The sequence below is a fragment of the Botryllus schlosseri genome, chromosome 11, assembly GCF_051294905.1.
Source record: "Botryllus schlosseri isolate E-star chromosome 11, Bs_hap1, whole genome shotgun sequence".
In the NCBI taxonomy this organism is placed as follows: domain Eukaryota; kingdom Metazoa; phylum Chordata; class Ascidiacea; order Stolidobranchia; family Styelidae; genus Botryllus; species Botryllus schlosseri.
Genome location: NC_137246.1, coordinates 26,148,338 through 26,433,866, shown reverse-complemented (window position 1 = coordinate 26,433,866; position 285,529 = coordinate 26,148,338). Strand labels below are relative to the sequence as shown.

General features: G+C 39.3%; 32 protein-coding genes and 1 long non-coding RNA gene across 38 annotated transcripts in view; 14 read left to right on the top strand and 19 right to left on the bottom strand.

Moving 5' to 3' along the window:
* The window catches only part of LOC145449666 (dual specificity tyrosine-phosphorylation-regulated kinase 1A-like), an 18,049-nt gene extending 4,260 nt beyond the window's left edge, over positions 1-13,789 (bottom strand). The window contains exons 1-10 of one of the 3 annotated variants that reach the window (XM_080328065.1): positions 13,611-13,789; positions 7,766-7,888; positions 6,586-6,737; positions 6,418-6,519; positions 3,957-4,157; positions 3,754-3,901; positions 3,553-3,692; positions 1,728-1,874; positions 838-984; positions 232-375 (exon numbers count right to left, since the gene is read on the bottom strand). In XM_080328065.1, the coding sequence (XP_080184191.1) occupies positions 232-375; positions 838-984; positions 1,728-1,874; positions 3,553-3,692; positions 3,754-3,901; positions 3,957-4,157; positions 6,418-6,519; positions 6,586-6,648 (1,092 nt within the window). In that variant the 5' untranslated portion in view covers positions 6,649-6,737; positions 7,766-7,888; positions 13,611-13,789. Of the gene's footprint in view, positions 1-231; positions 376-837; positions 985-1,727; positions 1,875-3,552; positions 3,693-3,753; positions 3,902-3,956; positions 4,158-6,417; positions 6,520-6,585; positions 6,738-7,765; positions 7,889-8,781; positions 9,369-13,610 lie in introns of those variants that run through there. The other 2 variants (XM_080328063.1, XM_080328062.1) reach the window with 2 other exon arrangements.
* Positions 13,790-20,518: 6,729 nt separating this feature from the next.
* On the top strand, positions 20,519-24,879 carry LOC145451157 (N-acetylneuraminate lyase-like). The gene is made up of 8 exons (XM_080329654.1): positions 20,519-20,677; positions 20,748-20,821; positions 20,895-20,982; positions 21,049-21,106; positions 22,038-22,206; positions 22,272-22,417; positions 22,491-22,653; positions 24,662-24,879. The coding sequence occupies exons 1-8, from the start codon at positions 20,619-20,621 to the stop codon at positions 24,802-24,804; spliced, it is 900 nt and encodes a 299-aa protein (XP_080185780.1). The 5' UTR covers positions 20,519-20,618; the 3' UTR covers positions 24,805-24,879.
* Positions 24,880-26,472: 1,593 nt separating this feature from the next.
* Positions 26,473-49,490, bottom strand: LOC145450272 (N-acetylneuraminate lyase-like). Its single transcript, XM_080328783.1, has 9 exons — positions 49,256-49,490; positions 49,013-49,083; positions 48,851-48,938; positions 43,943-44,000; positions 43,387-43,492; positions 29,659-29,721; positions 27,779-27,927; positions 27,509-27,680; positions 26,473-26,686 (listed from the first exon to the last, which is right to left on the bottom strand). The coding sequence occupies exons 1-9, from the start codon at positions 49,312-49,314 to the stop codon at positions 26,532-26,534; spliced, it is 921 nt and encodes a 306-aa protein (XP_080184909.1). The 5' UTR covers positions 49,315-49,490; the 3' UTR covers positions 26,473-26,531.
* Positions 49,491-55,407: 5,917 nt separating this feature from the next.
* LOC145450302 (uncharacterized) lies at positions 55,408-60,471 on the top strand. The gene is made up of 3 exons (XM_080328814.1): positions 55,408-56,206; positions 57,054-57,526; positions 60,291-60,471. The coding sequence occupies exons 1-3, from the start codon at positions 56,041-56,043 to the stop codon at positions 60,408-60,410; spliced, it is 759 nt and encodes a 252-aa protein (XP_080184940.1). The 5' UTR covers positions 55,408-56,040; the 3' UTR covers positions 60,411-60,471.
* A 2,872-nt stretch (positions 60,472-63,343) lies between these two features.
* Positions 63,344-78,427, bottom strand: LOC145449706 (DNA topoisomerase 3-alpha-like). Its single transcript, XM_080328119.1, has 20 exons — positions 78,254-78,427; positions 77,130-77,263; positions 76,998-77,073; positions 76,168-76,328; positions 76,012-76,103; positions 75,506-75,676; positions 74,268-74,529; positions 73,264-73,468; positions 72,077-72,145; positions 71,893-72,009; positions 70,992-71,118; positions 68,474-68,587; positions 68,141-68,306; positions 67,224-67,364; positions 66,234-66,356; positions 66,064-66,171; positions 65,457-65,678; positions 64,114-64,191; positions 63,936-64,051; positions 63,344-63,536 (listed from the first exon to the last, which is right to left on the bottom strand). The coding sequence occupies exons 1-20, from the start codon at positions 78,425-78,427 to the stop codon at positions 63,406-63,408; spliced, it is 2,787 nt and encodes a 928-aa protein (XP_080184245.1). The 3' UTR covers positions 63,344-63,405.
* Positions 78,428-78,434: 7 nt separating this feature from the next.
* On the bottom strand, positions 78,435-81,019 carry LOC145449709 (uncharacterized). Its single transcript, XM_080328121.1, has one exon. It carries the CDS (start codon positions 81,017-81,019, stop codon positions 80,393-80,395), a length of 627 nt encoding a protein of 208 aa, XP_080184247.1. The 3' UTR covers positions 78,435-80,392.
* A 24-nt stretch (positions 81,020-81,043) lies between these two features.
* Positions 81,044-82,424, bottom strand: LOC145449710 (acyl carrier protein, mitochondrial-like). Its single transcript, XM_080328122.1, has one exon. The coding sequence runs from the start codon at positions 82,315-82,317 to the stop codon at positions 81,865-81,867; it is 453 nt and encodes a 150-aa protein (XP_080184248.1). The 5' UTR covers positions 82,318-82,424; the 3' UTR covers positions 81,044-81,864.
* A 442-nt stretch (positions 82,425-82,866) lies between these two features.
* On the top strand, positions 82,867-92,394 carry LOC145449707 (clathrin heavy chain linker domain-containing protein 1-like). Its single transcript, XM_080328120.1, has 10 exons — positions 82,867-83,107; positions 83,200-83,403; positions 83,542-83,699; positions 84,479-84,754; positions 85,647-85,726; positions 86,103-86,269; positions 86,806-86,934; positions 88,423-88,682; positions 89,361-89,554; positions 92,018-92,394. The coding sequence occupies exons 1-10, from the start codon at positions 82,953-82,955 to the stop codon at positions 92,321-92,323; spliced, it is 1,929 nt and encodes a 642-aa protein (XP_080184246.1). The 5' UTR covers positions 82,867-82,952; the 3' UTR covers positions 92,324-92,394.
* A 1,098-nt stretch (positions 92,395-93,492) lies between these two features.
* On the bottom strand, positions 93,493-108,517 carry LOC145450402 (WD repeat-containing protein 43-like). Its single transcript, XM_080328928.1, has 15 exons — positions 108,185-108,517; positions 106,589-106,720; positions 106,407-106,528; positions 105,866-105,983; positions 105,342-105,490; positions 104,082-104,246; positions 102,653-102,818; positions 101,650-101,739; positions 100,792-100,941; positions 98,278-98,415; positions 97,790-97,908; positions 96,925-96,988; positions 96,063-96,240; positions 95,077-95,147; positions 93,493-94,702 (listed from the first exon to the last, which is right to left on the bottom strand). The coding sequence occupies exons 1-15, from the start codon at positions 108,374-108,376 to the stop codon at positions 94,586-94,588; spliced, it is 1,971 nt and encodes a 656-aa protein (XP_080185054.1). The 5' UTR covers positions 108,377-108,517; the 3' UTR covers positions 93,493-94,585.
* Positions 108,518-114,211: 5,694 nt separating this feature from the next.
* LOC145450400 (transmembrane protein 232-like) lies at positions 114,212-116,807 on the top strand. The gene has a single exon (XM_080328925.1). The coding sequence runs from the start codon at positions 114,327-114,329 to the stop codon at positions 116,688-116,690; it is 2,364 nt and encodes a 787-aa protein (XP_080185051.1). The 5' UTR covers positions 114,212-114,326; the 3' UTR covers positions 116,691-116,807.
* Positions 116,808-120,346: 3,539 nt separating this feature from the next.
* On the bottom strand, positions 120,347-124,867 carry LOC145450434 (uncharacterized). 2 transcript variants are annotated; one of them, XM_080328960.1, is made up of 6 exons: positions 124,654-124,867; positions 124,328-124,481; positions 124,060-124,208; positions 121,321-121,443; positions 121,147-121,257; positions 120,347-120,985 (listed from the first exon to the last, which is right to left on the bottom strand). In XM_080328960.1, exons 1-6 carry the CDS (start codon positions 124,727-124,729, stop codon positions 120,669-120,671), a joined length of 930 nt encoding a protein of 309 aa, XP_080185086.1. In that variant the 5' UTR covers positions 124,730-124,867; the 3' UTR covers positions 120,347-120,668. The 2 variants fall into 2 exon arrangements, with proteins under 2 accessions (XP_080185086.1, XP_080185087.1); XM_080328961.1 differs by having other exon boundaries at positions 121,321-121,440.
* Positions 124,868-125,872: 1,005 nt separating this feature from the next.
* Positions 125,873-160,342, top strand: LOC145450450 (uncharacterized). Its single transcript, XM_080328978.1, has 27 exons — positions 125,873-126,071; positions 131,396-131,520; positions 131,581-131,642; positions 134,931-135,030; positions 136,136-136,303; positions 136,926-137,038; positions 137,092-137,180; positions 137,941-138,021; positions 138,385-138,477; positions 138,781-138,941; positions 141,053-141,108; positions 141,408-141,498; positions 143,402-143,560; positions 143,853-143,980; positions 148,424-148,525; positions 149,228-149,288; positions 150,586-150,757; positions 151,027-151,178; positions 153,062-153,209; positions 153,268-153,330; positions 154,950-155,088; positions 155,706-155,854; positions 155,913-155,945; positions 157,320-157,481; positions 158,489-158,522; positions 158,770-158,818; positions 159,930-160,342. Exons 1-27 carry the CDS (start codon positions 126,014-126,016, stop codon positions 160,197-160,199), a joined length of 3,018 nt encoding a protein of 1,005 aa, XP_080185104.1. The 5' UTR covers positions 125,873-126,013; the 3' UTR covers positions 160,200-160,342.
* Positions 160,343-161,030: 688 nt separating this feature from the next.
* On the bottom strand, positions 161,031-163,590 carry LOC145450409 (retinoblastoma-binding protein 5 homolog). The gene is made up of 2 exons (XM_080328936.1): positions 162,786-163,590; positions 161,031-161,989 (listed from the first exon to the last, which is right to left on the bottom strand). Exons 1-2 carry the CDS (start codon positions 163,582-163,584, stop codon positions 161,235-161,237), a joined length of 1,554 nt encoding a protein of 517 aa, XP_080185062.1. The 5' UTR covers positions 163,585-163,590; the 3' UTR covers positions 161,031-161,234.
* A 30-nt stretch (positions 163,591-163,620) lies between these two features.
* On the bottom strand, positions 163,621-166,223 carry LOC145450408 (dnaJ homolog subfamily C member 21-like). Its single transcript, XM_080328935.1, has one exon. The coding sequence runs from the start codon at positions 166,218-166,220 to the stop codon at positions 164,655-164,657; it is 1,566 nt and encodes a 521-aa protein (XP_080185061.1). The 5' UTR covers positions 166,221-166,223; the 3' UTR covers positions 163,621-164,654.
* Positions 166,224-166,240: 17 nt separating this feature from the next.
* On the bottom strand, positions 166,241-170,368 carry LOC145450416 (40-kDa huntingtin-associated protein-like). The gene has a single exon (XM_080328942.1). The coding sequence runs from the start codon at positions 170,366-170,368 to the stop codon at positions 169,214-169,216; it is 1,155 nt and encodes a 384-aa protein (XP_080185068.1). The 3' UTR covers positions 166,241-169,213.
* On the bottom strand, positions 170,175-171,728 carry LOC145450448 (mitochondrial import inner membrane translocase subunit TIM14-like). Its single transcript, XM_080328976.1, has one exon. It carries the CDS (start codon positions 171,580-171,582, stop codon positions 171,232-171,234), a length of 351 nt encoding a protein of 116 aa, XP_080185102.1. The 5' UTR covers positions 171,583-171,728; the 3' UTR covers positions 170,175-171,231.
* Positions 171,729-172,724: 996 nt separating this feature from the next.
* Positions 172,725-177,099, top strand: LOC145450444 (mitochondrial import receptor subunit TOM20 homolog). The gene is made up of 4 exons (XM_080328973.1): positions 172,725-172,961; positions 173,020-173,066; positions 175,968-176,192; positions 176,960-177,099. Exons 1-4 carry the CDS (start codon positions 172,784-172,786, stop codon positions 177,038-177,040), a joined length of 531 nt encoding a protein of 176 aa, XP_080185099.1. The 5' UTR covers positions 172,725-172,783; the 3' UTR covers positions 177,041-177,099.
* Positions 177,057-178,885, bottom strand: LOC145450439 (endoplasmic reticulum membrane protein complex subunit 7-like). Its single transcript, XM_080328967.1, has 3 exons — positions 178,662-178,885; positions 177,913-178,171; positions 177,057-177,667 (listed from the first exon to the last, which is right to left on the bottom strand). Exons 1-3 carry the CDS (start codon positions 178,826-178,828, stop codon positions 177,458-177,460), a joined length of 636 nt encoding a protein of 211 aa, XP_080185093.1. The 5' UTR covers positions 178,829-178,885; the 3' UTR covers positions 177,057-177,457.
* Positions 178,886-179,682: 797 nt separating this feature from the next.
* Positions 179,683-181,439, top strand: LOC145450433 (protein SEC13 homolog). Its single transcript, XM_080328959.1, has one exon. It carries the CDS (start codon positions 179,788-179,790, stop codon positions 180,721-180,723), a length of 936 nt encoding a protein of 311 aa, XP_080185085.1. The 5' UTR covers positions 179,683-179,787; the 3' UTR covers positions 180,724-181,439.
* A 14-nt stretch (positions 181,440-181,453) lies between these two features.
* Positions 181,454-183,990, top strand: LOC145450399 (conserved oligomeric Golgi complex subunit 7-like). Its single transcript, XM_080328924.1, has one exon. It carries the CDS (start codon positions 181,454-181,456, stop codon positions 183,815-183,817), a length of 2,364 nt encoding a protein of 787 aa, XP_080185050.1. The 3' UTR covers positions 183,818-183,990.
* Positions 183,976-188,391, bottom strand: LOC145450431 (unconventional prefoldin RPB5 interactor-like). The gene is made up of 9 exons (XM_080328958.1): positions 188,250-188,391; positions 187,521-187,599; positions 187,361-187,465; positions 186,040-186,186; positions 185,893-185,982; positions 184,859-184,944; positions 184,687-184,804; positions 184,525-184,629; positions 183,976-184,178 (listed from the first exon to the last, which is right to left on the bottom strand). Exons 1-9 carry the CDS (start codon positions 188,330-188,332, stop codon positions 184,056-184,058), a joined length of 936 nt encoding a protein of 311 aa, XP_080185084.1. The 5' UTR covers positions 188,333-188,391; the 3' UTR covers positions 183,976-184,055.
* LOC145450449 (copper transport protein ATOX1-like) lies at positions 188,381-189,774 on the bottom strand. The gene has a single exon (XM_080328977.1). It carries the CDS (start codon positions 189,577-189,579, stop codon positions 189,367-189,369), a length of 213 nt encoding a protein of 70 aa, XP_080185103.1. The 5' UTR covers positions 189,580-189,774; the 3' UTR covers positions 188,381-189,366.
* Positions 189,775-194,690: 4,916 nt separating this feature from the next.
* On the top strand, positions 194,691-198,811 carry LOC145450436 (tyrosyl-DNA phosphodiesterase 2-like). The gene has a single exon (XM_080328964.1). The coding sequence runs from the start codon at positions 194,788-194,790 to the stop codon at positions 195,643-195,645; it is 858 nt and encodes a 285-aa protein (XP_080185090.1). The 5' UTR covers positions 194,691-194,787; the 3' UTR covers positions 195,646-198,811.
* A 34-nt stretch (positions 198,812-198,845) lies between these two features.
* On the top strand, positions 198,846-200,742 carry LOC145450430 (tyrosyl-DNA phosphodiesterase 2-like). The gene has a single exon (XM_080328957.1). It carries the CDS (start codon positions 198,846-198,848, stop codon positions 199,791-199,793), a length of 948 nt encoding a protein of 315 aa, XP_080185083.1. The 3' UTR covers positions 199,794-200,742.
* Positions 200,743-200,761: 19 nt separating this feature from the next.
* On the top strand, positions 200,762-202,658 carry LOC145450429 (tyrosyl-DNA phosphodiesterase 2-like). The gene has a single exon (XM_080328956.1). The coding sequence runs from the start codon at positions 200,779-200,781 to the stop codon at positions 201,727-201,729; it is 951 nt and encodes a 316-aa protein (XP_080185082.1). The 5' UTR covers positions 200,762-200,778; the 3' UTR covers positions 201,730-202,658.
* On the top strand, positions 202,652-214,853 carry LOC145450410 (uncharacterized). Its single transcript, XM_080328937.1, has 8 exons — positions 202,652-202,784; positions 202,882-202,940; positions 204,891-204,999; positions 207,158-207,268; positions 207,333-207,416; positions 211,155-211,264; positions 212,964-213,678; positions 214,609-214,853. Exons 1-8 carry the CDS (start codon positions 202,676-202,678, stop codon positions 214,749-214,751), a joined length of 1,440 nt encoding a protein of 479 aa, XP_080185063.1. The 5' UTR covers positions 202,652-202,675; the 3' UTR covers positions 214,752-214,853.
* Positions 214,854-219,764: 4,911 nt separating this feature from the next.
* On the bottom strand, positions 219,765-222,486 carry LOC145450551 (28S rRNA (uridine-N(3))-methyltransferase-like). Its single transcript, XM_080329072.1, has 2 exons — positions 222,158-222,486; positions 219,765-220,588 (listed from the first exon to the last, which is right to left on the bottom strand). The coding sequence occupies exons 1-2, from the start codon at positions 222,476-222,478 to the stop codon at positions 219,767-219,769; spliced, it is 1,143 nt and encodes a 380-aa protein (XP_080185198.1). The 5' UTR covers positions 222,479-222,486; the 3' UTR covers positions 219,765-219,766.
* A 25-nt stretch (positions 222,487-222,511) lies between these two features.
* On the bottom strand, positions 222,512-232,509 carry LOC145450552 (uncharacterized). The gene is made up of 4 exons (XM_080329073.1): positions 232,197-232,509; positions 231,931-232,125; positions 224,633-224,733; positions 222,512-224,365 (listed from the first exon to the last, which is right to left on the bottom strand). The coding sequence occupies exons 1-4, from the start codon at positions 232,435-232,437 to the stop codon at positions 223,886-223,888; spliced, it is 1,017 nt and encodes a 338-aa protein (XP_080185199.1). The 5' UTR covers positions 232,438-232,509; the 3' UTR covers positions 222,512-223,885.
* On the bottom strand, positions 225,648-226,330 carry LOC145450554 (uncharacterized). Its single transcript, XR_013918516.1, has 2 exons — positions 226,224-226,330; positions 225,648-225,974 (listed from the first exon to the last, which is right to left on the bottom strand). It is a non-coding gene; the product is annotated as an uncharacterized LOC145450554 (long non-coding RNA).
* A 1,174-nt stretch (positions 232,510-233,683) lies between the features above and the next one.
* On the bottom strand, positions 233,684-250,577 carry LOC145450386 (uncharacterized). The gene is made up of 11 exons (XM_080328904.1): positions 249,841-250,577; positions 245,985-246,179; positions 245,222-245,337; positions 244,505-244,623; positions 239,704-241,138; positions 238,768-238,911; positions 238,502-238,534; positions 238,063-238,126; positions 235,980-236,151; positions 235,810-235,910; positions 233,684-234,483 (listed from the first exon to the last, which is right to left on the bottom strand). Exons 1-11 carry the CDS (start codon positions 250,468-250,470, stop codon positions 233,860-233,862), a joined length of 3,633 nt encoding a protein of 1,210 aa, XP_080185030.1. The 5' UTR covers positions 250,471-250,577; the 3' UTR covers positions 233,684-233,859.
* A 2,301-nt stretch (positions 250,578-252,878) lies between these two features.
* On the top strand, positions 252,879-255,810 carry LOC145450557 (ankyrin repeat domain-containing protein 40-like). The gene has a single exon (XM_080329076.1). The coding sequence runs from the start codon at positions 253,854-253,856 to the stop codon at positions 254,700-254,702; it is 849 nt and encodes a 282-aa protein (XP_080185202.1). The 5' UTR covers positions 252,879-253,853; the 3' UTR covers positions 254,703-255,810.
* Positions 254,842-259,436, bottom strand: LOC145450556 (WD repeat domain-containing protein 83-like). The gene is made up of 5 exons (XM_080329075.1): positions 259,277-259,436; positions 258,864-259,060; positions 258,122-258,301; positions 257,115-257,313; positions 254,842-255,757 (listed from the first exon to the last, which is right to left on the bottom strand). Exons 1-5 carry the CDS (start codon positions 259,353-259,355, stop codon positions 255,492-255,494), a joined length of 921 nt encoding a protein of 306 aa, XP_080185201.1. The 5' UTR covers positions 259,356-259,436; the 3' UTR covers positions 254,842-255,491.
* A 1,848-nt stretch (positions 259,437-261,284) lies between these two features.
* On the top strand, positions 261,285-284,711 carry LOC145450387 (centrosomal protein 128-like). 3 transcript variants are annotated; one of them, XM_080328905.1, is made up of 26 exons: positions 261,285-261,628; positions 264,747-264,852; positions 265,761-265,840; positions 265,897-265,970; positions 268,340-268,516; positions 268,602-268,744; positions 269,411-269,539; positions 269,774-269,934; positions 270,623-270,780; positions 271,646-271,753; positions 271,884-272,011; positions 272,070-272,116; positions 272,354-272,505; positions 273,575-273,674; positions 274,024-274,185; positions 274,835-274,981; positions 275,279-275,443; positions 276,740-276,847; positions 276,916-277,050; positions 277,264-277,353; positions 278,103-278,205; positions 279,963-280,048; positions 280,851-280,934; positions 282,042-282,085; positions 282,850-283,017; positions 284,073-284,711. In XM_080328905.1, exons 1-26 carry the CDS (start codon positions 261,356-261,358, stop codon positions 284,137-284,139), a joined length of 3,195 nt encoding a protein of 1,064 aa, XP_080185031.1. In that variant the 5' UTR covers positions 261,285-261,355; the 3' UTR covers positions 284,140-284,711. The 3 variants fall into 3 exon arrangements, with proteins under 3 accessions (XP_080185031.1, XP_080185032.1, XP_080185033.1); XM_080328906.1 differs by lacking the exon at positions 265,897-265,970 and having other exon boundaries at positions 265,761-265,857; XM_080328907.1 differs by lacking the exon at positions 280,851-280,934 and having other exon boundaries at positions 261,286-261,628.
* Positions 284,712-285,529: the final 818 nt, after the last annotated feature.

Here is a 285,529-nt window from a genome sequence, read left to right as displayed (position 1 = left end):
ATGTTCTTTGCAATTCTCTACTAGTTGCTAACGATCATCCCTGACGAGTGTCAGCCGAAAATACGCGTTTATTTCAATATGATTATATTATTCTATAGTAAATGTCTATTAGTCACTGACGATTACTCCCCAACGAGCGTCAGCCGGAAATATTCAGGTTCATTTCAATGGTAATACAACATTCAAATCGTCAACAAATTAAACTATTAAAAATTTTACAGCTCAACTTACTTTCTTGTCTTTATGCCTCCGTACTCTCCAAGTACCGTCCGCCGACCTTTCGAATATTTTACGGACTTTCTGTTGCGAGCCGTTTTCGAGCATGTACGCCGGCGGTATGCCCAAAACCTCAACGATTTTATTCATCTGGTCTTCCTGCGGGAGTGAGACATAATAGAATGTTATCACAAAAGTAGCGTAGGCGTGTCTAACGACACAAGACAATCGTTGATAGTACGGCTGATGAACAACAAAGCAATCAAAGACGCTCGCGAAAAAATAAGCAAACCGTGGGAACCAACTCCCCAGACTTGGAAGAGATAATTTTAGTCATCTTAATACACTAATTCCGTCATCCTGATTCTAAGCTAATTAGGAAAAACTGTTTAGAAATAATTGTAATCTATTTGGAAAAGATGAAAAATCGGAACTCACAGATGTTTTCGAGTTCAGTCATTCTAATTCAAACCTAATCAGGAAAATACTGTTTAGCTATAATTATGCCTAATCAAATTTAGAAAAAAAAACGGAATTTTTCTAGTCGCCAAACCTCGCAACTCCCAATACTTTCAAAACATCACTAATTTCATCATCACAATGCAAAAAAATCTCACAAACCTCGTTGGATCCGGCAAAAAGCGGCTCTCCTGTGTGCATCTCGACCAATATACAACCTAGCGACCACATGTCGATAGCCATGTCGTAGGGAATACCAAGCAGCACCTCGGGCGAACGGTAAAAGCGCGATTGAATATATTGGTAGATCTGAAGAAATGCGCAGTTTGGTAAACAAAACGAACTCGCTCGAACTCGGCTTCGCAAAATAATCCTTCTAAATACGGATCGGTACGCTCGGGTTCAACAACACAACAAAATCAATAAGGAAACCGAGATTATCGTACAAACGCCCTTCACGAGCCTGTTTACTACCAATTACTGCATTAAAATCGTAAACACAATGCGACATCAACAACCAAAATTTGTCCTTCAAGGATTGAGTTATTTACTTCCTTATGCCTTCATGAAATTTCAGTATTGTTTGCTTTTCCTATATTATGTATATTTTTCCTTGTATAAATACTCTTTCGTACAGTTTGTCCGACAACAAGAATAAATACATAGTACACACACATAATATATTGTTACATATACTAAAAATGCAATACACTTGTTACCACATATACTTATATTTATAACATATAGGCCTATACATTCTCAATATATATTGCGACTTAGCAGACTTGAACAAACTACCAATCCAGATTGTTGACGGTTAACTAATTAGAACTCGAAACCCCGTCTTTTTGAAATCCAGATTCTATATATAATATTTCTTAGCTATCGATTCCTATTAGTTGCTTCGGATTTGAATTTAGTTGGTTATCTTTTAGCGAGTAGTTCTAGTTCTAGTTTAAAATCCAGTAGTTTGTAAAGTCTGAAAGCTGACCAACCCTTATTTCGGGAAATAAACTGAAACTTTGAAACCATCAAGCTTTCATTTTACGTACCCGTTCGCCTAACCGGCAAGAACTGCCAAAGTCGATAATTTTGATGGCGCTTCTCTTTGGGTTGCACAGTAGGATGTTTTCCGGTTTCAAGTCGCAGTGTATGATGTTGATCTCGGGCGTTGACAGGAATAACAACGCCGTGCAAAGCTGAAAATAAGACTGCAGTTGTCAAAAAATGTCACTATCAGCTAAATGCTCATAAAATACCAGGGATGGGCAAATTCGGGTAACTGACTGATTCGATACTAAATCCAAGAATTATGCGCTGTTGAAATTTCAAATACGAACATTTTATGCAACCACAAAAAGTATAGGCCAGTTCTACATCACATCAAAGATCATTTGATATTCCTCCAACAGTACCTATTTCATTGCACTTTGTGACAATACCGTGGGGTTGATCGCGACCTCACAAATATGTCATTTCCAGTAAAGTGCATAACTTTGCACTACTTCTCGTATGCTGCGGTACAATCAATCAATACAGCTTTCCACAGAGTAAAATAGTATCAAAACTATAATTTACGTTGATAAATTAACTCTTGATGACAAAGAGAACATAATTTAAGCATTATAAAAATTCATTTGTTACTAATCAACTCGAATCATTACAATTAATACTCAATTCAGATTCGTGAACTCAAATCATTGTGCTCAGCCCTACTTATAAGAATTCTAAACTAAAACAGGCAATGCAATATCAAGAATGGAAGTAATACAGTCCATCACGTGCCGCAGCCAAGTCAAAACCGGAAATAGCGCAACTCAAGTAGGCCTACTGCACGTCGATATCTCTCTCTATTTCTTTAAACTTCAACGATCAATAGCAAGGCGGCCGCCAGATCGAATATTTAAACATTCTTCAGTTGGTACCGAACGAGTTCACACCTTAGGTGCTTTCCAATTTTCACGGGACAAGCGATGATGTTGACTACCAATTTTAATTCCGAACCCAGACTCGGGAGAAATAGATAATTCTAGTTGTATAAGTATTCTAATTAGGGCGAATTGCCGATAACCTAATTCTAATCTAATTTGTGAAATGATTCCACGACCTAATTTTTTTTCCAATCAATTTCTCGTTCTATTGAAAACGCTACAGCAGAACTATAACATGCCAATCTTGATGTAAAGACATTTGCCATTCTTATGTCGTTTTCGACAGGTTGAAAATTCAAGAATTTAAATCAATCTCCAAGTTTTGGCAAATTCATACTACATCTAATTCTAACCTAATTTGGAAAAAGTGTGGACTATGCTTGGTTCAATTCCAAACAGTGGAAGCGGAGTTATTGCCGTCGAAAAATTTAGATTATGAATAGAATAGTATTTACGGTGACTCGGTGACCAATTCTTCAATTATTTATTATAGTGGTGCCCATCGTAAATATTATTTTATTCAAATCCAAATTTTTCGATGGCAATAACTCCGCTTCCCTTGTTTGGAATTGAACCAAATTTGGTGAATATCGTTTCTATACACAATTCAACACTTTCATGGGGTGAACGGAAAATTTTCAAATTTTTTGTTATTCATTTTTATATAATAATTAGAAACTTTCTTCTCGTGTAGAAATGCGGCTACTGGTTGGAATTGAACCAAATTTGGTGTGCAGGCTTAAATTAGGTAACCTAACAATTTTATCAAGTAGCCAGTGCGATTTGAGAAAAAAAGTAATTTTTAAGAGCCCTACTGTGCAGCTGTAATTATAATTCTAATCTAATTTAGAGAATCTGAAAAAATTTCCTAGTTCTTCAACTGTGCGATTTGCTTCAAATTTTAATTCCAGAACAAGTCCAACCCACAAAACCGTGTTGTTCTCACTTGCTGTGCAAATTTCCTCGTTAAATTCAAAGACACGCCCCGAAAATTGGTGTTCCGCAGGAGATCGTACAGGTTATATGACAACAGTTCGAACACGAGACAGAGATGATTGCGAAATGGAAAATGACGTTTCAGCCGTACTAAAACGTATAGTATATATTATTACCGCGGTCAAAATGCGCATGCATCAATCATACTCACCTATATAATATTTGTTATCGGCGTCGTATCGGTTCATAAGTTCTAACAACCGAACCTCGATTAACGCTTGCTTATAAAATGCTTTTTTATTTTTTATAATTTTGATCGCGACGTATTCCTGTTCCTCGTGATCGAACGCCTTTGCAACCTGAGCGGAGCAAGATATTAATATCAAATCAAATACTGGAGAAAAAAGAGCATACTTGTCCGAAGGAACCCTTTCCGATGAGGGAATCGATCTCATATCTATCGTTCCATTTTTCACCGTTTTTGATGATATAATCGTAATTGTCGTCATCGTAACCATCGTTATAAATACGCTGTTCACGAGTTCGGCTGTCCAAAGCAGCGGCAGCCGCGGCCGCCTGTTGCTGGGATCGCTTTTTCTTTTTTGCATAGTAAACCTGCATCAAAAGTACCATTGTCAACAGATTTTCAAACTGTGCAACTAGAACTTATGACATCGAAAATCAGCTGGTAACCAATACACAACTGACTAATAACTGATAGTAATTACTGAGTTGCAAACGAGCTAATAAATATCAGAGATAGAATAGGAATTTCAAATGGATGGGATTCAGAGTTTGAAATTGGATGGGTTTCGACCCCAAAAACCCACTCACTGGCTGCAAGAACACCAGTATCATGATTCACGATAAACGATGACACGTTTCTCGTTATTTTACTAATAAATTTTTTAAAGGTACGCAACTAGAAACGGCTCACTTTTCACAATCAGCAACTTAAACTACTCAAAAACCAGTGCTTAGTTGACCGTCAACTAACTACATTGGAAGTTTGTACATAATTGTACAAGTCTGATGTAAATCTGTTGTTCGGAATTAGATACTCATATCCCAATGAGCTCATAACCCCTGACATACCAGAATAGTCTGCTAGGGATGCTACAGATGAGCATATATTCGAATTTTGGCATTGAAGTAATAATTTTGTATAATTCCACGTTTTCATGCAAGATTCGGATGAGTTGGAGTCAGTCATGAGCTTGGAAAAGAGCATAACAAGAATGGAACTCGGGAATTAGATTTGACATCATAAAATGAAAGGAATTTGGAATTGGAAATAGAAAGGCCTTGTACCTGTGACAGATTACAAGCCTTTACTAAACACTGCCCTCTAATTCAAAATAGATAGGAAACTGTCACAGTTGGGTCGAAATTATTTGTCAAAACAAATGACAGATTTGTAATCTCGCATCATACTTGACAGGGTTTGTGTGTCTACTAGGGATGGTGTGAACCTCTGAAAGGTTCAGGTTCGTGTGAACGTGAACCTTTTTGAAAGGTTCTGTGTGAACACGAACGTGAACCTTATGACGTCACGTGACGTCATATTGCTAATTTAAACCCCATATTTCACTTAGGTGATTGCCTATATTAATCTACTGTACACGATACCGAGCGACGACTCGGGGCCACATAATAGCTCAGTACTTAAGTATACATATTGACGTTTTAAACGTCGCCAAATGTATCAACTGAGGCAATCAAATGATATAATAATCCCATAAAATCAGAATCTTGCGTCGCTTTGCCGTAAATTTCGACCTGATCGGACAATGTATTCGGCGTCTGAGTATTGCCACATGTATATTACGCAGAGTGTAAAATGGGTTTCTATACTTGCTACCGATATTACCCCATTAACAAGTTATACAGCAGTATAGCCAACATCCCATCAGTCCCACGGATTTGGTTTTTATGATAGAGTATAAATATGTAGTCAAGATTGACCCCGTACGCCTGCTAGATTTTTACATCAGAAGACGATATCAATCTCATTGATTGGTTGAATTAGGATCATTCGCTGACAAAATTTATGTACAAACGGAAAGCTGGATATTTCGAGCAAACTTTTGTAACAATATTTTTTGAGATTGTCAAGGGCATTTTCGTTTAGTGTTGAATGTTTATGCTGTCATCTCCATGCATAGAGTGGCCCGCAGTTGAAAGTCAATAAATTTGAACCAAAGATATTATAATGAAGTGAAAATTGCAATATATGAAAAAGGTTCACAGTGCAGAACCTACCAAGGTTCTGTTGTGAACGCGAACCTCAAATTTTCCGAGGTTCACACACAGAACGCGAACGTGAACCTCACGTTCACACCATCCCTAGTGTCTACCACAAATTCTGATTGTCAAAAAACTTTCGTAACCAATGTAATTGTGTGACTTTGAAATTTGTTATTGCACACTTGCACTCCTAATGCATTCGCAGGTATCCACTCCATACCACATACAAAATCAAAGAAAATTTGTTAATTCACATGCAAGCAGAGATCATTGAGTCGAAATCAGTTATGCAATACAGTTTTCCGAACGAAATCTATTTTTTGACCTGACCAGTGACAACGCTTGAAAAAGTTTGAAAATTCCAGACTCACGCCAGTCAGAACCGGATCACATTCGGATTCGGCAAAGAGAGAAACAGAATCATGACATATGTTGATTCAGACCGACAGTAAACTTCAAAAACACATTAATACACAATGTGTAATATGCATCAGTCTGTTTTACGACTAATCCATAACATGTGATTTCAAAAACAACTTCATAACAGCTGTCACAACCCCGACTAAACACAAAGACCATTAACACAACAAGTCCCAGTAGATAACTTGAAAAATATGATGATACTTGCCTCGTTTATATGTTTATACGTTTTGATCAAGTCCACAGAGAGTTTCCTCATGGGAGCGTTGGACGACTCTCGGAATGTCACAGGAATTCTAGACATCTGCTCCTACGTCAGACAACAAGGAGTCGATAAATAACCAGAGTTACCAAATATAAGCAAATCGAAGCCTACTTGTTGCTGCTGCTGTTCAAACATGTTGACCGGCACGTCTTGTGATGATCCACCCTGCGCCATTGGCTGCGATGATCTGTGGTGGTGATGGTGGTGGTGAGGGTGGTGATAGGATGAATTTTGAAGCCTATGACACTCCCGACACCCGTCCTCTGGAAGAATACGGCAAGATTCAAAGATCAACTTCACGACAAACAAATCACTTACTGGCCACACTTCACATAACCATGATATCACACTCACAATCATTTCCACCCATGACATATAAAATGTATATCACGAATCTGATATAGAATATTAGAAGCTAGTTGTGACTGTTACGGATGTACTTCGGACTCTTAGTCACCAAAGAAATGACACGAATATGCAGCAATTAAATTCTGGCTTGCATCACATCTAGAATGACTTGACAAGTAAGAGGCTTACATTTGACTTGCTAATCAACTAATGAACTAATAACGTCTCAATCATAAGGTCAGTACATCAACTTCAATATACAATTGAGTAGTATGTATTGTATATTCATATTGAAATGAACTCGAATATAATCGGGTGACAATTGTCATGGCTAATCGTCATCAAATAGAGAATTGCAAAGAACATTGTATATCAACAATCGTAACACCAAATATGTCGGGGCTAAGAGAAAGCTTATGCTCAGTGTGCTAATTTCAGATTGAACTTTTAACATATAGTATTATCCAGAACACCAATTCACAAATCCTGTCTCTCAAACAAAAAATCTTCACTGAATACAAAGCTAGTCACAAGTTTAACAACATATAAATGATGACCAAGTGCAGTAAAAGTTAATAGAACTCCTTACTCACAATGGCATTGGTCTGTATATTATGACAGACAATGATGACCCAATAATTCAGTCAAGGAACAAAAGATCAGCTGAGAGGATTCAGAGGTCACACAAGGTTTGTCTGACACACTCTCCAGCAGCAGACCAACAGTGCAAGAGTCAATAGTAATAGATCAGCCCTTTAGTTGATAATGAATTTGTTGGTGGGATACATCTCATGTCCTTATTAACAATCTCGGGAACCGAAATTCCAATACTTGTTTCTCAATTATAAGTGAGCAAACCCAGACTAGTGTTTACCAAAGTCACACATTCCTCAACTTTGTTGACTAGCTCAGTAAGTATTCGACTTCGAACAAGGCCACGTACCTTTTCTCCTCCTTCCTTCCAATACTTCCGCAAAAGGGTTCTTCCCGTTAGGTAAATGTGAAGATGAGGATGATCTCCGTGAATGAACGCCTTCGTGATCTCCGACCCCGAGATTTAATGAGTCTGCAAAGCACGATAAGTTGAGGGAAATGCTAGAAACACAAGAAATCGAATATTCCAAACAAGTTCCCAATTTAATGCTGTATCATTCCTACAGTTTGCATGTCATGGCAATGCAATGACCCTGTTAACAAACATTTTAATTAATTTCTTTGACCTCATTTCACATAAGTACAAAATCAATATCAGTCAACAAACAAAGGAGGTCAGATGGCAGCTAGCTGCAAAGTGTTATTTCCATCAATATAGTGTCGGTGTGCTCGGAAAGTATCGACTTTCTGGATCGATGGAATACAAATTGACACCGCGCGTTTTGACTAACTGCTCTGTGGACTATCTATATCGACACTAACATAAAATATTTCGTATATCATCAATGAAAAAATTTATTGGCATCATATTGACTGTTACAAACTACAAAATCTAGTTATTTGATGGGCAACTAGCTTATCGTTTTGCGTGCAGTAGTTCTAGATGAAAAAAATTTAGTTCTAAAAAACATGTGTCCTCATTTCGCGTGAATCATGATAATGGTGTTCTGTTGTGTGATGTTCTAGCATCCATTGCTAGCTCATAGTCATCACTACACAGTACTAGCAGAGGAATAACCAGTGGGTTGGGTTCTGGGGGTCGAAAACCCTATCATTTCAAATTTGAACCAACTTATTTTAAAATGCAGATTCTAAATCCAATATTTTTTCCGCTTATGTGCAATTTCATAAAGGTCTGCATCAACTTCCACTTTTTGAGTCATCAACGATATTTTATCCGTCAAGAGCATACTGGAGTAGAATCTGGTATATCCATCTTATTGTATGTCAGAGTAGCAAACTATCTTCAATCCTCCATGTTGTAAACTTGTAAGTCACATTTACATCAAGATATGAATATCTCACCAACACCATTACTCAACGTGAGTAAACCAGAAGAGGAATCACTCTCATCAACACCATTTTTCTGAATAGGGGTCCAATTACGTTGCGTACCCTCATCCCACGTTCGTTTAATCGGGTGTCGATGATAGAAACCCCCCTCTCCAGACACACTGCCCTTTTTCTTAGTAGCTTTGCCGCCTGGGGCAGGGGGATGTGCCGAATTTCTGTCGTTGAACCATTCAATTCGGCAAGAAGACAGAGCATTCCAGGAAATCCGTTGCTGTTCGGAACTAGGGTAGTTTGGTTGGGACTGACTCGGGTGATACTGCCTCTGCCACATGTCGCTGTTGCTCATTTGCTTAATATCCAGAGAATCCATATAACCAGAAGCGGACGAGCGATTAGCATCCGAATGCTCAGGCGTGCATGCTTGCCGTCTTACAACCATCGGGAAAGAAGGAGACGCCGTTTCAAAAATTTAAATCCAGAAATTAATATCTTCTCGCGAGGCAGTCCGGATTAACTATTATTCTCCTGGCATAAATATATCACTAAGAGAACAATCCTACAATAAATCAGTTCAATGTTACATACGTCACTAATCAAATACTAAACGCAAATAATTGTATAATATATTCAAATGTAGGTAAACCCGAATACTTTTGACCGACACTATAAACTAGCAGAGAAATGAAAAGAACATTGTACATCAACAATGTTATACGCTCTTTTCAATTCACTACTAGTTGCTGACGATTACCCCTGCCTGACGAGTGTCAGCCGGAAAGATGCAGGTTATATCACTATGAATATATCATTCAATTGTATACTCAAGTTCTGAACCTCTTTGAAAACATGACTTTCTACCAATAAGTTCTGTACCTCCAAGAAGCTCTTCAATATTCTGTAACCCATGATGGGATCAAGTTACATGAACTTGGATACAATACCATATATATATTTGTGATCCTGAAATTGGTTACTCATCTAAATCCCATATCATAATATAAACATATATTACTCGCCTCCTCAATATGCGTCATGCTAAGTATTCATACTTTAGTGATGCCAGAAGATAATGTCAATGTCCATATTGAATGTTCAAATTCGTATTGAAATCTTGGCCTTCGCATAGCTCGTTCACGCTTGGAGGTATATTTCAATTCGCCTCATTACTAGCTCGCCTTCATACCTCTTACTTCGTGTGCCGTGCAGGAATTTTCAAAGCGCGTTTAACCCTCGGGCGATCAAGCTCACAAAGGAACACGGCGAGAGCGACTTTCCCCGCTCGACGCGCGCCGCTCACAGCGGGGAACCTTGAACGCGGAATTAATTCAATCAAGAGCACGCGTGATCTGTAATGCGGCGGACGGATCCGTCTACGTAACAAGCGCGTGCGACCGATTTCAATAAATAATTCATCTCCGCATTGCAGCGTAGCGGCATCCTCGATTACGCGGGCCCCTTACATAAACCAAGTCGAAAAAAGTGACGTAATGCATTGCATCGTGTCCCGAAATTACGCATTCAACCTCACTAGCGATAGCGTCGGTCTTGATTCATAATATATTACGTTTTCCGAAACCGCATTGTTATTAAAATTGCTGTTATCGCAAACCCGCGTCCGCAATTATTGAAAAACAGATATATTCGGCGATACTATTGTTGATATACAATGTTCTGTCCAATTCTCTACCAGTTGCTGACGAGTGTCAGCAGAAAACATTCGGGTTTACTTCCGTACGAATATATTATTCAATTGAAACGCAGGAGTGCGCGGATCCGAAAATATCGACATACAAATATCCCTTAATTCTTCACAAGTTGTACGGGAAAATCGGGGCATAGTTCGCGATCCTTCAGTATCTACGATGGCCCTCCATGTAACAAACGATCAGTTTTGAGTATCCAAACGAACGCTATGGTCTAAACTTGTTCGAAACAACCCAAGCTATCTATTAAGCGACCATGGCAACGATTTACTGCCAAACGGAACTGCTATCTCACAGTTTACAAACCAAACAAGCGTCCCAAAGTGTATCTCTCCAATACGTATGATCGGACTGGTAAGCGTACGCGCAAAAGCAATACCAACATAAACCGCAGCCAATTATGCCTCTCAACGATACTAAATGTTGGACAGCAATACGCGAACCTCTTTCAAATGTCGACATTGAACGCGACGAATATCGAGAGGGTTAAGACGATCGATGTTGACAGTGACGGGTGGGAACAGATGAGTTCCCGATAAAGAAAGTGACGAGTTCCTATCTGAACCTACATAACCAAGGGAGAATATTGACCGGCCGCGAAGTTCAATACAGTCTTCACAAACATAGCCAGCGAATGTCACACTTTCTATATCACAGAATCTGTAACATTGGAGAACAAGGTCACGAGACTAGATGCGTATTTGCATTAGCGATGGCCGATGACCTTCCCCCGTGATTTCTAAACGGCGTTATCTCGCACAATGCCGTTCGCTGTTACATTCTGGACATATTTGCTTGGACTTAACTTCATACAAAAGAGTATCATTTCCTGCCTAACCGCGGCTTGACTCATACGACGCATCGCATAACTGTGTATATTTTCCGCGAATAATACACAAACCACCTACATGCTTCCTAAACCTGAATTCTTGAACAGCAAATCACGCAATATTCGAGTCTATTCTCAAACAGAAGAAGGTCGATTACATCTCATCGAAAAAATCCGATCGACGCACGCAGTACTGCGGAATTCCGCGGCGCGCGAAACGTAGATCCATCCGTCGCACACCTTGTTTATTTAGAAGTTTTTCAGCTTTCAACTAAACGAGGCCACCTCACCAAGCAAGCAATCGCAAAGTCGACCCTTTTCTACCAATGGTCGTTCCGGAATTCAGAGCTACGCCGATGCGGCGCCGCGAAAATACCTTCGGGTTAATTCGCGTCGAGAGAGAGCCATAGAGCAGAAACGAAGAGAACAAGGTCTGGATATTGTCGGCCAAGCGTAGCATTGAAAAAAAGGCCACATATCGTCACGTGACAAAGATTGCGCAAGCAAACTACGTCATGTCTAGAGAGCAAATCGCAAATCAGCGGACGTAGAGATATGTCGGCCGTGATACGACAATAGCTAGAGCATCTTTTGTCTCAACGGTGCAATTCGGTCCACGCGATGATCAGCAAACAATTTAATTTGCCCAAGAAGAACCCACCGGGTTACGCCAAGGGAAACGGAATATATATCAAACACGCTTACGCAATACCGCATAAGGTTGACATAGGTCCGTGTTCCTTTTGATGACGCGTGACGGCCTTTGATATCTCCCGCTGCGACAGCGTCCGTGTCCCAGATATCCGAGGATTTGTGAATGACTTCTAACTAACATATTTATTCGGTCGTGTAGAGGACTTCGGCTGTAATTCGGCGTGTGTTAGGAAATTCCCCATGGAAATACCCAATTTACATGATTTGAGTCTATAACAGGAGTGTTCCTTTGGTTGTCCTAGGCTTTGATCGTTAATATACAACATTCCTTTCAATTCTCTACTAGTTGATGACGACTAACCCTGACTAGTGTCAGCCGAAAATATTTATTTCAGTGTGACTATGCCATTCGATTGCATACTCAAGTTCTGTATATCCAAGACACTGCTTTCTAATGCCCTCTTTTGACTTCTCAGGTGTTACAGACTGAACTGCATTCATTATTATTATTGCAGCTAAGTTTTGTACATTTGCCTCAACAGGAGAACACATTGATTCTAATTTTAGAAGTCACAGTCTGTGTCTTTCCTGGTCATAATATCATGACAACAACTACTGTTTTAGGCTATGCAACTCGGATATATCAATGCGCAGCACAGTCACTCGTAATGAATACACTTTGTTTTGCATTGTAAATAACAATAAAAGGGTTGAAGTTTTGTGAAATCAGTTTGTTCACATGTATTAGGAAATTTGGTAAAACCTAACATTGTAATTAGATGTGCAGTTTTTTATTTGATTAGCACACTTATGCCTTGCTTCTCGCCTGCCTTCCTATTACAACTTTTCTGGGGATTTCTGATGCATCCTCTGCACGAAACTCTTATACATTTGGAAGGAGGCTAGTGCATAGTAACAAGCAAAATAAGGAGATGAGAATGTTGTGATGTATTCACATTCAAATGAAGAGACGCCTTATCAGATGCATTAAACCTTTAGACGTGTCAGTGACCAGGAAATTGTCTTTGAGCAGCATAGTAAAGTTGTGTGTGTTTGCTTTGAAATATCACATCCGGTGATTTCTAGGTCTAGTACTTTACTTAATCTATTGTCCGCAGTGTTACAACCTAATATAGTTTCAAATGATATTGTTAAACAACTATGGATTGAATTATATAGAAATCAGTATTTTCTATCAACTACAGACTTAGTTCTCAAACATTCATTTGTTCATTCAGTAGGCTTTTTGACGACACAATAATAGAGAATTGCACAACTGGTAGCTGCAACCAATACCCCAGCAAGCTTTCTGAGATAGATTTTTCAAATTCCCTTCACAATGTGGAAATTTTGCAACCTCGTATAGGCCTACAGCATCATAGTAGCATATGATTTCAAATATCCGGAATGAATCATACAATAATAATACAATTTTTGAACAATCTTTTTCACAGAAAATACTCATAACAGCCAAGGTTTAAAATACGATACAACACTTGACAAGGAATAAGTCACACACTTTCATGGACATGTTTACATCCATATCTTCGTCCGGACGATTACTGGCTGTCTGCATAAGGTTTTAATATATTTACATCACAAATATGTTACTAAAATGCATATTAAAATAGAGAACAGTAACAAATTATACTCACATTCACAGTTTTAAATTTTCCCCAATAAATCTTCTCAACTTTCGGATTGCATTACATCCTCCTCGGTCAAAGTTCAGAATCACTAGTGGTCGGCTAACAGCTAATTATATGAATGCTGTAAAATATATGACACCAGGTCGCTGAAACAATGGCATAGAATTATTCAAACGTAATATTTAGTCATACATACAATTGTTGTTATACAATGTGCTTTTCAGTTCTCTACTACTAGTTGCTGACAATTACCCCTGACGAGTGTCGAAAATATTCGGGTTTATTATTGAAGTCCTGTACCTACAAGAGTCTCTTCAATTATGCAAATGGCGCGACAATAATTGATATACATTATCTTGAATATCATTTAGTATTTCAGAGCAACAGCTCCAGCTCAATTTATAATGACCTGAGGTACCATAATCAGAGATATATGTTAAATTGATATACATTATCTTGAATATCATTTAGTATTTCAGAGCAACAGCTCCAGCTCAATTTATGATGACGTGAGGTACCATAATCAGAGATATATGTTAAATTAATTTAACATTAATTGAATTAGTTTGTAAGCTAGAGATCCGGGTAAGCCTTATTGTCATTCTACTTCTGGGAAAACATTTGAGCATTTATATCTGAAACCAACATTAAAACCTATTTGATAATAATTTAATTGTTAATAGTTCACAGAAAATGTTTGTATACTATCCACGGCCTTCTAAATTACCAATTACTGCTTCATTATTAGCCAGTGTTCGTTTCACCAGATCAGTGTTAGGTGACAAAATAAGGGAGAATTTCCGAGTAATTTATACGTCCGCCTGCAAAGAGCATCAACCTTTATGCAGAAGATACATTTAGCGCAAGTAAGCTAACTCAATGAACATAACGCCAGTAACAGTAATTTCACTAGACCGCAGCAAATATCCAAAATGCCCATGGTATAGGTACAATTAAGTACGAAATTAAACCACCAAAAAGAGGGTAGCTTGTCAACAAGTTATTTGTTTCTGTGTAAGACCTTGATAGCTTTGACACCCTATTTAACGTCCACTTGTATGAATATAACCTTATTAGTTACACGAGCTTTCGGAGCTCTGATCCTTCATCAGGTGTTAAAGCACCGTCGTCTGCTATCGGCGCAACAAAGTATTGTGTGTGATTGTGTATCGAATCATGTGATCATGTCCTGGAAATAGCCAATTGGTCGGACATTACATGTAAGGTAGAGCAAATAAATTTAACTAGTTCAGCGAAAGTAAACAGCAAACGGCCGCAACGGGTAGGCCTATCTTAAAATGTCCATCTGAATGCAATCATTACACGCACTGCCCAATGGCCAATAAGTATTTTAAATGTAGAACCGACCATATCTTTACATTAAAGCTGCAAGCAAATATTCGAGTTCAGATTCTACGAAATCGTCGAAATGTGCTGACTGAATACATCTTAAACCTAGACTTGGACAACTAGCTAATTTTATAGAAAGACAGAAATTTATTGTATCGTCAAATATAAAATTTGACTGGAGGTGACAATAAGACCTATAAAGACCTTGTTACTCGTCACCTCCATGACAGTGAGGTAATAGTATATCTATTGAAAAAACATAACAGTAGACAGTCTGCAATTGTAGGACAGAGAAGAAAAAATAACACAAATATAATAACAAATATACAACAAAGACAGCAGTCATAGATATCAATCATCGATTGGACATTGGAGCAAAATGCAATTCTAATCTAATTTGTTAAATGTTTCTGTAATCTAATTTTAATTTTAATCCAATTTCTGCTTTTCCTAAAAATTCTACAAAACTGTTTATCATGCGAAACGAGCCAAGCTTGAGGCACATGAGAATGAGATCTGAATTCAAGTAATTGATATCAACCGGAATGGAATTGGTGGCAACGTCACGCAGGATTTTCTGTTTATTCGCTTAATTATTCTATACAGAAAAGCTCTCATCACGCCGGATTTATTTCAAAAAAATAACCGAGATTCCATATAGGGCATATCAACACAACTTGATTTTGTTGCATTACGGTACTTCTGCAAATTCAGTAATTTTAAGTCTGATCTAATAGTGAAAAAACTGTTGCTATAATTCTAAAAAAATTGAAAAAAAATGCGTAGATACGGTAGATTCTAATCTAATTTCAAAGAGCTGAGAATTTTCTGGTGCTGCTTCCAACTAACACCGACGCGGCGCCGGGACCTCGTCTGCTGACATTACAAAATTTGAATGTCGCATCGCTGCAACAAAGACAATGCTGTAACGAGGGGATCTTTGCAAATTTGCATCCTACGCGCGGCATGAACCCATCAGTGCAATCCCTGCATTTGGTGATAAAAGGCGCGGTAATATGAACCTTGCAAGCTGCGTCCTTTCAAACACCTGGCAACGTCCGCTGCTGTCTTTGGCGGGAAAAAGATAAACAAACTGAAATGTGCAGACATCGTGAACTAACGCACCATCCCGCGACTAATGCGCTGCCTGATTTTGCATAAGTGACTATGTGGCATACTGCGAGTTGTAGATATTCTTTAGCGAGTGAATTATCAATGGAAACTGCATTGAATAAACAAAAACAAACAGCCCTTTCATGCTTGGCGTGCGTAACCAAGAACGACCACACGTCAAAGCTCTACAAAATGGCGGAAATTTCAAGCTAACTGGATTTTCGAACAACAGCCGCAAGCAATCGATAAGCGTCGCTATTGGAGATACGTATCAATATCATCGATTTCGAGTCGTTCGGTTCCGTAGAGTGCCGGGTTTCTGTCGAAATGCCTGAAAGAGAAAAAAAATGAGATCATATTATGCATCCGGCACACTATGACATATATATGCGACTGTATTTAATTTGATAGTAGTGGAACAGTATTTCCCGGCAATCCGACAGCATTCGATCATGTCCATTGTCCACATTCAAGTCAAAATACAAGCCGATTCTATTAAATGACAGCTCGGGATTAGCGGACCTTGGTCGACTTCATTTTCATCGCTTGTTGTGTATATTGTATATTCCACTGTATATTCTGACCCCTGCAGTGAGTAGGTCTCTTATTTAATGTTATAGGGCACGGGGTCGGCAACCTATGCACCAATCTGTGAGGAATTCGTTACTGGTCCGCTAAAAGTCTGTGTGTTTTGCAAATTGAGTGGAGGTTTAGAATTGTAATTTTCAAGATCACTGATGAAATTTAATAAACAAACAGGGTGTTATCTTTTATCGCAACATGCATGTTAGTCTCTTCCTGGTACCCTCTAGTGATCTTATCATGGTGTATGAGATGCAACATATTTTTTCAGAGTTGAACTATAGATTACTAACCTACGGATAGATACGCAGGTCCCGTCGTTACGCTCCGGCAAGCAGTTACACTTGTTGCTGAGCAATCTAAAAGCAGCATATTTGGTGGTGTTATAGCTTGCGACCCGAGAGGTGAAATTTAATGAAACTGGTCTTAATTGAGAGCTACTGTCGCACTGATTCTGAGAATACAAATTAAAATCTTGTCGGGGAAAGGGAACCACGTCAAAACATCCCTTGAAATATGAAAATCGGCATTGTTCTGAACAATCGATTGGTGAAATTGCAATTGTTACGTTTATCGTGTTGCGATGGTGCCATTGTTGGAACAATGCCGATTTTCGGATTTTGAAGGCTGTTTTGAGGTGGTTCCATATCCCCGTCAAGATTTTAATTTGTATTTTTGGAATCAGTGCGGCAGTAGCTCTCGATTAAGACCAGTTTCATTAAATTTCAGCCCTCGGGTCGCGAACTATAACACCACCAATTATGCAGCTTTTAGATTGCTCAGCAACAAGTGTAACTGCTTGCCGGAGCGTAACGACGGGACCTGCGTATCTATCCGTAGGTTAGTAATCTATAGTTGAACAGTAGTGTTTTGTGAAGACCGATCCCCGAAAAAAATATTTTTGAAACTAATCCGCAGAGTAAAAAGGTTGCGAACCCTGCAATATGCCAAGGTGGGCGTCTGTGAATGGAAGACTACTCTGAATCGTTTCGATACTTCCCCTGAACCACGCAGTGTTGGGATCAAGTCACTACCTTCGAGTCACGAGTCATCTCGAGTCATTGCACATTTTGACTCGAGTCAAGTCAAGTCAATCGATTTTCGAAAGTGACTCGAGTCAAGTCAAGTCACTCGTTTTTTGGAGGTGACTCGAGTCAAGTCGAGTCAAGTCAAGTCAAGTCACGAGTCAAGTCACAATTCGAGTCAAATCGAATTTTTGAAGTATGATTGATGATGCAAAGTCATTGCATTCTGCTAACTGGGTGATAGACAGATTAATTGGCCATTTGTCTTGAATCAAATAACGAATATAAAGTTAAATATACATTATACATGCATAAAGGCGTTGTATCGCTCACGCACACGTTGAAGTGCTAATAAAATTGTTACTGTATAACTACATGCTGCCGTCTGTTATTATGATACTAAATATAGGATCGAATACGAAGGCTCGAAAAGTTGAAACCAATCGATAAGCTACACTACGTCCGTCTACACATCCGTGTGTATATAAACACATAAACTATGTTCGTTCGACTTAAATTATAAAAGGGCATTGATAAAGGTGAGCATTGCGCACTGCACAATCTAAGCACTGAGTCGTCTAAGAAAAAAGATGCGTTGCTATTAGATTAATCTACTACGACAACGTAAGCTGTGATCGTTTCGTTTGCGGTCAATTTATTTGTGATGTAACAATGGAGGATCAGTGAAACGTACAACCAGTGAATGACTAGTTGCTCTCACAAGTGACACAGGCGTATCGCGAACAATCCGAAAATACATAAGATAGGGTGACTTCATCGACACCGTTACTGGATGACTTGAAATTGACTCGTAAATTTTGGTCCGAGTCACGAGTCAATCCACATTTCTGAAGCTCCGAGTCAAGTCAAGTCAAGTCATTTTTGCAAAGTGACTCGAGTCAAGTCAAGTCATACGAAAAATTTGACTCGAGTCTGACTCGAGTCAAGTCATGACTCGAGTCATCCCAACACTGGAACCACGGGGTTATAACTATAAGTCATAAGATTCCGAGTCTCAAGGCAATCTCACTTTTATAGTTTTGACTCGCCAATTCAAGTCGAGTCATTATCAATTCACCGCCGAGTTAAGTGTGAGTCCAAGTCAGTTAGTATAGAGGGTCGAGTCCTAGTCGGAAAGACTATATATGTTATTGTTCACTGCTCAGTTTTCAGTTCAATCCAGTCCCAGTTCAACCCACTATTTTCAACTCTGCTCGAGTGACATAGAATAGCTCGCATTCATTATACAGTAAACTTTCCTCAGTCTCAACAGTTTCGGCCCTATTTTCCAAGTATTCAATTCAATTTATTGCTAAAAATTTTAGGACTGATAGACGACATATACCATCAGTGGTAACTTCACAATTCTTCGAAGTTACTATGAAATTCTGTCTAGGCCGTCCAGTGCCGAGTCATGACTTTTTGTTCGAGTCATGCACAATGACTCGAGTATAAGTCGAGTCAATGCATAAATCGACTCGAGACGAGTGGAGTAATTTTGCGCATTTGAATAAATAACTCGAGTCAAGTCGAGCCATTAAAACCGCAATCCTGTATTGTTTTGAATTGACGAAATTATTACTGAAACTAAGGGTTACCAACTTACCATATTTTGAAATCGGCAAAGTAGGATGCTTTTTCAACATTTTCAGACTTACAATAGTGAAGTGAAATTCGGAAAATGGTTTATTTTTTCTGGCTTCGTGGTTGGTTAACTAAAAAATAAATAACGGTCATTATACTTTCGTTCAGCTCCCGATTTACACACTATTTACTTAAACTTATAGTCGTGTTGACTAAAAAAATACGGTCGACACCTTGGTTCGAATCACGAATTTCATATTTAGCGTCATTTATCCCCATTTTCGCTCGAATCTCTCCAATATCTCAGCTTTAAAAGCTATGTACATGAGGACGAATTGCCAAAAGGGAGGACATTTAGGCGTGCTCGGAGGACATTTTCAAAAACCTTAAAAAAGGGGACAAAACCTCCTAAGGAGGACGTATGGTAACCATATACTAAAACAAACCAGATCCCGTTTTGTCTCTCCCTGAATGGCTATATATTTGGTAGAGCAATAGGCCTATGGCATGTACCGCGGTCCAATTCGATAACGTAACTATTTCAACTGTGTACCTAGCCTACTACCAGGGATAGCCCTGCTATACTACGCACTACTTTTTATATTCCATTAATATTACCGTCCTATAATTTATCAATATTTCATCAGTTTCTAATTTAAAATTGTGTGTTTGCCATAAAAATACGCCACACTCGTAGGTTACTAAGAGACGTCCCGATTTTGGCATATCGTGGCATTAAAGTCTTTGCAGTTAGGCGTCTTGCTTCAATCGGATCTGGGCCTATAAAAGCCCAGCCCTGTAATCATGTGACTCAAGATGACCACGGAATGTTGGCTAAAACCTTCGATCTCGATAATGTTCTGGTCTCGAATAGTCTTGTCCCCTACTTCGAGCCTAATTAGCAACCATTAGTCTGACCCGCCTTTTGGATAACGGGCTGTGAAGTCGTTGGTGCATTCTGCAACAACATGCTTTGCAAAACAGGGATTATGCATACAATTATCGGCCCGCTCTGTTATATATAGGGACAAAATCTCAAAAGTTCCTTCAGCAAGCGCCAGCACTGAAATCAAGTCGAAAGATTTATCCACTTTCACATTTTCCATTAACTTTTGTAAGTAGCGAACACTGCAAATAGTTATTGTGTTTGACAATGATGACCGTTCAACGACGGTCAATGTTCACTTGTTCAGTTCATTTGCCGAGAGAAACTGTTCGCTGCGCAATGCGAAAAGTAGTAACGTAGCTGTCTGTGTGCGTAGTATATGCAGCGGATAGTTGTTTGTTCGCGTAAATTAGTTCAGTAACACAAGCCTACAATCCCTCTGTGAAGTGCAGTGTTAGCAGGCATTGACGCGACATGAAGTTGAATATCTCAGGACTTATTGTAGCACCATGCACTCCAATGCATAGTGACGGGTTCGTAAAATGAGGATCTGAATAGAGAAGTTAACACAAATATTTTATTCCTCTGTTATTGAAACTTCAGGTCAGTCAACGTCAACCCTATCGCCGAATATGCTAAATACCTCCGGAATGTACAGAATTTAGAAAATGTATTCAGTAAGTCTATAGGCTCATGTAAAGGCTTATATCTTGTATATATGAGTGAGTAAATCATTGCTCTATTTGGCAGTATTAGGAACAACCGGCGAAGGACAAAATTTTGCAGTCCAAGAGCGCAAATTAGTAGCGGAAGAATGGGTGAAAACGGGGCGCAGTCTGTGAGAATAGCAAAAGCCTATTAGCCTATATGGTATTTTTCAACAAAGTTGCGATCTAATTTATAGTTTCAAGCGGATCATCGTCCACATTGGAGCGGGGAACCTGACGGAGACACAAGAACTGGTAACCAATCATTATTAGGAACCCTGTATATAATATATATACCGCTATATGCCTATATGCCTTGCCTTTATGGTTATACCAGGTTAAAATAGATAGCTCATTTACGTCACATATAACCTATTCATGGTCGAGAATATATATAAGCTTCCTTATGGAGCTGAGTATTCAACTATCACCCATAAACAGAACGCAATGCATACATAAAATGGGTTATAGTTTTTCATAATCTCATGCATATAGTTACGTAATTGGTGCGTTCTTGCGACAATGCTGCGTGCAAGTTGACTAGGGTTACCATACGTCCTCTTTTAAGAGGATTTGTCCTCTTTTTTGACTTTTTTGAAAGTGTCCTCGGAGGACGCCCTTTTGTGCTCTTTTTTGAGATTTTGTCCTCGTTTTTGAAAATTTAGGTCAGATTTAGAGGAAATTGCGAGTGATATGCCGTAAATTAGCACAGAAATGACGCTCTGGCGGGTATTTCAGAGTAAAAACGGTGAATTTAGCTCTGGGCGAAAAGATGACCTTTTTTTTTAGTCATCCACCTAGCAATGTGTAGAGAAAACCGGTATTTTGAGCTCTGAGCGGACCGGTTTTGCAAGTCTCAAATTTCAGAAAAAGTGTCCTCTTTTTAGATTTCCAAAATATGGTAAGCCTACAGTTGACACTTCAGACAAATGCAGTCCACTCGACGGAAATATATCGATTATAGATAGACAGGACCGGAACAGTACTTTGTTGGACCCCCCAAAACGTTGGTCCTTGGCCCCATGGGGTTTTCAACCAAACGTGTGGGTGCGTTGCCCGCCTAGACCACCCTACATTCTACGAGAGTGGCTTACGATATTCAATATGTATCGCAGACGGTAGACCCCGATTGGAGTTATCTAAACTAATAGTAATAATCAGTCACGCATCCTATATACTTTCTCAGGCTAAACATGCTCGTGAGATACATGCAGACGCTGTTGCGATTGCTCCTCCAACCTACTTCAAACCCGATTCGGTACAGAGTCTTGGAAAATACATTGGAGATGTTGCTAAAGTGATATCAGACGTTCCCGTATTGTATTACCATCTTCCGGAAATGACTGGGGCAAATTGTAAGACAGATTGTAGGCTAGTCTGGCAGTGATCTTTTAAACTAGGTGGAGACCTTCGCTTTCAGTTCCAATGCTGGAGTTCCTCGACTATGTCGCGGACAAGATTCCTAATTTCGCAGGCATGAAATTCGTGACGATGCAGCTGTCTGATTTCAGTCGATGCATGAGAAAGTATGGAGACAAATTCGAAATAGCATATGGAAAGGAAGAGGTAACATGTCTGTGCATGTGTACATTGTACATTGTACACAATAAAATAGATATACATATTTTTGGTATTTCAGGCTTTGCTGTTCGCTGCCATGATGGGTGGAACTTCGTTTGTCGGTGCTGGTTTTAATTACATGGGACGACTGTTCAATGAAATGTTTGATTTGTACAAAGCAAACGATGTCGCCGGCGCTGTGCAAAAACAGCAAGACGTGCATGAAATTCTTTCTAAGATCGGTAAGCGCTGTGACCGAATGAGCCTTGGACAACCAAATAATTCTGGATGTCTAATTCGACTCATTATTGGCATTAGTATATAAAAGGCCGGACAAAATCGAATATCTGGGTGATTCGCTTCCGAGTCGTGTGTTGTGTATTCGAGTAGGATCTATTATGGCGTCATCACAGTAATTAGGACTTTGAAGGTTTAAATGTGTTTCGTTTTTGCGGCCACAAGGAAAATAATGCCAGCTGGCCTACGCGTCATCCAAGGCAGTGGTTCTCAAACTGGGTGGGGGGACGTAAAAGCATCTGAGGGGAGGCGCGAATCCGCCCTGGAGAAATGATGTTTATTGGACTCTGAATGAGTTTAATATGTGCTAAAACTTCCAAGCATCAACAACGACAATAATCCTATTTATATTTCGATTGTAAAAGTCATAATTGCGTCGTACCCATCCACACACTCATACCAGATTTTGACTGATACCGAACCTTGCACTAATCAGAATATGTCCCTGAATCAAGTGCAACTGGTGAATGGTTTTTGATTTAGCTTATGGTCAGGTACGTTTGAGCTAATCTCAAGTGGGATAATAGATTGGATTAGGCACCAAAATCGCTAATCCAGCTACCATTGCACATGATTGTTATGTTTAACAAAATATTCAACTGGAAATTTTTCGTGCTCCGCGCGATTTACCTTCAGCTCTACTGTTTCTCTGTCTATAGTCCGAATTCCATGTTTGAGAAGTGTCTCAACATTTATAACACCTTCCATGCCACCAAAATTGCATTGCGATTGTAAACATTCTGCTTGCTCTTTTTAGTAATTTTTGATATGACGATAAGGAGAGCGCGAAATGTTTGACTATCATCAAGGCGTGTTGAAAAAGTTTGAGAACCATTGATCCAAAGTATATCTTGGTACTTCTGGACTATGACTATTTCGTAGCTCATTGTGACCACTGTGAGGGTTGATCACTTCTTGATTGAAATGTCGTTGCGCGGATACCAGTATAGCGTATACTTGTGAAACTATACTTTTCGATTCTGAACTAGATACGACTATAGCCGAAATCTCTAGGCTTCAACGGTGGAAATATAACATTGAAATAAGATTTTCCATTGATAAACAATTAATCTTGATGAGAAATCGTATGTTTTCCATACTCAATCGACTCAAACTATAGTTATACTCGGCTTGGATTCTAGTACTCTAATCATTGTACCCAGTTCTAAATTTATAGTATGTTATTTAGTCGCCGAAAATATTCGGGTCTATTTCAATATCAATATATTTTATTCAACTTGATATTGAAGTTCTGTATCTCCAAGAATCTCTTCAATATGCTATTATTTTTTTTAAATATCAACATATACAAATAGTCTCCGACAACATATTCTAGCTATGTATGTTAATCCACTAATATAGGCACCAGGTATGCCGTGAGACGAGCATATATATGTTCTCAATTAAATTTTTTCACACCCATAATCATATCCTTTCGTTCACAATAATTTGTTAGCGATTTTCTCAATAATCTCTTAATCGGAGCGCGAACTTGCACGATGTGCTGAACTGTAATTCTTTGCTGCGAACAATCGCTACACTCCAAGAATGCTTTCCGACCGTCGATCGGGGAATGCAGCGCAGAACGCCGTTGTAATCAGCAAATATTGCTGGGATGCGAGCAGCCCATTGTGAAGTCAGAACCCATTGTGCTGCGTACGAGAAGAATTAATGATTAGATATACGCTTTCTCTAACACGATTAGTATGTGTATTGTGTGATCATCGGTTTCGAATTAATTATTGTCTGCTTGATACATAGGCCTACGTAATCTTGAATTGTCGCTAAATCATAGTTGGTCTACTGGAAAATTTTCGGCTTTTCTGTATTAGATTAGAATTTGGATTCTAGCTGAACAGCATTTTCCAAATTGGATGAAAATTACACATATAGCTACACGGTTTCTATCAAATTAGATTACAATTGGCATTACGCCCCATATCTATTTCGAAGGTCACAAGGGCAACCTAAAGGCGCTTACGGCTCGAATCAGCGGAATCGAATTGGGACCTCCAAGAACACCGGTGGCACCGGGCGAAAACGCCGAAATGATTGAGAAATCGATTGAAGAGTCTGTACTTGTTAAATTACGATGATTGATTGGTACATTAGATCGTGGGTGTTTATAAATATATATATGTTAAACCATTGACGATGCTCGAACAAGGAAACGCCGAATTCATAAATTGATTCCCACAACGTGTCACGGAGCTTCGTGAACTGAGGTAATTTGGCGATGTCGAGTCACGCGCATTTCAGACTTGTACAAATTACTGGATTTTCAAGATGCACAATTTGAACTAGAACTAGAATTACTCACTTTTCAAAACTGGAACCAAGACTTACGACCTTTATTTGTATTTATCGCAATTGCAGTGCTGGTTTCTAAGTTTCTACCCCATGGATATGCCGCTGTTAGTGGTGATGATTTTGAGCTAGCAATGGCTGCAAGAACATCACACAGCAGAACGCCTTTATCATGATTCATGCCTGACGACGGGTTTTCGATGTGGTTGTTCGGCAACAATATTTTAATGCGCAACTTGAACTTTTAAAATCTGCAACAAGATCTAGAACTACTCACTTTTTCAAAATTCACAATTACAACTAGAGCTACAACTATACTAAAAAACCAGTAGCTAGATGCAGTGGCGTAGCAGCCACTTGGCGGTTACGGCTCAGCACCAGAGGTGACAAAACGAGGCTGCACACTGCACACAGCACGTAGATATGGCTAATCACGAGTTAATTCGTGACGATCCAGACTAGAATCGGCGGTCGTTTTCGACAATATGTTGCGCGTGACAGAAGGATTGACAGATTTAAGAGGCTGATGCGAAGCATTGAAACCACATTTGATCGTATTGCAACAGCGTTTGAAGTTATCCAGTGGATAACTAAATCAAACCTATACCCGATTCGACACCGTATTTATGATTGTGTTTGAAACTTCATCTTACGATTGGTGATTCAATTGCAAACTGTGAGAGGAGTTTCTTAAAGCTCAAAATGAGAAAGTCGTATTAACGTTCTACCATGAAAGATGATAATTGATCAGCTATCAGGATCAGCTCTACCGATTCTTTCTATATAGAAAGAGACTATACGTTCAGAAAATTGATTTTGAATATACAATCGCCGATTTTGCTTGGGCTAAAGGTCAGAAAGTTCAATTTTGAGGCGGCAAATGATCTTTTATTTGCCTAATACATTTGTTCTCTATTCTCTAACGCTTTCTTTCTCAAGTAATATAGAACTTCTGACACGCGGCACAATATTTGTTATTTTTATTGGAAAGATTGCTTGAACATGAAACTATTTTCAAATTTGCTAGTCTACTTTATAGGGCGGCATTTTCGATGAAAGCCGGAGGTGGCAGCATATGCTCCTACGCCACTGGCTTGATGACCATCAACTGACTATATAGGATTGTATGGTTGAACAAGTGTGGCGCATATGTGTATTATATAGCGCGCTTATGGTGCGCAATCGGCAGAGATAAGTTTTGTAGTCAGCAAGTGCCGGGATTGGAAAGATGACCCGTTACCATTCAGGCATCTTTTTCTTTACCGAAAATCAGGCATGAATATCGAGCGAAGGGGGAGATTGGGAACCAGCGGCGCATTGTATCGTACGCAGGTTACAATTGCATATGTAGGTTTGGCCATGACCATGACCATTCTGAACTATGCATTATAGAACTAGCTATAGGCCTATATAGATGCGATACCGCATTATGGCGAATCAGAATCAACCACACGATATACATTATGCAAGTATGCACGGCGATATATTTCAATATAGCAGAGTATACGGGCCAACGTTATTTTATCCATTCGAAAAATTCCATGTCCCGCAAATTCTGTATAACTCTGTCCAGCTTTTCTCTCGTTGGCTGGAGTACCGGGAGGCGAGGTGGGCCGAAATCGATTCCGCATATCGGCAGCATGAGAGCTTTACTCAGGCCAACGTCCAAGCCTGTGAGAATACGTTACAGGGTGAACACGAACTCATTATACTGTTCTCATTATATGCTTACGGCCATAGTCGGACAACCATAAAATTTTCAGGTTATCCAAATTAGATTAGAATTAAAATTGAAGCTATACTTTTTTCGCAATTAGATTAGAATCACTGAATTAGCAGCTCGTATCAAATTCATTCACAAGCATGAGAATTATGGCTAATGCCTGTTGTATACATTAGGGGTGTTCAAAAATGACTTTTTTTTTCTCAAATTGTACTGGCTACTTGATAAAATTGTTAGGTTATCTAATTTGAGCCTACACACCAAATTTGGTTCAATTCCAGCCAGTAGCCGCATTGCTACAGGAAAAGAAAGTTTCTATTTTAATATGTAAAAATAAATTTAAAAAAACATCAAAATTTTCTGTTCATCCCATCAAAGTGTTAGGTTGTCTATAGAAAGGATGTTCATCAAATTTCGCTCAATTCCAACCAGTGGAAGCGAAGTTATTGCCGTCGAAAAATTATCAATAAAATAGTATTTACGGTGACCAGTTCTTTAATTACTTATTATCGGTGTGGCCACCGTAAATACTATTTTATTCAAATCCAAATTTTTCAACGGCAATAACTTCGCTTCCACTGTGACTACGAAAAATTTAAGGTTCGCCGAAGACTTGCGGATTACAGTAATGATTCGCCATGTTAATAAAGGTTAAGATAGTCATTCAACAGCGCTATAGAAAAGTAACAATTGTTTGGTATCGGAAAACTCAAGCGAAACGATCGTATAGTTTTCGCTAGAGATCGTTGAGATGTTTCAAATTTCCCGACCTTCCGATATAAGATAAGATATCATTTTCTGCGATCTAAACTGCTCGATCTTCATTCGCTCCACATCCTGCGTCTTATACGCGTCGAAAAGTCGTTTGTACAATCTCAGCGCGAAGTTGTACGTGCTCCCAACCATCGACTGACCGCCGAGAAGGAGACCGGCGAAACATTGCTGCAAATAGAAATGCGATCCAATCACAAGAGATTATTGTCTCTACTGAAAATGCCGCATGATGTGTCTGCACTGAAACTTCGTGGTCTTCAATATACCTCATCGAATCCGTAACAGACTGAGTATTGTTCGCCATATCTTTCCACGCACCTGCCGTAGTCGCACATATCCAGGGCTGTGAATTTGACTCCTGCGAATGTGGGAATTCCGATCCTTTCCACCTCCTCGAAAACGTGCTCCATTCTAACTAGAGAAATGGATTTATTTTCAATAAAAATATTGCCTGGTAGCGGCTGAAACGCGTTCCAAATCCGTTGGGAAGTTTATATATTTTTGTGAATGAAATGACGTTTTATTGTTTGCACCTGCGTATGTCTTATGCATCTATAGATGTGAAAGTAAATCTTATATGACTACTAATATGCCTCTGGGTAAGTGATAGAATCGCATCCCAAATCGCAGGTTTGTAATGATTCAAGTCATGACTCGACTCGAGTCACGATGTTTTGGTGACTCATACTCGACATGACTCGAGTCATTTCTTTAAATCCGTAAAATGACTCGACTCGAGTAAATTTTTGTATTGACTCGACTTGTACTCAAGCCATTGTGCATAACTCGAACCAAGTAATATGACTCGAGACCATAGGATTGCCATTGTAACTTCGAAGAATGTTAAAGTCACCATATTATTGGTATTTCGTATATCAGTCCCGATACATGGAAAAAGGCCAGAAACTGTTCAGAGTTCGGACTGAGAAAAATTACTATATTGTAAACGCGAGCCATTCTATATCACTCGAGCAGAGTTGAAAAAGTGGGTTAAACCGGATTGAACTGAAAACTGAAGAGTGGACACAATGACTTGGACTCGGGCTCGAGTCAAACGTCGACTCAACGGTTAGAGAGGTTAGATATAGATACCATTCTTACATCACACTGGCGGAGCAAATCGCAAAGTTGCCCGGCTTGCTCGGTAATTTGATGAATAGAGAAAGTAAATCACTGTTTCTTTATTGTGAGCGGCTTTGAGAGAACAGACAGGGAAGAGCGCTATCGGGACATTGCCCCGGCTAGGCATTTACAAAGCGAAAACTCAAAATATAATTCGATTTTCGCAGAGACTTCGCATAGGCATTTACAAGCGAAAGTACAACAACAATGTGATTTCGGTATATATTGATTGCTGTGTGTCTATAAATGGTATAAATCATTGTTATAGAACAGAACGAGTCGCCACTGGCGTATTGCCTTCACTGCAAATTCGGACATAATTCATTCTACATCATTCACAATGTACCATTGTACATTTGTGGGGCTTGATTGTGAAGCCGATAGTAATCAAAAGCTATTCGCAAATTCAGCGCGCTAAAATCAGGACGACGCAGTTAGCCACAATTGAATGTCCCATTCGATTCCTGTCCGGGAATTTGGAAGAGGCACAAATCAGCTGGTATTCAATCATGCACATCGTAACTACTGACTATGCGCCCTCTGTCACGAAGATGCAAGCTGGTTGCGGTTCGCAGAAGAGTTCAGCTGTGCATTGTGCAATCAACAATTTGTCAACTCGGTAATTTTGATCTAACCATCGGTGGACGAGACTGAGATATAACGAACATGTCATATATCGATAGGATTTCAACCAAATTTGATCGTATTGCACGCACTCGCTGATCTGCGAGGAGGCCGAATCTAAAATGGATTGTTGATTATAAATAGACTACACTTGCAACCGCGAGCAATTCAAATCAGTACGGCGTGCAATAATGCTGATGGCAGCCTTATTGAGCTGTAATGAGTATTTGAGTGTGAGGTTTATGAAAAGCAAACAACTAGTGCGAAGGCTATAAGGCCACTTGATCCAGACATACCCGAAAACGAATTCATACCATATACATACATTAATACACTTTGATAGGCGAGAATGTATAATTGTATATGCATTATGTATGCTTTAAAGAAAATTCAAACTCACACGTTACTCCCGTCAATTTGGGTATATGATAAAACATTAACGGGGTGTTGGGTGCGGCTCGTGAGTAGTTAGTATGATCGGTCTGGGGGTGGCAGGGGCTCTTATGGCGGGGTCGCGATTCGCCGTGAAAACCCGGGGTGGCGATTCGCCTCTTATCTCTTATGGCGGGGCCGCGATTCGCCATGTGTTCTTATGGGTGCGGTCGTGATTCGCCCTTTCGGGTATAGGCTGCGGTCGTGATTCGCCGTGAAAACTCGGGGTCGTGACTCGCCTTTTTTGCTATAGGCGGTGGTGGTGATTCGCCTGTCGTGTATTCTTACGGGTTCTGTGGTGATTTACCATGTGTTCTTACGGGCGTGGCGGTGATTCGCACTTTCAGGTATCTCTCGCGTGGTGTTGAATATGCACGAGTCACCAACAATAACCGCACAAACGGAAACGTGGCTTGTTGTGAGGATTAAGCAGTGCGACCTATATTTCGAATGACCTGCGCGCTGAATTGTTTCACGGCCAACCGCGGCGGTCGTGACTCGCCTTTTTTACTATAGGTGGTGACGGTGATTCGCCTGTCGTGTATTCTTACGGGATCTGTGGTGACTCGCCATGTGTTCTTATGGGTGCGGTCGCATGCGGCTATTGCGTCTTATGGCGGGGTGGCGAGCGGCTATTGATGCTAACACGAAACCCGGGGTGGCGAGCGGCACTTATTTCTTACGGCGGGGGTCGCATGCGGCTATTGCGTCTTATGGGTGCGGTCGTGATTCGTACTTTCGGTATAGACTGCGGGCGGTATGTCGTACTTTCAGCGAAAAAGGTGTGAAATAGTTTGCTAAGTCTAGGAATCACTTGCAAGGTAATATTTTGGTATTTAGTTTACCACAGAACCGGCGTAGACGGTGATCGAATATCAACAATAACAACGGTCACAAATTACCACTTCAAATAGCTGTGAAATAGTTTGCAAAACCCCGCGATCGCTGACAAGATAATGTCTCGGTCATAACCATCTTTCACGACTTGGTGTTACAGGCATATTGATCGCTAACGCGGTGAAATTTTAGTAATCAGTTTGTCACAGAACTTGATATCGCTGGTAAGATTTAACAAGTAACGAATAACAGACCGCCAGTGTCGGTAACTTGAATAGTGACAAATTGTCACTTATTTCCGCTCTAACCCTAATCCTCTGTGAAGTGAACGCTTATTCAAAAGGGTGTGATAATTTTAAAATCCGACGACCACTCACCGGATAATGCTTCAGACATAACAATCCCTCATACCAACTCACAAGGTAATATTTCGGTAATTAGTTTGTCACAGAACCGTCGCAGGCGGTGATTCGAAAACCAACAATTTGTCACTTGCCCGCGATCGCTATATGTTTCACACCTCCAGAATAGTGGCTGACTTTAGTTGCGTGATAAGATCCATGAAAATATTCAATCAATGTGTTAGTTTATCAACTTGAAATGAAACTCACTACACAAATCAAGTCGATTCGTATCTGAACGTTTTAAATCGGTACAACTCTAATCCTTTGACAAATCCCTTAACGCGTTTTTGTTGAATCGAACGTAACCCGAATATTACTGACACCAACTTTCAGCCGCATCGAATTATTCGCACATTCCGCACCACTGTTTCACACTTATAGAATCAATACAAGAATCAAGAATCACAAGTATGTGCATTACACAGTTATTGTCTTTATTAACTTGAAATCAAACACTTAACAAAAACACGCAACTAATCATTTGGCAACTCTAGCATTACCAAAAAATTCCAGTATTGTTGATTGAAAATCCTTGAGTCATTATTATCAAAAATGTTATAGTACCGCATCGGAATCCATTCGCGGGATGTACCAAAGGTAAATCCAGATAATCCAAAATGAAATATTTGGACTTTGACAAACATGACTACCAACTTTAATCCAGTCACATTTCAAGATCATACTTTGAAACAATCCTTGAAACTTACAACTCTATTCACGACTGAGTTTTCCGTTTATCAAATAGAGTTTCAGTAAATACTATCGCTATGGTGTCGCTATATTTTAATGTATAGAATCAATCAATGAAATAACACCTGTTGTAAATATTTCTAACTTGACAACCACTTGTCCATACCGCGATCGACTTGTGACGCCATGAGTTAAATCGGAATATTTCAATCTATTTGTCGAAACCTTGAACAAACTATCAGGTTATTTTTTGTTGTAATCGAGTGAACGGAATTAGTAATACGTCTCAACATTTTAACATCTTGCCACCAACAAAAGAGTAAAATACAAAAAACCTTGTCAAGTCAATCCGTTTGTAACTCACCGAACCAAAGCAAAAAGTGTCCATACGAAAAGTAGACAAGACTGCACCAGTAATCACTACAATCCAAAATCCATAGCAAGTTCGGTTTTAGGCATATACCACCAACTCGTCTTTTTATTTGTTCAACTGTAAAAGTCGTTACTATTCTGTAAGATAAAGTAATTACTACTCGGTATATTTTATAAACCAAAGTAAATACTACTCGGTGTGTGGTTTGAGATTAACATATTACATTTGAGTATACCAGATTTGAATGGCTGACCAACGTAGTTGAGAATTCATTTCTTACAATCAAACGCCGGTGTTACATCGAATGGTATCATACTGTAAACATAAGGATTGACACATTGATTTGATATATGAGATTTTGTAATGTTCGACCACGACTTGATTATTAAATTATTCACAATAATTAGACCCGGTGTTGTGGTAAAGGTTATTAGAAAATATCACTTTTGACATCGAGTACCAGTCGAAGTGGGTGAACAATACTTAATCCTTTCAGTGACTCGCTGTTGTACGTGCTAAATGTAAAACATTACGAGGTTAAACTCTAAGACTTTGATCAGCACAAGAGCAATTTGGACTATCTTTACTGGCTGTAACCTATTCTACTAGACAAAACTCGCAGCATTAATAAAATCAAAATATGTGCTACACTGAAATCTACAAAATGTGTTTGTATTGTTGCTAGTAGCGATCATGCATTATCATTTGAATCTTCTAAAGTAATTGTAATGATAAAACCAAACTACTCAAAGTCATTACCAACACAAAAAACGATTTCTATGATATTCGTCAAACGCATCATACCCCAGTATGCAGAAATTATTTGTAGAGTGCATACCAACAAAGAAATCAGGAACACAACCAACACCGAAAATGATAAATGCGTTTCGTGCTACTATTGATACAAGTTCATTTCTATCAGGTGAAATAAACACCATCACAAAACTCAGAGCATGCAAAGGTCTTGATTGATATGAATTTCGATTTGTGTCTTATGATACCGGCAAGCATTTTAGAAATATTATGATTCGTTAAACCAAAGTCGTATGTCCGATTATTAATTGATTGGAAACTTGATCACGTACCTCGATCATTACAGAAGATTATAACACCATTGTCCGACAATCTTTTACAAAAGGATCGAAACCAAGTAACCCAAAGTCGTTGGCGTCGCATAAACAATTTGTACGACGTTTGATAAATGTACCCTATACTTTGGTGTACTAGAAATATTTGTAAAACACACTCTGGTAAAGAAATCGAAAAGATATCCTACAACTAAATCTGATAAAACCATTTTGCACTTTTTGTTCGTCAGTAGTATCCATTTGAATTTTTCCATTTCCTCTCGTCAAAGTAGATGTAATCATAGTCGCTAAAGAACTTACCTGGATGTGTTTGAATTCTAGACATAGTTATGATTTACTCGACGCAAGACCCAAGAACAATTGTAGTTTACAACCGTGCACACATATCCAAAATATCGCACACTCCGCTATTCCTAAAGTACAAACACCCGATACAAAATATTACTTGTTGTGTTGTTGCGGCATCATCTTCACAATATCACCATTTGGTTTGTGTCAATTAGTTACTTTGTATGTTACCCCACAACTCTTACAAAAGCACGAAGGATATTAACATCGCACTAAGTAATTAACTTTACTCGATATTCTCGCATTACGAAACTAAAGAATGGTTGGTTAGACTCTACAAACTGTTTCGATATCACAAGACCTTTATTGTCTGAATGGGTGTTCATGTATCTTAATAATCAAATAGTTCAACACAGAACTAGTACTAACAGAAACATCACAGAGTTGTTTACACAAAAGTTTGTATGCGTGCAGTATGCGAATACCATGTGTAAGTCCAGCACAATTGTGGTATCCATCCGGGTTTAGTTAACACAATTTACGACACCGAGGTCACCTCATCTTTCGTAAGACAACAAACCAACCAAGGTTTCAGGATATGTCCGTGTCATAGCAATAAATCAGCTACTCCAACAACAGAGTACATATGTTTTCTAGTTACGGCGCTTACATCTTACACACAAATCAATCTACTTTGCTAACAAAAAGTGCTGGGTCATCAAGTGATTACCCTAACAACAAAACAGCTAAACGTACTATCATACAAAATGGCCGTTATAGTCACCAACGGTACATGGTACAAGTAACAAGTCTCGAGAATCCAGTTATTGAAAAAACATGAAAGTGTTTCTCCTGCGCCAAGTCGTTATGTTGACGAAAGCGTATATTGTAATATCATGATCGATTTGCATTCGTTGGTCACAAAATGTTACTACTCTAAATAATTATTTTTCACTCAAACACAAACGCATACTTGTCGCCAATCGTTTTCATCAAGCACGAGTTCAAGAAACCTGCTACGACATGAATTGTTATTTTTTTATGTTGTGTAAATAGGTAATAATTAATTTTAGTAACACTATATCAACATCATCTAGTTGCGCGAATAGATTTACACGTAGTCTTGTGGTTTTAATCGAAGTATACAGCACGGTCTAATGTAGAGTCATCTCTACTGTACAGCAACTCGGTAATCGAAATGCATTAAAATTTAAACAACGATCTTGTTTCGTCGCACCAAAAATATGTTTACTATCGCGATACTCTGCACAGGCCGTGTAAATCCTTTTCACACTCGTAATAGTATACCAACAGCTACCGGCGACAACGTTTAACAATACCAACGACACTAAAAAACGATACCTACCCAAGTAAAATTACCATTTCCACCTGGAGGTCGGTCGTTACCCGAGTAGAAATACCATTGTCCTTTGGAGATTTATCGTTTACCCAGTGTAACAATCCCCTTTTCACTTGGAAATATATTTTTGACCTGGATAACAAACCCCTTTTCACTTGGAAATCTATTTTTACCCTGGATAACAAACCTTTTTCACTTGGAAATATATTTTTTCTCTTGGTAACAAACCTTTTTCACTTGGAAATATATTTTTTCTCTGGGTAACAAACCTTTTTCACTTGGAAATATATTTTTTCTCTGGTTAACAAACCTTTTTCACTTGGAAATATATTTTTTCTCTGGTTAACAAACCTTTTTCACTTGGAAATATATTTTTTTCTCTGGTTAACAAACCTTTTTCACTTGGAAATATATTTTTTCTCTTGGTAACAAACCTTTTTCACTTGGAAATCTATTTTTTCTCTGGGTAACAAACCTTTTTCACTTGGAAATATATTTTTTCTCTGGTTAACAAACCTTTTTCACTTGGAAATATATTTTTTCTCTGGGTAACAAACCTTTTTCACTTGGAAATATATTTTTTCCCCGGGTAACAAACCTTTTTCCCTGAGCAACAAACCATTTTCACTTGGTGGTCCGTCGTTTACCCGAGTAAAAATATCATTTTCCTTTAGAGATCCGGCGTTTACCCAGTGTAACAATACATTTTCACTTGGAAATCTGTCATTTACCTGAGTACCAATACCGTTTCACTTGGAAATCTATCATTTTCCTGGGTAACAATACCATTTTCGTTTTGAAAACTAACCACCACACCGGGTCAATTTGATATTTTTAGATATTGTTACAACGGACAGTGATAACATATACACCAACAGCGACTCCGATACATTTGTGTAATCGCATTTTTACTTGTTCTGGTGCATCCCATCAAAATCGACGGTTAGCCACACACACACACACACACACAATAACAACGCGCTATTTCGATATGACTGCAATGTCTGGGTTCGTGCTTTAGATTTTCCAGAATCAATCCGTCTAAAGTTGTAATCCCCCCGACTTTGTTAACTGGTTGATACACGGATAACAATCTTCGGAAAATGTAGGAACGCATGCTACCCATCGTGCGCACGATTCCAGGTTACTTGTGATTAATTTCCTTGCTCACACTATACAGATTATACGTACAGGGATATGTAGCGGTAATCGGTTTGGTCAATACATATCGCCCCATCCAGTATGGAATTACAAACCCAATACAGGTCAGTTCATAACCGGATCCGGATATTCAATGCAAAGCGATAAAGCAGAACCAATGACCAAATGTAATTAAACATATAGATTCACAACCCTTGATTTTTTTTTCGTGAAAAATGACAATACATATCGAATATACTTTACGATTGTTCAACCCTACCAAGTATTCACGTAAATGTGGTTTATGACATTACATACAATGTGTCGGTGTACAAATGTTGGGTGTTTATGCACACATCGGTATGACCCATAGACAACATCATCATACCCTCCAGGACTTCAGTCAACTACCATTGGTCTCTCGATACAGCGAACGATACAGTATGCAACACATATCATTAGAGTGATATATCCACAGGTAAATATGGGGACTGGCCACAATAATTGTACGACGCCGACAAATCGATGCACGCAAGGTGTGGTTGATAATAATTGTTTCATGCGTCAAAGAGACAGCACTCTCTTGTAAAGGTTAACAGATCCCGCAGAAACACTCCAATTCGGATTACATTACCAAATCGATTTCAAACTTAAACCGAATCACTGATTGGTGTTGAGAGTAGCGATAACCGATTTTTCGAATATTCATATAGACTTAGTGCGCGATCAGTAACGACACTTATAAACATTGTGAATATTAGTAATTCGAGTCGTGTCTATCTTGTGATGTTTCAAGTTGCTAAAACCATCGAGTGAATCAGTGAACGGATAGTAATCTCGGTTAAATCTCGATACAATTATTGTGGCCAGTCCCCATATTTACCTGTGGATATATCACTCTAATGATATGTGTTGCATACTGTATCGTTCGCTGTATCGAGAGACCAATGGTAGTTGACTGAAGTCCTGGAGGGTATGATGATGTTGTCTATGGGTCATACCGATGTGTGCATAAACACCCAACATTTGTACACCGACACATTGTATGTAATGTCATAAACCACATTTACGTGAATACTTGGTAGGGTTGAACAATCGTAAAGTATATTCGATATGTATTGTCATTTTTCACGAAAAAAAAATCAAGGGTTGTGAATCTATATGTTTAATTACATTTGGTCATTGGTTCTGCTTTATCGCTTTGCATTGAATATCCGGATCCGGTTATGAACTGACCTGTATTGGGTTTGTAATTCCATACTGGATGGGGCGATATGTATTGACCAAACCGATTACCGCTACATATCCCTGTACGTATAATCTGTATAGTGTGAGCAAGGAAATTAATCACAAGTAACCTGGAATCGTGCGCACGATGGGTAGCATGCGTTCCTACATTTTCCGAAGATTGTTATCCGTGTATCAACCAGTTAACAAAGTCGGGGGGATTACAACTTTAGACGGATTGATTCTGGAAAATCTAAAGCACGAACCCAGACATTGCAGTCATATCGAAATAGCGCGTTGTTATTGTGTGTGTGTGTGTGTGTGTGGCTAACCGTCGATTTTGATGGGATGCACCAGAACAAGTAAAAATGCGATTACACAAATGTATCGGAGTCGCTGTTGGTGTATATGTTATCACTGTCCGTTGTAACAATATCTAAAAATATCAAATTGACCCGGTGTGGTGGTTAGTTTTCAAAACGAAAATGGTATTGTTACCCAGGAAAATGATAGATTTCCAAGTGAAACGGTATTGGTACTCAGGTAAATGACAGATTTCCAAGTGAAAATGTATTGTTACACTGGGTAAACGCCGGATCTCTAAAGGAAAATGATATTTTTACTCGGGTAAACGACGGACCACCAAGTGAAAATGGTTTGTTGCTCAGGGAAAAAGGTTTGTTACCCGGGGAAAAAATATATTTCCAAGTGAAAAAGGTTTGTTACCCAGAGAAAAAATATATTTCCAAGTGAAAAAGGTTTGTTAACCAGAGAAAAAATATATTTCCAAGTGAAAAAGGTTTGTTACCCAGAGAAAAAATAGATTTCCAAGTGAAAAAGGTTTGTTACCAAGAGAAAAAATATATTTCCAAGTGAAAAAGGTTTGTTAACCAGAGAAAAAATATATTTCCAAGTGAAAAAGGTTTGTTAACCAGAGAAAAAATATATTTCCAAGTGAAAAAGGTTTGTTACCCAGAGAAAAAATAGATTTCCAAAGGAAAAGGGGTTTGTTACCCAAAGAAAAAATATATTTCCAAGTGAAAAAGGTTTGTTACCAAGAGAAAAAATATATTTCCAAGTGAAAAAGGTTTGTTATCCAGGGTAAAAATAGATTTCCAAGTGAAAAGGGGTTTGTTATCCAGGTCAAAAATATATTTCCAAGTGAAAAGGGGATTGTTACACTGGGTAAACGATAAATCTCCAAAGGACAATGGTATTTCTACTCGGGTAACGACCGACCTCCAGGTGGAAATGGTAATTTTACTTGGGTAGGTATCGTTTTTTAGTGTCGTTGGTATTGTTAAACGTTGTCGCCGGTAGCTGTTGGTATACTATTACGAGTGTGAAAAGGATTTACACGGCCTGTGCAGAGTATCGCGATAGTAAACATATTTTTGGTGCGACGAAACAAGATCGTTGTTTAAATTTTAATGCATTTCGATTACCGAGTTGCTGTACAGTAGAGATGACTCTACATTAGACCGTGCTGTATACTTCGATTAAAACCACAAGACTACGTGTAAATCTATTCGCGCAACTAGATGATGTTGATATAGTGTTACTAAAATTAATTATTACCTATTTACACAACATAAAAAAATAACAATTCATGTCGTAGCAGGTTTCTTGAACTCGTGCTTGATGAAAACGATTGGCGACAAGTATGCGTTTGTGTTTGAGTGAAAAATAATTATTTAGAGTAGTAACATTTTGTGACCAACGAATGCAAATCGATCATGATATTACAATATACGCTTTCGTCAACATAACGACTTGGCGCAGGAGAAACACTTTCATGTTTTTTCAATAACTGGATTCTCGAGACTTGTTACTTGTACCATGTACCGTTGGTGACTATAACGGCCATTTTGTATGATAGTACGTTTAGCTGTTTTGTTGTTAGGGTAATCACTTGATGACCCAGCACTTTTTGTTAGCAAAGTAGATTGATTTGTGTGTAAGATGTAAGCGCCGTAACTAGAAAACATATGTACTCTGTTGTTGGAGTAGCTGATTTATTGCTATGACACGGACATATCCTGAAACCTTGGTTGGTTTGTTGTCTTACGAAAGATGAGGTGACCTCGGTGTCGTAAATTGTGTTAACTAAACCCGGATGGATACCACAATTGTGCTGGACTTACACATGGTATTCGCATACTGCACGCATACAAACTTTTGTGTAAACAACTCTGTGATGTTTCTGTTAGTACTAGTTCTGTGTTGAACTATTTGATTATTAAGATACATGAACACCCATTCAGACAATAAAGGTCTTGTGATATCGAAACAGTTTGTAGAGTCTAACCAACCATTCTTTAGTTTCGTAATGCGAGAATATCGAGTAAAGTTAATTACTTAGTGCGATGTTAATATCCTTCGTGCTTTTGTAAGAGTTGTGGGGTAACATACAAAGTAACTAATTGACACAAACCAAATGGTGATATTGTGAAGATGATGCCGCAACAACACAACAAGTAATATTTTGTATCGGGTGTTTGTACTTTAGGAATAGCGGAGTGTGCGATATTTTGGATATGTGTGCACGGTTGTAAACTACAATTGTTCTTGGGTCTTGCGTCGAGTAAATCATAACTATGTCTAGAATTCAAACACATCCAAGTAAGTTCTTTAGCGACTATGATTACATCTACTTTGACGAGAGGAAATGGAAAAATTCAAATGGATACTACTGACGAACAAAAAGTGCAAAATGGTTTTATCAGATTTAGTTGTAGGATATCTTTTCGATTTCTTTACCAGAGTGTGTTTTACAAATATTTCTAGTACACCAAAGTATAGGGTACATTTATCAAACGTCGTACAAATTGTTTATGCGACGCCAACGACTTTGGGTTACTTGGTTTCGATCCTTTTGTAAAAGATTGTCGGACAATGGTGTTATAATCTTCTGTAATGATCGAGGTACGTGATCAAGTTTCCAATCAATTAATAATCGGACATACGACTTTGGTTTAACGAATCATAATATTTCTAAAATGCTTGCCGGTATCATAAGACACAAATCGAAATTCATATCAATCAAGACCTTTGCATGCTCTGAGTTTTGTGATGGTGTTTATTTCACCTGATAGAAATGAACTTGTATCAATAGTAGCACGAAACGCATTTATCATTTTCGGTGTTGGTTGTGTTCCTGATTTCTTTGTTGGTATGCACTCTACAAATAATTTCTGCATACTGGGGTATGATGCGTTTGACGAATATCATAGAAATCGTTTTTTGTGTTGGTAATGACTTTGAGTAGTTTGGTTTTATCATTACAATTACTTTAGAAGATTCAAATGATAATGCATGATCGCTACTAGCAACAATACAAACACATTTTGTAGATTTCAGTGTAGCACATATTTTGATTTTATTAATGCTGCGAGTTTTGTCTAGTAGAATAGGTTACAGCCAGTAAAGATAGTCCAAATTGCTCTTGTGCTGATCAAAGTCTTAGAGTTTAACCTCGTAATGTTTTACATTTAGCACGTACAACAGCGAGTCACTGAAAGGATTAAGTATTGTTCACCCACTTCGACTGGTACTCGATGTCAAAAGTGATATTTTCTAATAACCTTTACCACAACACCGGGTCTAATTATTGTGAATAATTTAATAATCAAGTCGTGGTCGAACATTACAAAATCTCATATATCAAATCAATGTGTCAATCCTTATGTTTACAGTATGATACCATTCGATGTAACACCGGCGTTTGATTGTAAGAAATGAATTCTCAACTACGTTGGTCAGCCATTCAAATCTGGTATACTCAAATGTAATATGTTAATCTCAAACCACACACCGAGTAGTATTTACTTTGGTTTATAAAATATACCGAGTAGTAATTACTTTATCTTACAGAATAGTAACGACTTTTACAGTTGAACAAATAAAAAGACGAGTTGGTGGTATATGCCTAAAACCGAACTTGCTATGGATTTTGGATTGTAGTGATTACTGGTGCAGTCTTGTCTACTTTTCGTATGGACACTTTTTGCTTTGGTTCGGTGAGTTACAAACGGATTGACTTGACAAGGTTTTTTGTATTTTACTCTTTTGTTGGTGGCAAGATGTTAAAATGTTGAGACGTATTACTAATTCCGTTCACTCGATTACAACAAAAAATAACCTGATAGTTTGTTCAAGGTTTCGACAAATAGATTGAAATATTCCGATTTAACTCATGGCGTCACAAGTCGATCGCGGTATGGACAAGTGGTTGTCAAGTTAGAAATATTTACAACAGGTGTTATTTCATTGATTGATTCTATACATTAAAATATAGCGACACCATAGCGATAGTATTTACTGAAACTCTATTTGATAAACGGAAAACTCAGTCGTGAATAGAGTTGTAAGTTTCAAGGATTGTTTCAAAGTATGATCTTGAAATGTGACTGGATTAAAGTTGGTAGTCATGTTTGTCAAAGTCCAAATATTTCATTTTGGATTATCTGGATTTACCTTTGGTACATCCCGCGAATGGATTCCGATGCGGTACTATAACATTTTTGATAATAATGACTCAAGGATTTTCAATCAACAATACTGGAATTTTTTGGTAATGCTAGAGTTGCCAAATGATTAGTTGCGTGTTTTTGTTAAGTGTTTGATTTCAAGTTAATAAAGACAATAACTGTGTAATGCACATACTTGTGATTCTTGATTCTTGTATTGATTCTATAAGTGTGAAACAGTGGTGCGGAATGTGCGAATAATTCGATGCGGCTGAAAGTTGGTGTCAGTAATATTCGGGTTACGTTCGATTCAACAAAAACGCGTTAAGGGATTTGTCAAAGGATTAGAGTTGTACCGATTTAAAACGTTCAGATACGAATCGACTTGATTTGTGTAGTGAGTTTCATTTCAAGTTGATAAACTAACACATTGATTGAATATTTTCATGGATCTTATCACGCAACTAAAGTCAGCCACTATTCTGGAGGTGTGAAACATATAGCGATCGCGGGCAAGTGACAAATTGTTGGTTTTCGAATCACCGCCTGCGACGGTTCTGTGACAAACTAATTACCGAAATATTACCTTGTGAGTTGGTATGAGGGATTGTTATGTCTGAAGCATTATCCGGTGAGTGGTCGTCGGATTTTAAAATTATCACACCCTTTTGAATAAGCGTTCACTTCACAGAGGATTAGGGTTAGAGCGGAAATAAGTGACAATTTGTCACTATTCAAGTTACCGACACTGGCGGTCTGTTATTCGTAACTTGTTAAATCTTACCAGCGATATCAAGTTCTGTGACAAACTGATTACTAAAATTTCACCGCGTTAGCGATCAATATGCCTGTAACACCAAGTCGTGAAAGATGGTTATGACCGAGACATTATCTTGTCAGCGATCGCGGGGTTTTGCAAACTATTTCACAGCTATTTGAAGTGGTAATTTGTGACCGTTGTTATTGTTGATATTCGATCACCGTCTACGCCGGTTCTGTGGTAAACTAAATACCAAAATATTACCTTGCAAGTGATTCCTAGACTTAGCAAACTATTTCACACCTTTTTCGCTGAAAGTACGACATACCGCCCGCAGTCTATACCGAAAGTACGAATCACGACCGCACCCATAAGACGCAATAGCCGCATGCGACCCCCGCCGTAAGAAATAAGTGCCGCTCGCCACCCCGGGTTTCGTGTTAGCATCAATAGCCGCTCGCCACCCCGCCATAAGACGCAATAGCCGCATGCGACCGCACCCATAAGAACACATGGCGAGTCACCACAGATCCCGTAAGAATACACGACAGGCGAATCACCGTCACCACCTATAGTAAAAAAGGCGAGTCACGACCGCCGCGGTTGGCCGTGAAACAATTCAGCGCGCAGGTCATTCGAAATATAGGTCGCACTGCTTAATCCTCACAACAAGCCACGTTTCCGTTTGTGCGGTTATTGTTGGTGACTCGTGCATATTCAACACCACGCGAGAGATACCTGAAAGTGCGAATCACCGCCACGCCCGTAAGAACACATGGTAAATCACCACAGAACCCGTAAGAATACACGACAGGCGAATCACCACCACCGCCTATAGCAAAAAAGGCGAGTCACGACCCCGAGTTTTCACGGCGAATCACGACCGCAGCCTATACCCGAAAGGGCGAATCACGACCGCACCCATAAGAACACATGGCGAATCGCGGCCCCGCCATAAGAGATAAGAGGCGAATCGCCACCCCGGGTTTTCACGGCGAATCGCGACCCCGCCATAAGAGCCCCTGCCACCCCCAGACCGATCATACTAACTACTCTCGTGCGACTTCTGCAAGATACATCGCAAGAATCTTTGGCGTTGCAGGCTTGAAGAAAAAACTGGGGAGACAAGCTATGGCCGTTGCTCCAATCGATTCGGCGTGTTCGGCCTGTGTCAAAAAGTATTTTCGTGGATTACCGTTCAAGCCTCCAGTTAAAGGGATACTTCGGTCGTATTTTACGCATTCTTCAGAATCAGTATCAGGTTATTGATAATTTTATCATTATAAACCGCCACAAGACTGCGATACAATGAAAAGGTAGGAAGGTCTCGAAACGACTTGGAATAGTCTTGGAAATCAGACACCCACCTGGACCTATAGGCTATGTAAATACGATGCATGCACAATTGCACATGCACAATGCACACTGTATGGCAAGAAATAAGGGATAATATAAAACGACCCGTGATGAAAATAAATGACGCATGTGTCGAACGCGAGGTTAATATGTAAGATCGAGGTTATCTTAGGGCTGACTATAGTATTCTTATGAAATGAAAGGCTAATAGGGCGACGCGACACAGTAAACTGAAAGAGACGAAATATATACAGACTTACCAGAGCCTTAGTATCAGCGAGATTACACGCTCCGACGTGAACTACGATGTTTTTTATCCTGAAAGACATCATTTATTCGGTCTTATAATCAAATTTAGTCTGCACTGATATAATTGATGTGGGTACCAGAGATGAGCGGATTTGAAATTTCTATGTCCTAATCCAATCCAAATCCGAACCTCCAAATCCTAATCCATACCTTTTTCATATTCAAGTCCATGTCCAATCCTAATCCGATTCCAACTGGTAATTCAGAAAAAATACTAATTTATGCAATGGAAGCAGGGATATATAGAACTCCGGGATGGCTGACTTCATTTTAGCCTTTACCTAAGTAGGTCCAGAAAGTTACCTGCAATCTGCCTCGAAATATCCACTTTTATGCAATCTAGCGATACATCTGTTTCTAGAATAATGATCCTCAACCTTTTGCAGAATAGTTGGTGAGTAAGCTAGACATTCTTCCCAGATCACAACCTTACTGCTGTATGGCCAACCTAGTAAAGTATGACACTGCTGTGTAGCCAACCAAGTAAACTATGACAACTCTGAATTTCAGTAAATCAGGAATGTGTTTAATTTCTACACATATAATCTGCATCAGGCCATAAATAACAGAGTGAATAACGAATAATATCAGCGTCTTCTACCTATTTACAAGCCATTGTCGGGATCCTTGCCGCTGGGAGGGGGGGTTATAGGATTGATTAAATCAACCGTTTCAATTCGCGTTAATCGACAATTACCATGGAGTATAGGGTTGCATTTAAAACAAACATGTTTAAAACCAGGACCTTGTATAAAACATACTTTTTTTAAGCCATGACGTCAAGAATATTCAATAGTGACGTCATATTGGATTGACATTGACAATTGAAAATATAGTGTAGATATAGCTCCTTTGACGAAATATCTGTGCTATTGCTGTTGAACCGACTATTTTGAGGGTTCCAGCCATCCCACATCGATATTAGTCGGCTATATCGGGTGGTAATCGTCCGTAGGCTCATACAACACGTATTTTGGAAAGTATTTACACAATTATGGCATAATTTTACAACATAAAAAGAATTTTTTTCAAAGGGCCTCTGTTTAAAACACTGTTTAAAGCATGTTTTAAACATGGTGTTTCAAACACCGTTTGTTATAAATGCACCCCTACCATGGAGCATTTATAATAACGAAAAGATAGCACGGCCTGTAAGGACTCGAAATTGTGATAGCAGCATTGTCATCTTCTATGTCACTCAATGAAAGTTGATCAAGAAATCAACACATCATTGATACTTCTCTTCAGGTTCAAATGCAGCCTCAAGGGTAGAAGTTTGGTACATATCATTATCAATTTAAGAAGCATTCGGTAGACCCAGTTGTTGAATTCAGCTGATATTTTGTTCACCGAGAAATAGTTTCATGACCGCAGTGAAGAAATTACCACCATGGCTTAACGGTACATCACGAATGGGCCTCCTGAAGCCCTTCATGCCATTTATCAGTTAAGAAATATTCAGTATCATTGTCTTGCAGATTTTCCGTTAGAGCGATAGATGATTCCATGTCAAAAAACATCTCGGTGAGGAGGCAGGAGATCCAAATATTCAGATTGTGGCCATCTTTGCCAAGATTTCAATGGGATGTGCCCAGTATATTATATCAGGATATCCACTGTTGACGTGATGCAAATGCTGGAACATTGCGTTTGTTTTTCTGGAATCTGCAACAAAAATGAACAAATGATGTATTTAGAGACACAAATTCACCTTAAGAATATATATAGAATATAGATGTATGCAGAGTTGGTCAGTAGTGAAGAACTTCTACTTCATTGCAGTACTCAAGTAGGTGTTGCCTATTTTCGAAGATACATCTTGTAATTTTTAAGCAGCCATCTCCAAACTTGAGTACCCTGCAGGCATTTCACTTTCTACAGCTACTTGAGGAAGTTTAAATACCAGTACGCCCGGGAATACGACTGTTACTTAAGTAGCAATGCAGAGTGCAGACTACTCTAACCACATCAGGATTAATGTAAATAGCTCATTTAATAATGTATCACTAGAATCAGCCAAACTTACCTTGGGCCGACTGAGGAGAGCTCCATGCGTTATTGCGACGATTTGACGAAACCTTGCAAATTGAAAGCAATCTTCAGAGTTTTCTCTTCCTTCGTCGTACAGGCCTATAGCCTATAGGCTATAAGTGTTTATATGGTAAAGACAGGCAGGCCGTATCTCAGGGTCGTATCGTGTCCTGACGATTGTGCTGGCTTATCCATTCAAGGGAGTGGGCATCTTCACGGCTTCAGTAAGAGCCAATGGTCAACAAATGTCATGGCCATATTCTGGGAGTCAGCCGTTGGCAGTTCACAACAGTGCACTTCTGTTGAAGTATAATTCCAGTACTGTAGCATTAAGGTTCCGTTCATTAACAAACATATGTCTGCCTTGTTTTACCAGTCATGTAACTGATGAATAGTATCTGTAACAAGAGATTGGATTCACCAGTTGTTATGGACACTTACAACTGCAACGATCTTGACGTGTTGTTTTTGTATTAGATTCAAATGGTTGGTTATCCTTAATTGAAATGCCTCTTGAATCTTGCACACCGGTAGTGTACTCAGTGGCTCCAATTCTTATACTAGGAATAATCCAGCAATGATCTGGAATACCGGTAAGCCTGCAATACCAGCACAACCTGCATATTCACATATTGGCACAAGATCTTAACAGACGAAGTCCCTCCTAACGGTCGCCTTCATAGTTGACACGGCACAGTGTAAATGTACACTTGTACTAGTACAATGTACAGCCTTGGATGGTGACATACATTCGCATAACATACCGTAAATGAAAATCCTAATGCTGATATCAATGTCAACTTGGAAATTATTGTACATTTTGTTATCTTCTCACGATTATTAACGCAGCAAAACATGTTACATAAGATACTACAGAAGCAGAGATATTCCGAAGGCGAGTATACCGGTAAATTGCTGCTGAAGGAATAAGGCCAATACCGCAAAGTTTCAGACTACCTGAACATCTCATAACCTGGTTAACCTCTAGCTTTATAAAAAAAACATAAACATGGATATTATATGCCTCTACCGCTCTTAAAGACTCAAAATGACAGATAGATGAAGCTGCTGACCAGAACGTGCATCAAAACTGAATTCGCGAATCGGGACCTACTTAGGTAATACGGCGATGACGCAATTGACGCAGTCAGCCATCCCGGAGTTCTATATATCCCTGAATGGAAGGATCTGAAAATTTTCTTTCACAACCAACGATTCACTTGATTCAAGATAACTTAGTAACCATGAGTACATTAATAACTGATCTGAATAAAGTTTGTCGCCGTTCGCCACACGACATTTCAATCTCTCAGAAAATAGGTAAATCCAATCCAAATCCTAATCCGTTCTGAAAAAAAATGTCTAATCCAAATCCAATCCAAATCCGACAAAATTTCACAAATCCTGTTTTCACAAAAACCTAATCCTAATCCATGCTCATCTCTGGTGGGTACCAGTGAGTAACAACTAAATATCAGCTTTTCCAAGTTTGATTACAATTACAATTATTGCTGTTTTTTTCAAATTAGATTAGAATTAGAATTATAGCTATACAATTTATTCCAAATTAGACTTGAATTAGAACTATAGCTGCATTTTTTTCAAATTAGATTATAGCATTAGAATTGCAGCAACACATTTCAATCCAAATTAGATTTGAATTACTGAATTCGCGAAAACTTGAAATCGAACCAAGTTCAGTTCATATCAAAACAGAGTTCATTCTCATAAGCACGACAACGGCAAGTGTCTGTACAGTAGGGCTCTTCAAAAATGACTTTTTTTCTCAAATCGTACTGGCTTCTTGATAAAATAGTTAGGTTACCTAATTTAGGCCTACACACAAAATTTGGTTCAATTCCAACCAGTGGAAGCGGAGTAATTGCCGTTGAAAAATTTGGATTTGAATAAAATAGTATTTACGGTGACCGATTCTTTGTTTATTTATTATAGTTGTGCTCACCGTAAATACTATTTTATTCTAATCCAAATTTTTCGACGGCAATAACTCCGCTTCCACTGGTTGGAATTGAACCAAATTTGGTGAGCATCGTTTCTATAGACAGTGGTTCTCAACCTTTTTTCAGTCACGCCCCCCTTTATGATAGTGAAAATCTTCGCGCCCCCCTTATCGCCGTATCACAAAATCCAACGGGGATGCTAGCAACCCCAACAGATTGTTTGATGGCATAGAAGGTTATGACTGTTGATGAGAGAATTCAAAAATATGAAAATCGGTCTATATATAGAGAAACACGCGTGAATTGGAGGTAAATCGCGCAGAGCGCGAAAAATGTTTGTAGTTGACCGCTTCTTCGCGCCCCCCCAGGTTGAGAACCACTGGCCTAACACTTTCATGGGGTGAACAGAAAATTTTCAAATTTTTTATTATTTATTTTTATATAATAAATAGAAACTTACTTCTCCTGTAGCAAAGCGGTTACTGGCTGGAATTGAACCAAATTTTGTGTGTAGGCTTAAATTACGTAACCTAACAATTTTATCAAGTAGCCAGTACGATTTGAGAAAAAAAGTCATTTTGAAGAGCCCTACTGTACAGTACACGTACAGAAAGTTTGGCTCGTGTCGCACTATAGGCCTACACAACGATCCTCCTGTAGCATTTTTCGGGAAACCAGGAATTCGATTAGAACTAGAATTGAAGCTCATAAGATTACACAAATTTTATTAGAATTAGAATTAGAAAGCAGCATTCCGCAAGTGCCGGCATAAATAAGTTAACTAGAATTATCGAATTGTCTGTATCTAATAGTCTGATAGTGATACATCTCAAAATTGGCGCAATTTCGGCAGATTCCATTCCGTACCTGTTTTTTGCTAACTTTATCCATTGCTCAGCTACCGCTTTTCTTTCAGCGGTCGACAAACTGCATCCTTCGCCAGCTGTTCCCAGTACTGAACACGAAAGTAAATCGATTTTGAAGATAGTCTTTCAAAATTACTACTAAGCTAAATACAACATATCTTACCGAATATGTCGTTTATACTTTCCCTTTCTAATATATCCACGTAGTCATTGATGGCACCAAAATTTACACTCCTGAAACACGTAAAAGAATTTAACTTAATACTGGTACGCACGCAAGGAAAATCTATCCGATCAGCTGTTTTGCAGAACGCAGCCTATACCTGACATGCACTGATGCATAGCTTACCGCCTTATTGCAAATAACAGAATACTAATAATAATGTGGGAAGCATACATTACTCACCCATCGGCAAACATCGGTGTATGCACCGCGGGAATGATACCATGGAACGGAACCTTCATTTCCCTTTTTACGCATAAAATACGACGTTGGACTGCGTACAGGACCTGGCTAAGTATTGATGTAAATACCTGCTCATTACCTCTTGCTCCGTATCACCTCCAGCGTCAAGGTTCAAAGTCTGGCATTCACGCACCGAGCTATTTAGGTCGTAAACACGATCCCAGTGCACAAATTGCTGAATACAAACTGCTAAACGCTAAAGGACCAGCCATATGATACCAGGCGGGTAGAAACATAATTTATTGACATGTCCATTGTCCATTGTCCAGTATATAATATTTCAATGCGTTGTAATATTCGATATAGCCTGCGATGAGCGTAGTGCTCGTCGCCTAATTAATGTATGTCGTATATACCAACGGAATCCATAGTATTTTGAGGGATCAGGGATTTTTAACACTAACAGTACCCTACGTTAGCCGAGTGTTTCATTATATACCAGTATTTCTTACCCAGGGTTCCGCTGGAGGCCAAGACACAAACTCAACTCATTTAGAGGTCGACCCATTATTATCGAGACCGATATTTGGAACTTTTCCGATTATGGATATCGGCCTATGAAAGCCGATATCGCGACCGATGTTTTATATAAAAAAATGTTGGAAATTCAATTCGTTTCTCAATCTCAAGAAATCGACGAAGCAAACGGCGATACGTGACAGATTTACACTTGCAGGACAAGTTAAACTGGTGAACACTGAACATGCAGAGAAACTGACCTTCCTGCATTACAATCTATTCCTCTACTGGACTGCTCTGCAATTCTGTATTACGTGTTGCGTTTTGGGTTAGAGAGAGAGAGAGAGAGAGAGAGAGAGAGAGAGATATGGTATTCTTTTTCGCCTGCACCATCGAGATGCTTTGACGATGGAGATGCGATACGGCCTTTATAGTAAGGTCATCTAATCTGCACCCCCGGTTTTTTCTCCTCCATGCTATCCGTGATTGCTGAGCGCCTAGCAGGATAGTTTTCGAGTCTTTGGTCTGACCCGGCCGGGGATCGAACCCACGACCTACCGATCGAGAAGCCGGACGCGCAACCATTACACTATCTCTATCTAAATTCCAATGAATGTACACAATTCAGCAATTTTCAGTTCGCCCGCTTATTGCTGATCAGCTTTCTGTGGGATGTACAAGTGCTATCTCGTCTATATTTTTGGGAAATGGTTCTCCGGTTCTTCCATAGCCATATCGGCCCATGTTATCGGTTATCGGCCCTGTGAGTGTATCATAATAATTATCGGTATCAGCCTGCAAAAATTAATATCGGTCGACCTCTAAAATATATGATTCGTATTGGCCATGATTAGCTGCAGTGGAGTAGGAAAACCGTTTAGTTGAATTGTGCCAGTGGCGTACGCAAGTATGGAGGTCTGGATTCAAAATAGAAACCCCGTCCTTCTGAAATGCTGATTATATCTTCAATATTCCTTAGGATCACGATGTTGAGGTTTGACCGAACAATACTATGGTAATTTGTAAGGCGAAGGCCCAAACTGATATCTGGTAGCGGATAGGAGAAGTGATATGATTCGGAATTTTTATAAATTATATAATGCTTCCGTTTTGTGTGAAAATATTACTTTGGTGGTTTTGTTCTTTTATCACTTTGTCGATGCACAGTTCATTTTGTGCACCAATAATAATCCAACAATGAGTATGATATACACACGTAGCCTAGAACCTTTTGATCGTATCAAAACAAGTGATTTCAATAATTGATGGTTGCAAAATTACATGATCAATCATCGTCTGTTAATTAATGTCATCATTACAAAAACACCGCAAGTGAGTTGCCACGCTACAGAAGGCAGGTTGTCGAGTAGACTATTACGGACTGCTGGTATTGAATATCGAGTGAGGTAAACGCTGGTATTGAGTGTAACGCAACCGCTGCATATGTGCAGCTGCAGAGTGTGCTGCAATGCACATTGCACGTAGGCATATCCGAAGTATCCTAAATAACTCAGGTCTAAAATAATGTTAGTAGGCTTCGCATGATTCGCATAACTCGACAATTTTAGGACATTCAATGACGTCGCAGTCTCGTAAACATTGAAAGTAGAAACATTATTGTTTTTTTTTCGCAAACGAAACAACCACTCAAAAAATCCCGTCGGTTTGTAGTAAGTTGCGACGAGAAACAACATGAACGAGCCACAAAAGCACATGCGAAGACAACTCGTACAATATACTTTGTTTTTGTTTATACATATCGTATCATATTTCAATTACGATTTAAATTTCAATATACCATTACTATGTGTCTTCAATCTGTTTAACAAGAGGTCACGAACCAGAGGTCTTACAGAAAAGAGATGTTTGGATCAATTTAGCACTATGTTACTTATTTTAAATAGAATGTCTGAATGTGTATGGGACACATCTTGCGTTCTTGGTATCTAAATGGGGCATATGTGTACTTTCAACTTTCAAAGCACATACAACAAAAGTATGAACCGTATCAGGTAGCAATACAGGTTCTAAGGTCGACCAATACGTTTATGTTGTGTCGAACTATCTTCAATACGAACGCGCCAGACTGTCGTCCACTATAAAAAAAACACACCCGATAAATATGAGTCTTTTGTTGGGATGAAGCCATCGCACAGTCGTAGTTAGCGGTTATTGTGAGGCGATAAATCCACAGCTTCGGTTGAGTGAAGGTTTGTAATGGAAAACCATTGGTCACGATTCATCAGCTGTAGCGCTTCCAGTGCATGGTCTGTAGCTCATACCAGCAGTTACGTAGTGTAGCAGACTCCGATCCATTATCATTCAGTTCAGTTCAGCTTAATATTAACAATTTTATCAGATCAATGCACCACAAGCTTGCGATACAATGAAAAGATTGGAAGGTGTAGAAACGGCTTGGGTCGAGTCTTTGAAATCAGACTCCCACCTGGACCTACAGGCGATGTAAAGATAAGGCATATGCATGCAGATTGCACAGTTGCACACTGAATGTAGATAGAAAACAACATAGAAGGACAAGCGACAAAAATAGGTGGCATATGACGGTAAGCGAGGTCGGTATATCAGATCGTGTGCCAGTAATCTCGAGCTCTGACTGGTATTTTCTCAATAGAGTCTGCTTGTATTTTGCTTTGAATGTGGACTTGGACACGCTCGCCAACTTTCGGATTGCTGTCGAAATATCATCCCACAGTATAGTGGTACGGTTAATGGAACAATGGGATTGAATGCCGATTCTCATTTTGTACACTATATGCACTACCGTAATGTAAAACTCGGTAGATTTTCTTCATATTACCGTTAAAAATCTATACGGCACCATCAAATGGATGACCTTACGAAAGTCAAAAGCGTTCAATGTCCTGATGAGTGAGTCAAACATATTCAGCAAGTTTATAGAACCATAGGCCAAAGCTCTGTAGCTATCCGAAGGCACCGAAAGGTTCATGGAATATCTAGTTTCGGTGCTGTAGTTTCAAAAGTTGATGTTGCTGAGCGAAGCGTATCGCATGCTCATGCACAATTGCACAATTGCGTTTTACATGATTGCGCGGAGGGAGCTGACTGGATTAGGTTAGTTACAATACTTGCCTAGCGTGGTGAAACATATATCGGGGCTGGATCGAGATTAATCAAATGTTACTGTGAGAAATTATATCATAGTTTCCCAACCTCAATCTCTTTCGTCCAAAGGTTCTGGCTTGAAGGCTTTAATGCTGGTTACATAGCAGTATATGAACTCCGTTACAGTTTCTAAAATGGTTTCTCCACTCCCGAAATTCCCGTCGCTCCGCATTTTTCGTTGATTTTCTTGTAACTCCGGCGTTCGCTGCGTCGTAGTCGAGTTTTTATCGTATTTAATTTTTTCTTGAATGTAGAAAAATAAAACAAATTCTCCAAAAAGAGGACATTTAGGCGTCCTCCGAGGATACTTTCAATTTATTGCAAAAAGAGGACAAGTCCTCTTAAAAGAGGACATATGCTAACCCTAGTTAAGGCCTTATCAAGGTTACCAGGAGTCGACTATGTTATTGTTATGTAGGCGCGGGTGAAGACCATCTCTGTCATACAATGTTCTTTCCAATTCCCATCCCTGGTAGTTGCTGGCGATTACCCCTAACGAGTGTCGGCCGAAACTATTCGGATTTATTTCAATATGAATAGATACCATTCAATTATATTGAAGTTCTCTACCTCCAGGGGTGTCATGAAATATATGAGAAAGTTATGAATATTCTCTGATATAAGGACTTTGACCCGTAAGTCGGTAATTTGTCGGCCCATAAATATATATCTACATTTAGCGACCAAAACAGTGTGAGTGACCGAGTGAGGCCATTCGGCAATTCAGTATGCTACATTAGAAGCAATATATATTATGTTGAACACGGCATTTACATGAGACCGATTCAGAAATATTGTGTAAATTGATGACTGTGCGACCAATTATTCATGGAAACAATTTGATCTGAAGCAATGTAAGAACCGAAGGAAGTATAGTCGCGTTATTTCCTGAGCCAGTTATATGTGCCTGAATGTATATATGAGGTAGTTTGCCGTGTGATGCTGAACTCGAAAGCATGTTCTATATAGCAATAGCACCAGACACATAAATAACCTATAAAGCGAATGAGAAGTTCGAGTTACAGAAATAAGTTTCGTCTAACTAAAACATAGGTTGGTTCTAATAATAGCCAATGCGCGGTTATTTTTATGCATGATCTTGTCAAAATGCTGGAATTTTCTTGGCATGTACATTGTACAATTGTACAATGTACTGTACATTGTACATGCATTTTGGGACTGGAATCATCCCTTACAAATCAGTTAGCCTAATGGTAAGTATTTTTGGATTTCCAGATTGTTTCAGTCTTTCTTCCCTAGCTATATATCATTCCATGTCAAGAGTCTTTGGATTATGCCAATAACCCTTCCTGTCTATGCTATTCACAGATATTTGACCCGTTTACTTTGCACCATTTGCGTAGTCGTGTTATATTGACATTGTCAACATATGAAGGGCTTATAATCTTTTAGATACGAACTTTGAACGGTATATTCAACGATGACTTCGCTGAAATAACCTTCAGATTAGATAATAATTTTTGTAGCAGTCAAAGCCGGAGGGTAAAGTTCCGATAGCAAGATATGCGAAATTTGAAAGTCGCTTTAAATTGGTTTAGTTATGTGAAGCTATTTAGTGAAGCTTTGCAGTGCAGATAAATCTACGACTTATTCTGTACGTATCGGGGTATTATAGGATCTTTGTGCTGTATATAATGCATATATAATATACATTTACGGAAACACATATTGACAGGCCTCGATTTGAAGTTATGGCCTATATTATGGAGCGTTAAATCATTATGATTAGTACAGTAAATTTCCCAGATCACGAAATCACATAGGTGAGAAACCCCCAGTACGCCCTCACCCCCGATTACAGTTACATTGAAACATAACCTGCAGGCAGCAGTTACTATGCGAGACGCTGGAATATAGGGAGCGGAAATCTAACTCCAATAACTTCGCAAAATGGAAATCATAGTCTTCAGAAAGTACTGCGTATTGTACCATGAAAATTTGTGCAGAACACACGGCGCTATGAGCCACTTCATCTCACAGGTACCGACTATTTGTTGACGCACTATGAATGGTTCGCAAAAGCAATCGTGCATACGCGTTAAAATTTTGTTTGCATTTAGATAAGTATTTGTTTGGGAATGCAAGCATAGCGATTTGTATGGACGGATATTACGAAGTTGCTTTAGTAAGACATCCTATATAGGCTACATGACAGACTTTCGCAAGTCAATAGTGCAAGGTAGGTGGGAATTTGACCAGGAAAAGGCGGCACGCTGTGACAACAAGTACCGAGAATCTGACGCGCAGATGTCTTTTGTCTACGATAACATTTCAAATATCGACTCGATCGAATGGGTTCCTTTGTTTACGGAACGATTATGGCAACACCAGTGTAAGTTTTAAGCGGCCTGTGAGGAGTACACACCGGCGTAACAATAGTGGATTAAATATAGGGTCTCGGTCCGCCTTTTTGGTCACATTACTTCTAAAGATGGGCCCATATCCAGCTGATACGCCGGTAATCCACCCATCAGCCGCTTAACCCGCCTGCGTACAACCTTATGCGTTTTGTAAGAATATCATGTGCCGATGGATTGAGTGTATGACCTAATTTTCTATTACTTTCGTTACGGAGTAATTATTACGACAACGCCATGCATAATATTAAGGTAAATGTAACGTTACGACAGTGAAATGACTAACTAATATAATTACTACTCGCAAAGTTGATGCAACTAGACTACATAGTTCTGTTACGCAACCATAGGCACATCGCGGCACCACGCATCTTTGTGCTAAACCACCGATCATTTGACAGATTTACTGCGTATCTTTGTAAGGACATGACTCGTGTGGACAAAGACAACTCATAGTATTCATGGATTTTCGAAAAAATAAGCGCAGATCTTGGAATACAAGATTGCATATAAATCCGTTGAATCAATATTACAGTACATAGTGCGAAACAGCGTGTAGGCCTACTGAGCTGGATCAAGCAGAGTCATAATTTTGGAATAGCAGCACACGATCCTACTGTCGAGTTACAATGTTTGTAGAATATGCTGCCTTACCTTCATAATCATGCTTGTGTACTATTGACAGTATAGGCCGCAGGTGTATGCAAGTAAAATTAGTCGTATCATTCGTTACTGACAAGCAAGATGGTGCACGATACCGAGCAATTGCTCGCCGAAGGCCACCGCGAAGAGGAAACCGAATGCGGAAAGTACGGAAAGCTGCCGGAGAAAGGCAACGAATGCAAGAAACATGGCATACTTTGTCGAATCCTAACTGCGTTACATTTGAAGAAGAGGAGAACTAAACACGGTAAATAGAGCAGTTGGATTTTGTCATCATTTCTGCACCTGAGCCCTACACCTAAGTCATTCGGAGACTTGAAAAGCAAGTGAAAGCGAGATAAACATATATAGTCCTAAACAGCAATCGGAAAGAAATATGATTACAATCGGCCACGAATGAAATATTAATACGAAATCGCCACAGCGCAATTAGTAATCACTGTGTTACATCCTCCAGGATACATTTAAACTGAATTCAGCAACCGAAATCAGGCCGTCTCAAATCACGAATGACTCGTCTATTCCTCTTTCGACTGCCGGGAGCAGGGCGACGAAATGAGCTGAATAACTTATATTTGCGAAAAATGCGTGGCGGAACATTAGTGATTAATTGTCCGTCGCTAAATATTGGGTTACTAGAAAGTTTTTAGGTTTTCCAAATTACATTATAATTAAAATTATATCTACGAATTAGATTAGTATTAGAATTACTGAATTAACGAAAACTTGGAAATGGCATTAAATTCCGGATTAGTAAAAAGCACAACAAAAACAAGCTCGATTCATATCAAATCATGGTTCATGCTCGTGAGCTTGACAATGGCAAATGTCTGTGCGTCAGATTGACTCGCTTCGGAATGTATAGTTCTCTTGTAGCATTTTCAGGAAACCATGAATTAGATTAAGATTAAACTTAGAGCATAGAGACATATTAAAAAATTAGATTGTAACTACCGAATAGTTTAAAATCTACTATGTTTAATTAGACAACAAGAATTATCAAATTTTCTAAGTCTGTATACAGATCGTCCACGTTATCTTTAGCAGCATAAACACTTTATCGGCTTATATACAATATAAAATTTATTTCGCAGATCATCAAAAGTTACTGTCCGAGTCGCAAGAGCATCTCGACGCCTCGACAAAGAAGACCAAGAAAAAAGCCAAGAAGGACAAACGCAAAAACAAACCGCCCAAGAAAGATTCAGACACTAGCAAGCCCGCTCAGACCGCGATTTCAAGATTCCCATCAAACAGAAACAATAACAACGCAAACAGCTTCGCTACCACTTACGAAAAATTCGACAACGACTCACTGTGCTCAGTCGATTTAATACCGGTCGATATCGAATTTTGGGACATGGAAAACGAACCGGTCGACCAACTACCCCACGAAATCCTCCAATCTGTTCATATGTACGGCGACGATCGCTTCGGCGAACGCCTCATTGATAGAGCCCAAAATAAATACGCCCCGTTGGACGAAAAGCAACGGTCCGAATCCCACAGCGCTGGCGAGTATTTGAAGCATCAGTGGAAGGGTCAGGGGGCAAAAAAAGCGCGCAAGGTGAGGTCGAATGGTGTGTGAAAATGGAGTTCCGATCACGAATCGATCACTTAACCTGTAATCTCTGCCGCGTGTGTGTCGAAGTGTACCGTTAATTGTCATTATGTTCAGTCATATTAGCATCTATTCTTGCCTTACTTTGATTTTCAACGTGTATTCGTGGATGTGCGTCTTGCAACTATTTATTGTACAGTATACACCATATGTGGACTTCAATTTGCGAAATTTCGGTACGCCACTGTTCAAACGAAGAAGTCCCATTTAAGCGCATATTACGACCAACATGTTGACACTATAATATACTTCGGTGTATATACGTCGGTAATTGATAGGCTCGCTCTTCATTTATATATATATATTTATTGTATTTCTCTTGTTTTGCATGACAAAGTGTTGCTAACATTATGTGTATAATAGACTTGAAAGACGATCTGTTCTTGCCAGCAAAGAAATCAAATTTTTTAAATTTTGTACACCGACGGTCAATACTATTTTGTCTGAAACACTACGCAAATCACTGCGACAGATGTGGCATAAATAAGCGTACTTTACTGAGTCAAAATATTGGGGAAACGGTGGATTCAGCTGCAAATATTACTAATATTAGTCGTGCTGTTCTTTGCCAAGGCATTAACGTAGGCTATTGGCGATGTCAGGCATTTTCACAACAAGTTATACATCAGCGCGAGCGTAAATGATATCTCAGTGAGGAATCAAAGAAATTTCATACGATGTAAGCGGAAACGTCGTTTGATTGCAATTTGTGGACATACCAAGCATCCAGTATGCACAGGACACATGCAGTATATGTACTATACGTCATTAAAACGTGTAAGCATATATAAATCATCTAAATGCATACTGGTATGCGTCAACATTTCTCAATAATTCTGACACGTGAATAGGAGTTCGCGTAACTGTGTGGTGTATGGTCCTCACGCGAATTTCTTCGGGTCACGGGATAAAAGCAGTGTGCAGTATAGAACACAAATATGCCTACAGTTAATTCACTGTGTAATCATATAGAATATAATGTTAGCACGCGACACTGGTTTATCATTAGACAAGGATAAAATGATGAACCTCTGATTAATTCATCGCGATAACCTATATATACGTGAAGTAGAACTGCCTGCCCTCGTGTCGTGTAAGACAGGAATATGCCAGTAACTATCACGTAGCAACGCACAAATTCTATACACCTTACAAGCGTACGTCAGTGTTGTACGCTGGGCATCTGATAAAATCTTATCATGGGCTGGCAATGCGGAAAGATTGCGAAACTTTTGCGACTTAACACTCTGTGAAGAGTGAGTTCTGTTGATAACTACTAGGAAGCGACAACTCTGAGACCGTCATTCCCAAATAGTGTCTGATCGAAGGTCAAATAAAGTGTTGGCTTACTTCGTTTCAAATAATTCGTAATAATTTCGCCAGCGCTGCAGCACATTAGTAACACTATCATTGATATTGACAGGTGGTCTGCATTCACATAATATGTGTTTACATGGTGTCTGGGTATGACTTTGTGATTCAAATGATATGTTACAATCAACTTAAAATACTTTTAATCACGTGACATATAGAGTCAGAGGATCGATGATCAACAATATCGACAATGTCGGGTTTCCCGGACACTATAATATTATTACGAATCGAAGGTCAAAGTAGTCAGAGTCGCTATACTCAATTATTATAGAAGTAGCAGTAACGCCGTGTATTTATTCTCAAGTATACCAGGAGGAGTAACGATTTTCAAGGCGCTTAAAACTACTTCAAATAGGAGTAGAAAAGGATAGGTCTGAAATAACCCAAGTAACCAGTTTCAAAAATTAGATTTGGTCAGGGGTTCGCATATATTTGACAGTTAATAGGTGGTGGCTATTTTCGAAATTGCAAGATGCATCTTATTCACGACTAACGCAATAAAAGGACTAATGATTCTATGAATAGGTACAATCCTCGAAAGCATACTCGGCAGTTATGGCTCTACCACGCGGTTCGTTATGACGATTTCACTCTTAAAAGTGATGCAAACTTATCCAAAAACTATTATTATATATATTATATGGTCTACTTTTCCAAATCCAAAGTGTATGTAGTTAGCCTAAAGAGCTCCCAAACTAATTTCAAGTTGGAAAATAGATAATAAAATAAGTATTATAAGGTGATGAATGCTAAACCCAAGTGTAGGCTATATATGCAAATAAAAAACAGAACCACGAAACGCACATCATCGGAGACTGACACAGATGGTTTATTACTTAGCTAATATTGCTAAAGAGAAGTGTAATTCTGTAATTCTCTGTGAACGGTCGTTATACAGAGCGGTCACCATTCTCACCAACATTCACTCATGTAAACTTGGCATATTCCAATAAAGTAGCTTTGCGTCACAAGCTGCTGAAGTAACCAAGCATCAGAATATTTGCGTCCGTAGGCTACCACAAGTACAGATGCACATTACTCGAGTATTCAAAAACAGAGACACACTACTTTTGATACCGGTAATTTCTTAATTATTAAATTATAACATCATATTGTCACCGCCTTTGTAAAATAATAACATGATATCAATGTAATGTGGTGAGACTATATGAACTGTTGTCCGTCTTACGAATGCGATTATAGATTATGACGAAATATACCAAAATAGAATTAAATGATTACGCTCCTGCGGATTCATGAGAGGATTTTCTATCAAAGATTAATGAAGTGCGCTCTTTGATCGGTATGCTTACAAAAACTAATATTTGTATTGCAGAGAATTCGAACTGTGATGAAGGCTACTTGGCAATCTCTACAAGCGGGTGCTAGATCGCAAACAGCTTTTTTAAACCCGCAGGGTGCGGTGTCGGCGGCCCTTGTACAAAACAGGAGATAACCATGACAGGCTGAGTAAACGGAATTCAGTGTATGATGAAAACGGATTGCTCCAAAGGAGACTGTAACGCTATAGAAATTAAACATGGAACGGCAACGACCGACTTTGCAGCTTCGTTCCGCTTCGCCGAGGCTGGAGTGGAGAATTGTTTTGCGTAAGCGACTGTAGGATTTCTGGCAATCCAAAAGCTATCTTCCCGAGCGCAGAAATTACTAAATCTGGTCTTGATCGAAAGCTACTGTAGCACCGATTCCGAAAATATAAATTAAAATATTGATCAGGCACTGATCCACCTGGAATCTGTCCTCCAAGTCTGAAATATCGGCATTGTTCAGAACAATCGGGTAACCGCAACACAATGGCCATAACAATGACCCGTTGCGACTCTCCGATTGTTCGAACAATGCCGATATTTCAGACTTTGAGGACGGATTCTAGGTGGATCAGTCCCTGGTCATCATTTTAATTTATATTTTCGGAATCGATGCAATAGTAGCTTTCGATCAAGACCAGATTCAATAATTTCTGGGCTCGGGAAGATAGCTTTTGGATTGCCAGAAATCCTACAGTCGCTTACGCAAAACAATTCTCCACTCCAGCCTCGGCGAAGCGGAACGAAGCTGCAAAATAGGTCGTTGCCGTTCCATGTTTAATTTCTATAGTAACGCATTCAGCGTACCAATAATGACTGTCGTCCGATTACTACAGATATTCTCTCAGCCGATGCTGAAACAGTTCATAACTGAATACAGGATCCCACACGACACGAATAATATTGGTCTTAAATCCCTCTCGAAGTGTCAATTGGAAATAATAGTTCCTATTAAAATGGACAATTGGAAGACCTTCCAAGTTCCCAGAAGACCGATTTATGCATCAAATGATTACCCCCGAGCTCCGTTTCACTCTTCGCATTTTATATCTGTAAGATTTTGCCCTATAGTAGATATGTCCCACAGTCTCTTTATGATATAGAGATCGTATCTAAATAGCCTATATATATTTCTAGTTCTGTAGAATATTCGATACATTGTCTATTCGATTTTTATTTCCATTGAATTGTGTTTCTTGAGCTACATTATTGGCTTAGTGCAATATCTACCAAATACAGTGATTGACTGTTATGCCAAACCTTATAGGCTTACACGACACTTTCATCTAAATTCGAGCAAAATGTTGCAACGAATTCGTCAAATCACCGGGAAATATGGCGGATATGAACGAAAGAGATGGCCGCTATAAGATTTTTTGGTCCCGCTGACGATGTGGGAGACAATTTATCATCAATTTTGTAATAATTCTTTCGAGTCACGGTGCTACGAGAATTGCAATCCAGTGAAAAGAATGGAGTCTAAATGACTTGATCGATCAATTCAACTCCCAAACTGCTTTGCTTGTATTCGTCATCTCAGACTCAAACCAGGGTGGGGAAAAAACTGCGGTTTTGTTCCAAGACTAGTAGATTTTTATGCTTTTTTACTACATCATAAAGCATCAGTGACGTCACGTTATTGAAAAATTTGTCCTAGTAATGCTCCACGCCGAATACTTCATTTGTCAAGCCAGAAGAGTAGACCAAAGTTATCGACCTCTACCGAAATTCCTGGTTTTAGGTGCAGCAACTCTAGTTGAATGCACGCAAAAGCGTCTGTCGGAAATTAGGTCAATTTGCTTTTATTTTTCTCTTGGTATCAGCAATGTCCCAGAAATGTGATGCTATGCCGTACTATAGGAAATTGCTGTAATAGCTGACGCAGCATTTACTGTTCTGCAAGTCAGCTCGCCGCCTCTAGTTGCGGATTGAAATGCTATTGCTAAGTATTCGTGAATTGTCTTGCGCGACCAGAGCGCCACTCAACGCCCAAAATTGCGGAAGTTTAAATTTTTTCGTGATTATAATGCGTTCCTGATAGTTTTATAGGATTAATCACGAAGGTTCGATATTGCAGAGCTACCCTTTTCATCTTCACACCTGCGAGGCCCAGTATTCAACAAAGTTTCCAATAAATGAAGCCAACATCGCAATGGAATGTGATCATTTGCAGCCAGCAGATCAGACACGCACGCTTCCTAGATAGCATTATAGGCCTACTTTAGTGACACATTAAGTAATAGAATGCATTCATTCGATTTATCTATGCAAGCATACCGTCGTCTATACGGCGGGAGAGTTAGCGTAAGCGTAGTATAGGCCTACCCGGTACCTGGGCGGCTCCGGGTTCGATTCCACGTCAAAAGTTTATCCGGGCTCGTCTTACCCCGTTCCTACGGCGACGAACAGACCGACCCATTGAAGGAACGCACTTACAAGGAATGGATAGAGCAGGAAAGAGGCGGGGAATAGTGGTTAAAATCGAAAAAGAACTGACATCTAGCACTAGGTCAATTCCGATTTAAGAGACCACAACTGATTGTGTGTGTGTGTCTTTAACTCTTGATCAGATGATTATATAATCTGAAGATGATCGAATCATTTACTCCATCCGATACGAGTGAACCCGTAAAATTTACCCATGCTTGCTGTCTGAGATTGAGGACATGTTCGTAAACTGAAGTCTTAAAGGGTTTTTGTTCGCCCATAATGGTATCGTGACTACCAAGGCTAACCCCTAAACCAGTGGTTATCACACTTTACTAAGCTGGCGAAATTTTACGCCAATCTGCAAGCCTTCGACGAATACTAAATGTTCCCCTAGCCACAGTCACGAAAATCTACCACACGTCCGCATTACTATAGAATACTGGTGCACTAGAATGATATGTGCATAAACAACTTGGTTTTCACACGATTATAATATTCACTGCAAATCAGTGGGACTTTTGTGGCATCAGTTGGGAGTGTGTCTTGAGCTTGACCTCCAGCGAATCCCTAAGATAGGTCGTGTGAACCCTGGTTAAAACCAACTGCCCTAAACGCACCTCAACCACACAAAGCAGAGAAATCGCACAGTGTAATAACGTTAAAGAAAATAAACCGTGAGTAGAAAACTTCAAACTACTTATTAGGGCAAGATCGCCTGGTGTGGCCTTCCTCTCGACACAATCCGCAAGTGACCGGTTTCCTTCGACCGCGCGTGCTGCTGGCGGGACGAGACGAATTGCGATTGCCACGGTTAGCGGGGTAGCCTGAAAGATATGATCTTGGATACAGCATACAGACAGCAAACACGTCTTTACAATGTTTACATGCATGGAAGAAAGTGTTAGATTTATCCAATTCCGAATACCAGTGTGTTTTATGACCAGAGGTGGTCAGGAGCGAGTGTACAAACTAATTAGAACTAGTCACTTTTCGATATCCGCAACTAGAACTACTTAATTTTTAAAATCTGCATCTAGAGAGCTACTCAAAAAAACGTTAGTTAGTTGATAGTCAACAAACTAAATGAGTAGTTTGTACAAGTCTGGATTCTACTGACAACTTTGGCCAACTGTGGTCAAGACTATATACTCTACAGCCCCGGATGGTTTAAAAACACGTCAAAGATTGTGGATTTTAGTGACGATAGTGTCAGGCAAACTTACTAATGGATGAGGATTGAGGAGTGTCGGCCCATTCAAAAAACCGACATTGAGAATCACGCGGTTTACTGCAAACATAAAATTGTCTTCCCTTGTTAGCACCGTCCTTCGCCACCGTTCTGCAGACAATTGTGTGCTGTCAATTGCGTGACATGACTTCGGAATCGTGCCAAAAACTCACCTCTCGACGGCACTCGTGCCACACTGACACAACGGCGTCTCGTTTGTGGAGTCTCGGTCAGAAAACTCGGATGAAAATCTGCGACAAACAGCTTTTAATTGAAGAGTCGATCTTCGCAAGCAAAATCAGTCAGTAATGCTACTCTAATAACGACAATACAAATAGGTCCAATTTTTCGCAAACTATATTCAGTTATCGTGATACAGAAGGCTATTTCCAGGGTTGTAATGACTTGACTTGTACTAGAAACATTGGGCATGACCAGGGAGGGTTGTAACCAAGTCACAAGTCAATCTCACTTTTATAGTTTTGACTCGAGTCAAGTTGAGTCATTTTCAATTCACCACTGAGTCGAGTCCGAGTCCAAGTCATCGAGCAGAGGTTCGAGTCCGAGTCATGGTATTGTGACTCGAGTCTAAGTCCAAGTCATTGTGTTGACTGCTCAGTTTCCAGTTAAAGTCCTTTTAAACCCAGTTTCATAACTCTGTTTGGTGATATCGAATGGTTCGCATTTATATTATACTAATTTTCCTCACTTTTAACAGTTTTTGGTCGCATTTTCAAGTACCAGTACCAATAAATAATATCCCAATAGGGTGGTTACTTTACTATTCTTTGAAATCACAGTGAAATGTCGGTCTTGGCCGGCTGAGTCTCGAGTCATGCGAAATGACTCGAGTCCAAGTCGAGTCAATACACAGATTGACTCGAGTCGAGTCATTTTCGTATTTTGATAAAATGACTCGAGTCAAGTCGAGTCATCAGAAAATCGTGACTCGAGTCATTACAATCCTGGGTATGACACGAACCAAGTCATATGACTCGATACTAGGTCGGCGAAGACAGACATTTCATTGTAACTTGGAAGAATAGTATCGTCACCACATGATTGGTATTTCGTCTATTTGTCCTGAAAAAGGGCCACACACTGTTACGACCGAGGAAAATTACGATATTATGAATGCGAGCCATTTTGTATCACTCACGCAGCCTGTCAAATTAGAGACATAATGCGGAACGAAAGTGGCAATTTATCGTCGCCAACAAACTCAAATCATTTATCACAACATCACAAACATACATAGCTCAAAACCGAGAAAAAAATAAATATCATTTGATACACCTAATTATGTCATGACGCCTTATTTTGTGGTGCGATTGTTGATACACAATTCCAATTCTCTATTAGTAGCTGACGAGCACCTCTGACGAGTGTCAGTCGAAAATACCCGGGTTCATTTCGATATGAATACAATATTCGGTTATAAAAGAATCAGTATTTCTTATTCATATTAAGACAAAAGAATTTTACAAGACTAGAATAGAAATTGACGGTTACATACCCACTACCGTAACTACTCGACGTCGAAGGCTTTTTCTTTTGCCCACCAAAGGTTCTTTTTGTTCCGCCCCTACCGTTGGGTCTTGACAAAAACCCCGGCCCGCCTCCAGAACCTCTCCGGTTATTGGACGGCGGAAACGAACCCCGGCCTCGAGACGGGCGACCGCCGCCTCTGGGTGCCGTGTTGGACCGCGGCTGTGACGACGCAGTATGGGCTCGAAACCTGAAAAAATGGAGTTCAAAATGTATAGTCGCAGTGGAATTAGAGTAGCTTATGTCCATTTTTAACATCTCGTAATAAGACAAGGCCAAGATACGGCAGAAAGAAAATGAAAATTGTACAAAAACTTGTTCCCAACATGTTAATATGGACATAAGCTACTATACTGCGGAGATTCTTAAATATTTATAATAATAAAATAACCAAGTATAGCAATATATGACATATAATGTACAAACTTGTTTGTTGAAAATACAATATCAAACTCAGAAATAGTACAGAAAACTTACTAATACTCCAATAAAACCATTAAAGCCACAGTTGGCCAGTGCTACACTACAGCAACCTCCGTAGAATGGATGAAAAATGAATGTAAAAAACGCAATACCTTATATCCAACACATTACTAACATCTTCGTCACAACCGCACACGCACATCACTTGTTCCCGATCCCAATACGGCGGTATCGCAGCAGGGTTGAACTTCATTTTCACCCTGAAAAAAAGTGAGCATTGCCAGAAAAAGCTCGAAAACCACAGATCTACACAAACAAATACTTTTGCACTGGTCTTGGCTGGCAGTTCGGACAAACTTCCTCCGTGACCTGAGCGTCGAGAATGCTCTTCGGCAGAAACGCGGCGTTTGTACAATCTGGATATCCCATGCAGCTTATCATGAGTCTGGAATACAGAGATTGTTGATTAGTACTATATTAAAATATTACATTGAGCCTAAGTCATATGTTCGCCTTGATTATAGTTTATGTCAGTTTCAACTCACTTTTTTGAAACTCTTGGATGATAGGCCTATCTAAGATCTCACATTAGGGCTGTTTAAAAAATAAACTTTTTCTCAAGATTTCGTTGGCTTTGTGACAAAATTGTTAGGTTGGTGAAAACAACGCTGCACACCAACTTTGGCTCAATTCCACCCAGTAGAAGCGATTTTCATGCAGTAGAAAGTCTTGAATTTATCATTAATAAATAGAAAATAAAATTTTAATTTTTCTGTCAACCCCATAAAATTGTTAGGCTGTCAGTAGAGATGATGCACACTAAATTTGGCACAACTCCGACCACTAGAAAAATTTGGATTTGAATAAAATAGTATTTACGGTGGCTAATTCTTTACTCATTTATTATAAAATCATGGAATTGGAAATTTTCCTACTGCAATAACTTTGCTTCTACTAGTTGGAATTGAGCCAAAGTTAGTGTGCAGCGTTTGTTTTCGCCAACCCAAAAATTTTATCACATAAACAGTGAAATTTGAAGAATAATTTTATTTTCAACAGGCCTACCTCACATTCATAATACGATCATTTTTTACTCTTAACATGTTTATTCGAACAGATAAAAGTTTCTAATACACGACACTTGACTCAAGTCTCATGCAATGAGTAATAAGACTCAGTCGAGACAAATGCAATGACTCGAGTACAAGGGGAGTCAATTCACAAAGCGACTCGAGTGGAGTTAACAAAAAATTGTGACTCGAGTCGAGTCATGACTCGAGTCATTACAAACCCGAGTCAAGGTCACACATACCCGCCATCCTTCTTTCTCTTTATCACCATGTCTTTCCTACACAGCGGGCAAGGGCGTAGCCGCGGCGACACTTCCACGAGAGTGTGTACGTCCTGTACGGACTGCGCCTCGCCAAAATATATTCCGAGGGCTTCGTCAAGTCTGTCAAGTAGAATCACAACTAAGTCTGATAAAACGATTCGATTCCCAATAGTAAGTATTAGTAAATATTATGATGTCATAACACTAGTAAAGTTCGAATATGTACGTTTTATGTGAGTGCGCGGGAAGTTATGCAAGTCCTATCACACTGCAGATATTTAGGTGTTTTCCGACTATACCTATTTAACTACCCTTTCTAACAATACAGCAAATCTATCACTACTTCCAGAAATGGCATTTTCACCGACTTGCTCTGATACGAACAATAAAAGTTTCAAAGGTTCTATTACGTTCATAAAGCACCCAAACCAGAGCCTGACTGATATTGGATTTTTGAGATATATTAAGCCGATATGGCATTTTGCATCACAGCATTGATTGGAACAGGTTTAAAGCCATTTCTATGCTTCGACATGAAATAAACTACAAAGACAGCATCTAGACAACTGTAAGCTTCGCAGAGTTTAGTTCTCCGATCCCATACTATCATGCTGTGACGTTACGAATGTTGTTTTATCTCTAATGGTCAATATCGACATTACTTTGATAATTTGATATGGACTCGATATTATCAGCTAGCCAATAATAGGCTGGGCACTAATCAAAATTATAAGTCTCCTTGATAATATAATTCCTATTGACAAGGGGCATACATTTCCAGTACTCGGCCTGATTCATTGAATTGCATTCCAGCACGAATTGCTGTGCCTGGCCCTCGTCGCAACGACTACAAACCCAAACATTCACAATAATGAAATATTCAGAGTCGCACTTACTTGTTTGCGTGCTGCACCGCAGCTTCAAACACTCGCTTGTATTTGTCGATATATTTCGCTAAAATATCCTCTTTTCTCGCTCTCCCTTCCGTTATCAGTTTCAAATCCGCTTCGAGCGACGCCCGCAATTCAGGTTTGGCCATTTCGTAGCCCATGTTGTTGTACCCTGCAGAATTAAAAAAACTACCAGCTTAGACCTTTTTTTATATCTTTTTGCACACGTAGTACCACCTCTCACTACAACAAATCAAAATTGAAACAAATCTCACAGTCAAATTCCCAAGGTCAGTATTGTAAAAATGTACAAATGCCACAGGCCACATCCTAACCCACCTTCCACCAGGCCCATTCCCAATTCGCCGGGGAGAAATCTTTTATCCGGGGTCAGCCCCGCGTACATTCTGGATTTGATCGTTTCGATGTGTTCGGCATGGGTCGCGTCGGTACCTGAAAATCAAGATCATCAAATTGATCCATCTATTCATCCTAATCGAAGATAGAACTTGCAACATATATCACACTACAAGAACTGCTTCAATATCAAGTACACACTACACAGGAGAAACTGTCAGCCTGACCTCACAACTATTGGAATGTTGCAAAACAGCCATCCAGCAGCTAACAATGATAATTATGGTAGGCCTACTGTATTGTTATTATACATAGCCATATATAATGCCAGTTTTACACCACATAAAGATTTTTTTTTACCATACCACAAACTCCATTTCTGTTAACCAGGGTTGTAACTAGGGTTGGATTATCCGGATAACGGTTAACCGCAGGTTTTATTATCCGATATCCGGATATAAATCTGCCGGTTAACCGGATAAAATAGTATCGGTAATAATGCGTTTTACACTTTTAGGAAGCTTCAATAAGTCGTATTATCAGTGTTGTGCTCGGCCAATTAGCGAGATAAGTCAAAGCAGTGTGTAACGCGACGCAATCTCCCGCTGTGAAGATCGCCAAATTCGGTCATTGATTGCCGCGAACTCGGCTATCGTTGCTGACCTGATTTTTCGAGTCTTCAACAAGCCTATAGTTCCGCTGGCAGAATCACATCTGCTATAGGCTCTGTGGACTTTATACCATCACTGGCCTACATAATCACACCTGCATTGGCTTGGTGCTCACGATATTATCGCTGGCCTACACAATCGCATCTGCAATAGGCATGGTACGAACGATATCATGTCATCGATGGCGTAACCATCGAGTCTCGGGCCTGGTGACTTGGAGACAATATGCCGGTAAGACTATTATGATCAGCGATTGTAATTATTGAGTGACATCGCGTAACTTGATGACATCGAATGTTCGCATTTCGCAAACATGTTCCTGCGTACAAGCGTAATTAATTTCCACTGATACTAAATTCTAAAAAAATCGAAACCCCCTCGTTTTATTTGAAACACCCCCCCCCCCTTATTTTTCCGCTGGCTACGGGCCTGATCATATGAATTTCCGATGGAGGAATTAGCGCGAGCTATCATTTCGGCCTCAATTCCAGTATCAAGAACTCGTCCTTACAGTACTGGACACCTAAACAGAAGAATGCGCAAAAAGGAAGCAGCGCTGCTTACTATATTCAGCCCATTTTGTGGAAGCAGAAAGGGCATTTATTACGTGTGGACTCATTGTTACAAAACTCCAGCCCCGGCTACAGGATCCCACTATTGATGCAGTGTACTTTATAAGGAGGGAGTTGCAGAAGTAGTGTATATTAAATTTGCGTGATTTTTCTCGTATTCGCTCGTACTGCGCGTGTACCTATAAATCTACAATAACACTGCGTAATGATTTTGCGATCCATATTTCATGCAGACCTTGTGAAATCGATTATCTCACTTAGCATTCATTATCCGGTTAACCGGTTAGCTAAATTCCAAATATCCGTATATATCCGTTATCCGGATAGTGAAAATTATTGATATCCGAACTAACCCTAGTTGTAACCAAGTCACAAGGCTCCTAGTCACAAGTCAATTTCACTTTTACAGTTTTGACTTCAGCCAAGTCGAGTCATTTTCAATTCATCACCGAGTCAAGTTCGAGTCCAAGTCATTGAGCAGTGGGTCAAGTCCGAGCCATTGTATTATGACTCGAGTCCGAGTCCAAGTCATTGAGCAGTGGGTCAAGTTCGAGTCATGGTATTATGACTCGAGACCGACTCCAAGTCATTGTGTTGACTGCTCAGTTTCCAGTTAGAGTCTTGTTACACCCACTTTTTATAACTCTGTTTGGTGATATCGAATGGTTCGCATTACTATACTAATTTCCTCACTTATAGCAGTTTCTGGTCGCATTTTCAAGTACCAGTAACAACAGATAAAATCCCAATACTGTGGTTACTTTACTGTTCTTCGAAATTACAATGAAATGTTGGTCTTGGCCGTCTGAGTGTCGATTGATATGACTTGGTTCGAGTCATGTGCAATGACTCGAGACCAAGTCGAGGCGATACACAGATTGACTCGAGTCGAGTCATTTCCGTATTTTGAGAAAATGACTCGAGTCAAGTCGAGTCATCAGAAAATCGTGAGTCGAGTCATGACTCGAGTCATGCGTATCTTCACACTACATGTTTTGAATGCTTTGATATGACTAATTAGGGTTTTCAAGGCTTCCATGCTGGGACTAAATAATTGGCTCTTAGCTGTTAGCGGAAAGGGAGTGCACAATTTCAATACTCGCAAAAATCGTCTCCCACTATTCGACTTCAATCGTTAGAATTAATACTGGATTCGGATTCGAGACGCCTACGCAAATCAATGGTTAGCCTAAGCCATTAGTAATACCACAAAACAACAGGAAATCACCAATATTTAGCAATATTTCGTAGCCGTACCGATGCCGTGTTTGTCCATCAATGCAATGAGATCGGCTTCGGTCAACAATTCCGGAGCCGTCGTTGTGCCTTCGCTCATACGAGCTTCTGGGAATAATTCCTCGCCCTCTTCATAAATGGGAATTGTCTGAAGCGAATTTCGGACATTTAATCACACTGGTAAACAAAAAGTTATGTAAGAATGCACTGTACAAGATTTCATGGCTTAAATGTCAAAATGCATCTGAACAATCACTATCAACTTATTGCATTATGAATACACTTAGTAATGTACACAGCTGTGCTCGGCTGTCATTTCTTGATAATAGAATAGTCCATACCAGTAAGGTAAAAGGCAATCCAACACTACTATACTCGAAAATTGGATGGTATTTTTTTAGTTACAATTAGTCAAACATCCAGTAGGGTTGTTATTTTTTTCCAAATTTTGCTGAATACTTGATAAAATTGTTCGGCCGGCTAAAAAAATATCTGCACATTAAATATGGCCCGATTCTAACCTGCAGAATCGTAGCTGAAAACACAGGACAATTTTTTTTTTCTAATTTTACTAACTCATGAATTGTTGCATACCAAATTTGGCTCAATTCCAACCCGCAGTCACGAAGTAGAAATAGTATTTATGATAGGAAATCAAATCTATCATTATTATTATTAATTAAAGAATTTCCCACCGTCAATGCTATTTTTTCAAATCCAAAATTTTCTTCTCCAATAACTTAGCTTCTACTGGTTGGAATTTTGATAAATTTTAAGATTTTTTTACCCAACCTGACAATTTTATCAATTGGCCGTTAAAATAAAAAATAAAAGTATTTCTGAACAACCCTACTCCCCAGCCTATGAAGCGATATTATAGACCTATGACAGTCAAGCAATAGGTATCACGCCAAATCAGCACCTTTGCATTCCACTTGTCGTAAATATAGATTTCCAAATAGTTCCGAGCGAGAATCATCAATCCCTGCGCGCTGAATATCTCCCCTCCGAGATCGATTTCCACAATAGTCTCATGACCCTTGACCACACAAAAAATTCACGTTACTGAGGAGACTCAATGTCCAGTATATAGCTGATTTAGTTACCTGCGCATCGCGATGGCAACAAGCTAAAAAATGTCGAGTAATCAATTCGTAAACGCGAGCTTCATCTCCCTGAATATAATATGAGAAGGAGTCAGAGCCATCCGTGTTGCGTCATATTTGGTGATACGATTGTTGATACACAACGTTCTTTCCAATTCTCAACTAGTTGCTGACGATTACCCCTGGCGAGTGTCAGCCGAAAATATTCGGGTTTATTTCAATAGCAATATACTATTCAGTTGTATATTCAAGTTCTGTACCTCCAAGAAGCTCATCAAATATCCGGAGTGTTTAAAGCAGGGCTGGCTAACCTTTTCAGCCAAAGGGCCACATTCGACTGACGAACTATTGCGCGGGCTACTAGCCGCGCTAAGCGCGAATTTTTTTTAAAGTTTCATAGGTCAATAATATTGTCACTTGACTATATTGCGGGCCTGTTGTCTATTGCTGGGCTCAGTTTGCGAGGACGGAGCTACTCGGCGCATGGACATATCGATATCGAAAGCTGCGACCAACATGCATCAATCATTTCGTGCCTGATTTCATAGTCGACGGTCTTACTGCGAGCGCAAACGCAATGTCGCGTATGTTGAACGACGCTTTGTCTCGTAATCGAGAATATAGTTAGACTCAATCTGATACATTAGGTATTCTTCCATTTTCACAAAAGGGCAACAATATTAAAAACAAGAAATCGAGTGACAACATGTTGCACCAAGCTTGTAGAAAATTTTTACATTTGATAAATCTATCGCAAATTATTCTGCTTTATTGTAGTGTACGAAGATATACCAATATGTGAATGGCTCATGGATCTGTCAATAATGCGTCGGAAGTGATATTTTAGTCATCACATCTCAAGTGTTGCGGCCAGACTAATCAAATTTTTGGTTCGCCTTGCAAGTTCACAATTTGTGCAATCCATTTTTGATGATATTAGAAATTTCGGAAATTATCTCGCGGGCCACTCAAAACCTTCTCGCGGGCCACGCGTTGGCCGGCCCTGGTTTAAAGTAAGAAGTTTTGCCAAAAATACCATTCGAGTGGATTCTAAAAACAAAACTAGTTGAGTAAATAGTGTAAGTAGGCGAAACAGTACTCCAAATTGTAGAATTACATTGTTACCGACCAGATCTGAATATTACAAATTATCGGTGCCATACATGACCTCAATATTTATTACTCACGGATAAATCGTTCCCACATTTCGTCGGGTGAATGGGAGGATGGGCGTTGTCAGTCTTTGACCCGTTTCGCGGGGTCGGGCCCATTTCTAGGAGGGACTGTGCGAAACCACTCCAAGTCTGGCTGTGTGTCTGTTCTTCGACGAGACGCTTCAGGTCGATGTCTTTCGGAAATATGTTGGTCTCCGTTCTTGGATAACTGATGTAACTGCGAAGTAAAGACATAGGGGGTCTTTAAATGAGGCGTTAAAACTACATTATTCGCATGGATCATGTTGTTGAATATCGATTTAAACGAATAATGAAATTTTGAACCAAAGTTTGTTACGACACAGCGCCAAGCAGGCTTGTAACGACTCAACTCGCGATTGATTGGTGATTCGACTTGACTCGAGTCATTTTTTCAAACGCGTAAATTGACTCTACTCGAGTCAATTTTTGTATTGACTGGACTCGTAGTCGAGTCATTGTGCATGACTCGAGACTAGGACGGCCAAGATGGACATTTCATTGTTGTCACATTACTGGTATTTTGTCTATCAGTCCTGATGCGTGGAAAATAGGGCCAGAAACTGTCTGGCAGAGTTGAAAAAAGCCGGTTGAACCAGATTGAACTGAAAACTGATCAGCGAACATAATGACTTGGACTCGGACTCGACTGGATTCGGACTTGACTCGGTGGTGAATTGAAAATGACTCGACTTGACTCAAGTCAAAACTATAAAAGTGAGATTGATTTGCGATTCGGAACCTTGTGACTTGGTTACAACCCAGACTGTAAGAGTGTTGAGACAACATTTTTCATTAAATCAAAAGGGAAATCCCAAAATATCTGGATCGTAATTTCAGTGGAAATCAATGGAAAGCTTGAAATACTGGCAATTTGGCATAGGTCGTGTACAGACGAATGATCACATTTTCTTACCAGCTCAATATCCTCAGAAGTCAATTAATGATAATTCAAAGCAAATATAATAAGCCTACTACAAACGCATGCAGGGACCGACCCTTTAGTATACAGCTTTTCCGCGATTTGCATTGTCTCTTTCGCCGTGATGTGCAGTTTTCTGGAAGCCGATTTCTCCAATTCCACCGTGTCCATGGCGACCGGCCTCCATTTACTTTTTGGCTTGCTCGTAATTTTTGTGACGATCGCCATCCCGGGCTCGTCTGTGCATTCGTCGTAGAGTACTTGACACGCAAGACGATTGAACAGTCTCACCCTCTTCCAGGTAAAGAGAGCAGTGCATTCATCTTTCGTATGGGTTGCTGAAACGAATTGGCACTCGTGATGATGTAAATAAAAAATATAAGGTAAAAATATTATGATAGCGTCTAATTCTAGTGATTTGAATTACCAACTATTTTCCAATCTTTATTAGAAGTGTCTCCGCATATGGAGAGACTCGTGGAGCCAGTTTGAGGTTCAGAACGCCAGTATACATTCAAATATAATATTCATATTGTTCGCCGAATATTTTCGATTGACACGTTCGTCAGGGTAATAGACAGCAACTAGTAGAGAATTGAAAAGAACACTGTATATCAACAATTGTATCACAAAATATGATGTCATCAGCATGAGAATTCCATTAATCGATGGATGGTTTAAGCTCAATGTACTGTTTTAAGAATATACACTAACTCCTTCAGCTGTCAGTAACTACATGCAATGCAAAATTTGTCGTAACGACGATTTTTCACACAATAAGTATTATACATTAAATGTTTGCCAATAGCAGAGTTCGTGGCCGTTGCCTGTTCTAATTCGAGCTTCAGGGTATGAATTCAACTAGAATTTAGTAATGGCAACAGCGAAGGAACCCAGACCGTTCCATGTTCTAAGGCAGTGTTCCAGGTAGCACAGCAACATATTTACCATGTACTGAACGATGACGACTAGACAAATTCCTTCATACGTATAGTAGCCTACTCCGAGGTGCGACTTTAGAATTTCTATCAATCTCTAAACCTGTTATAAAGCGGCTGCTAAGGGAATATTCGATGGACTTTGCCAAAAGCAATATTTTGATTTATTGCAGCATTTCATAATCTTGACACCTGGATATGAGCGTCTCCACTCATATGTGAAAAAGTGTCGGTGAATAATGTGAGATTGAAATAAATTCAGAATGACTACAAAATTAAATTTCGAATTCTGAAGGATATGGGAGCAGTTCAAACAAAGATCTATGTAGTTCAGAAGTAGTGTGGAAGTAGGTAATATATACCTCGAGACAATTACCTTCGATTTTCCAGAACGGTTCCGGTTGGAAGGCTTCTCTCGCCTTGTACCTCTCCACGACAAATCCGAGAGTCGGAAACTGGCAGCTGCCGTAGCTGATCAAACGCTCCGACAAGACTCGCGGGAAGACCTTCTGAAGACGTAAAGTTTGAAAGCGGGTGAACGCGGCTCCTGGGTAAACAATACGTTCGCATTTATTCTACGTTGTAACGGCAAGAAAATACGGAAGTACTGGTACATAAGGAAATATAGCTAATCGTGAAGGTAATAATGCGACATACATTTTAATGTTAAAAGCTTGCAAACTGGAAAATTTCAAATGCGATTGGAGTCTGCTCTGCGCACTGCTGTGATTGGAGTGTACCAATACTAACAGGCTAGATTACAAAATGAATTCAGAGGTGGTAATCTGCGAATTAAAATATATTCACTTTATACCATCGAGCCATTGAGGCATAATTACATATATTTTTCCTCGATAAAACGTAGTAGTTACCACAACTCACCAATTCTGAGGTCCAGTTCCTGCCTCACATCAACGGCATCGCTCACATTTTGATCTGGTTGCACCAAGTTTCGGCAAGCCGCTTTTATGGACCTTGAAAGAAATCAACGAGAATCATTCATAACCACAATCACAATTGTTTCTTAAATGATGTTACCGATCGGTAATCTCCGAAAACTTTGCCCGGTATACAGACAAACTTGGTTTGACTGCTAAGCAAGTGTTTATGATTTCGTATCCGATATTTTCCCCTTCTCGATCGCCATCAGTCCATATCACGAGTGCTTGACAGGACCGGCACTCTTTCTCAAGCGTTCTCTGTAGTGAGATGCGTATGATTTTGAAACCAGATTCCAATACTGTGCCCTATAAAGCGTGAACTTTCTACTTTCCAAAAATGGGCTATGTTTTGAAGAGTTAATTTAACTCTCACGTAAATATGGTTGCAGTACAATTACTGAAAGCAGTCTTTGGATTGACTCCTAATCAGAGGTGGTCAGATAGAAGATGCGTCATACATTTCCGCTCAAGTGTGACCAGCGATTTTGAAGTAAATAAAAAAGAAAGTATTCTAAATCTGGTTTGGCCTAAAACTGTCAAGTAGAAGTAGTTTAAATTCATAAACATTTTCGAAGTACAGCAACGTTGTGACTTTATACTCAATTACAATTGGAAGTAGTGATTCACAAGTAGTCTTTAGAAGTGAAAAAGTACCTAAGTATTCTAGCCCAAGTTTTTCCTCAAAAACTGAAACTGTTAAGTAGAAGTGGTCTAACATCATAATTACTTGAGTAGCCTACGTTTCAATCGAAGTATTTATGGTACTAATGCTTGAGTTTTCAAAATAAAAGTACTTTGTTACAGACAACCTCTGCTCCAAATGAGATAAATTACTCAAAAAGATCGTCAATGTCGACAAGTGTAGTTGAGTTAACTTGTCTTTCCAATTTTTTGGGTAATTGATCCCAACAGCACATTACAACTTACCTTGATGCCGATCATATCTTGCGTGACCATTTTCTCGATATCGGCGCAGAATAACGCTGACGGGTGACAGCACATCCTAAACATTGAAATCCTATTTTCTCAATTTCACGTACTGCATGCGATGCAACGAACCATTTTCTGTAACTGCCGACGAAATCATAGTTGAAGAGATGTCCCGATAGCGAAGTCATCGTCATCTGGCAATTTCGTCCCAGCATCGAATACGTGAACTCGTAGATTTTGTTGTATTGCGAAAAGCCTTCTCTCTAAAGAAAAGAAAACACTGCTCATAAATCAGAGATGGGACAATTTCAATTTACTTTTAATATGCATATTTACTGACGGTCGCTCCATATGAGATTCAATTGAAAAGCTTAGTGAATAAATTTGGGAATATGAATGTATCATTCGTGGAAATTTTAATCAAGGGCAGTAAGAAGGACTACTCATCGTTGGTACTCAAGCTGAACTAACATCGCAAATTACTACGAGTAGTAGTGATTTCCAAGTAAGAATTCTAGGACCAGTTTCGCTTGGAAAACTAGAATCTGTTACATAGACGTAGTCTCAAAACATAACTACTTGAATAAGTAGTGCAAGTAACTACTTCAGTACTCCAACAGAGTAGAAGTACTATGTTACTGTTCACCTCAGGTTTAAATTCATCTTTACTTGACCGGGAGTAGTCGGTGGGCAAACCCTTGTCAAAAAATCAGAATTTTAATGGCTACCAAAAATTCTTCCCCCAATGTCACATCAAACCACCAAAGACTCGCTAACAACACAAATTAAGAAAGCACAGGGAGCAAGGTTTGAGTTGTTCGGACATATGATACGTGTAGCCTATTTCTAGTACGAAACAGCTGCGTATTTCACTCTATACTTGGAAATACATTCTCTCAAGATTCCTTTTTACCAAATTGAAGTTGGTTGAGACCTCTCTATTCGCGCAATCATTATTTTAATTCTGAGCTGGTCAATGATCACGATAAGCGTTGTACGAGACTCTTCTTCATAGCTAGCTGTCACTTTTTCATTACTAGTAGTTTCATGTTATCCCTTATTTATTTAGATCTAGTGTGCATGCCTCATCTTTACCTAACCTAGGTCCAGTTGGGTGTCTGATTTCAAAGACCTCTCCAAGTGGTTTTGACACCTTCCTACCTTTTCATTGTATTGTGATGCTTTGAAATATGAAAATATTAATGAACTGCTACTGATACTGAACTTAATCGCAACAAAACAGACAAATATACCCTCTGATAGCTCCTTTGAGATAATATGTCTGATATCCTTTTGGCTGCATCGTTTTTTTCCGCCACGTTCAATACTTTATACGAGGCCTGACGCTGCTGCATTATGACAATACGTCTGGCGAACTTGAAAAATCCAATGCTACTACTGAGATAGTGCCTTGACGACGGTAACATTTGCAACTGGGAAATAGAAACGTGCTCATGTTCAATTTGTACAATGACAATGAGAAGTTATCATCATTACAGCGTTGAACTCGATAATCACAACTGTACAAAGGCATGAAAACAAAAGAATCAAGCATGAAATGGCAGTTTTACTCTTTGATTAATAAAAATTACATACCTGGCATTGAACCGACCCATAGTTTTGTATCTCACCAAAAAATTACAGGTTTTGCGGACCAAGTTTTCAAATATCACGAAAAAACTGTAGCTGACAGCTATCAGTGACTAGTAAACAGTTTTTGATGTTCAAATTCACCAGGAATTAGGCCCGGTCCATTTATGCAGAATTCTAAAATGTTCAAGATTGTACACCGCGAGAAGACATTACACTGATGAAAATGAAAGATTTATCGACTCCAGGCTACACCGATAGTTCCAGACTTGGACAACCTGATAATTTTACTTGTATAATTACAGCGAAACGCTTGTAATCAAATTCGAATCTAATTTGTGAAATGTTTCTAATTACAGACATTTGCCATACTAATGGTTATGAGAATTAACTATTTTTGTTGACTGATTTATTTATTTCCAACTCGGAAACTAATTAAATTAAATTAAGTTATTGTGAATTCAGTAATTCAAATTCTAATCTAATTTGGAAGAAAATGTGTAGCTATAATTCCAATTGCAATCTAATTTGAGAAAAAATGTGTTGCTAAAATTCTAATTTCAATCTAATTTGGAAAAGTTGAAAATTTTCTAGTTGTCCAAGTCTAGTTAGTTCCGGTATGTGGTACTTTCGTGTTATTTTATGTCATTCACCTTAATTTCAAAATTTGTACACAAGTACATATTCGCAACGCAGGCTTCACGTTGTATTCAACCAGATTATCAAATTAAACACAATTATTAGAGCTAATTACGAGCAGAACTGTCGACTGCATGGTTGATATCAACATTGGTAACAATAAATCAGCCATTTCTAACAGCGTTATGATTGTCCAAGAAAACTGCAACAAGATAGGGCAAATTTGCAGCTACAACAATACGCAAAAATATACTTTTTCAGGCAGCGAATAAAAACAGAATAGCAGAATACGAAGGCAACAACATAATAAATGGCAAGATGAGAAAGTGTTCAGGGTGTAGAATGAAGCCAGGGGTTCCCAATTTTTTTCACACCATGACACCCATTTTTTTTTTCAACCCTTGGAAAAAAGTAAAAAAGATTGTTTTCACTGAAAAAAACTGGGGAGATGATATATTCAAAAAAACTCTTATTTTTCTATTTTTTTCATGGCTTTCTGAAAAATTTGATGGCCCACAATTTTTTTCAACCCTTGGAAAAAAGTAAGAAACTGGTTCATGCAGCTATAGTGGTAAAGATTTGGAGATGATAAATTCCAAAAAATGTAATTTTTCAAATTTTGTTCATGGCGTTAGGAAAAGGGCTCATGGCCCCAAGGTTGGGAACCCTTGGATTAACCAATCACGTTTTAAAAACTATTTACTGATCCAAATAATCCATATACCAATTATTACAACATAACAGAAATAGGGCCATAGACGCTTACTACAATTTTCATAGAGAAGAGCTTCTTAGATCATGTACAGAACTTTAATATACAGTTAAATAATATATTCGTATTGAAATAAACCCGAATATTTTTAGGGGTCATCGTAGAGAATTGGAGAGATAATTGCATATCCACAATCGTCATATTTGAGTTACGAAGTGCCAATTCTCTACTAGTTACTGACGGTTACGCCTGACGAGTGTCAGCCGAAAATATTCGGGTTTATTTCAATACGAATATACTTTCATAGAGAGATTATTACAATTTTCACAATTCTCACGTCAAACTAGAACCACAATCATTGATTGTCATCAAAAATTCTACTAGTTCCCGAGCAATTCAAGCATTTTAACCATCCTTGCCGTTGTTATAAACTTAAGAAGGTATCACGAAATCACATATCTGGTATCGAGAGATTCTCGATATTAGTTAACAATGATTCAATAGATGGCTGCGATTTTCGCGTGCTGTTCATGATAACATTCGCATCATCGTTCACTTCCAACTTGACTCCTTTAACGGGACAGATATTGTGTTGCTCCAGTTTCTCAGCTTGTAACGCATTCTCACGAGCAAACACTTCGGATCGTTCTCGCGCCAATTTCAATTCTTGCGTAAGCGAGTCGGTTTCTATGTTCAAATGCAGCACATCACGTTGTAACGACTCGAGCTTGTGCTCAAGCAAAGTTATTTCCTCATTCTTTGCATCCAAGAGTTCGCGAAGGTTCTTTTCCGAACGACGCACTTCCGATATTCCTCGCCTGTCTTGCAGTACGGGCTTTGCGGCTGCATTTCGTTGCGAATTCGCGAATTTGTGTGTCGCAGTCATGGGAGACTTGCGACCTTTCTCAGCCAAGTGTGGCTTTAAATAGTTTTTGACATCTTTACCAATAACGGGGTTGACGCAGATTTTGTTAAACTGCCTAACGGGAGATCTTGCTGCTACGGTGTCTGGCTTCTGTTTCTTTGCAGTCGCTTTAAATCGAGGTATTCTCGAAGGAGAGCTTTTACAATCGGCCATTAAAAGTGATTAGTAAGTATACAGCTAAAGCAAGAAAACTTTTAAACAAGAAAAGACATCCGATAAATTTAGATGCATTGAATTCAATACAAGCAAATATTTTAATTGGATGTAAACAATAATTCAAATGCCAGACATGCATACCGTCTGTTCGTAGAATGAAGCACTTATCAAAATGTCAATTTTACAATCGAATAATATATTCATATAGATATAAAACTAAATATTTTTGGCTGACGCTCGTCAGGGGTAATTGTCAGCAACTCGAAGAGAATTGGAATGAACATTGTATATCAACAATCGTATCATCAAATATGACGTCAGCTGCATGAGATTTCGAATAATCGAGGTGGATAGATCTATTTTTAGATGGTACACAAACTCATTCTGTTGACACAAACTAGGTTGGCGTGTTTTAATATTTGGTAATACGGTCGTTGATATACAATTTCTTTCCAACTCTCTACTAGTTGCTGACGATTACCCCCGACGAGTGTCAGCCAAAATATCCGGGCTTATTTTAATATGAATTCTTATTCAATTGTATTACTGACATTTGAACATACAATGAAAGCAAAGCCACCAATCCTATAGCTAAATTCAATATTTTTATGCAGCTGTCATGAATTTCACATCACAGGTATAACAAGTATATAGGCGTACATGCAGTCATTTCAACATTTTTTATTGTGATAAAATTGTCGAAAATTACTGACAAGTTATGGATCTGCGCAATGATGTTCCAATCATAATGCTTTATAAGAAACCGAGGCAATTCAAATTGGATATTCTATAGCTTGGAATCAGCCAAATGAACTATTTCGAATTCGGAGGGTATGTCAGATTCAACTATCAATATCAAATTCATCACACAGATACTCCACAATCTCTTGAGGCGTGAGCAAGAGCTCTGCTTGATTATCGGGTATTTCGTGAGCAAAATCGTTTTCAATGGCGACAATAATTTCGACATGGTCCAAGCTATCAAGTCCGAGATCTTTCATGAAGTGACTTCCCATTGTTAACTTCTGAGGGTCGATCTTGTCGTAAAGATTCAAAACGTTCATGACGCGGTCTTGGATTTCTTCCACGCAGTCGGGGTCGGTGCTCATGAGACGAACTTGAGACACGAAAGATGTTTTCTGTGGCAGCGCTAATAATCGCGTGGTCGCATTGGATGTAGTTGGCTTCAATGCCGCTGGTGACATTAAATTTCTGGAAGCAATCAATGCAGTGCTTCGTGCTGTAAATTGCGAGATTCTTCGCCATCCGAATCCGAGACGCATTGCATTCGACATGCTTAAATTGCAGAGGTAATAGTACAGCGATTAAAACTGAAACAAGAGAATTCCGATGCCTGCAATGCAATGTATACAAGATCAAATTTACGCGAAGTGAATACGAAAATCACCTTGTATGAGGCGTGACTAAATATGCATAGTACTCGAATGTGTTCATCGAAAAATGATAATGGAAATAATATTCTGTATAATGTCCACCGTGAATCTTTACATGTTTTTAATCACATTTGTTCAATAATATCATGTCGGCTGTGCTTAAAAAACTACTTTCAAAATCATTATCACGCATTGCGGTGCTTCGAATTTGCCTCATGTGCATTTTTACCCTATAGAATGAATCCTGCATGGCGCCAGCTATTATAGCTACAGCGAAAAATGGAATTTACCCGAGCTTAGAATAAATTGGAATATTTCGTTTATGCGAAGGTGAAGAAAGAAGTTTGAAAATTCAGAAAACTTTAAATATTATATATTTTTTAAATTTACATTTTGTATAATCAACACGATGTGATTCAATATAAACATTGAGCCAGATCGGTTGTCTTGGTGACATTAATAGGGGATCTCCCTGAAAGGCTATGACCTGACTTGCGAGAGCTGAGGTGCAAAAAACAAATTTTTATCTAGTAATAATGGATGTGAGCACCAAATATCCTCGATTGCCGCCCATAATATGTGACAGAGACAAAATCGCGCTGAAAGAAGTGCGAACTTACATCAAATCGGAGCTAGAAAAGGCGAGATGCTCAACAGACGATGTCGACGTCAAGAAGTTTTCAATATACAGGTTAGACGTCTAGAGAACCTGCCGGATGCCGACTATATTTTATGTTTATAATGATCGTGCGATGCTACGCTAATCTTGGTCTTCAATTTCAGTACGGCTTTCAGCATGCTGATCTCAAAAGTGACTGTGTATCGTGACATTCTGTCTGACATCAAACGTGAATATGAAGATTGTATAAATGCTTTAAAAAACGGAGAGAGAGAAGCCAAATTTCTCAAAGTAAAAGTGAAAACGATGACGAGCATTCCCACCACAGTGCACGGATATATGAAAAGAGAAAAGGAATTGAGAGAAAGGTAAATAATGTTGACAATTTCACACCGCAGTGTCAAAGACAATTACACGTAATAACAGTTTCATACTGTGAATTTACACACTAAAAGCTTTTTGAATTATAACTGCACACATAATATCAATTGCGAAAATTCCTTTAGGTTATCAATTCTCTACGCTGAAAATGAGCGGCTTGAAGGAATACTGAAAAAAATCATCGACGAACACGAAAATCTTAATCATGACCATCATGACGAAGTCGAGTCAGATCAAGAAGAAGAAAGCGAAACAGATATCATTGAATTAAAACCAATTCCAGGTTAAGTTTATGAAAACAATTGAATTGTTTTTGAATGATTTGTATCCTAACGTGGTCAGTTAGAAAGTACTTCTTCTTTTTTAACGTACTCAAGTAGGATTTGCCTACTTGTACTTACTCAAGTAGTTGTGCTTTTTGACTACTTTCACTTCTACCTAACACTATTTTTTAGGCAAACTACTTACTTTTTGCACTTAAAAAAGGCTATTGGAGGTACAGAACTACAGTATGCAATAATATAATATATTCATTTAGAGGTAATCGTCAGCAACTAGTAGAGAATTGAACAGAATTTTCATTCTGGTGACGTCATGTTTAGTGATACGATTGTTGATATACAATGTTCTTTTCAATTTTCTGCGAGTTGCTGATGATTAATTTCGATATGAATATATTATTCCATTGTATATTTTTAGACTTTGAATTTTGTATAGTGGAAAGTAGCTTGGGGATAATTTTCTATCACGTTTATGAATGTAATTGTCATAACGACTGGCCGACATAGCTCCTGTATGAGAGTAACTGACTACGTTTTCAAAATTTACACGAATTTCAAGTGTCATTTGTCTTTTTGTGTTAGTGTCAAGATGCACCCTTCAATTTCCAATGTACCGGCACCCACTTTCGATATACTACAAAAGTATGTGACGTCTCGGTCAAATCTGCCTTTTGAAACGATTTACTTCAGTACATTCTATAGCTTTTACTCAAGTAGCAACACAGACTACTTTGACCACCTATTTAAATATGTAAAACCAACTGTAATATCATTCTCCCAGGCATGCCAGTGTCCGAATGGATTGACGAAGACGCGTTGAAGTATGCGCTAGAGAAATTGACCAACACTTTAGAAGACTTGAAATCGCAAAAGCAGTCTAGCTACGTCACGATCGAGGAAATGCGAGCGGCGCAACAAGAATTCGACGGAAAATACGCGGAGAAGGAAAAACTGGAAGAGGAATGCCAGACGTTAAAAGGGAGACAAAAGATTTTGAAAATGGCCGCCGACACGGCTCGCGAATACAGAGAACTGAAACATGACATTGTGGATGAAAGTGAGTGGATTCACATGTTATTATGTTATGTGACTTAAATTCGAATATTTGAACAGCTTCTTGGAGGTACAGAACTTTAATATACAATAGAATAGTATATTCATATTGAAATGAACCCGAATATTTTCGGCTGACACTCGTCAGGGATAATCGTCAGCAACTAGTAGAGAATTGGAAAGAACATCGTATATCAACAATCGTATCGCAAAATATGACCAGCATGAAATGTCGAATACGAGATCGTTCAATGTACTATTTTTAGATTATAACCAAACTCTTTTTGTTGACACAGCATTGGCTGGTGTATTTTGATAAAAGTCGACTCCAAGGCACACAAATGAAAGTGTGAACGACTATTTCCGAGTATGCGAAATCTGTCGTCTCGATAATTTTTCGAATATCAATGTAGATTTGTGTGTCATAGGAAACTAAAGACCATGGGCAACTGTAATTTTGCTCACAATTACTTGAACTTTATAACGTTGATAAATCTATTCAATTTGAAATAAATACAAATATTTCTGGCCTAATCTCGTCAGGGATAATTGTCAGCAACTAGGATATGTCATATTTTGTGATACAATTGTTGATACACAACGTTTTTTTTTAATTCTCTCCTAGTTGCCGACAATTACGTCTGATGAGTGTCAGTCGAAAATATTCAGGTTTATTATATATATTATTTATTATTTTAAATAGTATGTTAAAAAATTGTATATTGAAGTCATGTACCGCCAAGAGTCTCTTAGTCATTACGATCAAAATTATGACTCCTTTAGAAACATAGCTGTATCCCCTTACTTTGACCGTGTAAGCCTTGGATTACTCATTTGCCGTCTTTTATAACTATACAAATACACTCAAAATATGGAGACTGCTGAATTATTTTCAGAACTGTCAAGCTATATTTCAAAGAAGGTGACGGCCTATTCCATCAAAAGAGAGACGACTAATCTCGTGGAAAGCCTTTACGTACGTAAGAATAGTTTTGTTAATAGTCTTGATGGCATAGGATCACAGGTAGTCAAAGCTGTTATTGTTGGTACTCTAGTAGAAGTAAAAGTAATGTCGTAAATTTCTACCTAAGTACATGGTGTGATCTCCTAGTTAGTAAAAAGGTAAGTATTCTTGGCCTAGTTTGCCTGAAAAATTGCGCGAAAGCTGTATAAAAATGGTACGTGTGTTAAAAATGTTTGGGAGTTTAAGCTGATGGATGTATACTATTGGCCTGCAGATCGCATGTGACGGTGGAGAGAGATATCTACTTTTGTTGTTGTGTTGCCTTTTGTGTCCTTGCAGCAATTTCTGTTTTAATCTTTGTAATAAATTTCGCATACTTACATTTTAGAGTGTCTTTGATGATGACGACCCGTCAAAAGAGAAGGAAGCCGAAATGATTCTCGACTATATCGAGAAATTCAATGAATTATTTTACGACGAAGAATACGTCGATGCAGCCACTCACGCGGCTATCAGTCCGAAGGGCGTTCTTCGTGATATGGAAACGTTCCTAAGGTAATTTGTGTATAATGTTGAAGCTCATATCATCGCAATGGGATTCAAGTAGATTCTGTCCATTTTTTTTAATTTTGAGATCCAATTTTCAGACTTGTATAAAATCAAGTTTTCGTTAAACTTTCATTTTTTCGGCCATCTCTTGGCCATTATAATGTTTATCACATCATTTCAAAGTTATTTCAAAATTAAAACTTTTACATAAAGCTAATTTTCTCTCTTAGAGGTACAGAACTTCAATGAGCAATTGGATAATATATTCATATTGACATAAACCGGTATATTTTCGGCTGACACTCGTCAGGGGTATTCGTCAGTATCTAGTAGAGACACCTTGAGGGGCAGGAGTCGAAAATATTCTGGTTTATTTCAATATAAATGTATTATTCAATTGTATAATGACTATTATTCAATTCTGCATGTTGGATATTGTAAATGGATTGATGATTGACAATATAAATGGACAATCATGTATAACTTATTACTTGGATACCATTTAATTACTGAATGAGATCGTATTCTGATGAATTTTTCAGGTTCAAGGAAGTCAGCGAAAATTTTGAGGGGTCGCCTTCTCCGCTTTTGGTGTTTGCCGAAGCGTTCATGTATTCCTCATCTGCCCAAAACCATTATGCGGATGAAAAGATCTCTTTCGAATGTGTAAAGTGAGTTACGCTTGCATTTATGTATTCATCAGGTAACTAAAATGAGTTATGATACTACTAAAAACACTGTCATATTCATCATCATATTATTGAAGTTTTGATCAGATCAAAACAACACGAGATTGCGATATAATGAATGATATGTGTGGCTTCTTACAGCATAAAAAAGCCAATGACGTCATAAACTGACTATATTTGAAGTATTTCAATTCCAAAACCGGCGATTACTGATTTCTGCATCTGATAAAAGACAAGAAAAAAGCATGTGTCTAATTGAATCGGTTGTTTGTTGCAATTTTTAAATTCCGTATCACAAAGTCCTCCTTTGGGATTTGGAATCCAAGGGGATATCTGTGCCATTGGTTAAAAACCCTGTAGAAACTTCGATTGTCTCTCTAACTCATATATTTAGAAGATTACTGCGAACACCGGATACTCTTGCATACTCTGGATGATCCAAAGCAATTGGACTCTGTAATAAATTTCATTCTGACTACGCAAAACATATACGTTTTGGTTGTGTGCACGTACAATCACCTGTAACATGTAATCAGTATTTACATGTTCATCTACATGTTATTTGTAGAGGTCGACCGATTATCGGCTTGGCCGATTATCGGCGCCGATATTTGGAACTTTCTCGAATATCGGTATCGGCCAATCTAGGCCGATATCGCGACCGATATTTTATATCTAACTACAATCTACCTTTTCTGAACTGATCTGCAATTCTGTATCATGTTTTGATTTTCGGGTTATCCCAAATTTCAACGAATGTTCACAATTAAGCAATAAGTCTTTTCGATTTCAGTTTTCTCGTTTGTTGTTCACCTTTCTGTGGCATGAACAAGTGCCACCTTGCCTAATCTATAATATTTTTGGCGAAATAGTTCTCTGCTCCTTCCATATTAATATCGGCCTATGATATCGGTTATCGGCCTTGTGAGCGTCAAAATATCGGTATCGGTATCGGCTTGTAAAAATCAATATCGGTCGACCTCTAGTTATTTGTCATGAAGCTAGTTTACCTTGATGCAGTGCTTGACTGCCTCTCTTTTCATTATTATCGTCGTGTGATGACGTTATATATTTTTGTTCTTGATGTTTCTGCAGCATATACACTGAATCATGATATACATACACAATCTGCGCATATGCATACCATGAGTGCATGATGTGCATATGCATTTGGACAAGGAAGGTGCAGATATTGCCTTGTCGTGATTTTTAAGTCTTGCCCCACTCCTCAATGATATCCTGGAAATTATGAGCGCCAAGCAGGGAAGCCGCAGATACCAAGTTTACTGATCAGGTCATTGGTTTGACCCGGGATTAAACCTATGAGCTACCGATCACGAAGTTGGACACCATCATGTCGATTGTCCGCTATATTCAGGGTTATCTGGACTCCTAGTGTGTAATCATGTATAAGTGTATCAAATGAAACTCTCCTATGGCCAGATTTACTAACATGGATTACATTTTTAGCTGTGCCCTGAGAGAAAAACGACCCGATCTGGTCCTGCACTGGATGTCCAACGGCTACATCAAATCGTGCAAAAGCGTGGCGGACCGACTGGTCGAATTTGCGTCTTCCGCTTCCAAAAGAAAAACCGCCTGTCTGGCGGTAGCACAAAAAATGTACGCGGAACTAGAGGGATCGAAAGTTATTTCCGCCGCGCTTCTTTACAAACTCAAGCAACCAACAAGAATGCTGGAGTTTGCTATCAGTGAAAAGTTTACGAGAGGTAAAATTCGTGATCTGCAGATGTATCCAATAATATTCCATTTGTTATACCTGACGGTTCACTGCAGGGTTGTAGCCAAGTCACAAGGTTCCGAGTCAAAACTCAATCTTACTCTTATAGTTCTGACTCAAATCATTACAACCCTGCCGATTCAAAGCATGGGAGCAAACGTTCGAGTCCAAGTGATAGTGCCCAGACTCGAGTTCGAGTATTCGCTTTCAAGTTTTGAGTTCAATTCATGTTAAACCCACTTTTTTCAACTCTGCTTGGGTGATATCGAATGTCTCACATTAATGATATAGTAATTTTCCTCACTCTTAACATATTCCGGCCCTATTTTTCAAGTACCAGTACTGATAGACGAGATACCAATAATGTGGTAACTTTACTATTATTTGAAGTTACAACCAAATACCTATCTTGGCCGTTCGAGTCCTGAGTCATATGACGTGGTCAAGTCTTGCCCAATGACTCGAGTGCAAGTCGAGTCAATACACAAATTTACTCAAGTCGAGATATTTTTCAAAAAATCGTGACTCGGGTCGAGTCTTGACTCGAATGGAATGGAATGCTGCGAGTTATTACTTTACAAACCAGCCACTCACAAATTTTAATACGTTCATTCTAATTCACCTGATCCCAGACTAACATCATTGATTAGCGCCGCATTTTCTACAGATACCTACCTCACGTTGATAAAAGAATGTACGGACGTGGATCTGGTTTGGTTACTGTGCAATACGAAAGGCGATGAGATTTTAGAGGACGAGACTCGTAGGAATTACACGGGATACGAAGGTTCCTTGCCACTGCCCTTGAGTCAAGCTTTGGCGTCTTTACTGAGCGAAGGAGAGGAAGCCAAAGAAATGGTGGTAATTTGAAAATTCAGTTTTTGTATTCTGTGATTTCATTGTGGTATAGTTACGTAAATCATACTTGTTTGTGGTTACTGTTAGCGGACATGGTCAAATTAGTCAGCGCTGCTACTCAAGTAGAAGTAGGAATTTCAATGACTTGTCAAAACTGATTCGAGTAGAAATCAAAAATCTCAAAGCTCTGATGAAGTTTCAAAAAGTAGCCTTGGTCAAAGGATCGCGTACTTTTTGCGGGTGGTTACTTTAAAAATTGCAAGCTGTGTCTTCGCAAAATGACTGATGGCACTTCAAATAGGTGTAATTTTCGAAAAAAATATTCAGTCACCGCTTACCGGGGCTCTTTTGCCCAGTTGAAATCGCACAAGGCCGACGGCTATGACCAAATCCCATCATGGTTTTTAAAAATGATAAGCATGCATATCGGTCAATATATGGCCCATTTTTTCAACTTCATGATAGAAAATGGAGTCTACCCAAGCTATCTAAAAAAAGCCAGAGTAGTCCCTGTACACAAAGCTGGGGATAGAACTAATGTCACCAACTACCGTCCGATATCCGTTCTCCCATGCATCGGGGTTGTATTCGAAAAGTTGCTCCTCTCCCGCCTGTCCTCATTCCTCGCCAAAATGTCTGTCATTTCCCCTCAACAATTTGGCTTCCGAAACAAACACCAAACCGCACAATCCCTCCTAACAGTGGCCGAACAGTATTATGATATCTCAGAGAAGCGAAATGTGGGATGTAGCATTTTTCTCGATCTAAAAAAAGCGTTTGACTGCGTAGATCATAAAATTCTCATCTCGAAATTGGCGCGCTACGGACTTCGGGGCCCACAACTTGAGCTCATGAAAAGTTACCTCACTGGACGCCAACAAATGGTTGCGATCTCAGACACCTTGTCCTCTCCTCACCTGGTGACCTGTGGTGTGCCCCAAGGCTCAGTACTTGGACCGGTCCTTTTCACCTTATATGTCAACGACATTTTTGAAACCTCTTCATTGAACACCACACTTTTCGCTGATGATACTCACCTCCTCTCTTCAGCATCTTCGACGGCAGAGCTGGATGCCCTGACTGGTGACCAAATGCCCAAAGTCCATGAGTGGACGGCCCAGAACAACCTCTGCATAAACGCCTCGAAATCGCAATTGCTGACAGTAAATTCAAAAAATAACCTAACCGTTAATATCGCTGGTCAGCCCGTTTCCAACACAGATAATGCCAAATATCTCGGGGTTTTACTGGACTCGAACATGTCCTGGAAGAGTCATATTCAGTCCCTAGAAACTAAATTATCACCGAAGTGCGGCCTGTTCTACAGCCTTAGGCGCTTCATGCCAGCATGGGTTCTTCTGATACTCTTTAAATCCTTAATCCAATCGAAGTTACACTATGGCATCCTCTGTTGGGGGGCTGCCAGTAAAACTCCACTCAAGCCACTGCAAAAACTACAACATAAAGTACTCCGAATCATAGCTAGGGCCCCAAAGGGGCCTGGCTGCCCATCCAACAAGTCGCTGCTGAAGAGATTCGGCGTCCTAAACATAGAAGATATGCGGAAACTAGAAATCGCCAAGTTTATGTATCAGTTCCACTGCGGTCGTTGCCCCGAATATTTCAATGACTTCTTTACCTCGGAATCAAAAGCGCACAAGTACAACACACACGCGTCCACGTCGTCCAAATATCATATGATCGACCGAAAAGATCATCGCTCTATCAAATATGCCGGACCTGATGTGTGGAACAGTATCCCGCCGGCCATCCGACAGTCGACGAGCATGTCCACATTCAAGTCGAAATACAAGCAATTACTACTAAATAAATACAGTCCATCCTCAAGATTACCGGACCACGACTGACCTATCGATCTCGATTCCCATGACATGCCGCCCTATTTATTGTCGCTTTCTTTTTCTATACTATCTTCTTAACTTTCATTCAGTGTGCATGCCTCCTCTTTACATCGCCTAGGCCAAGGTGGGTGTCAGACTCCATAGACTGCTCCTTGTCGCTTCGACACCTTCCTGTCTTTTCATTGTATCGCATTTTTTTGTGGTGTATTGAACTGAAAAAATTGCTAATAAACCAATGATGATGATTGTCGTGACAATTCCGGTCACGCATAATCCGGGGCTACTTTTTGCTTCAGAAAATTCAAAATGTAAGAAGTATGAGTAGTTTTGCCTAAAAAATTGCCAAGTAGAGGTGGAATTCGTCTAAGAACACAACCACTTGTATAGGTTGATGTAGATAAAACCTTCGTACTTGGAAATACTAGATATACTTCGTATTGCCCACTGGTGCTGATTTTCCATTATTCAAAAATATTTTATAATATAGATTTTACTAAAAGAGAAGAAATATTCATTATGGTCTTAATAACGATGTGATTTTAATGATGAAACTAGATACCCGTCATATTTGGAATAATCTCCGTTCACTCACTCTTTTCGACAGCTGAATCTGTTGGACGATATCTTTTACGGCCAGAAATCAGAGCAGGATGATAATGGCAGCGAACCAGAAAGTGCTTTTCTCGCATCTGACTTGTCAAAGATAATCTACGAAGACGGGCAAGATCCGTACGATACCGACGATTTGGTAACGCAAAGATGGGAAGCCCTTGCTGGTGCATGCGAGGAATCCGGAAGAACAGAGGTTTTGATGGAAATACTCGCAGCGCTTACCGTTCGAGCGACCATGAAGAAAGCTTTGGATCTTATCGCCGAAGATGAGAAAGAGCAGTTCGACTACTATACATGAGTCTATATATAAGGATCTTTTCTTTTCAATATTTCCATTAAATTATCATATACAATAAATTTGTTCCGTTATGGGTGTGAATTATTTTCCTGTGGTGGGAGAAGTGATTTGACGAACATGGCAAAAGAGAAAGTCAGAAATTACGATGTTGGTAGAGCAGACACTGTTGTATCAGACACTAGGCAATTAGGCATAGATGCTGGCCACTAGATTAAGAAATAGTAACTGGTTATTTGCACATGCAAATATATACTCCAATTAATAATAGTATGATCTGTATCCACAGTAAAATTGGTAAATACACACATAATCCGGGGAGCAACCTCACCCCCAAGGAAATTGGCCAGATTGAAGTAAAATTTTTCAATTTCTATAAGAGTCAAATTTTAATTCCTATGCAATGAAAATTGTTTATTAGCCAGACTTGTATGACCAGACCAGTCAAGTTGATCACAATTGGGGAGGGGGCAGCACACTACCATAATCAGGTCTAAAAGCTGTGCGATACTAATCAAACCCCGAGAATTCCATTCGGCGGTGCAATGAGGTATACAGTTCGACCTGTACACATGAAGTTGTACAAAGGTAGTCTTAATTTACAGAGGCGAGTGCTTAGTTTCAAATTGTAAATCATGATTGATTCACAACACTGCCTATGATCTAGACTGGCGTCTCAGGCAATATAAGTATGATTCGTTCTAGAATCAAATACAAAATTGGGAATTCATTTTCAACAGCAGGCTTTTTTCAGAAACCCAATTTTACGAAGTGCACTCAAAAGATTTCTCAAAATGCACCGTTGTATTCTCGCTGCAGCTATATAAAACTAACTTATATATTAACTATATGTCATAGCTCCTATGTGAAATTTCTGGCACACATTTATTCACTGTTGCACTTTTCTCGAAGCGACCTACGTCCCAGTCTAATTTCTTCGGCAATTATATTGAAACTATGTTATGCTTCACCGAGTTTCCCAAGATAGGCATCCTCTGACTCTTGAAGCATAGTGAAACCAGCTGAAATGCTGGAAATTACAAAATTAGCGCCTTTACATTGGTTAACTTACCACACCCTCATCCACTGCATATATTCAACTATGCAGGCTATCAACAACACATCAATAACTGGCGTCTATCCTCTCTATCTCAACAAATAAATTGACAACATTTAGCAGCAAATCGCATCCTCATCTATTGCCAGTAGTATCATCACCAAACGCTCTCAAAAACAGGCAGACATAGAATTACTACATCACGCCGATTCCGCAAGATAATACAACAAACTCCTATCAGAACCAGTGCGCTAATGATAGACATGGACACTAATACTAGGCTTACCAACTTCAGTTTCAAAGCTACAGAGCATCGTAGAAAACTACAGTCGGCATGATCCCCTAAAAATCGCATACGTTAAATTCAACCAACTTTGATCGGTACTGAAAAAAGGTTAAATCGGCAGTGATTGACGTAGAGATTGGTAAAACATCAACCTTGAAAAAAACCAAGTCCGTCAGCATGCAAAAACCATGATAGCAAGGCAGATTCAAATCACGAAAACGATTCACGGTTATTCGGATAGAAATAACGCATTACCAAGGTTGGGCACAATATATCGAGTAGAGTGTTAATTCATCACCAAGATTTATACTTTCGATAATATCTTCCACCGCTTCAACCGACATATCTGTGAAGTCGTGATTAACCCACAGCATTGTCACGACATGATTGAAATAACATCAAATTTGTCTTTGCGTGCTATAGAGCTGGCCTTATTTTCTTAGTCCTCGCATACTAGGTACATATTTGAGCTTCACCCCTATCCATGCTATTATGACTGGTACTCGATTTGGAAGCGACCGACTCAGGAACACAATATTGCCCAGCATTAAGCATTGCGAAAAACCTAGCTTTAAACGTACCACGTCAATGCACATGTCATCAAAGCAGTAACGATTACTTGTTCCAATAAAACAAATCAACTTTCATTACACAAGCTCACAACGTGAAGCCATCATGGATCGGTGAAAATGAACGGCCTGGACCGCGTGTACCAATCCAACACAGAGGAGAAGTAAAGAGAGAGAGAGAGATAATAGAGGAGCGACCTTATATTATTAAAACTTTTCGAGATAAAACCGACGGGGGATTGAACAGGTACACAAGTTCACACGTTAGCACCGTTGACCGATCGGAGGGCTTCGCTGTGTCCGTTTTCGTTGGCATCGAGGCTTCACGCTCTCGAGCCCGCGCCCCCCCAACCTCAGTCTTCCTCCATCGCCCCGTTAGCGACCCCGCTGTCTGTCTCGTCATCGTCGGACGCTTCCTCGATTTTGCCGGGGTCTTCAATATCCATCTCTCCAGGTTCGTCCCATTCGTTCTGAAACAGACCCGGCAACATTAGCCACAGTTTTACACAAATTTATTCCAAATCAGAATCAAACGCAACAGAAAACAAATTCAGCCGATATCGAATCGAAGCTTGCCGTGCACTATACAGTTATGTAGAATTTTCAACAAATGAACTCGGAATCAAAATCAGAGCACAGAAACCTTCAAAAAAAGGAACAGAATAACTGTTCTCCTGTAGCATTGTCATGAAAACCAGAAATTATAGTAGAATTTATACTGATAGCGTGGAAACATTTCACAAGTCAGAATAACGGCTCTTAATCAAGTCGAAATATATCCCTAGAATTATCCTAAGTCTGCCATTAGCGGCAGTCGCAAGGCCGGAATATTCCGCAAACTCACCGCGTCAGACAAATCAGAATCGGCTTCGGGGAGATCGTCGAGCAACACGTCATCATCTTCGTCAGCAGAGTCTAAACGAAACAAGATCTAATATTATACGTTTAGTGTACCCTATTCACCTAAATTTGTGACTACGAAAGGACCTATAAACATGACTAACGAAACACACCCATATCAGGTTTTGTTCGTTGATTTGATTAGGCTTGAATCGTGATTCGTGAATGTTCATCGTGAACGTTGATCAGAATGGTTCATACGCGATGCTGCTGACATAGAACACCGTGTGTTGAGTGTTCCAGTTTTTGCTTCGGGCATAAATGTATGCTGGCCGATTTCACTGGCTACTTGATAAAATTGTTAGGTTGGTGAAAAAAATGCTGCACATCAACCTTGGCTCAATTTCACCCAGTAGAAGCAAGATTCTTGCAGTTGAAAGTTTTGAATTCATCATTAAACAAAAAATATAATTTCAAAATTTGTCTGTCAACCCTATGAAATTGTTGGGCCGTCAGTAGAGGTGATGTGCACCCAATTTGGCTCAATTCCAACCACTAGAAGCGAAGTTATTGCAGTTGAAAAATTTTCAATTACATGATTTTATAATAAATAATCGAAGAGTTAGTCACCGTAAATACTATTTTATACAAATCCAAATTGTTCTAATGCCATAACTTCGCTTCTAGTGGTTGAAATTGAGCCGAATTTGGTGTGTATCATCTCTACTGACAGCCTAACAATTTTATGGGGTCGACAGAAAAATGTTGAAATTTCATTTTTGAATCAATTTGTAACTTTCTACCGCAAGAATCTCGCTTCTACTGGTTGGAATAGGGCCAAAGTTGGTGTGCAGCGTTTTTTTAACCAACCCAACAATTTTATCAAGTAGCCAGTAAAATCTGGAGGAAAAGTTTTTTTTTGAACAACCCTACTGCGCATCACTGATGTCAAATGCACTAAACACAAATATAGAGAACCAACGACCTTACCATCTTCATATACGAGCATCGGCATTTTGACCGGCTCGGGGTAGCTATCAGTTTTCGTATTGATCTGGATCGCCATCAGTTCCAACTTTGCTTCCAGCTTGACGAGCTTCTTGTGCACCTTCGTCCTGGCGCTCAACAGCTGGTAAACGTGACTCAACAGCGGCACCAGGTCGGGTAGCTGAAGGAAAGGAGATATGACAACTGTAATTTAGAGTCATGTAAAGTTAATTCATTGTGTCAAAATAGAAATTGCATTAAATTACAGCTTCATTCCCTCACAGCAATTTTTCAGAGTTCATTTGTATGAACAATAATTTTCTTAACAACTGGACATTTGGTCTGTAAAAGGAAAGAAAATGATTGTTTTCAAGACAAGATAGTGGAGCGACCAACTTCGTTACGGTAGTCCATGGGTTGGTCACACCAAACACCTGATTAGTAAAACCGCTATCCATGGCTTTACGCTGTGAATACAATTTTTTCAAATTTCGAATGTTCAACTCCAATAACTTCAATTTCAACAGCCGAATTTGGTATGCATCGTGTGATGGACAACGTCACAATTTCATGAGCCTTATTTTAATAAATTATAAGATTTTACTCTTATAGCCCCGTTTCTACAGATTGGAAGGGAGACAAATTCGTGTGCAGCAGTTTTTAGGCATCCTAATAATTTAATCAACTAGCCGGTAAAATTTGACAACGCAAGTTGTTTTTCAACAACCCTAATAACCACGTTATTCAAAATTCGCAAACAGAAAAGGCCTAGCTACCGACGACCCAAACTCCAGGAAAACACATTTCAAAGCTAGTTTCCGACAAATCCACTCAAGCAAAACTTCACCGAGCGAGAGTGACTCACCGTCATCAGATACGAAGCATGGTATTTCAACGTCTCTCGCAGCCACAGCACAAATTTCGAAGTCCTGTCGAAACGCAAAGAAAACCATCGGTCACATGTAGACTTGTACAACAAACTACCATTCTAGTTACTTGACGGTCCACAAATGACTGGTTTTTAGGAACATTTGTAGTTTTAGTTGCGTATTTAAAAATAAGAAATTATACAACAGAATTGGTGTGAGCATGGTTGTATTGACGCGACATCTTTTGGTGACTCGACATGACTCAAAATCAGGAAAATGATTCGTCTCTATTCGAGTCAATCTGTCCATTGACTCAACTCGTTCCCAAGTTTTTCCGCAACACCCGAGACTGGGACGACCATGACCGACATTTTCATTGCCCTTTCGAAGAATAGTAAAGTTACCGTACTATTAGTATTCAGCCTATCAGTAATGGTACTTCAAAATGCCACCAGAAACTGTTAAAAGCGAGGAAAATCAGTATATTAGTAGCTATGTCATTAGTGGAATTGTCATTAGTCATTAGGAATGTCATTAGTAGTATAGTACCTGTTAGGAGGATTCTAATATCGAGTTTTGCTACATTGCCTCGGACACAGATCGATTCGAGTGTCTCGTGCCCTAATAATTTAAAGGGAGTTGTCCATGAATGCAACTTTTTAGTGCAACTTCAAGAAAATAAACGCAACTTTCCACGGATTTGACTGCAACAAAAACTTGCCCTAGTTATTAGTGTTTTAGTTAGTCGCGGATATTCAAAGGTTGTTAGTCTTAGTTCTACCTGAGAGTTTTAGTTGCAGATTTTGAAGATCCACTGTTTTACACAAGCCCGGCCAACACATCCCGAAACAATATACTCACGCGTCGGGCGTCTGCTGCAACCTCCCGGCGAGATCTTGCACCAGCGGCACGACGAGAGACACCGGCAGATTGCGGACCGTGTTTTGAATCAAAAGCATGTTCTTATTTTGCAACACCACCTGTTAAAAACATTTCGCGTCGTCAAAACAGCGGCCAGCCGCAATAAAGTGCCCAATAATTGGGTCTTCAAATCTGAACAGAGTATCTAACGATCCGCGCGGAGATAAAGCAGATGATTTTGTCCGAATATTTAAATCACAGCTCCCAGCCACTCGACTTATATTATTAACGAGAATGTGATGTGGAACTGGCATTATATTCTTTGTGGTCACATAGAAGGTACATATTTCAACTTTCCACATCTTTCACGCTGTTATGGATCATAACGAGTGATACTCGGATACTTGACGCCTAATTTTCGATTCAGAATCAAATCACTCAAGTTTGCCAAACTCTGCAATTGAGGCGTCCAGAATCGAGATACTTACGCTTAAAACATGCTTGTCGTCGCTCTGAAGCCCCTGCGCAAGTAGAACGCTGAGAGAATCGGTCTTCAAAGTCGGTGGCTCTTCCGCATCGTCGTCCGGACGCACCGTCAATGCGTTGACCCGTTCCTCCATCGTCATCTACGGTCAGACAAAATCCCATGAACAGACCTTCACAGCAAGCTAACCTGATTCGGACTCGGGAATACCAAACAGAAAGATAATTCTAACTTACTCACTAGTGCCTCGCAAGTCAAATACATGGATCGCATAGATTTTAACAAGATCGAATGACTAGCCAATAAGACATCATTTTTGGGCTCAACTTAACCGCGAAACTTGTATAAAATGCCAACACCATCAACAGAATATCGATAGTCTAAGACTGACATCGATCGGTCAAAATTGACAACACCAAATCTCTCCATACAAGCCATTCACTGCTCACACCAGAATTGTCGCCATTCGATTAAAAGGAGCATCAAGGCCCTCGGAAAGATACAAGACTAATCTTATCTACAAATCCCCGCTTTCAGACCCCGCCAGTTCGAGTGATTTTAGACAGAAGCTTTAAACAGAAACGTGATTTCAAGTGAGAGACCTGTTTCTCCCGCCACTCGTGGTTGGAATGATAATATTGCTACAAACACAACACACATGATAGTAGATTAATTAGTTATAACTAGACAAATATTTTGTGAACTTGAAAATTTTGTCATTCTTTTACATTGAAAAACTTTTTGGGACAAAATTTCGAATTATCAAGAACCCAAGCAGTTTAACTATGCATTAATGTAAAAAAAGTCAAAATCTATTTTAGCACAAAGAGCGACACTTCAATACGCTTTCTGGCAGTCAGTCTTTTATAGACAATTTTAGCTATGAAAAGACACCAGAAATAGTAGCATTTGTTAGCTGGCTGCACTGGCTTCAGATAGATCTTCCTCTGATTACTCCATAATTGCTGGTTTGGTGGCGGAGGGAAGAAAGTAAGTAGAAGATTGTTGCTGTAAGGGTATTTTTTTATCAAGTTTCACTTTATTTCATTTGTTATAGTTGAGTATAGACCAGTGGTTCCCAACCTTTTTCGACTCATCGCCCCCTTTTCAAACTCCACACCGATCATCGCCCCCCAAATATTGGGAACACAAAAATGGGCATACAGACTGAAATCACCGGCAAGTTGACTAAGAAAAAGGGTCAACTTTTCGGCTCGACCTCGAAATTATACTTTTCCAGCTAAATTTTTGGTGAGTTGACTAACAAAAAAGGTGATTTCTCCGACTTGATTCCCAAAGGACCGTAACAGCACTTCGTCAGGCCCCCTATACGTTGGTCTTGACTCCCTCCATAGGGCGATAAAGCAAACTTCTGCATCCCGCAGACCCAACTCCCCCGATACCTCTTTACCGCTACTTCTCAGCACAACATGTTGGACTCTCTAGTTAGTCGGCTTAATTCGCGCGAAGCGCGAAAAATTTCTATTATTCATGATTGAATCGGTCAATATGATCGGGAATTGCATAAATATTGCTGTCAATTTTTTATCCTCTCTCTGCTCATGTATTCAGATTTACCACTAAAGCTGAGTGAGGTGTCTTGGAAAATGTAGGGCCCGTAAATAACAATTGAACATATTCGGGCAGACCCGTGGGTATAATGACTTCGTTACGTAATGACATTTCGTGGCCTGTCTGCTATGTCAAAAGATATTCAAATCGCCCATACGTACTAAACTAAAAGACGCACACGATTTCAAATTGGTATTTCTGCACTGGCAACTAATTTTTCTCTGCGAGATGGCATTTATTTGTGGGGTTCTGATTGCACAGAACAGGAACATTTGGCGCCAGCCATTTAGGCGCCTATGGACAATCAAATATATATGAATATCGTATATATATCGAAGTCGGTCAGCATAAAGGCAGTCCTCTTCCGCTAAGGTTTTCTTGTTCTGGCACACTTCTCGGAGTTGCATGTTACATGGCCTGAAACTTCATATGTCTTGGTGCGTCATGGTGTGATAATGGCTGACGCCGAGATGCCCATTTCTATACCTCATGCGTATTATTTCTTGGAAGAAGCGTATCCAATAAGCAAGAAATATGCGACCACGAAATGGCGCGCAGCGCGAAAATTTTTTGAAAAATTTGCCTAAATTTCCAAAATAATACTCTATAATTAATGTTAATTCACGAAAAAATTGTGGGCCCCCTTCGAGCTCGGGCCCCCATCTCAATTGGGGGCTTGGGTGTGGCGGTTACGGTCATGGAGGCCAATATAGCCATTTCAACGCGCCATCGCCCCCCTATCGCCCCCTTCGTTCGTTTTCGCCCCCCTATCGCCCCCTTGGCTATTTTCGCCCCCCTGGACCGACAAATCGCCCCCTGGGGGGCGATATCGCCCACGTTGGGAACCACTGGTATAGACTTTACTTTATGGCCCCCTGAAAAGGGCTTGTGGCTCCTCTTGGAAGCGCTGGTGTGAACCGATGCACACGCAAGAGACGAAACGTACCTCCGTTTCGCTCAACGGTATCTCCTCTATCTTCTTCCTCTTGCTCCTGTCCTTGGTGGCCACCTCCCGCACCGCCAACTTTTCGCCGTGAGCAGGCAAGCCGGGAACCAGCGTCGTGATCTCGGCCCTGTTCCTTATAGGCTGCTTCCTCTGCGGAAAATTGACGAAAGCTTGTCGAGAATTTTTGTGACGGCGCGTCAAAGGATATCGTACAAGCGTTAGTCAACTAGAAAATTTCCAACTTTTCCAAATTAGAATTACCGAATTCGTTAAAATTTTGAAACTTGTTCCGAATTAGACTAAAATACAATTGGACTTGGACAACTAGAAAATTAATCTTCTCTGAATTAGATTATAATCAGAATTACAGCAACACCTATTTTCCAAATTAGACTTAAATTAGAATTACAGCCTCGCAGGTTTTTCCAAATTAGATTGCTTCCAATACAATATCCATTGTAGAAAAATATTTATTACCTCGAAGACTTTTCGGGTGCCTCTTTTCAAGAGTTATCGGCACACTAAAGGGATTTAAACAGATTTAAAAGCAAAACCAAAAAGGCAAAGTATGACGCAACTTTTTGGTTTTGCTTTTAAATCTGTTTAAATCCCTTTAGTGTGCCGATAACTCTTGAAAAGAGGCACCCGAAAAGTCTTCGAGGTAATAAATATTTTTCTACAATGGATATTGTATTGAAAGCTATATTCAAGTTCTGTACCACGAACCAGCTATTTAAATTAGATTGCAATTAGAATTATTGAATTTGTGAAAACTTGGAAATTAGATTACCCAAATTTCGCCCTATTCAGTCAAATCACGCAACTACAATGAACCAGTCGTGAGAGTCTGTGCCGTACCTTGAGGGAACCCTGTTCCGAATCCACTTCAATCTTCATCGGGTCTTTGCGGACCAGCACGACTCGCTCCGTCACGTGATTGTCCAGATTCTAAAACAAACGATAATTCTTCATCTTTTTCGCTTGAAGCATAGAGAGTACTCGAGCAGAATTTTTGTCCACTTGCACTCAAGCAGTTATGTTTTAGACTGCTTTAACTCCAATGAGACAATTTTAAGGACAAACTGCTTACTACTCACACAACAAAAAAGAGTTTGTGTATCATCTAAAAATAGTCCATTGACCACTCTCGTATTCGACATTTCGTGCTGACAACGCCACATTATGTGATACAATTGTCGATACATGATGTCCTTTTGAATTATCTACTAGTTGCTGACGATTACCACTACTATTCAATTCTATATTGAAGTTCTGTACCTCCAAGAAGCTGTACTCACACTTCCAAGCGCAAAATAGTTTTGTGGTGTGCGATCGCATCGCCTTCATGTGCAAAACTGTCATAAAACAACGGGTCATAATATCCCCCGGTACGACTAAAACCCAATTTCATTGCCAATATTGCGCCTATTTGTAGCGCCTATTTGTAGTTTTACAAGTCAATTTGCGTAGCCGCGGAGACGTGCCCTTCGCGGACACTTGAACGCACTTTCAGGCAGAGCTATTTTTACGAGTGAAACTGTCATGACAACTAAACGACAGAGCCCCCTTCACGGTAACTGAATACTTTCCCGAAAATTGCACCTATATCTGTAGTGTCACCGGCCATTCGGCGTTCACTGCCAAGATACAAAAACTTGCCGCCCACATGCGACTCATCGACCAAACCTACATTTTGTACTGTGAGTAATTTCAGATATTCATTTTCTACTTTCAATTTCCATACTTGAAGCAGTTTTGACATACGTTAGAAATTGACTTATTTCAGAAACAAGTTGCTACTAGCAACGCTGACTACTTTGACCGCAGAATTAGCTACACATACACACACACACAAACGTACCACTTTCTCAAAGACAATCTTCATGTTGGTGCCGTACGCGATCAGCAAGGTCGCGGTCTCGCTCTCGCAATTCTCGACGAACGACGCGGACAAAATCTGCAGCTTCTTTCCGGCCGGGTCCTTCAAGGTCAGGACCATTTGAACTTCGAGAGGTTTCTTCGTTTGTCTGCGAGCAAGGCGGCGACAATGAAACACGGGCAACTAGCCGACTAGGGTGCGCTAAGGAGATTTCTACAGCTAGAAACTATTCTAAATTGATTAGAATTATCGCAATACAATTGAAAAGTGCATTCACAATCAAATATTTGGTGATACGATTGTTGAAATACAATGTTCTTTCCAATTCTCTACTAGTTGCTGATTATTATCACTGACGAGTGTCAACCGAAAATATTAGGGTTCATTTCAATATGGATACATTATTCGACTAGAATAATGAAGTTGTGTACAGCCAAGTAGCTTTTCAATTATGCCTATACATACATTTTTTACCTAATTACACCAGAATCACCCAATTATAGCCACACAAGTTTTTTTCCTAATTTTAATAAAAATACAATTATACCTACGCAGGCTTTTCAAAATCAGATAATAATCAGAATTACTGAATTCACGAAAACTTCGAAATCGAACCAAGTTCAGTTCATATGATATCAAGAGTTCAGTCTCAGAAGCATGAGAATAGCAAATGTTTCTACACCAAGCTCGACCCGTTTCACACAGTTCTCTTGGGGCATTTTCAGGAAAACCATAAATTACACAAAAATTAGGAGCACGAAACATTTCACAAACTGGATTAGAGGCAGAACGCAACCATGAAAACTACGCGTTAGGGTTGTTCAAAATAACTTTTTTCTTCAAATTTTGCTGGCTGTTCGATAAAATCCTTAGTTTTAGAGGAAAAAAACGCTGGACACCAAACTTCGCTCTAATTCAACACGTAGAAGTGAAGCTATTGAAGTTGAAAACTTTTCGAATCACTAAGAGATGAAAGAATATTCCCGCTGAAATTTCACTCAAATTTCGCTCAAATTTAACTATTAACCCCATGAAATTGTCAAGCTGTGCAGAAAATGACGCAAAGCAAATTTGGATTGTTGTTAACCGGTACCGGTATAAGCGAAGTTATTGGTGCTCAAAATTGAGGATTTGTAATAATAATAACAGTATTTACATGTAATTCTATAATTATTAATACAAGAATTTCGCACCGTAAATACTGTTTGTTCTTTTTCAAATCCAATTTTTTCAAAGTAAATGTGAAGCCAACCTCACAATTTTATCGAATAGCCGTAAAATTGGAAGAGAAAAAAGTAAGTTTCGATAACAATGATAATATGCATAATTCATTTTCGAAAAATTTCAGTCCAAAAACAGACAGCCTAAAACTACGGGCACTTCAACGTCGTGAAAGGAATTGTCGACTAACCCGTTAATGACGTGCGAGAAAATATTCACGTCTCCCTCCGCCGTCAGCACCATCAGAAACAGGGGCTTGTCTTTGGCGGCGGGCGGCTTGACCAGCATGGTGACCGGCTCGGCTTCCAGCGAGAAGCTCGCTACAGCCATGTTGATATGTTTGGCGGACACTTTCCTGCAAAAGGTCGCGCATTAAGAGAGATCAAATCGGACGTGTTGCAAAAGTTGTACGCAAGTTTGGCATTAGAAATGCAATAACTATAGAGATGCATCAAGAGACGCTTGGGAGTACAGAACATCATAACACGTTTGAATAACATATTCATATTCATTGCCGAAGCTTTTCGGCTGACCCTCGTCAGGGGATATCGTCAGCAATAATGCGAAAATTCGAATAACTATGTTTAACAATAATATTATCCCTAATTATGACTTCACACAGAAAATATACAAAGACATGCAGCAATATTGCGTTATCAAATTCAAACACAAATGTTATACTGAATATCATCGTGAATTGTGATATACGACACTTTGTGAATTTGGCATTGGAAATGTAATAAACTACTATTTTTATGAAAGTGACGGGTAACTATTTCAATATTTCTCTGAATATGAGCGTGAATTGCGACAAGACCACAATCGTTTCCAGATTTTTCAGGGCCTGTGCTGAAAAAACCCATAACTAGCACCTTGATGGATCCACGCACATTAGGCGCACGTTAGGCACATTTCCGAAACTTTGGCTCGTTTCGTCACAGCGGAATTAAAGCAGCTGATGTCCATCCTTAAATTTTGAGACCGGTTTTCCAAATTCATAGAAAATCAAGGTTTAGTAAAATTTTATGTTTATCCGGCAATATCTTGGGTCCTATTCATGTTTATCACACTGTTTCGATGAAAACATTACATTTAGTAATTATCTCAAAATGTATAAATTGGACAGGGATCACTTAGATTCCACAGCGACAATTCGTTTTAACAGCTTTACGCCGGGACGTGAAATAAACTAGAGAGGCTGCATCTAGACGTTGGTAAGCTATATGAAATAAATCTATTCATATCACAGATCGTAGTTCATAGAATTCAGCAATAGGCAATTGGTATGTATGCAGTGTAACAATGTATTTGGGTTAGGGTTAGGTTAGTGTCATCCGTCAAGTCAGGGGCCACCAAGTGCCAAATTCACTGGTAACCATTGGCAAAACATAATGGAAAAGAGTCGCAACCACCGAAACACGTGAACCTCCCAAAACGAGACCATTCTCACCAGACGTTCACAATCCTATCGTCAGCGGCCGCCGACAAGAAAAACATTCCGTTTGCCTCGGCCAACGTGTCGTCCTCTTTACGTCTGCCGATAAATTCTCGTTCGACGCACACCAGGCTGATGACGGGGCTCGCGTGTCCGGAAAATTTCTGCGCCAAACACAATTTAGTGGTGAATTTGAAAATTTCAACAATCAGCCGTCTCGCACAAACAACTGCTCATACCTATTCTATAGCTTTGTCGATAAAGAGAAGTTATGATATAAGAAAAACTTCATTAACACCTCGTCAGTCAAACTCAAAACAGGCGGTCGAAACCTGTATTTCACAATTCACGGATTACAACAAATCAATGGTGATTTCAGCAACGCCCCGAAAACACTCGGGTATGGGGGGAACTACATCAATTTCCTCTAATAACATCGGTGTTGCAAGCGGCAATATTCATTAGACACGGACGCATGTTTGAAAGTAATGAGGATTGTGGATTGCACAGATACAAGAACCTCTTCATCACAAGCTCACCCGTAATAAAACTTGGGTTTTCAAATCCCACAACTGAATCTTTTTTCCCGCAGTCAAGACAGCGGAGGGCGATGCGACGCAGATACTGTTGACGCCGCTCTTGTCACCTTTCCACTTACTGAAATTGAACAAAACTTGACAATATACTCAAAACGTCACCCTCTTGTTAGCTGACTGTCAACTAACTGCTGGTTTTTCGAGTAGTTCTATAGTTGCGGATTTTGAACAGTAAGTAGTTCTAGTTCTGGTTACTAGTTTTAGTTGTGCATCTTGAAAACCCAGTAGTTTGTACATGTCTGATATGGAAGAGGACAATATCCTAGGACCATGGCAATAAACAAAATTGACCATTTTCAAAAAGAAATACTATCGATTCATCGCGAGCCTATTACAAGACTCAAATTTCTTCACAGAAGAAACTGACTGTGATTGTACTGCTATTAGCCTAACCAGTTAGCGGACAAATTACGGTACGGGCATCACCAGGATATATCTCGAGCAGAATCACACAAACGTCATTGGCAAAACCGGGACAACTTACCAAATTGCCTTATATGAGGACACATCCCAATGAACAATATGTTGGTCATCGGAGCAGGATAGCAAGCTTTGATCGTAAGGGTTCCAACAAACGCCATTTACTCTTGTCGTATGCTCTCCTTGCTGATTGAGTAGACAGAGGGTATAAAATCAAGGCAAAATCAATTATTGTGCTTAACCTACCAGTTTCCCTATCATTTCTCCCATCCGGATATTATAAAGATATATTTCCCCCGTCGCTGTTCCGACAGCGATCGTCTGTTCATCGCCAACGTCTGCAGCTTTGCTTTTCCTTTTAGCAGCTATTCTGTTGTGCTGTCAACAACGAGGAGATTTTACCACGAGATAGAAACCATAAATTTTGCAAGCAGAGAAAAAGAAACGACTAAACACAGCACAACTCAAACTACAGCCCATGTTACCATGCTAGCTAACACAGCAAAATGCAAGTACATATACCTTGCATGAAGACATTGTCAAGTCACTTACAAGAGGCAGTTGAATATAGAAGGGGAGTCTAAAATTTTTACACAAATACACGCATAAATATCGACAATACAGAGAGAACTAGCGTCTGCATTAACGAGATCCAGACAAGAAGTATTAACCGCGACAAAAGTTGATGTTGAAATAACTCTGTAAATACATGCACAGTCCAAGGCATATTGGAATGTTGGGAGCTTCTCGGCAATTAATAGGGCTTGTTGAAACACTGCGCCAATGTACTAATGAATCCCTATTGGAATCTTGGTACGTTTTGCCTGATATATCAGGTGAGCAGCGATGATTCTTCAAGTTGAAGTAATTCAATATGAAAAATAATAAAAAATGAAGATTTGTGTGAGCACACTACACCGATTCCATACAGGCCAATGTTGATGGTCAGTAAATGTAAGCAATGAACAGCAGTCAATAACCAAGCTCTCACGGGGTATATCAGAGGCGGTTTACCGAAGACTCTCTTCCAGTTCTGCCACAGAGCTGATATCACGTTTCTAAGGGACACAAGGGGCAACAAACAAAATAGTATTGATACAGCTGAGTAGCATCAATTCAGCGACTGCGGTAACTGATGGACTTTTCTTTCTCAGTGTGCCATATAGATCGGAGTTGAATTGGCCGCAATGTCACATGCGACTTTCTGTTCAATTACTTCTTCAGTCTATTGAAGAAACCCATCTGTCACAAGCAACTTATTCCCATGGCGAATAAGGACAATACTCTGCAAACCATTGCAGTAATGTATATCCAGTACAGTTTGCCGTGACGTGGCACTCAGATATTCCAGATGCATCCACTCATTCCAGGACAAATTTGAGCACCTCGCTTTTGTTCCAATATACCGTACAATACGGTATATAACGCTGACTGACGCCATTTTCAATTTCTAATAACATCATCTGGAATTATGTGCCACTTTTACATGACTTGGCATAACTAATCACCCAGGTTTTCCATGTGTTCCAGTGGTATGGTTATATTCTCATAACTCAAGTATAGAGAAAAGAAAGCACACAAACGCAGAGCAATTAAGCAAGCATAAATGAAAGAAGGAGCAGAGAGTTGATTATATGTACGAGAATGATGTAAATGTAATCAGCATATAAAATATGATATTAATATACATATAGGCAAATATGAAAAAAATGTCTTAAATCATTTTGGGAGGGAAAAATCAAACTACTGACACCACATTCGATTTAGACGGTTCAGTAGATTTAGGGCCTACCATAAGTCAAACCATGCAGTTGTAGCACCAAAACATCTTCGGCTTCCTACCTTTTTCGTTGCGATCGACTTATATATTTTCCAAGACAAACAAGTGAACGAAGATGTCAGGTGACCGGCCGGTGTGAATTCGTTCTTTTTCGAACCGGATTCCGCATCCCACACGTTCAGCACCCCGTTCAGCGTCACAACGGCCAAGTCCTTTTCACGATGAAAAGCCGCACAGCTTATTTGATGCGCCATAACGTCGGGTGCTTATATCATCACACGGGAAAAGTTGAAATTGAGGCCAACTTTATCGGATTTTCGAAAACCTGAACAGTTTCTGACGTGACACGAGCACGAGCACACTTCTCAGATCTCGCACAAAAGCAACTGAAGCGAAGCGTCACACGTGCGCTTTCGTACTAAATAGTATGAAAGCGACTGAAATGCGTATCGCATACTCTGCAAAGAAATACAGCCCACGGCGAGCGAGGTGTTTCCGTACAACGTTTCTTTATCGTATGTGAATATTATAGTAGTATTTTGAAATCCCGGGTACGCCGTGGATTCATTGCAAAGTATACAAGTCGGGAATACTATAACTATGGCCATACCATGGATCTGCTGTTGCTCTAATAATCTCTATATTCCTGTCAAAGTTACAATGTGGCTATAGTTTACTAAACTACGTCCTACGTTGGTTAGTCATCTCTAATATGACATTCATTGCTGGTGTTCGTTCCTTCGCTCGTTTATTTCGAAATTCCATCATTTGAAAACACCACAAACTGCGATAGAATGAAAATATAGGAAGGTGTCTAAAATACTTGTAGTCTTTTAAATCAAACGCAGCACTACTGAACACTCGCCTCGGCCTGGTCTAGAACATAAGAATAAGAGGGCGAGGTCGACATATCAAGTCGTGGTGAGATATCGAGTGCTGAATACTATTCATACAACACTCCATTCCTATCAAAGTTACAATACGGAATTCTTTGTTGGGGTGCTGCCTGCAAGAATACAATTGACCCACTGCAAAAACTTCAACATAGGATCATCCGTATCATTGCCAAAGCCCCACGGGGACCTGGATGTGCAACTGATAAATCGCTTCTCAAAAGATTTGGTGTTCTAAACTTAGAAGATATGAGGAAGCTGGAAATTGCAAAGTTAATTGTATCAATTCCATTGCGGTCAATGTCCCTCAAATTTCAACGACTACTTCACATTGGAGACAAAAGCGCACAAGTACAGCACACGCGCGTCAACGAAGAACAACTATCATATGATCAGGACTGAATACAAGAAAACGCATTGCCCTATCAAGTATGCAGGACCCCAATTGTGGAACAGCATCTCGCCGGCTATCCGACAGTCGTCGAGCATGTCCACATTCAAGTCGAAATACAAGCAATTTCTTCTAAATGAATACTTGCCAGTCCTCAGGATTACCGGATCACGGCCTAACATCGACCTCGCCCTGCGTCACATGCCACCTCATTTTGTCGCTTGCGTCTTATATTCTCTGCATTGCTTTTCATTCAGTGTACATGCCTAAGGTGGGTGTCTGATATTAAACGCTACTCCCAGTTGTTTCGACACCTTCCTGTCTTTTCATTGTATCGCAGTCTTGTGATGTTTTGAAACTATGAAAATATTAATAAACCTGATTGATTGATTGATTGATTGATTGATACAGTAGACGCTGCTCGTTTCGACTTGAATGTAGACATGCTCTATGACTGTCGGATATAGGCTACTTGTCGAAATATCGTTCTACAGTTGTGTTACGGCGAAAAGAGTAAAAATTAAAATAAAAAGCAAACAATAATAAGGTATCTCCGTTCGGTGCATAGTTTCTTTATCAAAGCATCCAATGGAAGTATTGTAAGACCAGCATAGTTACCGGCATATGGGTAAAATTGTTGGTTCGGGCGCCGTATTCAACATCTGAATCCATTCGTGGGCCGCACTGTCGTAAAGTTGGGATTATAAGCCAACACGCACTATTTTATTTGATTATGTCGATACCGAAGACATGCAGATGTCAATTCGCGATATGGCAATAAGTCATACATTGGCCTTAATTACACGTTACTGCCAAAGCTCTAACAATACTTTTCAGTCGATCCTTTATTGAAAGCAGAACGTTCATCACGAACGTCTCGCATTTTAGGTTGCATTATCAACTCATTATCATTGCACAATGCACAATGCACATAAAGGACGAAAAATCTACACACACACACACACACACACACACACGAATCGTTTTTTTTTCAAGTACAGCACTAAAAGTATAATAACTTGCTTGAGCTGTGGAATAAATTTCACAATAATGATAATTGGAATATTGTTTGTTGCTCCGAAAACCGAACCGATGGAATGAAAAGGTTAATAAATTTGGAGTTTGCCAAAATATGAAAAAATGGGTAGGCAATAAGCCGAGAGATTGTATAATCGGGTGTAAGCTACTTTAAAAACTTATCACATACTCTTAAAGATGCGCCTGCTGAATATGGGATACCGTAAATTACGACTTGATGCCAATATAACCGCTCATAAGATGCGAACGAGAATTATTCCGACGCTTCAAAAATCCTATCGCGCATCATATCTTTATGGCAAAGGCCGGAGATAAATTACTAATTCTTGAACAAGCATACAAATTACAAAGAAACCCGAAAAATTTGGTCAAGAATTAGGCTACGTTTCTCTTGCGCACCAGACCAAACGCTATATGCATGCCTGTTTCACAAATTACGAACTCGATTACCGGTAAAAGACTGACAGACCCTGCGGTCATCTCGAATTGCTTCAATGAATATTTTGTAATGTAGGCCGTCCTAATATCGCATCTTTGATTACGAAACCAGCGTCGGCCGCAGGCCTGAGGTTAAATCGGTGTCTTGATCTATCATATGTCCGAGCCTGCGACTGAAATGGAAGACATACATGAACTTTAATCTAACACGGCCGTCGGGTATGCACTCATATTCGCAGTTGGTTCATTATCATTCCAGCCTGGTTACTAAGATTAATCAGCTTGGACATCGGCGATTTAATTTCGCATTTTACCAAATTATCATGATAAAAATGGTGTTTACCCAAGTTACCTGAAAACTTCCAGAGTGGTCCAGGTATAGGCTACGACGCTGGGGATAGAACTAAAGTCACCATAGATCTGTTCTCCCCCCGTGCATCGGAATTGTATTCGAAAAATTGCTCTTCCGTCTCTCTGTTTCTTGCCAAGTTGAATATCGTTAATCCTGTCTTTCGCAAATACTATCAAACAGAACATGCCCTCTGCGAACAATGGCTGAACAGTACTATGAGCTATGACTGGAGATCCAAACGAATGTTTGGGATGTAGCGCTTGGAATCCCATAACGAAGTATGCACTATAACATCGTACTACACCAACCAACCCGTTCTTGACTCCTGGGGCTAAATTGTGTACCCGAGTGATTTGATTATAAACGAATCGATTGAATCGAATATTAGGCTTTGGCAAGTCGAGTACTTTTTATGGTGCCATAAAACAGATTTATTATGTGGAATGTTGAAATACGTTTTTTCAGTGGGCTAATTGAAAATCTACTCTAACTATTCTTTGACTAGCACTAGAATCATTTCAATTGTTAACGCTAGATTCGAATTCGAGTACTGGAATAATTGAATAATTGTTCCCAGCCATAATGAAGTTATTTGATTTTCACAATCTTCACCAATAATCAGAAGTGGTCGAAGTCGACAAGAAAGCTACTCAAGTAGAAGTAGAAGTAGCGACGAAAAAATCTACCCAAGTACGAGTAGAAGTACTTCTTACATAAGCAACCTAAAACTACTTGAAGTAGAAGTAGAATTGACTGACTTTAAATCTCCTCAAGTCAGTAAGTAGCCTAGTTGTGAAAACGATCGTAATTCGTTGGCATGGACTCACTGGACTGTCAAAAGCTGCAAATGGAGCTATGCGGAAGGTGTATAGAGAGCTGATTCATATTGATGCAAACCAGGAGGTGTCAATTTTTGACAGAATAAGCAGTCGTCCACATCATGGGATGTAAATGATAGTATTGATATGGAAATGCGATAGGCATTAATGCTTGTTTACTCGAATACCCCGTTTTAGAGAATATCATGGCATGGCACCCTTCCCCATATCATAAGACCCCTAGTTCAGTTGAAGAGCAATACGGAGAAGTTGTGTCGGATACGGCTTGAACACGTTACGCAATTAGTGTACCTTAATTAAAAATATGACAGATCGTAAAAATGCCATAGTGTATAGCTTTATTTTCGGAAAATATAAGGGATTACTACACTTGCTTTTATTCTTCAACAGATATGTTCTCCAGACAAAAGAACTGACACTTTAATTAGAACTAAACGTATAATACTCTTAATTGAAAGAAAAATGCAATTACTACTTCTAAAAAGCGCAAAATATATTTCATGTCTTTTATCCAGAAAGTTTTAACGGTTGTCTGCTCAAACAGGTCTAACGTTAAAAAAAGTCGAAGTCCACTTTTCCAGATTAGGACACGTCATGGGCTGCTAGGTATAATAGGTAATTGCTAGATTGCGAAACGGTAGTTTCAAACGTTATAGCTGGGGGCATACTTACTGTGATGAAATATTTGATATGGGTGACAATGCGGTGTGAACGGAACCACGCAACCCGGTATCTAAATTATATTCAACAATACTTTCGTTAAAACATATTTGTCACTCCATATCTACTGTGCGCGAAGCGCAACGAAAATTCTAGGTATTACATGACTTTTATGAAAATTAAATGTTGGTACTACGTGAAAACAGTGCCGAAATTTCTTAGGCTATCTTTCTTATTGAGGGATTAAACTAATTCTACTTGACAAATTCAAAATAGCTAAAAGTAATTAAGTAGTTCACAAAATATTAGGAAGTAGAATATCTACTTGATTAAGTACCAGAAGTAGCGGAAAAGTACTTGAGTACTTCGAAAAAGTAGAAGTACTTCGTTACTAACCACCTCTGCCAATAACTCGCCTAAACAAAGCATAATTTCACCCTGCATCTCGTGCCCCTGCTTTAGAGCTTCGTAGCCCCAAGGGTTTGTTGCCACCTGTTTGTTCTGTATTTTGATTTGATGCAAATAAAGACAGTCTCAGTCAGTCTCTCCCTCTCTCTCTCTCTCTCTCTCTCTCTCTCTCGCTCTCATGTACCCGTCCCCGGGTACAGAATCCCTTTCGACGCGACGCGATCAAGGCGGAGAACGAAGGAATATTGGATAGACAGTCGACGAGCATGTCCATTGTCCACATTCAAGTCGAAATACAAGCAATTACTACTAAATATTACTAGTCCATCCTCAAGATTACCGGACCACGACTGACCTATCGATCTAGCTTTCCATGACATGCCGCTCCATATCTTGTCGCATTCTGTTTTCTATACTATCTTCTTTACTTTTCATTCAATGAGCAGTACATGCCTCCTTTTTACATCGCCTAGGCCAAGATGGGTGGATGATTCCATAGACTACTCCAAGTCGCTTCCACACCTTCCTATCTTTGCATTGTATCGCATTTTTGTTGTGTATTGAACTGATAAAAATTGCTAATAAACCAATGAGTGATGAGTGAGATAGTTGTCAGGTCACATAACGGACGAAATGTGTCTTACGAACCACGGCGCTTTGGGTACGGTAAGTAGGCGTAGAATACCGGCGACGACTAAAAAGGTGTTGGAACCTAACATAATAAGCTTCGCACGCAGATTTACCTGACTGAATGCCGACATATTTGTATAAAACTTGATGCATCGCGTAAATAGCTAGTTATAATAGATACCGGATCCGGAGACCAGTAATCAGTTGACGATAACTATAGAAAGTGACTAGTCACTTTCTATAACGATAACACTGATAAGCTATTCTATTCAGCTCAATAAACATGAATCTGGACTTAAAATATATAAATAGTAAGAATCCAAACCTAAATTAATATCCATCTCGTTGGAAAAAAAAGAGCTCACAGCTCATGCTGTCGCAGATCCACACCTTTGTCATGTAATAAATCAACCGTGACTGATGTTACCATGGTTTTGTAGACGCTGACGCTGACACTGGATTCACCGCTTTGTTGTGAATAGTCGATTTTGCGTCGAATCTTTACAGTTAGCAAGAGTGTTAAGTTTAATCAAGTGCAAATCGTGATCTCTTACGATGCCGGTTTTGAAGATCCCCATCGTACATAAATTCGGGATCATATCCCACAGCCAGAGGCTAGAATTGCAGGAACGATTGTTGCGGCAGAATTACGAAAAAGAAAAAGCTTCAACGAAAACATCGAAGAACTCATTCAATCCGCTCGAAGTGTGTGAAAAATTCGTCCGGAAGTATAATAATGGTACCATGAACGAAAGAGATACGTATCAAGCGGAAGCCCACAGACTACTTACCCACTGCAAAAGAAGAGCTGGTATCACTAATCAGGGTGAAGGTCCGAGGGTAGATTTACCGATGGCGTGGTCCGAGCTCGCGATACTAGCTCAATGCAAAGGTAAATTACAAGAAGATTGCCTCGACATTTTATGCAAGTCGCTGAATCATGCCCCCGTACACGAAGAGAACATTGCTACACTCTTTTTTCTAGCCGAGAGTGTTCTTTATTGGCTTCGCACAGATTCCGTGAATAGCAGACATTTACGCACCGCAGAAATTCGACTTTTGAAGCTCGGATTCTTAGTTTTTGTTCGACTTTATTACCATCATTTGTCAAACAATCTTACGGGATTAAGCGAATTTAAAATGAGGTTGTGCACTTATTTAGAAGGAGTAAAAGAACACGAAGATTTATACAAATCGTACCCAAGCGTTCTATTATCATTACGATTCATTACAAAGGTCGGAGAAATAATCACTGCCGTAGACTCTCACACAACACAAAATGAAATATCATCCAAAGTTAATATTCCTCAACAAAAATTACCGCAAATGCCTCTGAAACCTGTCATTTATAGAGCATTGCAAGTGTGGCATTGTAAAGACAAAAAAGTGGGTCTGAAACAAGCTTTGTTAGACATTATGCTATCCGCGAAAGAACTCTCAACCGAGAATTGGATCGATTCTTTATTCGCATTGTCCATATTCGGCGATGCAGCAAAGACTAACTTCACGATATGTCAAACTCTACAAGATGTTAGCCGAGGCGTGGACGTTTCTTTAAATGAAGTTTTCACGCCGAGAACTGCCGGCGCGTTATCCTCCCCGAGAAGAAAGCTACCCCGAAATGATACATTGGGAGAAACGGGTGAAAAAAAGGAAACAAGGGGTGAAGTTTTTCAAAAGATAATGAATGGAATGATAGCCGATCTTGACTCTGCAATCGGGAACAGACCAGTCTCCTCTACGAATAATGAAAGTCCAGTTAGAGTAGATAGAATCGGGCAGGAGAATCCAGTTAAAAACAGTGAAATTCCTGAATCCTCAACCAATCTAAAGATTGACGTTACCACACAGCCTGGTAACTCACGCAGGCCTACGCCAGCTGCATCAAGCCGTCTTAGGTCAGGACGTACAAATCCCAATACCCCTGATACAGTAATGGGCGAGAGAATCATCACAACCGGCATAACATCGTGGAGTTGGGAGGTCGCGTTTCAGTATTCTCAAATACTGACCGACATCTGCTTACACGGAGGGAACGCCGTGATCCAAAAATCCGCTATGTTAGGAAAATGGCTTGGCGCCGATGTGACAACGTTCCGAGCGGGCGCGCCTAATCACTGCATCGACAGTTGTGGTTTAGTCGATTTACTGGAATACAGGAATTCAAAAGAGATTCACCCTTCGAATCAGTTAACTAGTGATGATTCCAGTTGGTGCGTGCGTTATGGTGCGTTATCTGGTTTGTTGCACATTACTCACGCGCTGAAAGAAGACACGTTGAAAGAAGGTATGCGGTCCGCTGCCTGGTCGCTAATTGTGGCCATCCAAAACTCGCCTCTGTCGGAGGATCGAGTTTTAGAAGCATTACGAGCTGGTCAAGTTGAATATCCTTCCTACTACAAAACGAATGGTAACAACACGTTGAATATCTGGTCAAGAGTGTCGCGAGCTTTAATTGAACATTTTCTAGTCGCTGTTATGCCTTTTCCGACTGCTCCTTCTTCATTGACACAGCCAGCACCTTTAGCACCTCCCGGCAGCCGCCAAAGTGTGTCACGGAGCCATAATTCTAAAAAACAAACCCTTCCAGCACCTACAAAATCAATGCAATCATCCCCTAAAAAGTCGTGTCCAAATCGAACCACGTTAAACGAACACCTCGCCGTCACTACCAACGTAGACACGCTGACATTCGACTATCACATGAGGAATAGCTTGAACTTGGGTAGGGTCGTGGAGGATCAATGGAGAAAACAAATGATGATAGAGCACGAGCGGGAAGAGGAAGTCCGGTTGAGAGAATTACAGGAGAAGCAAAAAGAAGAGGAGCAGCGACTGGCTGAAGTTATTGAGAGAAGAAAAGAGAAACTGAAAGGAAAACCGACTCAGACTCTCGGCCCGTACCAAATTCCGCAATAAATTTGTATCAGATATACATATTACATATATTTGATAACAAATCATGAACATGACGCACAGCCAATCCTTTCCAAATGAAGCCAATGAAAATATATAAAATAAACGATCGCGACGGTATGCTCATTGGTCAGTTTATAGACAGCAGTACGTAACTTACATTTACTTGTAAATCATTGGGCGACGGTGTCACTGAATTTCACGGGTTAATTTAAACACATTGCATATTCCGGAAAATTTTGCCTGGCAAAATATAGTTAATTTTTCCAAGACATCACAAATTTGTGTAGTAAATGGAGTATCATGGAATTAACAATTTTGGAATTGGTAGACATTTTCGAGGGATGATTCTCACTAACGAATCAGTTAGTTTTGAAGCAGTGACCACGACCAGAGTTGGACAACTAGATAATTCTAGTAGTCTAATTAGACTAATAATTGAGCGAAATGTCGGTAATCTAATTATAATATAACTTCTGAAATGTTCCTATGCTGCCATTTTAATTCTAATCTAATGGTTTCCTGGAAATGCTCCAGGAGAACTGTATAGTGCGAAACGAGCCAAGCTTGCTGTACAGACATTTGCCGTGCTCGTGCTTATCAGAATTAACTTTGATTTGATATGAACTGAACTTGACTCAATCTCAAAGTTTTAGCAAATCCAGTAATTTTAATTCTAATCTAATCTGAAAACACTGTAAAGCTATAATTCTAATTCTAATCTAATTTGGAAAAATAATGCAGGCATAATCGTAATTTTAATGTGATTTGAAGAAAAAGTGTGTACTTATAATTCTGATTCTAATCTAATTTGAAAAAAAAACTGAAGCTATGATTCCAATTCTAATCTCATTTGAAAAAAAACGGTGTAGCTTTGATTCTAATTTTGATCTAATTTGAAGAAAATTGTGTTTTTATAATTCTAATTCTAAACTAATTAGAAAAAAATGCGTAGCGATAAATATAATTTGAGAAAATGTGTAGCTAAAATTATTATTCTAATCTAATTAAAAAAATGTGTAGCTATAATTATTATAATTCTAATCTAATTTGAGAAAAAATTGTGTAGAAAAAATCAAATTTTAATCTAATTAGGAAAATATGAAAATGTTCTAGCCGGCTCTTGCATGAAAGGAATTCCGACTCCCAATACAAGCTACTTTGAAAATAATACCATCCAAATGCGAGTCGGACATATATTTTTGCTATAGTCCGATATAAAAATATTGAATTATTGAATTCTGATGTAGAGTTACTGAAACAGTTAACGAATGTGTCTTAAAGTGCCGAAAATTCGTCTTTTATCGCACATTTGAATCGAATTTTTCCGAACATACCGAATGCCTTTCACCTCAATTTACTTATTATCTCGGACAGAGTTATCGATCGCAGAGGCACTGTAAGCGAAAATCGTTCATTTCGTCGACTTTCACCGTAGCACAGGGTGTAAACCGCATTTTCAGGTAGCAAATTGTGATTTCACACCCTTTCACTGGGTTTAATGCAGGGGTGGGCAATTCTTTTTCGCCGCGGGCCAAATGAGAAGCAAAAATATGTTGGCGGGCCGAGTCAGAAATTTCAGAATATCCAGCGTATTGATTTTATTTCTAAATTGGGAGCAGTGAATTACACGAATTGGTGCTCAGTGGATGTGTTGATATTGGGGAATGAGAAAGTGACGGTTAATTACCCAAAAAAACATTTCATTTGCCGTCATATTTTGAAACAATGTTAAACATGATATATTTTGAACTATCTTTAAAGCCCTATCCGCGTTTTTTTATCAATACCAGCCCCCATCGAGATGTCTTGTATACACTAATTAGCAACGCCTGTGCCCTAATCGCGCGAAGCGCGGGATTTGTTTATGATTCATGATTCAATCGGTCAATAATGTTGGTAATTGGAAATATATTGCTATATTCTTTAACCTCTCTCAGCCCACGTAGTGGTCTACTCAGTTTTACCGCTAGAGCTGAGTGAGGTACTGTCTTGGAAATATTCGGGAGGGCCCGTTGGTATAATTACTTTGTTACCTGTTGTTATTTCGTGACCACCCGTCTGCTATGTGAAATGATATTGAAATCGCCGAAGCGTACCAAACTAAAAAGACGACCCCCATTCCCGATTGGTATTTCTTCATTGGCAAATATTGCCTATGGACAATAATTGGACTTTGTGGTTTTCGGTCAACATACGGGCAGTCATTTTCAGCCAAGGTTTTCTCGCTGTCGAGCTTTATTCCCTTTACTTAGTTAATTTGATCAGCAGTTGCAATTGCAGTGCCTTCTCGGAATCCCGTGTTGGCCTAAGTTCATTTATCTCAGTGCGCATTACACAGACCGTGTAATGCGGAATGTGACAATGGCATCAAAGAAGGCTAGGTGACTTTAATTCTAACGGCATAACTTGCTACAACTTTCGTTTTAATCTGGATTAGGCATATGAGGTACGTATAGGCTGCGTAATCACGGTATGTTAATGAACACTGAACAGGCTTGATAGTAAACGAATTTCCGGTCCAGTTCATACATCGTATGGTTTTAGTCCACGCAGCAACATTGAAAAGTAGGTTTGATATTTTAAATTTCAAGCAGCCTTTCGCGGGCCGCACATAATCACTCGGCGGGCCGCACTTTGCCCAGGCCTGGTTTAATGACTCAAATACACCGATTCTAATGGAGATATATCCACGGGGTGTAGTGCATTCTGTTTTCCCCAAGAAATCCCAAACGGTGATGCACGTCAACAGCGTCCACCACAACCCTGGGTTATAGGGATAGGTTAAGTGACTACTTTTCACCCATTGCAAGGGTGTGAAATCACAATTTGCTACCGGAAAATGCGTTTTGCACCCTATGCAAGTACCGCTACCTGATTAAAACCCCACAATATGGTGAAAATCTGATAAATACACCACTTTTCCACCCATGGATTTACGGAGTGATGTCTACACTCTTAGTATAAAGGTGTGTATTCACACCTGTGAAATAGGGTGGGAATATACACCCATATTACAAAAAAACCGGTCCTACCTCAGACTTACACCACGGTACAAATCTAACACGACATTATATTCCAAATAATGCTCATACGTAAGGATCGTAGGAAGGTATATGCACGTAGGATATACAATTCTGAGTTAGGTCCTGTTTTCACGAGCCTATTTTTAGGTGTGAATACACATTCTTTTCGCTAAGATTGTGGTTACCCGTGAATTCGGAACTTGGTGAATTTGACATAAGAAACGTTATGTAACAACTAATACTATATGTAAGCGATTTATAAATATTGTATTAATAAATTCGAAAATGAATATTTCACTGAATATGAGGGTGAATTGTGGTATGCGGCACGTGGTATGTCTGTAAATTAATGTATTCAGGTTAGCGTTTAGGCTGGGGTTAACGTTTAGTTAGGGTTAGGATTATATAGGGGCCCATGGGTAGGGTATATTCACTAATTGCCGAATTGGCAATGCACTATTTGATTTACGAAAATTCGAAACTATTTCTTCAAAAGAAATTGGGTGATTTTCAGCTGTCTGCTAGCAAATAATATCCCATAATCGTGGCGAAAACAATCAATAGGTGTTAAAATTTGCATCTTCACGGCTAGGTGGACATATAGCTTTTCTTTTTTGGGCGAAGTTAAAAGCCGTAAACGAGAGACACTGCTTGGAATTTATGACAAAATGCGGGTTGTTGATTATCATCTTTGTTTGGCGATTACAATGCAAGTGGTTTTGTTCGCCGTATCCAAAAATCATTTGTGCATTACTAAATGCGGGTAAGTTTGTGAACAATTCAACCTCCTTTATATTGTATATGTTCTGTTCATGTAATAAATAAAAAAAACATCGATATTTTTTAATAGCATCTTCTCTCGGCCCAAGTGTGCCGCGAGAGTTTTATAACTTTTCTAGTTTGTCACAGCAGAAAAAGTTTGGGAACCACTGCCATAGTCCTGTTGTTAATATATCTAAGTGTTGTAATAATAAAGAATTAACGAAGCTACGATCGGGGAATTCAGTATTAATCCACCACAGCACCGACTTGCTTTCCCGGTGGTAGTAAGTTCAAACGTATCCTGTTCTCCATCAGTTGTCGTATACGTAAAGTCCGGGTCCAATATATTTTCATGGGTATATGATGTGTAACCGTCTCTGTCCGTTGCGGTTGTGAATACAAATGTACTTGATTCGTTTCCACTGTTTGAAACTTCCGTAGTATTTTGCTTTAATGTCGGTATTGAGCTGTTGCGGCTACTTTCTTCAGTCGATTCTGGCTCTGTTGTTGCTATAAACGTTACGGGGATATATTATACTGCAAGCACCCACTCGGTTGTAATGGTGGTCAAAGACGTTAGCGTTGCCGTAAGTCTACTTCATGTATAAGCCGAAATTGAAGAGTTATCAAGTAAGTAGTATTACATATGTATATGTAAAATAGTTTCTCACCCGTGAGCGTTTTGTTGAATGTCACACGCGAAATATCTGACACTTCAGTAGTAGGATTATGCAACGGTTTCAACTGAACTAATAGCTCAGTAACATTTACTGAGTTGTCACCTGAAATATAGGGTCTTGTCAACAGTGTCCGCGGTACGGATAACTCGGTACATTTATACTTACACCATTCATTGGTATCGATGTTCTTGAGACGTTCATCGTACGTTGATTTGGCTTTAGCGAAGCATTTTGCCGCCGCTTTGTCGCATTCGCAGGTGCGTTTCGCCACCTCTGTGTTATCATCTCCTAAACACCAAACGGATTACCCGGACAGCCTCTTTAGTCGGGAACGGAACAGAAGTAGAAATTGCCCGTCAAAAATTAGGGTTAATTCGGACACAGGGTCGCAATTCCTATCATTGGGCACAATAAACAGTACTTCGTTCATTTCAGCACAAGATGAGTGATTGTGGTGAAACAAAGTCGATCCATCCATTAACAATCGACAATGAACTCATATATGCCCACGACAGCCTTATAGTCGCTTTCACTTTGGTACAATTGCGTTTGCCTTCTCACAGTATGGCGCAAAAAGTTTTCTGTCTAAAAGATTCTAGCATTTAATTTCCTGCTGTTTTGTGGAGTAAGTTTATCGGGTGAAAATAGTCTTTCAGTTGACGAAGAATGTTCTATTACAACCCTATATGTGTGTTTTACACATTTATATAGTATAGTATAGTATAGTAATTCTTGTTTAGCATCGGAATGCAGTAGGCTACTGTAGCCTACAATACAAGATACAACTAACATGAAGGTATAACTATTGTACCTTTTATGCGATCAGTGCTAATTACTGCATATAACGCAGCTGCAATTCCTCAAATACGCAACAAGACAGCGTAATCAATGCGCTATCCGCCTTTACTCAAAACGGCGTAACGAACAATTGGTATTCCTCTCAATTCGGACAAAAGCGAGTGGAGCCAAAGTGTCCGACTAAGCGGAGTCGACAATATTCGGCAGAATCAAAACACGGACTTGTGAGGTGAGAAACGTCTTTGCATTTAACATTCGATTTCCTGTTTACACTAACACCGCAAGGAAGAATTCTCATCACGATCGTGACTTCCACATATTCTAGGCTTACCATATTTTGGAAACCTAAAAAGAGGACACTTTCTCAGAAATTTCAGACTTGCAAAACCGGAGAAGAATTCTCAAAAACCGGTGAATTTTTCCCACTTTGTGATCGGTTGACGAAAAAAAAAAAAGGTCATCAATACCGTTTTTTCTCCACATTGCCAGGTGGATCACTAGAAAAAAAAAGGTCATCTTTTCGCTCAGAGCTAAAATCACCCTTTTTCACTCCGAAATACCCGCCGGAGCTTCACTTCTGTGCTAATTTGCGGCATGTCACTCGCAATTCGCTCTAAATCTGACCAAAATGTTCATAAAAGAGGACAAAAGGGCGTCCTCCGAGGACACTTTCAAAAAAGTCAAAAAAGAGGACAAATCCTCTTAAAAGATGACGTATGGTAAGCCTAACATATTCGATCGGTCTTCATGACATCATGCATATTGCATCCAAATGCCGAGGGGAAGCATTGATTCTATCCTATACACTCATATAATAACAATGTCATAATCCCTTGTAGATATGGATGTGTATTATCGTATAGGCATATAGCTCATATTTCGACATCTAGAAAATTTTCCAATTTTCCGAATCAGATTATAATTAGAATTACAGCTACACAGTTTTTATTTCAAATTAGATTAGAATTAGAATGACTGAATTCGCGACATTGGATCAAGTTCCGTTACTACAAAATCAAAGTTCATCCTTATGAGGACGAGAAGAATGGCAAATGTCTTTACAGCAAGCTCGGTTCGTTTCTCACTATACAGTTCTTCTGTAGCATTTACACGAAAACCAGAGATTACATCAGAATCAAAATGTGAGCGAGGAAACATTTTGCGAATTAAAATAGAATAAGATTACCGGCATTGTACTCAAATTAGTCTAATTATAGTCAACTACAATTATCTAGCTGTTCAAGTTTGTCATTTGGGAAGATTTGTCCTCGTATCGCAAGAAACGTGAACGGTCCTCCGAGGACGGTAAAATATGCCCGAATGTCCTCTTTCTTTCTCGTTTTGAGTTACTTGCTTATAGGCTATACTTTCAAAAATATGAGAAGTTATATATATTTTCAAACAATTAGCGTACTGTAGCCATCGAACATGCTGAATGGTCGGTATAAAACAGGTTTACCAACAAATTGCGATGTCGGTTCTACCTTCTTTGGTTGTTATTTAAAACATTGTTCGAAGTTCTCTGTAACATTTTATATGCATTTTATATGCGAGGATTTGTCGCAATTTTTCTGGCGCAAGTTCGAACTTAACAGACCTACTATTTGAATCAATTTCGACCATCTTCCCGGTTGCATATAATTTCAATGATATTTCTTGTAAGTGATTGCACGAGCTCGTTAAAAATGATTGCTTCTTATTGGCAGAAACTAAGTATTCATGGGTTGAATCTGAAAAATAGGTTTGATTAGTTGTTTTTGTGTCTGTTTTGTAACTTTTTCCTGCAACTAGCAAGGATATGTAATACATCATCCAACTAAAAACGTAACAATTCTACTTTCGTTATATTTGCTACCAAAGGATTCCTCTTTTTGGGGCGGAAAATATGGTAAGACCATCAGTTATATTATTAAATTAGGGTTACCATACGTGCTCCTTCCTTCAGGAGGATTTGGTCTCCTTTTACAAGAAACTGAAAATGTCCTACGATTAGATTACCCGTATTCCCGCTCGATTTTAAGTTTTTCGATTTGTAGAAAAGAGTCCTTACTTCCGGATATCAAAATAGGGCAACCCTAATGTTACGTCTATATGCACTATGCATACCGCACTCGATATCTCCGTTGTGACAGGTGTAATTGTACGAAAGGCAGAGCACTTGGCCGCAAAACTTCACTTTCATCCACTCCGACCAACCGTCATACTTCACGTTTTCCCTTGCTTCGGTGTAGCACTTGTCATGCACGTAACAGCATCTATAAATGCATACATGGCAGAGGCTGTCATTGAAGAATTAGCCTATTTCGGCCACGTACAGGGGTATCGCGGCCTTATACAATAACGGGTAGCAAATACGTGAGTAGTTTGTTCTTACCGGTCGGTTTCATCTAAGGATTGACCATTTCCTCCAACACCACAGTAGCACCCGTAATCTCCGTAGAGTTTGAGCACCATCGCGTCTGGTTGATAGCACTGGATCAATGAGTAAAACGATGGCGCATCTCGTCGCGTCCGTGACAATATCAAACCTTAACAGGTACAAACAATCTGTATGGTCAGACGGACATTTAGAGGCAATATCTTATATAAGGATTGTCATTATACAAATATACATAGAGGCCAACTGATTTCTCATAATGTCGTAGGTTTTAAAGTATCAATAGGCGTATAAATCGTAATTTAGGCGTACGTTACACTTACTTCTACCGGCATCTGCATTTCCTTGCAAATCATAAATATAAAGTATGATAACGGTGCAGACGAAATCCAACCTCATCTCTCCTGTTGCGAGTCAGATTTACGGACCGGATTTACCTTTCTCACCCTATTACGGTCTCAAACCTTTTCGGTTCACGGTATTCCAGTGAACAGTGAACACCCCTTAGGCTCTCGTGCTATGAGTGAAGGTATCGGGAAGTGAAATTGGAGCTTTTGTGCCTCTCAGCTTGCGGCGTTGCGGAAAGGTACCGCACGAACCATGTACCGTACAGTGAGTAACGTTTCTCTCAATACCAGTGTAATTATACTCATTTCCGATTCTTAGTAACTTGCACTGTCTGTGCCAGGGTAATGATACTATGGCATGCTAGCTAGAGCTAAGTGGGGCTTTATAATTGAGTCATTGAATTATTGAATAAGGCGTAGCGTAATTAGCAGAACGGACACTCGCACAGTTACGTCGACTGGACTATATGACGAAAGAATAGTGATAGAAGTAGGCTATGTGCTGTGCAAATGAGCAAGTCCTTACAAAACAACATTGTTTTATAACGTGTGTAAATGCAATGAACACTGAGCTATATAAATGAGCATATGGTATTCACTATTGATGATCAAAGCAGAAAGCGCTATGAAATATGATAAAGCGAAAATCGCCGTCGTTTCGCTAATGTATTCTTCGCAGGACACGACGTAGGCTACTTTAGTAACGAATTTATGGACCTCAGTACTCATGGAGGCCTACCCAAGACCACATAACATTTATATCCATGTTCTTTGCTCAAGACTACCAAAGATAATAGACTAATTCACGTGACTATCGTCCTAAAACGAAACGTGACTCAGTCAACGAGAATTCTTTAGGATTGTGCGGAGTAAACGCTACTTCCACCCGTAAGGACGGTGACGTATGTAAATGTGCTAAGATTACAGATACATTGGATACCACATTTACACTGGATAATGGATATCCATTTGTTTATGATGTGTCATAGACCGGAGGTCAACATCCGCTTCTACATCTGATGCCGAATCAAATTTAGGGTGAGGTATCGTGCGATATTCAATCCGATTGTTATGTCAACACCCATCGTATCATGAACTGGTATGAACTTCGAAAAACTTGCACCTTTTCATGAAGATCAGCTTGACACACCATACGTTTCACAGCGAACGCACGCAAAACAACAATTAGGACCACGGAAGCATGGGATACAAGTGAATAATCTGCGTATGACACGAAGGAAGTGTGATATCACCGAATCTGAGTCCTCTGAAAATATCAACGTTCTAACCACTATGAAGAAGATACCTACCGTGTGGAGACTCGGTGATACTAACGATGAATGGGCTCGCGATTTTCGTACCGATTTGCTCCATTTTCATAGCAACCTCTCAAGGTAAGTAATATAGACATAACATACCGTAGGTAGATGGCATCCCATAAGAATCGATGGATGGATATGCCAAGTTAATGAATTTCTGATAAGGAATAAAAAATCTTGCCCGTTCACGTCCATCTTATCAAGGCTTATATGTGGCCCGTTGCATTCGGTAGGCCTACTAGTTCGTAATATTTCGAAGTGTTGAAGCAGGCTAATCATTGATGACTGATGCAGTGATGATACTCATCTAGTAGAAGTTAGTAGTTGTGAACAACTAAGATGTAGAGAACAAAACAGCTTAGCTTCAAATACTATTGAAGTAGAAATGAAGGTAGTCTGAATAAATATTCCCTTGAAAATATTAAAAAACCACCGACCTTCTGCAAAAATACTTTGGTAATGATGACCTACCAACCAGACTTGGACAACTAGATAATTATAGTTGCAGACGTATAATTAGACTGGCCAGGGCGTCATGCTGATAATCTAATTCTAATCTAATTTGTGAAATGTTTTTATGCTCGGATGTTAATTTTAATCTAATTTCTGGTTTTCCTGATGATACTCCAGCATAGGCGCCGAATCTGGGTATGCAAGGTATGCCAGGCATACCTAGACATTTTTTAGGTATGCGGCATACCTAGAATTCGGTTTGGCATGAATCGGCATAAGCCCCAATTGTGTTATTTAGAACGAATCGCAATGTATTTCCGTTTACGACATTACCTGCTGCCGCTTATGTGAGCGAGGTAATCCATTGCGCGCGGCCAATTAGCGACAAGCGCGTTCCCAATTGGCGAGATTTGTCTGTGCACAATATAACGCAACGCGATCTCCCGCTGAGATGATCGCGAAATTGTGTCATTGATTGCCGTGCGCTCAGCAATCATCGCTTGGCACGCTTGCCTGATTTATCGCGTCTCCGACAAGCCTAGTTCTACTCGTTTGAGCATCATGAACAATCACATCAGCAGTAGGCCCGGTGCCATCGCTGCCTGTACTATCGCATCTGCATTGGCGCGCACGATATTATCGCTTGCCTACACAATCGCATCTGCAACAGGCCTGGTACGAAAGATATCATCGCTGGCCAACTATCGCGTCCGATGCGTTGGCTCCCGTCTCTCGAGCCTGGCATGCGTTGGCTCCAATCTTCCGCTGGCCTGGTGACAATGCCGTTAGGTGTTTGTTGGTTAGCGATTGTAATTAAAGAGCGACATCGCTGAAGTGAATGACATCGAATGTCCGCAGACATGTGCGATTGTGAGTGCGCCGTGCATGCGTAAGTGAATTCCGCTACCTAAACATAACCATCAGAAGATGTGTGTCAACTGTCAAGGCTCATCATCGTCATCATCATTGGTTTATTAGCAATTTTATCAGTTCAATACACCACAAAAATGCGATACAATGAAAAGACAGGAAGATGTCGAAGCGACTAGGAGTTGTCTGTGGAATCGGACACCCACCTTGGCCTAGGCGATGTAAAGAGGAGGCATGCACACTGAATGAAAGTAAAGAAGATAGTATAGAAAAAGGAAGTTGTGTTGAGTTGTAGAAGACGAGAAAGGTTTGAACAACCTGAAATCGGTGCCATTATAGAACAGATTCCATACAGTGTTGCCAACTCCGGATGGACAAAAATCGCTAAAACTGGTGCTGAAAATCGCTAGATGTCGCTAAATCTTGAAATATAATCGCTAAAAAAGTCGCTAAATCTGTATTAATTCATAAAGTTGCTAGATTCAACCAGAATAGCCATTTTTTTGTTAGGTTTTTTGTGATCAGCTGTGTCAAATGCCCCTTATCATATTTCTAGTTCATACTACGCAGGATTCATCTCAAACCATGCCATGATTGCTCTGCTTGACCAGATTTGCAGTTATAACCACTTACTATATATTGGCAGGATACCAACTACTGCCAATGAAATGGAATTTGCGGTGAAAGGCATCCTACATATACAAGGGCCAACCCGATATAAAATTGAATAGTATATTCATATTAAAATGAACCCGAAAATTTTCGGCTAACACTCGTCAGGGGTAATCGTCAGCCGAAAATATTCGGGTTCATTTTAATATGAATATACTATTCAATTGTATATTGAAGTTCTGCACCTCAAAGAAGCTGTTCAACCCGATATAAGTACCGTAATTTTCCATTTTAATCAATTTTTTGTCCTAAAATCGGGGGAGCGTATTGTATATGGGTACGAGAATTTAAAAAAAATCTCCCTCGAAATAAAACTTGCAATTACACATTTCTTCTTGTTTGTTGTCAATCGTGCATCACATCCAGCCATCGTGCCCGGACTTTAGTGGAAATCTGATTGCCGCACCTATTTTTTCACCCTGGTAGGTGTATTCGACTCGGTTTTACCCATTGGAAGGAAGTGGAAATATCGTTTGCCTGGTTTACACCCCACACTATGGTGGAAATCTAGTTAATACACCTTTATTCTCTGCCGCTTCAAACACGCTCCGCACGAACACAATGCTCTCGTATCTGACGCTAGCTCGATCACCTGCTAGTACAGGGGTGCGTATTATACATGGCTACAGGTTTTTCCTCAGTTTAACTTGTCATTTTAAGGGTGCGTATTACACATGGATGCGTAGCCTACTGCAGATGGAAAATTAGGGTACCTATCACTTCTTATAGCCCATGGCCATCCCGTTTCCCTAGTTTCTATACATTAGATAAGCGACGGGACAAAACGATACATCAAATATATATTTATTTAATAATGTTTTTCTGTTATCCAGCAGCGCGCATAGTGACTCGTGATTTAATTCTTTTAATTTTCAATTTTTTTGTGGGTTAATTTAATTCTGTTGTTACATCTTGTGTTAATGTTAAAAGTCCACGACGTAATCTTTTTTCATTTATCTTGGAGGTTGGTAGCAAGTGTTTGTATAGTACACTGCTTCGTCTCGTGTGTAGGTGTCAAAAGTTGGATGCAAAATAGTTTGATCAGTTATCTTGAATCCGACTGCCCCTTAGAAACTCGCGATGCCAGTCTTTTTTTTTTTGGGGGGGGGATTGGACACTCGTCTGGCGTGGGTGTGAAGAGCTCAGATATCGGACCTTGTATAGCACACTGCATTAGACGAGCATGATTGTGATTACGAGTATTGTGTTGAGGGTGAATTGGCCAGGATCTTGACAAGTTTGGCGAACGTGACACTGTAGATTTCTAAGACAGGAAAAGTTATGGCCAACTTCGTTCCACTTACTAGGAAAGTCAGTATTGACGCTACTATCCATATACTATATATGAATGCAGATCGGCGATGCGTGTTGACACTGTAGCGCGCATAAAATATAGTAAACGTGCATGATGTGGCTGCCGAAAAGCGATTGATATCAGATATTTCTGAAAAAATCGCTAGAAAATCGCTAAATATTTTTTAAAAGTCGCTAGATTTATCACTAGTCGCTAGATTGGTATTTTTGTCGCTAAACTGAATGCAAAATCGCTAGATCTAGCGACAAAATCGCTAAATTGGCAACACTGATTCCATAACAACTCGGACATTTTGGCTAGCGCGAATCGTCGCCGAGGTTACGTAATACGCGTTGATAAGCGGCGTATTTAATTGTTCGCTACAATCGCTAGCGATCAGGGACTCGCTAATTGACAGCACTTCTGGACTCGTTGACAAGTTTATCATACTGGCAAGTTTGTTAACACGAAGATATTGCATAATCGGCATTTATGCATGCACTTAACCCTCATGAATTGATGCTATTTTATCCCTAATTATCAATTCCGTCAGATCATGACGTTATTCCTTTGTGACGTCATCGAACTCGCATACCTAAGGAAAATTAGCGCCTATCTCCAGGATAATTGTATAGTGTGAAACTCAGGGTTGTAATGACTCGACTGTCGTTTTCTGAAAATACGGAAATGACTCAACTCGATTCGAGTCAATCTGTGTAATGACTCGACTTGGACTCGAGTCATTGCACATGACTCGGACCAAGTCATAGGACTCGAGACTCAGACGGCCAATACCGACATTTCATTGTAATTTCGAAGAATAGTATAGTAACCACGCTATTGGTTTTTCGAAAATGCGACCAGAAACTGTTAAAAGTGAGGAAAATTCATATATTATAACTGCAAACCGCTCGATATCACCAAACAGAGTCATAAAAAGTGGGTTTAACAAGAATATAACTGGCAACTGAGCAATCAATGCAGTGTCTCGGACTCGAGTCATAATACCATGACTTGGACTCGACCCTCTGCTCGCTGACTGAGGCTTGACTCGGTGGTGAACTGAAAATGACTGGAATCGACTCGAATCAAAACTGTAAAAGTGAGATTGACTCGTGACTCGAAGCCTTTTGATATGGTTACAACCCTGGTGAAACTAGCCAAGCCTTGTGTGCAGACATTTGACATTCTCATGCTTGTCAGAATGAACACTGGGTTGACATGACTGAATTTGATGTTTGTTGTATTTCTTTTTAATTAGAAATTCATTCAATTTCCAATTTTTGCAAATTCAATAATTCTAATTCTAATCTAATTGGGAAAAGCTGAAAATATTCTAGTTGCCCCTTCTGCTAATAATCAAATCTTTGCTAGTGATGCATCTGGTTGCCCTCTTTGACTCGCTCAAATGCTCAACAAGAGAGGTGGTCAGTATAGGCTACTTTTTAGGAGTGCTGAAGTAGAATTTGTCTACTTCTTAATTATAGCATTCAATAGAAACAGGAGTTCATCAATTATATCTGCTTTACACCTGGGTTATACGTAACCGAGTCACAAGTCCATCTCACTTTTATGGTTTTAACTCAAGTTAAGTTGAGTCATTTTCAATTTTCCAATGAGTCGAGTCCGAGTCAGGGTGCATAAGGTCGAGTCCAAGTCAGGGTGTTAAGACTTGAGTCCAAGTTATAGTGTTCACTGTTGAGTTTCAACTTCAGGTCATGTTCAAACCAATTTTTTTACAATTCTGCTTGGGTATTATCGAATACCCCGCATTTATAATATGCTAATTTCCTCACCTCTAGTAGTCTCTGGCCCTATTTTCCAAGTACCGTAGGCCTACCAGAACCGATAGACATAATTCGAATAGTGTGGTAACTTCACTACCGGTATTCAAAGTTACAATGAAATGCTTGTCTCAAATTGACTCAAGTTGAGTCGAGTCATTTTTGTATTTTAAGAGAATGATTCGAGTCAAAACAAGTCGCTAAAAAGTTATCACTCCACTGTCTGCTGTACAGTGTGTCTGTATTGCCATCGTCTACTAATGACTAATGTTACAAATTGAGTGCATATGGCGAGAATTTTTTTCTGTTAACACTCATTCTTGCAGGAAATGTTGCTGAAAATATTCTGTCTTCCTTGAGCAATGACGACATTACTGCTATCCAGACCGGCTACGATTCTCCGTTGGTATTTTCTGGAATATTATTCGCCGGATCGCAAATCGTCTATTTGGTGATTATGACATTGAAGATTTGAGTCACAATGTCAAATAACGCTGGTCAATACTTGCAGGAAAACCTGGTGCAAAGGCTGAAATCTAACGTTCCCTTATTATCTCCATCGGACTCTGGCGAGTATGTGAATGCAAACATTAAGGAGTAGAGCTGTTCAAAAATAAATTTTTTCTTCAAATTTTACAGGATATACGATGAAATTGTTAGGTTTACTAAAAATAAATACTGTGTACCAAATTTGGCTCAATTCCAACCTGTAGCAGCTAAGCTACTAGAGTTAGAACATTTTAAATTTAACATAAAAAATAAAAATAAAATTTTCAAATTTTTCTGGCAACCACATGAAACTGTTAGGTTGTCTACAAATACAATGTATACCAAATTTGACTCAATTCCACTCCATAGAAGCGAAGTTATTGCTGTTCACAATTTTGAATACTAAATAATAGTATTTATGGTGGATTGTTCTATAATTAGTAATTTAAGAATTTGCCATCATAAATACTATTTCTTTCAAATCCAAAATTTTGTGCTTCAATGACTTCGCGTCTACTGGTTGGAATTGAGCCAAATTTGTTGGAAATCGTGTTTGCAGGCAACTTAACAAGTTCGTGGGGATGAAAGTGAAATTTGAAAAAAAAAAAAATCCATTATTTTAGATTAAATTTAATATTTTCCAACTTCTGTAGCTTTGATGCTACATGTTGGAATTGAGCCAAATTTGGTGCGCAGCGCTTTTTTCCAACCATTTTATCCAATATCCAGTAAAATTTGAACAAAATTGAAATTTTTGAACTTTTCAACCCAAAATAAGGAGTATCAAATTCCATGGTTGCATTACAATTGGACATTATTTCCATATGTTTTCATCAAGTCGTTAGTGCTATATTATCATCAGTTAGGTCACGACTAAAGCCAGACAGATCTGACTTGGAGAACTAGGCAATTCTAGTTGGCAAATTAGACTAATTACATAAAAAGGCTGGACATCTAATTTTAATGTTATTTGTGAAATCATTCAAATTTGTGAAATATTTCTATGCTCTTATCTTTATTCTAATCTAATTTCTGGTTTTCCTGTAAATGCTACAGGAAAATTGTATACCGTACTGCGAAACTAGCCAAGCTTGCTGTGCAGACATTTGCTATTCTCATGCTGATAAGAATGAAGTATGAGTTGATATTAACGGAAATTGATTCAATATTCAAGTTTTTGCAAATTAAGTATTTCTAATCTAATTTAGAAAAAAACTGTGTAGCTTTAATTTTCATTTTGATGTAATATGGAAATAACTGTAGCTAGAAATCCTAGTTCGAAAAGGCTGAAGATTTTCTAGTTGTTTGAGTCCGAGAGAGAGAGATATGATATTATTTTTCGCCTGCACCATCGAGATGCTTTGACGACGGAGTTGCGACACGGCCGTGAGGTCATCTGGCCTGCGACCTCATTTTTTTTCTCCATGCTATCCGTGATTGCTGAGCGCCGAGCAGGATAGCTGCGGATACCAATTTTCGAGTCTTTGGTATGACCAGGCCGGGGATCGAACCCACGACCTACGAACCGAGAAGCCGGACGCACAACCATTACACTATCTCGATACCGAGACGATTCTTATAAAACCGATAGCTAGCACCTTCACCGATAACCCCGACATATTGAGCCGTAATTCACAAAATAAGAATCTAGCATATTTCCAAATCTTCAGTGGATATATTTGGACAGCCTTTGCTTGCTTTGCTATTAATTAAAGTAGAAATGCTGAATCTGGACATCATTATCGATTAATTTTACTTCTACTTAACATTTCTCAGTTTTTCAGGCAAAACTAGGCCAAGAATACTTCCATTTTTACTCACTTGGAAATAGCCCCTTTACTTCTACACGAGTAGAAATGTACATTACTTCTACTTCAACGTGAGTACCAAGGACAGGGTTGTAACCAAGTCACAAGTCCATCTTACTTTCGTGGTTTTGACTTGAGTCAAGTTGAGTCATTTTCAATTCACTATCGAGTCAAGTCTGAGTCCAAGTTAACGAGCAGAGGGTGGAGTCCGAGTCATGGTATCATGACTAGAGTCCGAGTCCAAGTCATTGTGTTGACTGCTCAGTTTCCCGTTAAAGTCTTGTTAAAAACACTTTATATAACTCTGTTTGGTGATATCGAATAGCTCGCATTTATAATATACTGATTTTTCTCACTTTTAGCAGTTTCTGGTCGCATTTTCAAGTACCAGTACCAATAGACGAAATCCCAATAGCGTGGTTACCTTACTATTCTTCGAAATCACAATGAAATGTCGGTCTTTGCCGTCGGAGTCTCGAGTCAATACACAGATTGACTCGAGTCGAACTCGAGCCCCGATTAAGGATGACTATGTTTGCCACCTCTTCCTGTAAGCTATAAGAATTATATCTATATCGATATTCCCAGTCTTGTAGTCGCAGAATATCCCGTAGTTCTCTGACCCCCTACTACCATGTTGTGACGTCGACCGGGCTCTATTCACGACCAAATGTCATTAATTTGGAAAGAGTGAAAAAAATCTAGTGAAGATTATCACACAGTGATACCGGTAGGCATACGGTACTCATAATTCTTTCCACTCTAGACACACAATGTACAATGCGTTGCCTACATAACACACAATATAATGCAATTACCAGATATTTGGTCATACGATTGTTGATACACAATGTTCTTTTCAATCCTCTACTAGTTGTTGACGTTTTACCGTGACCGTGGCCACGACCTAGCATATCAATCTCACTTTCCGCCACATGCCACCTCATTTCTTCGCTTGTCTTCTATATTGTCTGCTTTACTTTTCATTCAGTGTGCATGCCTCTTTTTTACATCGCCTAGGCCCGGGTAGATGTCTGATTTCAAAGACTACTCCAAGTCGTTTCGACGCCTTGCTATCTTTTCATTATCGCAGTTTTGTGGTGTTTTGAAATGATGAAAATATTATTATACTGATACTGAAGTGTCAGCCGAAAATATTTAGGTTTATTTCAATATGAAAATATACTATTCATTCAATTGTATATTGAAGTTCTGTACCTCCAAGAAGCTCTTCAGAAACGAGGGTGTTGAAACAAGTATGGACAATCTTATCCATCAAACAACCTTGGTAAACTGATACTATTAGTACTGAATAATCCTGCCATTTAAATGCCTGCCATAACAGAGACATTGAGAGTGTTATAGATTTTGTGTTCTTTGCCGCTTCCCCACTTTTCCCCTGTCTGCAGGCTTTTCACTCCTATTTGCCATTTACATGCTGAATTTTCATGAAAGGCAAAATATGCAACATCACATCCAATTCCATTGGAAGCATCCTCTTTTTGCACGGTTTTTCAAGATATTGGTTAAGATTTTCCCGACATTTTTTACCTTTATTATTTAGATTTGAGGGATCAGAGTATGCTGTCAGGACAGGATGGCCTTATATTCATATCGCTTACTTCAATAACTCGGACCGATCACGCGACAGTGTTTCAGCTGGTGTAAGAAGTTCTGTTTTGATAAAATGCCTAGCATGCTGATAACTACTTGAAATCTCTCAATGCTTTTTATGTATCTATAGTCGCATTGTATTGATAATGAATGGATTTATCAATATCTATGGGGAAATATTACCAGTCTTCACTGATATTCAACTATCTTGGCTATTTTTTTCATACATTCGAAGCTGTCTCAAGCACGTGTTACATGATTATTTAACTGCGCCCACTGAAAACCCATTTATCCACAAATCTATACTCCTTCATGCGTGCTTGGGGAATGTCCTGTGTAATGACTAAGCTACTGAAATATTTCTGTTGGACTTCTGATTTTGATATCATGATATCAAATTGGCGTGTAGCTGCCATTCACATACACATTTCTGTCCCACTTCAACATGATTAATGGCAAATTACGCAAACCCATCACCGACCGAAATATTGGAAGTGGAGCATTCTGGTTAAAGACGTAGCAAGAAAAATAAAATTGGGATCGGGGGCAAAAAATTTGACGAGGTAAAATATCCCCCTTAAAGACATGGAAAAATATAGTAATAAAACGATGGCGTTGGTTCTTATTGGATGATTAAAGCAACTTCTGGGGGATCTTTATACATAGCCTATATTTCAACCGCACTCATGTCATGTTATGATATTTATCTTTTGGCAAATCAATGTACCTTCACTTCATGGGTAATTTTATTTAGACCTACTTCTTCATTTTTATTTATCGGGATGCGGGTACTCAACAATAAAAAAATCTCCTGACACTATATATCGCATGAAGAAAAATTTCAACTTCAATACATCTCTAAAATACTCTACCTTATGTTAATTTACGAAAATTTTTGAAAAATTTAGGGGTCCATGGCACCTTTGGCCACTCCCATGTTCTGGTCACCGGTTTCCCTTATAAAACTGTCGATTTTTGTATATATCTTGGTCTAGCAGTCTATAGCATAGACAGAAATGCCAGTTGCATGTCAGTAGGAAAATTTATACTTACTGCAAAATATGGTTTCTGATCTCCATGTGACAGTTGATATCATAGAAATGTTTTTCTGTGCTCTACGTAATCAGTGATATGCACTGACATTCTATGTTTCAGATCAAAACTACCCCAAGTGGCCTTACCTTTAGCACACCAATCAACACTACAGGAACCATTGATTCTTGTACCTACTCAGCTTATACCGTGCTGTCAGCGAAGGAAGAGGAAACAAGTTCAGTGGAATTTGTGCAATTCACCGTTTATTTGACGGATGCGGATCCACAAGTAACAGTCGAACCGAATATTTTTTCAATGGTGTTTCATTATGTACATATCTCTAATCTCTTCATTACTGGCTGTACAATGTGCATGTGTGCATGAATCCTTCGGATAATATTCATTTTAACTATGCGGACATGTACCGATACTCCCATATCCCTGTATCACTCATGAGGTCAAAACAGTATGAATGATGTGGGAAGGTAAGATACGCGTACCTTCATGCGACCACAAAGAAGATAATGCTAGTATTACATAACATTTAAAAGTATTTGGCATTTTTTTGACAATATTTCATTGCACTTTGTGTTTGTTGATCACGGATTCACGGATACGTCATTTCCACTAACGCGTGTAACTCTGTATTACATTTTTCATATGCTACGATATGTCAGACCAAGCTGTACAGCCTTCCACAGTGGAAAATATTACCGGAACTATAATCCAACTATCTCTCACTACTCATCTCGAAATCATTAGAATTAATACTCAATTCATTGCGTCCAGCTCTAATGCTAACTGTTGAATTTGAATGCTGTGCTTAGTTTCAACCATCTCTCAAGCTAATCACTTCGAAATTCTATGAGTCTTTCTCAAGATAACACAGAATGTATTGAATCATTCACAGTTTGGCCAGAAAATCGTCTACAATGCACGTGTGCGTGGGTCCAAAGGACGTTCAACCATTTCTGTGAAGGGTAACCCTAACAACGTTGTCGTGGGGAGCGTTGTAGTAACCAAGTGGGTATGAGGAATTCTATCTCTCTTCCACAAATGACTGGTTAAATGTTAAGGACCGGTGCGGACCCGATGCAACAGACGGACTTGGAAGCAATTGTGGGTATAATAGCACAGCGTGCTTGTGATCAACTTGATACTATTGGTGAGTTGACTGTGTACCTTGATGTAACACCCCCGATAATCCAGCGAATCACATTACAGTCGATATCAATAATTTATTATCGTCTGCCCAGGGCACTCACAGAATGTACAATGTGATATACAAGACACAGTGCGGTGTAATCAGCAGATATGAGGATGCCAAAACGACCAGTTGCGGTCTCTTGATCTGGCTTCCACATCCACGTCGGCCTAGTGCCCTATGTCAATCTTTTCGATGTTAATATTTATTGGTCTGTCCTTTTAGTTGCTCTTTCTTGCTCTCAATACTAAAGGGAGTCTGTCAGTGAAAAGATGGTTTTCCTCTCTACGTTTTCAGTATATGGTATTTAGAAATTAGCAATGTAACGTCAACATAAAGACTTCAAACTCACAAGAACACAAACCTCCCATACGTTTGCAGAGCAAACTTCACACCGGTCCTATGTGTTTAGAATATTAACTGTAGTCCATTTCTTTTCGTCAATACCTATTCGTCATTTTAGGAGAGTATTTACAAGATAGCGAAACAGTGTTAAAGCTTGGTTGAAGCGTGATTGATTTCGAACCCTATTTTCAGTATCATTATCCGTTTATTTATAATTTTATCATATCAAAACTTCACGATACTGTGATACAATGAAAAGATAGGAAGGTATCTTTGAAATCAGACGCCCACCCGGTCCTCAGCAATGTAAATAAGAGGCATGTTACGTATACTAGACTGGACGGAAAGAAATACGGGATGTGTTGATATGTTGCAGTTGTCAAAGATTGCCTGAATGGTGAGGTCACTGACTCGTGTCAATGTGATGAGGGATATGGTGGAGATAGATGTGAGACAAGTGAGTCTGTTTAATTTATATGTTATCTGTTTCATGATGTATTTTGCAACTGCTAAATTGGCATTCACATTTCAACAAAATAACTTTTATTTACCAAATTTCACGAACCAGTGAAAAAATTATTAGTAATGCATGTGTTCCCTGAATCCAAATTTTGTGTGCAGCGTTTTTTAGGCTATCTTACAATTTCTTCAACTAGTCGATGAAATTTGGAAAAAAAGTTATTTTGACAACCCTACCAGACAGCGATACCTTGTGTTGTGAATTCTTATGATTTGTCACATTCTTTACCTGCAATTTTCGTTTTATTTAAAATATAAAAAAGAACATTTTTTCCTAATATATGCAATATGACAATTTCAGAGTGTTTGAACGGTGATGTGGTGTCAACATCGCCATATAGTGGACAAATTTGCGACTGCGAACTAGGATTTGGTGGATCTGATTGTAGTATGGGTAAGTTAAGCAGTGGTGGGGACTGGTATGATACTTCTCAAGGCACCGTTGTTATCAACATTGTGAATACAATATACAATGTAGTACACTTTCCTAGGGATATAATTCAGGGGCGGGTAACTTCTCTGATATGGATACCTAAAGAATTTGATGAAAATACTTGGTTCTTGCAACTGCCGTGATTAATGAATAAATCAAAAACTGCTATGCTTTGGTAGCCATCTTTTTTGTTCTTTACCTTGAGCTATTACTAATTATTACTACGATTACTATTTCCAAAATAGTTGCTCAAATATTCTGCAGAATCGGATTCATACCACTTTATGGCTAAAGCACAAACAGGGGCTTTGAAATGTCAGGCTCTCTTTAATGACCATACGGGATATTTATACAATGAACCAGGAGCTAATCCATCATCGATAACCCCGTTCATGGATCAGAATTTACAAAATTTTGTAGGGGCGGTGAGTACAGGTTTATTGGATTTGCCACCACTGTTGGTTTTCATGGTTTGTGATCAGTATGCTGTTGTTACTACCACCTTAATTGCTTTATAGTTGGGTTGATTTGCCTTGTGGTGTATTTTGAGGAACTGCTCCACTAACTTACCCGCAAAGAAAAAGTGTCGATAAGTAGATAAGAAAGTCACAGGTCATTCAAGCACACAAGTTATGTTGCCTTCACTACATTTGCAGTACAAAAAGGCGTTTAACTGTAAAGGGTCATACCTCTGCTCTACTTTTCTGGGTAGACCAAAATTGCATTGACAAGTCACAGAAGATCCAAATATCACAGCTCATTTGGTAACTCGATCAAGAAAGTGTGAGCACTAGGGCAATATTTTTTTACCTAAAAAATGGAGGATTTTGACCTTAAAAATGAAAATTTTGACAGTTTTTTACCTTAAAAAACTTAATTTGACCAAATTTTGACCTAACGCATGCAAATTAGGTGTTTTCCCACATAATGCTAGAATCGTACTACTTATCTTCATTTCTGGTTGGAAATGTCTGTCCTTACGAAGTAGTTTGGCCTGGAAAAACTTTTTTTACTCAAAAACTGACAAATTTTTACATTAAAAAACCTTATTTTCACGAAATCTGGCTCTATGAAGAATTCCAGTAGTTACATCACGTATTATGGTAGAAATAATTAAAACTTGTTGTGGTACACGAAAGATACTTTCCTACACTCTCGGGTAGAAAGTGTCTGTCCTTACTACGTATCTTGCCAATCATGGAGAAATAACGTTCAACAGCAGCAGTTGTTGGCTGGCAACACTGAAGCTGTGCGTACACTGCCGGTGACACACCGTGTTGCTTCATTCTGACAATGTTGTATCACAATTTTTCATCATGTGCTTCTTGATATAAGAACCATGCAATGCTCATGCAGTGTTGCTTCAGTTAGGATATTGTGGTAAATACCATATCAACCTGTTTCATTTTAATGTTTGTTTCACCGATTGTGCAAAAATCTACGATACAAACAAAATGCAGGTTGCAAAAATATTTTGACTTTGTAAAAAACTTTGACATTTTTTGACCTAACGCTACAATTTTGACAAATTTTTGACTTTTTTTGACATGTCAAACAATATCGCCCTAGTGATCACGTACCTCTGATTCTTAGATGCATTGATTGACTTCCCATAAAATATAGGCCTGAATACAAGCTTCTTCTGTATGTTTACAAATGCATCGTGGGAAGTGCACCAGCGTATATTCGCGAGCTAGTGACAATCTGCAATCCCAGAAAATTGTTACGTTCTCAGCCGCAGAAACTCTTGTCTGTTCCAAGAGTCATAACATCGACCGAGTCATAACATCGACCTGTGGCGAGTAAACCTTTTCTTCCTCGGCTGCCATCCTGTGGAACCATCTTCCAGTTTTTAGCAGATTATCTGACTCACTATATGTTTGCAAGCAGAATCAAAACCGTTTTTTTCACATGTGTGTTCGAATTACAGTAGTGCCCTACAACTATGTACTCCATCTTTTATGGGCCTACATATCGTTTACTTTTATATTTTATTGCCTATTGTGTACAGAACCTTAGTGTATTAATTTAGGGTCACCATATGCCCTTCTTTAGGAGGATTTTTCTTCCTTTTTCAGGAAATTGATAATGTCCGACGACGACGCCTAAATATTCCCCTTTTTGGAAATCCGTCCTCCTTTATAGTTCTGACAGCCGGGGTAATGGACAGGCTGAACTAAAATACGCCAAAATCTGTAATGCGGTCATTCGAGCGGGTCTTCCGGGAGTAGGACTAAAAAAATGACCTTTTTTTCATAGTCAACACCGCAGCAGTATCGTTTTTAAGTGGGTAATCCGGGTGTTGAGTGGAAAAGATGACCTTTTTTTCATAGTACAAATTTTAAATTTTATAATCAGCAGTTTTTTAGTCAGGTAATCTGACTTTTATGATTTGTAAAAGAGTCCTCATTTACGAACCCCAAAATTTTGTAACCCTAATTAATGATATGTTGATATATATTATTATTGTATTATATTATATCATGCCGCAGTGTCGCTGTCAATGAAATTGGGTATTTTACTCCGATTATTTCAGATTGAGATCTCTGGAAACATCCAATCAACAGTCTTGCAATTCGGAGGCGATTACTCGTGAGCTTTAAATATTTGAGGCGGACATTAGAATATTTCTTACTGGACTTCACTTGATATCGATTCAACGTCTTTAGTAATACGTAACACTGGACTGAACTTGATTTAATTTCTAACTTTTTGTAATTCAGAAATTCCAATTTTAATCTAACTTGGTAAAATCTGAAAGTTTTCTAGTTGTCCAACTCTGGCTACATCCAGTTGATCAGTAGATTTTGTACCAAATGCCCAATCCAAAATAAAGTTAAGATTTCACCTATCTGGTTATATGTTTTTGAATTATATATTCATTGTAACAGAGACTCCCACAACGCGTCACTAGAAAGGACAAACGACATGCTATTTGCTGCAAAGGTTGAAAAAGAATATGATTTCGACTTTAGGCTGGAGGTATACTTTTTCAGTATATTTTTTAAATTGTGTCGGTATACCTTAAGGAAGCAGGCTTTACTGTAAAGATTGTGACATGCACCAAAAAAAAAAACATTTGGCAATTATTGGCGACATTACATTCATGAACTTGTTAAACGGTGTACAAATGTTATTTTCGATTCTCCCACCAAAGTCCTTACACTAACAAACAATGCCTGCATTTCTAGGGCTTGAGGCAGGGGTCACCAACACGCAGCTCGGAACGTCATATTTTGCGACCAGTGACGTGCTTTAAGATTTACGAAGACCGCTTAGTAAAGCAGTTAGAAATGCCGAGATTGAATGTGGTTTAAAATATTGTTGTTGCAGTTCAAAATAAGCTATTCTCATGTGCCCAAATCACTATTCCTCACTAGCTGATACGGCTTCTGCGATGGTTCATCATAGTCTTAGCAGCACTTGAATAGTATTGTACCAAGGGTTGTAACCAAGTCTTAAGGTTCCGAGTCACAAGTCAATTTCAGTTTTATAGTTTTGACTCGAGTCAAGTCGAGTCATTTTCAATTCACCACCAAGTCAACTCTGAGTCCAAGTCAGTGAGCAGAGGGTTGAGTCCGAGTCATAGCATTTTGACTCGAGTCTGAGTCCAAGTCATTGTGTTCACTTTTGAGCTCAGTCCAACCCACATTTTTCAACTCAGCTCGAGTGATATAGAATGGCTCGCATTTATAATATAGTAATTTTTCTCAGTCTTAACAGTTTCTGGCCCTATTTCCCAAGCATCAGGAGTGGTAGACGAAATACCAATCAGTGGTGACGTTGCTATTCTTCGAAGTTACAATGAAATGTCTGTCTTGACCGTCATAATCTCGAATCATATGACTTGGACAGGAGGGCTCTTCAAAAATGACTTTTTCTCTCAAATCCTAGTGGCTACTTGATAAAATTGTTAGGTTACCTAATTTAAGCCTACACACCAAATTTGGTTCAATTCCAACTAGTAGCCGCATTGCTACAGGAGAAGAAAGTTCCTATTTATTATATAAAAATAAATAACAAAAAATTTGAAAATTTTCTGTTCACCCCATGAAAGTGATAGGTTGTCTATAGAAACGATGTTCACCGATTTTGGTTCAATTTCGACCAGTGGCAGCGGAGTTATTGTTGTCGAAAAATTTGGATTATGAATAAGATAGTATTTATGGTGACTAATTCTTATTTATTATTGTGGTGCCCATCGTAAATACTATTTTATTCAAATTCAAATTTTTTGAGGGCAATAACTCTGCTGCCACTGGTTGAAATTGAACCAAAATCGGTGAACATCGTTTCTATAGACAACCTATCACTTTCATGGGGTGAACAGAAAATTTTCAATTTTTTGTTATTTATTTTTTATAATAAATAGAAACTTTCTTCTCCTGTAGCAATGCGGCTACTGGTTGAAATTGAACCAAAATCGGTGAACATCGTTTCTATAGACAACCTATCACTTTCATGGGGTGAACAGAAAATTTTCAATTTTTTGTTATTTATTTTTTATAATAAATAGAAACTTTCTTCTCCTGTAGCAATGCGGCTACTGGTTGGAATTGAACCAAATTTGGTGTGTAGGCTTAAATTAGGTAACCTAACAATTTTATCAAGTAGCCAGTACGATTTGAGAAAAAAAGTCATTTTTGAAGAGCCCTATTGGACAGTCAGTCATGCACAATGACTCGAGTACAAGCCGAGTGAATACAAAAATTGACTCGAGCTGAGTCATCTTACGCATTTAAAAATATGACTCGAGTGAAGTCGAGTCATCAAAAAAATCAAGACTCAAATCGGGTCGTGACTCGAGTCATTACAACCCTGATTGTACCATAGCAACGTTTCTTGTAGAATCATTGAATATTATTTTCATGTCGTCCGTCTGCAGATAGAAACGGTATATGCAACAACGGTAACCTCAGAACAGCACACCTATCAAAATGGCACACTCGGATATTGTGATTATCACTATCACATAGTCCAGGAGTACAGAGACGGCGTGAATCAAGCTGCAGCAGAGATTTTTTTTGTCACCGGAGTGTCTGGCGTGAGATATATATTTATAATATAAGTCTAGCACGATTGCTCTGCCGCTATGATATAAGTAGTTTTCAAGATATTACTAATACGGAAATGCTTTCTAGCTTAATTGCCATTATTTTATCCTATTAATATCTAATCTTTGTTACTTATGTTATTGATTTGTGCAGTTTAAAAATAAAGATTCTCTCTCTCTCTCTCTCTGTCCAGCAGAACAAGCTGGCTAATAAAAGCTCCCATGTTTATCAATCTGACCAAGATTTTAATCATAAAATCGATCACTTTACCTAACTTTACAGGTATCTGTGATGCCGGCTGCTGTAGTCAGAGACACTGCTAGTGTTTCCAGTGTAAATAAAAGGAATTCGTATTCAGCCAATGGTAACGATGTCGAAGAAATTATGATTGGGTTTACGTTGATTGGAACGTAAGTAGTGGGAAACCTGTCATGCACGGATGTAATGACTCGAGTCATGAACCGACTCGAGTCGTGATTTTTTTGGTGACTCAACTTGACTCGAGTCATTTTCTTCAAATACGGGAATGACTCAACTCGAGACGAGTCAATCTGTGTATTGACTCGACTTCGACTCGAGTCATTACGCATGACTCGAGACTCAGATGGCTACGACCGACATTTCATTGTAACTCCGAAGAATAGTAAAGTAACCACACCATGGGATTTCGTCTATTTATACTGGTACTTGAAAACGCAACCAGGAACTGCTAAAACTGAGGAAAATTAGTATGTTATAAATGCGAACCATTCGATACAATGAACAGTTATAAAAAGTGGGCTTAGCAAGACTTTAACTGGAAACTGAGCAGTCAACACAATGACTTGGACTCGGACTCGAGTCATAATACCATAACTCGGACTCGACCCTCTGCTCGCTGACTTGGACTTGACTTGGTGGTGAATTGAAAATGACTCGACTTGAATCGAGTCAAAACTACAAAAGTGAGATTGACTTGTGACTCGGAGCCTTGTTACTTGATTGCAACCCTGCTGTCATGCTTGAGAAACTCGCGAAATCCTGAACGATTTTTTGCATTTAGAGATCAACAAGGTCAGATGTCTGTGGCGGAATTGGAAAGTGTGGCTGAATGTTACATTTTGGACGCTTGCAACTCGATCGATTTAGGTAACTGTACGAACTTATATTTAGGCGCTTAACGTTTGCGTAAAACAGACTATGAATATATTGAGGCTACAATGTTAATTCTCGCTCCATGAGACCATGACTCGAGTCATTACCACAGGTGATCAGTAACGAAGTACTTCTACTTTTTGGAAGTACTCAAGTAGTTTTCCTCTACTTCTGGTACTTGCTCAAGTAGATCTGATTTTCTCTACTTTTACTTTGTAATATTTTGTGATCTACTTACTTTGTTTCGCTATTTTCAGTTTGTCAAGTAGTAGTTCAATCCCCAATACGAATGATAGCTAGAGGAATTTCGGGGCTGTTTTCACGGACTACCAACATTTAATATTCATAAAAGTCAAGTAAAGCCCAGAAATTTTGTTGCGCTTAGCGCACAGTAGTTATGGAGTGACAAATATGTTTTCACGGAGGTATCAGTTGAATAGTATCTTCATATTGAAATGAACCCGAATATTTTCGGCTGACGCTCGTCAGCAACTAGTAGAGAATTCAAAAGAGCATTTTCATATCAATATTATAATTAACATCCCACAATGCGAAAGAATGCTTATTCTGTCGAAAATTGATACCTCCTGGGATGCATCATTGCATCAATACGAATCAAGCTCTCTGCACCTTCCACGCTCAATTTGCAGCTATTGACAGTCCATGCGAACGAATTAGGACTGTTTTCAAAACTACTTACTTACTTGAGTATTTTCAAAGTCGGTCAATTCTACTTCTACTTCAAGTAGTTTTAGGTGAGTTATGGAAGAAGTACTTCTACTTGTACTTGAGTAGATTTTTTCGTCGCTACTTCTACTTGAGTAGCTTTCTTGACTACTTTGACCACCTCTGGTCATTACAACCATACACATGCATTATTTATTCAAGTAGTCATTCAAACACATGCACTTCTTCCTCAACAGTTTTGAAGCCCAACTAATTCCTTTTTACATCTCAACTTTTGCCAAATAGAAAGTAGCGCTTGTCGTTAGATTTGCATGACTGTTATGAGTTCAACTGTGGTATAAACCGGGCTATGTAACTGAAGTATCACATTCATAGAATATAATTCTGATCATTGCACTTGTTTGAGACATCATTAGCGATTCAATATTAGTCGCAAGATGCATCTTGCAATTTTAAAAAACTTGACACATTCCCATTCAATAACATGCAATAATTCAAACTCTCCGTCAGTGTGTGTTGAGCTCTACTCACATGTTTCGCAAGATTGCAAGGGACTCAAGACTAATCATAGAATAATTACAGGTAGCATTGCAATAGCTAAATAGTTTGTAATGACCAAGATATGAGGCCCTGAGGTAATAAAATATGACAGGAAATCAATTTATTATTGCTGGATATCATATGATAGTATATAGTCGATCAGAGGTAGCAAGCCTCATTTTGGCGTCTTACACAGAATCATTGATGGTGTAACAAATAGGTGCAATTCAACAATTGAATATTATATTCATATTGAAATGAATCCGATGACATTCTTTCGGGGTCAGCAACTAGTAGAAAATTGGAAAGAACATTGTATAACAACAATCACTCACAAAATATGACGTCACCGGCATGAATTTCGGACAAACGGGGCGAAGAGAGTGCTTAAGCTCAATATACTGTTTTTAAATGGTACATGAACTCCTTCTGTGGACACAGACTTGGTTGGTGTATTTTGATAAAAGCCGACTCCAAGACACCCGAATGAAAGTGTGAACAGCCTCTTTCGACTACACAAAATCGGTTCATTTCAATATGAATATACTAACAATTTTATATTGAAGTTCTGTTTCTCCAAGAAACTCTTCAAATAGGTGAAATTACAAAAGAATGTTATATTATAGTGAAAGGCGCTTTCTCGCTCGGGTGTTATGGTAGCTTCACGCGTAAAAGTGGCGATGCCTTATTTCAACACACTCTACTTTACAAAATCTCTCCAAACTTTGAGAATTCTACACTTGTGTGAATGTTGGTAGTCTTACTTGGCAGTGGATGAGATAGAAATGAAAGTAGTTCAGGCAAGCAGAGAGAACCTGCCTGAGGTGGTCAACTACATGTAGAAATAAGGATTTCCAAGTAAGTAATAAGTATTCCAGGCCTGCTTTTACCTAAAAAACTAAAAACTGTGAAGTAGAATTGGAAGTAGACTGAAATCACGACCTCTTGAGTATGTTATGCATGCAGGCTAAACCTATTTGAGTACTCTGAACAAATTAGAATACTTCCTTGCTGACTACATTTAGAAATTACTTGAATACTTGAAAAAAGTACTTCTAGGCTTCTAGTGTGTTGCAATTCTCTTTTTTTTTTCAATTTTCTAGAATTGTAATGCACCGCGTACATTGTTACATTCATGATTCGCTTTAACAGATTGTGTAAATGGCGTCCAAAAGGAGTCGGACCAAGGACCAATTTGCGAGTGTACCGGTGACTTTGTGGGAATACGGTGCAATTTACGTAAGTATCTAGTATCGGTCAAAGGATGCTTCACAATGCAATCTAATGCATGTTACTGTTAGATTATTTAGTAAACACGGGAGTTGGTATTTTAGTTCCGCTGAAATTTTCCCTTCGTGTCAATGAGTAAATATGCCCCAATTATGTATGATAATGGCCCGTGTCGTTACATCAAGACTGATGGAAGAGATTGTTGTAACAATTCACTATGAGTAGCAATTCACTATGAAATGCAGGTAGTGCCACGTCAACTTGAAAATGCATGATTGCACATGCTTAATCTTAATACACCCACACGTATTTCAAATATATTTTCCTGTATTTGCAGCTATTAGTTAAAATTGTTAAGTTGGCTGAAAAAAACGTTGCACACCAAATTTGGCTCAATTCCAATTAATAGAAGTGAAGCTATTAAAGTTGGACAAATTTCAATTTTTGTCAAGTAACCCGTTAAATTGTTAAGTTGTCTAAAAAAACCATTCAAAACAAATTTGACACGATTCCAGCCTGTAGAAATAAAGTTATTCGAGTTTTTAATTAATTATGCACGGTTACTAATGCGATACAATGTTTATTCGCAGCTCTGTGTTGATGGTACTGCCTGGAATTTTTGGATTATGAAGACATCACCAAATCCTATATCTGTATTCGGAGATGTATCAATATCGAAGATATTACACTGTATTTCTTTATAGCCTGAATGTATATTTTTGCCATGTAGTTGTTGATTGAATACAACATTAGTACAGTACTAGCGTGTTTGTGCACTGGACACTGTATTTCATTATAGTATGAATATATATTTTTGTCTTGTAATTATTGAATGAATACAACATAACGAGAGTACTGGAGTGTTTATTTTTTGTTGTGGACGGAACGATATTTGCAATAATTATCTCAGACAAATGTGGGTGTAATTTGATTAGCGTTTGTCTTGGCCAGGCAGGTGCTGAATCATATCGTCGGTAACTTAGTTTGCTCTACCGGGAGAGTAAACGCGCCAACGCCCACACTCATAGTAGACAGTAGACACACATTTAGTTAAATATTAACTAAATAATTTCGAAAGTTTCCGTCGCTAATTTCACACTAAGTCACGGCAAGATCCCACAGGAAGTATCAGCGCAATCATGAAGAAAGCATTTATTTTGCAAGTAATTCTGGGAGGTAAAAGAGATAGCTAAATGGCCCCCTGCAAGCCTGGTATAGTGTTAAATTATTATGTTCGTGACAGTGTTGAGGCTTTCCGACAGTGTCGACTTGAAGTACGACGATGTTTCGTACGCTACTGTACACCAAAGCGCTTTCCTTCGATGCGGGATGATACCGGTGCAGCCTATAAAGGAACTTTGGTGGTAGGAATATTCTGTAAATAAATATTATAACACACCTATAGCCCAAATTAGCATGCAACGACGCGTCTGCTATTCCCTCGTCATTAGAAAGTGCAGGAGTTGAGAACGTCCCAACCTTCAATGTCCCTCATATTCTATAGTTGAAGCAATTAGACGTATTTTGACCAGTACAATATTGTTGTTTGCGGATGGACTTGGTTCCTATATATGAGTAAAATAATTCATGCTCATTCATGCTATGTATGGTGCACGGACGTTGTGATCAAGTGAAACAATAATATGTGACACTGTAGTAGGTGGGTAAAGGCTTGAATTAGTTTTGGGTCATCAAGTATCACGCTCGATTGTAACATGCCCAACTGTCGTTTTTCATTGTATTCCATGATCAAATCTCATGCAACCGTCACATATAGCATACTCATTAAGTCATTTAACACCTCTTTCAAAGTCACAAATCTTCCATTATCTACTTCGCTTGGAATATGCTTGACTAACCCTGTTTAAGTTCCAACTCCACTTCTTATTTTTGTGTAGTATCGGAGTACAGATAACTCACCTGCGGAGGTTAAGGCTACTTGGCCATTTCCGATTACAAGTGAGAGCGGAATATCTTTATTAATATGAGACGTTTGACTTGTATACACAACTGCTCAGTGCGCAATGTTCATCTGTAACCTGACTGACATGCAGTCATATTCTTAGGTTCAAGGCGGACAAGACAGTCTACTATTACGACCCAGCATCAGTTGATGCAGCTGTGGTGGTAGGTACAATATTCTTCAAATATTTACACTGTAAAGCAGTTGGTCTCGCTACTGGTGGTCCACGGACCCCGTGGGGATCTGTAATGAGGTTCCAAGGGGTCTGTAAGGTTACTAGAAATTGATTAAAAAGTAACAATATTCCATATTTTAACATGGATGTGAACATTGTAAAGCAAGAACGTTAACTGGCACATTCCACAAGTTCAAAGTCCCTCCCCAAAAAAAGTTATATCCACGATCTGAAAAAGAATACTCCAAGTCGTTTTGACACCTTCCTGTCTTTTCATTGTATCGCAGTTTTGTGGTCTTTTGAAATGATGAAAATATTATTAAACTGATACGGGTAACCACTGCTGTCACATTTATTTTATTCACGAATCGGGAAATTGAAGAGAAAAGAATTAAGAACACCATTTTTCATTTCAAACACTTGAAACTTGGGGATTTAAGATTATTTCAAGGAGTCACACTTCACTGGCTTTGCCCAAAAGACACATATACATTATACAATATATATTTTGGGAAACCAATTAGGGGAAAATCTGCACTTTTGAACTACCAAATGAATGCCATATTAATAGTTTTGTCATTGAGCAAATGTAAGGATTATTTATAATCGAATAAATTTAACCCCTCAGTTTTCCTATTTAATTACGGTCAACTCGTATTATATATCCAGGGTTATAATGACTCGACTTGACTGGCAATTTTTAGTTGACTTAACTTGAGTCACTTCCTATATTGACTCGACTTGTAGTCGAGTCGCTGTGTGTGACTTGACTCAGTCGTATGACTTCGGATATTTTATATGACTTGATTTATGTCTCGTGAATCAGGATAATTGAAAAATAAGCCCAAAACCTGTCTTTTATCTGTTTTGATATACATGTTAAGAGTGAAAAGAATGAGTATATTATGAATGCGAGACCTTCCCTATCGACAAAGAGTTCCCAAAAAATTAATTGAACCAGACTTGAACTCAGCAATGAACAATGAGCACCATGACTTGGACTCTGACTCGAGTCTAAACACTATGACTAGGACTTGACCATTTCCTCTCTGACTTGGACCCGGTGGTGAGTTGAAAATGAGTCGACTTGACTCGAGTCTGAACTATAAAAGTAAGGGTGACTTGGGTAGAACCCTTATCATAACACTTCCTATCAAAACTTCAAGTGTTTTTGAAGCTGCGCAGGCTTTTATTTGCGCAATCGTGATATTCATCAAAACTCTGTAAGCTGAAATATCTGTGAAAACAAACTTGATGATAAAATATCACAAATTACCTGTTGATAGGAAAGAGCGAGGCGGTCTAGCCGTGACAACACATCCCTCGAAATAGATGATACTCAATTGAGCGACGAGGGAGAGTACAAATGCCGTATCGTGGTCTGGGACAACACAGGAAATTCTACCGAGCCATCAGTGCCAATCTCGAAAGAAGCAAGAATGATGCTGAAAGTGAACGGTAAGATACCGCTGTGACTGGCAATCTTGGTGTGCAGACATTTTTCATTCTCATGCGAATGAACTTTTATTTAATATGAACTGACCTTGAATGTTGACGTATTTCATTTTAATTCGGAATTGAATTCAATTCTCAAGTGTTTTCGAACACAGTAATTCTAATTCTCATCTAGTTTCGAAAAAACTGTTAAGCTATAATTCTAATTCTCATATATTAAAATTTTCTATTTGTCCAAGTGTGGCATGAAGAGCAATCAATCTTGTTTTCAGTTCCCCCGGAAAAAGTGGAAATAACGCACCTCACGAGCGGTAGAAATTTGTCTTTGAGATGTAAATCCGAAGGAGCAAAGCCGCCGGCTGATATCCTATGGACTAAAACATCACCTGACGGAGTGGAGACTGAAATACCTGATTTATCCAAGGTGCCAATACTAAACATCGTCAAAATTGATTTATTGCTATTTTCAGCAGGCGTGTGGTATTGAGTGAACAACTGTAATCTAGTATTCCATAGAGGTGCTCAGTACCGAATCACTCTGTTTTTGGAGGAGTCAGATTGGCTCCCTCTACCACGGTGACAGTTAAATTGCATTTTTTCTATTCAAATTATCCAGAGACTTTTGGAGGTGCAGAACTTCAATATACAATTGAACAATATATTAATGTTGAAATAAACTCAAGTATATTCTGCTGGCACTCGTCAGGGGTAATCGTCAGCAACTAGTAGTCCGAGTCACACGTCAATCTCTCTTCTATAGTTTAGACCCGTGTCAAGTCGAGTCCTTTTCAATTCACCACCGAGCCGAGTCGAGTTCAAGTCAGCGAGCAGAGGGACCTGTCCGAGTCATGGTATTATGACTCAAGTCTGAGTCCAAGTCATTGTGTTGACTGCTCAGTTTCCAGTTAAAGTGTTGTTAAACCCACTTTTTATAACTCTGTTTGGTGATATCGAATGGTTCGCATTCATAATATACTAATTTTCCTCATTTTTAGCACTTTCTGGTCGCATTTTCAAGTATCAATACCAATAGACCAATAGTACCGATAGACGAAATCCCAATGGTGTGATTACTTTTTTATTCTTCGATATTACAATGAAATGTCGGTCTTGGCCGTCTGAGTCTCGAGACATATGACTTGGTTCGAGTCATGCGCAATGACTCGAGTCCAAGTCGAGTCATTCACTAATTTTGAGAAAATGCCCTGCAAATTACCCAATTATTGCGCTTGAAATTTTGTCAAGTAGCCTAATCAAGTCAACTAATCTATACTACATGTAGGGGGAGAGGAGGTCAAGATGAGACACGGGGCAAGATGAGACATGTAATTTTTTCATAGAAAAAATTTCTGATAGACAGATTCCTTCAACTATGCTGTTCCCATAATGTCATTCTATAGTTCTATCATATTAACAAGGCAAACAGATTTGAGGTTGGGGACAAAAATGCGAAAACTATATTTTCATGGTCTATGTCGGTTATGTGAATTCATGTTTGTAAGGGCATACCTATCACAGTACTTCATATTATAAAATGGTTGAGTACAATATTAGCAGTGTAATCATGCACCTGCCTCTGAAAAGTAATAGACAAAAATTTATTTATTCAAGTTTATACAATATTTGAGGTGTGGGGGTAAGATGAGACAAAACCATGGGGGTAAGTTGAGACATGGGTATCAGTGGGCTTTTCTATTGAAGGCCTCACAAGATTCAAAATTTACTGTTGGAGGCACACAAAATGTATTATTTATCAAGTAGTTTACCAGATGTGACATTACAAGACAAAATAATAACGATACTCTTATTGTTGGTGGATCTCATGGATAATTGGTTTTCGATGTCATTTAAATTTGTATATGATGTACAAATCCTTTGTAAAAGCAAATTATTTCATGATTATTATATTTTACCGTATTCACGATGTTGTTAGATGTTGATTCATCATTTGGGATGAATTGGTGGTGTAATGAGCAGGAATTGCTTGGTGTCTCATCTTGAACACGGCGTGTCTCATCTTACCCTCACCTGGGGGTAAGTTGAGACATTTCAGCAAGGATTTTGGAGGGCCTAGTAATTCATCAGTATGTTGTTCCATATAACTCAAGCCGTAGTCATAAATAGTACAGATCACATGCTTTCCATTGGTACCAAAATTAATCCTCAGAAGGCATTACTCTTCGAGTGGCGTTGAATTATCAGAAAAGTGTCTCATCTTGGCCTCCTCTCCCCTACTGAATGCCTGATAAGCAAAATTTTGGATCATGTGATTATGTTTAATTCATGGCATTATTTCAATACAAACAGACAAGGGAGATAGAGCCTGCAGGAGAGTTATATGACACGGCCGAACAAATCTTCTACCAGTTGGAAGAAAATGAAATGATCGCCAAAATATCGTGCGTCGTCAGGCATCACAACACAAACACAACAATTTATAAGAATATAACGTTCGGTTGGTGATTTACGGATTATATCAACTTGCAAAATCAATAAAGACGGCATTGTTTCAGTTTCTCCCGCTATACAGAACGCGCTCAAAGTCACAATACAAAGATTTGCTGAACCAGTCTTATGTGAGTATAACAACTGACTACAATAAAATTTGTCGCTGTCGAATCAAAGGTAACTTTGGACTTAAGGGTAACTTTGGACACTAAGCAGTAAAAGATTTAAATGGTTATTGACGAAAAAGGGTTGCCGCTGGATGTCCAATTTTTTCATGAGGCAACAGTTCCACAAGTAGTCTCAATAAAAGGTGCATCCATTTCACTACCAGATAAACTTGACCCAACATTGATAAATTAATGGCAGGGGTCAATTTCATCAAAATTGACGGCCATTAAACTTCTTACAACCAAACATAGATAGCATGTGCTACAAAGTTTCAAAACTTAGCAGCAGATACCTTTAAGTAGTCTTAATCCATGGCAAAAATCTTAGTGGGTTCACCCTTACATCTATACAAGAAAATGTGATGTCCAAAGTTACCCTGTCAAATTTTATCAGAACGGGGTAACCTTGGACAGTGTAAAATCTGATATTTAGAGCTCTGGAAAGTGGCTGCTTCATCTGTGTCAAAGGGTATCGTGAACTATATTCCTTATGACCGGCCTGATGGCTTTTTAAAATGGAATGAGAAGGTTAATAAATTAAGAGTTTGCCAAAATACTAAAAAAAGGGGTAGGCAATGACCTGAGAGATTGTAATCGGGTGTCAGCTACTTCAAAAACTTATCACATACTGCTAAAGATGCGCCTGCTGAATATGGGATATCGTAAATTACGACAAATATATCCATCAGAGGACATAGGAAAGGCAAAATGTATCTTTTAAAGAACAGTAACACATTTGAAATCGGCAATAAATCACGGTAACATGCTTAATGTTTGCTGTCGATTGTTGACACTGCCAGTGGGACACCCCTTATCACCATATGTTATTTACTAGTCCCAATTGGTCAAGGCATGAGGAAAATTGAGATAAGGGATGAAGAAGGGGGCATTAGCCTTCATAAACTACCTAATTTTTTTATAGGTAAAAATCATGCTTCAGTTTTAGCCACTGCCCTCATCAACTCTTACCAAATAAGCCTCATTCAGAAGGGTTCATAAACAATAGAGTGTAAAGGCATACAAAAAACTACATTGTTCAAAGTTACCCCACATGCACAGATAACTTTAACAGATAATTTACAAAAATAAGGTACTTGTTTATGACTATTAGGATTTTGGATTAGGTAATTCTAATCTTTGCTCCATGACCCCTGAAAAAAAAAAAACTTGCCTCCCCTACACCCTAGCATTTCCAAGATTCAAATCGGAATTGTTGAAAATTGTCCAAAGTTACCCTGGTTTACAGTAGCTTATGTCTATTTTATACATTTTGAGAAAATAGACGTTTATGTGAAGTTTTATTTTTTTGGTCATGGTTTGGTTATCTTTGAAACAATGTGGCAAACATAAACTTTATTTTGTATCAATTTGAGAAATGGATCTCAAGATCTGAAAAAATTGACATAAGCTACTTTGATTCCACTGCGATAATTACTATTTCCGATTCTTGTGCCATTCTGGGCCGATTGATGCTTCTATGCAAATCTCATATGCACAGGAATTTTGTTTTATTTGGTAACACTTTTTGATCGTTCCGGTGGTACTTCTCATCACTATTATATTCGATCATTGCCTCGCAGATTCTTCCATTGAAAATCAAGATGGTCAAGATAATAAGGCAGGCTTGGTGAAAATTTCTGCCGATCCCGGATTCAAAGTACCCTACAATACTTCGGTAACTCTTAAAGCTGCTGCTCCTGGAGTATTTCCCGAGCCTAGGTATTGGATTTGTATACACATACATTTTATAATTATAATTTATACTGATTTTGAAATCATTTTTTCAAATTCAGCCACACCCATATATATTGTGAGCCGAATTTGACTCCATGGTAATTCATTCAGAGTTGCTCAATAGAAAAGAGGCATGATCTAGTTTGAGTGATAGTACTGACAGATTCATTACTGTCCCAAATATTAAATTCCATCGCGTTGTTATGGATGTCTCACCGATTTCACCAATTTCAGTTCATTTCGGAATACTTTTTGATGATGCTAATATTTTCAGCCTGACTCAAGATTTTTTCGGGACCTAAATTGTCGAGAAAATGTCCAAAAAATTACAATAATTATGCGTAAAAACGCTTATGGCTCGTTTCGCAATATACAGTTCTGCTGTAGCATTTTCAGGAACACCAGCAGTTATATTAGAATTAAAATTAGAGCATAGAAATGTTGCACAAACTAAATAACCAATATTTTTCTTTAAGTCTTCTAGTTGGTTGTCCAGGTCTGCATATAACTACAAAGATGCTATGTTTAATCTATAACTATCTTTGATCAATATTATTATTACTAGCTATATTTTGTAGTTGAATACGAATAACCGGTGACAGGTATTTGTGGTGGGTTGGTGACCAGACAGGAATAGCTGGACGAGAATTGCGCATTGACAATTTGGAAGAAAACAAGTCTTATTATGTACTCGCGGAGAACCCATTGGGGCGTGTGGTTCTTGAGGTACCTGTCCATATCACCACTCCAGGTAATTTGTTACAGGATATACATCGTTGTAGATTTTTAAGCGCTACATTTAATTACAGATTATAGCCGATGGAACGACAGCTCTAAAGACGGTATGTACAATATACTATTGCATTTCAGACATTTAATGATTGATGAAATTTGACCAGTACATTTATAAATATCATATTGAATATATCATCATCGTGGTTAACTTGAAATACATTTATGTTATGCTTGATTGCTGGATTTTAAATGCTCTGAGATGTTATAAAATTTGACCAGTATTTTTAAATCCATAATGAGTAGGTCCGCTCACTTTATGAATATCCTATCGCATATATGATCTTTTTGGCTAACATTGAATACATTTATGCTATGGTTGGTTAGTTGTAGTCAATGTTCACCTGTTTTGTACCACCAAACAGATAATTTTCACACAAGTTTATTAGAATTGGGAAAGAGAAAAACTGATAATATAACAAAAAGTAGCAAAAGTAGTAACAAAAATCTTAAACAAAATCTTAGTAATTGCAGTATATTTCACATATTGACACAGGATTATAACCGCTTGAGTTAAATTTTTCGTTGGCTCGACTTGTAATCGAGTCATTGTTCGTGACTCGAGGCATTCTAGATGATTTGATTCGAGTCTCGTGTATGAATACCGATACTTGGAAAATATGCCCAGAAACTGACTTTTATCTGCATGAATATTAAATAAACGTGCGAAGAGTGAGAAAAATGAACATGTTATGAATACGAGGCTTTTGATATCACCAAAGAGTTTCACAGAAGTAAGTTGAACCTGACTTAAACTCGAACAGTGAACAGTGAACACCATGACTTGAACTCGAGTCATAACACCAGGGTTGTAACCAAGTCACAGGTCGATATCACTTCTATAGTTTTGACTCGAGTCAAGTTGAGTCATTTTCAATTCACCACCGAGTCAAGTCCGAGTCACGGAGTAGTTTTTGCCACTCTGCTCAGTGATATCGAATGGTTCGCATTCATAATATACGATTTCCCTTACTTTAAACAGTTTCTGGTAGCATTTTCAAGTACCAGTACCGACAGACGAAATAATAATAATGCGATAACTTAACTATTCTTCGAAATTATAATGACATGAGTGTCTTCGTAGACCCAGTCTCGAGTCATATGACTTGGTCTGAGTCAAGTCAAGTCATTTTTCATTTTCAAGAAAATGACTCGAGTCACCAGAAAATCGTGACTCTAGTCGGATGACTTGAGTCATTACAACCCTGCATAACACTATGACTCAGACTCGACCAGTTGCTTCCTGACTTGGACTTGACTCGGTGATCAATTGTAAATGACTCGACTTGACTCGAGTCAAAACTATTTAAAGTAAAATTGACTTGTCACTCAAAACCTTGTGACTTGGTTACAACCCTGGATTGATGTTGTTTTGGTATTGTATATGAATTCGTACCTGAAGTCCACTATATGTTCTGTTAAAGGTGATGTGAATGAAGGCGACACAACCGAAGGCTTGGACACAGGAGCAATCATAGGAATAGTGATCGGAGCGCTGATTGCAGTTTTCTTCATTGGATTCGCGGTGTGGTATTGGACCATCAGAGATGGAACACAAGTATTCTCTCCAAAAAAGGAAAAACCACGTACGTCGAATATATCAAGTATCATGACCAGACTTATGTGTTAGGTATCATGACCATCTAACTAACTAAAACACCACTAACTAGACTCAATTATGAAGCAAGATAATAATTGTTATTTTATATGATCGACTTTGTACATGAAGATCATTACAAGTTTGAAATAGGCGGGCTTTTGAACCCTGAAACCCACCCCCTGGCTAGCCACTTATAGTAGTGATGAATCTGAGCTGGCAATGGCTGCAAGAACATCACACAAAAACGGAATCACGATTCACGCCAAACGATGACAGGTGTTTTCTAGTTATTCGTCAACAAATGTTTTTTTAGCGACTAGCACCTTTGAAATATATCAACATTTTATGGCCTTATCTCACCAAAAATAAGTAAAAATTGTTAAATTTCAATTTTACTGGACATACGCTTAACATTCAGGTCTCTGTTTTGCTAATTTTCGTTTAGCCTGGGTATATCATGGTTTGAGTTACAGAACTTCACCGCAAGTTTTTGAAAAGAAAATTGAATTTTGAAATTTTAGAATGAAATTTCGCCAAGATGAGTTGCACATAATCCTTCAAACTTTAGCAGCATGTAGGACTGACCTATCATATTACTTCCGGAAATAAGTATTAGATATGGAAAAATGACATGACGATTTTGAGATATGGTGTTTGGTGTTTTACAGCACTATTTCTCTTGTCAACTCAAAATTATGTGGGCTGGAACTACAATTTTCGATATTTCATCTGTAGCATAGCAACGCCCACCAGCTGTGAAAATTTCATGGTGATGGGAGTAGCTCTTCGCGAGATAGCGTTGTTGAGGTGGTGGTCCACTTAATGGCAACTAGAACTATTCAAAAAACCAGTAGTCCGTTCACCGTCAACTGACTATATTGGTAGTTTGTATAAGTCTGATCATTATTATGAATGAAGTACTTGAAAAGTAGTGGATGAGATGAACTGCGCATGTAATGGTGTAGCAAGCTATTAGTTTATTCATATTTTTAGATACCATTGATGAAGAAGAGACTGTACCATTCAGGTGAGGATATACAATTTCACAAATAATTATGTTCATACAACGCTACATTTTGAGTTTATGAATCAGCAATGACACCACAGCAATTTTGGGCCTACTTTATCGAATTTAAATACACGGCTCGTCTCCCTAAAATATGAAATTCTGCATCATTCTGATAATTGTATACGATGCAGGTAACAAACTAGCTAACATACGAAATACCTTCAATTTATCTTACAAAATATAACATCGATTAACTGACATGTAGATCTACCGAGAAGCCTCTTCTGAGGACAATTTCTACACAGACATTGGAGGTAAGTTTAGTTGTTATAGTAGCAAGTTGATTGGTTTGAATTGTGTACCTGTATGTTAGTTTTGAGACTGGACATTTCTTCTTTGTAATTAATGATATTATCAATTTCCGCCAGCCGACGTTGAAGTATTTGGATCAAACGTCTTTTCTGGGAAGGATTGGGATCTCTGCATGTTGATGTTAGTAATTTTATGTAATTGCATGACTTTGAGACATTGCTTTGAATTTTGATAGAATGCCAGAAGTCCTAATATAGATTGGAAGTTTACACGTTGACCTAATTTTATAGTGCATGAATGTAGATCGGCCATAATCATGTAGCTTGGCTACTTATATCCATGCCTAGATGTTTGAAATTTTGAAAAATGATCTTATATGTCAAATCCAAATATCGGAGCCTGAAACTGCTTAAGTATATTTATCAAGATATATTTATCATCCCACCAATGAGCTATAGTGTATTGATTCACATTGATATTGTCCTGATATAAGTGACAGCTCTATAAATTTTGTTTCTTCCTTGTTTTGTTCTCAACCGCTGGTTCACATCAACTTTCTGGCTGATCGCTAAATTTTATATATTCAATTTTATTCTCAATTGCCAAATGTATGAGATTAAAGTCTTGTCCATTAGAGAAACAAAACATTAAATTTTGAACTGATTCATTGTCTTCTTTCGACAATCGTTGTAGCCAACTGTTTAATAGTAACCAACAACTCATTCAAGACGAGCAAAATGCGATGAAATTCAACGATACAATTATGTGAATATTTCACAGAATAATATCTAGCAAACAGCGAATTTGCAGTTCTTTCAGAAGTTTAGATTGTGGTTTTAATAAGATATCAATAGAACCACCAACCATATCAAATAGATGTACTATCAAAAATCAATAAAATTAAAGTTCCAATCCTCTGTTTTGAGTGGTTTTTTTTTTGTCATAATCACATTCTGGCTTGATTTTGATTTGCCAAAGCTCTTTGCTTTGCAAAATTTATTTTTGAGATTTCACTGGTCCACAAGCTAAAATGGCTGAGAATCACTGGACTACACAATATTTATTTATCCCGCATGAACATAACGGTATTTAAAGATATGATTAATAATTTAGGGTCGGAGATCAAGGCGAGAGCCAAGTATCCGAGGTGCTGCATCGGCAGACAACATCATGAATCATCCTCCGAATGCTGCCAGCGGCACTCCTCCTCCAGGGTATGCGTCAAAGGAGAGACCACAAGCCCGCCGTAGCTCGGATTACCACGAGAAGGATTCTTCGAGCGAGGATAACTTGCGTAGTGCACATGATGAAGATAGTAGCTCTGAAAGAAGCTTGGCCACTTCAGACGGGCAGGTTATTAATGGCCGTACGGACATCGTATAGAATCAGACTCAAAATGAAACGTTGCCGTGCCATGTTGATACGGTTCAGACGAAGGATAGGTAATGAGGGCGTACATGTGAATTACTACATTTTTACATTTTCTGTATTGTGCACCCGGATTTCAATAAAGATTTGGTATTTTGTGTGTTGGTCGTGCTAAGAGTGATCAAAATGTACTTTGCAAGAAGAACCATGCGGTCATCATCATGTGGTGCTAGGAAGAGTGGACAGCATAGAGAAGTTTGTTGTCCAGGTTTGACGAAGTGCTTTCAATTAGCGAGGGTTACCATATGCCCTCCTTTTCCAAAATTCTAATTCCCTAATGTTTTGCAATTCGTCCTTCTTACAGCTTTGAAGGTCACGTGAACGTACGGAGACAACTATAAATGCCGTAATAGACGTGTAATCTGGATTTCGACGGCAAGGTTGACTAAAAATAAGATCAACTATACTAGGGTCTTTCGGTAGTGAAATTGGAGGAAAATGACCTACCAACATTAGCAATTTCTCGTATTAATGAATGCTACTCCATCTTGTGTGACTTTTGAAAAGTGTCCACTTTTTCGAATCACAGGATATGGCATCATACATATCAAACACGAGGAAGCTTGTCTGATTCATGTATGATATGCCTGCCTATTAGGCATTTACTTGACCTGGACACAGCTCATTCATCATTTCAGCCACAATATGGCATCACCGCCTATGTGACATCATCGATCCCGAATACCTACAGAAATCAGCCCGTCTACATCTGTCATAGGTTAGTCTGTTCTTCAAGTACAGACCATAGTTATAGAGACCATGACCCGAGTACAAGCTATTCACAAGCTCATTGAGAAACTTCATGTATTTATCAAAAAATATTCAAACGGTCAACATCACCAGTATGAAACATTTTTAGATAGTTTTATCAATAGTCATTGCCGGATACACACAGAACATATAAAAAATCATATCAGAATCCGATTGTGTCGATATTAAATGTCAACGCTATTTATGATTGAAAATTGAGACTAAAAAACTCTCCGCATCTCACAACCCGGCTATCGTGGTCCCCATGCTCAAAACGTTCTGATCGCCCGATTTCGAGTCCTTATTCGCCAATTTCGAGCTCTTCACCTTCCCCACTTTCGAAGAATCTCTTTGTGCCTTACTGGATTTACCCGCAGACTTGCTGGCCGCGCGTTTCCTACTTTTCGTTTTAGAAGTCCCGGTCAAGAGCGGATGCTCCTCATCAGCTGCCGCGTCCCGTAACTCGATGTCCACTACTTTTTGAGGCGCGTTTTCCTTACCGGCTTTTGGCGTCACCGGGACTGCGTCAGTAGGATCTTGTTGAGGCAGGAGTAAATTTTCTTCAGGGTCTTCCACATCGGGAGATATCGGCAAATACTCGAGTACATCTTGATCTAAATCTTCCTCGTCACTGCTCAAGAAAACTGTGATTGGTTGAACTGTTGTGACATCGATTAATTCATCACTTTCTTCATGTGCGTTATCTTTTGTCCCTTCTACCGATTTATCTTCATCATCATCGTCAAATTCGGATTCTCTCTCGTCATATTCCACGTTTTCGTCCAATTCTGTAAAATCTGGAGCGAACGCGCTCCAATTTTCGACTTGGTTCTGCGACCAAACCGACACCACCCCGCTGGATATGGAACACAGGATGGGCCGTACGGGATGCCAGACCACGTCTAAAAGCTGTTCGCCTCTCGTGCCTTGCAGTATTTTTACGAGATTGCCGTTGTTTTTCTCCCAAATGTAGAGCTGATGCTGTTTCGCCGAACCTGAGAGACAGAGAGGGGTTATTTTTTTTAGTCAAGCAGGGTTGTGATGACTCGGATAAGAGTCAAGTCGCAATTTTATATTTACAGATGGATGAAATGATCAACAGTCAGCATGTCGAGGGTCCGGCACCACCCTACTACAAACTATCAATCTATTTAGTCTACGGACAAGCAACTAGGCCTACTGTTGTTTTTTTTGAGTAGTTCTAGTTCCAGTAGTGGAATTTCGAGGAGTAATTCTACTTCTAATTGCACATTTAAAAATAAATTGGTTTAGAAAACGTGTCGTCGTTTGGCGTGATACCGGTGTTCTGTTGCGTGACATTCTTGCCAGCCATTGCCATCTCAGAGTCACGACTACTAACCGTGGCGTAGCCAGGGGGTGGATGTTGTAGGTCGAAACCCCTCCCCTTTCAAACTAGTACTGATGTTATTGTAGGAAGCCAATGTGATTGCGATAAAATAAAAAGTCTCTTCGGGATTTAATCTGAAATTTGTTGTATATTTTCGGCTGACACTCGTCAGGGGTAATCGTCAGCAACTAGTAGAGAATTCAAAAGAACATCATATATCAACAATCGTTAAACAAAATATGACATCACCACTTCACCAGCACGAAATGTCGAATACGAGAGCGTTCAATGTAGGCCTACTATTTTTAGATGATACTATTCAATTGTATATTGAAATTCTGCACCTCCAAGAAGCTGTTCTGATATTGTTGTATGATCGAAAACAACAACTGTATCTGCATTTCCTCGAAACACATCACTACAAGTAGAGGATACATTCTTACCTGCACATATGTACTGCCCGTCTCCGGAAAAACAACACTTTTTCCATGGCGTTTTGTTGACCAAATCCTGCAGTTTCTGTATCGCGTCCGGCTCCCCGTTTTTACCGCACATAAACACTTCGGCGCTGTCGTAAACTCTTATAATCCGATCGGCGGTATTCACTAAAAAGCAAGTGCCTTTCCGCGCGAATTCGATCTGCCTGATCGCCACGTTCGCAGTGCCTTGCGTGACTTTAAAGGACGCTACTATCTTCAAATCCTTCACAGACACGACACCAACACGGCCTTTTGAGTTACCGATGAATATATGCAATCCACGCCTATCAAACGCAGCCGCAATGACGCTATCAGCGTCGTCTAAAATCGGTAAATCTTTATGCTGACCATTGCTAGTCAACAATACGGGAGAATGCTTCAAAGGACACACAAGAGCCATGCTTTCGTCACGAGGGCAAAATTGTACATTCAATATCGGCGCCGGGAATCGGAACATATGCAGGCATTCCCCGGAGAGCACATCCCACATGCACACCAAATTATCAGTGGCTGCCGACAGTAGTTTTCTGCCGTTTCGTGACCAGTTTAACGAACATACGGGGTGAACGTGGGCGTTATACACTTTGGCGATACCTCTCGTTAGAAAATCCCACACTACGATTCTCCCATCGTTACATCCGACAGCTAGAAGTGTTCCGTGCCTGTTGAAGCTGCACGTGACCGCCATGGATCCAGTGTCCAACGTGCCATCGCTTTCTTCTGGGTAATTCTGCCCGAATGATTCCAGTAATTCGAGATTCATTACGTGGGTCTATTTTAGTCTAAGCCATAGTCAATCCTGTTTAAATAGAGAAAATCGGTGATTTTGCACACGCGCAACTTTGAGACGAGGCAGGATGTGTACCGTGTTGTAAAATTGACGATTGCAAGTAGTTTCTAACACTGCAGTCACTGACATCCAATCCACAAATGAACAGATTCCATGAAAATCTTTTGAAATCAATGCGGAAAAAATCACTCATCGTAAGAAAGTGTGTTTACTTGGGCAGCGATGAAACACAAGAGTTGCATCTTCTCTTGAAGGTGCACAACTTCAATATACAATACAGTTGCATATTATATTGATATTGAAATAAACCTAAAGATGGGGCAGTCGCCAGTACGTAGTAGAAAATTCAAACGAACATTGTATATCAACGATCGAACTGTTTCTCACATACAATGCTCTTTTCAATTCTCTACTAGCCGCTAACGATTGTCCCTGATAAGTGACAGCCAAAAATATCCAGGTTAAATCACCATCCCGCCATTTACCTTCTAGTAGGCCTACATCCTGTAACTGTGTTATCTTGGCATTAATAGCCACCACAAAGAACTTCAACTGGTAAGCAGTCCGTCGATATCACAATGATCGAAAGTTCAAAAGGAACGGTCATTAGCAAACTTAGCATCTTGGTGGCAGTATCAGATGACTTGCATTCCATTTAACACGCATAGACAAATGCATCAATCGTTTATACTTCTAGTGACCAATTTACATTCAGATTTCAGTCTGTAGTATCAATTGAGAGAAATACTACAAATCGTTCGATGCTTCAAAATGTCAAGGCACATAAAAGGCCGAATATTGACAGGATTGACTTATTTTAGAATATAATTCATTATGAATGTGATATTAACCCTTTTCACCAGTAAAAAAAAAGAAATTAGTAGTATTTTGCGATTTCGGACGATACTGATATTTCTGAAACCAAAAATATGGAGACCATACCAAGGCGTTGCTATATCACTTTCGCCTACAAAATCATCGATCATAAATATCATCACACGTTTCCGCCAAACATGCCAAAATAATTATACATCTTAAGGCCGTCATCTCAAGCTTTTTGTATTTTTTCTTTTGTTCGACTTATCCTCATTGATAAGCAACGAATGTCCTGTTTTTTTAAGGTGCTGAAATAACTTGTTACGCGACGGGAACACTTGATTACATTTACCGCAACCCAACGATTCTGAATTCGAGTCGGTTGTCACTTGAGGCGTCGCCTTTCCTTTTTTCTTCTGCCGTTTTTTCTTAATTTGTGGTTTTTCGTCAGATATTAGCGACGTGTCGTTATCACCATTGCATTCTGAAGTATTTCCGATATCGTCAGCAACTGATTTTTCGTTTTCAGCAGTGTCACCATCAAATTCAGTCTCAGGTTTTGGAACTTCATCAGATTCTTGAACAGGATCAATTTTCTCTTCAAAATCTTTCGTTTTTAAAGGTTCAGATTCCATCATATTGCTCAACAGTTTTTGCTGCTGACGTTTTTGTTTTTTTTGCTTTTTCGTCAATTTTCTGTCATCAATTTCGTCTTCTATGCCTTCACGGTTTGGATCTTCCGTTAAATCATCGACAGAGACTTCCTCCTGCATTTCTTGCTTTAAACGGTTCATGTTTTCCTTGTGTTTCTTCGATTTCTGATGATTACGCATTCCCATTACCGATTTAAACATTTTATTACAAGCCACGCAAAACATGTCATCCGAATATTCTTGCTCCTCTTCTGAATTTTGGTCGGAATTGTCGGAATCTTCGTCCGACGAAAAACCAAATTCGTCTCGCATCATGTTTTCTAATTGAGAAACTCTTTCGTTGTGTTTTGCTAACTCCTCAAAATTTTCTTGGTCATAAAGTGCAGCTTCCTCTGCCTTGGCACGCATTTCAGACATGCGTCTCTCTTCCGCTTTTACAGCCTGTTCGGTTGCGATTCTCTCTAATTCCGCTTTATGAGCTTTCACGCGCGGGTCGCGTTTACGCACAAACGAAACCAGTTCTCTCACCAGTTCGTTTCTCTTCTTTTTGTGTTTGTCTCTCACTTTTTTATTTTCCTTTTCAACGAGCCTAGCTACACGGCGATTGGGAGCTTCCTTAACGTCATACTGTGATTCCCATACGTAGGATAAGTGAGTGCAGTAAGATTGCCAACTTGAGTAAAATTCATGCACCACGTCGTCGTAATCACTTTCGGAATTACCGAAACAGGGCATCCACTCATCACCTGCAGAACCCTCGTCTTTAAAAGGTTGGTCTTCCACATCGATTTTCTTAAAAACATCTCGATACACAGCGTAGAACCCGTTAGCATCATCTCCAAATCCTTTGTACGCAGACGGGCTAAAATACTCCCACAAATCAAACGCGTTTTCCTTATAATTCTCGTATTTTTTACGGTGTAAAATTTCTTCGCGGTGTCGATCGTACCACGCTCGTTCCTGTGGGTCTGACAGAACATCGTACGCCGCTTGAACTAATCGGAATTTCTCGGTAGCTTCCTCAAGACAGTTTGGATTCTTGTCGGGGTGATACTTCAACGCAGCTTTTCTGTAAGCTTTCTTGATAGTGCCGTCATCCGCGTTAAGCTCTACTCCTAGAATTGCATAATGACATTCCATGCTAGGGTTTAAGAAATGACCTGTGACAGAAATAATACCGGTTGGAAGAAATATTGGAAGAAGCACTTGGACCAACAGAACTTCATTACACGATTGAATAGTAGATTCATACTGAAATAAACCCGCATATTGTCGGCTGACACTCGTCAAGAAAAATTACCATGACCACATATTTCGCTTTATCGGGAGAGATCGTTAAATATCTTGTGTCTTGGGAGTCGAATTTTATTAAAATACAACCTATTTTATGAGCATGTGCATAAACTAAATATAGCAGGGCCTACACCTAGATTATTCAAATTCTCATGCATGTGAGGCTGTGACGTTATATTAGGTGATACGATTGTTGATGAACAATGTTCTTCTCAATTTTTTATTAGCTCATGACGATTAGACCTGACGAGTGTCAGCCGATTTCAATATAAATATACTCAATTGTATCGAATAATGAAACATATGAGTCCAGAGGTTGTCAAAGTAGTCACCGTCGCTACTCAAGTAGAAGTAACGCCGGAATTTCTATTCAAGTAGAAGTAGAAGTGGTGGTTTACAAGTAAGTAAGTAGGTAGTCTATGCTTATTTGTGCCTACAAAACTGTCAAGTAGAAGAAGTAGTCTAAAATCATAACTACTTAAAAAGTAGTGTGGGTAGAAAAAATCTACTTCAAGTACTTCAAAAAGTAGAAGTAATTCGTTACTGACCACCTCTGAACATGGCAAACATGAAATGAAAAATCTTAAAAACCAAGTAGGCTACTATCTAAAGAAACTACGCCATCTTAGCATGCAGTTCATTTCAATGAGCTGTTCAAAACAAGTACCGATTCGAGAGTGGAGCTGGACAAGGCCGCCCTATTCTTTTCAACGGTACTGCCACACGTACTGCCAGTACTGGAAGCCGGTATTGATAAAATACCTAATGCCGACCGGCTTAATAAGGGGAATTGTAGTTTGACCGTCGGCGATGACCAAAACTTAGAGATATCAAACATGGCCGCATGTTGGTCATGAGTTCAATGTTGTAACAGAAAATCGGAATTTGATGTATCGCGATATCTCATCCTCGTCGCGAGCAGCATCGTGGGCCATCCAATGTAACATTTCCTCTTCCACATTTTCAAATTCTTGCTTCATCGGTACATTTTCCTTATCCGAAGAACTTGCTCCCTTATGCACCAACGTAGTCAGCAAGTCTCTGGCAAGCTGGTGCACCCTCATTCTTTCCGGTTCGGAGAGCGGGACGAGAGCTTTGAACTTTGGATACAGAAAGAGCCCCAATCGGTGAAGGTCTGCGAGCACAAACTCTTTTCTCAGATAAAACAGTCCGCGTCTTTTCATGCATTCCCAAATAGGATCATCCGAAGAGTTAGCAGCCAAAGATCTCTCAATTTTTGTGAAGTATAGATACACTAAATGAAGCGTCGGACGCGAGCCTAATTCAAGATTTTTCGTAGCTTCTTCAAATGGTTCAAGAAATTTAATGAGAACCGTCACCAACGCCCATTCAATGCCATCCAATCTCTCCATCTCGTTTGCATTTTTCAAAATTTGCTCCACATCTTTTCTGTTCTCATGAATTGAACGAAGCATATGCACTAAAGAGTCCATCTGTGTCTTACCACTTTGTTTCAAGGCACTTGACAATTCATTATTGAGACCAGCACGCTTGAAATACGCTGCCAAGGACTCGCAATGTGATATTGTATCAGAAATTTTGTTTATCATCTCAGCATCAGACTCATTTACAGGGCAGTGTCTATCAACAGACATCGTGTAGTTCAATACAGTAGACAACATTTGACAGGCACAATTCAGCGTCTTACGTGAAGTCAGAGCCAATCTTACATTGGTAGCGTCATTAGTTACAAAATAACATCGATCAAGCAGAGAGTTTGATAGTCCCATCTCCTTGCAGGATTCCTGGATTTTATTCATTACAACTACACCAGTATCGTTTTCTTGAAGCTGTTTTACACATATTGCAGCAGAGAGTAGCTTTTCCTCGCAGATGTAGTGAGCAGCAAGTGATATGTAATGTCTGTTTTTTATATCAACCCACGTGTCTGTGGTCAACCCAAATATTCCATATTCCTTCAATGCGTCCTTCAGATTGCTAGCATTTTTTGCCTTTTCTACGGCAGCGTTTCTTAGCACTTCTTGTTTTACAGTATCCTTGGATGGGATGATATCTGCCACATTCAACGGGCCATACTTCGAGCCCATTTCCAACAATGTCCGAGCAAATTCGCGAAAACCGTCCCCCTCTAAAGATCGGAATGGTCTTACATCTTTCACAATATACGATGCAGCCGCTTTCAGTAATCGGGACTCGGCATTAGGTTTTGGTAGGAAAGAAGAAATCAAACCTTGCCCAGGCGGTACATATTTGGACATCCTGCACCTCTCTTTCATATGTTTGCCTAAACGCGATGTACCACTGTAACGTTTTTGATGTTTGAATGTATCACCGCAGCGATTACACACAACGAATCCGCAGTAGTCGCCATTGCTGGCGTCATTCAGAAAAGCAAAATTGTTCCAAGACTTCACTTCTGCTCCCAGTAACAAACTCGGCTTTCAGATGCCCTTCCGAATAAAGAGCTTTCGCATCCTTTGCCGACAGTATAACAGAAGCCATATATCTAGTACCAGCTAAGGAGACTTCCAGGAAACTAGAATTCAAAAGTTACAAGGATGCTTACTCACATAATGAGTAAATTTGAAAATATCATTTACATAAATTTGGTGATCCGCATCAACTGAATTCCTAGATTTTCATAATGACATTCCATACTAATGACTAAGCACAAAAATACCAGTTATAATATTACATTTATGTTAGATGTTACTAGCTGAGATATCCCGTTAACATCTAGGATTATACTCATATGGAACTTGCAATTAGCGTAAACATGAAATTGCATGCCATCTCCTATGGAACAATATTGCACGAAGCAAAATATAACCAAGCCTGTAATAGCAAGTAAGCTACGATTAAACCATTTCTTGAATAATGCGCTGCATAATAGCGTTTTGCTCCTGCGTCAAAGTATGCCTGATATCATTCTGTACGGTTCTGGCGGCTTTCAAGTCCTTCCAATTACAAGCGAGGACAAACGATCGCAGATACACATACAGTTCCTCGCCGAGAAGTTGATCCAAGAAATGAGAGCTGGCCGCCAAGCTGGCTTCGTCAGGCCAATGGTAGTCGTGCAGGACTTGTTGATACTTTACTTTCAATTCGATACTGGTGTGTAAAAGCATCAACAAAAGAACTCTAGTGATCTCAACTTTCCTGTACAGATCGTAATAAAATCCCAAAGGAGTCACACCGTTTATATGAAACGCTCCTTGCGTTTTTATAACTTCCACCAAACTCATGGCAGTATCCAAAGCTCCGTGGTAATCGTGTTCCAAAAGTTGGCAACACAAAAGTTTATCCATCGCGCTCGAAACTTGCGAGGGCGTATCAGCAAAATTTTCGATCGAATTTTTGTAATGCTGTATTGCAAACGAGTATTTTTGCGAATTGAAATAGATTTCGGCTATTTCCAAACACAACGTACCCGCCATTGAGTTCATGTTGTTTTCCTTGCATATCCTAATAGCGCACGTAAAACACCATACCGCGTTCTCCAAATTTTCGCTAAAATTAGGACATCGTCTTTCTTCGATCTCTTGATCCGCTTTGAGAAAAAATCTTCCAGCTTCAACCAGCGAATCGATCTCGCCGGGAGTATTTAGGAGTCCTTGTTCGCACCTTGCTTTTGATATGGCCGTGAAACCGGCGTAGGGAAAGCATTCGATTCGAACCAGATGGTTTTTTAACTCGTCGAATTCCTCACTGGCTTCAGCTATGTTTGGTTTTTTCAAGAATCTTTTTTTCAATTTGCTAGACGCGGATCGGTGGTAAGTGAAAAAGTCTATGTCTTCCGCCATGTTGTATATTATACTATTATCTGTAAATGAAAAAGAGTGGATTTTGAGCATAGCTCCATTGTCAACACTCGCGATAGTGTATTCTGACATTAATATCATAGGAAAGCCATCAACTACACACGAAAACTTCGATTTATAAGCGTCGATAACTGAATCAAGCCAATAATCAAGCATTGTCAGTAAGAGACGCTTAGGAGTACAGAACTTCATGACACATTCGAATTATATTCATATTTATTCCCGAAGCTTTTCGGCTGACGCTCATCAGGGGACACTGCCATTAACAATGCGAGCATTCAAATAACTATGTCTAACAACAATATGTATCACTAATTACGACGTCACACAGACAGAGTATATACAAAGTTCGAAAAACGAGTGAACAGTAGTACAGGCATCTCCGTTAACTCGGTGCCTGATGAGTGTCAGCCGTAAAGCTTCCGGAATAAATATGAATACATTATTCAAATTGTCAGTGAAGCTGGACACCGTGATTTGAGTTCTCCAATCTCAATCGAGTACGGTATTGATAGTGAAATTTGGTTGATTCGAGTACTGAAATTACGCGCTCTTCTACCACCAAGAGTTGATTTATCAAAGAGAATCATAATTTAGAAGCTATTGTCCACCGAGGAAGCCTTGAAATCTCAATGGGTGATATCACAACAAATGAAACATCATTTGATGATGAATTAGAGTGAGGAAAAGATACACATCAATCCAACCAAACCTATTCTGTTGACGGAAACCAGAGTTCAAATTATTCAATACACTGAATACAGTTGTATAGTGCAAATCTTCCCTGAATTTTAATCACAACTAGAATTAACGTTATGTGAACATTTCAGGTTTCAGTCAGCCATGCCGTAGTAACAAATAACAAAGCAGAAAAGAGGCAAAACGATACCAGGATTAGATCACCAATGTAATATTCTACTAAAGCAACGCCTTCATTACAACAACCAGTCAAACCACAGTCACAATTCACAGAATGGATAGTGATAAAACACTATGTACGAATAAAATACGCAAGAAAATTGATGAAATAATTTCAGAAAAGTTTCTGGACATCATCACTTTTTTAGTCCGTCATCTAACATATCTTTTGCTTGATTGATTTTTGCGGCGAGATAAGGCGAGCCACCACGATCGGGATGATTTAAAAGCATAATACGCCGGTGCGCTTCTCTGACCTTGTTTCTTCTGCTGGCCTGAGTCACGCCGAGAATGAGAGCGGCTTCCCTCTTGGTCATTTTCGTTTCGAAGCCGCCCCTGTAATACTTCATGCTGTCCAAATCCATTTTGCCGAGTTGCTGAAAAGTTTCGTTCATTTTTTGGGATAATGGTCCCGCGGATCGTATGACAGTTCTTCCTATTAACGCTGCAGCCGTGATACCCAGACCGGCCACGATGAGAGACGTCATCTTTTGGTTGGGTTTGCCTACCCTTTCGATACCGGAATAGATACTATGTAATGTTTATTATCTATATTTTATACAGAACCCGCAGTGGGCAATTTCACTCCACTTTCGCTCCGCACCGCGCGTAGAAATAAGAGGTCAGGCTTATGTTTATGAAATCGTGATCGCTAGGTGGTATACAAATGCTGGTAGATCAGCTCGGGCAATGGTGCTGGTATTGGAACTGGTGACATTTTGTTGGAGCAGCACTAGTTCTAAATTGAACATGCCCATCATTATATACATGAAAACTCGGATATTGTTCTTCATATTTTATTGTCATGGACGATGACCAGGTGAGTGTCTGATTTCAAAGACTACTCCAAGTCGTTTCGACCCCCTCCTATCTTTTCATTGCATCGCAATTTTTGTGGTGTATTGAACTGATAATAATTGCTAATAAACCAAACTGAACTGAGTTGAAGGCAAGTAAACCGTTCGATTATCGGCAGTAGAACGTTCCGAACCGTCGGAGGCTCCTTCTCTTGTTCTTCTGGCGACATCAAAGCCCAGAAAACGACCTGATAAAGGATGTATACCAAGAGGCCGAGGTGGATGCTAGAGACGGAAACTTGCGTTTTCGGCATCGTCCAATCTCTTCATTACATCGCTCCGTATCTTGTGTCCCGCATTATGTGTCTTTGAGCGGATGAAAATATATGATCCAACGATTATTACGGTTGTTATTGACAGAGATAGACAGGCAGCCCAATATTTGATCTCTGCCTCATCTGCATATCGCCTGGGCACCTGATTTGAAAGACTACTCATTTCCACACATGCTCCTATCTTTTTATTGTATCGCAGTCTTGTGGTGTTTTGAATTGATGAAAATTCCTAATAAACTGAACTGCCCATTCGACCAATAATGAAAAAAGATGAAATTTTATGAATTATAACCTTGAACTCGAAGATATTATAAACTAGATTTCATGTAATTTTAGGATTCAAGCTTCTAAGAGTTGTTCTGTATATATGTACATTATATGTTGATATATAGCTGATTCTAGGGTAGATGGCAGATGAAGCGGACATGTAAAGATCACAAATTCAAAATGCATTATGCTATTTAACCACGTGCGTCACATGAAGATTTCGTGACCTCCGATCAACTTCAGTAACTTTGCAGCGTTTCGCTCATTCGTAAATTTCACTTCTGTCATTGATGCTGCTAGTTTTCAGCGTTCGTATCGTAAAGTCACGGTATTACCGCAATAAACTCCAAATGGTTTCTAAGACAGTTGCAGCCGCCGCCATTGCGGGTGCTGCTTTCGTCAGCTATTGCGTGTACTTCGATAGGAAGCGTAGAAGTGATCCAGATTTCAGAAAGAATCTTATGGAACGTAAGTACGTTTTGAATTGCTTCGCGAGTTGCACTTCATAATATGGAATATGTGTCAGGACGAAGAAAAGCTAGAGAAATGAAACAAAATGCAAATGCAACGACGGTGAGTGAATATTGTTGTGCTTATGAAATAGCCTACTTGACACTATAAACCTGCGAGTGTGGTAATATGATGACTATATTGTTGGCCATGGTATACCGGTTCAGGATAAGCCTGATATACGATCTGGTTATAGAATCCTAGAAATTGAGTAACATTTGTATACCAATTTCTTATTGCAAAGTATGGAACAAATTTAAGTCTGCTTCTCAAATATATTCCAGATTTTCAATTGATTTAAATATGTAATGAATATCCTGTGATATTTACCATCCCATCCTCCCCCCTTCAGAGCAGAGTTGGATCAATTACAATATCTTAATTCAATTACAATTACTTCCTTACATGTTTAAATTACATTACAATTACAATTACTCAATGCTAAAATTATCAAATTACAATTATTGTTAAACATGTAATTAATTACAATTATAATTACAATTACTTTTAAAAAGGTAATTGATTCTGTAAAGAGGTTCTTTGACAACCGTAGCAATGTAATTAGCAACAATCTCAAGCTATTCATGTTTCATTCCTGATATGTAGAATGCCCTTTAATTAAAAAAAACTCGAACGTATTCGAACTATCCCTAATCCTGAGTACTGAAAACTATAAGCAGAGAAAAATGTTTCAAGCGACTGTTAAGAACCAAAGGTTTGACCGACTAACAGCGAATAGGCTACAGGACAGTCAATGAAATGTAATGAAACGATTAGGCTTAGGGCTGGGCACAATGATTCGAGTACTCGAATCTGAATCGAGTATTAATTTCAATGATTCAGTTCGAGTGGTAAAAAACAATTTTTTCGAGTACTGAAGTTACATTCCTCAGCACTGAAAGTTAATTTATCAACGAGCATTATAGTAGCGATACTCTTTTCCACTGTGGAAGCCTCGAAAGATTGATTACCCGTATCGCAACGCACGAAACATAGTAAAAAGCTACCAACGTTGCTGGAAATAGCACATTTCTGAAGTCATGATCATCCGACAACATGTCACAAAGTACAATGAGATCGGTATGGTTGAAAAAAAATCAAGTACCTTTAACGTGATGGATAAGAGTTATTATATTCTTTGTGAAGGCATAAAAGGTACATATTTGAACTTTGACATTGCAGTCTGTTATGACGTAATAATGAGTAATACTCGACTCGACTTGAAGCATAATACGTGATTCAGAATCGAATCACTCAGGTACTTGATTTTGCCCAGCCCTGGGCCTACTCAGAGCTGAGTCATGATAATGAAATGTAAATGGTAAAGCGTCAGAGATAAGGATGATACCGATAAGGCGCGTAAAATTAAAATAAATGCAAAAGGAAAGAACCTCCTGATAACTAAGAATTACAATGTTTTGGTTCACATTTACATTTAACTTGCTCGGATACTGTTAGATTGCATTTGATGAACATTAGGGTGCGAAAAGTTTCTGGCCCCAGTAAATTTGGCCAAGATTGGAGGTAAGATTGGAATAACGTCTCTACAAATGCTTGATCAAGTTTGATGAAGCACTGGTTGGAAACTTGAATTTTTTTTGCTATTGTTGCAACAAGCCTCCGTACTGGTCAGAGATTTCAAAAAAACTTTGACCGTGGTGTAGGAAATGATTCAGCACAGGTTTCATAAGAGTTTATTTGGTGTTCATCCATTTTTGAAGTATTAATTTTTAGTTTAGTTCACTGGTTCTCTAACTTTTTTAGACGCACTTTATGACAGTGAATATTTCATGCCCCCCTTATCGTCATAGCACACAATCAAACCAGAAAGTTAGCAATCCTTGCATATAGTTTGATGGTATGGAAGGTCATGTTATGACTGCTGATGAGAGAATTCTCCAATACGCGGAAAAGATGTCAGTTCACTGGAGCGTCGCTCCCCGTTCATATGCTTTCACGCCGCCCAAGGGGGCACGCCCCCAGTTTGAGAATCATTGGTTTAGCCTATATTGTATTCACAAAGTTTTTTGTTGCTACTTAAGTATGGGAAACGGTTCAGCGTGACTGAATTATCTAGTTATAACGCAGCACGCATAGAACATCGATGTAAATGGGCTAATTAGTACATGTGGTGACTGTTTACTACGGCCTTAAGGCCCCTCGTCGTCATCCTGGTTCGTACCGGATTTTCACTGGTGCAACGAATAAATGATTGATTAAATGATTATTTTATGTTGTGATTGTCAGGTTTCAATGAAAATGTAATTGAGATTGTAATTGAGCAAAATTTTTATCAAATTACAATTACACAAAATAGAAATGCTTCAATTACAATTACATGAAAAAATGTAATTATTACATTCAGCTCAATTACAAATTACAATTGATCCAACTCTGCTTCAGAGTGGTCAGTAGCATCATTTTCATAGTTACCTTACTGGTATTGAGAATATGCTTACATCGTAAATGCCTATTTGGTGTCGTATTTTATAGAGACATCTATCTCCTTTCTCATCAGCAGAAGCACAATTGTGTTTGTCGCATGTAACCTCTTACTCTGCGAAGTGTTGGGAAGAAGTCACAAACTTGAAGTCCCAAGTCACATCGAGTTATCGCACAGGTTGACTCGAGTCATAACCCAAATACGAGGCATTTTGGCAAGATGATACAGCCCACCTGCGTGTGCCGTGTGTCCATAAGATAAAATCTAAATCTACACCAATTTTTCACCAGTAATATAAATTTATAGATATAAACCATACCTGATTTCACTTCGAATCACAGGTTTGCAAAGTGACTCCAATCATGTAAAGTTAAGTCAGCCCAACGCTGATACATCACCCCAAGAACTAATAGCTCAATTAACTTTGCAATAGCCTAATTTCAATTTGCGACTTGATTTTGAACACTGCTTACTTCCTGGATCAACATCGATTACGCACTAAACACACACCATTGTTACAGCTGCCAGATCTGCGGGACCCAGCCCAAGTGCAAAAGTTTTTCTTGGAAGAAGTGCAAAAGGGGGAGGAGCTCCTTTCCGAAGGAAAATTTGAGGAGGGGGTCGAACATTTGACGAATGCAGTAGCGGTATGCGGGCAGCCGCAGCAGCTCCTGCAAGTACTTCAACAGACGCTCCCCCCTCACGTATTCAGCATGCTCATCGAAAAGCTGCCAACCATAACTCAGGTATGTAATATTCTACTGGACAGGGGATCTGTAACTCCAAGAGTATCTTCTACATATTTGAATTACTAAAGTAGGGATTGATTTCTTTCACTACCTAATCGAGTATCCACATTTTCGACTACTTCTGATTCTACTTGGCAGTTTTTCTGGCAATACTACTTGATTTTAGGATTTTGAAAAGTAGAAAATAGTTAGTTTGCATCACTTATATGAATGAAATAGTTCTATAGTGCATCTGAAATAGTCCCTGTATCATAGTGACTGAATATATGTTCAGCTTAAAGTATTTAGGCTTATTTCAATATGAATATATTATTCAATTTAGGCTTATTTCAATATGAATATATTATTCAATTGAAGTTACCTGGTAACTCGAGGAAGCTCTCCATATATTTTATTATTATATTATGTATTAGTCACAATGATGCAATTGCTCTTCCAAACGCAATCAGCTCCGGTTAACTGCTAAAAGCGTGCGGCCATTTGAGTAAATCTTCTTCGAAATTGTAATTGAGTTGAAATTTATGACATTACCTGGAGTACTCACCCCCCCCAACTCGACTGTTTGAAATAACTGGAGTACTTTCATGAATACGATTTCTTTACTTCTACTTGAAGTAGTTTTGAGATGTCTTCTGCTTATAATTGGATAAAGATTGAAAGGCTAACCTCTGCTGACTGCTGCGGTCAATAGAGTAATTTCACTGACTACTTTGACCACCTCTACCTAGGTCTGTAGTTATCCGACCTTGACTCCACGTTTTTAGAGATTCTCGCCACCAAAAACGGAGGAAAAGAAAGAACCCACCACGCAAGCAACAATTGCTGATGTCGACGAACTCGAGTGATTGACTTGCGTGTCGCTATTGTACTTCACATTTTTTTGTATTAAATATCTTTTCAATCATGTTGCAAAGCTGTATCGGCGGAGCAGGGTGCCAGTTGGACAACTAGAGTATTTCCAGCTTTTCCAATTAGAGTATGTTGAAGATTTAGAATCAATTTTAGGCATTTGCATTCAGACAATTCACATAATAACTATGCAGCATTGAAACATCTTACATATTATGTTGAATAATTACGTTATTGTCATTCCACTCTAATTAGAAACTTAGAATAGCCTATAGTTGTCCAAGTCTGGCATGGTGAGGTTCATCAGACGATATCTATTGCACACAAGCACAGAGTTTACCGTTCCACGTTTACATCCTGTGTTCTGGCAGTATCTCCTTCACAAGTTCACAACAATTTGACCACACTGCAAATCACTTCTTTTTCTTGTCTTTGGCCTTGACCTTCTTCGTCTGACCACCGCCAAACAAGTTGGACATGGTCTCGGACAGATCAAAACCGCTCTGGCCGGTGTTGAGCATGTTCATCGACTGCTCCATTTCTTTCTTGAACTCGGGATCGTTCATGTTCATCATTTTCGGTAGCACGACCAACATCAGTAGCGGAAGAACCATCATCAGAACCTGCAAAAAAGGAAATACATAAAATCCACACACACTAGCTAGTTAGCTATAAGCAACTTATCGGCTACCGAGTTATCACTTATAGTTTTTTCTATGATGGGATCATGAGCCACGAAGATCAAGAATCAAATTTAATGCGCATTCATTCGGACATTGTTGGGCACTTGATCAAATACTACACAAATGATAAAATGAGCCTTGAGTTACCCAGGTAGAGGATTACAAAGAAGCCTTTGTCCACTCACCATAGGGCTCTTCAACATATCGATAATGCTGAACTTCTCTCGCACTTGGAAGTATTGAGCAAAAGAAACGGGTTTCATTTCCAGTGGGTATTTCAGCAATGACACCTGACTCGGCTTCAGGTGATTCAGTTTCCGAGCTCTGGCGTTACCCTTCGCCGATATGTCGACTCTAATCGGTTCAAACACGTACTTGGCAGAGACAACTTCAACAACATAAGATCCTGTTGGGACATTGTACACGGAGAAAGTTCCATCAGTCCTATAAAAATGAACAAATGTCACACATTTAGTGTCAGCAATTGGATCAGTTGCAGATGACCACGATTCATTTGCAGGTCAATTACTCCATTGTCCTTGAAGACACTCTTGGAGGTACAGATCTTCAACTTACAGTTAAATAATATAATAATATTGAAATAAACGAGAATATTTTCGGTTGACACACGTGAGGGTTAATCGTCAGCAACTATAGTAGAGTATTGAAATTTTCGGGTTTATTGGATGACTCATGAAACAGAAAATTGAACTGTGGTAAGTATTTTAAATAGACTGACCTGCCAATAGCCGCCAGCAGCACATTTAGATGAGTTTTAATGAACGATACATCCTCAATTAAAGCTAAATATATTCCTGTATACCTTCTTTCTAATTGAGTTCTACTGCATAAACTAATTCTAAGCATCACTTGATATGGAACAGGTCGGTTGAAGCGACATAGGCGTAATTGTAGAATCACGGTAAGCACTGACCTGAGAAATCCTTTGTGTCTGCCACCGTCAACCAAGATTTGTAGCTCGTTCGTCAAACGCCTTCCACTGTCGGGAGGAAGGATGACCCTTCCATCAATTTTATAGGACGTCCCCGGCGAACAAAGCAGCAGAAACCCGACGAAAAATAAAATGTCGCACCAACCCATATCTTCACCAGCGTCCGTTGCTTCTTTGGATGTTATCGATCCTGATCGCTATTTAGAAACTAAATCGATTGATTTTGAAAGACACATGAAACGGATGTATCGTAAAGTAATGTCTTCGATTTTATGTATTTTGTATCATATCACAAAAGATAACCAAGCACTTGATCTCTTCAAATTCCAAATTTAATCTAGATTCACACCGTAAATAGGTTCCAAATCCCTTCACGCCCCGTAAACTGAACGGAGGAAACAGCCTTATATGACATGCCACCCAACCCCATTTTTGACGCTTGCTTTTTTCTATACTATATTCTTTTACTTTTTACATCGCCTAGGCCGCGGTAGGTGTCTGATTCCAAAGACTACTACAAGTCGTTACGACACCTTCCTATCTTTTCATTGTATCGCATTTTTGTGGTGTATTGAACTGATAAAATTGCTAATAAACCAACCAACCGAGGTGCCCCCCTCCCCCCGGTGCATCTCGATGAAATTCATAACGAATAGAGCTATAGAGAAGTTACACTTGGTATATGTGTAAAAGGTTAACTACGGAATTGTTTTTCGGTTATCTGACTCAAATTCAGCAACGTGCGAAGAAACTCTCGATCCTAGTTTGTTTTTATTCGGTTTATTAGCAATTTTTATCAGTTCAGTACACCACAAAAATGCAATACAATGAAAAGATAGGAAGGTGTCGAAGCGACTTGGAGTAGTCTTTGGAATCCGACACTCACCTTGGCCTAGGTCATTTACCTGCAAAGTTGACAAATAAAGATTCTCTATCTCTCTCTCCCTATCACGCTCAATGCTGCCATTTTTTATTTACCTCTGCATTTCGTATCCGCTTCGCTCCAACGGTTTTTCTACGCCGATACGTGTCGCGCAAGCAGCTCTCGTGAAATTTCTCAGGTATAGCACCATCTTCTTGCAAAAGCCTGAATTTTTATAACGGAAATATGGTGTCTGTTGTAAATACCGTCGATACCTCGCACGAGGATATGATTCACGACGCTCAGTTAGACTACTACGGCATCCATCTAGCTACCTGTTCGTCTGATCGCTCCGTGAAAGTGTTCGATGTCAGGAACAACACCCAGAGATTGATCACAACTCTATCGGGACACGAAGGTCCCGTTTGGCAGGTCGCGTGGGCGCATCCAAAGTACGGAAACATTTTGGCGTCGTGTGCCTACGATAGGAAAGTAATAATTTGGAAAGAAGTCAATGGTCAGTGGCAAAAGTACCACGAATATAACGAACATGAATCTTCCGTAAACTCAGTTTGCTGGGCTCCGCATGAAGTTGGATTAATTCTAGCGTGTGGATCTTCCGATGGATCTGTGTCGATATTATCATTCAACGATGGTGTTTGGGAAGCTACCAAAATTAGCAATGCCCACACAATAGGATGTAACGCTGTTAGCTGGGCTCCAGCTGTCACACCTGGTTCGTTAGTGGAACCACCATCAAACATACCAAAAGATTCAAAATCAAAAAGGATCGTATCAGGTGGCTGTGATCAGTTGGTAAAAATATGGTGTGAAAAAGATGGAAGCTGGCAAGAAGAAGCAAAATTAGAGAGTCATGATGATTGGGTGCGTGATGTCGCATGGGCTCCCTCCATTGGACTACCGAAAAGCAAAATTGCGAGCTGTTGCCAAGATGGTCGAGTCATCATTTGGTCAAACGATGGCACCGGCACAAGCTGGACGCCGAAAGTCTTGCATAAATTCGACGACGTTGTGTGGCACGTTAGCTGGTCGCTGACTGGGGATATCTTAGCTGTGTCTGGCGGTGACAATAAAGTTTCTTTATGGAGAGAAAATTTAGACGGACAATGGATTTCTATTAGTGACGTAGGGAAGAACGCGCAGGCTACTGGTGCGGCTTGATTGCTCTGTGTATAGAATATTGGAGGTAGAATTCTGAGTAATTCGATTTTAATGACTTTGAATTCAAGATTTCATTGGTGTATAGACTGGAGACTCCGAACAGTACTGCCCTTTCACCCTAAGTCCTATTGATTTATTGTATTTACTGTATTGTGTTTGCTCTTACACTTCCTGCAGACATAAGGATTTAACAATGATATTTGTCATATAACATGAATCTTGGTTTAGTAGGAAATACGGGTCCAATGCTACTCAAAAATATGTAATGAAAGATCTGTTTGATTTGAAAATATTGTTTTTCGTTGGCAATTTCAGATACTATTGATATTGGTCTGGCAGGCAATATAGGTCTATTATTACAGGAAAATGTGTAATGAAAGATTTGTTTGATTCGAAAGTGTAGTTTCATTGGCAATTTCAAATACTATTGATATTGGTCTAGTAGGCAATATGATTCTGTTGTTACAGAAAAATATGTAATGAAAGATTTATCTGTTTGACTTGAAAATATCGTTTTTCATCAATGATTTCAAATACTATTGATCTGGGTCTCGAGCAGGCAAGATGGATTGCTTGTTGCAGAAAAAAACGTGATAAAAGATGTATTGTTAGACTTGAAAATATTGTTTTTCATCAGCAATCGTTTCCAGTGCATTTGCCTCCAGATAATATGTGCTATAAGTGTGTTTTCTTTTTGTCTTTTCTGCGAAATTAAGTACTTCGAATAGGTATGGATTTTTCTAAGTTTCTGGATGACGACTTCAATGTCACAAGCTGGGTTAACGATGCGTTCCGTGCTCAACAAGAAGGAGATAGTAATTCAGCACACAGCAAGAGGGATATATACGCTGCGACTTTGGTTACAAAGCTACAAGTTTTCATACAAGAAGTGAATAAATCATTAGAGGATATGTCAGGGCAAGTTGTGAATTCGATGCCTAGAGTTTTGCGCGATATCGAAGCCTTGAAGCAAGAGGCTACGTACTTGAAACAGCAAATGCAACAAGTCAAGGAAGACATTCATAATGTGGAAATAGAAACGTCGCACACGATGAAAGTGCTCGTGCAAACTGATCAAGTTCGCAGCAGGGTCGAAAAATCATGCGCAGCTCTGAGAGAAGCTGATAACTGGTCTAGTTTAGCTGCCGCTATTGAAGACGTGTTCCGTTCTGGTGACTCCGCGACCATTGCTGCACGATTACAAAGCATGCAAAACAGTCTTGAAATTCTAAAAGACAGCCCGGATTATGAAGATAAAGTGATGCATTTGGAAGCTTTGAAAAATCGATTGGAATCGCATGTCAGTCCGCAAGCTGTAACCGCATTCAAACAACATAATACAGACATAGCTAAATCATTGCAGTCAGTATTCTCTACTATTGGTCGAGAAAATGAATTGCACAAGTACTACATAAAAACATACGGCACAAGTTTAGTGAATCAATGGCAGGATATTGTTACTAACGATGAAGATGATGATAAGCCTGGAACCAAAATACTCAATGAACTTTTCGATCTGCTGTTATCCCTGTGGCACAGTCAAATTCCTTGGTGTAAATCTGTTTTTGGATCTAGCAGCGCGGCGTTGATATTGGTGCAAGTTATAAATGATGTACTGCTTTCTGCAAAACCAGGAATTAGTGAAATTATATCGACAACACTGGAAACTTGTGATGACTCGAAAATGTTATGCCTCGTCGAACTACATGATACGGCCAAAAAATTTGCGCGAAATCTAGGCCAATCTGTTGATGCGGAAGCTAGTAACCTACAGACAGATATATGGAATGAAAAAGCGAAAAATTTGATCGATTCAATATGGTTGTCTTTTATCACCTTTCAAGCCAATTTCAAGGAATACGAGTCTGATATATTATTGACACAAATGAGCGAAGTAGTCATGGATGCAGGAGATTTGATGGATTTAACCAGAGTTTTGGACGCTTCTGGGGATAAAATATTTGGAATAGCGCTGAAGTCTATCGACCGATGTAAAAGCTTCACAAATTTCTATGGCGCTCAAGACCTGGTCCACCCTCTCAACACATTCTTCCACCATTATTCGGATAAGTTTTCCCGTGCCTTGCGAACTGTAACTATGAAATACGGCTTACATGAAAAAGATTCCGGTGATTTAGATATCAGCGAGGAACACTATTACACACTATTTCAGCATTCGCTGCGGATTATCACAACATGCGGGAAATTACTTCAATTGTTTTCTGATTTCGAACAAAAATTGGTGTCGGAAATCATGAATTCTGATACAGCTCTAGCTGCATTGTCAGGGATTTTGGAAATGGACGAAAAACCCTGTCATGATATGAAACTGATTGTTTGGACTCAGTATGATTATCTCAGCAAACTTGATGTGAGAGAGTACAGAAAATTACAGGACATGCTGGTTGGTTTGAAACAATCTCCACCGTCACAAAGAAACATTTTGCCGACAGTAAATCAAGCATTGACAAATCTGAATCAACAAGCTCATCAACTAGCATTTGACATAGCTTTCGCACAAATTAGAAAACAGTTGGCTATCGTTCCGCAACTGGATATATGGTCGAATGTAAAAGATGATTCAGGTGTTGTGGATGATACAGACCTCCCTGATTTCAGCTTGCCCCCGACTGAATATGCGACTACAGTCGGACAGCTTCTGATGACACTTCCTCAGCATTTAGAACCGTTAGCTGCATCCGTGAATGAAGGCGGGCAAGATTTAAGCGCTATGGAAACAGCATTACACACGGCAAAGTTACCTTTCTCCAGCGAAAGCGGAATGGATAAGACTGAGATGGAAAATATGGCAGACAGATGGTTGAGTTCTATAGTCCGTGCTGCCGAGCATACTTACGTGGAAGCTTGCCTGCAAATACCATCACTGACGGCGCAGACTTCAAAACAATTAGCGGCAGACCTAGACTATATGGGTAACGTAGTGGACTCCCTCGGACTGCCAATTCTAAATGATATGTCCAATCTTATCAAGCTTCTGCGTGCGACGGAGGAATCGTATTCAAACGCAGCTGTTGATACACCTAAAAAGCTCTCAACCGGTATAGCGAGGGTGAGAGGGATCAAAGGTTTTTGAAGCAGCCAAGGCTGGCAATTGTTAATGAAAAGTCGATATGATATGTGCAATACTAGGTAACCGTAGTAGATTGATCCTCTTGTAACAGCACTATAGCAGCGAATATGTGAGTTGCTATTCGAATGATATGCGAAATTTCCTTCAGTATAATTGCTTCATTGAAGTCAAAGACAGGGCAGTGTGTATTGGCACATGATTGGTCGAACGGAATACGATTAGTTATTAAAGTTGCATCGAGCTACTTCAGTTTCCTTCTGCCGGCTTTGAACTTGGACACCGGTCTCGATCCGCAGCTTGCTATTTTTTCTTCAATCACTGGTTCCAGTGGTCTTTCGATGACTAGATTTGACACGGCTGGCGCCTGTTACAAAATTACAAATGTGATGAAATCCAAAGTGGTCAGCAACGGGCGTATTTTCAAGTCCTCCTAAAAAGGTACATATTTGAGCATTTTAAATCGTTCATACACAATTGACGTCGTAATGAAAGATACTCAATTACTTGACTTGAAGAGTAGGCCTAATACTCTATTTATAATGGAATCAGGCACTCGATTTGCCAAGCACTACGTAGAAAAACATAATAGTCTATGAACACTGAACACAGTAGTAAGCACTCCCTAGTCATAGGATCAAGTAGCTTACAGCAGACTTCCTCCATTTTAGTTCTGCTCACAAGGCACACTTCCTAAAACCACACATGCTAACCTCAGTCGAGCTTGCAGTTCTCTCTTCTTTTGCTTTGGAAGTGTTTTTTGTTACCAAATCGTATACGTCGCCCGGCGTGATTTCATCAGAAGACTTTGGTTTGGCCTAGAAGTAAACAGGCTACTAAACCCCAATTATGTGAATATTGATCATATAACTTACAGCTGAGTGCTTAAATCGGATAGTGGGAGGATCATCATCATCGGTTGGAATTGCAAACCGGACTTTTTTCCCTGTGTTAACATGCGAGCCTGCGACATCATTGTCAGAATCTGAGAGCCTACGTAAAAATATGATTATTTTCTGATAGAGAAGTAGCATAATAGATTATTACCTGTCAAGTTCGTCATCCTCTTCTTCCAACCTTTCCAGTTCATCCAAACGTGACATTAAGGTGGCGTGATCATCGGCCGGGACAGACTGACAATTACAATGTATCAGTTCATGACAAAAATAAGTAGGGCTGGGCACAATGATTCGAGTACTAATTCCCATGATGACTCGAGACTAGGGTAGCCGAAACAGACATTGCATTCTAACTTCGAAGAGTAGTGAACCACAATATTGATATTTCGTCTATCAGTCCTGATACCCGGAAAATAGGGCCGGAGACTGTTAGGACTGAGGAGGATTACTATATTATGAATTTGAGCCATTCTATATCACCCAAGCAGAGTTGAAAAAAGTGATTTGAACTCAAATCTGAACAGTGATCATGAACACAATGACTTGGACTCGAGTCACAACACTAAGACTCAGACTCCACCATCTACTCACTTATTTGACTCGGTGTTGGTGGTGAATTGAAAATGACTCGAGTCAAAACTATAAAAGTGACATTGACTTGTGACTTGGTTACAACCCTGCGATACTATGTCCATTATAGAAACGAATGTTCCCTCAAATTTTTCACAAGTCTGCGCGGTCCCTCGCACAACAGTGCATAACGACTAAAAACAAGGTCGTCATTTCGGCTTTTTTGTGCGCGCCACACAGTTTTCTGTGCGTGCAGACTCAACTTAGAGGAAACATTGCTTGAAGAATGGATAAGTCATAACGCAGCCTACGGAAGATGACCAAACCTACGCTTGGTTACCCGCGTTAGTAAAAATGACATATCTGTGAAGTTGTGATTCACTTGTAAATAGTTTACTTATATTTGAGTGGAGATTTACGGTGTTACTTCTACTTGAGTACCGACGGTGACTACTTTTACCACCCCTGGAAAAATACCAAACAATCCTTATTGTAATATTTTCATACTGTGATACGAGCGATGCTCGGCATGAACCCTAATATTCGAATCACTGAGGTATTGAATTTTGCCCAGCCCTAGATTCAAGTAATACAATCAAGCATGCGACCAACCTTTGGAGGAGTTGGCTTTGGCGCTTCATCACCGTGAGCTCTACTCACTCTCCTCCTGTCTTTCGGATGCACATAAGATTCTGGACACTCCTGTAGAATGACAACTTCTATCATAAACAGTATTTCACTTGAACACTTTGCTCGTACCTCACGTATTTCCACTTCATTTTCTTTTGCCACCTGCTCCATTTCACCCAAGTATTCGGTTTTCTTCGTTATGTTGAGAGCAACCTTTTCTAAATCCGTTAATGTCGACTTCAAGTTTGACCGACGCAGCTCGATGATCTTGATAGCCTTTTGAGAAGACAAACATTTCACAGAGATATTTATTTTGTGACTAGATTTTGTCTGAGTGTATCAATTTTGCCAATGTCACCAACTATTCTACTGGAATAGTATCAATGTCGGCTGCTATCTCGTGGGGTTGTATGTAACCAAGTCACAAGGTTCCGAGTCACAAGTCGATCTCACTTTTACAATTTTGACTCGAGTCATTTTCAATTCACCACCGAGTCCAAGTCATTATGTTCAGTTTTCAGTGCAATCCACTTCTTCAACTATTTTCTCACTCTTAACAGTTTATGGCCCTATTTTTTCAAGTATCAGGACTGATGATCGAGGTACAAATAATGTGGTGAATTAGCTATTCTTCATAGCTACAATGAAATGTCTGTCTTGGCCGTCCTAGTCTCGGGTCATATGACTTGGTTCGAGTCACGCACGATGACTCGAGTCAATACAAAATTTGACTCGAGTCGAGTTGTTTTACGTTTTTGAAAAAATTACTTGATTCAAGTCGAGTCATTACATCCCTGCAATCTCCACTCTACCAGGAACTAGTTCATTATTCTACTTCTCGGCTACTATGTTTACTTTAACAAGATATGTTTCAATATTTAACTTAAAGAGCATCAATGTTGACATTGACAAAATAAATACACATACACCCATCTCGTTCAGAGGCATAGCCAGTGGACTTTATTTTTGCTTAAATGCTCTCAAATTTTTATCTTTGGTCAGGGTTGTAACCAAGTCAATTTTAATTTCATAGTTTTGAGTCATTTTCAATTCAACGCCAGGTCAAGCCCTAGTTGTAGTCTCGAGTTCAAGTCATTTTTACATCTCTGCTTGGGTGAAAAGAATCATTTGCATTCAAAATACACTCGTTTGTCTCACTCCTAACCAGAGATGGTCAGTTAGGAAATACTTCTACTTGGTCAAAGTACTCAAGTATGTTTTGCCTACTTGAACTACTTCATCAAGTGGTTATGATTTCAGACTACTTCTACTCCACTTTGAGTCGATACACTAGTGACTCAAGTCGAGTCATTTTCCATATTTAAGAAAATGAAACTGGTCATCGAAAAATTGCAACTCGGGGTCATGACAACTCTGCCTCTGGTTGAACGACCAAGGTCTGTCAGTTAGTGATAACTGTATGATCTTCACCATTAAAACTCAACCTTACCTGTTTGCAAGTCATGGACGCGAAATATGTGTCACCCAAATGTACCATCAATTCATTGGTGTGCACAAGCTTTCCCGGCATGAACCCAACCTTGCCGTATTTCACCTGAAAATCACGTTTTCACTATTTGCCCACACAAAATTTGTCCCGCATTTCATACCATTATATCGTACGACAGCTTTTCGGGCAGGGTGGATAATCTGGTGGTGAGGTGCTCGAAATTTTGAATGGCAGATTTGCTGAACAGATTAGAAGTTTGTAGGATGAGATGTTGTCATTCAGAGAAATCAGTAGGGGTGGGCAAAATGACTAATTACTCAAATCTGAATCTGGTATTAATTCCAGTGTCTCAAGTTGAGCATTGAGATACGAACTCTAGTAGAACTGAAATTATATTATTAGTGGTTGCATAAATGGTAGCCTATATTTCAATACTTTTCCCATTTTCATAACGTTATGACATAATAAGTAGGGAGATTTTTTTGACATGTCAAAACAAGCCACAATTATGTCGAAATTGTAGCGTTACGTCAAAAAATTGTCAAAACTGTTTACAAAGTCAGTTTCTAACTCAAAAGAAGTTTTTCAGGCCCAACTACTCTGTAACAACAGACAGTTCCAACCAGAAATGAAGATAAGTCTAGTACAATTCTAACATTAAGTGCGAAAACACCTAATTCACATAAATGAGGACATAATTTTTGTCTAAATCAAGTTTTTTAAGGTCATAAAATTTAAAATATTGATTTATTTAGTTAAAAATCTTCAGTTTTTAGGTAATCAAAATCTCACCCTAATAACAACTGATACTACACTCGGACCCTAATACTCGATTCAGAATTGAATCACTCAGGTCCTCGATTTTGCCCAGCCCTAAAAAATCAATTACCATGACGCAACTTTATGGTTGACTTCTGCCAGAGCAGCATCCTGCACCTGCCTCGTTCGTATCATTTGCTCAATGTCAGCCATGGCCGCCTTCACTTTCTAGTAATTTCTAACAGCAATGACGTGCACAGGTAGCTATTTTCTCAATTTAATTCACCCTACAAGAATATAAGATGATTACTAGGATACTGTGATCATTTAGGAATGGCAAGCAGTTTGAATTTCAAAAACGCACTAGTAACCAAAAATTCAAGAATATATACATCAGGGTTGTAACCAAGTCACAAGTTAATCTTACTTTCATGGTTTTGACTCGAGTCATTTTCAATTCACCACTGCGTCAAGTCACAGGGCGCGAAGGTTCTAGTCTGATTTTTTAAAACTCTACTTGGGTCAAACAAATCCCTCGCATTCATAATATGTTCATATATCTCACTCATTAACCAGAGATAGTCAGTAAAGTACTTCTACTTTGTCAAGTAGGCTACTCAAGTAGCCTCAATTGGTTATGATTTCAGACTACTTCTACTTCAGTTCTCAGTTTTTTGGGCAAAACATGACATACATTACTTACTTTATACTTACATAGATGACATAGGCCTACATTTATTCAACAAGGTAAAAGACAGTTTCTGACCCATTAAGTCTCGAGTCAATTCGCAATTACTCGTGTAAAAGTGGATTGAATACATAAAGTGACTAATATGAAGTCGATTCATTACAACCCTGATATACATTGTACGGCTATTAGATGTAATAACAAATCCAACGTGATTCGTAAAATTTGATGGCAAAAATGTTAGAGAAAGACAAACCACGCACACAACTTGTACACATATTACGATAAATTGGACAGACAGCACCATGTGAAAGAATCTCTAAATGCAACTTGAAAAAGTTAATGTGAAAATGCATGTAATATTAAATCTATTAACTATTTAACCCGCTAAACAACGCGAGTGATGGATGATACTGTAAGACTATAAATTATGTGTTAACAGGCTTACATAACGGCTGGATTTAATATCTTGATTATACAGATTTCCTTGGAAAAATATTTCTGTTCAAAGATCTTGCTTGAGCACCCTTTGCCTTTACTGTACATGAAATGGATGAGATTACTTCGATCCTAGCGGTTTGACCTCTTTGCCAGTCTTTACAAGCATTTCCAGGAGTTGTGATTCTGGCAAATCCGAATCCACTTCAACAGTCTTTTCATCGAGGTTAATCGTAAACTTTGCATCTTCGCCAAGCTTCTTCTTCAATACATTGTTGACAGCTCTGACACATCCTTCGCAGGTCATTGCAACGTGAAAACGTTGAATCGGCATCCTTGAATGGGGAAGTATATTGTGCGGCTAGTCAAAGAAGTTACGGGTATCGCGCGGTTGCGTTTTCGGAAACTTAACCAACCAGCCTGAGCAGAGCAATATGATCGTTGAGCAGGAAACGAGAACTTGAGCAATGAGCGAGCATGCATATGGCGCTGTGGCCTCTTTACTGCCACATTCGTGGCTCGGCATTTGCCATTAAATCTTGGCCCCTACGAGCCATGAGCAATGAGACGAAATTCGGACACATTTTCATTTAGAATCACCAAATGATTTCAACAGTTGTAAACGAGATGACTGAAGCGAAACGACTGGAAAGCAAAATCTCAGCTCAAATGCAATATCTGGTTAAGTTGCGAAGTACTTTTTACAAATAAGTTTGTCCATTACCAATACCTACTCAATCGATCAGATATATTAATATTTTCATCGTTTCAAAACATCACAAGACTGCGATAGATGTCGAAACAACTTGGAGTAGCCTTTAAGATCAGACACCCACCTTAGCCTAGGCGAAGTAAATAAGAGGCATGCACACTGAATGAAAAGTAATGCAGAGAATATAAGACGCAAAGCGACAAAATGAGGTGGCATGTGGCGGAGGCCGAAGTCGACGTTAGGTCGTGGTCCGGTCATCCTGAAGGCTGGCTAGTATTCATTTAGGAGAAATTGCTTGAATTTCGACTTGAATGCGGACATGCTCGACGACTGTCGGATAGCCGGCGAGATGCTGTTCCACAATTGGGGTCCGGCATACTCGACAGAGCAATGCGTTTTCTTGCCCTCAGTCCTGGTAGTTGTTCTTCGTTGACGCGCGTGTGCTGTACTTGTGCGCTTTTGTCTCTACTGTATCTACTTACTTACGTTTTTATACTACTTCTATACTTGGTCAGTTTTCGAAGCGACCTAGCTATTTCCTAGGTTCCCCATTTTGTCAAGTAGAAAGTAGTATTTGCATCGTAGTCCATACAGCGGCAATGTGGTGGGTGAAGACTTCACTTCAGTAATTCACTCGCTTCTCTCGTAATCTCAAAATTGTGATCCGTATCATTTTTTCCATAATTTGATCAGGGTTGTAATGACTCGAGTCATGACTCGACTTGAGTCAGACTCGAGTCACGATTTTTTTATGACTCGACTTGACTCGAGTCATTTTCTTGAAATGGGAAAATGACTCGACTCGACTCGAGTCAATATTTGGATTGACTCGACTTGTACTCGAGTCATTACGCATGACTCGACCCAAGTCATTGACTCGGCTTATTTTATATGACTTGAAGATGAAGAAATTTGCGAATCATAATGGCTAGATCAACGCATCCGACGAATTCTGCCGACATTGCTATTTGTCACCACTGCTTTCGTTGCACTTGTCTGATATCAGATATGACGCCGTAAAAACAACAGAAAATGATACATAGTAGCAATGCATTGTACAAAATCGTCCAGTGATGAAGAGGTAATAGATCATCCGCAATTAAAGTACTCAGGACTTTTCAATTATACAAGCAAACGATTGAATCAAAGTTCAATTAGAGCCAATGAAATGACTCAGATGGTGAAGAGACTGATTAGCTCATGTGTAGATTTGAAGGCGATGAATCTTTGCATTTTTGGGCGACTAGAAAGAATGAGTATTCAATGCTCTTCAGTGTGGTTCAAAAATGCTTGTCAATTCCTGCATCTAGTGCACTAGTGGAACGTGTATTCAGTAGATGTGGATTCATTCTACGGCCATGCCGCTTTAACATATTTGAGGATCTCCTTTCCACATTAGTATTTTTGAGGTGTAACTCATTGGTTTGATCTGCTGTCTGTGAAAACACACAATGCCCCTCGTCCATTTGACGTTTTGTTAGGTATGTGCATTGTGCACGTGAGTAATAATGAATGGCTAATGTTGTGTGATGTTTGTACTATATGGCTGTTCTAAAATAACTTCTTTTTTATTTTACTGGGTGGTTACATGATAAAATTGTTATTTTGCATAAAAGGAACACTGAATCTGGCTTAATTTGAAAAAAGTGGAATCAATGATCTGAGAGGAGAATATTTTGGATTTGAAAATAAATGGAGTATTTTAGTGAGAAATTCTTTCATATAATATAATTACATAGTAGTAAGCCGACTATTTTGTCATATCCAAAACATTCTACTCTAATAACTTCACTTTTTCTAGTTGGAATTGAGTCAAATTTGCTATGAATCATATTTTACACAATGTAACAATATCATGAGATAGAAATTCGAAAATCTCTATTTGTAATTAGTCTAAAATTTTCTTTCATAGCATTGCTTTCTACTGGTTGTAATTGAGCCAAATTTGATTTTCAGGCAATCTAGCAATTTTAAGAAGTAGCCGGAAAATTTGAAAAATGTTTTTGAACAGCCCCATTGTACAATTATTTCTCCAATGCTGTAACTGCGATGTAGTCGGTAATGCAATTGGGAAAACCTTTAGTATAATCAAAAATAATCTGTTCTGTTGTCACTGCACAATGCACATAGTTGCATGCACGCTTTTACAGCATGCTGGCCTGTTGTAAATATACCTCTACATAAACATGCATCTATTGATTCTCTATCAACTAGTATCTTGACGTGAATTTGTTGGTTCTCTATCAGATAGTATGTAGACGTGAATTCGTTGGTTCTCTATCAGCTATTCGTGAGATGTCGTCGATGTGTTCATAATAAAAACTGAATGCTTGTATTGGTGATGTATCAGACTGACAAGAGAGATATTTGATTTCAAGTTCTAAGATTAGTAAAGTTATCTTTAGCATCGGTAAATGAGGCCAGGACCTGTCCGTTATCTGCCTAAATAAACACGTGCCAAGACTCTGATAGGGACAAAATGAGCCTGTTTCGCAAACAGGCAATTCGATATCACCCAAGCAGGATTGAAAACATGAGTTGAACATGACTTCAATACTGTGACTTGGACTCGACTCGAGTCATAACACCATGACTCGGACTTGACCCTTTAAACGGTGACTTGGACTCGGACTCGAGTCTGTGATGAATTGAAAATGACTCGACTCGACTCGAGTCAAAACCACAAAAGTATGATTGACTCGTGACTCGGAATCATGTGACTTGGTTACAACCCTGAATTTGATCATTTCAAAAGACCATAAGTGTCGTGAAGTCAATATAACCTTTGAAGATGAAAGGAAAACGAAAAAAGGAAGACTCTCTGCAATACTGATAAACAATGTCCTTGATCGCAACGACACCGATGTCAACATTCTCGAAAGCAGCACTTTCACGGGAAATTTAATTTGTTATTGAAATCTTTGTTGCTCTCTTACTAGGCCGAGGTGGATGCTTGAGAGTCCTGGTTGCTTCGACATTCTCCTGTTCATTGCGTCTTGTGCATCGCAGATGAATTTTCATAATGTCGCAAATCTTGATTTGATGAAAATTTTAATAATACGATTACGATGATGATGATGATGATGTATATGTCTTGGGCGGATAATCCGACGATTATATAGGGTTACCACCATACGTCCTCTTTTCAGAGGATTTGTCCTATTTTGTTGACGCCCAAATGTCCTCTTTTTTGAGACTTTGACCTCTTTTTTGCGAATTTTGGTTAAATATAGGGTAAAATTCTACTGAGATACAGTAAATCAGCACTGAAGTAATGCGCCGGCGGCTATTTCAGGTGCTGAGTCGGAAAGTTGACCTTATTTTTCTTTATTTTTTCTTTAGTCAACCAATGATATATATAATGATATATAGTAGGGATGGTGTGAACCTCTGAAAGGTTCGGGTTCGTGTGAACGCGAACCTTATTGAAAGGTTCTGTGTGAACACGAACGTGAACCTCGTGACGTCATATTGCTAATTCCAACCCTATCTTTCAATGAAGTGATAGCCTATGATACCTAGCGAAGACTCGGGCTACATAATGTCACATTGCTGAAGTACATATTGGCGTTTTAAACGTCGCTAAATGTATCAACCGCGGTTATGAAGGCATATAATAATCTCATAAAATCAATACATTCCGTCACTTTGCCAACAATTTCGACGAGGACTTACCAGGGAATATAAGCTTACGCCTCAACGGTCTTTGACAGACCGGACAATATGTTCGGAGTCTGAGTATTGCTACATTGATATTGAGCAGAGTGTAAAACGGGTTTCTATACTCGCTACCGATACCATAAACAACAAGTTATAGCCAGCACCTTAATCGCACGGATTTGGTTTTAATGATACAGTAAGGATATGAAGTCAAGATTGACCCAGTACGCCCGCTCGATTTTTTACATCAGAAAACGATATCAATGTCATTGATTGGTTGAATAAGCATCATTCGCTGACTACGTATATCGCTCGTGATGTTGTGTGGTTGCGGGTCAAGCTCACAGCAGAGAGTCACTAAATATTCACAAACGGAAAGCTGGATATTTCGAGAAATTTTTGCAACAAAAAAGCAAGTAAAACTTTTAATGTGGTCAAGGTGCATGCTCGTTTAGTGTTGATTTTTTATGCTGCCGGCGCCATGCATAGAGTGACCCGCAGTTGAAATGCAATATATTTTAACCAAAGATCTTATAGTGAAGTCCAAATTACTATTTACCAAAAAGGTTCACAGTGCAGAACCTACCAAGGTTCTGTTGTGAACGCGAACCTCTAAATTTCCGAGGTTCACACACAGAACGCGAACGTGAACCTCGCGTTCACACCATCCCTAATATATAGCATTGAGTCAACCAACGAAGAATTTAACAAAAGTGTGAATTTCTGGAGTCCAGTCGGAAAAATGACCTTTTTTTAGTCAACCAACCACAAAGTCGGGAAAAATTTACCATTTTTCCGGATTTTACTCCAGTATTGTAAGTCTGACATTTTTTTTTAAAAAGGGTCCTCCTTTTCAGATTACCAAAATGGTAACCCCACGATTATAGTGTGTAGCAGTTAGCTCGGATGAAAGTAATAAAACCACCTGTTATGATTATGATAAATAAAAAGAATGAAATCATGCATGTGGTCCGACGCCGTCTTGTCTGTACCGGTATTTTGTAATGATGACGAATCACATCCGTTCCCGCTTCCCCGTTGTAGCCATTCGAATACAACCACAAGTGCCGTCGCAATCTTCGTGACACCCCGCCAAGTGACAAATACTCAAACAAAATAGGGCATCCCTGTTGGTTTGTTGAGTTTGTATCTGTACTGTATAGCTTCAGCATGTTCGGTTTATGTTGCAGTCGCGGTGGGGATTCCGATGTAGAAGTCACACAATTTAAAATAATCGTATGGAACATTCAAGGCCTTCGGACTGATCATCTTCAAGAAAGAACAGAGTCGGTGCTAAGCATAATTGATAACCACAAACCCGACGCAATTCTGCTGCAAGAACTGGTGCCGGACTCTTACAGTCAAATCTCAAATCATCTACAATCCGAATATATTAATCATTCAACCTTTGAAATGCGAGATATAAAACCCAGGTATTTCACTGGCACATTCGTGAAGAGATCTAGTAGCAAACATTGCTTCAAAGCTGAGCTGATAAAATTCGCGAATTCCACTCAAGCAAGAGACATGCTTGTTGTGAGAATGACTTTGAAAAATTCGACTGTTGTTACTCTGGTAAATTCGCATCTTGAAAGCACTTTGAATCGTTCAGAGGAAAGAAAAAATCAACTCTCTACTTTGAATGATTTTATGCTCAAAGAGAAGTCCCGAAATACAGTCATTTACGGAGGTGACACTAACCTGCTTGATGAAGAATTTGATGAAACTGTAAAAAGCAATAGATTTGATGAATCAAAAGTTGAAGATGCCTGGAAAAAAATCGGGGAACCTGAAAATCTCAAATACACCTGGGATCCATCGGTGAATGACAATGAAAGAGTTCAAGACTTTGACCGCTTCGAAAAGCGTCTCGATAGAGTTTTCGTTAGGAAATCACTGGACAAAAGATGTGCTTACCTCGAGCCGCATCATATGGAACTTGTGGGGACACAGAGGCTGCCTTGCGGGATGTTTTGTTCGGATCACTGGGGAATTATGTTGGATTTCAACGTGTCTAATCATCGGTAAAACTCAATCTGTGTTCGAGATTACCAGTGAACTCGGCACTTGATGAATTCGGACCTTGGTGTACTCGGCCCTCGGTGAATATCATCTGGAATAAGAAGCCGCAGCTAGTTACCTTTGGTCATATGGAAAGAATCATAACCTTTAACAGCCTGCCCTACTCTGACCAGCTTCACACGACCAATTGAATCAGGTATACGAGTCCCATTGGCTAATAGAGAATATCACATCTAATATATAAATAAAAACGATAAAAACACAACTAATATAAATAAAAATCTAATCTAATCAGGTTTGTTCTTCACAAATAGGCCCATTAATACCAGTAATTTCTTTTAGTAGGCAGACAGGGTCTTCCTCCCTTTCTTGAACTGATTCCAGAGTTTATATAATTGCCCATCAATTAATCGACACTCTCTGCGGCATCGTTTCTTTATCTTCCCTTCAGAGAGGAGGCCCCCCTGTTAGTACGAGAACGACGCTTCCTTATTCAAGGGAAGAATGAGGTTATACGTAGACTAGGGTTACCATATTTCAGCAACCCAAATTCCGGACACTCTTAAGCGCCCACTAGTGGATTTAAATGAGTTATGACGTCACACTAACAAAGCTTTGCTCATAGACCAGAGGTGGTCACGATCCGGTTCAGGAGTACGTGGCTGTGTGGTTATGTAACCGGGACCGAAAGCACGTGTTTTCAGTCCCCTCCCGCCCAAATAGCCCACACTATAGGGTAATCGATGCAGGGGGGTGCTTGCTATATGAATCTGGTTTCTATATGCATCTGGTATTTGAATGGATTCTGTCAATAATATTGGTCGTTCCATATATTACTATATAGATAGGCCTACTACTCTCCGCCCACATGACAAGAGTTAGCGGTAGAGCTGGTGGAGGATGATGAGTTCAAAAATACAGGGAGCGTAATTGTACATCGTTAAGTCATGTTCATGTCCTACCGATAACATTGTTTATCAGCATTATGCGGGTGCGCACCACGGAGCTTTATAAACACCCCACATCCTGTGGTTTCCAACCTTTTATATGGTCGCGACTCCATCTCCAATTTGAAAATGTTCCTTGTCCCATATCAAAATTTGACGAGCTGATTACTGAAAGAAGTCAGCACCTTTGCCTAGACTTACGGGCTATTTTGGAAGCTGATTACGTTCAACATATTCGCAAATCCCAGAATAAAGGCAAACGACGACCCCCCCGTTTTGAACCACTATCATTGAATAAAGCATTTAAACGGCCTCTAGAAATATACGGTTCTCCTATAATTGCGATTACAATTAAGCTTATTCCAGTAAATGAAGGTTGTTTTTATTTATATTTTATTGCAGTTTTTTCGAGGGTGGTAGTCTCCATATTAAAATCAATAAATGTGATAGGAAATCGCACACGGCGCGAAGAAAAATATCATGCATTAGCATAAATATTCCCAAAAAATATTGTTTTTATGCTGATTTACGAAAAAATTACGAGCCTACGTCAAATCTTCAAAATTCCGGACATTTGGCATATTTTGGAAATTCCTCCCGGACGCTAGTTTGAACAGTGAAATTCCGGACATGTCCGAGAAATTCCGGACGTATGGCAACCCTAACATAGACAGGTTGCGCCGTCCTCGCATGTTCAGGCGGGTGTGCCATCCCTCGACATCATTGTTTGTGCGGATTGCAGTATCGTAAACTCTCTAATCCTTATAATACTATTATTAGTTTATTAATTCATATTCATAGTCGTTAATACACTTAATTACAAAATTTCCCGACGGCCGAATTCACCAAGTGCCGAGTTCACCGGCAACCGTGTTCGAAGTAGGCCACATCTTGAATACAAGACAAGATAGCGTAATGGTGAAGCGTCCGGCTTCTTGATCTGCAGGTCGTGGGTTCGATCCCCGGCCGGGTCAGACCAAAGACCTGATTAGTAACACTGGTATCCATGACTTCCCTGCTTGGCGCTTATGCATTACTATAGCATGGAGGGGTGGTGCAAGACTTAGAAAGCCGTAAAAGGCTATATCTGCACCTTCCTTGTCCAGCGGCATATGCACATCATGCACTCATGGTATGCATATGCACAGATCGTGTGTATCTGTATCATGAGTCGGTGTATATGCCGCAAAAACATGGAAAAAAATTAACTACGTCCTTTCTTTTCCTTTAAATTTCAATATCAACATATTATTCAATTATATTCTGAATTATTATACAAGAATCTCTTGAAAGTACATCTTGTGTACGAGTCATGATTTTGTTTGTGAGTGTTAGCTGAATTCACCTTTAGATGTGTTTAATATGTGTTATATTCATCAATGGGCATTGCTATTTGTAACTTACACATTCGTTAAAATGACTGCAAATTTAGATTTTTCCAAAAACTTCCTGCTCATTTGCAGGAGTTTTTTGAAGAATATGGACGCAACTGTTTTGCTTGTAAAACATTTTTATTAGAGTTTGTAACGCTCCCTGTATTCAATCTGATGACTGATCTTTTTAAGAACATTCCTGCACTTCTGCTGAACTAAGAGTTCAAAACTATACAATATGCATCCTTTATTTAGATGTGGAGAGCTTTTATGCTTTCAAGACCACGTTACCAGAAACATACCTCTGATATTAAAGTGGTTATGCTGTTTATGTGGATTATTCGAATTGGATTCAATATTTTGGCATGGATATTGATTCGAATCACATTTTTTACAAATAAATAACTTTTACTATTAATGTAATTGAATATAAGTAGAACTATATTAGTATCTTGAATGTAATGTTCTTTCCAATTGTCTACTAGTTGCTGACGATTACCCCTGACGAGTGTCATTTCAATATGAATACACTATTCAATTGTATATTGAACTTCTGTACTTATAGAACTAGGCCTACCTGTACCTGATAATATTGAATATATTTTCTGTACCGTTATTTGTGTCAGTATGTTCCTAAATTCTTGGTTAAAGATTCTAGATAAGTGTGATTGAATGATGTGAGCTTATTATTTTGAAGGCATTATTATCCAATTATATATCTATGCAGTAATGATTGTGCAATCTGCTTATTTTTGCTTACCGTATTTTGCTATAATTTATCCAGATTTGCAATATATATCTTTATTCATATCCCTACAAAAGTGTCATGGTGTCAATTTTTGCACGTTCCAGCAGTCTTATTATGTAGGCTACCACTAGCAATGCAATGGAGTGCGTAAAGGAATTTCTTCATAATGCTAAAGCTACGAATATAAACATGGCGAAACATTACTTGGAGCTTTGCGATTGGAATGTGCAAAGAGCGATTGGTGTATTTTATATGCACTGCGCAAGAGGCGATATACCTACCTGGAAGCTCGGCAAACTAACTAAATTCACGGTCTTACAATGGAACATTGACGGACTTGACGATGAATGTTTGGATGAGCGAATTAAGGCAATTATTGGCATTGTAAAACATCATTTACCCGCCGCCATTCTGTTGCAAGAAGTGATTCCTAAGACATACGATGAGTTGAGAAAGGCCTTGAGCCCTTATTATGTCTCTTTGGCACCTTTCTGTGGGTTATGTCCATATTTCTCAGCAATTTTTATAAGTACAATAGTATTTACTCCAACAACCAAACCCCGCTGTGAGATCTTTCCGAATTCTCGTCAAGGTCGGCATATCCTAGTGTCTGAAATAAAATGTTTGAACCAAGATGTAATTCTGATAACTTCGCATTTTGAAAGCACAAAGCCGTACGCTAATGAGAGGAAAGAGCAACTCGTGACTTTGTTCGATGTAATGAAAGCGTTTCCGTCTGATAGCACAGTAATATTTGGGGGAGACACTAATCTTCGTGATTATGAGTTTGACGCTATTGTCTCATCTGGTCGGTTCGATGTGAATTTGTTTAATGATGTATGGGCGATGCTGGGCTCTCCCGAGCGTTGTCGATATTCCTGGGATATGCGACACAATGATAACATTGACGATTTTGGAAAGTATAAACCGAGGCTTCGATTTGACAGACTGTATGCAAGGGTAGTGGGGGAGTCGAACAGTAAAGTTTTTAAACCTCGGGATATGGAATTTGTTGGTACGGAACGGTTACGTTGTGACATGTTCCCTTCTGACCACTGGGGCATCCTGACTACCTTCAGCATTTGATGACAATGAAATTTATCGATGTATTATTGACTTTGGATATCATTGTAGGTGTATAGCCGTAAACACACAATTTGGCGCATAACGATTAAGCTGGGTCATGTTCCATTCTGACTTAGGGGGTATCTTGACTCTTGAGTATACTCAGCATTTGATCATTATCAAACCTGACATATTATTGACTGTTGAATTTGATTTTAGCTGTAAATTTCTATGCACTTAGCGATTTCAGCACCTTATAGTTGAAATTTACTGTGCATTCTTCAATTTTACTCTGGAATTTTGTTGCTTATTCTCTTAGAACAACCATGTCCATCAATTATTGGTTATGTGAACTCGCTATCAATATAGACCTATTCACTGTCAGTAATATAGCCTAGTCATCTACTTTTGCCTAACACACCCGGGTACAGAATTATGTGAATGACTTGTAATTCATTTGAAAGTAGACCTTTATTTTTTATTTGGTGTGTTGCTGATTTTATCTGATTTTGTAGGCCTGCACTGTATCCAACTATTTTATTACAGTAGCCTACTAAGAGTACTTCCATCAAATATTTGAAAAGAAATTGGTATAGCATAACTATTTAATATATAAGCACTTGGGCGATATGAAAATCAATATTTGATATTGGGAAGACACTGTTAATATAGGCCTTATTCATCGTTAGAAACAAAGTGAAACTAATTTTAAATCTCTAGTTTGTCCACTGTATTCATTAGCCCTTTCATTACCGCACTTGGATTAAATGTGGGAAAGAAACTGTACTAACACTGTATAACTATTATATTCTTTCACATTTAATGCAATTGTAGTGTCACTGATTTTCTCTGTCTAATTCGTCCACTGTATACCAACCTTTTTATCACTGCACTTGAACCGAATGTTTAAAAACAAATTGCACTATCACTGTAGTGTATAACTATTCCATTTTTTTCTCTTTCAATGCAATTGTAGTTATTACTAGTACTATCAAGTGAACTTACGATGGATGGTGTCAAACAATTTCTCGAAATCACTCAATCCAACAACGAACAAATCGCGGCGTATTACCTGGAACTATCCGCTGGAGATGTGCAGAAAGCCATTGGGATCTTTTTTGAGGACAATATAAGTGCGGATATGATCGACGACCACGATAGTAAATTCACGCAAATCTCAGTGCTGGAATGGAATATTCAAGGACTTCTCGAAGACTTTCTGAACGTACGAACGCAAGCTATCGTTGGCATCATCAAATTACACAGGCCGACAGTGGTTATGTTGCAAGAAGTTGTCTTGGAGACTTATCACTATCTGAAAAGTGTGTTGAGGCCAAATTACAAATCGTTCTCCCCCACGGAGCTGTCTGGCATGTGTGGGCATTATTTCACAGCGATATTCGTTAACACGGAAATTTTGACTCCTACAAAGGCTCGTGTGGTGCCTTTTCCAAGCTCCATGCAGGCCCGTCAAATATTGGTTGTTGAAGCTAAATGTAAAGACCGTGATGTTGTTTTGTTAACGTCACATCTGGAAAGCACAAGAGAAGGGGCAGCGGAACGCAAAAGGCAACTAATGACTTTGTTTAACAGTATGAAGCATATTGGTCCAGATCGTACCGTCATTTTTGGGGGGGACACTAACCTTCGTGATGCGGAGTACAATTCTGTCGTGTCCAAGTCTGAATTCGACGTGAATTTGGTGAACGACGTGTGGGTTATGCTCGGATCACCGCAGAACTGCAGATATTCGTGGGATTTGACTGAAAACGATAACCAAATCAAAGACGGGAAAGCGAGACTACGGTTTGAGAGATTGTACGCTAGAGTGGAGAAGGAGTCAAATAGGAGAGTGTACAAACCGAGAAGTATGAAATTTGTCGGCACAGACCGACTCGACTGTGGAAAGTTTCCGTCTGATCACTGGGGTATCTTGGCTCATTTTGGTGTCGATTGAATCAAAATTTTGACGCTACAAGGCCAAAATCTAATATTGTGTTCTTTTCGAAAAAGTTTCTTGCACAATTTTTTTTCGTGTATCGAACATGCAAAATTTCATTTGGATAAGCAATCCTTGCGAGTATCTTTATTGCATGTGATTTTTTCTGTTCAAAGCCAAAACGACTCGGAATTTCTGGTATTTTTTTAGCATTCCAGACTTGATGTAAATTCTCGGTTATTGCCTTATATTGCCTCGTTTAAATTGCCCTAAAATCATAATTATCAATTTCATATTCAGACATGTCTGATTCAGTTTATAACATCCCGTTAAAATTCAGAATTTAGTACATGGTGATTTTCAATTCCGAATGAATTCACAATAGTTTCATTTACAATGAATTCCAATTTTTTCAAATTGCCTCAAAATCATACTTCTGAATTTCATATCCATACATAGGCTACCTAAAGCAGTTTAAAATATCGTCTTAAATATTTAAATTTGGTACATTACATGGTGATTTTCGATTGCTACTGAATCCAGTATTTTTTCATTTACGATGCATTGGTATTTTGTCAAATTGCCTCTAAATCATATTTTTTTATTTCATACCCAAACATGTCTAATTATGTTTATAACATGGTGTTAAAATGTCTAATTTGGCACTTGGAGATTTTCAATTATGAATGAATTTGGTACTCAATATTTTTCCGTTTACAAGCAAGGTCAATATCTGGATCATATAGTGAATCGCAGCTCACAAATCAATCTTCTGAAATTTACCTTCTCTATGAATTGCAAATCATAATCATCCACATTGTGCGGCATTAATTTTATTAAACTGTGTTAATTACTCTTTCACTGCCTACGTTTTTCTTGTTCTCCCGCTCCCTGTTCTTATTTGATACCGCGCCAGCACGTATCACTGCCATGACAATTCTTTTTTTTCAGTCGTATATAGTCGATGGTAGACTGCATTGCTGCAGCAGTCATGTCTCAATGTCTCAATGAGAAGGTGGAGGTAACGTGGGACCACGATTCACCAACTCCTGCAGTCTGGAAGCGCCTTCAGGGTAAGGTTCCTATGTTTCTTCTAAAAGCAGGCTTGGTCTAACAAAGCAGTGCTTTGAACCTTTACCTGCGATTAAATTAGACACGGTATGTTTACAGGCCCGCCCATCAGAAGAGATGAGGACTGTTCGACAAGCCCAAAGCTTCCAAGAGTCACGGTAAGTAACATGTCAACTCTAAGGCTGCATGTTCAAAAATATCTTCATATTTTGCTCTCTATTCGATGAAATTATTAGGTTGGCTTGGTTGAAGCGAAACTATCGGAGTTTTTTTCAAAAAAAAATTTCAAATGTGACTGGCAACATCAGAAATTGTGAACTTGTGTACAAAAACGATGTAGAGCAAATTTGTATAAATTCCAACCAGTAGAAGCAAAGTTATTGATATTCAAAATTTTGGATTTGAAATATTATTAGCCTATTTATGGTAGGTAGATGTATAATGTAATTAATAATAATTGAAGAATTTCCCACCGTAAATACTTTTTTTCAAAACCAAAATTTCGTACTCCAATAAACCGGTGTTGTACCGACGTTATGTAGACGATACTTTTGTCATTTTCAGAAATGAGATAGACTGTGATCAATTTCTCATTCACTTAAACTCGCTTCACCCGGCTCTGTTATTCACAATTGAAAAAGAACGAAACAACTCATTGTCATTTTTGGACGTTTTAGTCGAAAAACATGATACCAATAAATTTGAAACATCAATCTTCCGGAAACCGACATTCACTGGCCAATACCTTCGTTGGAACTCATTTAGTCCTAGCCGCAGAAAAATCAACCTCATAGGCACCCTCGTGCATAGAGCGTTGATGATATGTTCGGGTAATAAACTGAACTCAGAACTTGACAATATCCGGAAAATCTTACTTGATAACGGTTACCCTGAACATGTCATCAACCGTGGCATAGAGAGGAAAGTAACGCATTTCAATGCAGAAAAGTCAATAGAGCCTACCGAACGAACAACCAAAGATGTTTACATCCATCTACCTTGGATAGGGCCTATTTCCACCCGCTTTGAAAAGCAATTGATTTCAGCGGTCAATAAGTGTTACGACACAGTGAAGACCAACGTGATTTTCACGACAACGCAACTGCTCCCCGCAACACGTAAAGACGTGCTACCCGCACTTCAGCAAAGCAATGTAGTTTACGAATTTAAGTGCCACTGTGATTGTGGCTACATGGGAAGAACGTCAAAGCGCTTGCAGGAACGCGTAAATCAGCATGTCCCTAGATTCATTAGAACACGCTCGATGAAAAGCTCACCCTTAACCCACCCGCTCAAGATTGATGCGGACCAATCAAAGGCCATAAATTCTGCAATTGGCAAACACTTGTTGGATAATCCCGCCTGTGCGAAAAATTATCGAGACGACAGATTTCGCATACTCGGAAAGGGTCGCTCACACTTTCATTTGTGCGCCTTGGAGTCGACTTTTATCAAAATACACCAGCCAAGGCTGTGTCAACAAAAAGAGTTCGTATATCATCTAAAAATAGTACATTGAACGCTCTCGTATTCGACATTTCATGCTGGTGACGTCATATTTTGTGTTACGATTGTTGATATACGCTGTTCTTTCGAATTCTCTACTAGTTGCTGACGATTACCCCTGACGAGTGTCAGCCGAAAATATTCGGGTTCATTTAATATGAATATACTATTCAATTCCAATAACTTCGCGTCTACTTGTTCTATGGAGCCAAGTTTTGTGTTGTATCGCATTTTAAACACTTATTGAATTATAACTGTCAACCCCATGAAATTAATAATTTAATTTATTTTTATTTTTTCAATTTCTATAATAGATTTAAAATTTCCTGAATCTGATATATCTGAATTCGGTGCGAAGTGTTTTTTGTTAGCCAACGTGACAATTTTATCAAATGGCCACAAAATTTTGAAAATTTTTTTTGATCAACCCTAATGTGCATGCTTCGTACTTCAGCCCTGTCTGTTGGTTTTCAACTAATTTGCGAGTATAGTCGTGATGTAGCAATGAAACGCATATCATTCCTCAACATGTCTTGCTTATCATGTATTTTCCTCTTTGGCTCTCCATGCGATCGCGATTTAACTGAACCGTGTTATTTCAGAGAAAAGTGGCGCCCATGCATTTCGCTTCCCTCGACTATCTGCAATTCGAACGATCCAAACAAGAAGCAAATCGAATCATCAACGCGCTTAGGAAGGCTTCGAGAGAAAGTACGTTAATACTTCTAGATGACTCCAGTTGTTAGAGCTAGATGCCAGTAATCTAATTCTCTTCTAACGTTTCTATTCTCTCATTTGAATTTTAATCTATTTTCTGGTTTTCCTGAAAATGCTACGGGAAAACTGTATAATGCGAAACCAGCCAAGCTAGCTGTACATACATTTTCCATTCTTAAAGGTCATGAAAATGAACGTAGTTTTTGCTAATTCAAAATTCTAATTTTAACCTCATTTGAAAAAAATGTGTAGCTATATGTCCAATTCTAATCAAATTTTGAAAAGCTGCATTTTGAAATGGTTCTTGTCATGGTGGAAAGTAGAATGAATTCTTTGTAGGGTAGTAGTTGCTGGCTATGCAGCAATGTCATATTTGTAAACAGCTTACGGAGTTTTTCATTGCTCCTAATGTAGGCGGCTTCAGTTTTTGAAAACGCCTTTTCAACTCCCATTAGTTTACATTCAACTGATGTCACAGTTGCTATTGTGACTTGCACCTGAACCAGATTGACTCGGCGTACAGCAAATTTGATCTTGCAGGAATCTTGTTTGCCCTATCAATAAAAAGAAAATGGGGCCCAATCTTTTCGAATGAGATTCTGCAATCATTGAAGCTACTCTCTTTCATCAGAACAATAAATAGGTGATGATAAGACTGGCCCTATATTATGTATTGTTCCATTGACTAATCTCTCCATGTTCAACATGTCCCCGAGTTGATTTATTTACACAGGCCCTACTACTACGCGCAAGGCAGTGGTCGCCAACCTTTATTAGCACGACTTTGAGACTATTGTTATTCAAAACAAAACTTTTTTTTTCTCAAATTTTAGTGACTATTCGATGAAATTGTTGAATTGGTACACCAAACCAGAGTGTAAAAGCATAATTTTCGGTGGTAATAAATGCAGTAAATTTTTTTCCAAATTTTACTGTCAACCTCATGGAATTGTTGAGTTGTCTAAACAACCGATGTATAGCAAATTTTGCACAATTCCAACCAGAAGAAGCAAAGTTATTGGAGTACACAATTTTGGATTTGAAAAAATAGTATTTAAAGTGTGAGATTCTACAACTATTATTACTTTTTTTCAATAAATTGAACCAAGTCACAAGGTTCGCAATCTGATCTTGCCTTGATAGTAACTTGATAGTTTTGACTTGAGTCAAGTCGAGTCAATTTACAAATCTACGACTGAGTCAAGTCTGAGTTCAAGTCATGGTGCAGAAGGTAGAGTCCGAGTCACAGTGTTGAGACTTGAGTCAAATCATTGTGTTCACTCCTCAGTGATCAGGTTCGAGTTTAATGCAACTTCAACCCATATTTTTGCAACTGGGTGCTATTGAAGATTATGGTCATGACATTGTGAACGAATTCTATTCAAAGCATGCCCGACAGCCCGAGTCTTACGGGACACTGCTTTCAACAACGGATTCAACTAAAGTGTAATGTTACTGCCGTAATTTTCCATGTATAATCCGCAAAATTTTCACGAGGTGCGTATTATACATGGGAGCAACACGCTTGAAAAGATCTCCCCCCCGATAAAAAACTTGAAATCACACCTTTCTTCATGTTTGTTTCCAATCACGCATCACTTTCAGCCATCGTGCCCAGTAATTCGTATTATCAGTGTAACGCGCTACCAATTAGCAAAAAGCGTGTTAAACATAGCCGATGGCCTGAGCAATCGCATCTGACCTCGTGCGCAAGATGTCGCGTCGCCGGCCTCGCAGGCTTTGGCTGCTCTCTACTATCGTATAGAGGCAATACCGTTACTTGTATAATGATTAGCAATCGCATCTGTAATAGGCCTCGTGCGCAAGACGTCGTGTCGCTGGCCCGAACTATCTTGTCGCCAGCCTCGCAGGCTTTTGCTGCTCTGTACTATCGTTTAGAGACAATGCCGTTAATTGCATAATGATTAGCGATGGTTATGTCATGATTGTTCGACAGTGACATCGCAAAACAGAACAACATCGCATACTAAAACACAGCTATTCATATAGCCTACTGTGAATACAGGGTGCGTACTATACATGGGTACAGGCTTTTCCCCAGAATTTTCATGCCATTTTAAGGGTGCGTATTATACATGGGGGCGTACTATACTTGGAAAATTACGGTATATCACGCTACAATATTTTTAAGATGACAACTCGCAACCTGTATGCGCCAAGTTGAATATACCGGAGATTTCAGGAGACTGTGAGGACAGCGACGATGAATTGTTGGATCTACACACTGTTCCGTTTGGAAATCGTAAGGCTGCTGATATTTTGTTACCTTCGCGACCGAGCGATTAAGTATTGTCTCTTTTGAAAAGTGGGAAATTCGTCGTTGGACGTTATTTTCAACTTGTCAGGAAACGGAGAAGAGCTGCCGGCTACGTTGAAAAGTACATTTAAAAGTGAGTGCTGTCGTGTTTTGCATAAGACGGTGAATTAGGTTGCCAAACTGGCATTTACCGTAGCTTTGCCTGACCGACCAGCCCTGCAAGGCTGTAACCAAGTCACAAGACTACGAGTCACAAGTCAATCTCACTTATATAGTTTTGACTCGAGTCAAGTCGAGTCATTTTTAATGCGCCACCGAGTCAAGTCGTAGTCCGAGTCCAAGTCCAAGTCCAAGTCAGCGAGCAGAGGGTCGAGTCCGAGTCACTGTATTATGACTCAAGTCCAAGTCATTGTGTTGACCGCTCCGTTTCCAGTTAAAGTCTCGTTAAACCCACCTTGTATAACTCTGTTTAGTGATATCGAATGGTTCGCATTCATAATATACTAATTTTCCTCACTGTTAGCAGTTTCTGGTGGCATTTTCAAGTACCAGTACCAATAGACGAAATCCCAATAGTGCGGTTCCTTCACTATTCTAAATTACAATGAAATGTCGGTATTGGCCGTCTGAGCCTCAAGTCATATGACTTGGTTCGATTCATGCGCAATGACTCGAGTCCAAGTCGAGTCATTTCCCTGGTTTGAGAAAATGACTCGAGTCATTGCAACCCTAAAGCCCTGAAGAAAATCTAATCGGTCAGATAATTATCAGGCTTCGTTTGTTTTTGCGTTTATCAAGGGCTTGACCAGGGGCAGTTGAAGTAGTTCCTGCTCAAGTAGAAGTAGAAGTAATACTCTAATTTTCTACTCAAAGCTACTTTGAAGTAAAATAGTAAGATCTGAAAATTTCTTGAGTAAATAGTTTCGTAGACAAGCATTTGTCAAGAATTCGTAAACTTTAGCACGGTGGACACAATTTTTACCCCCCCCCCCCCATATTCACGGATTCGAAAAAGAGGACATGTATATTAGGAAATAACTCTGATCGCTGGTGAATTTACTAAAAAAGGGACATTTTTCAGTGGTGGTACGCGCTGGGATTGATTTGACCTTTTTTCGAGTCATGTGCAAATGCAAAATGTGCATAGTAAACTAAAGACCTAACCAATGTTCCCTCTAATTTTTGTTAACCCACTGCGCAGGCCCTTGGACAATAGTGCGCAACCAGCCCCCACATAAGGTGATAAATTTAACTTCGTAGCCCCCCAGACACCCCTATCGGGCTCTGCGCTTTTGCCCGATAATTATTATCTAAATCGGGGGCCGGTTTGGTGGTTGTGTCGCCTGAACGCGCGAAGCGCGAAAATTTTATATGATTCATGATTGAACCGATCAATATGATCGGGAATTTCATATATCTATTGCTATCCATTTTTATCCTCTCTCTGCTCATATAATCAGACTTACAGGTAAAGCTGATCGAGTGAGGTGTGTTAGAAAAGGTAGGTCCTCTAAATATTAATTAAACATCTTCGGGCGCACCCGTTGGTATAATGACTTCGTTACATGATGCTATTTCGCGACCTCCTATCGGCTATGTCAAAAGACATTGAAATCGCTCAAACGTACTAAACTAACACACGAACACGATTTAAAATTGGTATTTCTCTACTGGCAAATAATGTTCCCTCGATATGGCATTTGTCTTGTTGTGGGACTCGGATCGCCAGCACATGAACATACAGCAGTGTTGGGATCAAGTCACTACCTTCGAGTCACGAGTCATCTCGAGTCATCGCAGATTTTGACTCGAGTCAAGTCAAGTCAATCGATTTTCAAAGGTGACTCGAGTCAAGTCAAGTCACTCGTTTTTTGGATGTGACTTGAGTCAAGTCAAGTCAAGTCAAGTCGAGTCACGAGTCAAGTCACAATTCAAGTCAATTGAATTTTCGAAGTATCAGTGACGATTCAAAGTCATTACATTTTGCTAGCTGTGTGAAAGACAGATTAAATAATCATTTATCTTAATCAAATAACGAGTATCTCGTTAAATATGCATGCAAAAAGACGGTATATCGCTCACGCACACGTAGAACTGCTAATAAAGTACGTGAGTAACTGTAGAGCTCCATACTACAGTCAGTTCTTATCAGCCAAAATATAGGACCTAATACGAAGCTTCGAGAAGTTGAAACAAATTGATATGGTACAATAGCCTACACTACTTATCTACACTTCCATGAGAATATAAACGCACCCAATATATTCGTTCGATTTATATCACACAAGAGGATTGGTAAATGTGAGCACTGGTCAACGTAAGCATTGAGCCGTCTAAGAAACAGAGACACATTTATATTTAGATTAATTTTCTACATTGCGGTCAATTTATTTGTGATCGAACAATGGAGGAACCTTGTATCGTACAATCAGTGAATGACTGGTTGTTCTCACAAGTGACACCAGGGTATCTCGAACAATCCGAACATCCACAAGATACAGTGATTTATTCGACACCGCTTACTTAATGACTTGAAATTGACTCGTAAATTTTGCGCCGAGTCACGAGTCAATGCACATTTTTGAAGCTCCGAGTCAAGTCAAGTCAAGTCATTTTTCCAAAGTGACTCGAGTCAAGTCAAGTCATACAAAAAAGTTGACTCGAGTCTGACTCGAGTCAAGTCATGACTCGAGTCATCCCAACACTGACATACAGCGCCAGCCATTTACGCACCTATGGACAACTAAACTTATATGTATGAATCGAAGTTTTCGGTCAGCATATAGGGCAGTCCTTTTCGGCCAAGGTTTTCTCGCTGCTGATCGTTTTGGCGCACTTCTCGAAGTCGCATGTCACATAGCCTATAACTTCATATGTCTTGGTGCGTCGTGGCAAGGTAATGGCCGACGCCCAAGTGCCCATTTCTCTTAATCACGTGTATTTTTTGTTGTGGGAAGGGTACCCATTAATCAAGATATTTGACAAAATTAATTCGCGCGCAGCGCGAAAAATATTTTGAAAAATTCCCAAAAATTACACCATGATTTATGTTAATTCACGAAATGATTTTGGGCTCCCTTCGATCTCGGCCCCTAATTGAGGGTTTGGGGTGCGACAGTTACGGTCCTGAGAAAATCTTACGCAATGTTTATGACACGCGAAGAAGACGATGCGCTAGTTTCTCGCAGATTACCTTCGAGCTAGCCCCTTGTTATTTATAATTTTGTTAAACCATGTTATTTCGCCATTCCCAGAAAATAATGCGCTATTGAAATGGTATCAGTATCGCTCACGCGTACGAGACCATACTAAAAGAAAAGATTTTTCGTTAGGCGCTCGTGACTTCAAAGTCTCATTTCTTCACGGAGCGCAATATTTACCTTTGCGGGTCGCACTTGTGCCTCGGTGTAATACTTTAGCGATAACACTATTTGCCCCTGGCAATGTTCCCTCTAATTTTTCACGAGTTTGCGCGCCTGCGTGGTCCCTTGGACAACAGTGCGCAACGACTTGAAAAAAAAAACATCACTTCGGATTTTTTGTGCGCAGCTTAGATTTTCTGTGCGCAAAGACCGCTTCAGCACTGCGCATTTGCGCACGTGCGCAGCTTAGAGGGAACATTGGACCTAACCCTTAATTAAGTATTAGTGCAGGTAGCCGAAACGTACTTGAGTGGGCTATTCCAAATTTGCCTGTGAATTCACACTTACATTTCACATACATTTTCGGTAACATCACGTCTCGTTTATTGGAATTCCTAGTACGCCGTACGCATCTAAATTTTTTAATTTCGCAAAACTTCTTTAGTACCATAACGCTAAAAGCTTGAAGTGCTAAACCGACGATACAATTTCTTCTATTTTGTGTTCAGCACAACCCGTAGCGCCGCCGTCGCCATCATCAGATGCATGGACCGACGACGATATATTTACAGAAGAGGTCCTTTTGCAAGTCGATAAAGAATTGAAACTGACGCCTATGGTCTGTACAAATCCACTGTTGCCATCTCTTCTATGTACATTGTACAAACTGATGAAATACAGGATCTGTACCGCCCGTTTACAACTTGGGTTCCGTTTCTACGCTTGATAGCATCGATTTGATTCACACACAGTAGAGTGTGCTGTATCATGTTCATGTTCATGTTAAAAAATTACTTTTCTCAAATTCAACAGGCTACTTTATAAAACTGTTAGGTTACCGGTACCTAATTGAAGCCTGCACACCAAATTTGGTTCAATTCCAACCAGTAGCCGCATTGCTACAGGAGAAGAAAGTCTTTTCTTTATTATATGAAAATGAATAACAAAAATTTGAAAATTTTCTGTTCACCCCATGAAATTGTTCGGTTGTCTATCGAAACGATGTTCACCGAATTTGGCTCAATTCCAACCAGTGGAAGCGGAGTTATTGTCGTCGAAAAATTTGGATTTGAATAAAATAGTATTTACTGTGGGTACAACTATAAGAAATAATTAAAGAATTGGTCACCGTAAATACTATTTTATTCAAATCCAAAATTTTTCTACGACAATAACTCCGATTCCACTGGTTGGAATTGAGCCAAATTTGGTGAGCATCGTTTCTATGGACAACCTAACAATTTCATGGTGTGAACGGAAAATTAAAACAAAAATTTATTCATTTTTTTATTATAAATAAAAAAAACTTTCTTCTCTTGTAGCAATGCGGCTACTGAATTGAACCAAATTTGATGTGTAGGCTTCAATTAGGTAACCTAACAATTTTGTCAAGTAGCCAGTAGGATTTAAGGAGAAAAGTGATTTTTGAACACTCCTGTTAGTCACCCCCTTCTAAAGAATCCCATTCTATGTAGAAGCTGACAAAAACTGAATCTGTGATGCCCTCTGTACGGCTTAAGATCCGTGTCAATATAATTTGGAATTTTTATGACCATACCTATGTGATTGTATCGCAGAATTGCCGATTTCACTAGCCTTCATAGCTTTGTTGATAAATTACAACTCTTAGTGGCGACGAGCGTATAATTTCATAACTCGAAAAAATAATTTTTATAGTTTTGACTCGGGTCTAGTCGAGTCATTTTCAATTCACTACCGAGTCAGTGAGTATAGGGTCGAGTCCGAGTCATAGTGTTGTGACTCGAGTCCGAGTGCAAGTCATTGTGTTCAGTTCTGAGTTCAATCCACTTTTTTCAACTTTGCTCGAGTGATATAGAACGGCTCACTGCACTCACTGCGTGCTCCCTCGGAATAAAGGTCATCACTTCAGCTTTCTTTTGCGCAGCTAAGATTTTTCGATGAACAAAATCTCAACCGTGTGGTGACTTAACTATTCTTTGAAATTACAGCAGTGGAAGGTCTGTCTCGGCCCTCCTAGTCCACAATCATGCACAATGACTCGAGCGCGGGTCGAGTCAATTCACAAATTGACTCTGATCGAGTAATTTTATGCGTTTGAAAAAAATGACTCGAGTCGAGTCGAGTCACCAAAAAAATCATGACTCGAGTCATTACAACCCTGACCTGAATGATTGTGCCCAGCCCTATTTGTATTTCTAACTGTTGGCGGAGAAACTAGAACCCTTTAAAATGAGTCATGAAAAACAAAGAGAAAACACTGCACGATATCTATGTAGGTCTAACATTTAAAGTTTAAACAATTTATCTAGTATTGTGAAAATTTTCATTTTCAACAGAAGCCGCAAGCGTCCCACAAGACCGAAGACAGGCCACTGGTAAAACCCAATAAATCCAGCACGCCATGCGCGCCACGTAACCAGAACCACAGCGACAAGGGCCCTCGGCTAGAGCCCAGAAAAGTAAAGAATTTCCTGAATTTTATGATGGAGACTCCAGACCCGCCGAAACCCAGCCCGAAAAAGCACAAAGCAGGCGTTTTGAAGAAAGGTTTTGCCGATTCAAACAAGGATACCAACACGTCAACGCATAAAAATCATGCTCATCCGTCCAAGTGTACTAGATCTGTCACAATGCCAAACTGTTCCGCGCAGAAGACTAAGGAAGACGCAAAGCCCGCGAATATCAGCATTCCTTTGGAAGTGTTGGAGGATTTTATGATGGATGACAGCTTTGCCGAAATCAAAGACACTAAATCTGTTCCTAGCGCCCCTAAAACTGCGGTGTCCCCCGTGAAAACGACTTGCAATCCTAACGTAAACGGTGTTAAGCATGCTTCGTATGGTAAACCAACTACAGCGCAATGTAGTTCCAAGTCCTCAACATCCCATGGTAGATCTACAGAAGCTAGTAACCCTTGTAAGTTACGTCGTACTGAAACTGGTCAGGCACATCGCAGCGTATCGAGTAAGCCTTGTCAAAAGAATGTCGCCGCGTTTTCGTCTGACGATGACGACCTTCTTTTGGAAGCCGTGGCTCTGACCGAGTCTCAGGGTGAGTTTTTGATTTATTAATAGACAGACTTTGTGAAAAATTTTGACGATTTTTTGACCTAATGCTACAATTTTGATATGTCGAAAAAAATCGCCTTTGTCATTAGCCATTTTGGCCTAGTCGCGAATATTAGGGGTGTACAAAAATGACCTTTTTCTCAAACTGTACTGGCTGCTTGATAAAATTGTTAGGTTACCTAATTGAAGCCTACACACCAAATTTGGTTCAATTCCAGCGAGTAGCCGCATCGCTACAGAAGAAATTTTCAATTTAAAATATTCTCTGTTCACCTCGTGAAAGTGTTAGGTTGTCTACAGAAACGATTTTCACCAAATTTGGGTCAATTCAAACCAGGGGAAGCGGAGTTATTGCCATCAAAAAATTTGGATTATCGATAAAATAGTATTTATGGTGATCAACTCTTTAATTATGTGTGCCCACCGTAAATGCTATTTGATTCAAATTTTTCGACGGCAATAACTCCGCTTTCGCTGGTTAGAATTAAGCCAAATTTGGTGAACATCGTTTCTATAGACAGCCTAACACTTTCATGGGGTGAACAGAAAATTTTGAATAGTTATTTATTTATTTTTATATGATAATAGATACTTTCTTCTCCTGTAGCAATGCGGCTACTGGCTGGAATTGAACCAAATTTTGTGTGTAGGCTTAAATTACATAACCTAACAATTTTATCAGGTAGACAGTACAATTCGAGGAAAAAGGTCATTTTTGAACACCCCGAGCGAATATGCATCTTGTAATTTCAAAAGTAGCTTTGATTAGCTGCTAAAAGTATACAACCCCTCGACTAAATCTACTTGTTTAAGCTGCTGTCAGTATCTTAGTAGCAACGCTAAGGACCATAACCACCACTGGTTAAATCTTGTTGCCCTCTCCCATGAGATGAATGCTGATATGTGTTTTCAGGCAAGAGCAAGGAAGCTAAGGAAAAACCCGTATCTCAAAGCCACAAGTGCACCGCTTCTGAGATTGAGCGTAAGAAGCAAATGGCTTTGAACCGAAGGAAGTTGAAAATGAAGCAAAACCATGTCGCGTCTTTCCGTTCCTAAGTTTTGTTACTTTTGTGCAATCTTTTCCGTCATTTCTGTACTTTGCCGATCTTTTCAACAAGTCTATCGCCGCCAATCATATGGAAATGCGGTGTTCATCGATTTATTGACTCGAAATGCGTGAGGGAGGGAGGAGTGACAGGTTTGTGGACATTCCGAGACGCTATTGAAAGTGATTGAGGCAGGGTGAGAGCTGAGATATGACTGCTTGCCGAACAAGCCGTGCAGTTAGGTGACAGTAAACCCGAGATTCTTGGAGGTACAGAACTTCAATATACAATTGAATAGGATATTCATGTTGAAATAAACCCGAATATTTTCGGCTGACACTCGTCAGCAACTAGTAGAGAATTGGAAAGAACATTGTATATCAACAATCGTATCACAAAATATGACGTCACCAGCATGAAAGAGAGAGCGTTCAATGTATTATTTTTAGGTGGTACACGAACTATTTTTGTTGACAGAGTTTGGGTTGGTGTATTTTGATAAAAGTCGACTCCAAGGCACACAAGTGGAAGTGTGAACGGCACTTCCCAACGACGCGAAATCTGTCATCTCGATAATTATTCGCACAAATCGGATTATCTGACAGATGTTTGCCGATGGCAGAATTAATGGCCTTTGATCGGTCAGCATCAAGCTTAAACGGATGAGTTAAGGGTGAGCTTTTCACCGAGCGCGATGCACGTATTCTGATAAATCTGGGGACATACTGGTTTGTGCGTTCCTGCAGATGCTTCTTCCCACGTAGCCACAATTACAGTGGCACTTATATTCGTACACTACTTTGTTGAAGTGCAGGGAGCACGTCTTTGCGTGTTCTAGTTGCTGACGATTACACCTGACGAGTGTCAGCCGAAAATATTCGGGTTTATTTCAATATGAATATACTATTCAATTGTATAATCAACCAGAGATGTCTAGCGTGTCAGTTCTGGTCTTTGGTATTACTCACACGGCTGACCAGTGGCGGCTCGTGACAATATCGGGTGGTGGGCAAGGGCCGCAAGCGACTTGTTATCAATATGACGTCACAGTAGCGTTTTTCAACGTTCATGATGGCCACATGAATTTCCCGTAAACAATGATTTTTAACGTAGGTGCCGCGAGAGGTTTGCCGGTGGCGTGACTTGAAGTGCGGTGACAAATGTTTTATTCATTGTTTTTTATTCAAATGATTATTTTACAAAATGTACGCGAACTAAGTATCGTTCCCATGCCACGAATCAATCATCAGGTTATCCTTAGTAGCATGCGTTATGATTTCGTGGTAGAGATTACGCAAGCGCCGAGTAAGACTATACCAAAAATACACAGACCAACTACCTACAAAGAGCATTCGCATGACACCCTGTGGTGTTTTAATCGTTCCATGCTCAGCAATTCTGTAAAGTGCTACAGCGCCTCCGACCCGATTTGTATATGGTAGGATTCTCGTCCCGAAAGCGAGTCAAATCGATTTGCCCTCGTTTTTCGAAGCCCGTCCGAAAGTGTTTGGTACACGATCCTGATGCGTTACGACCAGGGGATAGGCAATCAAAGCGGTGGCACCCATAAACGTAAAACATTATAAAAAGCCAGCTGTTATCCATGGAAGATTAATTACGAGTCTGCCTGCCATCATTCAAGCAGGAATCAAAGCATTGTGTTAAATTGAAATGCGAGCACATATCGCATTAAACAATTTCATGAATAAATTATTTCATCTTGATGAATTTTTCACTTTTTTTCCATAGCCATAACAAAATATATCGGTAAATTAACTGTCAGTGTGCCTCGAGTAATAAGGATGAAAACCACTCACTTTTCCTTAGCCATAGACATGGTTGAGTTACCTGGGCTCACTTGATTGAAATTATTCGGAAAGAACATGATGTGTACAGTCGTCCGCCAACCAGCATTAATTTATGTCTTGTATAAGAGATTGCGTATGCCTAACTGGAAAGGTCAACGAGTTCGGACACATACGCAATTGTTATCTCATAGATTGGACAAGGAAATGTCATATTGAATCCAAAACATCATTCTGAAGAACTACGGATAGCAGCCTCGGAAATTCGGTCCCGGTACAGCTTGGGAGATTCTGGCCTCGAGGCTGGAGACTGTCACACGACACATACGGCTTACGGTCTATAGTGTCTATATGTCTGCTGCAAAATCGCCTTCGGAAAATATATTACCGAATAAATACGTGGATGAAAGCCGAAAACTTGGTACACTGTTACATGAAATCATCGAGAAGTATAGCCTCATGACCGTTTTCGGTATGGTACACTGTCAAAATTAATACGAACAGATCAACGCCGAATTTTGCGTAATATTTACTGAGGAATCGGCTGATCAAGCGATTAGCTGTTAGCCGCCATCGAAAACGAAACAGCTATCGCGCTTGACAGGGGTTGTAATTGTGAGCAAATGGCCCGAAGGCCACCATTCCACGGTGAAATTGACATTGGAGAATATAAAATAAAACTAAATATTTGAATGCAAACCGAGGATGTTAGTAAACTGTTTCATGATACCATCATCTCATCACCTATCTCAGTATGGAACACAGATACACCGGCTTTTGCGTGAAATCCGCAATGCGTTAGGTAGGCTAAGTGTCAGATCAGCCCACATCTCTACCATACTCGAACTTAATAACGAAATTGCTGCCCTAATCATTGAGTGTCAACCTTGAGACTTGGCACGGCGTTCGATACTAAAATCAAGACATACCATGTAAAAGTTCATGACGGATCTAGCTAAGGAGCATCGTTAAAATCAATGGAGACCAATACCGGCTTTGCGTGAAATATGTTTGCGATACATGACCGATCAGCACACACTCGACTTTGGAAACGGAATTACTACCCTAAACTTTGAGTAGAAACCCTGAAACTTAGGACAGTGTTAAATACCACCATCACGACATGACATACCAAGTTTCAAGAATTATCATGGTGTGAAACACCATCAAAATCGACCTGTACCAGCAACGGTCGACTCAACGCATATCACGGTATCCGAGTTCAGATATAGATACGATTGTTACATCACACCTTAGGGGCGAGTAGGCATATTTGCCCCGGTTGCTCGGCCATTTTACGAATAAGAGAGAGTAAATCACCGTTTCTTTATTGTGCGCGGCTTTGAGAGAATAGATAGTGAAAGCTTGTTATGAGCGCTACCGGGGCAAGCCCCGGCTAGGCATTCACAAAGCGAAAACACAGAAGAGAATTCGATTTTCGCAGAGACTTCGCTATGTATGGGCGTTTGCAAGCGAAAGCACAAGAAGAACGCGGGTTTCGCTGTGATCTCGATATATATTGAGCGCTGTGCGTCTATAAATGGTTAAATTGTTATTGAACAGAATTTTAGGTGGGGCAATGCCCCAGTTGCCCTATAGGACGAGCCGCCACTGCGGCTGACTCTCACATGTGCAGATGTGCATGCGCAATGTGCATAGCCAAATAAATCTGCTTGAGACGCCATCTGTACCTTTACGTACCAATTTATCGCCTTACTACCGTAAGCATCGAATTTTGCGGGTTGATGAACTATATCGCCTCGAAGTATCAAAAGTTGTTCACAAGTATTTTTCCAATAGTCTGCCTCCTGTGTTTGATGACTTTTTCATACCTGCTAAACATGTCCATTCCCATTACACGAGATCCTCGTCTAAAGGAAACATCTACCTACCCCCACCCAATAGCAACCTAACTAAGAGATCTATCGACTACTCGGGACCTATCATCTGGAATGCATTACCACCACATATCCGTGAATTGCCCTATAATAGATTCAAAAAAGCCCTACTTGATCACCTCTTGTCGTTACACTAACACTGTTGCCCTACCTCGCCCAGACATTGCTTCATTGATCATTTGCCACCATTGTTTAATTTTTTTTTCTATTTTCCTTTAACTAAACATTTCTTTACAGCCAGACTGTTCAGAGTCAAGTGTACCTGTTTGATGCTGGTGTGATCAGACTAGATGACCTACACGGTCTTATCGATCATTCCTATCTAATACCGAATACTGTGCACGCATATTTTCTGTACCACCATCACTGCCGTTTGTTATGTATTTTGGTTCGATGAAAATAAAGACTCTCTCTCTCTCTCGTGCCCTTGCTGCACATATACTACTATATGGGCAGTACCTCCTGACGAGATTCGACCAAGATGTTTGGCCCGGCCAATCACAGTGATGGTGACTTGGTGAGTTTATATTTTCATCCGATCAAGACACACGCGATAACAGATAGGAGCATGCCGAACGACCAGTTGCGGTCTCTCAATCTGCAGTTCTTTCGATGTTGATCTCTATTCCGCGGCCCTTTCTTGCTCTTTTCATTCCTTGCATGTTCTTTCATCGGGTCTTTTGTGCGGGGGAAGATGAGCCCAGATAAACCTCCGACGCGAAATCGAACCCGGGCCGCAGTTGCTTATCGCTACCATTACGATAACTCCCCCAAAAATGAAACTATAGCCTACAGCCCAGTGGTCCCAAGATAAGTCTCTGGGATATTATTAAATGTAAATAATTCTGGATTCCTCTTTACTCAGAAAACCACCGTATTCTTAAAGCTGAAGGCAAAAGCTTTGCAGGAGCGTTACTTTCCACTCAAGATTATTACCTCTTTGGTGTCGAGGTCATTCAGCGTCACTTCACAACCCTTTGCAAATTTTTTAGCAAACCTCACTTTCTCGATGCAATCAAGCAGGAATTTGAGAGTTTCTTATAAGCAACTGTGTCTTACGTACGATAACGGTATTCTTACAGTAAGTAGGTATAGCCTATCCCCTATGGTACCAGCACTCAACAGACGACTGAAAAAGGAAACATGCCTCACACGAAAAAATACGCGTTACCGGCACTAGTTTTGCCTAAAAACCTGTCACGAAGTCTTAAATCATAACCTACTCCAGTACTTCGCTACTGACCACCTATGATAGACACACTCATTGTTTATCAGGCTAAATTAACCCACCCCAACCTTACACAATTAGCAACACCAAAACATCACGCAGGTTCAATTTTATTGAATCTCGCATCTATTTTTGGCCTCAACGCCGAAAGCGATATCAAAATCGCCTCCTCCGTCCTGATCGTACCGCTACCTTGCTGCGGGCAAGTGTTAAGATAATGACTAAACAACAGCGCCGGGTCGTCGATGCCTTCCAAATCGTCGTCAGCGGCCAAACTCTCTTCAAGTCCCTTAACACCGCCAAAAACGATCAACAAATGTTTAAATTTCGGCAGTGTAAACTTGTCTACGGATACACCACGTTCAGAAGTACCTATGGCTAAATCGTACTTATCCCCGAACGTACAGTCCGCGAAAACGCTACTCAAACTAGACGCTAACCGCACCGAATAACCCCAGTATATACCCGCTTTGATTCTGGGCTCTGAAGGCGAAACCGCTTTTCCTTTAAAGTATTTTCGTTTTTCTTTTTCCGATTTCAACATTTTTACGGTAACGCGAACGTTAGTCTGCAGTTTCTTGTCGATTTGCACAATTTTCAAAGCCCCACAATCCACAAAAGACCCTTTCCCGTCTTTCGTGGGTCTATCTAGCACCACGCCTTCCCTGTACGGTACGTCGTCTTCCATTCTCATATGGTGCGGCGAATCGAGCGGGTTCAGCAGGCCGGCGTACTTTAAATCGTGGTGTCTGGGCAGGATGAACTTGCGGAGGTACTGCGGGCACTCGAGGTATTGGAGGATTCGGGCGAGTTGGACGCAGCCGTTTCCCTTTTTGCCGACGCCGCGAAATTCGCCTTCCATTGAGAGCTTTTTGTCGGAGGGTTCGGTTTCGTTGAAAATGATGATCTCGTCCACCTGTGACACAGTTATAATTATTTGAACAGCTTCTTTGAGGTACAGAACTTCAATATACAATTGAATAGTATATTCATATTGAAATGAGCCCCAATATTTTCGGCTGACACTCGTCAGGGGTAATCGTCAGCAACTAGTAGAGAATTCGAAAGAACAGCGTATAATTATGGTTAAGAATTATATAAATGTAGGTGGCTAGATTTATATTAAATAATTAAAGAACATGCCACCTTGAATAGGCTACTGTTATTTTCAAACACAAAATTTTGTGCTCCAATAACTTCTACTTGTAGGCATCGAGCCAAATTTATTGCGCACCGTTTTTTCAGACGACCTAGCAATTTCATGTAGTAGCCCAGGGCCGGCCAACCCGTGGCCCGCGAGAAGGTTTTGAGTGGCCCTCGAGGTAATTCCCGAAATTTCTAATCTCATCAAAACTGGATTGCACAGATTGTGAACTTGCAAGGACAACCAAAAATTTGATTGGTCTGGCCGCAACACTTGAGATGTGATGACTAAAATATCAGCTTCGACTCATTGACAGATCCATCAACCATTCACGTATTGGCATATCTTCGTACACTACAATAAAGCAGAATAATTTGCGATAGATTTATCAGAGGTAAAAATTTTCTACAAGCTTAGCGCAATATGTTGTCACTCGATTTCTTGTTCTTAATACTGTCGTCCTTTTGTGAAAATTGAAGAACACCCAATGTATCAGATTGAGTCTAACTATATACACGATTAGGAGACAAAAGTGTCGTTCAACATATGCGACCTTGCGTTTGCGCTCGCAGTAAAACTATGACACCTAGGCCCGAAATGATTGACGCATGTTGGTCGCAGCTTTCGATATCGATATGTCCATGCGCCGAATAGCCCAGTCCTCGCAAACTTAGCCCAGCGATATACAGCAGGCCCGCAATATAGTCAAATGACAATATTATTGACGTATGAACTTCAAAAAATTTTCGCGCTTGGCGCGGATAGTGGCCCGCGCAAAGGTTCGTCAATCAAATGTGGCCCTTTGGCTCAAAAGGTTGGCCAGCCCTGTAGTAGCCAGTAAAATTGAAAAATTTTTTACATTCAATTGTATCAAATACATCAAAAACGTCCTCTACAGGTTGGAATGGAGTTAAAATTGGTGTGCAGCGTTGTTTAAGGCAACCAAATTTTATCAAGTAGGCAAAAAAACTTGAAAAAAGCTACTTTTGAAATTTAGGCCTATGTAAATTTTGTAATAGAAAAAAATAAAAAGTAAAGAATGCTCAAGTGAGCACTTGATATATTCGCTCAGTCAAGTGGTTGTGAGTTAAGGTTACTTCTACTTTTGTACATACTTGGAATTCATTACCCATACTTGAGCACCAACAATGACCACTTCTACTTATTCGGAATACCTTCCACTACTTATTGAGGTTGCAACGACCCGAGTCGAGATTTTTGGTGACTCGACTCCAGTAAATTTTTGTATCGACTCGATTTGTACCCGAGTCGTGAGTCAAAAACAAATCTCAATGTTTTGAGCACCCTCTAACCTACCGGGCCATAATAAATAAAACCAACCTGAAAAATCACGCATGCTCTGGCTATTTGCCCCGCCAAATAAGTCCTGAGTTCCGGAGACTGCGCGTTGTCCAAAATAGAGCCCGGCAGCGCAACACTGACAGTATACCCCCGACCAGACGTTGATATATCTTCCTCGACGTCACTTTCATGCGATTCCATATTCTTCGGGACTTCTTTTTTCTTCACGACGCTCTTTTCCAACCTCTGCAACTTCCTCTCTTCGTCGAATTTCTTTTTCTGCGCCTTACGATCAGCATAGCCGTCTTTGATGTGTCTTTTCAGCGATTGCCGATTCAACACTTCCAAAAAGTCAGACATGATCTATTCTATCCTACTGGTAAAGATTTTAACTGTAAATTCAAAAACAGAATAATTTAGTCAAGCCACACATAACATAAAACTTACAGTGATGGATAAATCTGCTGTATCTCACAACACACGAATAACATTAAATCAAAAGGTTACCTGAAATCAGAAGTCAACAGCGCTTGCACGAAATGAATCGTGTATTATCCTAGCATAATACCAGTAGGCCTATATGCCAAACAGAACTCAATGGCAATGCGATGATTGGCAATAAAAGATACTGTGAATGCAAGTCACACTTTATTTGGCTGGCTGATATTATAAAATTCTTCCAGGCTCAATTTTGCAAACAGAAGCAGATCAATGAATATTATTATCAAGGATCACATATTCCTGCTAATAAGTAAATTCTTTTCTGTCAACAAAATGAGTTTGCGTGTAATCGAAAAATAGGAAATTGAGCTAAACCATATGTTCGCCTCAATTATTCGACTTTTCATGTCCGTGATGACATGTTTGGCCATATATCTGATAGTTGCTGATGATTAATCCGGGCGAGTGTCAGCGTAAAATATTCGGGTTTATTTCAATATCAATATACTATTCAAATAAATTACTGTAAATACTCACTATATTATAGACTCTGACCTCAAGCATTCAAGAATATTCGATGACCCATTACATAAACTTTTCGACACACGAGCAATCTCAATCAAACCAGCGATAACACAAATTGCACAATACCAAATCTACGTTAAACAACAAATAGAATCACAGTTCTTAAAACAAAACCCATCTGACGTTATCAGCAGATTTAAATATAAAATATGAAGTCCATATTTTGCTCTCGGGTGTAAAAGTAGTGACTACTTATAGATATTTTGGAAAATTCGTCAACACTAGGTGACAGACTTATACCGGACTTTCAAAATTTGCAATTGGAACTACAACTACTCAACCAGTAGCTAGCTGACTGTCGACTTACTAGGTAGTTTTGCATAAGACCGCTTGGTATCATCTCACAGTTAACATATCCACAGTAGGGTTTTTCAAGAATAATTTTTTCTTCAAATTTTAATGGCTATTTGAAAAATTGGTAAGTTTGCTAAAAAAAACTCTGGACACCAAATTCAGCCCAATTCCAGAAGCGAAGCTATTCAAGTTACAAATTTCAAGTTTCCGTGGAATTGGTAAGCTGTCTAAAAAAAACAATACATGAGAAATTTGATTCAATTCCAAGCAGTAGAAGCGAAGATATTGAAATTAAAAATTTTGGATTTGAAAAAATAGTAGCCTATTTACGTTGGGAATTCTTTAATTAATTGAATTATAGAACTACCCCACGAAAATACTACTATTTCAAATAACTTTTCATAAGACAAAACCAGTGTAAGGCATTCGCATATTCAATAAATTGAGCTAATCATCATATCGATTTAGACGCTCAGAGTTTTTGTTACTTGAAACTTTGCTCGCATCGTTTGAACCATCCAATCGCACTTCTGGTTTTTTTTGAATCGGAACCTCATTAGGGGCACTTTCAGAATTGCTATTCCCGTTTCCTGGGGCGCTACCTTGGCCGTAGAATATGCTCGGCACAAACGAATACTTGACGGCGGACCAAATGGCTTTGCCCGCACGCTCTTGAATTTCTTTATCGGAAATCACGTCAGACGTGACTCTCTGGCCTAGCGCGATCCCCTGGTTTTTGACAGTGTCGGAATCTAAGACGTCACGAAAAAAATCGGACATCATGGACTGCACTTCCGGAGTCTTTGTCAGATCTTCCAGTAATATTTGTAGGGAACGTCTGACGCTTTCGTGCTGAATTATAGAGTTCACTTGTGACATCACGATGTCGCGGGTGGAATCGTTTTGAAGTATTCCGAGAATGATCGTCTGGAATGAAGATGGCATATTAAAAAAAGTGCTGGAATTTGATACCAACGTTTAGTTTCACAAAAATCAGACAACACGAACTGTAATCAGTCAATCTATATTGAAATGAACCCAAACATTTTCAGCTGACACTCGTCAGGGGTAATCGTCAGCAACTAGTAGAGAATTGAAGAAAACAGTGATACATGGTCAGCATCTTACATTGTTTAAATTTTCTATTGCAATCAATGACAAATATAGACTAATGCTTATAACTTGGTAACTTACAGACAATCGTATCCTGAGTAAGTCCAGCACCCTCGGATCGTTCAATAAATCCAATATGGTTGAGATAGCTGCTTCCCTGATAGGCTCGCTAACAATGATACCTTGTAAATTGAGGGAGATGTTTTTATGACGTTACAAATCTTGTGGTAAAAAGGTTATGGAATCTAGCTCAAAAGGAGAAACTTACACAACTTCTCAAATTTGAACGGCTTTAGAGTCATTGCTACCCTTGGACATGAAATAAACTAGGAAGGATGTATCTGGTTATCTGGACACATATATAAGCTATAGGAAATATGCTTTACCTCTAATGGGTAGACCGTAGAGTGATACTGGTATTTCTTTTATAAATTGATTTCGATATCGGCTCAAATAATATTGGCAAACCGATAAGCCGTAGGGATCTATTGAAATTATAGATGTTACAAGACATAAAAACCAGGGTGAAGTTAGCCCTCAACGATTTGGCCCTCAAAGTAAAAATTACCAACTAATATACTCACGACAGCATGAATCCAATGGATCACCATTCATGAAATATCGACCATGATCTGTAAATCTCAAACGCCACACGTAGTATTTTCATGAAATCAAATCAAAGCTTTGGCCTGCAACAAACCTAGAATGATGATATTTCGCTTGACGTAACAAACCCGATCTGCACATCCCTCTGGTTACTTATGCCACCATTATATTTTTTTATAATTAACATGATCTCTCTACAGTGGAAAATAAAGAGCGTCGAATCTTGAAATCAGAACGAATAAAACTACTACCTAGCGCAATAATCACACACCGAGTCTTGACTTCTGACAGGAGCCGATTAGGGTCCAGATCCGAGGATGAAGATTCTCTCTTAAGACAAATTAACATGATCGCTCTACAGTGGAAAAAATAAAAAGCGTCGAATATTGGAATCAGAACGAATAACTCTAATACCTAGCACAATAATCACACTAAAAGTCTTGACTTCTGACAGGAGCCGATTAGGGTCCAGATCCGAGGATGAAGATTCTCTGTTTAGACAAATTAACATGATCGCTCTGCAGTGGAAAAAATAAAGAGCGTCGAATATTGAAATCAGAACGAATAAAACTACTACCTAGCACATTAATCACACACCAACTCTTGACTTCTGACAGGAGCCGATTAGGGTCCAGATCAGAGGATGAAGATTCTCTGTTAAGACGAATTAACATGATCGCTCTGCAGTGGAAAAAATAAAGAGCGTCGAATATTGAAATCAGAACGAATAAAACTACTACCTAGCACAATAATCACACACCAAGTCTTGACTTCTGACAGGAGCCGATTAGGGTCCAGATCAGAGGATGAAGATTCTCTGTTGAGACGAATCAACATGATCGCTCTGCAGTGGAAAAAATAAAGAGCGTCGAATATTGAAATCAGAACGAATGAAACTACTACCTAGCACATTAATCACCCACCGAGTCTTGACTTCTGACAGGAACCGATTAGGGTCCAGATCAGAGGATGAAGATTCTCTGTTTAGACAAATTAACATGATCGCTCTGCAGTGGAAAAAATAAAGAGCGTCGAATATTGAAATCAGAACGAATGAAACTACTACCTAGCACATTAATCACACACCGAGTCTTGACTTCTGACAGGAGCCGATTAGGGTCCAGATCCGAGGATGAAGATTCTCTGTTAAGACAAATTAACATGATCGCTCTACAGTGGAAAAAATAAAAAGCGTCGAATATTGGAATCAGAACGAATAACTCTAATACCTAGCACAAGAATCACACACCAAGTCTTGACTTCTGACAGGAGCCGATTAGGGTCCAGATCCGAGGATGAAGATTCTCTGTTAAGACGAATTAACATGATCGCTCTGCAGTGGAAAAAATAAAGAGCGTCGATTATTTAAATCAGAACGAATAAAACTACTACCTAGCACTTTAATCACACACCAAGTCTTGACTTCTGACAGGAGCCGATTAGGGTCCAGATCAAAGGATGAAGATTCTCTGTTTAGACAAATTAACATGATCGCTCTGCAGTGGAAAAAATAAAGAGCGTCGAATATTGGAATCAGAACGAATAAAACTACTACCTAGCACATTAATCACACACCAAGTCTTGACTTCTGACAGGAACCGATTAGGGTCCAGATCAGAGGATGAAGATTCTCTCTTAAGACAAAATAATATGATCGCTCTGCAGTGGAAAAAATAAAGAGCGTCGAATATTGAAATCAGAACGAATAAAACTACTACCTAGCACATTAATCACACACCAAGTCTTGACTTCTGACAGGAGCCGATTAGGGTCCAGATCAGAGGATGAAGATTCTGTGGACCCTAATCGGCTCCTGTCAGAAGTCAAGACTCGGTGGGTGATTAATGTGCTAGGTAGTAGTTTCATTCGTTCTGATTTCAATATTCGACGCTCTTTATTTTTTCCACTGCAGAGCGATCATGTTGATTCGCCTCAACAGAGAATCTTCATCCTCTGATCTGGACCCTAATCGGCTCCTGTCAGAAGTCAAGACTTGGTGTGTGATTAATGTGCTAGGTATTAGATTAATGCGTCCTGATTCCAATATTCGACGCTCTTTATTTTTTCCACTGCAGAGCGATCATGTTAATTTGTCTAAACAGAGAATCTTCATCCTCTGATCTGGACCCTAATCGGTTCCTGTCAGAAGTCAAGACTTGGTGTGTGATTAATGTGCTAGGTAGTAGTTTTATTCGTTCTGATTCCAATATTCGACGCTCTTTATTTTTTCCACTGCAGAGCGATCATGTTAATTTGTCTTTACAGAGAATCTTCATCCTCTGATCTGGACCCTAATCGGCTCCTGTCAGAAGTCAAGACTCGGTGTGTGATTAATGTGCTAGGTAATAGTTTCATTCGTTCTGATTTCAATATTCGACGCTCTTTATTTTTTCCACTGCAGAGCGATCATGTTAATTTGTCTTTACAGAGAATCTTCATCCTCTGATCTGGACCCTAATCGGCTCCTGTCAGAAGTCAAGACTCTGTGTGTGATTAATGTGCTAGGTAATAGTTTCATTCGTTCTGATTTCAATATTCGACGCTCTTTAGTTTTTCCACTGCAGAGCGATCATGTTAATTTGTCTAAACAGAGAATCTTCATCCTCTGATCTGGACCCTAATCGGTTCCTGTCAGAAGTCAAGACTCGGTGGGTGATTAATGTGCTAGGTAGTAGTTTTATTCGTTATGATTCCAATATTCGACGCTCTTTATTTTTTCCACTGCAGAGCGATCATGTTAATTTGTCTAAACGGAGAATCTTCATCCTCTGATCTGGACCCTAATCGGTTCCTGTCAGAAGTCAAGACTCGGTGGGTGATTAATGTGCTAGGTAGTAGTTTTATTCGTTATGATTCCAATATTCGACGCTCTTTATTTTTTCCACTGCAGAGCGATCATGTTAATTTGTCTAAACAGAGAATCTTCATCCTTTGATCTGGACCCTAATCGGCTCCTGTCAGAAGTCAAGACTTGGTGTGTGATTAAAGTGCTAGGTAGTAGTTCTATTCGTTCTGATTCCAATATTCGACGCTCTTTATTTTTACTACTGTAGAGCGATCATGTTAATTTGTCTAAACGGAGAATCTTCATCCTCTGATCTGGACCCTAATCGGCTCCTGTCAGAAATCAAGACTTGGTGTGTGAATAATGTGCTAGGTATTAGATTCATTCGTTCTGATTCCAATATTCGATGCTCTTTATTTTTTCCACTGCAGAGCGATCATGTTAATTTGTCTAAACAGAGAATCTTCATCCTCTGATCTGGACCCTAATCGTCTCCTGTCAGAAGTCAAGACTCGGTGTGTGATTAACCTTTGTCCGACTGCATGGGTACAATTGTACCCATTCCAATTTTAAAATACGACAGTCTTTTTCCTAGAAACCCGAGAGACCTGAAACTTCCTGACATCTTTACATTTCTGTGTTAGATTATGCAGACTAAATGTCGGCAAAAAATCTTTACACGTTACCGAGATTTAGGGTCGAGTTGTTTTTACACCCTTAACAGGCGGTATGGGTACAATTGTACCCTTGCACATTGTGTATCTAAATAATGCCAGTATACATAACACAAAGACAATTTTTTGAATGTTGAATGAAACAGAGTACAGAAATGATTTATTTGACACAGAAATATGAAAGAAAACTTAGTCGAGATGGGTTTAGTAAGTGTCACAAGTAATACACTTTGTTTTTGTTATGGAGTGTTCGTCGCACAAAGGATGAACGCAAGCCACGCAGCCTTTCCTGGTTTTACGTCGTTTTCATTTCTGATCTCTGCAGACATAGCAACTGCCAACCATCGGTGTAGCTCCTCGATTTCCATGGGGTTCTTTGGGGTTAGCTTCTGCCCCTTCTGGCGGTGTCGCAATGGGCCGTCCTAGAACCATTTCCACTGCAGCTCGAAGGAAGCGGTTTCTCATCCTCATGCGATTGGTAGAGCGAGCTTTCACTGAAGGCATACATAGCTGTTTCGCAAGATATTTCAGGAACTTTCTCCGTTTGTCCTTTTTCCCGCACTGTCCGTCGTTTTACTGTGTATTCAACCAGCATTTTGTCCATTGTGTCCACCCCCCCCTTTGGTTTTATTATAGTACCTGATGATCTCTGGTTTGTTTGATTGTGTTGCTTCGACTTCTCCGGTCATGTGCATGGATGAGAGAAGCACAACTGCTCTGTTTTTCTTTGGCACATATGAGCAGACTGTTGCATCTCGACGGTAGGCGAAATTGGTCGAGTGAAGTACTCTTTCCTTGCCAGGCTGCATGTTGCTTGGCAAAAACCTCTTGTTTTTTCTGACTGTTCCAACTTAAAGTCATGTCCCAGGTGTTCAATACTTTAGCTAGCTGCATACCTGTGAAGAAATTATCGGTGGTTTCTTCCAGAGCCTTTATACAAACAGACCAGGTCCAAAACTGTTCGCTCACCAACATTTGTTTGTCGGGGACCATTTATTGGTTTTCCAGTATAAAGCTGACCATGCAGTATGGGTAGGCGTTTGATGCATCACAAGCCCAGAACACCTTGATACCATATTTAGCTGGTTTAGATGGTACATAATGTGTGAATTTGGTATGTCCTCGAAATGGAAACAATTGTTCATCTATAGTGATACATTCATGTGGCTTGCAGGCTCTCTCAAAATTTTTATTCAGCATTAGCCACAGATCTCGTATTGGTACAGCTTTATCTGTTTGAACACGCTCTGCACGAGTATTATCGTTGTCAAATCTGATAAATCTGAGCATCAACTTGAAGCGGTCACGAGACGTAGCTGCACGTATAAGAGGCAAAGCATCTGCTTTCCACATATTGTCCAGATTCTCTTTGTTATTCCTGTGTACACCAGCAGCAATAAGGATGCCAATAAATGCCCTGAGCTCAACTTCAGTAAAGGGCTCGATTGTTCTTAGTGGTGGCCGTTCAGAAGCATTACAAAATCTTTCTGCGAGATTGTTGTTAAAAGCTTCATCAACTCTTCTAGCTTTCGATTTGTTTCTCTTAGTATGATGTCACACGTCTCTGGACTCATGATGGATTTGAACAGCTAAGGCAAGAGACGAAGGGAGAGGAAACGAAGTGGGACGACTGGCATGACGATAACTGATCGCAGGGGCAGAAAGGATGATAAAAATAAAAGGGGAATGGAGAGAGAACTGGTGCAGCAACACGTGCTATACTTCCCTAGAGCACAGTATTTAAACGCTCTGACCAATAAATACGGCATACCGTACAAAAAATATACCTAACTTGGAAATTTCAATGGAAAATGTACGTGGGTACAATTGTATCCATGCCGCCTGTTAGCGGTGTAAAAATATGCAGTCGGACAAAGGTTAAAGTGCTAGGTAGTAGTTCTATTCGTTCTGATTCCAATATTCGACGCTCTTTATTTTTACTACTGTAGAGCGATCATGTTAATTTGTCTAAACGGAGAATCTTCATCCTCTGATCTGGACCCTAATCGGCTCCTGTCAGAAGTCAAGACTTGGTGTGTGAATAATGTGCTAGGTATTAGATTCATTCGTTCTGATTCCAATATTCGATGCTCTTTATTTTTTCCACTGCAGAGCGATCATGTTAATTTGTCTAAACAGAGAATCTTCATCCTCTGATCTGGACCCTAATCGTCTCCTGTCAGAAGTCAAGACTTGGTGTGTGATTAAAGTGCTAGGTAGTAGTTCTATTCGTTCTGATTCCAATATTCGACGCTCTTTATTTTTACTACTGTAGAGCGATCATGTTAATTTGTCTAAACGGAGAATCTTCATCCTCTGATCTGGACCCTAATCGGCTCCTGTCAGAAGTCAAGACTTGGTGTGTGATTAATGTGCTAGGTATTAGATTCATTCGTCCTGATTCCAATATTCGACGCTCTTTATTTTTTCCACTGCAGAGCGATCATGTTAATTTGTCTAAACAGAGAATCTTCATCCTCTGATCTGGACCCTAATCGGTTCCTGTCAGAAGTCAAGACTTGGTGTGTGATTAATGTGCTAGGTACAAGTTTTATTCGTTCTGATTCCAATATTCGACGCTCTTTTTTTTTCCACTGCAGAGCGATCATGTTAATTTGTCTAAACAGAGAATCTTCATCCTCTGATCTGGACCCTAATCGGCTCCTGTCAGAAGTCAAGACTCGGTGTGTGATTAATGTGCTAGGTAGTAGTTCTATTCGTTCTGATTCCATTATTCGACGCTCTATATTTTTTCCACTGTAAAGCGATCATGTCAATTTGTCTAAACAGAGAATCTTCGTCCTCTGATCTGGACCCTAATCGGCTCCTGTCAGAAGTCAAGACTCGGTGTGTGATTAATGTGCTAGGTAGTAGTTCTATTCGTTCTGATTCCAATATTCGACGCTCCTTATTTTTTCCACTGTAGAGCGATCATGTTAATTTGTCTTACCAGATAATCTTCATCCTCGGATGTGCAGATCGGGTTTGATTCGTCAAGCGAAATATATTAGGTTATGTCTTAGTAATAGTTGAATCACCATAATCAACCCTTAAAATATTATCGTTCTAGGATTGTTGCAGGGCAATGCTTTGATTTGATTTCATGAAAATACTACGTGTGGCGTTTGAGATTTACAGATCATGGTCGATATTTCGAAAATGGTGATCCATTGGATGCATGTTGTCGTGAGTATGTTAGTTGGTAATTTTTACTTTGAGGGCCAAATCGTTGAGGGCTAACTTCACCCTGGTGACATAAAACCGTGAACTAGAACTAGTGTATCCTAAATTCAGTTTAAAAAAATATAATTTACCTTTTACAAAATCAGATGACACCGCTTTCGTATTTTCATCGTTGAGAATGTCTGCAAGAACATCTTTTGAAAGCTGTCCCGCTTTTGACACGATTTTCTCATCCTCCAGAGACTGACTCGCGACAGTCGAGACTTCGTCGACCACTTGTTGCCGGAGTTTATGCGGATATAAGTATAGATAACCACCAAAACAAACTGCAAAAACGTAAGTTTTCGATGTCAACTGCAAGAATTTACCGAAAATTTTACAACTAAATGCTACTCACTTATTACAGAAGAGACCACGCCACCGTAAAATCTTTTTGACCTCTGAAAACCAGCTTTTCTCATGCGTTTAGACAGAGCTTTCTCCAAGTCACTAAGCCGGGAATGTATATCCGAGTAATTCGGTGCGCTTTGTTTCTGTTTTACCTTCGCTGAGTCGGAGAAAAGCCTAGCAGTAGACGATGTATTTTTATATATTGATGAAAAGCTCCTCCATATCCACGACCATTTACTGTAAGACATAATGACAACAGAACTCTATCGATTCATTCCCGCTAAATCACATTTGGGATTTCGCAATCACATCAAAAAACATGGAAATCCTGGTCACATGAAAATCATTACGGGAACGACGAAAGCGGCGTAAACGACGGAGACGACGTAGTCTATGACCGACAGACAGATTCTATATTTTGTACAATTCTGGTTTGCACAAATATTCCGAAAAGACAATTATAGCGATACGACCACAGTGTGCTCTCCGAGTCAGCTGTAGTCATGGCTAAATAACGGTCCATCAAAATAAATCATATAACTGTCGGACAGTAACACCATAGCCTTTATAAAGGCTATGGTAACACAAAACAACTAGCTTCAGCCTGCCTGTTCGTTATCTTTGTTTGGGTCAATAGTTTCATTTTTTGTTGCTTCATGTCATGAGTAGGTTTTATGAACCAAGTGTTGTTGGTGTGATGCTAAATATACTTGGAGCTATCGATGAAAAAATACATTCATTCAAACTTGCTTTGTCGTCCCAATCGCCGAGAGTTGGAAGCTCTAAAACTTCGCTAGGCTGAAATCGCTACTGAAACGATATGCATTCGTTTGTAGTGCAAACGTGTGGCGTTATACTAGTCTAGCAATACAAGACACCGCGCATCCTCTTGAAGAATCAGATAGTTACTTGTCAGTCATTGACGGTTCTCTTACCCAGGCCGCAAAAGCAGACGCCTCACCAACGCGATATCTCATCGGCAGCAATGCAACCTCAAGTGTCCAAAATTACCTCGTGCCCCTGAGAATGTGTCGACGGACTAACACCATCAGGACACGTAGTCCAGTAAACTGGAACTACATTGCCAATCATATGCGAAATCTCGCCAGTGCCTTGCACCTGCTCTACGTAATACATCCGACCCCACGACCAGAGTAAATTGACAGATTGCTCTTGAGCAGTGGTTCTTAACCTGACTGACCCTGAAATCTTCGCCATGTCACAAGCGTCTGCCTTATTACACATCTACAGAAATCTGCGGCACAAGCCGAATTGCTCGTCAACAACAGTGTTACGAGAACAACGCCATCAAAACGTGGTTTTCGTACGAAACAAGAGTATAATCAACATCAACTACATATCAGTGTGACTCCTTCCGTATGAATGTGTCTTAACCTCCAGCAAATCCCAGGAAAAAATGTCCTATTACTCTTAATAAAACACAACTGATACCTTCAGTACATCTCTCGATCCACAGACACAACCCTCCAAACATTCGACGTGATTCATTTATATTCAAATATATACCACAAAAATGATCGCACAAAAAAGTTGGTTCGCGCATGCACACGCCGTCACACGATTCAATTCGACAGCACCGTACAAATTGCATTTCATTCGAGACAAAAAAGTATCACAAAAACCAGAAAACATGCAAATAACGTTCACGATCATGATCCTAACAACTTGCCGCCGTTCGAGAAGCAAATGCGAGACAATCCGCTTCCGTTTTTCGGAAAAAGAGTCAGTTTTATCGAGCTCATGTCCGAAGACACGGTAGGCAGGCAGTCGTCGATCAACATACTAGACGGGTCAGGCGAAATCGATTCTTCTGCCCGATTCTGCATATTATCGGCACCGTCTGCTGGCAAAGGTGGCAGCACGTCGACCGCATCGCGTTGTATCTGGTCCGGGTTGCGTAAATACATCCCCGGCGAATGCGGCAGAGGTGGAGAACTGCTTTCTAAACGGTCCGGAGTAGATGGCCCTTGATCTGGCACAGTAATGACCTGAGAATCTGCCACTGTAGCTATTGGCAATGCGTCTTTAACAGATTCATCGTCGGAAATCGCGGCAAACTCGTGCCCGCGGTCTCTCAAAATTGGTTCGCTGATCAGGTCCGACTTCGAGTTCATGGTGGCTAAAGTCAGTCGGTTGAGGACGACTTGCGTCTGGGCCTCGAGCGTGTCGCTGTGCTCCTCGATGAGGTGCTGCTCGAAGCACCTACACGTGAAGAACCGCATGTGGCAAAGCTCGCATTGAAAAGGCTTGTCCGTGAAGTTTCGGTTCTGAAACTTTAAAAGGCAGTCGCTAAAACAGAAGTTGGAGTAGGGTTGCGATGACTCGACTCGAGTCATTTTCTCAAAACGCGGAAATGACTCGACTCGAGTCAATCTGTGTATTGACTCGACTTGGACTCGAGTCATCACGCATGACTCTAACGAAGTCATATGATGCCGAGACTCAGACGGCCAAGACCAACATTTCATTGCAATTTCGAAGAATAGCAAGGTAATCACACTATCGGGATTTCGTCTATTGGTTATGGTACTTGAAAATGCGACCAGAGACTGCTAAAAGTGAGGAAAATTAGTATATTATAAATGTGAACCATTCGATATCACCAAACAGAGTTATAAAAAGTGGGTTTAACAAGACTTTAACTGGAAACTTAGCAGTCAACACAATGACTTGGACTCGGACTCGAGTCACAATACCATGATTCGGACTAGACTCGGAGGTGAATTGAAAATGACTCGACTTGATTCGAGTCAAAACTATACAAGTGAGATTGACTTGTGACTCGGAGCCTTGTGACTTGGTTACAACCCCGAGTTGGAGCGCTAGAAAATTTTCATTGAGCTTTAGGAGCGATCACAAAGTATCGTCTCTCTGCCTGGATTATTCGAAATTTCATGCCGGTGACGTCAAATTTTGTAAAACAATTGTTGATACACGATGTTCTTTCCCATTCTCTACTAGTTGCCGACGATTACCTCTGACGAGTGTCAGCCGAAAATATTTGTGTTCATTACAACACGAAAATACTGTCCAAATGAATATTGACGTTCTGTTGCTAAAAGAAGCCCTATTCCGAATTGATCGCAATCAGAATTATAGCTAAATTAATTTTGATTATAATTGTAATCACGGAAGATCAAAGAAGGCGGTTGACATAAAACTGATTTAATTAAAGCAACGTTATTTGAGTACCTAGGTAAACACATATATACATGATTGAAGTTTATATACAAACATGATATCCGTGAAAGTCTCCAATTATGATAAATCTTATACCTAGAAATATGATTCTGTTAATGTATTTTGATTTAAAACAGTCTTCAGCGTGTCAAAATAACAAGTAGATTGAATTCCTGAACTTTATATATAGTACGACTGACTGAGCCCATTTTTTATCTAGCCCATTTTGTGAAAATACGAGATTTTAGTCAAAATAGCCCCACGGATGATCTACAAAAATAGAGCCAATTTGAAAAAACAGATCATATTCGGAATCAGTGCCCTTCAGAACCCCCAAAACCACCCTTACTTTGTCTGCCTAAAAATATGTGTTGACCAGAGTTATCGAGTCATCCAGGGCCTAAGCAAACTCGACTCACAGGAAAAGTGCGTTTTCGGCTGTCCAATTTCGACGGCGGCATCCCAGAACTGAGCAAGCATTCCTTTTCAATATTCTCCTGCACTTCTTTCCAAATTCCGCCTGTCCAACAAATAGAACAGGTCATGTATCATCAAACCGAAAAACAGAGCAAAAATGTTTCGCACGCACCTGCATGTCGTCTGTAATGAGCCAGCATCGTGTCCACCAGGGTAAATTTCTTATAACAAATCTTGCAGACCATGTAATCGGGGGGTACTGGGACATATCCGCCAGCGGCCCAGGCAGCCCTGCGGAAATCCATCAGCTCCGTCAATCTCTCTATGTACTTGAGCGCGAGATACTAAAAAGCAAAGACGAATGTCACAGACTCAAAGTGACATGCTCATAAAGTAAATATGATGAGTAATTCTGTCTAATAGCTATGCAGAAATTATTATTTTTTTCTCTAAGCAGAATTGGTGTCAAATTGAGTTCAAAGATATGCCAATACTTCTCGATTCAACATAATTATAAACATGAGGCATGAAAATAAGCCCTGCTTCACGTTCATACATACCGACCAATAATTATTCGTCTTAGATAAATGATAGAATTTCTACTATCTACTCTTTATTACAAATGAAATTTCAACTGTTACAAACCCAAAATTATCTACTCCCACAACTTTGCCTCTACGGGTCGCAATTGAGCCAAATTCTTGGCCCTAACAATATCACGGGCAGCCAGTAACATTTGCCAAATAAAGGACAACAACCATTTTAAACAGCCGGATCAGCATTCGCGTACAATATAATCATAAAGAATCATATATCCGTTCAGAACTCATCATTTCCAGCAATATATGCGCATGTCACCATATCTATTTACGATATTCATGCTATAATTTCTCATCACTTCGAAACTAGGTTTCGATCAAATAAGATCAAGTAGTGTTTATAAAAATGTAGACGGGGCGCCGTTTAAAAAACGATGCCGCCGTCGCTGTAGACTCCGCGAAAGGGCCTCCAGCCTCGAACTGACAGACGGAGTCTCCCCTTTGGGAGCGCGGTAATTTAGCCCCGCGAAACGCGACAGATCAGAGCAGCTAGACTGATACGTCACGTCACAGAGGCAACACAAAAATAGGCACAATCGTATTGAAATAAACCCGAATATTTTTAGCTGACGCTCGTCAGGGGTAATTGTCAACAACCAGCAGAAATGTACATGCAACAATTCAAGACAAACAAAGTATCCCCAATAGCGATAGTTTCCAGAATTGGTCAATTAGATAACTTAGCTACTCAAGTACCAGTAGAAGTAAATCTGTAGATTTCTACTCAATTACAAGTACAAAGTAGAAATTTCAAACACTTGTCAAACTACTTCAAGTAGTAGTAGAAAATCAAATGCCTGACAACTACTCAATCGTCGTAATCTACAAATATATATTCAGTTACCGCGATGCAAGGGCTGTTTTGAGCTGCGTTGATGGCGAATTCACCCGAAAAAGTGATTGAAACTTATGCTATAACCGTATTTTAAAAAATATGAATTCCAAAAAGCAGTTTAGTCTAAAAGACAATAGGGTTGTTCAAAATAACTATTTTCTCCGGATTCCTGGGATTCACTGATAAAATTGTTGGGTTGCCTGAATAAGGCTGCACACCAAATTTGGCTCAATTCCAGCCAGCCGAAGCCGCGGCAGAGCAAATTTTAAATTTCAATTTTTTTTTTAATTCAATTTTTTTCCTTCAAATTTTACTGCCAACCCCGTGAAATGGTTAAGTTACGTAAGAGAATGACGCATAACAATTTTTGCTCACTTCCAGTTAGTGGAAGCGAAGTTATTGCAGGTGAAAGTTTTGGATTTCCAAAACAGCATTGATGGTGGGTAATCCCAGAAGTATTGATGAAAAACTCTAAATAACATCGCTTCTACGGGGTGGAATTGCGTCAAATTTCTTTTGCATCGTTTTTGTAGACAACTTATCAATTTCATGGGGTTGAAAGTAAAATTTGAAAGAAATTTTTTTATTCAAAAATTTCAATTGGCTGGTAGGAATTGAGCCTAATTTGGTGCGCAGCCTTTTTTAGGAAACCTTACAGTTCAATCATTGAAACTCTGAAATCTGGAAAGAAAAGTTATTTTTGAACAACACTACTGCCCTAGCAGGAGTGAAAGTTCAGTCCTACCTCCGGTAGTTTCAGTCTATATGAAATTCGCAGATATCCTAGATACGGAATTCGTGGAAATGATTGAAAGACCGACCTTCTCCTCGAGTTCCCGGAACACGCCGATGCGACCTTTCTTGACGGCTGCCGACACCTGGAACCTGAAATGCGCATCATATTACAGGGCGGATATAACGACAAATTTTACGAGACACTCTATTGCGATAGTCAGGGACCGCAGCGGGGTTGTAACCAAGTCACGAGTCAATCTCTTTTTCACAGTTTTGAGTCAAGTCGAGTCATTTTCAATTCAGCACAGCTAGCAGGGGGTCGAGTCCGAGTCAGTGTTTTACAAGTCGAGTCGATACAAAAATTGACTCGAGTCGGGTCATTTTACGCATTTCAAAAAATGACTCGAGTCAAGTCGAGTCACAAAAAATTGCGACTCGAGTCGTCACAACCCCGGACCGCAGGTCCCCGGAAATCCTAAAGGATAATAAGTTCGGTTTGCTCAGCCTAAATTCAAGTACACTCACCGGTCACTGATCCTTTCCTCATACTTCTTGCGCCTGAACACGAGAGGTTTAGAATTAGAAGACTATCATTAGAGGCGACAAAATAACAAACGACCTCTTGAAATGCACGCAACAATGCATAATGCGGTTGCCCCGTTAAACCTAATTCAGTGGTTCTTGACCCGGGGGTTAACTGAAGTTCAAGACACGCACCCGACTCACAGAAAAAGTCATACTGATTTGCAGTAGATATTTAATAATATTGTTACGCAAAAGAGAATCCTTACCATTTATTTGCGGCGCAGAATTCGCTATCGCTGTCGGTGGTGTCGCCGTCGTCTGTCCGTTTGTACTTGTTGTTACAAAGAATGTCGTCCGTCTCATCGTCAGACGGAGGCTGCAGCATCTTTTCTTTTATGCTCTCATCCTCACTGTTAAACAAGGCATCGGGTTCAATAATAAAATGCCGGGTTAGTGGCATACGTATTCGATGAAATTGTCAGGTAGGTTGGCCAACAAATTCCTGCACACCGAATTTTGCTCAATTCCAACCGGTAAAAACTAAGTTTTTGGAGTAAAAAATTATGCATTTGAAAAAAATAGCATTTATGGTAGGAAATTCTATACCGTAATCTTTAATTTTAGAACTACCGTAGATAGGCCATTATTTCAAATCTAAAATTTTGAATATCGTTAACTTCACCTCGACAGGTTGGAATTGAGCACAATTTGGCCTGCAGCGAGTTTTTAACCAACCAAACTACGCTATTGAATACCAAGCAAAATTTAAAGAAAAACTCAAGTTTGAACATAACTCAATTGTACAGCAACCTTGAAAATTGGCTGACGTCACGCATCCTACATCGAAAGTAGGATTGGGCAAAATCTGTAACGTGGTGATTCGATTTAGAGCCAATTCGGGATTCAAGTAACACATATTATGCCATCACACGAGCGATAATGAAAGTCGAAAAATGTAACCTTTTGCGGCCGCAAAATAAGCCACATCTTGATCATAATCAACTTTGAAACTATATCACGAGCATAAACATGGCCAAAAATGGGAAAATTTTAGAAAAAATTGATTACGGTATCTATAAACTTGAAAATTGGAACTTGAAATTTAAAATTACAATTGACACTAGATCCCAGCCCTAATCAGAACTACAAAACAAAGTTTGGAATCAACGCAAGAATCAAATCGATAAAAGAACCATACACACCTCTCATTTTCACCATCCGACAACATCTCCTGTTTAATCCTGACCACTTCCCCGTTGACCACAACTTCCTTATACCTCCTCCCGCCACGATCCCTCTTCGAGTCCACTCTCTTCGGCAGACCCCCGGAAACCCTCTTCAGCACCACCAGACACTCGGGAAGCATTTCCTCCACCCGCGTATTCCTACAGCCCGGGCCGCCCCGCTTTTTATTTTTATGACACAAGAAATCGTATTCGAACGTGGAGTGTTTTTTGATCTGCTTGAATTTCAAGGCTGGTTTTGGGTCGCATTCCACTTTTACCCTTTTTAAATCCGGACCGTCCTGGTCTGAAACTTGGACGACGGGTCTTTTCCTGTCGGATTCAGGATCGAAAACTTCGTTTTCTGCGTTCTGCGTTTCCACACGGGAACGCAAGTACTCGTTACGCATTTTCCTACGTTGCAGCCTTGTCCTGGTCTCGCGCATTTTACGTTTAACGAAATCACGCTTCGAATCGACGCCTTGCAACCCCAGCAAACGCAAAAACGAGTTCTTCTTCGCCAATTCCTCGGCCGTCAATTTACAAAAGACATTTTCTGGCTTTTTAGCGGTTCGTTCGGGATTAATTTCAGGGGGTTTTGATCGCGCCAATAACCCAGCCAAATCGATTTCACGCAGAAGACTATCTCCAGATATTACGTGTTTCGCTAAATCAATCAGTCTAGGCGGGGTGATCTTAACCTCGAAAGGAGGCGGCGACAATGTGTCCCGCTGTCTGTTAAACCTCGGAAGGACTTGTTTTCTGGACTTATGAGCCACCTTTTTATCCATAATTTCTTTCGCTTTCAAGATCATTTCGTTCGTGGTGCTAATCGGCCCTTTGTGCAGAATCTGAGGATTTTTGGGACGCAGCACAGTCGGGACTACTTTTAACTGTTGTTGTGTCGCTTGAGGGCCGGTCGTGTGCGACTTAGACCCAACCCCTGTCACCGGCATTAACAATAGAGTCATATTTTGCCCCGGAGCGGCCGACCCATTGGCTTGCGTCGTTTTCGAATTTCCCGCTATTTTCATCACCATAGGTTGTCCGTTGTTGGGCATCTTTACTTGACGTTTAGCCCACTGCGCGGGAGAATGGTTCAATATGACAGGTCCGGCCGATGTGGACTGAATACAGCCTTGGGCCTGTGATACCGTGGCGGTGTTGGGTAATATTTGTACATGACGAGAAGACATGACTTTCACAACTGGTTTCGTAGCTTGTGAAGTCACAAATCTAATCCCCCCCGCTGTTGAATTCAACGTAGCCCCGGAAGACGCGATTTCAACTTTCCTGACGCCAATACTGTTTTGTTGCGTCACATTTTGCGGATTCTTAACCGCGGCCGAAGGGCTCGAAGAACTGTTTTCTTTCAGCTTAACGCCGGTCGATATCTTGTACGGTACTTTGTTAGCTGTCAAATACGGGAGGCGTTAGAGCAGGGCTACTCAAATAAACAACTATTTTCAGCAAAGGTCCAGTTTCAAAACTTTACAATTTGCTCAAGTATAGGGATAGCTTTTTGAGTACCTGTGCTGAAATGATACACCCCTCGCCACTAAGAGTTGAATCACCAACGAGAATTATAGTTTAGATACTATTTTTCACTGTGGAAATTGTGAATCACGAATACGAAAGGTGTACTACAAAGCTACCCGCGTTAGTGGAAATCACATATCGAAAGTCATGTTGAAACCGCAGCATTGTCATAAAGTGCAATGAAATAGGTATGATCGAAAAAAATACCAAATTATAATGTGATGTAGTAGATCTGGCATGAAAAGTACATATTCGAACTCTCCACATCGTTAATATACTGATGGTTGAATAATCAACGCACTGCCTAGTACTCAATTGCGAATCTAAACACTCACGTACTCAGTTATGATATAATTTACTGTTATACAAATGTGATAAAGCATAACTAGATACAAAATCCGGTGAAGCAGCATTAGCCAAGCGACAAGCGAAATGTAATTATTGTCCTGTGAGTCACACCTATTATTAAAAGGGCGATTTTTTCGATATGTCAAAAAGTCAAAATTATCGCGTTAAGAAAAAAAATTGTTTACGAAGTCAAATTTCTTTTGCAACTTGCATTTCGTTTGTATCGTAGGCCTAGCCGTTGTTGACGGCCCATTGTCTGCTCATTGTGAATCATAAACAGTTAAATATAACAGGTCGACATGGTGTTATGCTCAACGTACCGCAATATCCTAACTGGTTCTTATATCAAGAAGCGCATGATGAAAAATTGTGATGTAGACCAGTGGTTCTCAACCGCCGGTCCACGACGACATTCCTACCGGTCCGCCAGGTAAATTAAAATTTTATACCTTAAATTCAAGATTCACTGTAAAAGCCTTGTCCTATTGATGAAATAAATACAAAATCAAATTTTAAACTGATTCAGAACTACTTGAGGTAACACTAGGGCTGGAAACATGTTCGATTTGACTTGAAGTTCAAGACGTGTCATTTGACGACATGCGAGCGACAAGTACAGAACGGGTACGAGCTGACTCATCGCTAAACAGCGTAGTTTGCGCGTGCATTCGTCTTCGATACATTCATTTTGTGCAGGACCGTAACCGGGGCACCCAAACCGCCTAATTGGAGAAGGGCTGAGCTTGAAAAGAAGCCGAAATTATTTTGCAAATGAACATCAGGGTTGTATCCAAGTCATAAGGTTACGAGTCACAAGTCAATCTCACTTTTTTAGTTTTGACTCGAGTCAAGTCGACTCATTTTCAATTCAGCACCGAGTCAAGTCCGAGTTCATGTCACTGAGTAGACTGTCGAGTGCGAGTCACAGTGTTTTGACTCGAGTCCGATTCCAAGTCATTGTGTGGACTTTTCAGTTTCGAGTTAATGTCATGTGAGACCCACAACTCTACTCGGTGATATCGAATGCTTCTCATTCATAATATTCTCATTTTCGTCACTTTTAACAGTTTCAGGTAGCATTTTCAAGTATAGGCCCTACTAGTATTGATACACGAAATAATATCAGCGTGATAACTTCACTATTCTTCGAAATTGCAATGAAATGCCTGTCTTGGTAGACCAAGTCTCGAGTCATATTACTTGGTCCGAGTCATGTGCAACGACTCGAGTACAAGTCGAGTCAATACACAAATTGACTTGAGTCATTACAACCATGATGAACATAAATCATAGCGTATTTATTTGAAACATTTTTCTATTTCTTTTCGCTCTTTGCACGATTTAGTGGCACTAAATGTCTTGCATAATAGGTGCCCGTCTCCGAGAAATACGCATGATTTATAGAAATAGGCATTTGGCATTAGCCATTACCGCGCCATGACGTACCAACACATAATAATGAAGATTAGGCTAACATGGGACTCCGAAAGGAGTGCCAAAATCATGCCAGCAAGAAAACCGATTCAGTCATGAATGGTGGAAAATTTTTCGCTATTGACGCGATTAAGCTACTTAAACTCTTTGCTTACAACGAGTAGAATGAATGTGCTCACAAGTACAGGTGAAAACATCCTCCCAACTGTGGCTTTATCGACCTGTGGGGCACAAGATCAACGCTTTTGGAGGTGGGCTGACAAAGTGTTTTTTCGGCACGGATTGCCGGTATAGTAACTGTAAGGTGTTTTCTTGCGTCACGCATTGTATTCGTAGTTGCCAGACTAGCCTATGCGTCCGGTGGCAGTGGGCAATGAGCAAGGTAGCACAAGGTGCTTGGTTCGAATCCGAAACGCTTCTTGTATCGATATTGTCAAGGAGAAGAATATTATTCGAGTTGGCGTGGTTGGTTAAACCCACGGCCTTCGGCACGAAAGACTGTAAACGACTCTCGGCGGTAGCACGTTTATCTGGATTAGGCAATTTTACATCGACTCAGCAGACTGACTACCATAAAATCACATGGATGCCATCGTGAAGATAATTAATCACGATCAAAACCCTCCAAATGTCACTCTCTAGCACCATATAACTGCAAAAAACGGCTGCATGCTTTACATTTTGGCTTAACTCAATTTTCAAAGTTCACCGGTCCGCCAGTCATTTTTTTGAAATTTTACCGGTCCGCGAGGTGAAAAAGGTTGAGAACCACTGATGTAGACAGTATTGTCAGAATGAAGCAACACGGTGTGTCACCAGCAGTGTACGCACAACTTCTGTGTTGCCATCCAACAACTGCTGCTGTTGAACGTTATTTCTCCATTCGTGGCAAGCTACTTGGCAAGGACAGACACTTTCTATCCGAGAATGTAGGAAAGTATCTTTCGTTGCTCTACAACAAATTTGAATTATTTCTACCATAATGCGTGATTTAACTACTGGAATTCTTCACAGGTCCACCTTTCGTTAAAATAAAGTTTTTTCGTGTAAAAAGTTGACAGTTTTCAAGTCAAAAAGTTTTTTCATGCCATACTACTTCCTAAGGACAGACATTTCCAACCAGAAATGAAAACAAACAGTACAATTCTAACAATATCTGTGAAAACACCTAATTTACATACACGAGGGCAAAATTTTGTCAAAGTTAAGTTTAACAAGGTAAAAAAATGTCAAAATTTTGAGGTAAAAAAATCGCCCTAATTATTATATAGTTGAATAATTTTCAACCTAATTATCAGTGATAGTGTAAAACTTTGTCAAAAATGTTTTACTAAGCATTCGCTCATTAGAGGGCAGTAAAACATGCTCCGAATTTTCTCTGATGCAGCTTCATTTTCAATTCATTGACATTCGATAAAATCCTCAGCGGTTCCATAGACTGCTTGACAACGCAACTGACCTGCTTGCGTGGCCTGAAGGTTCGAAAGGTGCTTCTTCAGATGCAGGAACATGACGCGCTCGCAATCCATCTTCAACGGACATGATATAACAAACGGGCAGCTTCTGATTAGCTGACATCTGTCGTAAACGAACGAGGAAACTTATGTTATCAAATCAACGCGACTAGCTTCACATACCAGGCGACATATAGTGACAAATAACATAAAATCAACAGTAGCAATTCTCAAGTAGGATTGATCACCTTTCCAGGTCAAATCATGACTAGCTTTAGTGAATGGGGTCATTTTCGGTGCAGAGCAGAGATGTCACTTCAAGTGTAAGATTCAGTAGTGCACAATAGAAAATCTCATACACTCAATGGCTGTTTTGCTACTGCAAATTGTAGACGGTTAAAGGCCAAAGTAACTTGTGTAATGTCTCTATGTTCCCATTTCAATTCTAATTTCCAGCACTCCTGAAAATGCTACAGGAGAACTGTATAGTGTGAAACTAGCCATGCTTGCCGTACAGACTTTTGCCATTCTCATGCTTGAATATAACTCCAATATTTTTAGAAAGGCTGAAAATTTGTTAGTTGTTAAAGTCTGGTAGCTGATACGATTTAAAGCCCATAAAAATGGTTGATCCAGCTCAAATCAAGGTAAAAATTCCATGTCTCTAATGTCGGATTCAATTTTTACACGGACAGGAAAGAACTTTCCAGAATGCACCGAACCTCAAGGCATGGTTGAAGGAGTCCAGTATCTTCACAGGAGCTGTGAACTGTGCGAGGAACTCATCCCGAGACAGCCTGTTCAATTCATCGACTGTATAAAGCTTCTTTCGCAAAGCCTGCAAAAAATTGATGGCAATGACGATAACTCCTTCGCGTTTAATAACACCCGTAAGGTGGCAAATAACTGAACCATGTATTCGAGCAGACTAAGCTATCATCTTTGGCGCACAAAAACAAAATTCGAAGAACATAGAAGTATATAGACACCAGAATCCTACGGAAATAGAAGAAACCGTTCCATCAAATGACGCTAAACATGAATATCATAAACTAGAATTCGTATTACCGGCTTGCATTATAATTAAATCTTATAATAAACAGGATTAATTATGAACATAATTACAGATTTTCAATTCATCAATTCATTCATTCATCAGGACTGATAGACGAAATACCAATCATGCTTGACTATTCTTTCAAGACACAATGAAATGTCTGTCTTGGCTGTCCTAGTCTCGAGTCGATACGGAAATTGACTCGAGTAGAGTAATTTTAAATATTTCAAAAAATGACTCGAGGCAAGTCCAGTCACCAAAAAATTACGACTCGAGTCATTACAGCCCTGAAAAAACACATAAAATAATATCCATGACAACAAATATGTGCCACAATATCAGTCTAAAAGCTGATAGAGGGATCTAACCTCACAACTCCATTATTGCGATCTTTGTAAGCAACGGTCAACGATTGTTAAAGAACCTACCTTGGGCTTCTGTGTCACGGGAGGCTGCACTGGTGGAGTCGCATTGTGGCTACTCGTGGTCGCCAGCGGTGTGCTGGACCCCGACAGGTTGGTAGAAACTAGTCCTTTGTCAGTCTTCGTCATAAAGTTACCCAACACCTTCACCCGCGACCCGTTTTTCAGCATTATGACCTTTTGCCCTTGTGCATTTTTCATCTAGCCCAACAAGAATGTGATTATACGAGCGACAATTACAGGTGGGACCATAATGCAGTGTAAACTACAGTAGCGGTTCTCAACCGTCGGCCCGCAGAGCCAAATATAGTAGTAATATTTTATCTCAATTGCAAAATGAAAAGAAATTATTTCCATTGTGCGGTGGGTAATCCCAGAATTATTAATTCGCTTCTACGGGTTGGAATTGCATCAAATTTGTTTTGCATCGTTTTCGTAGACGACTCAACAATTTCATGGGATTGACAGTAAAATCTGATAATTTTTTACAATAAATTCCAAATTTTCAAATTCCCGTGCGTTCACATCTACCAGTTGGAATCTGAAAATTTGGTGTACAGCGCTTTTTTAAGCAACATAACAATTTAATCAGTGAAATCCCTCTAATCTAGAAAAAAGTTATTTTCGAACAACTCTAACCCAAAGCATTGCCAGGCCCTGTGGATATACAGCATTATCAGCTGTATATCAGTTGTATCGCAGCAGTGTCAACTGTATCACTCTAAGTGTCAGCTGTATCACCCAGGTATCATCCAGAAATCTCTCTGCATAAAAAGTATCACGTCAAGACTACGTCTGGGATGCGAAACAGTCAGGTACCAGAACACGAGGGTATCGTCTCCTACAGTGATGATGCAAACATACCAATTGTCTCATTGCGAGAAATGTCAAGAGTAAACTAGATTCAGGACGCAGTATAGCAAGGCTACAAAATGATTTGTGCGATGATGAAGTGGACCAAGATTCACCCACTCAACAAGTAGCCTATCACTCATACAACACCTGGCCACCATGTTCGAGCAGATATCTCTATGGAGTATCATATCTGGACTGCGTTCAAACCTGCATTTAAATTTCATAATCCCTACTACTCCTGTGCGTTTGGGTACCCACATTCACCTCTAGACACAGATATTTACGATACTGTTTTTTCTAATAAAAGGAATAAGTTTCATGAATGAAAATAATGTGACCCCGGAACGAAATTATTTGCAATCAATATCAATTTAACTAAAAATGCCATTCGCTTTCTTTTTCGGCGGCTGAGGCCTGGTTTCGATCCAGCATTTTTATTTGCAACCGTGATGCGTAGCTTCCCGTCGGAAGAAACTTTCAAGTTAGCATCGGCACGCAATATTGCTTCTCCAAGACACCTTGCAAATATCATTTCTTTTTCCTTGTCCGATTTTTTGTCCCGGAATTCAAATTTCATAATTCATGTTCAAATTTCCCCTTCAGTCGGTAAATTCCAAGACTTGGACAACTAGAAAATTTTCAGCTTTTTCAAATTAGATTTGAATAAGATTACCGACATTCCGCTCTAATTTAGTGAAGTTAGACAACTAGAATTATCTATTCCTTGATTATAAAATGCCCTCTTTACATCCAAATACATTGTCGTGGCCATTTCATGTAGCCGATCAATCAATTTTGTCAGCTTACATTTTTGCCACTGCTCTTCAGAGTACGAATGCCGCTTTAATATTCTATTCGACACCCAAACCTTCTCACTGGAACCTTCCCGAGAAATAGCTGATACAGCTGATACCCGAGTGATATGCAGAGTGATACCTGGGTGATACAGCCAGGCGCGTAGCCAGAGGGGGGGTTTCGGGGGTCGGAACCCCCGACTTTTGAAGCGCGAAACCCCTTCCATTTACGCGAAACCCCTCTCGATGCATTTCAATATTTCGTCGGTCGGTAGCACTAGCTAATTTGTAGCACGCTCTTGCGCAATGATATGACCGATACATATGATGGCCTTTTTCTCGCGTCTTCTCTCGTGTGCACAGTAGACGAGAGAGGGCTTTTTTTCACGTGCGTGCAAGGGAGACAAGGTCGTTATATCGTACAATGTAATCACAGTCACAGTGTAGCTACAACTCGTCGCGTCGCTTTTCCGAACGCGCGTAATTAGTATTAATAATATCAGATGTATTGCAGTATTCACCTCACTGGCGACGCGTAATTCATAATTGTCGCGTGGTCCGCGATCTCATCAAATCTAGAACTCTATTAGGTCTATGCTTCAACAATTGGATGCTTAATCTCACGCATTCACCGATACACGGCATTGACGGCAACGCAACTTTGATCTACAATTTGACGGCTTAATATCAACAAAGAACAAAGAAATAGCAACAGGTTATCTGACGAACACTGTATTCAAACGGCATTCTTCAATCTACGCTAACATTTTTTTGCTAAAATCCTTTAACACGGCCAAGCCAGGCTTGCGCGCGGCCAATTGGCCGGGCCTATTGCAGATGCGGTTCTTCAAGCCAGTAGAACTAGGCTTGTTAGAGACGTGATAAATCAGGCTAGCAACGATTGCATCCAGCACGGCAAAAACTAACGAGAATCGATCTCGCCGAGATGATTGCGAAATTAAGTCATCGATTGGCGCGCGCTCCGCAATCGTTGCTAGCCTGATTTATCACGTCTCTAACAAGCCTAGTTCTACTGGCTTGAAGAACCGCGTCTGCAATAGGCCCGGTGCGAACTATACCATCGCCTGCACAATCGCATCTGCTTTGCCTGTCCCGCACTATATCATCGTTGGCTTACACAACAATCGCATCCGCAATATGCCTGATACGAAAGATATCATCGCTAGCCTAATAACGATCGCGTCTCAGGCCTAGCATGCTTTGGCTCCTATCTCTCGATGGATTGTATGCGGATTTGCGATCGTGATTAAAGAATGACATCGCTAAACTGAATGACATGGAATGTCCGCAATCGACCTCAAACATGTACGTGCGACGGTGCGTACATACTTGACTGATTTTCGCTAATACTTGAACATAACCATCGGAAGATGTGTGTCAATGCTTGAGTTATAAAAGATGAGAAAGGTTTGAAATTGAACCACCTGAAATCGGTGCCATTATAGAACAGATTCCATAACAACTCGGACATTTTGACTTGTGCAAATCGTCGCCGGGGTTACGTAATATGCGTTGATATGCGCGTAATAAGCGTTGAGAAAGCTCGCGTATTCAATTGTTCGCGAGAGATCAGGGACTCGCTAATTAACAGCACTTCCGGACACGTTGGCAAGCTTATCATACGCGTAAGTTCGTCAACGCGAGGCGATTGTATAATCGTCATTTACGCATTACTTAACCCTAATGAATTGATGCTATAAAAATCGAAACCCCGCCCTCTTCATTTCAAACCCCTCCCATATTTTTCGGCTGGCTACGCGCCTGGATACAGCTGATACCTGAGTGGTACAGCTGATACTGGAATGATACAGCTGATGCTGCAGTGATACAGCTGATACTTCAGTGATACAGCTTATACTTCAGTGATACGGCCGTGATTCAGCTGAGGTACAGCTGTATATCCACAGGGCCGCATTGCCATAATGCGCTAAGAAATAGGTATGGTCGAAAATGAATAAAATTATCTTTAATGTGATGCAGAACTGGCATTGCATCCTTTCTAATAATTTCAAGATTAAGTCAAATCTCTCAAGAATTCGAGAATCACCTTGTAAATTAAATTTGCATGTCAACAGCCACCAACACATAATAACTGCATTACGCGTCGACGTCCGCAGAAATTTCCTTCTACGGCCGCAGGTTGGCCACCCCTGGTATACATCACAGCATTCTACAAGTAATTGTCAACTTACCAGCGCAGGATTGGTAGCTATTTTCAATAGCGAAGGTACAGTTTTGCTCGTCGTGATTGGAGTTGTTATTGCTCTTCCGACACCGGTGGGAACCATGATTTGCTGAGGTAGAGTAACAGTGACCGGCTTGCTCGCTATAGATCGCAGTACTGATATTTTTGGTGCCACAGTTTTTTTCACATTTGTAGCAGTTTTAGTCTGGGTGACAGGCGCCTCGCTTTGAGACACGGTAGTAACAGGGGATGTGCTTTGAATCATTGTAAAGGTGTTTGTAAACACGGGCCCGTTCTTTGTGCTGGTGGCAGCCTTTTGCGAACCTCTTTTGCGGGAAGACGAACGAGACGGGCCTGAGTCGACCCCCACAATTGTAGGCACTGCTTCTTCCGACAAAGTCCGCCTCGGATTCTTATGGCCGATGTCTTTCCCGTGTTGGTCGAGCCATAAACTGAAATTATAGCACTTTGTCTCGAAATGAGCGCCGCACACGCTCGAGTAGACTCCCGGCTCGGTGAAATCGGGATCGATGCCTTTCACGAATTGAACCCATTGCTCCCTGCGTTTCGGGTCCTTCGGAAAGAAATGGGTGCTCGTGTGGCGTTCGTTACACCCCGGTACTACACACCGCGGCATCTCTTCCGATTATCAAAAGTACTACCTTGCGCATAATGATTTAACTAACATGATTAGAAAGGGAAAATCTACTGAATTGAAGCAAATATATTAGTATTAGTGTCTTACTTTGACAGCTAAAAGATTTTCATCTTTTCCAAATTATACTTCAGTAAAAATTATAGCTACCTCTTTTTTCAAATTAGAATAAATTAGAATTATTGAATTCACGAAAACTTAGACATTGAATAAGTTCAGTTCATATAAATTCAGTGATTACAATTCCTGCAATGCTATATTGCTATTTCTTCTTACTCTAGTAAACTGAATAGAACTAAACTACATTGCGGATTCGAGCTATAATTCTATTTCAATGAAGCCATTTTAAACATGACTTCAGGCATAACTAGCAAGCAGTCAGTTTTTCGGTCAGGAAATTGAAAATATTTTTTTCTTTTTTTCGAGTATAGACAATATTAAATATAGGGCTATACACAAAACGTGACAACAGGGGCAGAATCAAGGTTTGATTATGACAACTTTATATATTTTTCGGTTATGAAGTGACGTTTGGATTTTGCGCAGGCTATATCGGCGGACCTAACGCACGTGACGTTGTCACCAACTTCGAATTTCACAGTACTTTTGTACATAGTTATAAATAAAGGTTTCAAATTGTACCGTAGCAGCCACGATATAGTTTAGCCAGAGATGAGCAATTCAATATTTTCAAATCCAAATCCTGTTCCGGATACAGAATTAATTTTGTATCGTGTCCATGTCAAAAGTATAAATTGCTGAGGTTTGATCGAAAGGTCGCATGAACCGGAAAGTTACAAGAAATTTTATGTCTAAACTCAAATCCAGCTTCAAAATAATATCGAATCCATATCTGATCCAAATCCAGCTAAAATGTGTTATTTTCAAATCCAAATACATGTCTATCTCTAATAGTACGGTTGACCAGAGCCAGTCGAAGGTTTTTCAATAGACTACCGTCATCAAGACAACAAATGCGACATACACTAGTAGTCCAACACTATCACTTGTCCGATTGAACATCAATGCAATGTACTATTTCAAATAGCGAATTGAATTGTTCTACTACTAATTTAGTGATCCTATAGGTTAGGCCATTAGGCCCATGTGGTGACAATAACTTGCGACTTGAATTTATGCAACTATGATTCATTGACACATTTCGTATCATCTAGATTACCCTCATATCCAAGTTTATGCATTATATATGCACAAAGTATCTGAGAAACTCTCATTCTACGATTCTAGTACGTTATTATCATGATATAAACACGATCAACCAAAACAAGTCACCGAAGTTTAATCATACGATTCCATAGGTATTTCAATAGTGATATTTACCATGAACTGTCTGATTCTATACACTATAGGCTCATGTAAGCATGTCATTGAGAACAGAACAAACTTCATTACCCTATTTGACCCTACAAGTGCATCATCATTGGTTTATTAGCAATTTTGTGCAATGAAGTGATGAGCCATAAACAGAAATGAATCAGAAAATTTGATTTACAACAACAAATACCGGCAACGATCATCGCGATTATCATTACTATGACATTGCTAACACCTTTATACGAAGCACGCATCGAATTCATCATTCATATTCGGACTATTATCATTATGTTAATTCAGATGGCACGACACACCATAACTCCATAGGTTCAGCTGACGCGAAGCACGGCTTTAAATTCGTGTATTAACGTTTCTAAAGACCGAACCCTATAAGTATTTACGCATTATTACTTCAATATCCAAACCCCTAGCTTCCTAAATCTAACCTTGACGCACTCTACATGAGTACCACCCACCCCCGCTTCCATTCAATAGACAATGAAAGGCGCCTGGCAAACAGCGCCACACCGGAGACGACCCTGCGCAGAGCACGCGTGCGCAGCCTTATGACGCAGTGCACTGTGTATGGGCGATGCGCGCGCCTCTCGTCCATCGCTTTCTAAACGCTTGATTTATTCACAATTAGAAGAAAAAACAGCGAGAGAGAGATAGGATATTTCTATTAGTCAACCGTCCAATCGCGCTCCCATTATCGAATGTAAACAATAAACACACTCCTGTCCATCACCTTCTTGACGAAGTTGTAACTTGTAAATTCGCCCTCGTCATATGAGTGTGATGGGGCATAAGGTCTACACGTGTGAGTCTATAAATACATCAGTGTCATAAGGGAACAGATGTATAATGTATATTCGGTGTTGGCAAATCTTTAGGCAACTCGAACATTTTCCGGTATTTTTAGATATGCCTCACTAGGTTTTGACTTTTGATATCTCTAGCCCCACCAACGGCAACATAGTTCCGCAGCTGGGTTTCCCAAACATAACGGATTTCGAGAGTGACGGAGACGGGTGGACTACACCTTTGGAATCGGTGTCCTGCGCTCACACTATGTTTTATTTTTTAATTGATTTTTATTAAATTACTTCAACTTGGAAAGTCATCGCTGCTCACCTGATATATCAGGCAAAAAGGCCAGCGATTCCAATCAGGGTGGACTGTCGATCTGGCACGCAAATGAAAGTAAAACACTCGTTATCGCATCTTCTTTCTCGATTGATCGTTGGTTCAACATCTGTCAGGGTAAACCGGTATCAGCTTCTACTTTATTTGGGTGATGCATATTGAATTTTATTGCAAACTCAGTGTTCAGTTGATGCATACGCCGGTATTTCAGCATGACATTGGTATGATGCTGCTGCATCTTACTGCGGTGCTTTGAATATATTTGAAATCTAATTTAATTGATCGCCAGACTGCGACATTAGTTACAGATGCCAATTTTGTACAGAAAACGAAAGAGGGATATGAACCAAACAACCAATTACTCCGAAAGTATAAATCATAAATTCGGAAACGAATCGTTACCATCTAAATATCGCATTGAGGTAATCCAAGGTAAACAATGATCTTGCGTTTCAGTAGCTCTTTTCACACCCACACATTCAAAAATATCAAGGTTGAGGTTGGTCAACCAGACTCTTGGGGTACACTCGGTACAGATCTTTAATATACATATTAATAATAGAATCATATCGGGTTTTAATATATTTATGATGTGAGTTATCAAAATGGATTTTATTTGGGAATATGGGTTTGTTCCTAAATACTGAAATCACACTTCACTATCAATGCCCGCATGTTCGACTTCAAGTATATTGGGGTTGCTTTTATTACTTCAACTTCTACTTGAGTGACTATACAGCTTTCGTGACTGCCTTCACCACCTCTCATATATTCTTGCAAGGAAAGCGATTTTCTAATAGCAATAATTACTGTACTGGGCTATATATGCACATTACACCTTACCGGAGTAGTTCTTTTTGCGGGTATAAAGTCAAACAGTAAGGATGGACGCCGCCACAAACGAGGAAGCACTCAGGGAGGCGGCAGCTAATGGAAATGTGGACGAGATTTCAAAATTGATCGAGTCTGGCGTCGATATAAACTCCACAAATAAGATGAACGGCTGGTCCCCATTGCATTGGGCTTGTAAACGAGGACATCTGAAGGCAGTGGAGATCCTACTGTCATCAGGAGCAGAAAAAATCATCGTCAATGCTAAAGGAGAAACCCCAGCTGACGTTACAAAAAATCCAGAAGTGCTCGAATTACTTGGAGTTGTGGAGGTGCCAGTAAATGATTCCGAACCGACATCAGATTTGAAATTCAAGCCAAATTACCTCTCACATCCCGAATTCATGTATTCAAAAGCAAACCATCGTGATACTACTAAAATTCCTGAAAATCCTCTCACACAACCTTTCCATTATCAACCTCAAACTGTAACTTGTACTCCTCCGACTCAATGGGCCCCTGCAGGTTTAGTGGTGCACCCGCAATTCATTGTGTTGTGCGTTCGACTGGCTCATGTTTCTAAGATGAACAATGATTTTGTTGAAGTTGAACTCGACCGACAATACGCACCTAACCTTGCTCAACTTACCGATATCCTATGCAAAGCTCTTGACATGGGCATAGACGCAGACCAGATACGTGCGATTCGTAAGCTTCCCCACTATACTCTCAAGACTGACCGAGACGTGCAGAGACTGACGGACTATCAGGCTTTGGAACTTATTCTCCAGCCGGATTCACTGAACCCATTTGACGGCTCTATTGTCTCATTGAGTTCAGAAGCGAATACATCTCCGGATTCAAGATATTTGAAAGATCATGTGTCTAAGTTGGTGTACTAAGCAAAGTTGCGTGTAGTTCCTTATTCATGATGCTTTTGGTATGATTTTCAAGCAAATATTGGTTTAGCCCCTTATTCATGGTTTGATTTCATGCTAAGTTTGGTCATCTGAGTTGGTCTACTAAGCAAAATGAATGCAGTTCCGTTTTGATATTCATATTCATGATACTTTGATTTGATAGTAAAAGCAAATTTGGATGCAGTCCCATATGATATTTTCACAATGTTTCTAGCCTGCATTCACCATCACAAAAATATTATTATATCTTCAAATTTTTGTTGGTGTGTGGTTCAGATGATATATATTGCGACCAAAATCACTGGAAAGACATGACACAGTAAAGTCTTGTGCCAATAAACAATCAATAATATATTCATATTGGAATAAACCCAGATATTTTCGGCTGACTTTCTTCAGTAGCTAGAGAATTAAAAAGGACATTGTGTACCAACAATCGTATCAGTGCCATAAAGACATCACCGACATGAAAAGATGGCCCAATGTAGGCCACTATTTTAAATTTCACACAACTTCTGTTGCTACTAACTTGGCGAATATTTTGCATAACAATTGAAGCACTGTACCTCCAATAATCAGTTCAATGAACATCCAGTGCATCAAGACCTCCGATTCACCATGTCAGCTCCTTACTTGAAGCGCAACACTACAGTTTAGTGTGCTTAGGTTATGGGGTTGTGGCTACCCACCAATACTGTGCTCTTATCCCCTACATCTGCCGGATGATAGCACCTATTCGTTTCAACACTAGCACGCATTTAGGTTACAGAGTTAATCATTTGGTGGCTCATATTCTTCACTTCGTATCACAATAATATACTTTTCCGTCGCCGCTAGCAAACATATTTCTTCCGGATGATGGCAGAGAGAGTGTATGACTCGGTCTTCTTTAAACTTGATTTTGTGTTTCACTTTCGCTTCTATGAGATCCCATATATATATGCATCCGTCTTCAGATCCACTGATTATATGGTCGTCTTTGATGTTCAATCCGCACTCTATCATATATTTTGTATTCTTGTGGCCAGTATATTCACCTGTTGTGTAATTTTATAATAAATATCAGTGCGGTATGCGAAATTTTGACCAACATTTGGTTCACATTGTTCGATATTTTCTAATAGTGTGTGGAACGCAAAAACAAGCCAGTTTATCAATAATTATGAGCTGTTCGTGCCGAGAACTTATTACTTGAAATTTAGGCAATCGAATTATACAAGTTCAGTCGCATCACTGACCCGAATTACCACCATCATACGGTGGGTGTATTCATTTTGCCAATGTCACAAGCTAATCTTCTTGAGTAGCATCAATGTTAGCAACTACTCAAGTAGAATTATGAAATAGTTGATGGAGGGTCGAGATATTAGCCAACGTTGATGCTACTTAGTAGAATAATGAAATACTTTGTGACGAGTCAAGATAATTGTTGACATGCTGCTACTCAAGGTAATGAATGAAATAGTCGAAATTGTTGCCAAACTTGGACAACTAGATAATTCTAATCTAATTTCTCTCTCTCCTGAAAAATGCTACAGGAGAACTGTATAGTACAAAACGACCCAAGCTTTATGTGCAGACAGACATACCACCGTTCTCCCGAGTCATGCTTATAAGAATAAATTTTGATTTGGTATCAACTGAACTTGAATTTGCTGATTTTTTTCTCACTACAAATTTCATTCAATTTCCAGGTTTTTGTGAATTCAGTACTTTTAATCTAATTTGGAACAAACTGTGAAGCTCTAATTCTAATCTAATTTGGAATAAATTGTGTAGCTCTAATTGTTATTCTAATTTAATTTAGAAAAAAACTGTTTAGCACTAATTCTAATTTTAACGTAACTTTTGAAAAAATGTTTAGCTCTAATTCTAATCTAATTTGGAAAAAACTGTTTAGCACTAATTCTAATTTTAACCTAATTTGAAAAAATGTTTAGCTCTAATTCTAATTTTAACCTAATTTAGAAAAAACTGTTTAGCACTAATTCTAATTATAACCTAATTTGAAAAAATGTTTAGCTCTAATTCTAATTTTAACCTAATTTAGAAAAAACTGTTTAGCTCTGATTCTAAACTAATTCGGAAAAGCTGAAAATTTTCTAGTTGTCCAGGTCTGATACATCGTACCCTACAAGTAATTATCCACTTACCAATGCAGGACTGGTAGCTATTTTCAATTCCAAGCTTTAGTAATTCTAATCTAATTTTGAAAAAAGTAGCTAAAATTTTCATTCCAATCTAATTTGGAAAGGTAAAAACTTACTAATTGCACAACTTTGATAGATTGGGCTCACGTAAAATAAATGGTGACATTGTCAAATTAGATACATCCCCATGAAGCTGGGTCACCTACAATAAGATGACGGAATGAAATGTAACATTGATACCAACCCAGCATCTCCCCGGTTTCAGTGTCGAGCAATCTCAGCGTACTGTCGTGACTTGATATGAGTATACACTGGGAGTCCTTTGTGTATGTAACAGAGGTAATGGCGGATCCTATGAAGTCGGAATACATCATTCCATTTCTGATGTCGTATCTCCTTATTCGGCCGTCTACGGAGCTCGTAAGTATTTCATGATCGTTAACCTGTAAAAGATACTGAAGTCACCACAAAGTTTATAATGATAACACTAAAGATGGGCCCCAAATGTAATGCAAAGATTTGCTTTAAATCAAGGTTGTCTTGACTCGAGTCACAATTTTTTGGCGACTCAAGTCATTTTCTCAAATATGGAAAATTATTCGACTTGTGTATTGATATGAGTCATTGTCTAATTGGGCCAAAAACTGTCTTTTATCTGTTTGAATAAATCTGTGAGTTGGTCAAAGTCATCGTTTGTGCTGAAGTTGTAGAAGTAATATTTCCAAGTAAGTAAAAAGCGAGTATTTCTAAGATTTGCCTAAAAACACGAAACACTGTTAAGTAGAAGTATTCTAAAATCATAACTACTTCAAGTAGTACTATTTTTTGGTGACTCGAGTAAATTTCCTAAACATGGAAAATGATTCGGCCTATTCTATGACATATTCAAGTCTCGTATATCAGGACAGATTGAATAATAAGCCCAGAAATTGTCTTTTATCTGTTCGAATTAACACGTTTTGAGTGAGAAAAATGAGTATTTTATAAATCGGAGGCCTTAGAAATCACCCAAGGGTTTCACAGAAATGAGTTGAACTCGATATTAAATATTTAACACTAGAACTCAGACTCGAGTCTTGACGCTATGACTCGGACTCGACCTGTTGCTCCCGACTTGGCCTTGACACGGTGGTGAATAGAAAATGACTCGAGTCAAAATTATAAAAGTCAAATTGACTTGTGACTTAGATACAACCGTGGTGAAAATAGATACTGTTAGTGAGTAACATTAATAAAGTTGAAATGGTTCACCTGGATAGAGGTAATACTGTCCTTAGCATCATCCATAACTTGATAAGCATTCGGGTTTCTAGACCTGCAATCCCAGGCGCGGATCGATGAATCCACAGACCCAGATAAGATGGTTGTAGCTTCCTCGTTGAACTGTACGCAATTTACTTTGCCCGCGTGACCACGGTATCTTCGTAAAATCTGGGTGTTTGAGATGCAAGATTGTTGCAAAATACTTGAATAGGCTAATTAAGAAAATTGGAGTTGGAAAACTAGAAAATATTCAGATTTACAAAGTAGAATATAATTAGAATTGTTGAATTCGCAAAAACTTGGACATTGATACCGATTCCGAATTAGAATACAACAAAACTCAAGTTCAGTACATTTTCAAAATAGATTAGAATTAGAATCATAGCTCTATAGTTATTCCAAATTAGAATGACAGTTACACAGTTTCAATTTTTTCATATTAGTTAAGAATTACTGAACTTCACGAAAACTTGGCCATTGAATCAAGTTCAGCCTATATAAATTCATACCGTAGTTCATCCTTAGAAGCACAAGAATGGCTAGCTTGCTTCATTTCACGCAAAAAATCACAGTTATACAGTTGCCTATAGAATTTTCAGGAAAACCAGAAAGTAGATAAAAATTAAGAGAATAGGAACATTTCACAAATTAAATTGGAATTATATTACCGGCATTTAGGTTTAATTAATCTAATTAGACAACTGGAATTATCTAAATGTCCTGATTTCACCTGTCCACTTCCAACATCCCAGTACATCACTGTTTTGTCAGAGCCTCCTGACGTTAAATGTGCGTTGTCGCATGATCCTGACACGTCAAGGACATCAGATCCGTGGCCGGTGTATTTCTTAATCATCAATCCTTTATCGGCATTCCATAGTTTGATAGTCTTGTCGCCCCCGCAAGTTAAGCAATAATTTCCGTCGGCTGAATGGGAATCATTGTAATCATTTATTTATATTTGTATCAAGGCAATACACCACACGATAGAGATATAATGAAAAGATAGGAGGGTGCCGAAACGACGTGGAGTATAGATATATAGAGTATAGACTATAGAGTCTTTTAATCAGACACCCACCTTGGCCTACAGAAATGTACGTAAGAATGTCAAGCTTAACGATTATAGATTACTCAACTCACCATTGTACCTGACCGCGCGCACCGCACCTTGTCCACAGTCAATACTTTTCACGATTTTGGTCGCGATTGTCGGCGCCATTCTATATCGAAAAATGCAGAAAATTTCCTACAGCTACAATACCCGATTTCAGCGAAGCTGACCTGTCAATCAACATATGTCATAGCTCAGTGGTCACAGAAGGCAACTTATCAGATGATGTATGTAGTAAATAAATATACAATACATATATACCAATGATATATATGCATTATACATTGATATATACTAATCGTCAGATTATATTTTCATCTGATCAAGACACACACAATGCGATAAGACACAATGCGATGCAATGAGCAGATAGGAGGATGACGAACGACCAACCTCGGTCTCTGGCATCCACCTCGACCTCAATGCCCGATGTCCCAGTTTTTCGATTTTAATATCTATTCTGCAGCTCTTTATTGCTCTTTCCGTTCTTTGTGAGTGCGTTCTTTCATCGATTCTTATTATGGGCTTTCTGTCGCCGTATGAACAGCGACGTGGAGGAAGAGGAGCCCAAATAAACCTCCGACGCGGAATCGAGCCCGGGCCGCCCGGGTAGAATCTTGATGGGTACGTCAAATTGCTATGCTAGTATTCATTGGGCAGAAAGTGCTGGCATTGCGACATGAATGCTGACATGCTAGACGACTGGCGGAAAGCCGGCGACTGGAATACAGGAAATATTGGATCATAGCAATTTACAACGCTACGTTGTAAATTGCTATGATTGGATTATAAACTGGACAAGAAATATTGTATTACATTGTATTTCAGCGGGATCTTCACGGTTATATTTTCGTATTCCATATTATCGGAATATTCTGACTAATTTTTAGGACAGTTTACACTGATTTTCGTGCAGCAAAAGGATTCACAGTACACGGCCATAAAAGTCACATTGTTTATCTCTACACAGCTGAGTGATTTCGCCGGTATAGCTTCAAATTTTGTTTCGTAAGATCTGTTGTTGCAGTTGGTCGAACAAAACAAGCGGCCGTTTCAAAAAGATTTCAACGCGTAGTATTGTTTGTTTGTGAAGACAATTGTGTATCTATTCTTACCTTCCGTTGTTTGGTCGCTGATTGATTTGACCCGTGAGCTTACCTTATTATAGAACGGAGAATGAGTTATTAATATTGTCGCTTGAAAAGGAAAATTAATTAATACACGTACTATAGGGGATATGGGTCGTGAATTCGTTTTAATCGTCTGAGATTTGCTCATAGACAATGTCATTCGCTAGTAAAACTTCACCTACTGATGTACTGAAAATTGATTATATTTCTTATGATATATGGAACGGAGAATGAGATATTAATATTATTAGTCGCTTTAAAAGAGAAGGCAAAATTAATCAATATACATCATAGTATAGTACTCAACCGTCGTGTGAAGTTTACTACCGGCCCGCTAAATATTTTGCAATTTTATATCACAATTTGAAAAGTTGAATGCTTGTTTATTAAATTTTTGATTGATTTATGAATTTGGAACATATTTGTCTGTGTAGTGTGTCGTAATATTGAGTCCACGGACCACGACAATGCCTCAAGTGTTGTGTGAAGGTTATTTGAGCATAGCCGACAATGCGATCAGTTATATGTCAAAGCCAAGTTTTTTAAACAAAATTGCCATCTAAAAATGGTACATTGTGGTTAGGCGATCTCTTCGCATTGATTATTCAAAATTTTGTGCCGCTGATGTCATTTTTGTGATACAATTGATGATATACATTGTTCTTTCCAATTCTCTACTAGTTTTTGACAATTACCCTTGACGAGTGTCAGCCGAAACTATTCTGGTTTATTTCAATATCGATATATTATTCGATTGATTATTCAATTGTATATTGAAAATTTGTTTCAACAGTTTTCCGGTTCACATGCTCAAAAAGCTTGAGTACCACTGCTACAGTGAACATGGATTGTGGCCTCCTTATAATCATCAGAGATTTGCCAGAAGTAAAGTAAATTAAAATATGATTAAATTTGTTTCTGACATTATTTCCAGCACCATTTTTTTACGTTTACCGTCTACATGTTGTAAGATCAAAAATGTCTCGCCGACAACGAAGATACGTTGACTCGTCATCGTCTTCGGAAAATTCACCACCAATACCTCATACTAGGAGAAGGTTGCCGTCTCCGCCAACTGGAATATTGAGAGAATCGCGACATGTGACAATACTGGATCCCTCTTTGCTAACGAGGAGAGTAGACAGAATTGCCGATAATTTGGAAGACACTACAAGAAACTTGGAAAGCATGGATACGCGCATGTCCGATTTCAAAGACATGCATGATGATTCAATGTCCGCCTTGTCAAAGGTAGAGAAATGCTTGGTGACATCTTTTGCGTTCTATTGCCAGAATTGTCCGAACTACTGGATTTTTTAAATGCTCAACTAGAACTACTCACTTTTCAAACGTCACAAATAGAACTGCTCACTTTTCAAAAGTTCCCACTAGAACTAGAACCAAAGACCTCTAAAAATCCGCAACTACCGGTAACTAAAACAACTATCTAATGACTAAGAAGCTTATTTTTTGATGTGAAATACAAAAATCGTGCTCTAAAATTTGAAATTTTCTGGCATTAAAAAAATTTTTTTTTTTGCCGAAATTCTGATTTTATTGTGTGAAAATTCGAAATTCCTTGCAGTACTGAGATATAACGTACTATAATAACAACCAGACATGAGGTGATTACTTTATGAATGTAATCGATTGCGATTACGATTACTTCCGTGTCATGCGATTACGATTACAGCAAAATCAGGAAGTAGTCGATTACGATTACGATTACATTGGAAAAGTAATCACGATTACTCGCGATAACATTTATTTTGCTTCTTAGAAGTAATATTAGAAGATATTGGTAGACAATATAATGATTGCGATGAAAAGGCGTCATGAGATAACAACTTTCTTTATAAATAATACATCGTTTGCTTGTTACGTCATAATATACCGAATGTCCAACTTTATAGGGGATGATTTATCGCACCCACCCATTCGCTTTCTTGCCAGGTCCGTAACTTCCGCACCCCAAACTCCCTAATCGGGTGGGGAGCAGGGTTGTAATGACTGGAGTCGCGATTTTGGTTAGTCGACTCTACTCGAGTCATTTTTTCAAATGCGTAAAATGATTCGACTCGCGTCAATTTTTGCATTGACACGACTTTTACTCGAGTCATTGTGCATGACTCGAACCAATTCATGCTCTCGAGACTCGGGCTGCCAAGACAGACATTTCATTGTAACTTGGAAGAATAGTTCTGGTAACACAATATTGATATTTCGTCTATCAGTTCTGATAGTTGGAAAAAGGGACTATAAAGTGTTAAGACTGAGGAAAATTACTATATTATAAATTCGTGTCTTCTATATCACTCCAGCAGAGTTAAAAAAGTGGGTTGAACCGAATTGAGCTGAAAACTGAACAGTGAACATATAATGACTCGGTGGTGAATTGAAAATGACTCGACTTGACTCAAGTCAAAACTAAAAAAGTGAAATTGACTGGCGACTCGGATCGGAACCTTGTAACTTGGTTACAACCCTGGTGGGGAGCGAGAGATTTTTGGAGAAATTTAATTAACTTGAAAATGTTCGTCGAGCATCGCAATTTAATGTCTCTTAATAGCTTGATTTTCACTCCCTCAAGAATAAAAGCATGCCTAAGTTATATGAATAGGCATTTCGGCGCCACACCAAAAGACATGCAATTTCGGTCAACATGCGACTCCACGAAGTGTGCTACCAAAGTAAGACCTAGGCCGAAGCTTTGAGTGTGTGTCCATTGTCAATAGCCGCGCTGGATGGACGTAGCGAATAGTCCTGACGTTTCAATCTGAGTCCCACAATACAAATGCCACCGGGGGCACCCACAGAAGAATGAAGACATGACAATTTGTGTGTGCGCCTTACAAAAGTTTAGTCTGCTACGTTTGTGTGACTACACTATATTTTGATTATATAACAGATGACAGGTCACGAATTAACAACATACAATAAAGCAATTAAAACAACATAACACATGTTATAATTATGAATTACTTTCCCCCAGCTCTACCGGTAAATCTGACCATCGGGGGTTGAGTGGATTAAAAAAGAATGGTAATATAATGTAAATACCAATATTTTGTCGAAATCCAGTGTTTAACCTGAAAATTGAACACCGTATGGGGCCCAAGACTAACGTTTGGAGTTGGGGTACGACTTGATGTTTGGGTCCTGATTCTAGCTACGCCTAACCCAAGCTAACATGGTGTATTAGCGGATGGATATGGCTGCAGTTCCAAATGTTAAGTAAAGACTTGCATAATTACGATTGGAGACCATTTCAAGTAGAGTCATAGGAGAAAAAGATCAAGTGAACATAAAATTTTGTCTTCCACTTAATACAGATACAGCAAGCTGCTTTTACGAGAAACGGCAAACAACAGCTCGGTTATGATATATATCAGCAGCTTCATAGTAGAAATCGTAATGTTTCTTTCATTTGACGATTACAAAATTTCAAATCTTTGTCTGGCCTAGTGTACGCCTACCTACGCCTAACTAAGCATAACCAGACATCAATGCATAAGTTACTATTTGAAACTAGGCAGAGTGGTGATTATTATCCTGCTGCAAGGCAGTGACGTCTGGAGTGTATTGATAACCTGATATACAGCAGAACAGGTGTTCTTACAATCGCACTACAATGAACGTCGAATGTCTATTTCATATGTATGGCTGTGGAGTGTGGATAGTTCTTACGCAATGACGAGCAAAGCTAATACTTCTGACGTAATAATGAGCAGTGGCGTTTAAAACTCTGACATTTGTGATGTCAATAAACCTGGTATAATATCTCCTTGTTCACGAATGTTCAGTTTATGTCATAGCTATTGTGCAAATGTAAAGTAATCGTTCATGCACAAAGAAATCGATTAGATATGTGAAGTAGTCGATTACGATTACTTCGGTATTTTTTCGAATGTAATCGATTGCGATTACGATTACTTGAAAATGCTGTAATCGTCGTAATCGATTACGATTACTAATCGCGATTACCCCATGTCTGATAACAACTAGAGATAATTTTCTACATTTTCTGATAGTCAGTTGATCATTTATTGAAATTTTGATGATTTAAAAAAAAAACACGAGATTTAGATATAATGAAAATGGTACAAACTGTTTGTCCTTAAGAAGCAGCTTGGCAAGAATGGAGAATGAATAATTTTGACTTTGTAAATAATTTGACCAATTTTTTGACTTAGTGATACATTTATGATAAAATTTTGACTTATTTTGACATGTCAAAAATAATCGCCCTACTAATAACTGGTAATACGAATTTAGGTGACAAATATTGGAGACAGAATCTGTGTTTCAAAAGGACGGGGTAGCTTGTACAAGTCTGTCTGTTAGACATGCTTCTGTTTCAATTTTTCAGCTCAAAACCGATTTGGAAGGCTCTCTCGGTAAGTTGAGGAATGAGAGAGAGAAGAGGGCAGCGGCGAGAGAATCGAGAAGTCTGCATCACAGCGATATATCATCAAGTATGTAAAAGTTTCTGTACCATCATGGTATATAGGCCTATATGTATTTTATAGCACCTAAAGCTGGGTAAAATCAAGTAGCCTACCTCCCTGTACTCCGTCATTTATACTTAACATATTGTTTACTTTTGTATTTTAGTGCCTCTTGTGTTACAGCGTCCTAGTGTAAGTGTAGTAATGTTATATTGTTATACTTCGCGCTCTATAAATTATTATATATATTATTATTATCTCAGTGATTCTAATTTTTATCTGAATCAAATATTTGGGTTGGAGTCGAGTTGAGTATTCGGTTATCACTCGCGACGTATGACAGTATGAATGACCTGAAAAATTTAAATATGCACCTTTTAAGTGACCACAAATAATATAATGCTAGTTCTATCATATTAACCATAATTTGATATTCTTTCGACTATAGGCCTACTTAGTTCATGGCAATTTGTGACAATGCTGTACATTGAGCACGACTTCGCAGACACGTCATTTCCACTAACATGTCCGATTGTACGTAGCTTCGTAGTACAAGTTTCGTATATATGCTGCGATACAACCAATCGAGGTTTCGATATTCCTCAGTGGAAAATAGTGTCGAGGTATAATTGGTATATTTTCGACCATACCTATTTCGTTGCACTCTGTGGCAAGCTGTGCGTTGATCACTAGGCCTACTTCACATGTATGGTTTGAAATTTGCATTGCAATAACGTGCATAGCTTTATACTACATGTTTCGTATGCTGGGATGTGACCAATCCAGGTCGAAACTATAATTCTTGTTGATAAATTAACTTCAAGTAGCAAGGAGCGTATCATTTCAGTACTTTGAAAAATTATCTTTCTCTACTCGAATCATCGCACCCAGCCCTAAACACCCATTAAATCTACTCACACTTATATTTCATTTAGATCACAGGCCTGCTAGTAGCCTTGGCTTTGAACGAAGCAGCAGGCGGACAACAGGACTGGGAGACCACCTGAGCGAATCGGTTGGCCATGTTGCAAAGTAATGGTTTACTTTTAATTACTATGACGTCTTTTGTAGGTACGAGATTTGCGCGGAAGAGTAGACGATTTAATAGATAATCAATCCCGTCTCGAAAACGATATCAAGTACAAGTAAGTTATATTTTGGGTATGTGACTAATTATGATTATTTTAAAAGGGCTTTGTAATATCAAATTTTATATATAAAAAGGCTTGGAGGTACAGATCTTCGATATACAATTTGAAAGTATATTTTCGGCTAACACTCGTCGGGGGGTAATCATAAACGACTAGTAGAGAATTTTTGGTGTTGCGGTTGTAGATATACAATGTTTGCTTGAATTCTCTCCTAGTTGCTGATGATCACCCTGGCGAGTGTCAGCCGAAAATATTCGGGCTTTCAACTATATCATTATTATTATTAATAAATTGTACCCGGTATATACTTTTATGTGGCATCTGTGACATGACTGATCAGTCAAGCTACTCTGATCTGTCCTGTTTGCGAGGCTAAATTATTGCGTTTCCAAGAGGAGACTCCATCTGGCAGGTCGAGATTGGAGGCCCTTTCGCGGAGTCTACAGTGGTGACGGCATCGTTTTTTAAACATGTCCCCTCCCAATTTTTATAAACGCTACTTGATCTTATTTGATCGAAACTTGGTTTCGAAGTGATGAGAAATTATAGCATGAATATCGAAATTAGATATTGTGACATGCGCAAATATTGCTGGAAATGATGAGTTGTGAACGGATATATGATTCGACGTGATTATATTTTACGCGAACGCTGATCCAGCCTGTTTAGAATTGTGTCCAGATTTACGCGTGAAACACAGTGGACCAGGCCTGTTCGACTATTTTTAACAAATATAACTGGCACAGTAGCAGTGAATGATCTTAGGACCATGATGAAGTGAAGACTTATGAAATTGACCAAAATTATTATTGAACCAGTGGTGTTAGGTATACTGTATGACAAATTTTATATATATAAGGATTATCCCAACTTTTCATCATCTGTTTGGTAGCCATACTCCTAATCACAATTTTGTAAATGCTACTGTTAACATGCTCTGATTTACTATATCCGTTTACAATGTGTCAATATTAGGGACCGACCGATATTATCACACTTTGAAAGAAATATCGGTGTCAACCATTAGAGGTAAAAATATATCGGCAATTTTCGTGACATCAAAACATGTTAGTTTTAGAGAGTCAGAAAACTGCAATGCGACTGCTAGACTGGGAATATTGATCTATTTCATATATCTTACAGGTATCCAGATTAAGCCTTTTTTAGTTTATTTCATGTCCAAGCGTAGCAACGGCTGTAGAGCTCTTCAAATAAATGCTTCAAAAGTTTGGAAATGAATAATTTGAAGCTAGAAGGCATAGCTTTCGAAAATCAACTGAAAGTGCTAGTCATCAATTTTATTGGTGTCGGCTCGAAAACAAGACATCATTCGGGCTGTCGGCTTTTCATAACTGGAACTAGAACTAGAACTACTCACTTTTGAAAATCCGCAACTAGAACTAGAAACTACTGTCTTTTCAAAACTCGCAACTAGAACTAGAATTATTCACTTTTGAAAATCCTTAACTAGAACTAGAACTATACACTTTTGAAAATCCTTAACTAGAACTAGAAACTACTGTCTTTTCAAAACTCGCAACTAGAACTAGAACTATTCACTTTTGAAATTCCTTAACTAGAACTAGAAACTACTGTCTTTTCAAAACTCGCAACTAGAACTAGAACTATTCACTTTTGAAAATCCGCAACTAGAACTAGAACTATTCACTTTTGAAAATCCTTAACTAGAACTAGAACTATTCACTTTTGAAAATCCTTAACTAGAACTAGAACTATTCACTTTTGAAAATCCGCAACTAGAACTAGAACTATTCACTTTTGAAAATCCACAACTAGAACTAGAACTATTCACTTTTGAAAATCCTTAACTAGAACTAGAACTATTCACTTTTGAAAATCCTTAACTAGAACTAGAACTATTCACTTTTGAAAATCCGCAACTAGAACTTGAACTATTCACTTTTGAAAATCCGCAACTAGAACTAGAACTATTCACTTTTGAAAATCCTTAACTAGAACTAGAACTATTCACTTTTGAAAATCCTTAACTAGAACTAGAACTATTCACTTTTGAAAATCCGCAACTAGAACTAGAAACTACTCACTTTTCTGAACTCGAAATAGATCTACTTGCTTTTCAATACTAAAACTAGAACCACTCACTTTCGAAAATCCACAACTAGAACTAGGGCACTCACTTTTCAAGACTAGAACTAGAACTACCCGGTTTTGAAAATCCTTAACTAGAACTTGAACTACTCTCTTCAAAACCAGCAACTAAAACTAGAACTACTCAAATAAGCAATAGTCAGTCGGCCATCAGCTAACTAGATTGTAAGTTTGTGCCAGTCTGGCTGTAGTCAGTATCAAATTGTTTTAAAGTAGCCTAATCTCTCTTACAGGGCTGATGCGGGACCGCGGCGTGCATTGAGAGAAGTGAACGGAAACCCAGACTCTGCGTCAAACCGTGTTGAACGTAGATTGAAGGAGCTGGAATCGGAAATGGCCTCTCAGAGAGACACAGCCGCGCAGCAGGCGTCCGAGTCAACGAGAGAACTCCTAAGAAGAAGTCAAGTCAAGTGAGACGCTACCTGTTTTTTGAATATTTATTTTCCACAAGTACTGTATTATGTTTCGAGCAGTGAGCCGTGAGTTTTGTTGCAGGATACAAGATGACGATGCCCATTTGAGAACTCAGCTGTTACAAGCGGAGGCTGGGAGACGATCTATTGAAGCCGATTTAGACGCAATGAGAAGAAGGCTAGAGCAATCTGAAGGAGGCAGAGAAGCATTAATGGGGCAAATCGGTTGGCATATATATTAAGATTGTTTTCATGAAATTTTCTTAGGGATTGATGTGTGGATATAGTTGAACTTTTCGATATTGTCGCCATAGTTTTCAGTTAACGTACTGGCAACCACATGAAATTGTTAAGTTGTCTAAGAAAATGATGCACATCAAATTTGGCTCAATTCCAACCAGTAGAAGCGAAGTTATTGATCTTCAAGATTTTGGATATGAAATTTAATGTTTATGGTGGTTTGATCTGTAATTAGTAATTAAAAGATTTGCCACCGTAAATACTATTTTATTCAAATCCAAGACTTTGCTTCTACTGGCTGGAATTGAGCCAAATCTGTTGTGTATCGTTTTCTTAGATAACTTAACAATTTTTCGGGGTTGTAAGTATGTTAAAATAACGTGTTTTGGTAAATTTAAAATGTTCCAACTCTAATAGCTTCGCTTCTTCACGTTGGGATTGAGTCAAATTTGGCATGCAGCGCACGGTACTGCTTTCCTGTATTTTGTATATTATAGTTATACCATATTACATTTATATGACTGTAAAATTATTTCGTGATGGTTATAATGGACATAAGTAAGCTTTGCACTTTTGTAACTGAACCTTAGCCAAAAATAGTTAATTAGCCCAGATGTAGCGCATTAACTATCGACTGATTCCTCAATGCAGCCGACCTGAGAAGTCAAATCGCAAAGACCGAGAAAGGCAAATCGGAACTGGAGCAGCAAGTTCGCGAGCAAATCACGGCTCAACAAGCCATGAGAGAGAAAGAGGCCGAAGAGAGAAGACAGTTAGCGTGTTAGTAGAATTTAGTCTCAACAATTCAGTCTATATTACTGGTTGGGCTGGACAAAATGGAGTAGGCCTACCGTAATTGAATTCATATTGAAATGAACCTGAATATTTTCGGCTGACACTCGTCAGGAGTAATCGTCAGCAACTAGTATAGAAGGTCTTCAAATACAGTAATGTAGTTAATTCAGTTCTATGATATGATACCGTTTGATTATTCGTCTTGTGTTACATCGACAGCATCGCAACGATATCAAGACGATAGGAGGAAGCAAGAAGAAGAAATCGCGGATTTGCGAGCGGCATTAAAACATTCGGTCGGCGTCGTGCAGCTTGACGAGATGAGGAAAAACGTAGAGAAAAGCGAACGGCAAAGACAACAGCTTTCAGATCATATTGAGGTGTCTGCACTTTATATTGAAAGGCAGCGTTGTAATGACTCATGTAGATACTCGAATCGAGTCACAACTTTTTTATTGACTCGACTTGACTCAATCTCACTTTTGCAGTTTTGACTCGGGTCAAATTGTGTCATTTTCAACTCACCACCGAGTCAAGTCCGAGTCCAAGTCAGCGAGCAGAGGGTCGAGTTCGAGTCATGGTATTACGACTCGAGTTCGAGTCCATGTCATTGTGTTGACTGCTCAGTTTCCAGTTGAAGTTCATGTTAAACCCACTTTTTATAACTCTGTTTGGTGATATCGAATGGTTCGCATTTACAGTAACACTTGTTTTCCTCATTTTTACCAGTTTTTTGTCGCATTTTCAAGTACCAGTACCAATAGACGAAATCCCAATAGCATGGTTGCTTTACCATTCTTCGAAATCACAATGAAATGTTGGTCCGAGTCATATGACTTGGTTAGAGTCATGCGCAATGACTCGAGTCCAAGTCGAGTCGATACACAGATTGACTCGAGTCGTTTCCATATTTCGAGAAAATGACTCGAGTCAGGTCGAGTCATCAGAAAATCGTGACTCGAGTCGAGTCATTACAACCCCGATGATATGTCATTGTACAGTACAGTCGCCATATACTGTGTGAAATGTGAGTATATCTTTACTCAGAAAAAAATTTTCCTCGATCAGGTGCTCACCAAAGACTTGGAGAAAAAAGATCAATCCCAGGCCCGTCTCTTAACGCAATTGAATGAGATGCAGAGAAACCTGCAGGAGGCCGAACGCGACCGCGACAAAATTTCGAACCAACTCGAAGACGCTCTGCTCAAGCTACAAGATTACGGGAGGTTGGATTATCATATTTTTTCGATTGCTGAAATAATACGCTCCTTGCCACTATAAGTTAAATTTTATCGACGAGAATTCTAGTTTCAAACTATTTTCCACTGTGAAAGGCTGTAAACCTCGGTCGAAAGCTACGCGGCGATTCACTGATTATATTGTTAGGTTACCTAAAAATACGTTGCATATTTGGCTCAATTCCAACCAGTATATGCTGACGCGGAGCCAATTGAAATTTTTGAATTAAATATAAAATTTTTTAAAAAGTTTCAAATTTTACTGTCGGCCGCATAAAATTGTTTAGCCGTATACAAAAACGGTGCGTAACAAATTTGACGCAATTCCGATCCGTAGAAGCGAAGTCATTTGAGTTTTTCATTAATAATGCTGGGATTTTCCGCCGTCAATGCTATTTTTGCAAATCCAAAACTTTCAACTGCAATAACTTCTCTTCTACCGGTTTGAAGTGGTCAAAAATTGTTGTGCATTGTTCTTTTAGGACACTCAACAATTATAGGGGGTTGACAGTGAAATTGGAAAGAAAAATTGTTACTTTTTATAATAAATTCAAAAATTTCAATTGGTTCTGCTTCGGTGCATACTAGTTCAAATTGAGCTTAAAAAAGGGGATTTTGAACAATGAAATGAAATGGGTATTGTCCTAAAAATAGCAAATTACCATTTGTTGTCGTATACAAGGTACATATATGAACTGTCCACGCCATTTATACAGTTGTAACGCCTTAATGAATGATACACGAATATTCTACTCAATTTTGCTCTACGAACCCTACTAACGAGCACTGAAAATTGTTTCCGGCAAAGGAAAGATAGGAGTGTTTGCATTTAGGTCTCACGTTTTGGTTTCAGAGATACCGAAAGATATTTGAACGAATTGAAGAAAGTGGAACGTCTCCATACCGATTCAGAGAAGGAAAAAGAGGAACTGCGGACGCAGGCTCAAGACACGTTTCGGCAGTACGTTTGATTGCTTTGCTATCAATCAATCAAACCTTGTACGGTGGTGGCTTGGAATGAAGTTTTTTAATCAAATTTCAATCGATTATTTAAGATTGCGACGGATGAGTTATCTATCTCTACATTTCAGATGGAAAGTGAAATGCAAAAAGCTGGAGAAAGAGAACGAGAGACTCCACGACAATTTGGAGCAGCAAGTCTCCAAAAACGAAGAATTAGTGAAAGAGAATCAGTCGACCAAATCGCAAATGAACACGGGTATGAATATTGCACGGATCGGGTAGAACTCGAAAATTCGATTTCGTTTTGGTTGCAGTGTATCAGCAAGCGGACGCTCTTCGAAAAGAGATGGACGATCTAATTGTAAGTTGATTTTATTTTATTTGATAACAAAATCCATAAATCACAATTCATTTTGTATGATGTCCCTTGGTGGTTAAATTTAGTCTAAAATTGCATGGAAATTGAAAAATTCAAGCGAAATACGCAATCCTCCCATTTTAAAACATTTGGTGGCACTACTTTTTTAGCGTCGAGCTAACTTTACGATCTCCGCCCTGTAAAATACCTTTTAACCGTCCACTCAATTTTTTGCTACAGGCCAAGCGAGCGGCTTTGGAAGAGAAGCTGCAAAGGCGAGACGCCGAGCTTATGAAAGGAGACGACGAAATGAAAAACCTCGTCGGTAAACTGCGCGAGTCCAATCTCGTCAATCAAGGATTGGAAGACGACATGAGACAGAAAATTGAAAGGTCGGTCGAACCGTTGTTTCCGTAAGGGAGAGAGCGTGGAACCAGACCTGGACGACTAGGAAATTTTCAGATTTTCCAAATTAGATTAGAATTCGAATTTTAGCTATACCGATTTTTTCAATTGGATTAGAATTGGAATCATAGCTACTTCAGTTTTTCCAAATTGATTCAATTACAGTTGCTGAATTCGTAAAAGCTTGGAAATTGAGTCAGGTTCAGTTCATATCGAATCGAAATTTCATTCTCATAAGTAGGGCGATTTTATTTTGACCTAAAAACTCAAAATTTCGAGTCATTTTGACCTAGACAAACTGAATTTTGACCCAACGTATGCGAATTAGGTGTTTTCCCACATAATGGTAAAATTGTACCACTTATCTTCATTTCTGGTTGGAACTGGCTGTCCTAACGAAGTAGTTTGGCCGGAAAAAACGTTTTTGGCTTAGAAACAGGCGACTTTTTACATGAAAAAGGCAACATTTTACCGAAATTTGGCCCTAAGAAGAATTCCAGTGGTTACAATACGTATTATGGTAGAAATAATTACATTTTTTTGTAGTACAACGAGAGATACTTTCCTACATTTTTGGGTAGAAAGTACATGTCCTTACTAAGAAGCTTGCCGAGGACGTTCAACAACAGCAGTTGTTGGATGGCAACACTCAAGTTGTGCGTACACTGCTGGTAACACACTGTGTTGTTTCATTCTGACAATGTTGTCTACATCACAATTTTTCATCAGGCGCTTAATATAAGAATGGTGCAATGCCCAAGAAGTCTTTCTTCAGTTAGGACATTGCGGTACGTTGACCATAACACCATGTCTACCTATTTGTTTTATTTGACCGTTTATGATTCACAATGAGCAAACAATGTGCCCGTCTACAACGGTAAAAGTAGGCTACAAGCTGTAAAATATCAAATGATAAGTTCACCGACAGTGCAAAATCTACAATACAAACGAAATAAAGGGGTCAAAAATTTATTAAATTTGTAAACAATATTGACAATTTTAGATGGTAACAATGGGCCGTATCAGGCTAGCCTGATGTAACTCTGTTCCCATCAGAATTTCAGCGATGAAGGAAGAGGTTCGTCGTGCCGAGGACGAGAAAAGTTCCGCCCAATGTCTCTACGACACGGTGAAATCGCAAAATGCCGAATTGCAAGTAAGATGCTGGGTATCTCCTTCCCCGATTCAGCCGATATTCGAAAGATATGCGATCTAGCTTACAGCGTATTTCCAAATCTTCAGTGCATTGATTTGAACTGATTTATCGCCATTGCTCTGTTGGAACTAGAAAGTCTGCATCTGGACACCTACAAGCTATATGAAATTGATCAATATTACCAGTCTAGCAGTGGCATAGTATAGTTTCATGCTGCGACGTCACGAAAATTACCGAAATTTTAACCTGTAATGGCCGGTACCCATTTAAAAACCACTGTATTAGAGATATTAGGTTATCACAGCAGATGAAATGGCCACCGCAATGGGTCTCGCTTTTATTGTCGCAGAAGCAAATTCGGGATCTTGCCGTCGAGAAAGCCGAGCTCGTTTCCAAGCTGGACACGGAGAACACAAACAGGAAAACGTTCCAGAAGAGAAACGAAGAATCGGAGAAGCAAGTTGAAGTGATGCGTCTCGAAATCAGCTCGCTGCATAAGCAGATCGATTTGGTACGGGCGCACAGTTTTACAGTCGTAGAGCTGTATTTTGAAATTGATTTTGAACCCAGCCTTGACGATTGATAACATGGGGCTAAATGTAGATAGTTTGACTTTACCCACACTCAGCTCCAGAAATGGTTAAAGCTCTCGTCATTGGTACTCTAGTTAAAGTAGAATATTTATATTTCTACTGATGTTGAATTAGCGTTCAAGTATTCTAGGACGAATTTTGTCTGAAAATTTGAAAATTATCAAGCGGAAGCAATGTCGTAAATTTCTACTCGCGTACTGGTAAGTAAAAGTGAGTACTTAAGGCCCTAGTTTTTCTTCGAAAGCGTAAAAGTGTTAGGTAAAAGCATCGTGAATTTATGCTCAAGTCACCTACAACTAGAAGTAGCGTTTGCAGGTAAGCAGAGAGTTGTCTAAAATCGTAACCCTCAGAATAAGTGAAGTTAGTAGGTAAATCGAACTTTAGCACTCGGAAATTGTGGAAATGACTAATAATGTGTCGAAGATTCATTGTATAAGTTATGCCCAAAAGTCTATCTTCCAATCGCAGGCCGCAACAAATTGAATTTTATCTTTCACTCATTTTATCTTCGTCGTCAATGCTCTGAATTTGGTCGTAATTTGACGGTGATTTTTTTGCGTATCGCAGGAGAGAGAAACTCATAAGAGAGAGTTCGCCACGCTTCGAACTCAGTTCCATCAGAACGAATCGGTCAACGCCGACAACATGCAGAAGCTGAACAAGAAAATTGCGGAGGAGAGAGACTTTTTGGAACGAGAGATACACCGCATCAATGTATGTTGGACTTTGCTATCGCAGTATTATAGTTGCTTTATCACTTTGGGCATGTGTGAGCAGTTTAATTCAAACTAAATGCCAGTAATCTAATTGTAATCTAATTTCTGGTTTGCTTGAAAAATGCCAAGCTTGGTGTACAGATATTTGCCGTACTTATGCTTATGGGAATGTATTATGATTTGTTATCAAGTGAACATGATATCCGCTGTATTTCTTTCTAATCTGGAATTGAATTCAATTTCCGAGTATAGGTAAATTCGGTGATTGTTAACCACTGAAATATCATATCATTAGATTGAAGCAAACGAAAGCAAAGCAGCCCGTCGCGACGCAGATCGCAAGCTCACAAGGGCGCAGGAGGAATTGCAATCGGTGATGCAAAGACATATCGACATGCAAGGAGAAATAGAAAAGTTGAGAGGGAAATACGTCGCGGCCAAGACCAACGTCGAAGACAAGGTAGCGTTTTTAAGCATTGGATGAAAAGAAAAAATTGTTAAGAATCTCTCTGTGTCACTATTAGTGACCAGAGGTGGCCAAGTGATCATTAGGGCAAGTTTTTGCAACTTTTTTTTACAGCTTCCGGCAGCTTCCTAAATACTCGTAAGATATGTAGAATGCTGTTTTAAGCTGTTTGAAGTAATTTAATAGTGCAACTTTTTGCAACTTTTGTCCATGTTCTTTCATGCAACTTTTTCGATTTATCATGAAAGTATTCTCGATTTTGTTGAAATATACGGCCAAATTCGACTGAAACACCGTAAATCAGCACCGAAGTAACGCTGTTACGGGTATTTCGGGAGCTGAGCCGTAAAATTGACCTTTTTTTTTAGTCAATCTGGTAAGTTGACCTTTTTTTTCTTTTTTTTTTATTAAGTCAACCGAGCAAAATGTGGTCTTTTAGTGCAACTTTTGTGAAAAAATAAATGCAACTTTTGTCAAAATAAATGCAACTTTCCACGGATTTAACTGCAACAAAAACTTGCCCTAGTGATCATCATTGGTACGCGAGTAGGAATTAGTCTAAAATCTCTACTCAATACAAGTAGTGGTTTAGTAGTAGTATTAGGCCTATAGGTCTAGTTTTGCCTAGAAAACTGAGAACTAACACTCATTATGAGGCGGTAATTGTATGAATGATCCTGAAAATTCAAACAGGTACCTTTGATGTGACCATAAAGAATACAATGCCAGATCTGCTTCACATTAAATATTGGAAAATACCTGTATCATTAGACTTTGTGAAAATCCTGTGTGTTGATCACGGATTCACGCATATGTGATTTCCACTATCGTGCATATCTACGTACTACATTTTTGTGTTGTTTGATATGACCAATCGACATTTCAAAGCTTCCTCAGTGAAAAATGATATCGGAACTATAATTCTTGTTGATGAATTAACTTTTAGTGACAAGGAGCTTCCGTACTTGAAAACCCATCTCTCGTACCCGACTCGAATAATTGAAAATAATGCTCTGTTCAGATTCGAATACTGGAATCATTTTGCCCAGGCCTAGTCGCCACTCACTGTTAGCGACACAAAGGATGAAATATTCGAATTCAGTCAACACTCTGATACAATCTGATACGATTGTTGATAAACAATGTTCTTTCCAATTCCCTACTAGTTGCTGACGATTACCCCTGACGAGTGTCAGCCGAAAATATTCGGGTTTATTTCAATATGAATATACTATTCAACTCTGTTCTCTATAATTCTATAGATTTTTGGAAACATTGTTTCTGTTTTAGAGCGAAGAGGTCACCAAGAAGTCGACCAAACTCCGTAGGTTAGAAGACGATCTCTCCATTTCCAACGACAAATTGAGACAGACGAAGCAAGATATCGCGGAAGTCAAGGTATTAATTACAGCAAAATCGCAGCACAACAATGACAAACATTTTATTTCTAACGTTAACTTGTTTAGAACGCAATCAGTCAAGATGTGGACGCGCTGGCTGTAGCGTTACATCTGGATGAAACCGCGGTATTGGTGAAATGTCATATGCTTGCCGAGAATGATCCTGATGAAGATACTCATTCTTGGCTGTCTTCCATACGGGTTGGTTTTGATGACTCCATTATAGCCAGCCTTGTGTTTATACCTTTGTTATCTGTATATTACATCTCACCGAATTGCAATTTTGTTACGTATGTTATTGGGTTACAGGGTTGACAAATAAAGATTCTCTCTCTCTCTCTCTCTCTTTTCAATTCTTTCATTGCATTTTGGGTAATCTTCAATCGAATCATTTCTTACCATCTTGTTTCCCAGCATCGGATCGGAAATATCAAAAGAGAGATTCACGACCGAGAGAATGAGAGAGAAAAATTAAGGACCGATTTAGACGTCAGCAAGACTCAGGTAATACTGTTGTCGTTTTGAATAGTATATTCCTATCGAAATGAACCCGAATGTTTTCGGCTCACACTCGTCAGGGGTAATCGTCAGGAAGCTTCGATGGTGAGCAATCAAAGGCCATAAATTCTGCCATCGGCAAACATCTGTTGGATAATCCCATGTGCGCGAAAAAATATCGTTGGGAGGGGTCGTTCACACTTTCATTTGTGGGCCTTGGGGTCGATTTTTATCAAAACACACGAGCCAAGGCTGTGTCAACAAAAGGAGTTCGTTTACATTTACTCGTTTAGTACATTAAACGCTCTCTCATTTGAAATTTCATGCTGGTGGCGTCATATTTTGTGATACGATTGTTGATATGCAATGTTCTTTTCCATTCTCTACTAGTTGCTGGCGATCACCCCTCCGATAATATTCGGGTTCATTTCAATATGAATATACTATTCAATTGTATATTGAAGTTCCCTACCTACAAAAAGATCTTCAAATATTGCTGTTTTTCGCAGAGAACTGCTCTGGTCTATCCTCATTCTTTGTATGATCTTGCTAATAAGTGCATTCACATTTAATATTCTTGAGATATCTGGAAATTGATGTAACTCTAATGCACATTCTTCATTATTGATCGCATATTGAAGTCGACACACATCGAGATAAAACGAATTACCAGGGAAACCTATTGCTTTAGTATTGGTTGCAATTACATTGTCACCACGCGCAGTAATATTGTATCGCAAAATTTTTTCCGTCAGATGAAGGACACCTGTAAAAGTATCGAGGACGACAGAAGAATGTTGATGGCGGAAGCGACGGAACAGAATAAACTCCTCGACGCTCTGAGCAGGGAAAAAACATGTGAGACTTTATTAGCAATGCATGCCAAAGACAATAATTTGTGATGCTTTTTTGTAAGAACGCAATGATCTCTTTTGTTGCATGGTACTGCATTATAATTGCAGTATAATGAACCACACAATTGTTAAGAAGGAACAACGATGCATGTTGAAAAAGAAATATAACGGATTTGTATATTTTGACCAAATTATGACTTGCTGAGATGGTTCTTCATTTTGATGTTGAATTTTTCCTGTTATTTTTTTCCCTGTTCGATTAGGACAGTGGTTCCCAACCCGTGGTACGCGTACCACTAGTGGTACGCGAAGGTCTTCCAGGTGGTACGCGAGTGGATTCTGTTTTTTCTTGGCCGAAGGGAGTTCTTAATTCAGATGGGGTTGATTTTGAGTTTTTTGAAGCCGTTGTCGTCGTGGTAAGATACGTCCGTGGTAAAGTACGTATTTTTTCACCACTGTGACATGTTGTGCCTACATGACCGATCCATTCTCTGTTGGTCCAGCCGACCTGCCTGTTGGGAGTATGAGCAAGAGAAGCTCATAGATATCCAGTTTGACCAGACAGCAAAGACGAAACACAAAGTTTGTTCTCCAATAAACTTCTGACTTAGCATGGCCTCCTCGTACTCGACGCTAGCTTCTCACGCTACTCCCCAGCTGCTAATCTTCACTTCTACGTGGGAGTGCGAGCAAGGATTTTCATCCTTGATGATTATCAAGTCGAAGAAACCGACTTGTTGCGCCCATGCATGACTCTCGATGCACTGTGAGCAAACGTATGCCAAGCATCGACCAGATAATAAATGCAGCCATCGCATTAAATAAATTGACTTTGGTTGTTTGTTGTTCCTCTTGTGACTGGTGGTGAAAAAGCAATTCCACCCATTTTACTAGAGTGATTTTTATTGACATGTCAAAAAAAGTCAAAATTTTGTCAAAACTGTAGCGTTAGGTCAAAAATTGTCAAAATTGTTTACAAAGTCTAAATTTTTTTGCAACCTGCATTTCGTTTGTATCGTAGATGTTTGCATTGTGGGTGAACTTATCATTGATATTTTACAGCTTGTAGCCCAATTTATCGGCCTACCGTTGTAGACGGCCCGTTGTCTGCTCATTGTGAATCATAAACGGCCAAATGAAACAAATAGGTTGGCATGGTGCTTTGCTCAACATACCGCAATATCCTAACTGAAGCAAGTCTGCCTGGGCAATGGACATTGATTTTTATATCAACAAGCGCATGATGAGAAATTGTGACGTGGACAAAATTGTCAGAATGAAGCAACACGGTGTGTCATCAGCCGTGTACTGTACACACAACTTCAGTGTTGCCAGCCAATAACTGCTACTGTTGAAAGTTCTTTCTGCATTCTTGGCAACCTACTTTGTAAGGACAGACAGTTTCAACCAGAAATTGAAACAAGTAGTACAATTCTAAGATTTTGTGGGAAAACACCTAATTTACGTACGTGAGGTCAAAATTTGGTCAAAATTTTGATTTTTCAAGTCCAAATCTTTCGTTTTTTAGGTCAAAACTATCGCCCTAGTTATTTCACCTGGCATAGGTTAAATACGTGATTATGAGGTCATAAATGGCGGACTTATGTAGGTGGCACGCGAGCACTAACTAAAACCTCGAAATGGTACGTGGTTGGAAAAAGGTTGGGAACCACTGGATTAGGACATACATAAGTTCAGATTAAGGCATGAAATCTACATAGTTTGATATTTCTTACTGTAACATTGATGTTGCATTCTCAGCGCTACTCCTTGAGAACCGAGAAGCTCGCAGAATCGTGCAGGAACTGGAAGACAGAGTCTCAAATCTAACGTTTGATCTAGAAACAGTAAGAATGTTCAGAAACCGCTTGAATTGATATGAAAATCATTCGTTTGTAATTGATTTGGTTTTGTGATTTGGTGAAACATTCTGTTCGGTAGAGCATTGATCGTTATGTTTGCGTGATTTTCTTGCCTTGAATCTGATTTTTCCCTTCACCTCGATGATGTTTTCCGTGAATAACCGTTTCTTAATACCTCTGTGATAATGCATGATATGCAAGGTCGTAGCCAGACAAAATATTTATTATGAAAAAATTACAAAGAAGGTTTTCAAATTTTACCGTCAACCCCGTGGAATTGTTGAGTTGTCCACAAAAACGATGCAAAACAAATTCGACTCAATTCCAACCAGTAGAAGCGAAGTTATTTGAGTTTTTCATTCATACTTCTGGGATTACCCACCGACCAAACGGATCCAAAACTTTGCTTCTACTGGTTGGAAGTGAGAAAAAATTCTAAAACATCGTTATTTTAGAAAACTTAACAATTCCATGGGGTTGACAGTGAAATTTGAAATTTTTTTCAACATCTTTTTTGTAACAAGTTCAACATCTTCAAATTCCTATGCGTCCACATATACCAGTTGGAATCGAGCCAAATTTGGTGTACGCTTGTTGACCACTCTGTTCTAATGTCACAAGTAAGAGAGAAAGAGATGCTGAGATACGAAAATGCCCCAGTGTCTGGCTACGTCCTTGTGAATATGTGTGATTTTGTCTCTCTTGTGTCTTGTCTCTCTACCAAACTGCTTGTCCTCACGATAGCCTTTTGCACTAACAACCGTTTGTTCTTTGCCTGATCACAAAGAGTAAAGCTCGTACACAAGAGTCACTCATGCATGAACAACCTGCCAAACCCGAGGCAGAACCGGTACGGCCGCAACCGAAAAAGGTAGGTTTTGGGTCGAGATTTGTTCTCCAGCACTCTGTTCTTTGCTTTGGGAGAAGGAATTCCCACTCGCATGGGCTATCAGTAACAACTACTTACAGAACTTACTCCAATGGTATGCTTTTGGATACTTCCACATGTGCTTTTATCAATGACTACTCACTTTTCATCCTTTCTATTCTGTAAAGTGTGATTTTAGACACTTATACTTAATCTTCAGTATTGTTGGCAAAACTAGACCAAAAATACTTTCTTTTTCTATTGCTTTGAATGTTCTACTTCAGTGTTTTTGGGCTACTCGAGTAGGTTTTCCCTAGTTTCACTACTTTTTCAAGTAGTTCTGATTTTTTACTTTTACTTCCACTTCTACCTGAACAGGACTACCCACTTTTCGAACTTCATGTTTTACAAAAGGAAAGGACGTAGTTTATTTTTGTACTTGATGTTTTTGTGGCATATACACCGACTCATGATATACATACACACGATCTGTGCATATGCATACCATGAGTGCATAAAGTGCATATGCCGCTGGACAAGGCAGGTGCAGATATAGCCTTTTAGGGCTTTCTAAGTCTTGCACCACCCCTCCATGCTATCCCAGTAATGCATGAGCGCCAAGAAGGAAGTAATGGATACCAGTGTTACTAATCAGGTCTTCGGTCTGACCCGGGCGGGGATCGAACCCACGACCTACCGATCAAGAAGCGGGACGCTTCACCATTACACTATCTTGTGTGTTTCAAGACGATTTCTACTTCTCAATCTTCAGTTTAAGGCAAAAATATGCTGAAAATACTTCCTTTTTACTTGAAAATATATATTTCTGTTTTTGCGGAGTACCAAGTAGGCTTTTTCCGCTTGCAATACTTGCTCCAAATCCAATCCCACTCAGGACCTAAAGTCTTGGCAGCCTCCGCATCATCACGTTTTGAATCTGAAATCGAGTTTAAACAGGCGTTTGAGGTTTTCTGAAGATTGCCGATCTCGAGCCTCAGTTTAATCTCGATTTTGCTTCGGAACATTTGAGTGGTTTTTAGGCGACCATATACTTTCAAAAGAATTGACTTGCGGAGTTAACTCGATTTGTGACTGTTGCAATATTTTTAGGAATCTCAGAAAGAACGAGAAAAGATACAAGAACGATACACAAAGTAAGAGTGTTTCTATCAAGAAATTTTCTTATGACATTCAAGATGTAGTTGTTGATTATATCAGTTCAGTTTATTAATAAGTTCATTACTTCAAAACACCACAAAATTGTGGTCAATGAAAAGATATTTGAAGTAGTCTTTAAATCAAACACCCATCCTGGCCTAGAACATGTGAATAAAAGGTATCTACATTGTATGAAAAGTAACAGGACTTCAATACACAATTGAATAACATATTCATATTGAAAAATGCATGAATATTTTGGGCTGACACTTTTCTGGAGTAATCGTCAGCAACTAGTGGAGAATGGGAAAGGGCATTGTATATCAACAAACGTATCGTCAAATGTGATGTCACCTACAAGAAAATCGGAAAAATCGTCTCAAATTCCAAAGAACTTTGTATATCAACAGTCTCATCACAAAAAGATGACGTCACCAGCATAAAATTTGAATAATCAAGGCAATTATTTTTTATGATGTACAAAGTTTCTTTGAATATTCTACTAGTTGCTGACAATTATCCCTGATGAATGTGAGCGAAATATATTTGGGTTTATTCAGATTATTATTATTCAATCGTATATAGAAGTTCTGTACCTTGGAGTGTCTCAAGAAGTTGAAATATATAGCATCAGCGCTAAAAGTTAAGTAGCATGTGTCTGTAATCAAAATTAATCTGCCAGATTGTGGTCCAGTAATCTCGAGTGTTAATTAGCATTCATTTTGCGGTAGATACTCCATTTTGGTATGAATTTCACCAGGTACAAGGCGACGATAGCGTCTCTGCAGAGTGACATTGAAGGCGTCCGGCCTTGTGGCGATACAGCCGAGTTGAATCACAGCTCGTCTTATCGCCTTGGCAATTCCGGTCCGTCGCCCATAAGGAAAGTTACAATCGCGGACACTCCGCCTACTATACACGGATATGGGTTAGTGTTTTCAACGTATCCTTATGATCATGACCTAGGGCATGGATTTGTACCACACGGTTTGTATGTTGCGATACGACCAATGGAGGTTTCAAATAGTACTGCACTGTTGTCAAATGAAATTGCCACAGGCAAATTTTTTGTGTATCAGAAAGATATTGTATTTTATCGTGACGCGATTCCACTAGTCTTATTATGTTGTAAACACGCCGCACCTGGTTCGAAAATATTTCACAAACAATATTCCGCTGGTATATTCTGTTGAGAGACCCGATTTTGATCTTGCGTGAATACAATATTGAATAAGTGTGGAATCATTGTACTGCGGGGCGCTGTTGAGTGTTATCGGGAACTTCAGATGGTCTTTTTGCTGTATATTCGATCAATTAAAATCATGTCTGAAACATATAGAAACATGTTCTAATATAACCTTTTTTTTCGAATTTAGGCGATTCACTGACAAGGTTGTCTGTAAAAACGCTGCGCACCAAATTTGGCTTGATTTCAACTTGTAGATGTGAACGTGCAGGAGTTTGAAAATTTTTAATTTAATAAAAAAATGAACAATTTTTTTCAAATTTTACTGCTTACTCGGGCAGTAAGAATTTTAAACTGTTTCTACATTCACAGTTTTTTTCCAAATCTCTACTCCCACTTCTGTGCTCAGAGTACTCAAGTAGGCATTCCTTACTTGCGCTACCTACTCAACTAGATTTGTTTTAGATAACATCCACTACTAGTTGAAAAGTCTTATAGACAAATCTACCTACTTTTCACACTTTATATTTTGAAAGCCGTAATTTTAGACACTTTCTTCTTAACAGGCTTCCGTTTTTTGGGTAAAACCAGGCCTAGAATACTTGCTTTGTTGCTACTTGGAAAGGGCTACTTCTACTTCTACTTGAGTAGAAATTTACTCATTACTTCTACTCCTATTTGAACATCAATGATGATTACTTTGACTACCTCTAGAATTAAATAATAGTATTAATAATATCATTATTTAATAGTATTGATATATTAAATTTTAAATTTCACATGGTTCCAATCTTTAGATACACGGGCCACACCCGTCCGATGAATTCGTCTCCGAAATACGTGCCGGAAAAGGACCATAACTGACACGGGAATAGCCGTAAATTCGCTGCTCAAATACTTACGTTTAGTGCCAACCGTTTATATCGCTATCAGACCGTTTTGAACGCCCGAGGCTACGAATTCAGACGGGAATGATCGTTTTTTAGCTTGACGTAGATAATTTACATTGTAGCTAAGCGACTTTTTTACCTACTTTCTTCAACATTGTATTGTGCCTGTGATTATGCATCGAAATTTCTTCCGTCTACCCACGGAACGTACCAAAAAGCGATAATGTCCGTTTTCTGTGTGATAGTCTAATTACACTAATTAGAACGAAATCTAATTATCTAATTTGTTCAATATTTCTACCGTAGTTGTCCAAAGTCTGGTTGGAACTGCGTTTGCAATTTACCGTTAGTGAGGGTATTTTTTTTTAATTGGTTACTGTGGATTTTTTTTCATCTTCAAGAGTCTTCCACCGTTTTCTTTCTTCCTATTCGACATTGTGATTCGATTGCTGAGTGAAACATGTTGCTTGATATCAATATAGATGACGAATATATATATTTATGTACTCAGATATGTTGTGAATACAAAATAGTGTAACGGAGTAATATTGCTTGTTGTTCTTGTCTCAAGGTGTTTGCAACAGGGCAGGGTAAAATCATTATTGAACACATCTATTTGAAAACACAAAAGATTTGCGCTGAACAAACTGATATTATAATATGTGTGTGTAAGATCTCGTCTTCAAGGTACCACCATCAGCGCAGTTAGAAACTAATGACATTTTTGTGGCTATAATAATGAGTTAACTTACAAACTGGCTACTTGGAAAAAGATAAGGCAATTTAGCGGTTTTTCGATATTAGCGACCGCGCTCATGACGACGTCAATTGCAACTTGTGGAGCCAATCACACGTATGTAATTATCATCTTATGTTCGGAACACCAGTACAACTTTTGTCTCGCAATATAGTTGAGAATCGTCAATGTTATTGAATAGATTTTGTTAATGGTTAGACGTCGACATGATAATATATTCATATAAACCCGAATTTCGGCTGACACACGATCGTCAGCAACTAGCAGAGAATCGGAAAGGGTTTATTATATTTCAATACGAATGTATCAATTGTACCACGACTGACCTATCGATCTCGCTTCCCATGACATGCCGCCCTATTTCTTGTCGCATTCTTTTTCTATACTATCTTCTTTACTTTCATTCAGTGTGCATGCCTCCTCTTTACATCGCCTAGGCCAAGGTGGGTGTCAGATTCCATAGACTGCTCCTTGTCGCTTCGACATCTTCCTGTCTTTTCATTGTATCGCATTTTTTGTGGTGTATTGAACTGATAAAATTGCTAATAAACCAATGATGATGATGATGATATTGAAGTTGTGTACCTCCAAGAAGCTCTTAAAATCC

Excerpts from the sequence above, each read along its gene's own strand:
- LOC145450386 (XM_080328904.1), bottom strand. The coding sequence starts at position 250,470 with ATGCCGCGGTGTGTAGTACCGGGGTGTAACGAACGCCACACGAGCACC. Across the intron at positions 238,535-238,767 it reads TTCTGCGCCGCAAATAAATG|GCGCAAGAAGTATGAGGAAA; the intron begins GTAAGGATTCTC and ends TCTCGTGTTCAG. Across the intron at positions 234,484-235,809 it reads GCCGAAAACGCACTTTTCCT|TTTCAGAACCGAAACTTCAC; the intron begins GTGAGTCGAGTT and ends TGCCTTTTAAAG.
- LOC145450399 (XM_080328924.1), top strand. The coding sequence starts at position 181,454 with ATGGATTTTTCTAAGTTTCTGGATGACGACTTCAATGTCACAAGCTGG.
- LOC145450434 (XM_080328960.1), bottom strand. The coding sequence starts at position 124,729 with ATGAGGTTGGATTTCGTCTGCACCGTTATCATACTTTATATTTATGAT. Across the intron at positions 124,482-124,653 it reads AAATGCAGATGCCGGTAGAA|GTTTGATATTGTCACGGACG; the intron begins GTAAGTGTAACG and ends GTACCTGTTAAG. Across the intron at positions 124,209-124,327 it reads TCCTTAGATGAAACCGACCG|ATGCTGTTACGTGCATGACA; the intron begins GTAAGAACAAAC and ends ATGCATTTATAG.
- LOC145450450 (XM_080328978.1), top strand. The coding sequence starts at position 126,014 with ATGAATGGGCTCGCGATTTTCGTACCGATTTGCTCCATTTTCATAGCA. Across the intron at positions 153,210-153,267 it reads TTATAAGAATATAACGTTCG|TTTCTCCCGCTATACAGAAC; the intron begins GTTGGTGATTTA and ends GCATTGTTTCAG. Across the intron at positions 158,523-158,769 it reads GAAGAGACTGTACCATTCAG|ATCTACCGAGAAGCCTCTTC; the intron begins GTGAGGATATAC and ends ACTGACATGTAG.
- LOC145450409 (XM_080328936.1), bottom strand. The coding sequence starts at position 163,584 with ATGAATCTCGAATTACTGGAATCATTCGGGCAGAATTACCCAGAAGAA. Across the intron at positions 161,990-162,785 it reads CGGGCAGTACATATGTGCAG|GTTCGGCGAAACAGCATCAG; the intron begins GTAAGAATGTAT and ends TCTGTCTCTCAG.
- LOC145450416 (XM_080328942.1), bottom strand. The coding sequence starts at position 170,368 with ATGAAGTTCTGTACTCCTAAGCGTCTCTTACTGACAATGCTTGATTAT.
- LOC145450433 (XM_080328959.1), top strand. The coding sequence starts at position 179,788 with ATGGTGTCTGTTGTAAATACCGTCGATACCTCGCACGAGGATATGATT.
- LOC145449709 (XM_080328121.1), bottom strand. The coding sequence starts at position 81,019 with ATGGCCGATTGTAAAAGCTCTCCTTCGAGAATACCTCGATTTAAAGCG.
- LOC145450444 (XM_080328973.1), top strand. The coding sequence starts at position 172,784 with ATGCTGCTAGTTTTCAGCGTTCGTATCGTAAAGTCACGGTATTACCGC. Across the intron at positions 172,962-173,019 it reads CAGAAAGAATCTTATGGAAC|GACGAAGAAAAGCTAGAGAA; the intron begins GTAAGTACGTTT and ends AATATGTGTCAG. Across the intron at positions 173,067-175,967 it reads AAAATGCAAATGCAACGACG|CTGCCAGATCTGCGGGACCC; the intron begins GTGAGTGAATAT and ends CCATTGTTACAG.
- LOC145449707 (XM_080328120.1), top strand. The coding sequence starts at position 82,953 with ATGGATGTGAGCACCAAATATCCTCGATTGCCGCCCATAATATGTGAC. Across the intron at positions 85,727-86,102 it reads ATCTCGTGGAAAGCCTTTAC|AGTGTCTTTGATGATGACGA; the intron begins GTACGTAAGAAT and ends CTTACATTTTAG. Across the intron at positions 89,555-92,017 it reads AGGAAGCCAAAGAAATGGTG|CTGAATCTGTTGGACGATAT; the intron begins GTAATTTGAAAA and ends TCTTTTCGACAG.
- LOC145450402 (XM_080328928.1), bottom strand. The coding sequence starts at position 108,376 with ATGGCGCATCAAATAAGCTGTGCGGCTTTTCATCGTGAAAAGGACTTG. Across the intron at positions 102,819-104,081 it reads TTCTCGCACGTCATTAACGG|ACAAACGAAGAAACCTCTCG; the intron begins GTTAGTCGACAA and ends CCTTGCTCGCAG. Across the intron at positions 95,148-96,062 it reads GATGCTCGTATATGAAGATG|ACTCTGCTGACGAAGATGAT; the intron begins GTAAGGTCGTTG and ends TGTTTCGTTTAG.
- LOC145450431 (XM_080328958.1), bottom strand. The coding sequence starts at position 188,332 with ATGGCTGACATTGAGCAAATGATACGAACGAGGCAGGTGCAGGATGCT. Across the intron at positions 187,466-187,520 it reads AGCTGTCGTACGATATAATG|GTGAAATACGGCAAGGTTGG; the intron begins GTATGAAATGCG and ends CGTGATTTTCAG. Across the intron at positions 184,805-184,858 it reads GAGGATGACGAACTTGACAG|GCTCTCAGATTCTGACAATG; the intron begins GTAATAATCTAT and ends ATTTTTACGTAG.
- LOC145450449 (XM_080328977.1), bottom strand. The coding sequence starts at position 189,579 with ATGCCGATTCAACGTTTTCACGTTGCAATGACCTGCGAAGGATGTGTC.
- LOC145450552 (XM_080329073.1), bottom strand. The coding sequence starts at position 232,437 with ATGTCTTACAGTAAATGGTCGTGGATATGGAGGAGCTTTTCATCAATA. Across the intron at positions 232,126-232,196 it reads CGTGGTCTCTTCTGTAATAA|TTTGTTTTGGTGGTTATCTA; the intron begins GTGAGTAGCATT and ends ACGTTTTTGCAG. Across the intron at positions 224,734-231,930 it reads GTCATCTGATTTTGTAAAAG|GTATCATTGTTAGCGAGCCT; the intron begins GTAAATTATATT and ends TCAATTTACAAG.
- LOC145450439 (XM_080328967.1), bottom strand. The coding sequence starts at position 178,828 with ATGGGTTGGTGCGACATTTTATTTTTCGTCGGGTTTCTGCTGCTTTGT. Across the intron at positions 178,172-178,661 it reads AGACACAAAGGATTTCTCAG|GACTGATGGAACTTTCTCCG; the intron begins GTCAGTGCTTAC and ends TCATTTTTATAG. Across the intron at positions 177,668-177,912 it reads ATATGTTGAAGAGCCCTATG|GTTCTGATGATGGTTCTTCC; the intron begins GTGAGTGGACAA and ends CCTTTTTTGCAG.
- LOC145450556 (XM_080329075.1), bottom strand. The coding sequence starts at position 259,355 with ATGGCGCCGACAATCGCGACCAAAATCGTGAAAAGTATTGACTGTGGA. Across the intron at positions 259,061-259,276 it reads GCGCGCGGTCAGGTACAATG|CCGACGGAAATTATTGCTTA; the intron begins GTGAGTTGAGTA and ends ATTCCCATTCAG. Across the intron at positions 257,314-258,121 it reads ACAGTATTACCTCTATCCAG|GTTAACGATCATGAAATACT; the intron begins GTGAACCATTTC and ends TATCTTTTACAG.
- LOC145450408 (XM_080328935.1), bottom strand. The coding sequence starts at position 166,220 with ATGGAATGTCATTATGCAATTCTAGGAGTAGAGCTTAACGCGGATGAC.
- LOC145449706 (XM_080328119.1), bottom strand. The coding sequence starts at position 78,427 with ATGTTACCGTCGTCAAGGCACTATCTCAGTAGTAGCATTGGATTTTTC. Across the intron at positions 68,588-70,991 it reads GATGGACAAACACGGCATCG|GTACCGACGCGACCCATGCC; the intron begins GTACGGCTACGA and ends CTTGATTTTCAG. Across the intron at positions 63,537-63,935 it reads TCCTCAATCCTCATCCATTA|GCTACCCCGCTAACCGTGGC; the intron begins GTAAGTTTGCCT and ends CATATCTTTCAG.
- LOC145450400 (XM_080328925.1), top strand. The coding sequence starts at position 114,327 with ATGCCGGTTTTGAAGATCCCCATCGTACATAAATTCGGGATCATATCC.
- LOC145451157 (XM_080329654.1), top strand. The coding sequence starts at position 20,619 with ATGAAGTTGAATATCTCAGGACTTATTGTAGCACCATGCACTCCAATG. Across the intron at positions 20,822-20,894 it reads GAATTTAGAAAATGTATTCA|TATTAGGAACAACCGGCGAA; the intron begins GTAAGTCTATAG and ends TCTATTTGGCAG. Across the intron at positions 20,983-21,048 it reads GTGAAAACGGGGCGCAGTCT|TTTCAAGCGGATCATCGTCC; the intron begins GTGAGAATAGCA and ends TCTAATTTATAG.
- LOC145449710 (XM_080328122.1), bottom strand. The coding sequence starts at position 82,317 with ATGTCGAATGCAATGCGTCTCGGATTCGGATGGCGAAGAATCTCGCAA.
- LOC145450448 (XM_080328976.1), bottom strand. The coding sequence starts at position 171,582 with ATGACGTCTCTCATCGTGGCCGGTCTGGGTATCACGGCTGCAGCGTTA.
- LOC145450557 (XM_080329076.1), top strand. The coding sequence starts at position 253,854 with ATGGACGCCGCCACAAACGAGGAAGCACTCAGGGAGGCGGCAGCTAAT.
- LOC145450302 (XM_080328814.1), top strand. The coding sequence starts at position 56,041 with ATGGTGCACGATACCGAGCAATTGCTCGCCGAAGGCCACCGCGAAGAG. Across the intron at positions 56,207-57,053 it reads GAAGAGGAGAACTAAACACG|ATCATCAAAAGTTACTGTCC; the intron begins GTAAATAGAGCA and ends TTTATTTCGCAG. Across the intron at positions 57,527-60,290 it reads GGGCAAAAAAAGCGCGCAAG|AGAATTCGAACTGTGATGAA; the intron begins GTGAGGTCGAAT and ends TTTGTATTGCAG.
- LOC145450272 (XM_080328783.1), bottom strand. The coding sequence starts at position 49,314 with ATGAAGGTTCCGTTCCATGGTATCATTCCCGCGGTGCATACACCGATG. Across the intron at positions 43,493-43,942 it reads TCGCTGATACTAAGGCTCTG|GCCGAACACGCCGAATCGAT; the intron begins GTAAGTCTGTAT and ends TTTTTGACACAG. Across the intron at positions 26,687-27,508 it reads ATCTTATCTTATATCGGAAG|GCTTGGACGTTGGCCTGAGT; the intron begins GTCGGGAAATTT and ends GTATTCTCACAG.
- LOC145450410 (XM_080328937.1), top strand. The coding sequence starts at position 202,676 with ATGGTAGACTGCATTGCTGCAGCAGTCATGTCTCAATGTCTCAATGAG. Across the intron at positions 207,269-207,332 it reads CACTGTTCCGTTTGGAAATC|TGGGAAATTCGTCGTTGGAC; the intron begins GTAAGGCTGCTG and ends TCTTTTGAAAAG. Across the intron at positions 207,417-211,154 it reads GTTGAAAAGTACATTTAAAA|CACAACCCGTAGCGCCGCCG; the intron begins GTGAGTGCTGTC and ends TTTTGTGTTCAG.
- LOC145450430 (XM_080328957.1), top strand. The coding sequence starts at position 198,846 with ATGGAGTGCGTAAAGGAATTTCTTCATAATGCTAAAGCTACGAATATA.
- LOC145450387 (XM_080328905.1), top strand. The coding sequence starts at position 261,356 with ATGTCTCGCCGACAACGAAGATACGTTGACTCGTCATCGTCTTCGGAA. Across the intron at positions 271,754-271,883 it reads GCTCAAGACACGTTTCGGCA|ATGGAAAGTGAAATGCAAAA; the intron begins GTACGTTTGATT and ends TCTACATTTCAG. Across the intron at positions 273,675-274,023 it reads CGCAAAATGCCGAATTGCAA|AAGCAAATTCGGGATCTTGC; the intron begins GTAAGATGCTGG and ends TTATTGTCGCAG.
- LOC145450429 (XM_080328956.1), top strand. The coding sequence starts at position 200,779 with ATGGATGGTGTCAAACAATTTCTCGAAATCACTCAATCCAACAACGAA.
- LOC145450436 (XM_080328964.1), top strand. The coding sequence starts at position 194,788 with ATGTTCGGTTTATGTTGCAGTCGCGGTGGGGATTCCGATGTAGAAGTC.
- LOC145450551 (XM_080329072.1), bottom strand. The coding sequence starts at position 222,478 with ATGTCTGACTTTTTGGAAGTGTTGAATCGGCAATCGCTGAAAAGACAC. Across the intron at positions 220,589-222,157 it reads GAGCATGCGTGATTTTTCAG|GTGGACGAGATCATCATTTT; the intron begins GTTGGTTTTATT and ends ACTGTGTCACAG.